Raw genomic sequence first — 248938 nt, 5'->3', positions numbered from 1 at the left:
CCCCACAAGTGTCCCGGCCCTGGCGTGTCCTGACCCCGGCGTACCCCGACCCTGGCGTGCCCCAGCACCGGGGCTCGCACGGGGCTATGCCAGCAGAATTGCTTCACGGAGGATGTAATGGATGTCCTGCCCTGCCCTGGATCTTCCCGTAACATTTTCGTTCGAGCTCGTTAAATTCCCCGTGTGCCAAGCTGCATATCACGGGGTTGCTGCTCTCTGACAAATTGGCATTGTATGGGTTCCTCCTGCCAGCTTCGCTTGCCCTTAGGCCGTGTGATGATTTATTGCCACCTAATCCATTTCTGCACACCCCCAGAGAACTGGGAGAACAAACCTCTGTTGCAGATAGGAAGCTGCTTGACAAAAGTTAAATACAAATTTTGTACCCTGAATAATTGGGTTGTAAACCACTGCTCAAGTCAAGGAAATGTACTCCCTTAGCAGCTGTGAGGTTCTGTGAGATCTGACTGCTGAAGCCAGCAGAAGACACCAGCTTGCTCACTTCATTCCAAGGTGTTAAACCACCATCTTAGGGGCAGGTAAAAACACTGCTAAGGAAGTGGAAAAACCATCATTTAAAGTGTTAACTCCTGTCCTGTTTGTTCAATCTGTTTTAAACTAGCAACTGTTTGTTATGCCATTGTCATGGAATATCATCACAGATTTGTCACATAACTATCTGTAGTGTGAGGATTGAGAAATACTACTGAGAAATCAAGAAAAGTTTTGCTTGCACATACTACCCTGCAGTCTCCTGATAAGCTTGTGCCAGCCATTATTACAAGCCAGTTCCATTTGTAATTCTGAAAAAAAACGTGTTGACAAAATGCAAATTCAGTAGGTGATGGTGTAGTTACATCATGTAGACACAGTTACCTCCTTTGCTTACAGACAAAAGGGACTTGTCAGGAAAGTTCATCTTCTGTTCTGGGACTCCAAAACTTCAGTTCCTTCTTCTTTTCCATTCCTACCACAGGGAAAAAAAAAAAAAAAAAAAACAAACAAAAAAAAACCCACACACACAAAAAAAACCTACACCAAACAAACAAACAAACACAAAAAACTCCACCAAACCAAACCAAAACCAAAACCAAAACCAAAAAAAATAAAGCAAAACAAAACAAAAAAGACCCAAAAAAACCCTGCGAAAAATCAACCAACCAACCAAAAAGAACCCCTCAAAACCACACAATACTGAAAAACAAGACCTAGAGCTATATCCTTGTTCTAGACTTCAAAATGGGCTCCTAATACCAGCCTCAATATGCACTTGGGGGCAAAATGTTTCCTGCCACAGGGATGCCTGGATTGCCCTGGCTTTATGGAAGAGGTGCTGGGGAGCAGATGGACTGGTCCACTCCTCTACTCCCTAGGGACTCAGCCGCCTGTGCACAAGGCCAGCACTGTTTCCCACATCTCAGGTAGCCTGGGATGGGGCTGCCCTGGAGAAAGCAATGTGATGGAGCTCTGAGGAGCCTCCTTGGCCACCTCTTCCCTTTCACTTGGGAGCCATATTCAAACTTGGGCCATTGCCAGAAGGACAACATGAATGTGCCTGTACAGCGTGGTACAACCCTTGCTGATCCTGACCCAGTGACTTGACTTCCCAGCTTCATCTCCGACCTACTCATCTCTACAGACTTGACTGAAAACCTGGACTCTTGTTTGACCCTGTTTTGCCATCACTGGCCCTGCTCTACTTGTTTGTTTGGGCACTGTGAGAGTGTGCCCTTGGTGAGGTCACTGGCCTGCCTGCTGCCTTGTACAGCTCTGGCTGCACCTGCTCTTGCTGCTCCTGGTCATGCAAACCTGCTCACATGGGAGTCTGCACTCAGGTTGGGGGTTTCCTTCTAATAAATGTCTTACTTGCTTTCCAAATGGTGATGTCAGAATTGGGTTCTGCAATTTTTTTTTGTGCATGTATAGACAACACTAAATGCAGATCTTAAAAATGCAGAACTTCTACAGATGTCATAAAGAAACCCTACCAAAATTTCTAAGGTTAGCCTGGGGAGGTGATCCATATTATTGCTTTCTTTCCCATAGTCTATGTATCTCTACTCTCTATTTAGAGATTTACCTGGTCTTTACACTGCTAAAAGCATTGGTTTTGTCTCCTCAGGATGTTTATGGATCCAGATGCTAATTTAAAATTATATCAAGTCCAGACTTCTTCCTCTTGCAGACTGGTTTGATGACTAATTTTTTATAGCCTAAGATCTAGAACCTATTTTTCTTATTAATCAGTGCAATTTATTGTATAATTGTTGTCAATAGTGTTATTCTTTTAATTCAGCTTTATGACACTATTTGCTTTTCCTGCCACAGACTGTATTACAAGTGAATACTTATAAAAAATTACAATTGTTTGTTCACAATAAAGGATCTATCTATGCTGCTTTATCTATGTTGCAATAATCTACAATTGTTTTACATTAATTTCTCATAAGGATTGCATTAAAGTTGTTGGTGACTCTTATTCCAAACCTCTTAGTTAATTATAGTTTTCTAACCAAATTATGCTCCAGATATGTGATTGCTGTATTTCCAGTCCAGCTAGTGAGAATGCAGGTCATTTCCCTTTCATGGCTGTAGAGCTTAACCAATCTGCCCAGATCAAAAATTCAAATCAAAAATTGTATTTGCTAATTGTGTTTGTTAATTTGGACTAATGCACCAAAATGAGAGCTGCACCTCAGTAACCTTAGAACTGGAAACCTGAGAAAGGACAGGTTGTTTTAATAAAATGGTACTACAAAAGAAACTCAGTATAACTCAGAATAACATTGTCTCAGAAACATGCTCAGGTGTGCTAGTCACAAGGCAAACACATATCCTCTTCCTCTGTTAAAATCCAGACTGTTTTGGTAAAATAGGGTAGGGGTTGGAATTTGAGCCTCTATCAACATTTTTCAACTGTATAAAAGTGTCTGGTAACTCCTAACCCACTACTGTTTTGAAAAAAAAGTGTTTGCAATCTTATGACTCTAGTCTGAGTTCTAGTTTTAAGCAAGAGTATCAAATTCAGGGTGCTGGTTTTGCTTTAATAGGTTCTTTGCTTTTGTTTAGCAGATCTTTAGCAATGCTATCTGTTATTTCTTTAAAGCATCCTTAAGACTTAGAGGCTGTCACATTAAGCTAATACCTCTTAAAATAAATTTTAAAAGTGGTTGATAATAATCTGTTAAGCTGTTTGTTAAAAATACTTAAGAGTGACTTTACTGCAATTCTCAAGAATATTAATTACAAGTCTAATTTGGACTTAATTCTATGGAAGTTACACTTCTAAGCCACTAAAATACTAACTGGTATTCAAATGCATCCAAGTATGCATCTTTTAGGCACCTAAACCTCTTGAAAAGAGAGCTTTATTTGGCATTTTCAGGGAAAACAAAGTAATGTGCCCTAATAATCTCTTCCACAAAACAAGATGTTGGGATGACTTTAACAAAAAATGCATTGATTTTATTTTGTTGCCTAGTACAAAATAGCAAAGGTCAAAAATAATGCTCAGGTACAGAGAATATGAGTTCATTCAAGTGAAGATTTGGGAACAGGAAGATTTTTCTTCTACATATTTGTGTGTCAGCGTTCAGGGATAAATGAAACTGTATGATGCAGTGGATCTTTCAAGTGTTGTTTTGGTACTTCATATACCAATATCAGGGAAGAAAGTTTTTATTAGATTGAATGACAGGTAGAAGTTATTTCTAATTCAATTTCCAAAAGAATGCACAGGAACCAAAACTTTAAATACAGCTGAAAGCAGGGAATGGACTTTGTAATCTCATAATAGCTCAGTTTGATCTACTGATTCCAGAAGAACCTGATAGAAGACATCACACTGAAGAACTGGAAGATGTAAACAAAAATATTAAAGCCTGTCTTTAAAGTAGGTCCAGTAAATGCAAATATTTCAATAACATTTGCATTGCAGATTTGGTTGGGTCTTCAATTTCAGTATGAAGAAGGAATTGCTAAATAGATAAGAATCAAAGATTTGGAGGCCAGAAAAGCTGACAGTACAAAAACTAGTTAGTAGTATCTGTACTGCTTTCCAAATGAGAGAGATAACTGCAGCTGTGCTGTGATCCTACAACTGTCAGAGGACAGATCTGCAAGCCAAGATTGCATGGAGCTTCCCAGAAACCTGTACCTAAACCAGCATTAACCCATTCCCTTCCCTTCCCTTCCCTTCCCTTCCCTTCCCTTCCCTTCCTTCCCTTCCCTTCCCTTCCCTTCCCTTCCCTTCCCTTCCCTTCCCTTCCCTTCCCTTCCCTTCCCTTCCCTTCCCTTCCCTTCCCTTCCCTTCCTTCCCTTCCCTTCCCTTCCCTTCCCTTCCCTTCCCTCAGTTTGGGAAGGTTGCTCCATACTCTAATCCTGTGAAATGGTCTCTCCCATAGCACAGCCATGGAAATTAGTCCATGATTTAGTCAGTATGTTTATACTCTCAAAAGGTCACTGGTTGCATTGATGGTACCGCACTGAGGAGCTGAGTTGCCATCATAAACCCACCTAGAAATCTGAGGGAAGCAAGAAGGTTCAAAATCTGAAATGCAGAGCAGAACATGAGGAAGAAAATGGAACTGCCAGAACGAGTAATATGCTGATGCCATATTGTAAAGTGCTTCAGCAGTTTTGCATTCCTGGTGCTCTGCTGACCTGGGCCCAGGGGGTTTGGATTCTGTGTGAGACCCATTAGCTAATTATCCATGTAGTGTAATAGGGCAAATGAAATGGTGGAAAAGTGTGTGCCATTTCAGCTTGCATTAGCCAGGGTCACATCCTCTGCCTCAGCAGTGTGCCAAGCACAGCTTTGGGAGGAAGAGCCTCTGTGCAGGCTCGGAGTCAGAGAGGGCAGACCCAGCTCCTGCTCCCAGAAGCAGGCTTCCTGCTATTCCAGCAGGCAGAGGGTGGAGCTATGCCAGTGTACATGCTGTACAAAATATTCTCTAGATTCTGGAAGAAGAGTTATATCAGTTGCCTCATCCCTGTCAGAAGGCAGTTGGCTCATAAGAGCAGTAATTGTTTCTCTTATCTGTTTTGGAGGGAGTCAGGTTTCTTTCACCAGATTTGCATCTGTAGGAGTATGCTGTTTATCTCTAGTGACCTTGCTGTGGTTATTCGTCTTCTTTCTTATTTAGGGAACCTACCAGCAGCTGCTTCTATCCCCTGTCATCAGCCTTGCTTTCTTTCATGCAGGATGTAGTTTTACATAAAATTTTCAAAGTAAACACTAGAGGCAACTCAGAGGAGTTAATTTAAGTCAAATGCAGTGATTGAAAAAAACCCAGTAATGCTAGGAGAAGAGGAGAAAGAGCAGAGTTGTGCTGCTCTATTAAGTATTTTTGGCTCATGAGATTGTGCACTCTATGGCACTTACTCTTTTAAAAACCTCTCTTCTCCCTCATTTGCTGCTTTCTGTATGCATGTCTATGAGGAGAAGTGCTGTTGATGAGAAGTCTTTGTGGAAATACTAAATTACTTTGAAGTTTCCAAGGAAGGAGGGAGGGAATACAGACTGTGCCACACAGGAGAAGGCAGTACTGTACAGTGGAAGGGAGGCTATGGAGTGGGTGGCCAGACTGTCATCATTGCTTGGGTTTCTAGTCTTTGGGAAAAGGCCTTGAGGGGCAGACATAATCCTCAGCCTTAATTATGAGAAATTCTGCAAAGAGAGTAGGAAGGACCCATCTGAAGGATCTGAGTATTTGAATGAACAAAATTGAATGAACAAAAGCAATAGCAATGATCTTTATTGCATATCTCTAAGTGCCACACTTCGAGTCCTGTGAAGAGGATCACTGAAATAATATTTCATGATAGAAACAGCTGGGAGCAGAGATTGTTTAAAACAGGTAAAAGATGTGGTTTTGGCAAACAAGCTGGAAGTATCTTGTAATTTTTGTAAAGTGTTTGTAAAACTATGTAAAATGAAGAAAAAAAGAAAGATTAATGACTGGAAGAATATAAACAAAACAGGCAACAGCAGAAAGATGATTGCAGACAGGGAAGAATAGGGACCAAGTATAGTACTGGGAAAAATTGGAGGAATGAGAAGGAACAGCATGTTAAAACAGAAGTCACAGGGGAGGTTGCCATAAAAGCAGAGTGAAAGAGAGGAAGATTTAAGTCTGCCAAAAGATCCAGGAGGTACCGTGAGCACTTGCTACAAAACATAACCAGGAACATATTGTCATTTGTCTGATAGTCTGATCAGCATTATTCTGAGTACAGGTGATGTCTTCTGCCTCTGCTTTCTCTAGCACATAGAGATTTGAAAAGTCATTTTAATGCTACAATCATCCATCACTAATGAAATCTGGTATCCTTGCCCATAGTGCCATATGCCACAGAATCTTCATTATGGGTCATGTTGCTTCATTTTGCTTCATTTTGCTTCATCTTGCTTAATTTTGCTACTGCTTCTGTTCTTTCTGTTTGGTAATTCTGGTTCTTCTCTGCTTTCTGACATTAAATTTGCTTCTGTGAATCTTGTGCTTCATTTTCTTCATCATTTTTTTGACTTTTCTATTCCATGGATTCACACAGAACTTTCTGCCTTTCATGTGGAGACTAACATTGAAAAAGATGGTTGTCAGTTTCACAGAAAAAAAAGTAAAAATCCCAGCTTTTAAAAATCATCATAATTATCACTCACCTATGAAGACCACAAAGTTAGACTTGGATAATCTTAAATTATATTTTATGCTGTGCTTATTAATTTTTTTTCTCATTTCAAATACTTTAGGATCTAAGTTTTAGCTGATTAAACTTACATTCCAAAATCTGAAAAAAGGTTTTACTGCTTCAGTAGTAAAGGCTTTAATACTTTAGTGCAAAAAGAACCACAGTGCAAAGCAGTATTTCTATGGCCAATAAATAAGCAGACTACTGTGTAGTTATTATGACTGTCATGATTATCATGCAAAAGTCCAGAAAATGTACCAATTTAATCCAAATGATGTGATATTGTAGCAGAAAAAAAAACCCAAAAAACTAGATATAGTTTATGTACAGAAGTAAAGCTGATTTAATGAGTTTAGGCAAGGATTTTAGGGGTAAATAATTGGAAAGAGCAGAAAAGTCTTAATGCAAATGTGAAATTTTTCAGTTCTGAAAATAAAGCAAGTCTCAATGAAAGCTGAATAATATTCAGTATTATTAGTGAAAAAATAATTAATTTTTAACAATCAAGTTTAAATAGCACAAGGAAGGACAGTTCTTAAATCACATACAACATTGTTTTCTGAATTTGTGTTAGCTTTCCAAGATTCTACTTATTTAAATGCTGTGTAATAGGTTTTAACTTGAAGTATCCCTTTCACAGTGAACAACACAAAAATATCTCTTACATAACAGCCTCTAGGTGACACAGGCCACCAGCTTTCTGGATTTCAAATCTCTCCACTCTTCTGAGAATTCCTTTGGAAATTTCATCTGAAATTTTCATGCAACAGTTAAAGGCCCCAGGAAACAAAGCTAAAAAGAGGAGTAGCAATGTTAGAAACAACACAGATATAAGAGGGATAACTTATAGTTTGATTGCACAAAATCGCAGAGGGGTTGAGATTGGAAGGCACTGCTGGAAGTCATCTAGTGCAGCTCTCTGCTCAAGCAGGGCCATCTAGTCTCTGGGTCCTGCTTGAGCTCTACTCCCAGCCCCTGATAATGTGGTTAGCTTAATTAACTCCATTCTATAAGACCCTACCAGCCCCAGGCCTGCCATCATTGCTTCTCAGATGCATGACTTAGCATTTCCCCTTGTTTCCTGAGCTTCTTCTCTGCCCATTTCTATGTCAGCAAAACCATGTGGTGCACCAGCTACTGCTCCCAGTTTGTTATCATCTGCAAACATGCCACAGGCACATTTTGTTCCGTTATCCAGGTCTTTAATGAAGGTGCTGAACTCAGTTGTCTCCCATAGTGACCCCTAGGGTTTATGGCACTGATTACAACCCCCTGGATCTGGTCCTTCGTTCAGTTCTCTGTCTGCCTCAATCTTTACTTGTCTATCCTATGCTTTGTCAGCTTGTCTATGATTGTATTACAAGAGACAGTAATCAAAGCCTTTTCTGAAGTCAAGGTACACAAAGCCCATGTCTCTCTTCCTGACCAATAAGGTAGTCACTACTGGAGATGGCTACCAGGTTGGTCAAGCATGATGTCCCCTTCATAAATCCATGCTGACCACTTGTGATGACTATCTTGTCTTTCAGATCTTGGGAAATGCTGTCTTGGAGAATTTTCTTCATCACCTTCCCAGGGACTAAGATGATGTTTAGCAGCCTATAGTTCTCTGGATCTTCCTTCTTGCTCTACTTGAGGATAGGAGTAATACTTGTTCTCTTTCAATCTTCAGGAACCTCTCCCACTTGCCATGAATGTTCAAAGGTAACTGATAGTAGCCTCACAATGACAATCAACCAGCTTCCACAGCACTGGTTGTGGTCCATCCTATTTGTCCTGTGGCCTTACATATGTTTAGTTTTTAAAAGTGCTCTCTAGTTTGGTCCTTCTCCACTGACAATAAATCATCCTTGCTGCAAACATTCCCTCTGGTGCCAGAAACCTGGGACTCTTGTTCGTTTGCCTAGTTTGCATGGTAAAGGGTAAGACTAAGAAAGTGTTGAGTGCCTCAGCCTTATCCGTGTAATTTGTTAGCAGTTTCTCTGTCCAATTTAGCAGTGTGTTTTGGTATTCACTCCTCTTTCTTTTGTTATTTATATACTTATGGAACATTTTGTCACATGTCACATTCCCTGACAGATTCTACTCCAGCTCAGCTTTGTCTTTGTCTTTCCTAACAGCATTCCTGCATAATCAGACAACCTTATACTCCACTTGGGTCACCTGGCCCTGCTTCCACCCCTTTGTTCCACACATTTGTTTTTTCTTGCTTTCACATGTATGTGTTCCTTGAGGAATTCTGATGTGCACTGGTTTTTTTAATGAAAAAGAAGCTGCCACAATTAATTTTTGTTTACATTTACATTTTTTTACATTTGTTTACATTTACATTTTTGTTCTGATGCAGTTAAAAGCTCTGAGGACATCCAGCCAGGCCTCTGCTGGGTTTCTATTTGTCAGGACAGACCTTTCTAATGTTTGGAGGGGGTGACCCTTGAACATCAGCCAGCTCTGCTTGACCTCTCTTCTATACAGGAAAATATTCCATGGGATTCTTCCAAACTTGTGAAGAGGTTGTAAATGAGCTCTTATTAAATTGAGGGCCATGATCTTGCTTTTTGCCCTGCTCCCTTCTCCTAGAATCCTGAACTCCACCACTTTATGGACACTGTAGCCAGTGCTGCCTCTTATTTCATGCCCCTGACTAGATCTGCCCTGTTTGCAAGTATCTCAACCACCTGAGTGCTTTTCTGTGCCAGTTCCTTGATTACTTGTTGTGAAAGAGGTCATCAGTGCACATCAAAGTTTGTGGATTGCTTCAGCACTGTTGTATTGCCCTTCCAGCAGATATCAGCATGGGTAAAGTCACCCATGAAGACTAAGGCCTATGAATAAATATTAGGATTTTTCCAGCTGTTTGAAGAAGGCCTCAGCTTCTTCTTCCTGGTCAGGAGGTCTATAGCAGACCCCCACACTACCAGATCACCCCTGTTGGTCTGCCCACTGATCCTGACCTGTAAGCTCTCAGCCAGCTCATTCTTCATCCCTAGGAAGAGTCCATGCATTCCTGCTGCTCTCTTGCTTAAAGGACAACTCCCTCTCCTTACCTTCCAGCCTGCTGTTCCTAAAAGCCCATATCCCTCAGCTGCAGCACAGCAGTGACATGAGCCACCCCTGAGCACATCCCTGAGCCCAGTGAGGTCCAAGCCCTGCACCTGCAGCCACTTTTCATGCTCCTGTTTGCTCTCCATGCCGCATGCCTGAGCAGAAGGGCAGTTCCGAGTGCTAGTTATCAAGGGCTAGTAATCTTCACAACTTGTGTGGTGAGATACTGTCCTCTCCATTTCTCCCACGAGAGATTGGTGGTTTAAATAAGTTTCCTTCACCCCTCCTGATGCATGCATATGTAAAGGCTTGTTACAGTAATATAAAAGTAATTTTAAAAGATTTATTTTTGCTTGTGGAAGATCACCAACATTAATGACAGGAGTATAATTTAAAAGCTCTGCCTTTTTAGGTTAAAACAGGCCCATTATCTTTTGTTGTCTTTTTGAAATGATAAATGCTCTTGCTGGGCTTTGTGTTTTCTTTTACCCCAAGGACTCCCATGGTTGAATGTGTCTCCACTATGGAATTATCTCCTGCACATTTTCCCTGTTTGCTAATACCATCTTAAAAATAAAAAGTCGCTGAACTTTAAAAAGCAAATTGTAAATCTAGGTGGGCTTTTATTTTTTAAGAAAAATACTAACATATTGGGGCTTGATTTTCTTTTGTGCTAGCAAAGAAATAGATCTTCTAAAATGGATTTCCTCCACTAGCTCAAGGACAAGCAAAGCTGTATTGCTCAGGGATTTATCTAGGGTAAAGGTCTCAAGATTAAACCCACTCTTCAAAATGAGCACAGCAAGGACCCCTGGGTCCCAGACCTTGAACTAATCTGGGAGAAGTGGAGTATCTTCTTCCTATTTGTTTTCATTTTTCTTCCTATCCATGCTTTCCCTAAGTAATAATTTAGCCTTGAATGCAAGAGTCATGAGCTAGGAAAAAAAAAAAAAAAAAGGACAGAGAATCATTTTCAGCTTCTGTAAGCAGAAGATAAGTCTGTTTAAAAATTTTCCTGTAAGCAAGACAATTGTGTGCTCTTCTTACAAGAGTACTTGCTGAGTGCTGGAATAACAGATGCTGGCACAGCTGTAGCAGTGAGCTTGAGCAGCCAGCAATTGAGCTGGAGTCTTCGGAGAGCACTCACACTGCCCACTGCTGCTTACAGGGGGATTTTGTATCTGTGGGGCTGATGACGGGGCCCTGGGATCTCACAGTCAGAAGGGAGGTGCAAAGACAGAAGCTGGCTCAGCAGTTGTCTCCTCAGCAACCCAGAGAGAAGGGCTATAAATAATCATATGGTGCAGAAGGACTAATTAAGTGTTGAGTGCTACCTGTGTTATTTCCCCATTGTCCTTTGTTTTTCTCTCTTCAACAGCATACTTCTTGTGAAGCAAGTTAATTGAGGTTCACAAATGGAAATTCAGCTCATTGAGCACCACTAAGTTTAAGGTTTTTTCTGGGTTCTCAAGATAGAGTTGGTAAAACTAAACTTTTGTCACTGCTAGTCAGCTCCTGACAGAAGAATTCTGTCAGATGAAAACTTAAGCCAGGGTAATTCTATTATCAACTCTGTCTGATGTTGCCTGCTGTGCTTTTTAGAGAGGTCTACTCCAATTCTTCTTTGGGGTCTAGTAAACTAAAATACTTGGCAAGACCAGTACTACCAGCTTCTGTAGAATGGCTGAATATTACAGGAGGTGTTAGGGAGAGTCAGCTGTCCCCTGAGCTATTCCTCAACTGGTTTTGCTGATGCTTGACTACCTCTTGCACTCATCCTACTTTAGGTACTTAAAAGCATCCCTTGCTTTGATACTCAGATCAGAACTATCAGTATTGCACTTTACAGTGCACTATATAGCACCATGTTAGCCATTTATATGCTTTATAACTGAAAATTATTAAATTAGCATTGATGTACTTTTATAGCTTTGTAAGGAAAAACATACACAGCATCAACCAAGGAAAATAAAGCAAAACTCCTGATGCATCTAGGTGGGCTTGTGAGTGTCTCACTGGCCATTTCTGACTGACAGCCCTTTTGCAAAAATCTTAACCAACAGGAATTGCATCCTTTAGCAACTTGTTTATAACTGCATATTTAGACACCACTTACATGACCAGAGATGCCATTTTAGAGCAAATTCAATCACCCACTGCTCAGTCTTTGACCCAGAGCATTGGATGCCACTGACATCCAGCCCATGCAGCTGTACAAAAGCTGTGCCCTGCAGCCGTGAGCACAGGCAGCAGTGGGCTGCATGTGAAACTGGGGAATGCCCCAACAAAAATCAAGCTGAAATTCTGCAAAAAATGTAAATAATTGGCGCTAAACAGGCAAGAGCATTTCTTAGGGACATTGAGAGCCTGCTAGTACATTTTTATTAGAGGTATGTGCCTGGGAAGGCTTTCTTGCTTTCACATGTATGTGTTCCTTGAGGAATTCTGATGTGCACTGGTTTTTTAATGAAAAAGAAGCTGCCACAATTAATTTTTGTTTACATTTTTTGTTATGTGTATGAAAGCACAGCTACAATATGGAAAAGAGAAATTGATAATTTGTGAGTCATAGATGAATGCATGGCATGAAAGTCTTTCTGTCAGAGAACATGAAAGTGTCACCAGCAACCTTCTGCTGGCAGAGGCACGTACGGGATTTTTTTTTCCTGTGTATGAAGTATGAGAGTAGTGAGCCAAGGAAATCCTGTAATTCCCTAGAGCCCAGAAAAACTGATGCTGCTCTCATGGAGCACTGAGCCATCCTGCAGCTCCATTGTTACTATAACTTCATTCTAATCCTGTAAGTGGGAAGAAATTAGGAGGTAATCCTAAAGCAAGAGAATAATTTTGGCCCAACCCAGGGCCATTTTTTTTTTTTTTTGGTGGTTTCATCAATTCGATAAGGGTTATTAGTAATTGTTGATCTAAACAGTAGTTAAAAGGAAAGAACTGTGGGTTTGCACATGGATGTTGGCATGGCCTTTTTTTTGCCATTTATCAGTCAATAGGATTTTTTCAGTGCTGCTGATTTAATTTGTCTCTATTGCTCAGTGACATAGTAAGAAATACATAGCAGCTTACCCAAAAATTATTTAGACCTGTTGTCTGACACAGACTCTTAAAGTTAAAGGAACTGCTGAAAGGATTAAGCTTAGTGGTGGATCTTGAGACAGAAGGGATTCTTCTGCTGTTATTTTAGCAAGTGATATTATCTATTTTGTAATTTCTTCCCTGGGAACTCTCTCCAGGGAATTACCTGTTGTTTTCAAAGTTATTTAGAAAAAGAAAAAAAAAAAAGGAAATAAAAAAGAAAAGAAATGTGAAAGTTGTCCAAGTTGTCCCTGCACAGGAAAGGAGGGGTTGGAACTGAATGAGCTTTAAGTTCTCTTTCAAACCAAACCATTCTATGATTGAAGTGGAGTACTTGGGAATGGAGCACAGTGAAAACAAAGCCTCTCATGGAACAAGACCTCCATGGGTACAGTCCATTATAACTGTCTTTACATTTTAGTTGATCAGTATCTCTTTGACTGCCCAAAACTTTCTTTTTTCATTTCCTCTCTGCTATCTGGCCAAACTTAGTCTATAGAAAAATTTGTTTTACCCTTCTGCTCTACTTTTTTCATTGTCATTCTCAAACTTGAGAGCCACATGTTAATCAGCCAGAGAAGGCCAGTTGTCTAGGGTTCAGGCAAAAAAGGCTAAAAAAAAAAAAAAAGAGATATTGGTGCATGCTTCGTTTCTGGGACCACAAAGAACTTTTCTGTCCTTCTTCAGTTTCAAGCTGATATTCCTAGATTTGCCAAGTCTTTTAGGAAAACTGTCGTGCCTGATGCAGAGCCCACCTGTGGCACACTGGGAGTGTGCCAGGCTCTTGTACTGCTCTTCTCTGCAATTTCCCTCCTCTGGCAGGGGCTAGGCAGAGCATTGGTAAGGACAGACATGGAAGTTGGTGGTTCTGCCAGCCTCCTCCATAGAGAATTTTACATGGCAGGGCAGGTCTTTGCCTCATGAAGGAGGGCCAGATGGAGGAAAAAAGAGGACATGTGCCCCATGGAAACAGATGGTGAGTGATGGAGCCATTGTGCCCCCAACCCCTGTGCTTGCTCTTAACTATTGGTTTAATTTTGGTCTCTTTTGACTAAACATGATAAAGAAAAGCTGTGCTTTAAGTGAGAACAGTAGGGAAAGCATTTTTCCTTCCTTTCTCCAGTTCTACTCCAGACCCCACCCAGCTGCCTTAGGCGGGACTTGTGCAGCTCTTTTCTTCACAAGTTTCACTCCAGCAGTTAGTGTTTTGACCAGGCCTTTGGTGGTCCCTCCTGAATCCTGCTGGCAGTGCACAGGAGCTTGTCTACCCCTGGCAGAGTACCTGGTTCACCTTTTTGAACTGGACTGCTTCAGTGAAAAGCCATGATGTACTTATTCTTTCATGTAACCAAGAAAACCAGGACAGTTCTTGAATTAACACAAAATGAGGGAGCCCAGCAAATATGGGTGACATTATCAAGCAGGATGGGGTCCCCCCAGCACTTTGTGTGGTCTGAGGGAAAGCATCTCTTGCACACTGAGATCCATTCATCTGAGGCACTTTCTGTTTCTATGCTGAAATGTAAGCTGTTAATTGTGCCTCAAGTTCACCCCGAACGGTTGCAACTCTGCACATATTGCACAAGTTTGGCACACCTGTGCTATTAGCAGCAGCCATTAGTGTTTCCTAATGGAATTATTTTGTGGTTGCGAAGTAGGCTTTGTATATCTGTAAAGAAAACCCACACAACTTTGCATTGATTAACTGTATTACCATCTTGCTTAGTCAGAACATGGTGTTTATTGATACGCTCTGGTATCAGTACAGCCATTTCCACAGATGAGTTTCAGCACTTAGTCCCATGTTGTTGGTTTATGGGCATAGAATCCAGGCTCTGCCCTTGAAGGGAAATGTATTATCAAATCCCCTACACATGATATTAACTATGGTAAGGCAGCTTATTTAGCAGTCATTTCATAAAGCTGCCAGAAAGTGTTTCATTTAAAACAAACTTGAGGCTATTTTAGAAGTCCAGCACCTCAAGGCAGGTCTTTTCATCTTAACCTAAAGCAAGCCAATAACTATTTCATTATACAGAAGACTGATCCTGGTTGACAGGTGAACAAAGCCAGATGCTAGAATTCTTGGGAAATGCAGCATAGACATAGACTGTGAAAACAAAGAGGTTGCTTAATAGCTAGATTTGAGAGGGGAACTCAAATGTTGAAAAATATTCCCATGCATCCTACTGTTTTAACATGGTAATGCACACAGTTAAAGCACAATTCTGAGACAGTTTGAAAAAAGACAGAAGGGATTCTAAGCTATAACCATATAACCATAAACAATAATACATAAATCTAAGAAAACATACTATACAAAGAATATATATAATTGAAGTTATGTGGTGATGCTTCTCCTGTTTTGCTATGAGGACTGCTGTTAATATGGACATTTTCAAAGCTAGAAGGCTGACTGGAGATGGACAGATTGGTATTTCCTATAGGTCAGGATTTTAGGATGGCGTTTTGTCCATCAAATCGTGATCAGTTTGCAAGCTGACTGTCTCCATACAACATTCTTGGTGCTTGGGTTACTGAAAATCAAATAAATGCAGGCTGAAAATTGGCAATACAGAGTGTAATACTGATGTGATTAAAAAGCCAGTAATATCTACTGCCTTACCAGAAGGGGAAATTTCTGCTATTCCTAGCAAAAACAAATGTAACAATATCTTGCATATTAAGATGCAAAAAGAAGCAGTCATGTAAACATAAATCTGGTTTGTTTCTATAAAGAAACACATTTTGATATGAGGGAACCCATCTCCCACACTGCACAGACATTATTGGAATACATTCAGTAGGATAAGTGCAGATGACTCCTTTGGGAAGTCTCAGACAGTCTTATTTGGTTGTTATTCCTATGGTGTAGCATCAAACATTTGATTAGGATGCTGTTACTGTATGTGAATTACCAAATTTCTCCTTTCATGTCTTCAAGATGAAATACATGTAGGAGCTTCCAGAAGAGAACTTTTGTCTTCTCAAATTGAAATTCAAACCAACCATCTTTGGAATAAGCTCTGTTGTCCAGCCTGCTGCATACTTCATGCACTGCTGCCTCCTTCACTGTGTGTGTGGCACCCGGTAAATCCCTGGCACTGAGATGTGATCATGGAAGAATACTGGGATTTTTGAAGTAAAATTGCAAAAACTTATTTTGAATTATATTATGGGAAATGGGGGTAGAGGGGTAGAGTTTGTGGAGGGGGAAATCCCCACCACACTCTACAGAATACCTTGATCTTGTTTTCTGACCTTGCCTGGCTGGGCCATACTTGAGCCTATAGCTAGGTGTGATTTTGGACAATAGATGGCTTTCCTGGCCTCTGTCAACAACTGCCAATTCACATCCACAAGCAAAAGGAACTTCTGCAAGTACCAGCCCAGATCTTACTTGTAAGTCTACTGTCACCCTGAAATAAATGGATGCATAATGCATAATGGTGAGCCTAAGAAGCATAAGCCTAGGAAGAGTTAAGCCCAAATCTGGTTTAGCTCAGGTAGGTTGTGTCTATAACCCAGCCAGCCACCTGAAATTCTGCATATTTTTATTGTGGGTTCTGCCATTTGAGTATTGTAGTCAAGTATGGAGCATGTCTGTTTGAGGAAAAATGGGTGTTAAAGGCATTTCAGCTGTGGTTCAATGTAAAAGAACACATTCTGAGAGAACCTTTACTTTGACCTGTGCATGTATGTGTCAGTTCTATTGCGCAAGACCTTGCTGACTGGCCAGATCATATATCTAGACCAAAAGCACTTGCAGAGCATTCCCATGGCAGCAGGTGCAGTGGCCATTTTAACAGCATAAAATTCTAATGCAGATTTTGTCCATGTGTTGTCTAAATCTTCAAGGAATTCCACAATTCCTACTCCTACTGAAGCCAGCAGAGCCTGAGAAAGGATCGTCCTGAAGAAAGTGCTCCAGAATCCGAGTAACCATCTCTGTGAACGCAGTCTATTTTACAGTAAAAAATTACAAAGAAAAAGTATGGATTTAAGCACAGCATTGCCTAGATGGTTCTGAAAACTTCTAAAGTTGTTTAATGTTTTTTTTTTTTTAATTTTAAGTTTAAAGTGAAGTTTAATTTTTAAGTGTTATTAGATCTCCTGAATCCTTGAGACATGCTGCATTGAACAGAGAGCAAAGTTACATGCAAAATTGCTTTTCTGCTGGGAGAAATCTGTTACTGGAAGTTTGTCATAAAAAGTTTTTTTTAAATCTCTGCCACCCAGGGCAACTTCACTTTAAAGAAAAAAGACCAAGTGACTTTCTAAACACATTTCCTCTGGGAAGCTTGAAAAGGAGGAATTTACACCTGAACTTGAGAGATCCCTTTGAACAAATACTGACATTTTACCTCGGGAAATCACTGCTTTAAAGGTCTTACACCTTCAGCAGCTAAAATCTTCTTGATAATGTTTCCTATGACAAATAGCTCACATGGATTTTCCTTGCTCAAGCCACTTCAGAGATTTATATTGTGCTCACACCTGTTGTGGAAACATCAGGTTTGCAGAGGAAATTCTCAGGTGAAGCCCTGAATCCACTGAAAATGTGAATTTCTCTGTGCAGTTAAGACACCCAAGTTCAACTTTTTGAAGAAAAGCAGCATTTAAGCTATTGCCTCTGGTCCTGTGCAGAGCTGCAGAGGCTCAAGCAGACATAGTTCCAGGTAGGCACACTTCAGGTATTTTTATCTTTAAGAGACTAAAGTATAGAAATAGATAAAGTACAATTTTACTTACTCTCAGACGTCTGACTAACTGTGACTGCTAGAACAACCAAAACCGTGACAAATTTCACATCCATTCCTCCTTGGAGCTGCGGGAGCACAGCCACGGAGCAGGTGGTGAGCTGCAGGACTAACACCTGACCCTACCTACTGGCTGCTGGGGATGAATGTCCTTAAAGCCCCACCCTGAGCAGCAGCTTGGCATCAGTTCTGTCCTGTGTGGCACTATGGACTTCAGCAGGATTCCTCCTCTTACGTGAAGATGTGTGGTTCATTTTTTTGCCAGATGGGAAGACAGGCTGTATTCCACACAGTTCCCCAAGAAGGTACTGCCTTACAGCCAGATCCTCACAGTCCTTCTCACAGCAACAGCAACAGACTTGCCAAGGGTAGGAGTACTGCAGAAACAAGTACTTGCAGGATTGAGGATTAAGAAAAAAAACTTTCTGCTATTAGGTGTCACCTGCACAGAAGCTACACGTGCAATGCTGTGGGCCAAACCTGCTGTAGTACAAAAAATTCAACCTCAAGGAGACCTCAGCCTTGCCCTAGCTTTGCGTTTGACCTAGGCATTTTCAGTCTGTAAGGACCATATTATTCCTGTCACACTTGGCTTTCAGCACTGTTTTGAAGCTTCCAAACCTTTAAAAATATTACTGTGTGGTTTCAGTCTGAACTGAGCACAGTGGCTGTAAGAGTAGCAAGCAGCTGCTGTATTCCACCACAGGCAGTGCAGTGAAGACTGCCTGCTTTGACCTTTCCCAGGGCTGAACTAGAAAATCAGTCTGGGAATTTCCTACCTATTCAACCAAGCTCATCTTTGCTTTGTCTCATTACATCATTCTTACTATTCCTAAATTTTCAGACCGCAACGTAGAAGAAATTGCTAACCTCAGGGACTTTAGTCTATACTTGCACTGTCCCAACACTGGTTTTGCAATTTCTTCTAATAATAAATTAATAAAGTGCAATCAACCTTTCCAACTATCAGTGTTTTACTTCATAGCTGTTTGTTTCTGCTGTTCACTGTTATCTACCAGAATAAGAGACCAGGGCAAATCCAGACTACTACACTTTGAAATAAAAGTCTAAAATGAAAAAGAGTAGAAGATAATTATGTGTGTTGTTTAAAGTATGATTTTGAGGAAGTCATTTATGTTGAAATCAGCAAGTTGATTCATGTAGTTTATAAAAGCTACACCATCCTGGCCAAAACTAAGACAGATCACAACAGCTTTATTAACCTGAACCTACATAAGGACAAGAATATTAGCAGCATTATTGTTCTTCAAAGTAGCTTGTGGAGGAAAAAACTAGATTAAAAGAAATACAGTAAGACAGCTGCTACTCGACTAGCATGTTAAAGAAACAGTTTCAGTCAGTATTAGATTCTGTATTCCCATGTCTGGTTGATGCTGCAAATCAGAATGCTTTGTTTCCTTGCAGATAATTAATTAGTTTGTCCTGGCAAATGCTTCACGTGGGATGATACAGTTTTAACGACCTGATACAGCTTATAAGGTTCTTTCCAAAGTGAGAGTATGGAGTACAGGGAGCTGTAGCAGTGATGGGGATGGAGGAAGAACCAAAGTGTTTTGTGTTTCTTAAGACCTGTTCCTGTATGACAGGTTCTAAGCGCTCCCCAGGAGTAACTCAGACATGCACACCTCCTATGGTCTCAGAACCATGGAATAAATACAGGTATCTGGGTGTTATTTTCTCTGCTGCTGGCAACAAACAACAGCACACTGAATAAAACTTATTTCTTTCAGCTTGAGCTCAAGTTTTCTATCTTATATTCCTCTATCTTATGTTCATGGTGTCATTTATAGGTACAGAATTAAGTAAATGGCCATTTACTTCAACATAAAGTGCAGCAAGGACATTAGGATTGTGTCAGACCCGGAACATGCTTCCCACTTTATGGAGGCTATATCATGTGTCAACAATTTAAAATGCTAAACCTATTGGAACAGGACAAAATGTATACTGGCAAAACAACACTGATTTATGAGACTGAGAAATTAATAATAAAAACAAAGAGAACAATAGCAAATATTGTGCTATGGCTCCACATGAATGTGCAGGCAGACATCCAATTTACAAAGGAAGAAGGAGTTAGCCAGAAATTCTTTTCCAAGAATTGGGCTGACAAGAGTTGACAGTGGCATTAGTTACAAGTATTGCTGAAAGAAGGCAAAGTGTTTTATTGACATATTGACTTGGATTGCATTCAAAGCTCAAAACAAAGCACTAACCTGCAGGCAGAAATTGTTGCAAATGGGAAGCTAGTCATTCTTCTATCCTGAGAAACAAAGTAAAAGCTTTTAAAATCCTTTTTGAAGTTCTACCTTTTATTTGTGAAGTAGAATGGCTAGCAAGGCTAAAACTGACTGATCTTTTAATCTGAGCCTTCAGTTTTTGAGCAGAGGTTAATGATTGCAACTTCTTCTTTTTAAGTGTGCACTGTAATATAATCCCCTCAGTTATATATACCATTCTGCAGTCACTCAAGCCGAGGCAAGAGTAAATGCTCCTTCCTTCACCCATTCCTTGCAGTCAAACAATGTTCTTTTGCCACAGGAGTGCTGATTGCTGAAGAAGACTAAGTCCAGTTTGCTAAAGCAGGATAATTCATGTTAAAATAACTTTGGATCTTTACCGTTTCTAGCAAGACTTAATTTGATGAAGGCCTCTAACACATTGATAGGTGCAATAGGCTTATCAGAGTACTTATTACGCTGTAAATGATCATAATAACCAACTCACAGTAATAAATATTTTTTCTAGTTTGGCTTAAATCATGAATGGACAGATTTCACAATGAAATATACTTTGGACTTCCTAGCAATGTTTCAATTATTTATGTGCATATCAAAACCCAAAACTGTGGCCTCCTCAGATGTCCCCTATTCCAGACTGCATCAACTGGCCCTGTGCCTACCATAAACCTCTGACTTTAAAATGGTTTGCATAACTCATTCAGCCTTCTCCATACCAGATATTTTATCTGTGGGTACTTCATTCTGGGGAAAAAAGAGGAGTCCCAGAGAAAACTTTGGGCTGTGAAAATTATTAGTGCTTAATATGCAAATTACAATATGAAAGCCAGATTCATATTCTGCCCAAGGGGGAGGGTATGGATACACCCACACGTCAGGATAGCTCCCCAGAATCCAGCTAGGGCCTCATGGGATCTATCTTACACTCAGCACTACATCTTATGGGTGCATAAAACAGGGAAGAAACTTGAGGAGGGACTGGAACACCCATTCCCCTTGTACCAGATGAATGTCCCCACAGATGATGTTCACATGCTCCTGCTCTGCTCAGTCTCCCCAGGACTCTCTGGTGACAGAGGTGCAGCACTTGCAGGAATTGCTGGAAGACTTGTCTCTTGACTGTGCTATTGCCTGGCACTCAGGGCATGGACTTCCCATTCCCTGACTACTAAATTTTGACAGAATAGGATGAAAGATGAGTTATTGGGAAGAAGTTGCAGGTTTTTGTCCTGAAATGACATTTTGGGCCTTACAGACCAAGAAGACAAAGGTACCAGCTCTAGCTGCAGTGCTAGAATTTCAGAGAAATACCTACTATTTCCTATTGTCCATTTCAGTAAGCTCTGCTATGGGTATTTTGAATTCCATCTGGAGCAGCTAACACACAAAGTCATGTACAGACAGACAGACACATATACACCCCCCAGGCATTTTACCTGAATGTGCTGTATGTACTTCACCTCTTCCTGTGGCAGCAATTATCATCATCAATGGAAACAGCACAGAGGAAACCCCTACCACACAGCACACAGCAAAAGGGATTGTTCCTCACAGGGCAGTGTTTTGGAGGCCAGACCACAGGAGGAGGAGAGAATGCTGTGGCACAGGTGCTAACAGAGAAGAGAAGATGACTGGCATTCAAAAGAGAAGTGAAAATTTCTCTGAAGTAAGAACTATGAGAAAACTGAGGTTGATACAAGTTCTGTGATTCTGTTCCTCTCTGAAAGAATGAAACAGACTGAAGAGAAGATGGCCATGAAAATATTGCAGACTAGAGAGGCAGACACCCAGAAAACAACTACTGAAGAAGCAAAGAGTACCATTTGATAGAATGCTGTATTTAGCATCATGTTGCAGATATTGACTGGGAAGTCAGCCCTGAGCAAAGCCCCAGGATTCACCTCAGAAACTTACATCAAGACTGCCAAAGAGTACATTATTGCTGGTAAACTGAAAATATTGGCTTCTAATAGCATGTTCCCATGACCTGAGATAGCCAAATTATAACCCTTTCCATATATCCATTATGATATTTAAGGCTAATACCTTATTATGCAGCATGAGAAGAAGGACCTAATTTATTGAAGCAATGAGCAAAAGGACAAACTGAAGACCCTTCCCTTCTCAATCTCTGTTTAAAAAACATAACAATAATAATTTAGAGGATTACAAGGTGAGTGCTGAAGAGAAAGAATGTCAGATGTTTTCCATGGCTGATTAGTTCAGGAGAAAACCTGATGCTGAGAGGCACAAGCAGGAAATAAGTACATTGGGAATTGTGTTTTTGAACAAAACAAAGACCAGAAATTCTGCATGCTTCCTTATTATTTTAAAAAGAAATGTATCTTCTTGAATACATAGCTGAGTTATTCTTGAAACCAAATTTTAAAAAATGACATTTACATGGGTGTCCACACAGCCTCTTTCCAACTCTACCTCCCAGGAGACTTTGCCTTCTGTCATGACAAAGCTGAGTGCCAAAGGCCAGGTACCTCTAAGTTTTGGATGTTTTTTTTGTTTTTTTCCCTAGGCCTTAATTGACTTTTTGAATGAGGAAGTAAGTCTGTGATTTTGATTCCAAAAGGCAAAAACCAAAATGGGGGATGGACAGATGGTCTACTCACAAACCTGTGAAAGCTCATGCCCTACAGAGGCAGTATCTGACCACACAGGTTAGTGGTCTAGATCAGCAGGATGTTCTGTTTCTAACCTGCTTCTCCTGTTGAAGTTGTCTTTCTGGATAAGATGTATGCTGGGCATCTGTTCTATCTCCCTATCTTTTAAAACCCAACATTGTATGCATAGGATGATAACAAGAGTGACAATTGTTCAATGGAAACGCATTAAGTCAAGTTTTTTTAAAAAGGCTGGTGCTATTTTCTACCAACATAAATACACACAGAAATGTTCTGGTGTTACAGTTTGTCTGAACACGTTTGCGGTCAGGGAGGCTTACGCAGGACGAGTGCAAATAGAGCCGCAGACAAGGTTATACCAACACGAGTGTGTGCAGGGCACGTGCAACACATTGCAGTAACGCATGGGGAACAGCAGCCTTGCACCACTTTTACAGAGAACAAATGTCATTCTAACTCTTTTCTGACCCAAATTCACTCACTCTGACAGTAGTTTGTGAAGTCACTACCAACCCTGAACTATGATCTCTTGCAGTCTTGTTTATACCAGGAGATTAAATTTTGTTTTATAAACCATCATGTCCTCATGTTACATGTTTGTTATTTAGCTAGCACTGAGGCTTTTATACAACTTCATATGACCTCAGGTCTGCCAGGTAACAGGCAGTTGTCCCCTCACATCCCTGAGGCCTCTGAGGCTACGCTGCACTTGTCAGTCTCGCACAGCATACTTGGTTCTTCGTTTAAGGATGAGTTCACAGTTTCTTTTAGACCAGTGGAGGCAAAGATTTCTTTCATGCTTTCTACAGCCCAGGCTAAGAAATATGAGAGTGATACTAATGAAGGATTTTTCCTTCCTGAACAGGCCTTGTGGCCCACTGTAAAAGAGTGTTTTCACTCGGTGTCTTTACATAAATTTCCTATCAATGCCCATTCTGTCTCTGGGGATGTCAGGTAGCTTGGCACAAGTGGGGAAACTCGCCATGGAAGGAGCAGTCATCCAAAACAGCTTCTTCCCCATGCCACTTAATTTTCTTTTGGTTAATTTTTTCCCCACAGAATGGAACAAAATAACTACAGTGTACAATTTCATCATGCGTTATGACAAAACACAGTAGACAGGACTGCAGTTGGGTTAATTTCTACTGTCTCATTTAGAAAAGATTAGATTTGCCGTACTTCCAAAAGAGGCCACACTCTACCAATAACAGGACACAGAAAGAGTACATTTTTGAATAGTAAAATGATGCATGAATTGGATATAGATCCTCCCCATCATTCTCCATGAGCTCATTGTCTCAGGAAAACATATTTAAGAAATTTTTTAAAACATGAATTTAAAGAAAAAGTACAAAGAATGTGGGAGGATTCCTGGCCACTCTCCTTTTGGAATACCAGAAGCATGAATTTCACAAGTCCCTGGGATATGGGAAATGCCAACAATTTGAGAAAATAACTACTCACTTGCATTCATTAACTTTAGTTTACATTTTTAAAGTCTGTTACTTGAACTTAAACAAGATTATAATCACTTCCTCTATTTTCATATTTTTACAGTTAAATGTTACCTACATGATATAAGCCAAACTATTTACATTGTAAGACTACTTGAGCACAGATTGTCCTACTGTTAAACAGCATCTAACACAATGAGAGACTGAAACCTACCTGCATGAACCCAGACAAATTAATTATTAATAAGGACATTATTAATAATGCGTAATAACACGCTCTACAGTTCTTGCTCATTAATACCGAAAGGCCTTTGGTTGCTGGATTTGGCCTGCTTTTCTTCTGAATTCCACTTAAAGAAATGTGGTCACCAAATATTCCTCACTTACAGTAAAGGTTACATCATGAAACTACCACAGCAAACCAAACTCATCTCACAGCCAGCAGATAGAGGCTGCACAGATGTAACAGAATTCATTTGATTTGTAAAGATACACAGGAATAAATCTGCACTTTAAATGCCTTTTAGGTTATGTTAACCACTTAAAGTTGGGCAAGTAAATTTTTTGTTTAATCTCATTTACACTTCAATACCACTGACTGTATGTTCCTAGTTAAGGATGGACCACCCTGAACTGTCCACTTCTTCAGAGATCCAGTCTTTGGTTTGCAACAGAAATCAAACAGGAATAAGAGACAAATCTATCAAGTAAATGCTGACTGTCCTGCCATGGGGTAGTTCTGTGCCCTCCAGAAGGGGAACACACATTGTCTTCCTGTAATCTCTTTCAATGCCTGTTTTTTCAAATTATCCAGTGGTTTCCAGTCCATCAAATACTTGGATGGAAAGAGTCCTGCATATTTATATTTATTGAGTAACTTGGGGCATGGAGTTGGTTTATTTTGGCAAGTGAATTTGGTATCTTAGTTCCTCATCACTATTCCAGATCCCATTTCCTGGCACTACAAAGTTGTTTGCAAAACCTGCTCTGTTTTTGTAGTTTTAAAACCCAAACTATTTCACCACTTTAGGTCAGCTAGCAGGAAGTGACTGGTACATACCATTTAACCATGAAACTCCAAACTAGTCCTTACAGAGTTTGAAACAAGCTCCTCTATAGATCAGTCTTTTTCTTGAAGAACTACATTTCATTATAACATTCTCCATTCAGCTCTCTTTCTTCAGCTTCAAATAATTTATCTTTGAACACACTTATTACCTCAGCTACCTCATTTGTACAATAAGCTTTTTTCCCTCCTGTAAACTAATTAGGAACCTAGTGAGATTGGGTAATTCTTACAAAGCACATTGGAAACAAATGTGAAATGCTACCACCAGGAAACTCATGGAGATAGAGCACAGAAAAGACTAGTCATGGACTGGAGGAAAGAAAACAAGTGGCAGTGAAGTTTTATTTTGATAAAGTATGAAGGAATAGAACATTCAATAGTATTGAAATGTATTTTCTGTATGCCCCGTAACACCTCTACTCAATTGTTTTGACTTTGAACCCCTAGCAAAAAGCCTTCAGAACACTGGTAACCAAATTTTCTGTAGTCAACTCTACAAGTTCTTTCCTTCTGTGTGAAGCAGCTAAAGGTTGGCAAGTATGGTTAACTTTGAGATAGGAAGCAGAAACAGCAAACACCCTTTGTAAACATGGCAGGATGTGAGTGTTTTCAAACAACATCTCCAAAGCAAAGCATTCTGTTGCTTTTTTTTTTTTTTTTTTTTTTTTTTTTTACAAGTCTAGATACAGCACAAACTTGGAAAATTTTAGTAGAAGCTGTTCTCATTACACTGAGAACATCAGTGTTTATTGCTGCTGAAGATGTAATTATGTCAGTATGGAATCTCAGCTGAAACGTAAAGCTTCTATCTCCAGCAGTAAAGTAACTCCTGCCAAGTTCCCTCAAGTATCACCAGAGCCAGGGAAAGAATTTTTTCTCTACCTTCAATCAATAGTAATAGTTTTGAAAGGTGCTTCCCCCACCCCCTCTTGGTATCACTAACCACCAACTAAGGAACAGAGCATTCTGCTACCATCAGGCAACTCACCTTCCCCTGTGCATTTGAAACCTTTCCCCTTTTAAATAAGGTTGGTAAATGTACACCCTGTGTAGCAATGAGAACAAGCCCACTCACAGGCCAATCCTCCTGCAAGGCAGGGAGGTAGAACAACTGGGTGAAGAAAAAAGCCAGAGCAAAGCAATTCTCTCTTCAATGCTTTGTTTCCCAATAGACATTTTCACACTATCAGTTACTTTCTTGCAGAGAAGATCCACCTAGGGTGTGTTACGTGAGCATGCCTAGTCCAAGGCATTTTCCATCTTTTGTTGAATACTTTTCATAACCTGACAGGTAAATGCTTGTGAATATGTGCCAAAGGCAGAAAGAGTTGTCCTCAACACTTTCAAAGCTTTCTATCTGCTCACTAAAGAGAGGAAATGCTCACACTTGGTGACTAAGAAAACCTCCTTTTCTGCAAAGCTAATCCAAGCAACAGAGAAGAACAGAAATGTGCCAACATTCCTCACTTTGAAACAGACAGCAGGAATATACTTGTAAATCAAGTCCCTGCCAAACTGGTTTTCTTATCTGAAATGAGTTTTCAAGAAATTTGATCATCCAACAAGACTTTCAGTGGCTGAAATTCATTGGGGAAAAATCCCTCTTTTTTTGAAACTCATGATTTTCTTTGCAACAGAAGCAGGTTTTAGCACCCACAGAAACCACTGAAGCATGGAGCCCCATAAAGCATATACTCAAGCCATGGTTTCCCTTAACTAACACTGCAGCACTCATTCTTTACACTGAGTCTGCAGATGGCAGCAGCAAATACAGCCCACACCTCCCTGGCAGTGCTGCAGAGCAGTAGCAGGAGTTTCTAACTGCAGTAACTGGATATCATGACAGTATCAGGCAGTCAGCTTTTCTATATTACCACAGAGACTGCAAGCTAGACCACCTAATACAAGCTGTACTTTAGGAAACTTAAACAGAGCCTCTTCTGTATCAAGTTTCAAGGGAGGAAAAGGTGCAAACTTTTAACAGATTTCATGTTCTTAGTCTAAGTCCCCATACACTGAATTTAGAACAAATGGTAAACTGAAGCAAAGATTTAGCACTGAAAACTTCAGCCATGATAAATATTCTCACTGAAACAGTGAAATCTTTCAAAGAGACACTCCTGTGTTTGGACAGATGTTCACAAAATTATCTAACTTTACAATAAATGTTTCATCTGCATTTTAAAAGTTAAAATTGATTTTAAAAAGCTGGTCATCCCTTTACTGAAATATGCCAGTCCAGAAGCAACTATAGCATCAATGCCTCTTGAGAACTGCCTCTAGTTGTTTCACTTTTTCATGTTTACGTTATTATGTTAAATGTCAAAGAACCCCTGGATATAGTCCTTGAAGAAATAGTTTCCTTCTTCAGCAAGGGGAAATCACGTGAAGGACAGGAACACACGCCCAATCTACAATCCCAATTATATTCATGTAACATCTAATGTTCATGTAATTATATTCATGTAAACATCTGTGATGACTGGAAGGCAATTCAGTACACCAGAAGCATACATCTCTCTTAGGAAGATATAAATCACATTTTTAAGAACTACTGAATAGACTGAGAAGTCACACACTGAATAGAAAGGGTCTCTATGATTGTTTACTACCAGACAGATGTCTACCATTTACATCTGCTACATCCAGCTGAGCAATCTGGTACACTGAGGCAGTAGGATCATGCTTATCATCCAACCTGAGTTAAGTCAAGCACCAGGAGAGCACATGAAACACTAACAGAGTCTCTGTAGCCATATAAAATTATTAGAAATACCATTTGGTCAACATTTATATAGATATTTAAATGTAAGATGCATGATGCTAAAGCATGTGGAACTATTTTTCACCATGGGGAAAAATTACAAATAAATCCTGTGCACACATTTTTAAAGTTCTGAGTACCTCTGCTTTGCTTATTCATGTTGTACAAGGCATACAGAACACTCACAAAAAAGATAGTGGCAAAGCTCTCAAACTTTCACCTTAACAAATCATATGAAATAGAAGGGAAGATCTATCTCCACATGCACTAATGAAACCAAAAAAGGTCATGCTAGCTAGAGCATTTTCTACCAAAACTCCCCAAGCCATAACCATATTTCCACAACAGGACCAGGAAATAATTGAGTGTTTGTAGCTACATATTGTATATAGCTACATGAACAAGATGACACAGATGATTTTGTTGGAAATACATTCATTAAGCCTTATTACTTGAATCTTATGGTATTCACTTGGCCCAGAAAAACCTCACATTTTTAGAGCAGTCACCTCAAACTTTACTTCTAAATTGCTGGCAGTAATACATAAAAAGAAGGTGGTTTTGATTATCAGCAATTTGAATGGAAATGTGAAACTAGAAGCATTCTACCTTCTAAATTCTTTATGTCAATATTATGTCCACTACCTTTGATTTAATTTCTTTTGCACAGTTACTGTACTGAGCATCTTTGGCTCATTTGTAAAAACTGATGTGAATGACTCGACAGCAGTTTAAAGAAATTACCCCAAACCAGGCAAGAAACCCTTGCTGAATTTCATTTTTAAAAGGAAAAATGAGATCAAAGTAAGACTAAATTCCCTTGGCAACATGAGGAAAGCTCCAGGGATATTAGTAACATTCCTAGGCCAAAAGAGTTGTTTCTGTGGTGGATATAGCAACAGCAACTTAGCCAATTATCCCTGCAACAGTTTCATTATAAAAATCCAATTTCATGCAGATTGTTCACTCATATTTACTAAGACAAATGTTTTCAGTCTATTAGTTTTGATTAAACAAATCTGTTTTCAAGAACTGCCTAGAAACCTTTGAATGCTTCCATCAAAAGGACAGTATATCTTTTCTTGTTTTCAATATTCTGAAGATTTCCTTGTACTAAAATGTTTCTGCTAAGTTGTAGCATGCCCTGTTTTCCCCAGACACTGAGACAAACACTTCTCACTCCAGGAAAAGCCAATACAAAATTGGCTAAACAAATGGAAAATTATTATATGAACATAGAAGGAAAGATATATATGTATCAGTGTGTGATACATATATTTACATATACATAAACATATCTATATTTGTATGCATATACAAAAATACAAGTACTGTTTAACAGGGGGTTTAAATAACAGGAAACAGTTCTACAATACAGCATTCAAATATACAATTTGAAAATATAAATTCAAAAAGTCAATGCAGAGGGTGTAAAATTTGGGAAATTTTAAGAATGAACTGAAGGCACCAGCTTATAATTTTGAGGAAAAGCATTACTGTTTTTTCTGTGATGAACACAAAGAGTACTTCAACTTGACAGCTCTTCCTTTGCTTCAATGTAAGGTCTGCCCGTAGTGGGGAAACAAAACTTAATTGTGGACTCAAAATTAACAGCTGATCAAAGCTCACAATGTGTAACACTGAGAATACAAAAACACTGAGAATACAAAATTTCTTCTGCCCTGAATAAATTTGCATAATTGACAGACTATAGATTGGCTCAATTACACAAACAGACATGTACTCTTCTGATGCATTTAATCACTTAACTTCATACTGACAGTGATGGAATAAAAATGTATGTGTCTAAAATTAACTGTGTACTAACATTTCCTTCAGACTGCATTTTAACCCCTTCTCTCTCTTTCTGGAACTTTATTTCCATTAAAGGAGGAAATGTTTTTCTCATAATAAGTCAGTATCAGTGGCCTGCTGTAAAAATTACTTCAGTTTAATTCAAACTTATCATCATTTTCCTTGGGACATGGGATCAATTATGAGTAATTCACTTACCAATACCTTATTAAGGGCACATAATATAATATATACTGCACTGTAGTAAAAAGTGATACCAACAGTCAGGTGAAAATACAGATTAGATTTTAAAGTAGAATACAAAACTATAGGAAACATGTTCACGCATTCTGTTAAGGCCACTAGGCAATTAGGAGAAATTTTGTCTTTTTTCTCCAGGACTGGGGAAGAAACAGTCTAACATTTTTCTTTAACTTGGGCTATTAGTACCTACTTTTTACAGCAGAAATCCATCAAAGCAAGAAAGAAAAGCAGCACAGTTCTAACAAAGTAAGTCACAAAAACCCAACACTTTGTTCAACTTTTTAAGTTCAACTTGAAAATACATGGAAAATTTTTAGATTGGCATATTAAAGGAAAAAACCTAATATTTTAGTGATATGTATCATACATGTCAACGTATCATACATTGTGCACAACACCATTAGCTTGACTTTGCAAGCCATGTTTTGTGCAATTCACATGCTTTTTGTATTTTACATTTACCTGTTACAGTAATGCATGCAGTAAAGCACAAAGTCATTATACTTTTAGTATCTTGGTTTATTTTCGTTATGGTTTTGCTAGACATGGTGCTGATGCATAGTTGGAAAGATCAGTGAGTTTGAAATGCACATGACAGCAAGGAATTGTTGGCCAATTTACCTGTAGCAGGTAAGTGGTGGGTGAGGAGATGTAGCAGGATGCTCTGCCTGGATGGCAGTAAAACAGCAGGAATAATGCCCTCCTTGCAAAGTTATTAGTAGTGATTGCAGGAGAGGGTTGTCCTGGTGCTTTTGGTGCTGAATAATGCTGAAACCAGCCTGATTTATCAGTCCCAGAGATAAATACTCTTCAGAGAAAGGTGAAGCTGTGGCAGACCTGGAAAAGTACCGGATAAAGCAACAAACAAGTGGTACTACTACTACTACTAACTTATCTGAAGATGCTGAACTGACACAGCTGGCCTGGAAACATAGGGCCCACTCCCATTTATTAATGAGTGGGGAGGGTCTTCCAACAATCATTCTGGAGATTCCTTCCTTGAGTTGGGATTTGCTTCAAGGTTACGCCTCAAAGCTGAGGGAAAGAGATTTGCCCACAGTCATTGCTATGGGTGAGTAAAATCAATCTCTACTTCATAATTTCTTTCGCTACTTTGGATATAATTCCTTCAATATTGCTTCAAAAACAGTGGACTGAACTAGACTCATACTTATAGCTACCTATACTGTGTAGTAAATAATTCTGATTAAGATCTTTTAGTCTCATCATTATCATAGTAAGTTATAACCCTAATAATAACTTTATTTTTTTATAAGTACTTCTGGTTTGTCATCCTTAATCCTGTGGGACAAGGCTGTGAAAAGGTTCAGTAATGCCTACTTAATCCATTAGCATAAACCATTAACAGGGTCTGGGCTAAGGCTGGATCCAGCTGCACCCAGAGGCCTCTATGAGGAGTTTAGAAAGCAAGAGGGTCCTGTCTGTGCCTTGTGACTCAACCCGAGGGAGGCTTCTCTATAATTTCTGTAGCTCCCACTCTGCCCCCAACACACCTAAACACCTAACTTCCCCTTTGTGCCCTACCGTGGCACCCACAAAATACAGCAGTACATGCCATGTGTCAGTTTACCTTGAAAAGCTGCCGATGGCCTCAGCTAAAGCTGCCTAAATGTCAGGTTGAGGTGTGAGACTGCCATATCTATCTGGAGGGAAAGAAATCATGGTACAAAATACTTGCTACTTTCCCTAATATGTGTCTGAGTGGGTTTCAGCTATTGCTGTGGTAGAATTGGTGTAAGAACATGGCTCGAAAAAATAGTGTTCTGAAATACAGCTCAAAGTTACTGAACACACAGAAATATCTGGACATAAAGAGAATTTAAATACGTAGTTTTAAACTACTGAAGATGTATCCATTAACTGGTCCTTAAACATAGCTAGAACAGTACAGTACTGACCTTAAGGACTGTGGGTAGACATACAGTTATCAGAAATGCTACAGCTACAGTCTGAAAGTGAGAAAGTGTAATTGTACATCTTGTTCATATATACATTTCCCTTTGCAAATAATCTAGATAAAGCACAAAATTATACAAACATTTTACCATGAAACAAGTATACAGAAAATTTTCTACACGGGCTTCAGTGTTCACCCCTTGCACAAAATTTATTCATTATTGGCATTTCATAGCCTGCAGTTTAACATACAGGATATAAGTAAATGAATGAGAAATGCACCTGTAAAAATGCATCAGTGCCTTTGAATAAAAACCAATTGTGATCTGAGGGCTCTAAAGCAAGACATTTCTTATGCTATTTCTGGAAAACTCCAAAGGACAGAAATCCACAGCATGAGGATAACCATCTAAGGAATGTTTTGCTCTTCCAATTTTCTTTCAAACACAAAAACCCTTTTATTAATTTTATAATAAAGGCTAAACAGGCCCGCTGTACTATCAGGCAAGTTTGCATTGGCATTCATTTCTAATATGAAGAACAGACAGGACCAGGACTATACTTTTGGTGCAAAGACACATTTTAAAAGAGGTGCAACGTTTTCTGTGATTAGCATAGAGTGCTGCGAACAGCCTTAAGTATTCCACAGCCACAGGAAGTTTCTGGTATTCATTATGACAGGCATGCTATTTAATAATTTTGTTTAAATTTTATTCTAATATACATTTAATAATGTAAATGTACACATCATGTAAACCCTTACATTCCTTGGTAACCTAAGTTAAACACATGCTACCTTATACATGCAGTTCCATAAAAATGATCCCCTTTGACAGCTATTCATCACAAGCTGGAGTAGTTAAGGCCCCATCTCTTTAATGGGCAGTGAATAAAAAATTTAAAAATTATTAATAGACATTCTCAGCTTGTACATCATAAACTACACAAGTCTAGACAGTCTTGTCTAATTAGACAAGACCAGACAACTTTTAATTTGGGACTCTTTCTGAGAAATGTCCATAAATGAAAACTGAATAGTCCATAGTGCAAATTACTACCTCATAAACTGCAGCATAATATAACTTTTCCTTATGGATCTTCTTTATGAGGAAATTTATATTTCTGAACAACAACAACAACAACAACAATAATAATAATAATGCATTTCATTTCACACTTATGAGGATGATATTGCACTTAATGGAAAATGCTTTACTGAGTAGTAATGTCTTTAAGCAAACCTGTGTTACAAGCAATTTTTATTTTCTTGTGTCTCCATGAATTTTCACACAATTCTTAAATATTTACTAAAATTCCTTGGTTCCAAATTAAACAGTATTCATAATGAATGTATTTTAAAACATTAAACAATTTGGCCAACACACCATAATACTATAACCAAACTGTCTACTCCTTTCTAATTTTGAAGCTAGTAATTATCTGCAAATTTAGTACCACACAACTACAGGGGGATGTAGAATTTAGAAAAATACTCTGTTATTACAGGTTCAAAGAGGTGTGCATAGATAGTGTGAAATACAGGCGGTATTCTTTTAAAATGGTTGAATACAAGAGTCCAGCAGGACTCCTAACATATTAATAAATTTGAAAGGCTAACAGAGGGATTTTTTTTAGAATTGCCATACACTATTAAATCCTCAATAATACCTAGTATTTATATAGAACATCACATTTTTAAAGTGCTATACAAATACTATCTGGATGAAATGTATTCTCCAGAGAGAAAGTGAATGGTGATCAAATGTAAAAATGTAATGTAATTACTACAGAGAGGAACTAAGTACTTTATAATCAGCTCGCTATGAACTATCATGGAAGACCACACACTGTACAAGGGAAATGTACAGATATAAAATTATTATCATTCATTAAATAGGTTCTGTAACCACAAGGAATTGACACAAGAGCTGTAAACACAACCTTAAAATGCCTAATTCAGAAGGTGTAGGAAACACAAGGAAACCCTTCAGTGACAGACAGGCAGGTTATTTCAAGTGCTAGCGCAAACCACCTTTAAAAGCCATTATTCCTATACATCAATGCGGATTCCATGTTTTATGGACATTAATTCTCTAGTGCCTGTTAAATACATAATAAATGAACATAGATGAGGTAAAGATGCTGTAATTGCCACATACAGCCAATACGGCAGGGGAGGAGTTTTTCCAAATGGGCAGATCCAGAGGCCATGACGAATCCCGTCACGGACATGATGAGAAGTCCAGGATATGAACAACATCCATGGAAGAAAGCACCATGAGTCCTTAAGCCTGAAAAGCTGCATGATAAACTTTAATGTCAGAGCCACCACAGGAATCACCGTAGAACAATGAAGAAGTGGTCTCCGTGGAAGAGTCAGAGCAGCCTGCAGAAGAGAAAAATATTACAGCAAATGGCTACAACTGTGGGAAGAGAAGAAAAGTTTAATGAGTGTTTACAGGTGCACTGTCAGGTGACTAAGTGGAAGCAGAAAGAAAAACATACTGTTCCTTTCCATTGCAATTAATTTAAAGCAAATTTTATGCATGAGAGTTGTGTGCTGCCCAGTCTCTATTGTATGACATGAATCATGCATCTTACTATCATCAGCAAAACAGGGAGTGAAAGGGGTGAGGAATCCTATTTGTCACATAGTCAGGCGGTACACAGGAACTTGTATAATCTGCTGCACTGATTATATGTATTTAATTTCAAGACAATTAAAAGGAAAAAAATCCATGCAATACACTTGAAATATTTAATATGTCTTACTTGAAATAAATGATGTGCTTTAATGGCATTTACTCCCAAAAATACATCTGTATTTTACTACAGTTATAACCTGTAAAGTTGGTTTAGTTGCACAGTGTTTAAAACACAAAAATATGAGCAAAGTTACATGTATTTTGATCACCTTGAGACGGTATTCTTCATAGACAGGCAAAACAAAGTTCATAAACCAAGATCTGAAACATTAGTGACCGGGGTTTTTGTATCAACAACTTGTTTAATAGTAACTCAGTTGAAAGCCTGATATTTGGTTTTAATAAGATGAATGTCTAGCTACTGAGATTAGATTTAGCCATTTTAAGAAGTAATAATGTCTATTTAATATACATGTCTAAGAAGGTATTCCGTGGGTGTACTCAGTAGCAACAGCACAAATTCAAACACATTAAAAAAACTGTAATGGTATTTTGGATTTCTATTTGACAAATAATTACATTATTGTGTATGTAAGCACAGGAGAAACAACACCACACTACCAGAAGGTCTACAGAAGTCCTGATGTGATATTCACTGGCTCAATTCATTACTCGGAAAACCTGCAACAAGGCCCAAGAGACGTAAGGTGACAGTGTATCTTTGCTGGGTTGGACACATCCCTCACTGCACCTACTCCAGAAAGCAAACAAAGTATCTCTAATCTGCTCATTCTTCAAATGTGTTAATCTTTGCAGGATTCAACAGCAAGAGGGCTGGGCAGTGGGACTCTGGAATAGGTCCATCACGTTCATGTATAATTTAGATAACTGCATGTAACACTATCGTCTCTGCAAGGAAACTTTGATGTAGCCTTAGCCAGTTTATTAACTGATTAGAGATGGGAAGTTAGGGACTACCTTGAAATACAAACCACAGCCAACCTTAAAAGGCTTGAAGAAAGCCTGTTCTATTAGCTTCCCACCACACGATTGTCCGTGACTCCTGATCAGGTAATGGGATTTAAAAGCTTTGTAAGTAGTCTCAACAATTTTTAACTCTAATGTGGTGGACCCAATTCCTTTTAATTGGAGCAAAAGCTGTATTTTCTTCAACTTCAGATTTGTTTCACACAAGCAGATTGTTCATGGATTAAGGTAGAAAAATCTTGTGAGGGTGAAACTGTTTATCACCTGCCTTACAAAGAATCCGATTTTTGTTACTGTCAACAAGAGGCTCAAAAGTAGATACTAACTTAATTTTGAGAAAAACTGAATAGTGGTATGTTTGGGCAGATAATCTATTGACTGGCCTCTATTTCTGCACTTTGAAAAAAAAAAAAACGTAGTGAAGTCCAAATTAGTCTTTTCCCTCTGGACTATTAAGATTAGAAGCTAACAGCAACACAGTAAGTAAGGAAAATTTTAATGTTACTAATGTACTCAGTTTATTGGTATTGGTGCCAAGGTGATGCTTAAATTCTTTCCATATAAATTTCAGGTGGCAGGTGTGTTCATATAGCAAACCTGAGTATTCAATTTCAGCAAGAGAAAATCCTATCTGTAACTGCAGTACAGCTGATATGCTGTTGCTCAAGGTCTGAGAGAACAGTCTGTTTCCTCTTTTACATTCTGTGACTAAAAGAACTTACATCCTTGAGTTGCCAAGCCCTGAAGAGAGACAGGTAGTTCTGTTTGCTAATATAAGCTGCTACACTCTCTTTCTCTTAACAGGCAAATTTGTTTGCCTTTAGAAAGCACCAGATCTTAAAAAAAAAACCCAAAACCACAAAAAAAACCAACAAACAAAACCAAAAACCACTGCAAAACACCAAAAAAACCGGAACATTTTCCACATTAAACTTCCTGTGAAAAACTGCAAACAGAATTTATTTGCAAATGACCTTTTCCATTTGCCTACATATGCAATCAGATGCAAGATTATCTTGCAGTTGCTGCTCCTCCAGCCTCTCTCACTACAATGAGCAGCTGGAGACAGGAGACAATAATTGCATGCAGAAGAACCCATGCAAATTATCTGCTTTAATGCTCATGGTGACACCATGGATGTTATGTAACAGATGCTCCCTCACTAATATTCTGTGGTGCTTCACAAGCCTGAAGTCTTTAGTTCATAGTAACATATTCAATGTAATATATAGTAGTAATATTAACAATATAGTAACATATTCAATGCTACATCAATTGTGCTTGTGCAAAGCTTATTCGCTAGTTTCAGAAATGCTCCTGTACAGCCCAGGTCAGTCAGGGGCAGCACTTTTCCAGCAGTGTTATGTATGTTTGCCACCAACTGCATGTTCTACACTTCTAGAATTTGGTGAGTCTTTAGCACTAAGACAGCAATTTCTGCATGTCTGTTCCACAACATGAGTGTCTGGGCTACAATCCTGGTGGAGTCCAGGAGCAGCCTATCATGTCATACCCGCACTCCTGACTGACAACAGGCTGCAGGAACTACCATCTTTGGAGTAGTCAGTGAGACAGGTTCTTCTATACTTATGTGCACAGTAAAAACCACATGGAGCACAAAGAACTACAAATTCCAAATAGTGGAGTCATTGTAGACTTCATACTTGTTGCAAAAATAATGTGGGCAAAAGGTCAGATCACATGGTACTTGGTACACAAGTATTTATCAGAGCAAATATACAAACACCACAGGTGACTATTTACCCTGAATACTGCAGAAAAATAATGATGACCATGAAAAACAGACCAATGGCCAAACAATCCAAGCGCTGAGTAGCGTCAGCAGGAACAGAAGTAGGTGATTAGAGTAGTGTGAAGGTAACAATTGAAGGTAGAAGGCAGCACCACCTTGTGCTGCAGAGAAAGGTTACTCCAGAAAAAATAACTTGTCATCAGATTTAAAAGTGATAACTATGAGCTTTATAGGTGATTGTGTAAAGTAACATGAAATATACTATAGGTACAAATTAGTAATAATGGTGTGGTTGGTTAATTAGACTTATTAATTTATTAGTTATTTAGTAATGTGTTGCAAAAGCAGTAAACATGTTAGTCTCTTAAAGCAGTTACTCTTAACCATGCAATTTAAATACAAAGAATGGGACTATAACTACCAAATATGCAGTAAAAAGTATCCCATGAAGTAATAAATAATATAAGTGACAGCTTGAAATTATGCCAAGAAACTGACAGGCACATCATATTAAGCCAATGAAAGAAAAATTATATATTGCAATCAGATCTAGCTGGCCAGATAGCACACAGAAGAAAAGTTTATGGGGATTACGTTACATCACAAACCAAAGGGACTCTGATGGCACTGTAAGAAGACAAAACCTGTAACAGATTATTATTCTTTTTTTATAGGACAGAAGCACTGTACATTTGTACCATTGAAAGGAATTAAACTACGGCATTTACCTCAAAGGAAGTCTCACCTAAAACACTACTCATGGTTTTGGATTGGACCCTTTAGAGGTAATTTAGGCAAAAATGCAATACATAGGAGAGGAGAAAAATATTATGAAGTTTAGAAAACGTAAATTTATTTCCTTAAGATTTTTTTGGAAGTTATTTAGTTGAGAAGAGAGTCTTTGCAAAGCATACTGGCTTTGCAAGTTTTAATGATGCTTTTGCTCTAAGAGTCAGGAGACCTACACCAGATTATTTCCCTTATTAGCCCAGTTAATATAGGGAAAGGAAAGGAGCTGGTAGGCAAATCACTTTGAAAAAGCCTTTGGGCATCTTGTCCTCTCTTTACCTCAGCTAAATACATTTGGCTACTAAAAGGGCTATGATTCTACCTGCAATATTTTGTGTTTCTGACTTGAAAAACATTTTGGGGGACAGCACAGAAATCAGCTGTCTTTTGCAAAAAAAAATGTTAAAGAACAAGAGAACTAGATCTAACTGTCATCAGCAGTTAGAAAATGAACTGCTATCTGCTTGGGAACTAAAACAGCACAGGAAGAAATTAAATCACAAAATTACAAAAATTTACTTGGTTTCACATAGTAGGGATAGGCTAGGCTACACAAACGTTCCCCATTACAGAAGGTGTAAATATATTTAACCTTGCCTCACTAACAAGTGGCAGGTCACCTCCCAATTCCGTTACACAATTCAACAGTCAACTTCTCAAACTGACATCGGTGAGGTGTGACATCTAGTGGTCGTAATTGAGAAAAATACTGGTAATCATCTCAAATGCATGAAAAAGCAGCAATAAAATTTTAATACTTTCTAATATCTAGCCATTCATTAACTTGCATTCACTGATTTTAAAATAAGAAAAAACAGATGAGAATAATTAGAGATTTAAATCCTATTCCATATTGTTATTCAGTAATAATATTATATGACCCATTAATCAACCAAGTTAACTTTCCTTTTCTTTACATAGTTTTATAATTGTACAGAAGTTCCACGTACAAGAAGCACAGAATAGGAGAGAACCAGGGACTGCTTAAGGGAGAATGATGCCAGGCACCAGGACATGCTGGAGCCTGACTGTCCATGCAGCAAAATGGTGGTCAGTGGTATCCTGGACTGCACTGGGAATGTGGCCAGCACGTTGAGGGACCCAGTTCTTCCCTTTCTCCTCAGCATTGGTAAAGTCAAGAGGGGAAACCTGACCAAATGCACAAATAAGAAGCATCTTTTCTCTACAATAAATAATGATGCTGTATGTAAACAAAAAATATTTTTCCATTGTAAGTCTGACTTTTACATCTCAACTAAAAACAATTATTTGCCTCTTGCACTTAGCTGTCACCTAAATATTTTTTAAAAATTGGTAAACCATTGTTCTTCTTTACTTACATGAATATAAAAAACAGAACTTCCTTCCTTCCTTCTTCCTTCCCCTTTCCCTATGAGCACACTAGAGGAGGAAAATTACTGGAAAAGAGTGCCATATTCTGGTAAAACTAATCTTATTGAGAAACTCTGTCCTAACAAGCAGTTCTGCAAATAGATGATGATCCATTCACTGCTTTACAGGAGCAAATTCACCTTTTAACTTTTATTAATAAGCTGATGCTTGCTTTCCTACTATTTTTTTTCCTTTTTTTTTTTTTTTTTTTTCCAATGAACTATATTTAAATGCAACTCAGACTGCCTTTTTAAATGTGACAGCTCACATATAGCTTGCTCATAGGAGAAATATTTAGGGCTTGCTAAAACCAATGTATTACTCATAATGACTGAATTAAATTAAACAGAAGCTCTATCATTTATGTTTCTCATATTTCTACCCCACATTTCAGATAGCTCTAACCCTTACTGTAAAGAGAAGTGGAATAATCCACTTCATCCACAAAAGTGTGCAAGACAGCACTTAACTCAAGCTGGATAACATAGCAACTACTTGATATATGTAGAATAGCATGTACCTACACAAAACTCTCTTTTTTTTCCTTTCTAAGTAGCAGAAACTGAACACTAGATGTAAAATATTTTTATGGCTTTTAAAATCATAACAACTACATAAAAACATAATTCCTGTATTTCTATGAAATGTATTTGATTAAATTATCAATAGAACTTTTTTTTTGTCTAGGACATGGTAGAAGAACAATAACATAAACAGTGATAAATTAACAACTTACTGATCTATTGACTTACCTTTAATGACAGAGATCCAGCAAGAAAGAAGTGGTCCACATCAATGACAGAGGCAAGGAAGCCAGCCAGAGTGACCTCAGTGAAGTCACTTTTTTTCCTGAGTCCAACCACTATTGCCCAGGACCACATCCCCAGTATACCATGCACTGCATTATCAGATAAGGCTCGGAGCCAGTCATTTTGCTGAATGAAGGAGAACTGCAGGAGTCTGTCTGCTACAAAGCAGAATATCCCCAAACTTAGACTAGAAATAACTGATGCTGTGCTGAAAGTCTGGAGAAGAGCGTGGGCCTTTTCAGTCTCAGATGCCATGACAAGAACCATGTTGCAGCACACAAAATGTCATCAGGATACACACTGTGCATTGTCCTTTGTATCATCAGTTGTTCTGTAAATATCAGAGATCAGAAAGAAAACTATTAAACAAAGAAAATCCATTTGCACAAAACATATGCTACCACAGCGACAACTGGGCACTAAGAACCCAAATGCAGTGCTTGCATTTAACATTCCTAGGGAATTTTTTATTTCAATTAGTTTATTGACTTGAACACTACAACTCTGGATTAAAACACCTGCCCTGTTTTAATTAGAACCAGCTCAAGTAACATGGAGAGCTCTAATTCCACTTACTGAAATCTTAAATATTACAAAATAATTTGAAACATATCTATGATAATATACTGAATGTGTTTCAAGATTCCTTCTGATCTTAAATACATTATTTAATCCAGTGAAATACTTAACATTGTAGTAACAAAAGAAGATTCAGTTTGGAGGATTCTTAGGACTGATGCTCAAAATCCCAGACAGCTCTATAAAACAACTGTTAAAATTCAGTTTTCCATCTATAATCCAAACCACTCCTTTAATTTACATTCTTTGCTAACGTATGTAGCATTCCCCTGTTACCCTTTCCTGAGAAATGCCTTGTTTAGTTTAGAGACTGGAACATAGAATAAACCTTAAGGAAACTAAACCCACTAAAATACCTTCATTACTTATTATAAACACGAAGACAACAACCTTTTAGTAAAGCAAAGTAATCAAAACCATCTCCTTACAGAGCAAAACCACCTAAGCTTTTCCTCAGCATGTGCTCTAGCAGAGAAATTGGCTGTTACTTTTAGGACTTATCTATTGTCTGCCACATTACCTTCATAATTCCTCTCTTTGCAAGAGAAGTTCTAACTGTCCCAGCTGTTATGCTAGTCTTTTTGGGAAGTTATACAGACAGACCACAGTTTTAAAGCCTATATCCTGCCTAAAAATGGATACTTCCCATGAGTTTGCCATTTTTTTGCAATATATTAAATCTTGACAATCCTTCTTTATTAGGTAAATTCTTATTCTGAAGGGCCTTTTTAAATGTATTAAGACTTTCTAAGCTGACACATAATTCATAATTTTAAACATATGATAAATCTCACAAGACATAAATGTTTCTTCCAGATTATTTACATGCCTGCCTGTTGTAGAATTATCCACAAGACAGAACTACTGGCAGTCTCTGTAGGAAAAGAAAAAGCCCACTGAATAATTTATTTAGAAAACATTTTAAAAAGTAAAAGAGAAGAAAGCATGAATAATACATGGACTTTGCACAGAGATAAAAAAAAAAAAAAGTGGGTCAAGTTTAGAGTCTGTTAACCATGACTGTGCTTCTTCTGAATGACTGTGTAGACACAAAGTATTTCCTGAAACAATGGAAGTGCTGTTTTCTGGTGGGTGACCTTATGCTACACAGGCCATTGCTGAATAAATACCATTTTTAAGGAAAAAAAAGGCAATCTCTTCACAAATGTTTCTTCTATATGGCCATCATATCAGATTTGATTTAATTTAAAATTACCAAAAAGGCTGTATAAGAATCCAGTCTGTGAAGGGGTGGCGTAGCAACATACCTTTAAAAAACACACCAGTAATCAGAATCAAACTTCCTCTGTGACTAGGAGAACATTTTTTTTTTCCATCGCAGGTGCCTTACTCCAGTAGGAAATGTCTACAGTCTACACCTCAGGGTTGAGCCTCTGTGCTTTCTGAATCCAGCCTGCCCAGTCCAGTGCAGGAAATACCTAACACCATTTGTTCCATCCTAAATAGAAACAAACCAGGCACCAGTAAGCACCGATATTAGGCAAAACAGCATACATGAAATATGAACAACAGTAAAAAAAAAAAACAAAACAAAACCAGAAAGAATAAACATATATTTAAATAATTTGTAAACAAATACAACTGAGATAAAAGCAACTTCAGCTAAGCTTTGAAGCTCTGCAAAAGAAAGCAGAAAAAAGACTGTAAACCAAGAGAAGAGCAGAAATAAAAACAGAACATGATAGTAACTAAAAAATAATAAAACACAAAGTCCAAAAAACAACTGTTCCAGTCTTCTACAGAACTGCATTTCAATGGATAGAGCAATCCATTTTCATAGATTTCTTCTTGTGCCTTGAAGATTCCCACCCCATGAAACATTTTTTAGTCCCATTCAGGGACCTCTTTTTAAATTCCACCCCATCACTTAGTGACCTTGGAATAGATAAAGACAGATCTAGAAATTCATATAACGACAAAGGTTGATGTCAGCTGTGTGTTAGGCTTACACTTTTGCCATGGGTAGTATTAGCATGTGTTTCTTGAGCCGGAATGAAGAACAGGATGCAAAACTGGCTTCAGGTTGATTGTAGTCAAGAGCTATGTCCAACTGTTCTTTTTAAACCGTCTATTTCAGCCTCCTTTTGAGACAAAAATGAGTGCTGTCTGTGTAAAAATCAACTCGCATTCCCAGGTACAACAGAATTTCCCAGAATTATTCTGCAGATCAAGAGGGAAATCAGACCAGAAAAGGCAAAACTCTGGTCAACCAAAATAATCTGAAACTATAAATTTTCATGTAAAACTAGAACATTTTTTTTCTCCCTGAAAAATGATGCTTTTCAGGCTCTTTACAAAATATCACAATACAGCATCGATTTTTCCAACCTATAAATCTCAGAAAGCAGCTGTGTAGCTTACGTTCTTGCTAAAACAAAAAAAGTGGGGAATAATTCACACAGAGATGCTTAAAAACCTCTGTGTGGTCAGTACAGTTAACATCCTGAAGGGAAGTTCTAGATGGGTTTTACATAAAACACAACAGCTGATAGAGTAACCCAGCTTTGAGTTGTGATTTCCCATGACATTTTTACATGAGATAAAGCACTGAGCATAATCTCTGTCCATAGTCTCAAAATGGAATTTTGTAGATATGCTTAATTTAAGGAAATTATCCAAGTAATTTTTATGAACACAGAGTTAACACTTTAAATTACTGTCACAAGAAGATATTTAGATCAAAACTCTAAATATACTTTTGGGAAAACAGCTAAGAGGCCATGGTGTATGAGCAAAACAAAAATCAAATTACTGAAATCACCACTTAGAAATATTGCTCTGCATAATTTCTGCCCCAGTTTTGCACGACGCTATCAGATATGTGAATACATATAGGAATGAATGAAGTTACAGGATCACAGAATCAATTAGGTTGGGCAAGACATCTGAGATCAAGTCAAACCTACAACCGAACAACACCCTGCCACCTAACAAGAATTATGCATCCTACACAAGAAGTTAAAATACTTGTATTCCCTTACAATTCTATAATCTCCTAAACACCTTGTTATTTGATATTGGATGTTAATTTATATATAATAAACTGCATGAAGCAGAATTAAGACACCAGCTCAAACCTTTAGCATACAATCTCATGGAAAAGGAGATCCCAGCCTAAGACTATCTGTGAACAACTGATAGTGCCAGCATTTTTGGATCACATAATTATAACACATTATTGGAGTGATCATGCAAATATTTTTGAGCCAAATAATTACAATGCATCATTGCGGTGATCTAAGAAATATTTTTGGGCCAGATAATTATAATGCATTTTTGGGGCTGGAGAGGGCAAAAGCCCAGAAGGAAGCGGGAGGATTTTACCAAGACGCTGAAGAACAAACTAAATTAAACCGATCAGGAAATCAAGCTGTAAACCCGAGATCAGCAGGAGCGTGAGGGAAGGCGCGGGCCTCGGGGCGCCAGAGCCGCCGTCGCCCGCCCCGGAGCCCACCTGGAGCGCGGCCGCCGCCATCCGCTCTTCACCCCATGGGGCTCGGCCGCCCCGATCCCGGCCGGAGCGGGCTGGGAAGCCCTGAGGCAGCGGGCTGGAAGCGCCTCAGGGAGCTGGTTAGGAAGCATGCGTGGCCGCGGAGCAGGCTGGGACCCGGAGCCGCCTCGTTTCCTCCCATCCCCGCCCAGCGCGCGCAGCTGGGCTTGGTTGTGAGGCATAAGTGTTTCCTCGATTATTAAATGCAGGATTTGGGTGTTCGCGCTTTGGGTCCTTTAAGTGCTGGGAGGGAAATCGATGATGAGAGTTTAGTGTTTTGTCATGAAGGACATGGTGCGCCTCTGACAGACCACAGAGCCAGAGAAGTGTCTTCTGCCCTCAAGTTAGTATTTATTTACTCAAAGAGAACACTATAGAAAGCATTTGGGAAACATTTTATTCGGTATTAAGACTTCTTTGTGTAAGCACCTGAATAAAAGCACGCTTTCACAGTGAAAACTACCCGTGTCTACCCTGGTCATTTCAGCAGCAATCGATCAATTAAGTTGATTTGAACATACTTTCAAACATTAAAATCAGCACTGTCAGGTCAGGCCTGATCTATTTATACAGTAGTGCTCCATTATCTCAACTGCTCTCTTTGCCTATACCAAATATGGCACCAGCGTTATTTATTGATATTACACTGGCACCTGACAGACTTCACCAGGAATATACCAGCAACTTCTCCCTCTGGCTTCAGCCTTTATTCCTCTCTCCCTGCAAAGCCTCCTCAGACACAAATGGGACTGCTCCTGTGAGGGCATGGAACACATGGCTTCATCTCCCAGAAGCAGCAAGCAGAGATTCAATATCCTGAATGACTTTCGAAGTTTTTTCCAATGCCTCCAAGACGCAACCTTCCTTGAGTTCTGTCTCGCCCCCATTTTCTTTTTTTCTGACAGTGATACCAGACGGATTGGATTTTGCAGCAGATGTCCCTTTCAGAATGTTGCTATTGTCTAATAAAACTAGTGCTACTTTGTTAAGAAAAAAATGTGAGACTCTTCCTCCTAAAGAGAAAAATTAGTCTCTGCATTTGTATTCATCATTCTGCCTTGCAAAGTCTCACATTTTGTAGCATGGCAATTACATACAGTAATTACATACATACATGGTAAAAAAAGAAAAGGACTGTATTACTTAAAACATTTATAGAAAAATGCCTTTTAGACTTCAATTTATCCAAAAGGTACTTTGAAAAGAAAAAGGGTGTTACACTTTAACAGCATGCACTTTTCATACTAAGAGAACAGAACACTGGCTTGAAGACAGTTTTAGAGTGGCTTTAAGCAGATTCAGCACAGTGCACACTTCCAGCTGGCTGAACACAATAGAACAATACTAAGGTAGCTGATAAACAGAAAGATACTGTACTGCAACAACAAACCCAAAGGCAACTGTGTTGTTCCTCTTTCAAGAACAGATCGGCAGATGACTCTTAGCAAAACTGATGCAATACACATTAAAGGGCCTTGTTTTCTGGTGACTTTTCATTTCAGTTTTGTACTTCAACACTCTTTTTGGGGTTTTTTAAAAATCTTTACCACAAAATAAATGATAAAACAAAAAAAAGATAAGTAAGAAAATGAGGTTGGTTTTAAGAAGTGAGACAGTAAAAGAAGGTAAGATCAGGATAGAGAGCCTTTGACGATCTAAACTGCAGATTTGAACATGCAGATAAACAGCAGAATATAAAAGTGAAAAAAATCTTTACAGCTTTCAAAAGGATACAATTAAATCTCTGTATTTTTTCAAGCTCAGCATCAGCAGACCTGTCCAAAAAAAAAAAAAGGTTATTTCTCAAGGATATTTTCTACTTCAGATTTTAATTTTTAATAGTTTCCAGCAATACTGAGAATTAGATTAGCAAAATCTCTGTCTTTGATATCACTATTCAATGGCTGACATTTGTCAATTATTTGTGTTTCCAGAAATTTGGTCTCTACTCTTAAGAATAGTTTCTTTGCTGTATGTATAAATATAGACAGAATTTTCATTTCATCAGCTATAAAATGCTATAAATATCGCTGATGCTATAAAACGTATCAGCTGAATCTGCTATAATTTAAGTAACAAGTGCAACTACAATTGATTTCAATTAGCATGTTTTTAATATCCCAATGTTTGCAGATGATGTCAGTAGATTTTTGGTAAGAAACAAGTGCAACTGCAATTGATTTCAATTAGCACATTTTTAATATCCTAATATGTTTAGAGATGATGTCAATAGATTTTTGGTCAGTAGCATGTATTAAAAAGGACAAATACATCAGCAAGAGATACAACTGTCATTAGGCAGTTCAAAGTACTGTTTTACACACTTGATGTTCTGTTAAAAACCATCTTTCTTAGTCTGATATCTTTTTACTGCAAGACATTATTTTTGTAACATTAACTGTCCTTTGACAAAGTCGCCATAATTCTGATTTTTAAGACAGGCAAAGCTCAATGAAACAACCTTCACCTGAAGCTCACTGAACATCTTAAACATGGAATGAAAAATGTGAAACCATATGCAAAATAAATGGACTTTAAAAACAAATTTTCATTTTTGAACATTAGGAAATGCAAGATATAAAATTCAGATTATAGTATTTTTGGTTTTGTTTTCAATATTATTTATAGTCAGGTATTTGGGATAAAGATGAATACCAATTTTCTTCAGTTACAGAGTGTGCAGTATATTCAGCAATCTCTTTCCTTTCATTCAAACTTCTGCACCATTCTATTGCTGTTCTGATGTATCTGTGTTAATAAGAAAATTTTTAAAATTAGTTATTTATACGAGAAATAAATTCAATTTCGAGCGAAGAACTGAAGGTACTAAGCAAAGCACCTGGATCTGAAAGAAAAAAAGCCATGATTCAAAATCTAGCTTTTTCTCCTAGCTTGCCTTGCCATTTTTAGTCTAGAATCTTCTTCATATTTAGCTCTATACAGTTATAGCAAATTATAACAAAGCTGTATGTTTTGCAATGAAATTGCAATGAAAAATTTACAAGTGTAAATTTTTGTTTGTGAATATCTGCTTGCTAAAATGCAGCACAGAAAACTTTTGATAATTCCCATAATGATGCTGTAATTACAGCAAGCAGATTAGAAAACAATCTGCAGGCAGAGGTCACTATCTGTAATAAAGCAAAAATTGGATAAAGTGCTGTTCAGTTCTATATATCAGCTCTATATAGGACAAATGCTTTTGGGTTGGTTTTTTTTTTTTTTTTTTTTTTTAATCTACTGAAGTAAATGCCAAGTTGCAGCTCTGTTATTTTTCTAAAAAGACATTGCCATAACAGTTATAATGGAATCAAAGCATGCAGTGGCCCTGAGTCACACAGGTCTTGAATCTTTGCCAGAAATAAGATGGAGCTTTTATCATTACATGTTTGGTCCATCCCTACCAGCTTATTGTCAGTAAATACTGTTTCTTCATATAAGAGGATTTATAAAGAATAATTTTTATATTTAAATTGTTTAAATTGAACAACTAATTTAAATTACCTTTCATAGACTCCAGGATGACTTATTTGTATTAGCTGCTGTAGCCCATCAGGAGTAGTTAACTTACACCAGCCTACATCTTCATTTATCTTAGAAGAAAAAAAAAACCAAACAAATATTAATTTTCTGCTGCAGTCCAAAGGAAAAAAAAAAAAGCAAGTATAATATGCCAATTTAAGAATGAAATATCTTTAAAAACTTACAAGTCTGTGGTTTCTTAGGGATAGTCTGCTATAACAAAGGCAGGGGAAAAACACCTGGCAAAGCCCCAACTCTTGCTTTGTGCTATTCAAGAATAAATTATTTCTAAAAGTGTGTAAAAATGTCTCCAAGCCTGCAGAAATCTCAATTATTGTTTTTTTAAATTTTATTGGCAGCAGAACTTTTGTTTGGTATTCTCACTAATTTTCTAGTAACACTTTTTCCTGGAAATTTTTAGGAATAGTCCTTTCTCTAAGTCACATGTTACCTGGATCTCACTACAGGAAGAGCTGAAATCCCAAACCATAGTCAGGGTTATCCTATCCCAAAAAACAGCATGGACTTTATGATCTGAGTACACAATCAGTCTTCCTGTGCTGGGAATAACTTTGTCATGCAGAAAAACTGGCAACATTTCTCGTCCATCAGTCTCAGATACCTAGAACCAAACAAATACATAAAAAACTTGAAGAAAGCCTATTTTACATCATTACAACCATCTGTATCTGTTCCAGATTTTTAATTCACTTGTTTTTCCAGATCACAACCAGCTCTCTTCATCATGCAATTGCTTCTTAAATATAACTTTTAAATGCATGCTTTTCGTTCCCAAATATCTGCCTTCCAATCTGTGAGGATACACTCACCATTCTTCCCTCTAGATTAAGTCCTATTCCCTATAGTCTGTACGATCATCCTTATAACACTGCAAGATTTATAAATTTTCAGCTACATACCACTTTCCAGCAGCAGAGATAATAATTATGACTTAATGAGAGTTTTGTTTTGCAGCAATACTGAAGAATTCTGAGGAGAGAAAAAAAACCCAAACAAAGTATTAAGCATTTAATTCCTACTGTGTCTTCTAAGCACTCGAAAATTTAATTTTTATACTTAAAGTAATAATAAGTGTTTTGTGTAATTTTAACTCCTGTCCTTTCTAAGTCAGTGGAATTAACATAACAAAGGTAAAGTTACTTGGTTGCCTGAGTAATAATGGAGGATATAGAGTATGGATGTCCTGGCACATCTGGAGGTAGGCTGCTCACTGAATACATCTTTTCTTCCACCTGAATAAAGAGCAGAAAGAAGATGAGTTAGTTACAGGTACCGTAGCATGAAAACAGAATTAAGAGCAAGTTATGGAATTTCTAACCTCCCATAAGCCAACTATAATCACATTTAAATCTGCCACAGAACATTGACAAATATCTGATTGAAAATTGTATCCTTAAGCCTACGTCTGTGTGAAGAAATATTCAGTTTCTTTAAACTCAGTGAGAACCAGTAAGTTCTCTTGTCAGACAGTAGACTACAGGTCTATTGAGTGGCAATGATTGACTACAAATTAAAGGCTGGGTTCCAAGACTGCAAATCTTATCCTTAATTCTGCTTTAAAAATTCAAGGTGTTGCATTAGCACTTGAGAGGACCTCTCCTCTGGGGGAACTTAACAGACATGCACAAAGGCAAAATCCTTTTCCAGCACTGAACAGCTGGTCTGCAGCACAGCCAGAACAAAGCCTGCATCTTCTAGGTTCTGTCTTCATACAGTAGAGAACACTTCCAAGTACAAAGAGATGAAACTCTAATCAATACATTAGCTTCAAGACTAAACTTCTAAATTTGTGAGAAATGGTTGTTTGATAAAATAAATGTTACAATGAGGAAGAATTTTCTTATTGTGTAAAATTTACAAAAATAATTTCTGAAACAGAAGGAATAATCTCATCTTTTTGTATGACTGATGGCTTGATTAAGGCATTATAGTAATTACCAGTGTAGTGACTTCACTATACATTGCATAGCCAAATGTCTTAAGGAAGCTGCTAATTTGAAGGAATTTGGAACAACCCTTTAAATAGTTCTAGTTTTTAAATAATTTCATACCTTTTTTGTTCCTTTTTGGATTGCATAATGTATGAAATATTTTCCCAAAAATGCTCCCTCTGACTTGAAAAATGAGTTATCACCAGGATAAATTTCTGTGATGTTTGTCCTACCATGGATAAATCTAAGAAAAATAATAATATTTTTAGCAAGTATTTAAAATGCTGTGTCACTGGACAAGGAAAACAGTTTATTAAACCTGAAAAAAAAACAATAAGCAGAGACACATTTTCAGCAACTCAGATGTAAAAAATTTCTACTGTTTCACAAACAGTAGAATGTAGCAATAATGTCTTTGAACACAGAATATTAATGTTACTAGACTCTTTGTTTGCACGTGTATGGGAGTGGGATTTAAATAAGCTAAGGAAAGCTTTTTTGTGTCAAGGTGAACACCTCTCAAGAGCTGCTCATTCCACTGACCACAAAACATAGTGATCCTGAAAATAAAAACCCAACTTTCTTAGTAGACCAGCCACACCTTGTGTACACAGAAAACTGCTGAACGGAACAATTTCTGCACAATCTGAAAGTCTTAATTGAGAAAAAAAGCTCTGAAAAAATCTGAAGTACTGCTAAACATTTTGTTTAGATGTGATGAAAATTTAGGAATTACACTCAGGAAAAATTAAGAACACTCAGCAGAAAGATCAAAGGGCTAAACACCAGTAATGCTTTTATGAAAGACTTAGGTGCTAATAGCAGTTGTAGCAATTTCAGTTTGGAAGTCCTGTTGTTGGTTGGTTTTTTTCTTTTATTTTTCCATAACCATATGGACAAGGTGACTTGCCAGGAAAATCCACAGCTGAACATGTGAATTATGTAGGTCACCAAGATAAACATTTCCAAACTGTGAAATCTTCAGCAACAAAAGGAGATATAATTTGCAAAGATACCAAGTACCATTATTTTCAGTGAATTCTGTGGGAACTCCAGCTGTCCAGTAAACCTTTAAGAAATCAGATTATCAGATCACTTAAACATGACTTCAGATTCAGGCCTGGTAATATACCGTGCTAGAATATGTGAAGTCCAAACAGCAGAACAGTGAACAAATAGCAGAAACAGACTCTGACATGAAGACTGTGTTCCATTTCTCAAAGAGTGAGAAATGGACAAAGTAAGACATTTCATCTTAGATCTAAACTCCCATACAAATAAAGTCTTCCAGATAACACAGATGATCTCCTACATACCTGTAGAAAACACCCTGGCACCACACAACTTGAATTAGCTGATGGAATGAATATTTGTCCGTATCTTCATTCTGAAAGAAGTCACAAAATGTCCACCTGTGTGTGTAAAACACAATGACAGCCTCACTAAGTCCATATATTGGTTGTTTTTTTGTGTGAGCGTGTTTGCTGGTAATCATTTCTGTATGTAGAACTGATGCATGCACACTTATTCAAATTATAAATGGACACATTTTCAGAGTCCTCCAATTCCTTAGTGATCCACTTTAGTTACCAAATTAAACTTCTCAATCCTGCAAATTTTTTGTTATTTTTAGTGCTGCTGACAGACAACATATGCCACTGGCCCTCAAAAATATTATCTTTTCAAAACTGAAGGGGAAAAACCAACCCACCCCAATACAAAACCCGTGTTCTTTTTTCAATATTCACTTTTTCATTTACATATTCATACAGCATGTCTGAAAATATTTTTTTAATCTGAACTAATTACTATAGCTTCATTACAATAGGTTACAGAATGTTGGTTTTACAATGTCATATTTCAAGAAGTTCCTAAAAAACCCACAACTGATAATAATTTAAAACTTTTTTTTAATAGCTAGGATTCAATTATTTTGCTAGAAGGTGAAGTTCCAAACTGCAGAATTGTAAAGCATATGTTAACAACTACAAAGTAAAGAGTTTAAATTACCTGTGTAGATGTGGGGCTCTGCAGCTGAGTGGCAAAGCTGTAGGTAAACAAGAAACTGTTTCATGTTTTTCAGGGTCTGCTAAAACATCACCTTCAACAGCTGTACAGCTGTTTGTTTCATATACATTGTCCACAGTATGTACGTTACAGCATTTTAGGGCCAAGGACAAAGGGTATTTCCATTCTTCTGGGCACAAGGAAACACTCCAATGCTGTGTAACCCACGTGTATTCAGAAGAACAATTTGTGTGGAACAAAGGCACTCCATCTCTTTGGTCCTTTGGTTTGGTTGGTTCCCTATATCTACCTTCAGCACAACCACATTTATTCCTATTCTCTATTCTTCTTTGTTTTGATGAGACTTCTGCTGCAGAATTTTTACTTGGTTTTCCACATTGATCTCCGCTTTGATAGTTGCTGTTCTTTTCAGAGGAGCCTGAGGATGCTGCAGATGACTGGCTGACTTTACATAAAAACTCCACTGTAAATTCTTGCTGCAATTCTGACAAGTAAAGGTGAGCATAGCCATCTACAGATGAGATCTTCACACTGCCGTTGTCAAAACATCTTGTCAGATCAGCTATCACAGGGTCAGGCCATTTAATTTCTAAGATATCACTGAGGAGAATCTAATACAAGAAAAAAGATTGAAATGTGCAGCAAGATAAAAATGACCTTCCTCCCAGAAACTGCAATGGAGCATTTACATTTAAATTAATTCAGCCCTTCTGCAAGGTGATGTATGGCAAGAAATGTTGCTCTGTATTTATCTGCATGTATAAACTCAGAGGAAGCAAAACATCTAATCTTCATATCTGCTTCCTCCTGTACTAACAGAGTTCTATCTAGCAATAACGTTTTAATTTAATCCAGTCCTAAATTAGTAAGGTACATGGGCAACTGATTAAGCACAACTGTACATGTTTGTGTTTCCAATGGCTTCTTCAGAAACAAGGGAGAGAATGGCAAAATTATCTTGTTCATAGCAATTATCAGTGAATTTGATAAAGAATTGCAAAAGGACAGTAAAAAATAATCAGTACCAGACAACAATGCTGCAGGTAAAACTTCAGTTGAGATAAACATAATGTGATCTCAATGGAGAAAGGCAATCCTAACTATATATAATTAGATATATTTGTATATAGGAGGATTTGCTCCAAGCTGACTGCCACCAACCAGAATCCTGGTGGTGTAATTCTCAGTCCCATGAAAACACACTCACTACTCACCAGCAATTTAATCAGTACGGAATGTTTGAAAGTACTAGGAATGGAACAAGAGCAAACAGAAGATATAGCGATATTACTGAATATATAGTCACAGCTAACCTGCATTTTGAATACTAGCTGCAGCTCTGAACAAGCCAGACCACTGACGAAATCCGCCTCATGAAGCTGTCTAGATATGTGGATGGTTGGAGTGGCCAAAAATGAGCCTAAGCACACCACAGGAATGGGTTGTTTTGAACTCAAGCATAAGGCAAGTAACACAGTCTAAGTGTTTATGTGCCCATGAAGGTATTGTCATGGTAGTAACAGGCCTCAGGCCTTAGGTTAACTCTGCTAGGCCCTGGGGTGGCCTGTCAGGCTCGTTAACAATTTGTTATGAGAGCTGAAGATTGCTAACTCTTACTTTATCATGGTGGACTGCTGGAGTGTGGGAAACAACAAGGTCCTTGAAAACATGGGCACTGTTTGGCAACAGGCCACAGAACAATAAAGTGACAGTAAATTGCTGGAGAAGGACAATCTCAGGACTTCTAAAAAGACTATTTTGGCTTTAAGAAAAGCAGTTTTTCTCAAAGTGAGTGGGAAGAAACCAAAGGAACAAAAAAAGGGTGTAGGGGAGAAGCCAACCAACATGGTAAGGTGCTTGCTGTGGCCTAGGAAAGTTATCCTTCAGCATCCTGAAGCAAGTAGTCACAAGGGATACTGTAAGTTAAGAACAGTCTAGAAACCCAGCCAACCTCCAAAGGAGCTAGATCTTTCAAGGCCTGAGAGAAGGTGGAACTTACTCCTCAGTGCTAAGAACAGAGCATCAGCTCTGCTGCTGTACTTTGCACTGAATGCATGATTGGTAAGGATTGCTGTCTTTTAATGAAGTATATAGTGACACTGAGTGACAGTGCTTTAGGCAGCTAAACACCAACATGAAGGGTATTACTACTGAAGGGTCAGTCTAAAAGCTTTAAAACTTGCCTGATTAATCCGTTGTCTTAGGATTCTCACCATGCTGTGCAGACGTTCATATTCAGTGGGAGCACCCAGAGAGATGCTGATCTGGAGCAAAGCTTCCAGAAATACTAAATTAGTCTTTGCATGGATGTTCAGTCTGACCTGGAGTGGCCATTCCCACAGAGAGACACTTTGCTCCATTCCTCTCACAGATCCCAGCAGCGTTTTCACTGGGGTACTCCAATGGGGAGACCTGACAGCCTCGGAAAACACCATCCTGTTGCACTGTGACCTCCCTGAAAAGTTTCTACTGCCAAAATGTAACAACGTACAAAATCCTAGGTTTTATCCTTGCTAGGAATAAACTAGCTTTTAGTGTTTCTTTCCACATTAAAAAAAAAAAAAAAAAAAAAAAAAAAAGCATTAACCGAGTCTAAGTAACAGTTAAAACTGTAATTTAAAACGGCAGTAATTTAAGAAAGATGACAGCTCCATTAACCAAACTGCACTCGATAGATCTCAACAGCCTGTACCCACACACATGCATGTGAAATTATATTAAATCAAACAGAGAAGTTTTTCTTACGAAAGAATTACTCGCCTAATGTTTAATCCCACCTTTTTTCTTTCCGGAGGTATAACACGCGAAGGCAAGTACGGGCGAGAAGAAAACGCGTTCCGAAAATCTAGCGCTCGTAGAAGTTGTTCCTGTTGAAGTGCAGAGAAAAACAAACCCTATTACGATTTTTTACATGCAGTGATAAAAATTTATGCTGATTTCATACTTTTTGTGGAGCTGAGGCTATGAAATCCACTCTGTTTTTTACAGAGAGAAACAAGAACTGTTGGGTCCGTGATCCCCGGGCCGCTCCGTTTCCGAGCAAGGAGGCAAGTCTGACACTGCCCATGGGATTGCTCCCAGGGACGAGGGACAGCGCTCCCGTCCCCAAAGGCACTGCCCACCGCATACCCGGTAGGCACTGACGACAAAGGCGACCCGCTGGCGGGTGGTCTCCGCCGGCTGGAGCGAGTGGGCGGCCGCAGGGAGCGCCGCTTCGTACAGATACTCGGAGCCGCAAGGAGACAGCAGCAGGCGGGACCCCCCCGCATAGTGCACCTCCACCGAGCCATCCTCGAACAGCACCATCAGCCTTTCCGCCTCCATCGCACCGGAGACCGAGCCAGAACGGCGAGCAGCTCTCGGACCGAGGCGGCCGAGGCGGCCGCGCCGCAGCAGGGCGGGAACCGCAGGGCGGGGCGACCGCCAGAACTCCCGCCGAGCTCCGCCGGAGCTACTCCCGAGCTCCACCCTAACTCCTGCCGAGCTTCGCCTGAGCTCCCGCCGAACTCTCCCCGGATCTGCTGCCGACCGGATCTCCTGCCGAACTCCTCCCCAGCTCCATAGGTCAGTGAGCTAACCGCGCCTTCCTGCTCTCTCAGGCGAGATGAGTGCATTCCATACACACATCTGGAACTGCACACGGTGTCTTTGTACTTTTTTCCTTAATAAATTTTTATTTGCTGAAAGCGGGGGGGGGGGGGGGGGGGGGGGAGGGTGAGCCAACACACAGCTCTATACCTAGAACGGGGCAGTAGAAGCCCTGTCTGAACAGAAAGACCAAGATGCTAAAGGACAATTTTAACATGATGCCTAGTTGCCTTTTTTTGGCTATTATGTATACCCTCCACCCCCCACCAATACTTATAGTGTAATCAAAGCTGTGTTAAGTGGACTGGCAGTTCACAGCTAAGTGACAGTTATTATCAGCCGCCACTCCCAGACATTAGCAAGTGCTGTTGAATATCCCCACTAGTCCAAATGATCTCTTTTAGCTTCCTTACCTGCTTAGGGAAGTACAGGTTTCTCAGAAAAGTGCAATCATCGATTGACTGCATTCAGTACAACTTTCCATTCCTGACAGTTGTTGTCTCGGCAGAGAGTAGATCAACACCCAGTCAAGTGGCTGCTGACACAGCCATGCATCAAAATAACCTGATTCTATTCACAATACCCCTTTTCAATGAGTATTATTCTGTTCAGTATTTGTCTGAAGCAAGTTTCAAAGTATATATTGGGATTATGAATGAGTTATGAATATTATTATTTATGGATGATACATTGCATTTTGATCACAATCTCACTGCTCTGGTTGGGACCCTCAGCATAGGAACTGTGGAAGTAGGTCACACAGGCTGAAGTAGAGGCGGCAAATCATCAGCTCAGGATACAGTGTAGTATCTTCCCTGAGTTTTGGCTGGAATGTAATTTTCTGTTCCTGTATCAACTAATGATCAGAACTATAAGGCATCAATTGGATGATTAGAACTATAACTCAGTCAGAGAGAAGTTGCAAATTTGAGCTGTCAGTAATTCAATGAGTTGTGTGTAGTGGGAAGGAAAGGCAGAATATGATAAGGAAATAATGTCCCTGTGAAAAATAAAGATTACTAGTACAAACTAGACCAAGTGTCACTAACATTCAGTGCCACAATGGATTATTCTATTGAAAAAAAAAAATCCTAGCTATGTGCAGTTTGTGATACCTGATGTGGTTGGGCCAGTCTTGCTTCTCTGTAGTGGTACAATTATTCTAAAACCCAACAGTTAAAACCCAGTGACCTCATCTGTTAAAAAAAAAAAAAAAAGCCAAAGGCCAGTAACAAGAACTTTGCATATTTTAAAGGAAAGTACTGAGAACTAGCTGCATTTCTGGATATGGAAATCACGCAACAGCAAAGCACATGCAAAGCAGCAATTCTTGCAGCCCATTTTGAGATTCCTTTAAACAAAGTGTGATTTTCAAATACTAAACATTTTTGCTAAATCATAATAATTTGTCAAGAGTGGGAAATAGTGTGCATACTTTTACTGATCTGCAAAGCCTGGGTTTCATGCTCAAATCCGAATGTGAAGCCTGTTTCTTTTCAGAACGAGTGCTAAAGAACCTTGCTTCACATCTCCCACAAATTTTGCTTTCCATGCTTCTCCGCCTTCACTGATTTATCATTATGCCATTAAGAAAATACATCTTTTAAAAAAGTTGTACTTCTGCAAAGGATTGTTCAGAAACCTGTAGATAAGAAAGATTTTTACACAGTGCATTTGAAATTAGTAAATGCTAAAACTCAGGTGAATTAACCTTTAAACCTCTCGTGACTCATCTCTATCATACACAGAACGATGGGTGATTAAGAGTGGACAAACAAGCAGCAGACAAGGGGATCCTGACAGTGAGAAACCTGCTGCTTTCTCTTGCTCTCTCACATTAACTAGCTTGTATTGAAGTTCTGTGAGATTTAAGAGAAGTGGGAAATACTTGACTGTTTAATGAAAGTATTATCTTGTTTATTTAATGCAGCAGGACAGAGTTAAAATAATTTTTTCCCTGCTGCAGTAAAGACTGAAAACACTTACAAAGTTCATATATACAGACTTCTACAATAGTTTGAACAAAAGTCTCACTTTATGATTTTTAGTATTTTCAGTGAGGAAAAACCTACTATTGCAAACTTGATCTGAGTTGCTCTCTATATATACAGTTCCTAGTTCCTGATTTTTTTTTTACCATATGATTTGGCATGCTTCTTATCTACTCATAAAATTACTATTTCCACAAGCTGACAGTACATCTAGAGATGACAGCTACCTGACAGAAAAAGACAACTCACCACAAATCATGCAAAACTAAAACATGTAAAGTGCAGTCAGTTTGAGTCACTGTTACTTTACTGCAAAGCATATATGAATGCTTGTTCCTCGGGACTTTAAGTTCTGAATAAATATAATTTCCACATCTGCTTGTAAAGCCAGCAGAAAGTCTGACCCTTTATTTAGATTAAAATTTTTGTATGAAAATTGTGCTCAACTTAGAGAATATGTATTTGAAAATCATCTAGTTTTCACATTTCTAGTTTCTGAATTTTAGTCTAAAGATTTTGGAATGCTAATATAGTCTTTATGTGCATACTGCATTTTGATACGTTTTATTTTTCCAGCAAGAATCAAAAGATAGTCAACTCTGCAACTGTGTACTTTGAAGAAGAGAAAGGAGTGCTCAGTGAATGAGAGATAGAAGAAGATAAAATATTGGTTTTGTTTTAAAGCAAGAAGACAAGGTAGTGATATTATACCAAAGGAAATAAAGCTAGTTAAATTTTATTTTCCAAAACTCCAAACTAAATAACTATGTTAAATAAACATCCAGAAAACAGCCACTGCTTACTCTATTAGCAGATGCACAAGTTATTTAACCAAACAAATAACAGTGAAATATTATCAGAATTATTTACATGCATATTTACTATGCGTGTTCTTTAGAGTACGTAACTGTTGGGAAATACTTGTGTTTGTTTTTGGTAAGGATTTCTACTCAAGTCTAACCAGCAACAGGTAGCAGGAAACAGTTCAACTGAGTTTGGCAACAACAACAATGGAGTATCCTAGGAAAACTAACATCATTATATGGAGTCAAAAAAAGAGCAATTGGCTTCAGAATGTTAACATTTATGAAATATATGAATTTACTCCAACTACAAAATTAAATCAAACTACATCAAATTAGAAGAATAAAAGAAAGTTACAAGGGTTGGGAAAGGTTAGACATGTTAGATACATTACTAGAAAAAAAAAAGCAAAAGAAAAAAAGCACTGCACATACTCTTGAGAAGCATGGTTTAGAAAACAACTGTATTACTATTGCCTTGAAGAACACAACAAATTACAGAATAGCTTTTTCTTGTAGATTTGAAAATAAGCTTATCTGAACCAAAGATCTTGAAAGCACCTCACTTCCAAAATACTGCTTGCTTTTTCACATATCAACATGTAACACATTTATTCCAGGAAAAAAGAAAAGTCCAGACTTCACCATGTGTGTTTTGAAAGAAGAAGAAAAAGGAAATGAACAAAAGAAAAATTCATTTCACAAAACTTTCACAAGCCACTTTTCATGATTGTGATATACAGGAAAAAAAAAATTCTTTCTTATTTGGATCATACTCTTCTTGGGGGGGAAGTGAAGGAAGTAAATGCAAGATATATTGTATATGGTAAAAAGGATGAGTAAATCCCAATATATACTAAAGCAAACAAGCAAGCAAATTCAGATTATTATTCTTTCCCTTTCTTCCTCAAGGGAAGTTTTATGGGACATTTCCCCATTAAATTTTAATTTCAATTATAACTTTTAAATAATTTTTATTGCAGCCAAAACATTTTTCAAAAACATTTTTCACAAAATAAACTATGTTATATACACAACATTTTAAGTTACAGGGCTTAAGTTTACATTTTTTTGGCAGGTTCTGTTAAACAAAATGGAAATTGTGTAACTTTAGTACTTGGAGAAACTCAAGTTTCTCATTTTGGTACAAATGTTTTGTGTCCCCCTTCACTCTAACCATACCTAAAGTGGTTAAATAAACTAACATTAATACATAACATCTCACTGTTTTCTGTTATGTTCTGATTCTAGACAGAATTTTTCATATGCTTCTTCAATTTCTGGATCCATCTCATCATCAATCTCATCAAAATACCTGAGGGAGAAAAAAAAAAAATTACCAAAGGTGTTAAGTTTACATACAGATTTTCAGAGCAAACAGATTTTTAGAATTTGTGTAGATGTCAAACATCCACAATAAGGTTTTATAAATTTCTGTTATTTTTTACATTTTCCTAAAGGGAATGAAAAGGAAAAAAATAATGGGTACTAGGAAAACAAATAAACAGAAACCTCAAAGCAGCACAAATATGTTCAAATACCTACAGTGTTTGCCACCTTTTTAGATCATCTTATGCTGTCCAGTTTAAAAGATAGAAATAGTTTCCAAGATGATAGAAAATGCAATCATGTAATCCACACGTCCCGAAATTTAATAATGCATCTCTACTGATCCAATTACGAAAAACCATAATTACTAACATATTAGTGCCATTTTGATTGGTCAACATTCTAGTTCGAAGTCAGAATACATGAATATAGAAACCCTGCATTCCTGTTTGTTGATATGTAAAAGAAGGCCATAGAAAATGTGTAAGAAAAGTTTTTTTGCTTCAAAGTGTTGTGCATTGAGGAAGCAGTCTACATATTTCTCATTTGGTCCTTTGTTCTTGTAGAAGTGTAGCCTTCAGAAGAAAGAGCCCTCACACAGAACCCTCCACCCTGATGTTAGCATGAGAAATAGCTGACAGAGAATCAGCAGACATTTGTCTAAGCTTTTCTTAAGCCTTCAACAAAGAAGGTTACAGTCGCTGTGCTTGAAGGTTGACTCAAGTGTTCTACACGTCACACTTAGGATTTGCTGTGTTTTTTAACTGATGTCTGTGTTCAATTTGTATTTTTTCTTCTAAACAGAGGTTCACATGGGTCTTTTTTCCCTTCAGTATAAGCTTGTTGATTTCTGATGACATCTCTAATATATCTTCCAAAGTTCTTGATATTCCCCTCAGCTAGATACATACTGAAAGTTTTCTAATTTACTAAAAAAATACTGATCCAGGCCTGCACTCTTATAATGCATAAAAACAACACTGAAAATGTTCGTGTGTATCAAATCATGGTCTGAAAGTCCTCTTTTGTGAGATAAAGCTCAGAGCAATTTATTTTAGACCATATTTCTCCTACTTATTTTACATATTTCTTTCTTATAAACTGGTGCCAAAAAGTCAGGCTATATTCTCAACTATTGCTTCCCCTTTTGCCATTAGGTTGCTTTTCTTGCTGTACAGGAATACTGAGTAGCCCTCTAATTGCAGGGAATAGTCCTTAGGCTAAAGAGAGAAAGTTAACACTTTCTCCCTTTTAAAGACACTGGAAATTCAGTAATCATCTCTTGCTGGGATGTTCATGCACATCAGTCAAACAAATTTAGGTTGCCTTACTACAAACACCTGAAGGCTTGGTGCTTCATTTTGCTTGCAAATTTCTTCTTAAGTGCAGAAGTATGTTTGTACATGTGCATAAACATCTGAAATATAATTACCATACTCAGCAGAATAAACATGAGATAGGTTTCAAACTTGTGTGATTAAAAACCAATTTAAACCTGAACAAATACATCCACTGTAGAACTAAGTAACAATTACATTATTTAGTTCCATTTTTGTCGACATTGGAATCCTAAATCTGAACTATCACAGCATCACAGTAAAAATAACAGTTATTAAAAAAATACATCACTAAAAAAAAAAAACATACAGCTCTCCAGGTCCTGACAGATCTGCTCCATTTTCTTCATAATATGGAAACAAATCCTCTCTTTCAAGCAGCTCTTGGTATTTTTCTTGATAATCTGGCAAAGTAAAAATGAGACTGAGTAACATATAAGACTAGTCCTCTAAATTAACAGAAATATACAAAGTTTGAAAATTGGCTGGTTAACGAAATCATAAAAGGCAGGAAATGTATTAACAGGAAAAGACCCTTCTGCAATGTTTTCTCAGGACATGAATGGATGTCTAGGAATGATGCCTAACTTCCCATAGAACTGTAAAAGTTGTGACAGATGTCTTTACCTCAAATAATGTGGTCAGATTACAGATAAGGAGACTAAGGATTTTGATTTGATTTTGATACTAACAATGGACAAACAAATGAAGACTTTAGTATTTCTGGCTTTCTAGAACGGTCAGCTGCTGTGGACTACTGAACAAGTTCTTCTGACCTATATGAACTCAAATGCATGTTCTCCATTTCAAACATCTACCTTCTTTAACGCAGAATAAATCACATGCTCTACTAAACCAGGGATTCAAGCAGAATTTTGTCTTTTAAGGTGAATAGCTTTTAGACTCTTGAAGAATAACATTTTATGTTCTTCAACAGGCCGTAAACTTAATTACAACTTTTTAAAGAAGATTGAGAAGACAGGCAAGCTAAATTTGTGCCATACCTGGGTCTGCTGCAGTGAAAGGAATGCCATCAGAAGTGTAAAATGTTGGTTCATTCTAAAAATAAAGTCATCCAGAAAGTTATATGTATTCAGAGAGAAAGGTTTGTAGTTTCAAGTAATGCAGTTGTCTATGAATCAAACCAAATTCACATGAAGTTAAGGAACTGAAATGTCCATATATTCTTACCATAAAATAGTTTGGGTCATTTTCAGGGGTAGCTTCTGCATGTGGAGTTGTTCCATGAACTCTACCCCAGTTACTAGATCGCAGCTCTACTAGTTTCAGAAGCATGTGTTTCACATCTCTGAAATACAGAAGCACTACAAAAGTTAGAATTTGTGCCAAGCAAGAAATTTGGCTTCTCTTACCATGCAAATACAAGACAGTTAAATCCATCCAAAAAAACAAGTTCAAGAAGGATAAAGGTCGGTCCATTATGTAGATAGTTATGAATTCAATTTTACAACTGCAAGTCTAGATGATTTATGTGTCAATTATGAGATATTCACCCTCTCCACTTCCTCTGCTGTTAAGTAAGGAGCTCATATGAAAGAGAAAATTGCTGTAGTTTTTACTGAGATACTACACCTTGCTGTGAAAGTTGAAGAACACAATCCTTTTTGATAAAAGGATTAATACTGGGAAAAAAAGGGAGATGATCTTCAAATTTTATTTTAGTTATCTATTCTATGGTCCTAACTTTAGTCTTCATCATAATGAAATGTTTTAGTCAAAAGTAAGAAGTAATGCCCCCAGTACATTAGATACCAACACCCATTTTATCCCTAAAATAAGAGAAAATTCCTTCTGCTTTTAAGCTAGTCTATGGAGAAGAGTATCATTAAAGAATACATAAATTAATAAATTTTTCGGTTATTTTTCCAGCTGAAATTGATGCCGAATTGATTTTTGCCTTTTTTCTTTTATATATTCTCTATATTCTTTACACGTATATTTGTAGCTCTGTAGCCTATTCCAGTATCTGCAGCTAGCATTTCATCTACTCTATTAGACAGACAGAAAAAATTCCTCAGCAGCTCCAAGCCGGTGGTCCAAGGTTAGATTCTCTGGGAAGCCAAGGTTGACACCAGTTCTCCTAGACACATTTTCATAAACAAAGTTTAGTTCCTATCTGAGAGGGGGAGGAATTCAGAAAGGGTTGCCCTGGGGGGGAATTACCACACCACTTATGTCTCAACCTGGGGATCCCTGTCAGTTATGCTAATTTGCTAAATGTACAGAAATTGTATACACATTATGCTGGGTGTGCATCTTCAGCACTTTTCCACCTAGTGAGTTGAGCACCTAAGGATCCTTATAAGATAACCCCTTTTTGTCACCTAGCTGTGTCTGGCTCATGATTTTAGGACCAGCGAAAAGGCATCAAAATTAGTTTGTTATTCTGTATCTTTGAAGCCTCAGCTTGTGCCATCTATTTTGGTTCCTGAAGCAAAAATTTCCTCATCCTCCTTGGGGGCAGCTCAATTACAACCCATAGATGTTATAAGCCACTTTTGACCTCCCCTCCATATGGCAAGAGATCAGTGTCTGAGCCCTCAGCCCTCTACAGGTTTTTAGTAAGTGTGCAAGAAGCTGAGGATGAAGCACAGCAGAATCAGATAACCTCATGCATACAGGTGGTTTTATGACAATTTTATGATTATAGTTAACCACTAATCTATTACTAATAGATTTAAGATTTTTCACTAATCTATTACTAATAGATAGTCAACCACTCATTTTTTCCAGATTAAAACTAATACCTTGCTAAAAAGGTGTGCTCTCCAGAAAGAAAATCAAACAAAAATCAAGCCACAAAGTATATTTCATTTTGCTTTTACATTTATAGTAATTTGTATGTATTTAATACAGCTACATATTTAGTACTGTTTGTATGTATTTAAGCCTGTTCAATTCAAAATTAAAAGTATAAACTATGACATATTGCCCCTATTTCCTCTTTGCATATACTTGCTTTAAGAGCCTAAGCGCTTACCGAAGATTTTGAGACCTAATAGGTTAAAAAAACCCAACTGAACAGTGGAATTTGAATCTCTATTAAAAACTAAAATACAAAGAACCCTACCCCAAAACAAAATCAACCCAACTGCCAAGAAAGCCACATTATCCTTCAACTGAAAAACACCTTTTATTTTTTTAACATGGAAAATGACCTACAAACACATCACATCAATTTTCATAAATATAAGTTTCAAAGATAATTTTTTCATTATAGTTGAAGCTTTTTCAAGGTGTTCTTTTTCATATAAACAAAACACTGCACATAAACTTATCTTCTCACCTGCTACAGTTTGCATCCAACACAACATTTTCAATTCTCTGAATAATTTCCTCCATATCATTCTTTCCTTTTTCTTTCCAGGCATCTTCTAAAACGGAACCTGTCAACTAAAGAAAAAGGATTAGTATTTTTTAAAAGAAAATTAGAAATCCTTAATAAACAGTCAACAAGAGATTCTGTAACAATTCATGACACTTGGACTACTCAATGGCTGACACTCCGAGCTGTATCTCTTTGCTAAACAGATCAATAGACCTCATAAATAGGTTGTTGTAAACTACAGACAGTATAGGAGCTCCATGTCCTATATATTTGTTACCTAGAAGTTCACAGCCACTTGTTTCAGTCTTGAAATACGATTTTGAAACAACTCTTCAGTGACATTGGTCAGATCTTACTTAATTTAAGTACATACTACCATTATTTATTTCCTTTAAATCTTATTTTTGCAGCTGATGCCAGCAGTTGACACAACAGACAATACTTTATTCAGCTTTAGAAACACTTCAGTCAACTTGGCCAGCATCACACATGCCAGAGAATTTCTTCTGGGTATATATAAAGGAGACCAGAATTATCTGAAGAAGCCAACCTGAACTTTAATATATAAAAGTGTACGAGGCTAAAGCTTTAGCAGAAGTCATTCTAGAACACCTGTGGATGAAAGATTTTTACTACAAGAATTGTACTTCATTGCCCAATAATTGCACAGGAGGAGTTAAATCAGAAAAAAAAATTAGTTTGCCACTAATAGCAATCTCCTTAGCATAAATATTACATGATCAAAAACACCTGGAATGGCACTTGATGATACAAAGGGATAAAATCCCAAGAGAAAAGCAAGTATATTGGTCAGCAATTGCTTGGCATTCATAGTATTCCACAGTGGTCTCACCTTAATCCTGGATAATTAGGAAATAACATCAAGATTAATTAAAAAGAAACATATTGCACAGCAAACAGAGAAAACCTCTACTACTGTATTAAATGGGAAAGATAAAATGACACATTTATTGCTTCAGTAGTGAAACCAAGGTTTCATGAGGCAGCCCAGTCTAGCTACATATATATTCAACACTTGAGATACTATAAACATCAGAAAACACTGGATTGAAAAAAAACAGTCTCTGTTCTGTACCACGTTTTAGATATAGCAATGTGTCATAAAAAAATTTAGATTACTGGTTTTCTTCTTTACTGCACTGTAAAGTTTCCTGATTTGTGTATTGCTGCTTAAAAAGGTTCTTCAATGGGTCTTGCCTCAGGGAAGCACTTGCCAACATAAGGACTGACCACAGGAGTGAAAGTGCTCATTAAGCACAATCTCACACTTGCTGTGAAGCAACCTCCTTAAACATCCAAACTTCAAATGAAGATTTTAAATTACAAAAATCTCTCTTCCCTACTCTATGATATCAAAAGAAGCTGTCAGAAATGAAATTCAAGATAGAACAGGCTGAGAAGCAGTGGAGTATGAGGAAGGGTAAAGAATTAAAGAAAAACAATAGTATAATGATACCTACTGAAGATAAGTGTTTCTCCAACATAGAGGCTAACCATTTTATAAGAAAAGATATGGGTTATAAGCAAAGAGGTTTATTTTCAACATGAAAGAGAAATCTATTTATTTCTATAATAGTAATGACACAGACAGCACAGAATGAAGTAAGAGATATTAGGAACCTTTTGCCTCAAAAAGTGGTGGACCCCAATGGCCACATGTCCTTCAGAACACAGAGCACACCTAAGATATCACAATTTATTCAAACTGGTTACAGTTTTCTCCCACACCAGAAGCAGCAAAATGAGATCTAGAGGAAGCATTTACTCATTTGCAGCTTAACTTCAGTTCTATTGCTCACTTGTACACAAATGGCCTTGAATGTATTTTTAGAGCATCTTGTTACTTTTTTTACTGGCTCAATTTCCTAATGGTACTAAGGAAAACAAAAAAAAGTAGTTTGCTCTGCTAATGCTGTAATGCATAAACCCTATAAATACTTCCTCACTTGTAATTTACCCTACTATTCCCTATATTAAAGCTAGGCAGTTTAAAAAGACAGATTTTTTTTTTCTTTTAAAACTACTGTCTCACCTTCAGCAGTTTCACTGCACATATCAAATTACTGTCCACAGGATTAGAGAAGAGTGCGTTCAGTAATTCCCGAAGGCCTTCTTGAAGAATTTCTGCGCGTGTAACCTGTCCCTTTGATCCTTTAATCTGCAAAACATAATCAAAATCCCCCTAATATTTAAAATACTTAAGTTGTAGAAATTATTTTGGGCACATTTTCTCTCTTGAATGCTGTATTATTTGGTTTGTGATCAACATAGTTAACATCTATATGCCAAATACTGTAACCATTTTAGAACACTGATTTTCATGGAATCATAGAATAGTTTGGGTTGGAAGGGACCTTAAACATCATCTAGTTCATGACCTACTTCAATCTGTTGGCCATACATCTTCTGATGAATGTTAGGTTGAGGTCCTCATCCACCAACACCCAAAACCATTCTTAGCAGAGCTGCTCCTGACTGATTCTCCACCCAGCCTATATTTGTGCCTGGCCCAGACGAGTACTTTGCACTTTACCTTGTTTGCAATGGTCCCACCTCCCAAGCCTGTCTTGGTCCTTCTGGGTGGCATCCCTTCCTGCCAGCATGTTGACCGCACCACACAGCTCAGTGTCAGTGGAAAACTTACTCTGAGTAATCTCCTTGCAATTCTGGCATAACAATGCATGTCTAGAATTTTGTTTCTCTGCTAACAAATTGCGAAGAAAAGCTACCAAGTGCCTGCCTAATGGTCCAAAAAATACCAAATTTCCAGAACCTCATGCTCTTTTCCACACTGCATTACATATTCTCTACAGCAATGGTAGCTTAGTTCTAGAAAGCAGTCTTTATATAATTAAAAAATTACAGAAAATGGTTTAAAACTAAATGGTATACTTCAAGGAATATGGTATACTCCACAAATGGACAACCTCCCCTGTTCCAAAGTCTTTGAAAATCTTCATTTTTTATTTCTAGCAAGTGAAAAGTAGATTTCAAGGACCACATATGGTCCAGAAATGGAAGAGTCAGAGAAGGAATTTCCCCATGCCAGTAGAACCTGTTTACAGTGTTTGCTTAAATCAAACCAGTGAAACAATCAAGTCAAACGTCCTACACTACAGCAGGAAGTGAACTTGGTAAATGCACAGGCATAAAAATAAAAAGAAAATTGTACACATTTTTGTACATATCACAGATACAGAAAACAAATCTAAATACAAGATTGCATACTTCATGCATCAGCCAATGACTAAACTATCAGAAGAAGTATCTTTAAAAGTCTGCATTTTTAATTCCTCATTTTGAGGATTTTTCACATCTGCCTCAAGGGTTTGTTAACACCTCTTATTAGTACCTGAATACTGAATTACATGTTTTTGAGCCTGATCTGCTTCTGCTAGGCATTTAATACCATTTAATATGTTGGTCAAGAATAGCCATCTAGGAGTTTTGCCAGTAAAAGAAAATAAAAGCTTCATTTCAAAGATGTTTGTGGTTGGCTCTTCCCACAAATTCCTACACTTTCATTTTTATAAATTTCTCTTCTAATGATTTTGTCCTTTTTTGTTTATATGTTTCTTGGACATATGCATTATAATGAAACAGTTCTAAAGTTCTTTTACTTTACTGCCCTCTGCCTTTAGAAAACCACCTCAAATTACAGTCTACTTCAGTGTTTACCTACACACAACAAAAAAGGTACGAGGAGTCATGTTCTTCTCACCTCTAAGTTAAGATAAAGTTCAGCTAAGAACAGCACAAAGGCATGAAATTGTTTTCTAGTAGTCTCATCCCCTTTGGTTGCTTCATCTCTGTTTTCATACTCCGTTCGACACCTGTAAAAATTAATACGCAATTACACCATCTGTAGTCATTCCAACATATGTAACATGCTACTTATTTAAAGGAACACTTAGAATTTATGAACTGCATGAAAACTGTTACATGCTGAATGCTGGGATGTATGATCTGTGAAGGGAATGAGAGGCCTTCACAAAGAAACAGTGGATTTGCATCCTTTTAGAGAAACATATATGATTGCATGATTATGTCTTTAAGCACTGAGGTATCTGATACAGCAAAGCAAAATAGAACTTAAAACATGTAAAAATGAATACAGTTACACAACTGAATATGGGTCTAGGATGTGCAACATTAACAAATGCAGCCAATGCCCAAAGAAATGAAGCAGACATGTTTCCCTCTTTGGGGTATTTACCACATTGTCTTAGATGCCTTTACACTTATTTGATAAATTGTTTATCTTGCCATGTTAAGTGACAGTGATACATAATTCATTACACCCAGCTGAGCAGTGTTAAGTGACACTCTAGAGGGAAGGGATGGCACACATGCCCAACCCTGACAGGCTTGAGAGGTGGCCTTGTGCAAATCATGAACTTCAATGAGGCCAAGTGTAGGGTTCTGTATATGGGTCAGGGCAATCCCAAGCATTAAGAACAGCTTAGGCAGGGAAGTGGTTGAGAATAGTCCTGCCAAGAAGGACTTGGGGTGTTGGGTGATGAGAAGATCAATGTGACAGCGCATGCTTGAAGGCCAGGAAGCCAATTGTATCCTGCATCCAGAGCCACGTGGGCAGCAGGTGAGTGAAAGTAATCTGTCCCTCTTGCTCTGCTGTGGTGAGACCCACCTGGAGCACTGCATCCAGCTCTGGGGTCCTCTGAACAAGGAGGACACAGACATATTGAGTGAGACCAGAGAAGGCCACTAAGCCATAAGCCCTTAACATCTCTCCTATGGGCACAGGCTGAGAGAGCTGGGACTGCTCAGTGGGGAGCAGAGAAGGCATTGGTGACACCTTGTAGCACCTTCCAGTACCTAAAAGGGGCCCACAAGAGGGCGGGAGAAGGACTTTTCACATGGGCCTGTAGTGACAGGACGAAGGGGAATGGCTTCAAACTAGCAAAGGACAGGTTTAGACTAGATGTTAGGAAGAAATTTTTTACTGTTAGTGTGGCGAGGCACCAAGAAAAGTTCCCATAGAAGCTGTGGATGCCCCATCCCAGTGTTTAAAGCCAGGCTGCATGAGGCTCTGAGCAACCTGGTGTAGTGGAAGGTTCCCTGTCCATGGCAGAGAGGTTTGGAACTAGATTCTTAAGGTCTCTTCCAACCCAAATAATTCTATGATTCTGTAATTTAAATATAAATACAACAATAGTATTAACATACTATGGCAGTGAAGTAGTTTTTCTAGTATTTAGCAACTGTGCCAAAAATACACAAGTTTACATAACCGTACAAAACAAAATTTAAAGAAAAAATGAGATAAAAGGAAACCCAGACAAATTTTAATGTATTCTGAATGACTGTGTAATGGATTGAGAAAAAGTGGAGAAACTGAAACATCTTAAAGAGTTGAAATACAAAATTTCATGTAGAAACTTTGTTGAGAAACCGAAGATGACCTCTCTGTTGTCACATTATTAGGTTGTTTATCTGCACACACCCTCCTTGCTCCCAATTTCATCCATATTAGAAAGCAAAACATCAGCAACTTTAAATTAATAGGTTCAGGGTACTAACATTAATGTTATCCATTGGGTTTGCCTCAAAACCAAGAACCAGAAAATGCAACATTAACAGGGATTTCCTTTCATGTTCAAGTAAGACAGTTAAAAAAAAAATCATAAGCAGTGACTTTAAAAGAAACAACAAAACAAACAATAACAACAAAAAAGAGAGAACAACAACAAAAAAAAAGAGAAAAATTAGTGTTTTCAGCTTCTCTATCCCCCCCTTTTAGCTTTTGCTTCACAGTGTTTGCACTACATCAAGGACTCTTCTGCTTCTCACCCCAGTCCACCGGCAAGGAGACTGGGGTGAAGATGAGGGGAGACACAACTGACCCTGCACTGACCACACAGCTATTCCATCCCACGTTGCCTCATGCTCAGCATATAAACCAGGGAGAAAGCTGCCCGGGGGCCGCTGCTCAGGAACTGTCTGGGCATTGTGGGTGGCGAGCGACTGCATGGTGTGTCTCTTGTTTGCTATATGCTAATTCTTTTATCACTGTTACTATATTCACATCCCTTTCTGGCCTAATAAAATATCTTTATCTCAACCCATGAATTTTACTTTTTCTGCCCCCAAATCTCTTGCCTATTTCATTGGGAGGGTGGGGAAATTGAGTGTGGGCCTGCAAGCTGTTTAGGTACCTGCCAGGTTAAACCACAACATTCCGCTCATGACAAAAGACCATTGGAATGCACTACAGTAAAAGTTTATCACACTTTTGCTGGATTAAGTAAAAACTGTTCAAATAAGAGGCAAACCTGAAGCTTAGAAAGCCAGATGTCTTTAAACAACAAAAAAAAGAGGCATATTTATAAAGAATTCTGAAGTGTCTAAGACAGTATTCCTTCAAATGTCATGCAGTAATATTTGAGAAGATGTATAACAATTTAAAAATGTTGCATTTTTGTCAACTACAAAGTCTAATCATTATTAAGCTGAGGTCCCCAGAAATCTGCAATAACTGAAACTGAAGAACTTCTGGATTTTATACAACTATTTCATACATACAATGTCAGTTAACCTATCAGTGAATAAACCTTACACACAAATTCCAGGCAAAAAACAAAAGCACTAATTAAAAAAAACACAATTAAGTAAGTACTGGCAAGAGTCAAAGGACAAGGACAGTACCTATATGCGCATTTAGTATATTTTAAAATAGATTAACTTTCAAATTTGCACTATTTTGGGGATCAATCTAATATACTCAGTTCAAAAGATCCCACAGAACTTCAAATGGAGTCCTATTTTTATGTTCAAAAATATTAAAATATTTTAAGATGCCTGTGTTCAATACTCAGAATGTACCTGTGTTTCGATACTCCTCAATCTGTACTACTATTTTAAATAGTATCTCTTTGTATGCAACAGAAAGAGTTAACACACAAACCAGAAAGATGTAACTGAAGAGAATAAGGCTTAAAGACTTATACTTAAGGCTTAAGACTGATACTGACCTTTGAAGCAGCAACTGTCGGAAGTTCCCACTTTGTGGACTAATGGTTAGGTGGTGAGATAGATAGTTACACAACCGTGCTCCCATGTATGAAAAATTTGGGACAGATGTGGCCTTCCAAAATAAAAACGGAAAAATAAATTATTTATAAAACTAATGATTAGGCTATCAGAGAATATTTTTAAAAGCTTTTTTGAAATCCATGCTTAATGCTGATCAGACAACTCAAGAGCAGAAAATGAATGATTAATAATTATTATTTGCCAAGTTCACTTTTGTATTGCTTCAGCATGTTGTTATATGCATTTCAGCAGAACTTAAAAGTTCATTACACTGTGATTCTGTGGCTCTAAGCAAACAACCACCATTATGCCATGTGTCTTCATGTAACTCTACTTCTGTACTGTGATCTACAATGGAAGAGTATCTCAAAGTCACTTACAGACTGCTTATACAAAAAAAATCAACATTGAACATTAAGACACATTTTCAAGAACACATACTCTCTCAAGGAACAATGAGTACATTCAAACAACATAGTAAAAACTTGTCTTCTTTCAGTCTATAAGCTATTTATTCCATAATCTTTTTTTGGAAAGAGTGGAAGAGTGTAAGAGTGTAAGGAAAGAGTGTAAGAACATGGCAAGTAAAGAGAAATACTTTCTCCCATACATGCTCCAGCAATCTGCAGAATTGCAAAGTTCTGAATCAGAGAGTAAGACTAAACCATTACAATTAACAGCTCTTGATATATCTTTTTTTCTTAAACAAGTCCTGTTACTGCTGAACATCTGTACCTTTGTCATCTGAAAAAAGGTGGTAGGAATGATATTGTGTAACAAATCTTATGTTTTAATCTTTATAATTCAAACTTTAAAGAGGTGGAAATTTATTTTGTTCACTCATTTTCATGCCTCCTCTAACAACACCTGAATTTCAGATTATTTCTCAGATGCAGTTTCAGTGAAAAGAGGTTCTGCTGCAAATAACTTCACCAACTCTGCTCAAAAGAAAATGAGGATACTAAGAACTCAGTAAACTTCTACTTTGGCTTTATAATCTGTGAATATTTTTTTCTGTAGCATCTATCAGTACTACAGATATGTTTGCATGTTTGAGCTGTTCCAACATGTTTGAAAAAAAACTCTTGCTAATGCAATTATACCTAGCTACCTCTTACAGGTAGAGAAAAAGACATAATTCTACTGTGTGCATAGTACATAAAAAAAAATTGTCTTTGGAAGATACAGTAAATGGAATTCACTTTCCAGTAAGGGGCACCTTACTGGAACTACCTAAATAGACTTTGATGCTGTGGTTCAATCAGTTGCTCTGACTAGAAGAGGTACCCCTTTTTTATACGGTGAGCCTTTAAAATACTTTTCCCAACAAAAAAAAACCCAACCCAACAAACTCCCAGCAAACAAAAACTTTAACATCCAAACATATACAAAAATTCTTCAAATCTCATCTGTATTTTTTAAACATTATCTTCCTTTTTAGTTGGTCTGTACTTGTGGTTGCACCAGACATTGAAATAACTAAATTTTAGATATTATGATCTGGCATAGCACACACCCTGTATCTTCCTAATAATCAATCATTACATTGCAAAATCATATTCTTGAAACAATTTTTGCTGGTAACACCATTTTATCTCCAATCCAAAAAAGTCACAATCTAAGCATGAAGGCTAATCTACCAACACGTATCTTGAGAAACTGTAGCTGCTCTAACAGGAACAATCCACTGCATTAATTAGACAACAGTAAAGGTTCTTAAACTATGAATTCCGTGTCCAACTTCTGGAAGACAGAAGAACTGGCACTTCACTCTGTTCAGACATAAATAAGAATGTAAGTATATAATTACTATTTATAGACAGGCTAAGATACCTTACACAGAGGTGATGGGAAGACCCTACAGGACGTGGGTTTATTTCATTTCAGTGTATTTCCTTTACAAACCTATTTAATTTTAATTGTTTTGAGAAAAGCCAGAAGACAAATGCTTGAGCCTCTGCTCAAGACAGAAGAATAATAAGTGTAGTTGGCTTTGCTTAGTCACTATGCTAGCCTGACACACAAGATATATAAAATTAGATGCTTTTAGATACTAGCATAGCTTTTTGGCATTAAGCTTTATTTTTCATGTAACTTAGTTTCATGTAAATTTTTCAGACTAACATTGAACTTCTGAGTTGAGGAAGTCACAGTAAATCCTAATGCTGAACTTGTTTTTAAAGGGGGATAGAAAGGAAGAGGCAACATTAGAGACTTCTGTTAAATGCAAGTCAATGTATTTAAAATACAGGAAGTTAAGAATAGCATAAAATCCTCTTTTTCCCCTTCCTATAAACTACCCTCCATGGGTTCAATAAAGAATGGGAAAATGATGCTGCCAAATGCAACACAGGTGATCATCATGTCTAACTAAATTGGTCTCAATTAAATTTGCATTAATTCTGTATAGTAATGAGAAACCTGAGACTCTACAGTTCTGTACAATAACCAACCAGTCATTCCACTTCTACATACACCAGATTAAAATATTCTGCAGGTATCTTCAATTAAGTAAAAGTCTGATTTTTACTTTTATTCAAGGCAGAACGTGAAAGCAACAAACCTATGAAAGACACCCAACATAATAAAGAGCAAGCTGGAAGCATGGCTTCCTTTTCTGCAGTGAGCCCAAAAGACAGTAACAGCAGCTCATTTGCTAAGCAACACATATTAAGATGTTCTTTCCAATGGCTTGCCCAATTAGTGCAGAGTTCAGCTCAAGGTCTCTGTCCTCATTTCCGTGCCATCAATGGGACTGGACCTAGTTACCCTTAGAGGAGCTTTCCTTTTCTCCAATTATGCTTTTCTGAAATAGGTATATTTCAAATAAAGAAAAAAGCCTGGCAGTAAAGAGGTACTTCCCAAAGGATGTTGTGTACAGTAGGTATGGATTTAATTTTTTTAAATACCTAGGAATTAAAGTATCATAGGACTATGAATTTTTTTTTTCCCAAGAGAATAAAACTGTATAATATTGTATAAGTTTCTTCAATCTTTACTAACAAAAATTAAAATACAGCTTCCTTTAATTAAGTACCATAATTTCAGCTGTAGTATGTTACCCAGGAGATACAAACACACAAAAAATCTAAGCTACCATTTCAATTTACTGAGCAAAATCCTTCCCTATATATTTCAGTCTAAAAGGAAAAAATATCAAATAATAAAAACACTACATTGATACAATTATGTAACAAAAACTGGAATGCCTGTCTTGAGCACTGGGTAACAGAGGCATAATGTCCATCTTGTAATACATTACCTGCTGATAGATAAGTTCAACAAGTTCTTGTAAAGCTTCATCTGCAATAACCCAGCCATTCAGTGTTTCAGCAAACTGTTCTATTTCCATTTCAAAACAACCTGGTTGCTCCGTGAGGTGATTTAGGAAGTCTTGTACATACTCTGCCAGGGTCAGATAGCCATCATCAAAGGAAGAATCCTGTAGAAGTGAAACAATATGGCAAGTACTTAAAAATAACCTTGAATAATTTTTACACCTTCTGTCTCCAGAAATAACCATACAGCCCTTAGTTTTGAGTCTCTGTATGCTTGATAGAGATCTTTATTACACAGTTCACTTCAACATTTTTACAGAGCATAGACCTCAATGCCTCCTGGAGTGTAGACTTCAGAAGCCTCTTGTACACCAATCACCTTAAGAACCAAGCAAAACATTTTTACAGACATTAGGGTCTCCCAGTAAAATACATAAAAAGTTGGATTAAAAAGAAGTAAGTTTCCCAAGTTGGTTGCAAGATTAACTAACAAAGAAAGTTTATCTGTTAAGGGTAGAACTACCAACTAAGGCTCAACACCCATTCCTGGTGTGGACACTAACCATACTATGGATTTATAAACTGTAGAGGAAAAAGAATGGAAAATTTGAAACAAAGTATTTTGGGCTTAGATAGTGTGTATAGTGCTCCAAAAATATGCAGCAGGGAGAGTATTTAGAGACATACAATAAATACATAGTACTGTTCCCATGTAAGAAGTATAATCAGAAAAACTGCTATTTTAAAGTCAGAGTATTTGCATCTCTTGGCAAAAGATTAAAGACTAAAAGGCATGAAATGAAACTATTCAAATTGAATTGCATTAATTTACAGCTACACAGGTTTAAAACCAGAAAAGACAGTAAACACACTTGCTCTCTAAACAGAGGAGGGGCTACCCAGTATCACTTTATTGATATTTATGCTCCCACTGATGGAAAAGAAGAACACCGATTTTGTCCATTCAGAAATGAATCTATGTGAGAGCATCTAAAGCCAATATTGTTCCAGATGATTATAATACAGGTAAATGAAGGGAATAGCAAAGAAAGCAGCATACTCAGTGATGTCACTAGAAGTAACAGTCCAAATAAATAATTTTGTCACACTACACAAAAGGTTGTGTAAAGCACCTCATATATTTCAGAAATGCAAGAAGGAGCCTGAAGTGGCATTTTAAAAAAATGACTTAAAATTAGCAATTCAAGACATAAGAGTAACATAAAGAAAATCAGAGTTATCAACTGTTCTACCATTTAAAAATGCTTAAAGGGTATCTACAGTAAAGCTGAGCTAAAATGATAAAGCACTTTTCCTTTACTTAGTGTACATAAATATATCAACAAGGATTATAACTATATTTTCCCCCCTCCCCCTTCTACTCCCTTAATAGGGATTTTTCATTACTTTGTCTTCTAAATGCCTATCTCTCCTCTACTGAGAAGTAATACGGATCTGTGAAAAATTCCTAGCTGGGTATGAACTATGAGAAAGACAAGATACACATTGTTGAAAATCACATCCTGATATTAATTTCATGACTTGTAAAGAATGTGTGGGTAAAAAAAGCAGACTTTTCAAAATCATTCAGACATGTTGTAAATTAGTGAGGTGGGCCATACATCAGTGTAACAGAAGTAAAAATAGAATGATTTCCTATAGTTAAGTAGAAGACATGCTGGTTAATAACACTAAAGACTAAATAACTTAATGTTGCCCACAATCAATAGGAAAAAAAATATGGGTTTATGGAAATAAAGGCAAATTATTACTACATAAAGCCTTTGACAACCTGAGGATTGGAGCATGGTTACTCCAGAGGTCCTTTCTAACTGAAAGTTTTCCATGATTCTAATGACTTGGAGCTTACAAATCCAAAAAGTAAAGGCTAATGGGCCTATGTATGACTTGCTACATACTCTGCTTCACTAAAGAAAATCAATATTTATAAGGCAATTTCAAACAGTCCGGTAGGAGTTCTGTACAATAAATTTAAAACGACTTTGTTTCACAGAGCTATTACATTACTGTGCAGCTACTGCAGCTTAATCACATACAGTTGAATTAGCATCTCTGCAAACAACCTGTCTGAAAACTCTCTAGCCAGGCTGCAGAGTATGCAATTGCTGTAGCTAGTAAAAGAAGCTGCTCCTTCTGACAGCCATCAGATTGTTGCAAGATCCTCCTTCAGCAGAAAGGAAGCTATCTTCCTCTCATACTCACTTGGCAAGAAACCAGTCTTGGAGAACATCCTTATGTTGTAAGGGGTTCCAGTATCATTTGGTATACTGGTGTCCCTGTTGTATACTCTTATTTTCAGTTTGTAATTAAGATGCTAAACACGAGAACTAAACTCTGTACCATATTAATCTACCTGTACTAAATAAGCTACTTCAAAAGATGTCTAGGTTTCAGAAACTATGCCAGGGAACTGAACAAATGGGAGAGAAAAATAAGTACTTTAGAAATTCAGAAATATACAACTTTATTAAAATTATTTACAATTGATACTTTAGAAACTAACTAAATTTAGCCCAATAGCTTCTAGACATAAAGTACTTGCATGTCTCATTGTCAGATGAACCACACAATGTATCAAACGAAGGAAAACAAAGCAAATGGCTCTTGATTATTTTTCAGGAGGAGTTGGCTAACAGAAGCCTGTGAGATTACACATCACTACAAAGTTATAATTTAAAGCCACAAAAGTCAACCAGAAATTTTCTGTTAATTTCAATAATTACTCCAACAAGCCAGTGCTCCAATTTCTTTCTCTAATCTTTGATAGTTATAGGATGGGATCCTGGATTATTCACAACAAAAGAGTAACTGATGAAAAGATTATAGATTTGACTCTTTTTTATTATGTGTCAGTTCATGAGTTTACATATAGAAGAGTAGAAGGCTAAATAGGTACTAAAACTCCTCTGATTTACATAAAGATAGAAAGTCTGTAGCAAAGATTCACAAGACAAATCTGCTCTTAGTCAGTTTCTGTATATGTACTGATTGCCATTTTCTTTTATCTAGTAAATTCACATTTCCACTTATAAACTTAGTCACTAATAACTTATAATTGATTTGATTTTTCTTCCGGTTTCTTAGGAACAAGGATTTTTCCCCTTCAGTTACATGAACTCAACAAGTTTCCAACAAAGTTATTGCAAACCCAAGTACAAAAAGACTGTTGCATATATAAAATCACCTATTCATGCTGAATGAGGTTAAGTGGCACTCTCATGCTTGGTCTTCTGATGGCAATTACTGAAGTTAAAAAAGAAAAAAGCAGGAGGGAAGGATTATGGAACCCTAAGATAACAAAAATTTCATTCCTAAAGCTATGAAGTAAGAACGTCATTATGCCCATCTGATGGAGTGACAACCATATTATTATCATACAGCCATTCCAAGGAACAAATCTGGTGTTTCCTACTGGCAATTCAAACCTACCTAGTCACTAGTTCTGCTGCAGACATCTACAATTTCCATGGGTTGGACTCTGTATGCAAACAGTGAATTCCATGGAGGCCTTTCTTCAAAGTCCTGGTAAAGTTTTTCTGAAAATTCTAGTAAACCTTGTAAGTAAGTTGTACTCCTTAAACCATCCTCACAGGTAATTGATAGTTTTGAGTATCAAAAACTGGGAAGACTGGAAATTAACTGACCCAATAGCATATGTTACATGGACAGACACAGTAATTATAATGGTGCACAATCAAATAAGGAATCAACACTGTTTTTTAAAATAATAAATGTTTCTTTGCTATTGCAAAACAACTGTGTATTTTATGAGAGAAATACTATATCTCAGATCTAAAAATTCAGGGATCTTCATAAATGAAAGCTATAAAGTACTAATTTTAAGTAAAAAAATAAGTTTCTCAAAACTTAGTTTTGATTCAAATTTTAAAACTCATGGTCAAAATCAGTGTAACTGTAAAGTGTGCTAATTTTTTTTATTTTTATGACAAGTGAGCCCAGTTTATAAAAAAAAAAATCCTTCAGTTACTAAACTAAAAAAACAACAGATTTTGTATTAGTAAAGATTGAAAGAAAAATACCACTGTTTTATGTGTGTCATATTCTAATTAGATTATAGTCCCTGCAACATGTTTTGCTAATGTTTTCAGAGGTAGTTTTATTAATAGATGAATCACATTCATAGCATATTCCAACAACATAGCAACCAGAAACTCCCACATTCTTGTCTGTTTTTGCAAAACAGCTGAAAAGCAACATTGTTGACATTGAAACTTTGCAATTTTAAGAGTGCACTATGTATGCTATTCAAAAGTTTGTTCGGGTTTTTTCTTTGTCTTGAAACTGAAACACTTTATTTATAGAAAACATGTAACCAGTGCTGGGGCAAAGTAGTTATTTTTTTTCCTAGATTATCAATTCACCAAAAAGCAAGTTTACATTGGCATTGTTAACAGTTGTATATTGGCTGTGGGGTTTATTATACAGGAAAGTGATTACATTCAGTAAACAAGTAAAGCTGGTAACATTAAGGTAATATCAATTTTACTGGTGAGGAAAAGATTTCAAAACACCAAACCACCATATTCAGCATTCAAATGAAGTTTTTCTACCAGTTATCAAAAATCAATTTGATTCAGCATCCCTTTTTTTTTTTTTTTTTTAATCACTTGATTGTATCTGTAAAAGTTCCCACCTGTTTAGATATAGTACCAGAGTTTGACTGTTTGCATAACAAAAGGATATGCCAAGAATTCACAGAGATCTTCCCTGGAGTAGAATTACTGAAGCAGTAACATGGAAGACAATGGAGTAGAAAATAGAAGTACCAGCTTTTATTACATGATGCATCTACAAATTGATCTGAGTCTGGCTGGAAATGCATTTCTTACTAGGAGTGTTGGTAGGTTACTCATAGGAATGAGTCTAACACTTTTTTTGCCCTTTGGTGATACAACACCACTGATGACACATGATGGTACATAGCTTAGGCAGTCATGATGAGTCGTACCTGTGGCACAGGAAATTCAGGAAAGGCAAAGCCTGTGCTTAGAAAAGCTAAAGTTCAAGTTTTCTCTCCCAAACTTTCTTCAAAAACCTGTGAATTCTGCATAAAAGTGAAGTTATGCTTTCATTTAAAATGCAATACAGATATAACTAAAACAGAGGTAGTCACCAAAAAAACAGCTTACTCTCACATTGAATGTAACCAATGCCTGGTGTAGTCAAAACGAATAAGGTTATCTGCAGCAAGCTTTGGCAAAATATCCTACAGTAGAGGCAGCAGAGGCTCTCATGTACATCATAATATTCACCCATTAACACTTAACATCCTGGCTGCAACTCGGAGGTTACAATCAGAATTTTTGCAATCTCTTCAGCAAATACAGAATTCAAATTATCTGACATAAAAGATTTCAAGAAAACATTATTAGTCTGAATACAAGTAAATTGGCACATACTAAAGAATGAAGTTAAAACACTCACTGTGACATTCTGATTGAAGTTCTGGTTGTACCCTGATGGATAGAATTCAGGTGCTTTAGCAGACAAGTTTGATGTTGCTACAGGATCCACAGCTAACTGAGGTTCAGCCACTTCTGGTCCAGAATCAATAACTGAAACTTTATCTTGTGATCCAGATGGAATTCCCGTCTTTTGCAGGTGCTCTGAAAAGTTTTTGTTAACAGCTTCTCTTAGAAATCACTAAATTAGTATGTATTCACACAGAGTAAACACTTTTTTTTTTTTACATTTTTTATGGTTTTGCTATAAATATACTTCCTTTAAATACATAGGTTTTATTGTTTATTCTTAGGTATGGATATTCATTTAAGCACACGCTACATGTCTTTCTATATGGTAGAAAGTAAACAGTGCAGGTGAACAAAAAAAATGGGACAAGAGAAAAAACCTTTTCCGTGTAAACACATTGTCTAAGAGTTAACCTAAGCAACTAGTAAATCTGCTTATAGTATATTTGATTATCCTGTGATTTTTCATAGATTTTAGATACAAATACAAGATACATTTTTCAGGTCAATAAATGTCAGACATCACTGATTTTTACCAACACTTATTTTCAACAAAATGCTCAGGGACACTTGGCCATTGTTGTTCTTATATACCACTTGTCAAAACACCCAATTGAAGTGTTTTTAAAACACTATTTTCCAAACCTCTCTTTACAGACTACCTCTTAAGTTTATTGAAAACAGAACCTGATACCTACCTGAAAAAGCTGACCAACAAACATTGCTTTGTGTTACTGCTGGGTTTGGTTTAATTTTTTGCAAATAGGCTGGAATTCTTCAGTAGGGGGAAGGCTGAGACCATCTGCAGTCAGATTAACAGATGGATAAAAAGCACACTCAGATGTGGGGGCACAAAAGGGGGGAAAGGACAGAGAGTATTGCAAGCAGCTACAATACATCACACCTTTACCTGGTCCAGGTCCATAACCCAGTATGCTGGTTTCAGCTGGGATTGAGTTAATTTTCTTCTTGATAGCTAGTACAGCATTATGTCTTGGATTCAGTATGAGGCAAGTGTTGATAACATGAGTTTCCCATGCTCTGATGGTGAGCAGATGCACAAGAAGCAGGGAGGCAGCAAAGACTGGGCAGCTGACCCCAACTGGCCAAAGGGATAATCCATACCACAGAATGTGACGTTCAGTATATAACTGGGGGGGAGTTGGCCAGGAGTTGTCAATTGTTGCTGAGGGACAGGCTGGGCATCGGTCAGCAGGTGGTAAGCGACTACACCGTGCATCATATGATTCTCTTTGGTTTTCTTCCTCTTGCCCCTCTCTAGTCGCGCAGCTGTCCGCCGGCCCCCAGGGCTCACCACGCTGACCCGGCCTCAGCGCGATGCACGCATCGCACACCAGGAACAGGACCACGCTCCCGAGAGCAGGTGCCGGTGCCCCTGCGGCGGGCAGGGAGCCGCGCAGGTTCTCCGCGAAAAGAAAGAGCGGGGAAAGCAGCCCGTACCTGCCATCCTGGTGCCCAGGGGCGCCGTCTTCGGAGGCCGCAATGGTTCCTGCTGCGGGTAGAGGCCGCCCAGCTGGTGCTGCTGCTCCTCGGCTGAGCCCGAGCCGCGGGACGCTCTGCCCGCGGGGCGGGCCCCGCCGCCGCTCTCCGGCGCGCCGCACCCGCGGCTCCGGCCGGCACCCGGCGCTCGGTTGAAACTCTCCGACATGCTGAGGCCGGGCGGCTCGGGCGCTCATGGGAGGGAGGAGCGGGGCGGGCGGGCCGCGAGGGGCGGGCGGAACACGGACCCGCCCCAGCCCCGCACTTTCGGTTTCACCCCCGTGCAGCGTCGCGATGGCCGCGCCCGCACCGAGCCCGCGGCAGCCCGGAAACGGCGTTTCCAAAGGCACCGTATTCCCTGCGACTGCATCTCCACGGTAACGAGCGGGGCGAGGTGACCGTGCCAGGGCCAAGGCTTCAGCTACAACAGGAGACCTGCAGCCACAGGTGCATCACGCGCTGTGCATACACAGCTGTTTCCACCAGAAAGGGATGGGAAAGCTACAGGCGAAATTCTAAATTTAACCCCATAAAGTTAAGCCTTCAACGTGACCATATTATTGTACGGTTAGGGCTACTCAATAAAACTATGTTTGTTCAGAAAAATATATTTTCATTTATAATTTACGCTGATGTGATAACAAATGCTCTTCTGATTTATTGTTTAACAAACCACCTTCCACACCAATAGGAACCAAATGAAGAACATGGTCCATGTAATGCATTTTTCCTAATATTATCACATAAACTGAGAACGGTTCAACTCACATGTCCAGTTACAATTTAATGAATCTACTCTTCAATTTTAGTCCAAAGTCTTGCTCTCATTGTTTTGCAAACTCTGTACCACAATCAGCTTTCAAGATGAGGAGGGCAACTGTAATCTGGTGTGCCACAAATATACCTCAGCTGATCCTGCTAGGGAGTTTATGTTTTGTCTCCCTGAACAGTCTGGTGTCTGCTGTCCTTGCCACTTGTTCCTGCCACAGAAAAAAATCAAAAGATTGTGTGGCACTGGGTCCAGCTCCATTTACCACTCATGAAGGGGTGAAAAAAATAGGCAGGTATGTATGAAACATAATTAAAAAAATCAGAATAGTGTGGTCTTGTATTTAAAATCCAATTGGATTGTAAAATGGTGCCTTTAGAAGTCAAGTTTCTATTGGGTTTATTATTACATGTTACCATTTTCAATTATTAACAGGAGAGGGGCAGGGTATAAAATATTTGTTAGCTTCCCAAGGCATGAATTGGACTGATTTTTGGCAAGATAAAAAGGTGGCCAGACATTAAAGGTGTCATAAGTTAAAATTAATGAGGCTCCTGGGGAAACTGTTCTTAGGCAACCCTTCTGGAAATATAGAATGGTAAACTAATAAATCTATACTCTGCAACTGGAATGTGAGCCGATGCAGGATGTTTTGAATAAGTTGTAAAAAAAAAAAGATAATATTTCACTTGTGTAAACCATTGTCAAAACTAATTTCAGTAGTATTACCAATTCTTTAAAGATCAAAAATTAGCTACTAAATTTCTACCCTAAGAATATTCAGTCTTCTTGTGCTATATCAGCTCCAGTTTTAATGCCTATATTGTGACCTCTGTCCACATCTGTAGACTTTGCCTTACCAGGAGAAGAATGAAAACCTTACATTGATGTGAAGATGAAAAATGAATTTCTCCATCATTATATACTGAGATCACTTATGAATATGCCAATCTTTAGCAAATCTCACTCTTTAAGGTTTGCACCTAAGAGGAACTGAATACCTTAAGTTATTGAACAAGACAAGTTTTCACCTTTGGACATAAATGTGAATTCTTTACACTTAGTGGACATTTTATATTGTATTAATTTAATAAATGTTTGGCAACTACTTACCATTTAAAGTGGAATGTGATCCGAAATCCATATTTCTTACAGATGCACTACTTAAGTTTGCATGAACACAGTTGAGTTTGGTTGGGAACCCAATTTCCTCTCCCCACTGTAGACACCTAAAACAAAATTAAGAAAAATAATCAGGTAGTTAATTCCAAAATAACAAGCCCCAAATACCACCTACAACAGTACACCACTTTAGACTGCTTAACATTATGCTTAGAAGGTTTTGGCCTGAGTAGCTGAAGTCCTGTGAATTACTTCAAGCCTCTGAGATCACACAGCAGAACCCCAGAGATCACTAAACTAGGCAGACCTAACCTAAGCATCCAATGACTGAATTGAAACTTTCACCAAATACAATTGTGAACATTTCTAGGCAGCCACTAGGAGATACCTGCTTTGTCCTAAGTGTCTTACCTAATAATCTAAAACTTAGCTCAGAACCAAATCCACACACACCTTCAGTGCCTGGTGCCAAGAAGTCACACACTCTAACCTTGTCACTATTCAGAACACAGGCATTTTTACAGAAAATATATATTTACTCTATTTTTTTTTAAATGCTGATAATGTATTTCTAATTAGAAAAAAAGGAGAGGGCTGGTTAGCTTTTGAAGTGTAATTTATTGTTAATAGCTAGAATTATTCCAATCGCTACCATACCGATGAGGCATGTTATTGTAGGAGTTAATGGTTTTTGAGCCCAAAACATAAAGCACAGCCATAATCTATAGCTCTAAAGCTCTACAGATTTCACACAAGCTTATTTAAAAGCACAGTAATGAACATTTAGTAGTAGAGAATCCTATTAATTATTTTCAGGATAACTCTCATAGTTTCATTGCTTAACTTTACTTGCTAAGTCACCATTTACAAGTCTGGAAGTTGTGTGACATCTCCAGCAACATGCAGTTTGCTTGAGCAACTACACAGACTTAAGTAAATTAAAAAAAAACCAAACCAAAATATGCCTCATACATGGAAGGAACCCACAGATCGTGTGAAGTAAGACAACATATGCAGGACTGTGTGAAGACAATGTAGGGATGCAATGGGCAGTGTGGCTGGCTATCCTCTGGAACTGCCTCTCCAACCCCATGTGGTCTTCATCCAGCCATGCATTATTTCAACAGCTATAGAATCACAGGAGCACAGAATCGATTAAATTGGAAAAGACCGCTGAGATCATCGAGTCCAGCCTATGACCACGACAAACAGACCAGAGCACTGAATGCCACGTCCAGCCTTTCCTTAAACACCCCCAGGGACGGTGACTGTACCACCTCCCCGGGCAGCCCATCCCAGTATCTAATCACACTTTCTGTGAAGAAATTCTTCCTTATGTCCAAAGTTAACACAGCTCCCCATTTTCTGTTCCCGTACCGCGCCTACCACTCGGCCACCTCGCTGCTTTACCACGCGTTTTCAGAAGTAACAATAATGAAGAAGACACCACTTACGTGCTATGGCGTTAGCCCCACGGCCAACACGCGCGTTCCAGCACGTCTCCTCGCCAGCCCCGACCTTCGCCTCCCCGCCACGGCCAGCTCGGCGCGGTTATCCCGCAATCCCGCTGCCGGCGCCGCGGGCTCGGCCAGGACCGCGGCGGCCCCCGCCACCGCCCCTCAGATGCCGCGTGACGCGGCCGCCCGACCCCCGCGTGCCCCTCAGTCCTTCCGGGTTGGCGGCCACGGGCCCGCCCCCGCCCCGCCCCAAGGTCGGTCGGAGCCGCGGCGGCGGTACCGCGGGCGGGAGCACGGTGTCGTGTCGGGCTGCGGCGGTGCGTGTGCGGGGCTGTGTGCGGAGCGGCTCGGTGCGGGGCTGCGGGAGGAGCGTGTGCGGGGCTGTGTGCGGAGCGGCTCGGTGCGGGGCTGCGGGAGGAGCGTGTGCGGGGCTCCGCGCGGGGCGTGTGCGCCGCGTCGTGAGGGGCTGCGCCGGCACCGCCTCATTCTCCCGGTGCGTGTGGGGGCCAGCCGCTGGTGGGGAGAAGACAGCGGTGCCGCGCTGTCGGGGGAAGGGAGGGAGAGGGAGAGGGAGCGTGGCGGGACGGACGTGCGGGAGAAAGCAGGTGGCCTGAGAAGGGGCCCGCGGGAACGGGGAGTGGGGAGCGGGGAAGTGGCGGCTGCGGGGTGACCCCCGAGCGGGGACAGTGCATAGCAGGGGACGAGCCGCCCGCCCAAGGTCATTCGGTGGCCACGGGCTATAAATAGCGACAGGAGAGAGAAGGGGCCGCTGCCGCGGGGGCCCGGCGGGATTCTGGGCGAAGAGCACATTCTTGGCTCCCCTGTCCACTGCCCAGCGTGTCCCGCCCCGAGTGCTTGCTGAGCCTCCTGGGCGCCTGCAAGCTGTCTCCCACCCACGGTGACTCCTGAGGGAGCTGTGGCATGTATTGGAGTCGTTTGTTTGGTGCTTTGGGGCGCCGCGGTTTTCCCCTACCGCAGTTCCCGTTTTAAAGTAACGGTGTAACGTGAAAATGGCCCTGAGTCGCAGAAATGCGATCCCCAGTTCGGCTGGTCACGCCAGTTGCTTTGGTTAAGAGCTGTCTTACTTAATTTGGGAAAAAAACAAAAAGATTTTTTTTCTAGCCTGAAAAATAAAGGTGGTGAGGAATGATTGTCTCATGGCTCCTGGCAGTCGACTGGTCCTAAACCTGCTGTGTTTACATGCCTTCTGTCCAGTGCCATTAATAACTCTTGATTTGTTTTCACATTTGCTGTAGGGGTTCCATACGTGGCAAGGAATTTGTTGTGAGGTCTGGGTGCAATGGCGAGCCTTCTGCGTGTTGCTGTGAGTGGATGCTCAGCTCCTGTTTTTGGCAATGTGTTCCCACCGAAGGCGCGTTCTGCAAAGGTGCTGTGCTTGCGAATGTTTAGAACGCACCAGGTGCTTGGTTCTCAGGCAGCTCCAAAGCCAGGTAAATTGATTAAAGTACTGTAAGCAGTCTTTTATTTTAAAACATGAATTTAAATGGTTTCTTTTTTTTTTTTCTTTCTTTCAGATCTGCATTAGTACAGAAAAGACTTAAAATAGAAAGAACACTCTTAAATCATGTCAGCAGCGTACTTGAGTCAGTTGCAGCACAATTTTAGACTGGCTTTAGAGGACTTACACAGAAGGTGTTTGTGTTTATTATGAATACTTTAGATCCACATTGTTTTTGTGGTTAGAGGATTTGAACTCCTGCTAATACTTGCTTGAAGGAAGTATTTAAATAAATGCTTTTATTAGTTAAAATCTGAGTTCCCCATTTGTTTTGGTAGTGCAGCTCTTTGTGTGCATGTGAGAGAAAATACAGACCTCACAAAGACAGCAACTGCTAGCATATATAGACATTATTAGCACATCTTAAAAAAAATCTCTTAACTTTGTTTAGGAAGCACTTACATTGTATCACTTTGAAAAACTATTGATCTGTATCTGTATGTCCAGATCTGTATGATCTGTATGTGTAGGGTTTGTTAGTGTATTTGCACAACTTGCATTTCAGTAGATAGTGGACAAGTTCAGGTATTTTCAGGGAAAAAAAAACCTGTGAAAGGGGGCACCCTTGTTTCCAGTTTCTAGTATGACCCTGCTATATGAAGATCGGAACTGACAATTATTTTTCTCTATTCTATGTTGTATATAACCTGACAGTTGGAAGGAAGACTGAAGAATACCTAATGCAGGTTTAATGCTATTTTTGCCCATTATTACTGCATGGGTCATGTTTTCCTTGGAATTTAGAGACCCTGCTTTTGTGCAAATGTAGGATCTTAGTCTGCAAAAGATTAATGTGGAGAGTTGGACTGCTTGCACACATGATATTTGGTTCTTCCAAATGTAGACAGTAGGTAACTGCATTAGGTACTTGAGCGTATAAAGAAATTAGTGCTGTTGGAAACAGAAGTGTCTGATTATGAAAATGTGGGTCACAAAAGTAGCATTTAGTAGCTCAGAGAAGCCTGTGTTGTGTAGAATTTGTGGCAGTATTAACAATGAATGGTGCGTTTTGCGGTCCTTTCAACTTGGTGATTGAAGATTTTGGAACTTCTGAAGAAATGTCATGAGGGGAAGTTTCTTTACTCTGAGGGCTTCTGATAAATCTGTATCACAGTTGCATGCTGAAACCAGAATTTCTTTGATAGATTTGATATGCTCTTGATTTTTTTCCCATGTTAAATATCTGAATAAAAGAGACATCTGTCAGTCTTCATATGGCAGATTGTCCCTTGGTTGGGCGCATAAACTGGAACATAGGAAACTAGGTTCAAAGTTCTTTCTCAAATATCCCAGGTAAGTGTCCTTATTTGAGTTTGGAATCAATTTTGTATTTGGCTTTGACCACAAATTTCATCACGAAACTAAAGAATCTCTTCTGTTTTATTGAAATTGGTATGCTACTCTGTGTGTGTATGAATTTTCTCATTTTTAAGAATAACTTCCTGGAAAAAATTCACTTCCATGTCAAACCACGACACTTTTGAAAAAATTTCCCGCAAGGATGGAGAATTTTGATTAGTTGTAATATGTTTAAATGCTCACTGCTGCCCTGTCAAATCTGTTGTGTGGAAGCCCTTATTTAAGGATTAGTAGTATTCATGAAATGCAGTTATTTAATATGGAGAATTACAAGTTTGGTAGTCTTTTGGTTGATAATTAAGTTGTCCTTTTAGTATGCTTTGGTAACGTGATTTGTCATTCAGTAGAGGACAAATCAAGGAGAAAACAGCAATTTAATGACAAATTAGAAGCAGGGCTATTTCTTATATTTTCTTTTTAAGTGCTCTTGAATCAAAATGTAACAAATTCAAAATACCTGTGTTTTAGTCTTTCAGAAATTAGCTTTGATTATTTTAACGCTTGGTAAAATTACTGTATTACTAAGAAGAGTAAGTTTTCTGAAAAGACTAGTGTCTCAGTGATTCTTCTTAAGGCTGTAGTTACTACTTTTACTTGTCTCAGATTAGCTTTAATTCCATCCAGGCTATGTTATGTACAAGAACATAACTGCTGCTTGAGGACAAGAAATATAGAGATATGGAGTCAGCTGAAAAGTGAACTTGGAGCATGGATAATTTTCTTACTGCCACCTATTATGCTGCTACTTGCTTAATAGAAACATAAGAACTTTCATCCAGGTGTAAACAAGTATTCCCATAATCTATGCCAGGTAGTCACTAGGACCAGCTCTTGAGAAACATACAAAACTTTCTGAAGCCCTGGGAAAGGTACATATGGAGTGACTGACTGAGCTTCCCAGTATACTTCCAGATTAGTTTGTCCTACAGCTCTGTGACTTTTACCCCTCTCTATTTTGGAATTTTAAGTATATTTTTTATTTTGAGGCTTATTTCTTAAAATTTCCTATTTTTTTCTAAACTTATAACAGTTCATTTTTAATTAGTTCTCTAGGTAAGCTTTATTTTATTTATAAAGAAGAAATATTCTCCTTTAATTTCCCTTTTATTTTTTTTTATTCCTTATTTATGTAATAGGAGGGATCAGGTATTCGCTTAATCTTCTGTACCATTTTGTTTCTTTTTGCCAACATTATATTGCTGTTCTTTGGAATATGTCCTCATCTTCAGAACAGATGAGATCGTTTGTTTAAAGGTTATTAGCATAACATAAAAAATAGGCATCCTGTTTTCAATCCCAGAACATATGGCATATGGTCAAAACTTCTCCTTTATCTTTTCCCTAAGTCAGTTTCTATTGGTTGATACTGTTTTGTTACAGACTACTTCTCAAAGTCAGGTTAAGGAAATTAAAAAACCTGTGTTTTCTGCTATAGTTCTGACTTAGAATCTTCTCTAAGATTCTTATATATAGAAGTTAAATGGGGAAAGTCGCAGTTATAGTTTTGTTTACTTGAAGTTTGAATATGTCTTCATTACACAGTTAGGATTGTGGTAAGGGAATGAGAGAGTGGCTTCTTACTAGTTTTTAGAAGTTCTAAGTTATGTATATGCCAGAGTGTTTCACTGGAATGTATATTCCACTCTAAGACCTGTGAAATTTAATGATTCTACTTCTGATAGTGGCAGAATCTAAGTACTGTGTACCTTCTACTCAATATATTAAAAAACTTCACGAGTCAAAAATGTGCTCTAGGTGTGTGTGTATCACTCAGCATTTGGAAGATGTCCATGATATTGTAAAGTAGTAAGTCAGTAAAACATATTCAAGGCAGTATTTAAAGAGATTATCTGACATGAAGGATTAGAGAGACAACTTGTAGGCTTCACACTCTCACATAACTTTAAACCCCTGGCAGGGATAGCAGATGAGCTTCTTCAAAATAAAAGCTAAATTAAGGTCTTAAATTTATAATCTGAGATTTCAACTTTTCAAAACTATTGACTTTGATGAAATTGCTGAATCCAGCAAACCAAATCTGTGCTAATTACAGATCTTCTGCCAGCTAGAGTATTGATCATACCCTGTTGTGTGTGTCAGCGCAGACAGGCAGGTGGGACAGCCACAAAGTCATGTCTAGAATCCAAAGGGTAAATTTAATTTCCATTACTTTGCTAATGGGGTATTGCTGAAGCAGCACCCGGGCAGAGGAAAACAAGCAGGCAGAGGAAAACAAATGGAGACACAGGCACCAGTAAATCATCACAGATTTGCTGTTCACATAGGCTTATCAAGAGTTATTTCCAGCTGAAAGGGAGCTTTGCAGTCCTCTGTGCTGGTGTCCTGCTTTTTAACCCTTTCTTCCCAAGACCTCTACTGCAGTTTTAAGATAGATCTTTGTTTTTGAGCTGTAAATATCTGCTCCATTTTGATGCTGAATCACGTGGAAGCTCAGGACAGTCTACTTAAAAAATGTCCTCTGGCTAAAATTTGCTTTTGTATTATGGATTGCTGGAATTCTGGTAGTGAGACAGAGAAGAAAAATCGGTGAGGCAAATGAGACTTGTTGAATATTTTTCTTGGATTTGATCTCCCAAAGCTCTGGAGAAGAGCATGTTCCTCAGTGCTGGTCTGTGATCATTCTGTTTACTAAATAAGATGCAAATACTTGCTATCTGAAAAAGTTGTACTAATTTTTATTGCATGCAAGATGTACCAATAAAGAACAAGTGAGGAATGAGACAACACATGTGGCATCTAGTGAATGTATATTTGTCCTTTTATTCCTAGCCATTTACTCTTCTATTCTGTTACTCCACACAGAAGCAAATGAGCAGAAGGAAATTAGAAGCATCTATTGTCATTTGAGCCTTAGGAGCTAAAAGAAGATTTGCTTGAGAAAAATAAAAGCTTTAGTCGAATATCTTTCTGCCTTTAAATTTGCAGTTATCTATTTCCTTTATGCTATAATTTATTCCTTCCCCTGTTTGCTCCTTCTTTCCCCTCCCTTTTTTCCTTCCCCTTTTCCCCTTCTTTTTCCCTTCCCATATTTCCCCCCATGTTTCCCCCTCCTTTCCTCCCCTTTGATATTTTTTGTGCTACAAAAACTTCTAAAAGGAGAAAGGGAAGGTAGGACTTTAGTTCTTAACTGTTCTCAGTGCTTTTTGAAAAGTGTTTTGCATCCTATCCTACCCTAGAGCTACTTCCTCTCTGAAATTCTGGTTGGTCTCTGTTATCCTAACAAATTTCAATCTTCTAGGTTCATTCCTGCTTCTAAAAGACAAGAGAGCTCATTTCCACCGAGTTGATTTAGTGAAAATCAGAAGCAGGACTTTATTGTGTAGTCATTTGAAGAGATGAGGAGAAAAGTCTCTTCAAATGAGAAGGGTAATTTGAGTGACAGCAACAGTTACCACAGCTGGTAACAAGTGGTCAGTGTTGCTGTGGTGGGTATGGCCTGAGTTGTACGGTGATGTTTAGATTTGGTGTATGCTGGTGGAACAAATCATTGCAAAGCTCTGTTACCTTTGTGGGTGTGTTGTGTTAGATGTGCATTTTTGTTCCTGTTTTGGCTTTATGTTCTATGAATGTATGTTTTTCTGAATTTGAGTGTTGTCTTGTGATTAAAATATTTCAAATGTTCTCCAACATACAAAACATCAGAACACTTCTGTCTTCAAATTATTTGTTAATATTTTACTACTCAAATTTCAAAGGCAAAGCTAAAAAAAATGTAGAAGTAATTAGAATCATAGAATCATTAAGGTTGGAGAAGACCTGTAAGATCAAGTCCAACCTTTGACTGAAAACCACCTTGTCAATTAAGCCATAGTACTAAGTGCCACATCCAGTTGTTTCTTCAGCACTTCCGTTTTTTTCAGAACATAGTAAGTTGACAGTACCTTTAAAGTTTCTAACCAAAAACATTTTCAAATTGTCAACTTTAAGCACATTGTAGTCCAGGTTCAATTTCACAGATAAATAATTTTCATATTTTAAATCTAAATTTAGTTCCTCAAAGCTCTTATATTGTAGTATGCTTTTAGCTTTTTTTTTTTTTTCTTGTTTCTATCTCAAAGTCAAAAGGAGGCCTTCCTAAAATTTGCATTCTTTGCCTGGTACAATTTTTTGTAGTACAATACATACTATTGTTGGACTATTTCAAAGAGATTTGTAATTTTAAACAAGCCTCTCATCCGCTTCCTCCCCTTTTTTTAGGTTTGGGGTTTCTTTGGTGGGTTTTGTAGTTGTTGCTGTTGTTGTTGCTTGATCATTAATATGAGTGACGGCTTAGACTGCTCAAATTATAGTTCATTAATATTCATGTGCTGTAAATGTCGTGCATAGTAATGTCACAATCCAGATTTAAATTCTGGATAGGTGTCAGTGAAAGCTGGTACAGGATTCAGCCTATGTGTTGGACTGCATGCTGTCAGTGTAATTGAAGCACTGTAATAGTTTTATGTATGATTATTCTGCTTGAGCCTGTGTATTCATAAATAATGTATTTGAACACTTGTTTGGATCAGAGAAGTTTACCTCTCAGATATGAGACTGAAAGCCCCCAAATTGTACTCGAATGAGGTTAGGTGTTTGTAATTTGAAAACTTTAACTAAAACATAAATTTCAGCTTCAGCAGTTTCCTGATGTTACTTAATGGAGCTTTGAACAAGTTAAGAGAAAGAAATAACTTTGAAGAGAAATATTTTTGAAGAAACTGGTAGCTGGATATTCCTTTATTCTTCAACTACTTCTGAATTCACATTTTTAATTTCTTTGGCAACTTTTAGAGTAGCTTATTGATGCAGTTATGCCTTTCAGTGTACTTTGTGGTGTGTATGTAGCATTCAATAATAGTGATTTGGCATAATTTGTAATGTATTACAAACATACTCAGTTAAAATGCAGTTCCACTGTTCAAGCTCATTTATTTCTGTCTTCACAATAACCTGGAAGTGACTAGAAAGCTATTTAAATTCTGGCCTGAGGCAGAATGTGTTATCACCAGTACACCAGGTGTTTGTAAATCAGAATGCTAGTTACACAATCAGAACTGTGTAAACGACAATGAGTATGAACTGCACCAAACACTTGTTACCGCTTGTGTGGCTGATTGTGGTCACCTGCTGATCGCTGAGAGAACAAGGATCCCTAGGAAGATGGTGTAATTTAAGGAAATGTAAATGATGTTCATAGAAAATAGCATTCTGCTTCCTCCTCCCTTAGGAGGGAGAATTGCTAACTGTGACATGTGTCTGCATGTGTCTGTACAATGTTGAAGAGTGTCCCTTATGCCAGTTAATTAATGTTTAGTACAATTAATGCTGTCTTATCTGCCACTCTTACAGGAATTCCTTATAAACAACTGACTGTGGGTGTCCCCAGGGAGATATTTGAGAATGAGAAGAGAGTGGCTCTGTCGCCGGCTGGAGTTCAAGCCTTGGTTAAGCAAGGCTTCAATGTTGTGGTGGAATCTGGTGCTGGAGAAGCTTCTAAATTTTCTGATGACCATTACAGAGAAGTTGGAGCAAAGATCCAGGGGACCAAGGAAGTTCTGGCTTCTGACTTGATTGTGAAAGTAATTGCTTTATTAGTATATTTACTATTACATTGTTTTTGGAGAAATGTATAGGTAATTTTTTTCTAATAATCTGTGGAAAGTTCAGTAAGTAAGGTCCTTTAAATTAACTTTTTCCATTTTGAGTTGTGATTCAAGTTTTGTTGTTTTTTTTTTCTTTTAATAGCTCAGGCATGCACCTGCACTAAAAAAAAGTAAAAGACAGTGTTGAAAAAATTGTGGATAATATCTCTAGCAAGTTTTTAACTACCTAAGAGTTGTTGTGTTTTCTAGAATGAGGTAGACTAGTTCTGTAATCTAATCAGATGAGAAACCTGCTCTAAGAAATCCTTTATCCAAGATTGGTAACATATTACTCTAGTTACTCTTTAAGTAGAGTGGTTTGGGATTTAGAAAATATGATTGTGTGACTTCTCTGAATTCCACAGCGAAGATTTGTTTAAAAAATTGAGAAAAGAGCTAAAAGCAATCTTACTTGAGAGGTATTAGGTTATGCAGAGTCCTGAAGGGGAAAAAAAAAGACCTTTACCTTATTGAGGCTTCCTTCAATTGCTCTGTTTAAAATTATCCCATCAGCATTGAACATAGAATTTCTGTGAGCTGCTTTGTGAAACACGCTTTTAAGTAGGTTTCTGTTTGGAGAAAAATGAGAAACTCAGAAGTGAATATAGATGAAGATTAGTGTCTGCTGGACATCTGGCATGAAATGCCCTGTATGTAGTCATGCACTGCAACCTTATTAGTGATTCTTAGTTTGCAGAGCTTAATTGTCATATGTGTTGAGTAATCATTTGGCATAAAAATGGTGGGTTTGAGGGTAGTTGTCTGTTACAAAAGCGACTGCTAGTTGGAAATCATTAGATCTTTGTGAAGGTGTGTGCTGATGGTTTTTGCCCTGTCACCAATCCACCTAGAGCCAATTCCATGACGTGGACTGCAGCTGAGAAGTGCAGTTACTCAGTTCAGTTGTGTAAATAGTCTTTGATATGCATTCTTCTTTCTGTAATTTTTGCATGGGAATGAACAGACTGCAATGTGAGAGAAAGGAAGTGGAATGTGTTCTGATTTCTCTCCTCTGATTAACTTGGGAACTTCTGTCTTTTTTCAGGTGAGAGCTCCTATATATAACTCATCTCTAGGTATACATGAGGCAGATCTTTTCAAGACAGCAGCAACCCTGATCAGTTTTATCTACCCAGCACAAAATCCAGACCTGCTGAAAAAACTTGCAGAAAAAAAAGTTACTGTCTTGGCTATGGATCAGGTTCCACGGGTCACCATTGCTCAGGGATATGATGCACTTAGCTCCATGGCCAACATTGCTGGGTATGATTTTTTTTTTCTTTTTTTTTTCCTGCTTCATTAAGTATAGCTAATTTAAAATCATGTGCTTTGATATTAGGTATACCTAAAATGATTCTACATCTCTATTTTCATAGAGCTGTTTCAAGCAGGGTGGTGTTAAAGTTTTTTATGGTTAGCTTTATAGCAGATCACACCAATGCTTTTAAAATAAACAAAATTGAACACAATTCTTTTAATTCCTTGACTGTTCTATCTAGTACCTTTTTGCTCTGAACTAACTTATCTTGAATACAGATTGTCTGCATGGGGATCTGGTGTTGTTAGGAGCTAACTAACCCAAAGAACACTCAGTGTGAATGCAATTGCCATAGTAGTTACAAACAAAAGATCAGATATTGTCAGACATCTCCATAGAAATACGAATGAAGACTATTAAGCTTGTGTTCAATGATAAAATACTAAGCTTGCTTTATCCTACACATATTCTGGTCAAATGTTCGTCTTTTAGATTGATGTAATGAATGGAATTTACTGAATCTGAGAAAACACTGATGTGTGTTCATCCTTGATTGACAGTTACAAGGCTGTGGTCCTGGCAGCAAATCACTTTGGTCGATTTTTCACGGGTCAAATCACAGCTGCTGGTAAAGTTCCTCCAGCAAAGGTATGTGCAATTAAATACACACTGTGGCAAAAGAATATTTGAATTTCTGAGCAACGGTTAGAAACTATTCTAACTGAATATTCTAACTGTTGCTGAAACTATGTTAAAAGGCTTTTTTCCTGCCTTTGGGCTGTTTATAGAGACTTCAGCAATCACTGTAATTATTCTCATGCCACTTTTTGTTCACATCTGTTCTGGATTTGTTTTGGGAATAATAGAATGATTTGAGTTTTATTTAAGTTTGCTTAGTTTTAAACATCAGAATAGCTATAAGGGGTTGGATTTATTTTTTTTCAAAATAGGAGAAGGTAAGGAAGCAGTTAAGAAAATTCAGAGATACTGGTATTTCTGGTGCATTGACGAATGCAATGGAAAGAATTTACTTGATTGGAATTACAGATTGATTGGGTTGAAGAGAAATGAAAGTAGAATTAAGGAAGAAAAAAGTAAGATAAATCAAGGAGAAAAACTATAAGCTACAAAAGAGTTGGCTCTTAAATATGTGTAATTAGGAGGTACCGCTTTTAAACTGTTGGATGTATGGGGTAACTCTGCCCAATTAAATTTGGTTTTATCCTAAGGTATCTTGTTTAAATGGCTAGCTAATGAGATTTATCATTTTAGGTGCTGATCATTGGAGGAGGAGTTGCTGGCCTGGCTTCTGCAGGAGCAGCAAAATCAATGGGTGCAGTGGTTCGTGGATTTGATACTAGGTAAGGGTGTGAAAATTGTAATATCAATCTGAAATTACTTGAAGATTAAGTTGTTTATGGCTATATTAGAGTGAAATAATTTGTACTACACTGAGTCATAATTCACTTCCTACCACTTTTATGCCATCATTAGTCCTTAATTTTTTATTAATTTTAAAATCTGTCTAAAACTTTTCCATTTTTATTTTAATTCATTTCTTAAGCACGCTAAATACTTTTATCTTGAGATTAAAGAACATTTATGTTTAATTCTCTGCATGTTGTCACCGTTCACCTAACACTGAAATTTACTCTCTTTGTTTAATGTGATGTCATATGATGCAAAGTAAATTCAGAATATTAACAAGCCACAAACACCCACCCCCTGGCAATTTTCCCAGTGAAAATAAGACTTACTAGTACTTCCCATCTCACTGTTTAAAGACAAGGTCACGGGTTCTGTGCTTGTCTTCCATTTTAGGCACCTTAGTTTGGGCTGTAGATTTACCAAGTGACGACAATGGAAATGCATGAGGAGAGTTAATCAGCAAAGCCTCAGCTCTGAGGTTTTCCTTGAAGCAACTCTGCTGACTATGCAGCAAATCATAGGCTGCCTTCATTCCTTATTCAAATCTGACTGGAATATAAATTTATCAATGAAATTATTTTTTTGCACTAAATACAGAAAGCTGAGGACTTTTGTTATGGTCTCCTTAATACTAGAATAAGTTTTACATCTCTTGTCTGAATATTGCTACTAAAACCACTGGTATGTATTTTTAAAGTTGTGTTTTTTCTCTCACCTACAATTTTATTTTTCTAGAGCTGCAGCCTTGGAACAGTTCAAGTCTCTTGGTGCTGAGCCTTTGGAAGTAGACTTAAAGGAATCTGGAGAGGGACAAGGTGGTTATGCTAAAGAAATGTCCAAAGAATTTATTGAAGCCGAAATGAAGCTCTTTGCCAAACAGTGCCAAGATGTTGACATTATCATCACTACAGCACTTATTCCAGGTATGTTTTATATGAAAAATGCAAATTTTCATTCTTCTAGGTAAGTTGTAATATTTTGCGGTTGCATCTGCCTGAAAACAGAGGGGTTAATGAATTATGTCTGTGTGAGCATGTGCCTCACTTCTGTGATAAAGGCCTGGTTTTAAAGTGAGTCCTTTTTTTTCCTAAACAACTTTTGTTTTCAAAGACTATCAGTATGAATCAAATACTGTCGTGTTTTTCTTACTAAAAAAGGAGTATTTAGTAATAAAGTGAGAATATATAATTCTCTTGCATATCTATTGCATCACTGCTACTTCTGCTATACAGCTTGTACACTGAAACAGGTCTGATTGAAATGGAATTGTCCTTTGTAATTGAAACACAGTAAGGTAGAGCTTAGAGTTTAGTGCTTCATGTTGCACAATGTCTGTATTTTAATAGTTTGCAATGTGGTGGCTTTTTTTTTTTCCTTATGGCTGGAATTGTAGATTGGATGTTAAGATTGTCGGTTTGCTGGCAGAATTGGACTAATCTTTGGTAGACTACTATGCATAACTTTCTTGTATGCTTTTGGAGCAGGATGTTCTAGCACTTCTGTCATTATAAAAAAAAAACTTTTTATCGTAGATACCAATTACTAGAAAATTTTGCTTACAAAATTAAAGGTTATATATAGAACAAAGAGGAGAAGTCATCTCTAAGCTCAACAGATAGAAAGCTGTATTTTGTGTTTAACTTACTATGCCTTGTTTTGTCAGGAAAAAAAGCTCCAATCTTGTTTAAGAAAGATATGATTGAATCAATGAAGGAAGGTTCAGTTGTTGTGGATTTAGCTGCAGAAGCAGGAGGAAATATTGAGACTACAAAGCCTGGAGAAATGTATGTTCATAAGGTGAGCATTTTAATCTGCAATTCATTCTCAGTTCACCTGAACTTCCATGGAGTTTTGTAAACTACATGCTGAAAAGAAGCAGCTGAATTTTCAACAATCTTTCAGGTGCTTTGGGCTGAAGTAATCCTTTAGATTTGCATTTGGTCACTATTTATATGCATAAATTTGAATATTTCTAAAGAAACTAACACCTTTGTATAATGTTAATTTGGTTGTTAATAGATATTACAGAATTCTTGCTGATTAAGCTTCCAAGTCCAGTGTTTGTCTCTTCTGAGTTGAAGGTGGGATTTGATATCTATTTCTTGGTCTATCAAAAAAACACAACAGTAGCAATAGGTTCTTTGATTTGCTTATCACCTCCCATGACTGGAGGTTAACATTTCCTGTCATAGGCAAAGCTAAGCAGGTTCAGACTCTCAGTGTTTACTTCAGTACAAAGTCTTTGGCTTACTCAGTATTATTTCAGCTTCAGGAGGGTGCTGGCTTTGCTTTTCTTTATCTTCAGCAACTTGAGTGTGTCTCCCATAGATTATCCAAAGCACTTGAAACTCAAACTAGATGTAGCATAAATTGGTTCCTTAAAGTAAGCAGTTTTGGTCTGGACTAAACTACTTTGGTTTTGCTTGTGTTCATTTGCTCAGTTGAGAACTTGTCTTTCTGCTTTTTGGGTTTTGTTTTTGGTACTTATGGGAAGTCTGCTAACAATTACAGCAATCTGGGTGATGAGATTTATAGCAGCAGATTTCCTAGGCAGTAATTTGGTAATGCAAGGATGTAATACTTTTATTTGCCTGTGGGACACTGCTGCCATGGTTGTCATTGACATAAGCAGAATTCTGTTTGTATATATCAAAGAATCACATGTTGCACTTGTCTTTGTGGCTTTCTAGGGCTTTTGATGTCATTGAGTAAAACCTAGAGAATGTAGAATACAAGTAAGCAGATACTTGCATGAAGGGTTTATATGGAACACTTTTAGTCAGAGGAGTATTACCCCTGGATTTAGTGTACTGGCTCTGTGTTATGGAAAATAGCAGAACTATTAGGATTGTGCCAGAGCATTGTATTAGGAAGCCAGAGTTCTAGAAGCATATACATATCTTAGCTATAAGTTGTGGGAGCAGTGTTTTAACACAAACCTGCTTTTGAACACCTAGAGTGTATGCCAGTCTCAGCTTCCCATTCTTTACTAAAGCCTGATATCCTTTAATTCTCATTAGTTCTTTAAGCAGTGAGGATATATTAGGTTACATTTTTACATTCATATGAATTCAGACCTATCTCTTGCACAGCTCTGAGGAGCTCCCTTCACTCCACTGGGATACAGAAATTTGTCTCCACTGCCTGCCTTCCAGAAAAACTGAGAAGATGCCAAGCATTAGGCAGATTAATCTGTTACCTGATTGTTTAAATAATTTAGGTTCTGAGAGAATGTAGGATTTGGAGAAGACAAGCTCTTGCACCAGTATATCTTCCTCTCCTTGAAGTCTTGTTGCTAATAGAGTTTAAGGTGTTGGATTTGATCATGTTGGATTCTGTAGCTATTGTGAGTGATCTGTCCCTGAATTAGTAGTGCCAGATCTGCAGGTAGGCAATTCAGTGGTGCTATAAACCGAGAAAAGTGGTACAGTTTGGATAGGTATTTCCAAAAGGATATACTGGAAGAGATTATGCTTTTTCAGAGATTATGCTTTTTCAGAGATTGTACAAATCCTTATTATTTTATTTTGATTTTTTTTCCAGGGTGTTACACACATTGGGTACACAGATCTGCCTAGCAGAATGGCTACTCAGGCCAGTACCCTGTATTCTAATAATATTATCAAACTTCTAAAAGCTATTAGCCCTGACAAAGAAAACTTCTACTTTGATCCAAAAGATGACTTTGACTATGGGACTCTGGATCATGTTATTAGAGGAACTGTAGTAATGAAGGTAAGCCAGTAAATACTCTATTCTTAATTTGTGAGTACAGACCTAACATTTATTATTTCTGTTTCTTCAAAAATCATTCAGAGATATTGCATGTCAACAGACTTCAGAGGTGGCTTGGTAGAGTGTGTGGGTAATTGTATGTTTATTCAGCTGAAAATTCCTCTGTTTCTTTTTACTCTCTTGTCAAGGTTAAACCTAATGTATTTACTAATGCAAAATAGGAAAAAAATAAAGTTTGTGTGTTTCATGTGATAAAAATATAGCTACTTAAAACATATTTGAGGCTTTACCAGACCAAAACATTCTTCCAGAAAAACATTCTTCCTTTAACGGAAAAAAAAAAAAGTGTTCCTTTTATAGTAAGATTAAAAAAAAAAAAAGGTGAAACTAGAATATGCAAAATACTTGAAGCTTTATCAGAAAATAATAAAATAAAAACTCAGGGCATAGACTTCAGCTCTCCCAGACCATTGAAGTGGTATGTACAGCTCAGTGCTGATAGCTCCACAAAGGCCTGAAGATTAACAAGAAATGTGGGATATCATCCTTTGTTCCTATCTGAGGTCTGGAAAGGCTGTGATTACAGTTCACATGTGTAGCAGATTTTGTTATTTCCAAGACTTAGTTTTATTTTGCATAATGTTTTCCACTTAAGGAACTTTATCTCTTTGCTTTTCTCTTGTTTCTGCTCTGGAGCCTTGTGCTGTCTCTTCACCAGGTACTCTTGGACATTAATATCAAATCTTGTCTGAAGAATGTGTAAACCAGTATGATTAACTTGGTCATGCCTTGCAAACTTCTGCTGATGCAGAAAAAGAGCCTGTTCCTGGGCATGGCTGTAGGATGTTAGCACTTGCCTGAATTGCCTGATTAAGAAGAAAAGGCTTCTCTAAGTATTAAGCATCTGCCATGTTGGGCATAACTGTAAATATCTGTTGTCAGGATGGCAAAGTGATTTTCCCAGCACCTCCACCAAATAACATTCCTCAGGGAGCGCCAGTGAAGCAGAAGACTGTAGCAGAGCTAGAAGCAGAAAAAGCAGCTACTATTACACCTTTTAGAAAAACCATGACTACTGCATCTGTATACACAGCAGGTAGGCAACTTCCATTGCTGGAGAATCAGTGTAGAGTACTTCTCACACTAATACTAATACTTTTGAATGACTCATCATCTAACTCATTCAATTGAAAAGCTATTTGGGAGAACAGTTGATTGGCTAGTGCAAAATCAGCATAGTGTAAGAATTGCTTGAGAGGGAAAATAAAACTTCTGAAATTTTACCAAAAGATTTGGTAAAATCAACAAGTGCTGATTCTCTGCACATATATGTGTTTAACTCTACTTAAATATTAGTAAAATGCTTTAAATTCTGAAGGACTCCTGCCAGGGACTGTGCCCATACTTTGCAGCAGAATCAAAGAAAGAATGTCTTTCCTTTCTTCAGATTTTACTGTATTGTGTGAGACTTAAATGGACACAGTCTACTGAAGTATTGGAAGTAGGACTTTGCTTTGACAAATACGTATTGGCTCTTAATTTCATTTGTTACTCTCAGTGCATCAGAACTTTTGCATGAAGTAATTAATGAATTCAGTAGTCTTAATTTTAATCCCTGTTCTTCATACATATGCTTTGATAAACCCAAGCAATATCTCAACATAATTGTGACTTCTACATTTTTTCTATAGAACAGGAGAGTGACAGGATTTAGTGTTGGTGTAGAAACCTATCTTTGCTGCATTATGACCATGCATAACAAATACGTATGGATTATATTTATGGCTTTATTTTCTGTTACAAAGGAAAGATAAGCACTGAAAGAACTTTGTGTATTTGAAAAGATTATCTCCCTGATTTTGAAACTAGTACATGCAGAGAATTCCATTTTGCTTTTGTGTCAGTTCTAGGCTCCTGTTTTATACAGTTTAAATGTAAGAAGTCATTGGAAAGTTAGAGTTGTCATGTGCTTTCCTTCTAGGTTTAGCTGGTATGTTGGGGCTGGGAATTGTAGCACCTAATGCTGCTTTCACACAAATGGTGACGACATTTGGCCTCTCTGGAATAGTGGGGTACCACACAGTATGGGGTGTGACTCCTGCTCTGCACTCCCCACTCATGTCTGTGACTAATGCTGTCTCAGGTAAGTGGCTGTCACACAGCTCCTTGTTTTCTACTTGAAGTAGGCACAACTTCTTTTACCTGAATTAGTACTGCTGTGCATGTTTGATTTTTCTTTCATAAATAGCAAGGATGCCTGAAACAATGTATTTCTGGGAGTATGATTTTTTCAAAAGAAAGGCCAATGTGATGCTGTATCCTTTTAATTTTCATAAGTAATTTTTACACTTGACGTATTTGCTTAAAAGTTTTTTTTACTTGGAGTGATGCAGTCTCCTTTTGTAGACCACATCTTTCCTCCCATCTTTTCAAAAGATTGCCCTGAAAACAACTTATCTTTCCTATTTTTTACATTCTTCTATTCATCTCCACAAACTATGTGCTGAGAGAGGGGAAAAAAGAAAAAAAATCCTAAAATGCCCATAAAATTCATAATTCTTATAAGTAAAATTTTATGTATCTGTGTTTGGCTATATGTGGCAGGTCACAAGTGATCTACTTTGGTTATTACAAAAAAAGTTTCCTTTATTGAACAAGTACTTGGCTAACTCTTTGCTTGAGGCACTGTTCTTCAAAACTACATTCATATACTCATTTTCTTTTTTTCTTTTGAAACATGTTTGTATTCCTGAAAAAGACCGTGGTAGTCTTCTTTTAAGCATTAATGTGTGAAGTGGAGGTCAAAATTTGAATTGACTGATATTTGTCCAGCAGTTGAAAGGAAATTTCCTATAGGGATAGAGCCTTTTAAGGTTACACAGTAACCTTTTCCAGTAACACTTTTTTCTCTTTTAAATAGGACTGACTGCAGTTGGTGGGCTGGTACTGATGGGAGGCCAATATCTCCCTCAAAACATTTCCCAAAGCCTAGCAGTGCTTTCAGCCTTTATATCTTCAGTCAATATTGCAGGTATGAATGTTAACTTTTCTCCCAATTATAACTTCAAGTACTAGTGTAATTTTAAAATTTCTTCTAGTTCTTTAATTGTATAATTCCAGAAATACTAGTCTGAGATTAGAATCTGAGAGCATTTATCAATAAAAAAGCATTGGCCCTCCAATTTTCACAGTAGTTATTATAGGTATTTTGCATAGCCTGTGGAGTAACCTCTTTTAGGAATTATTTAAATGTTCATTTTCCTTTCATAAAGGAAATGGTGATTATATACAACAACATCGGGTGGTGATTATATACAATATATTTTCCTGTATAACTCAAGAGGGTAGTTGTAGAGGAGTTGCACTCGTATTAATTTTCCTACTTGAAATACATACTAGTTCAAATTTGCATAGAACAAAAGTCTGTTTCCTTGAGCTTCAGAGGTCCCAACTTCAATAATAAAAAGACAGTAAAGTGAGCATAAAGTGACTTAGAAATACTGCTTTTGCTAGAGCAGGTGGGTAAAAGAACACACTCATAAACTAAGCCATATGCTACAGTCAGTGTAGAGTATGTAGCCAGAGCAAGTCCTCCTTTTCTTCTGAATTTCTTCCATAGGCTAAAAGAGACAGCAAGATCTAACCCTGATTATACCTTTGTTTCCTGGTAGTTTTCTAGGTTACTAGCTTTATTGGTTGCTAAATTGTGTGGTAATATGGTATTACTAAATATTTCTCTTATAACTTGGAATGTGCTTGATTTCAGATTTTATTTTTTTAAGATTGTTCCTTTACTTTGTTCAGGTGGCTTTTTAGTTACACAGAGAATGCTGGATATGTTCAAACGTCCCACAGACCCTCCTGAGTACAACTACTTGTACCTGCTCCCTGGTGGTGTTTTTGTAGGAGGCTATGCAGCTGCTCTTAGCGGTGGCTATAACATTGAACAAGTAAGAAGATAACTTCATGGCTCTTAGCCCAGTGCTCAGTGTTATGTTTCTTCATGCCTGTTCTGTTAAGGAGTAAATAACAAATAATCCAAGGTCTTTCCATCAGCTGCATGTTCCCACAAGGCCAATCTGAAGCTGATCCACTGTAAGCTTGCAGTTACATAGCTAACATACTTTAAAAGCTCTGTTATTGTTTGGTTTTGTGTTAACATAGCAGGTGCTTTTATTTATTGGACTGTTTTCCTAAACTGCAGTCTAAATAATACAGTAACTACAGAAATCAGTCTTTGTTTTAAATGTTTCTGAAAGTTCAACTTGGCATGACAGTTAAAAAAGGATGGTATCAGTTTTCAGCACAGAGGGATATAGAGGGATTTTATCTATAACACCTTTTATAGTAAACTTTTGTTTACATTTGCTTTAATAGTAAGAAAAATCAATCTATATTGCCTTGTGCATTTGGAAAAAGTGAATCCAAACATACTGTTATGGCAGGGGCTTGTAATCTATTTGTGTTTTGTCAATTATCTGGACATATATAGCTCAGTTCATATAAGTTTGTTTATACTTTTTGCAAACAACAGTTATAGAATGCCACATAATCATTAATGTAGGAAAAGCCCTTTAAGATCAAGTCCAGCTGTCAGCCTTGCACCACCACCATGGTCACCACTAGACCATGTCCTCAAGGACCACATCCACAAGTTTTTTCGAACACTTCCAGGGATGGTGACTCCACCACTTTCCTGGGCAGCCTGTTCCAAAGTTTGGCCATGCTTTCCAATGCATGGGAAAAAAAAAAAGTCCTGATATCTAATATAACCTTCCCCATGAGCAACTTGAGGTCATTTCCTCTTGTCCTCTCACTTGTTACCTGGAAGAATTCCCACCTGGGTACAATCTGATTTTGAGGAATTGTAGAGAGTAACAAAGTCTCCACAGATCTTCCTTTTCTCCAGACTGAACAGCACCAACTCCTTCCTCATCAGACTTGTGCTCCAGATGTTTCACAGCTCTGTTGCCCTTCTCTGGACTTGCTTCAGTGTCTTTATTGGAGTGGGGGTCCAAAACTGGACAGAGGATTCAAGGTGTGGCCCCTCCAGTGCTGACTACAGGGGAATGATCACAGTTTTACTCCTTCTGGCCATACTCTTGCTGGTAGTTCAGAACTATCTGAACTATTTCTTAGTCCAAATTTGCCATAAACAAATTCTGAAACTATCCCTATAATGAACAGGACCATATAGCTTTGAGTTTGTGATAAAAGAAAGGTTGCTTCTGAACTGATGTGGAAAATCGGTTTGGCTCTAGTTAATATTCTTTCTGCAGATAGAAAATTATCATCAAGTGATGGAAAAACTTTATAGATATCACATTTTAATTGGCTAAAAACTCATTCTGTATGACAGTTTCTCAACTTCAATTAAGAATTGTGACTTAAAACACATTCTGGAGAAATCAGCTATTTTGTGTAACTGTCAGAGATGTTTTTTATAGAAATGCAATTTGTCACTACTTCATACTGATGGTTTTTCTTATTTTAAAGGTGATGTATCTGGGCTCAGGACTGTGCTGTGTTGGTGCCCTAGCTGGTTTGTCTACCCAAGGAACAGCTCGTCTTGGAAATGCTTTGGGTATGATTGGTGTTGCAGGAGGTTTGGCTGCAACTCTTGGAAGCCTTAATCCCTCACCTGAATTGTTGGCACAGATGTCAGGTGCAATGGCACTTGGTGGGACCATAGGTATGTGTATGATGAACTAACAATCTATGTTCTATGCATACCTATATGCAACCTGTATATACATAAAATACTGTATAGCTTGCAGGTGAATTGACTAACTGACATTTGTGGCTTATGCAAAATTATTTGGCAAATGTGTGAACAAAATATCGTAACTTTCAGGGCTTTTATTAATGCTTCCCAGTGTGGTAAGGAATAGGCTGACTGAAAAACGGGACCACGTCATCTCTGGTAGGGAAACTTGTGTCCAGAGGTAAAAGGTCTTGCCCAACTTCATACTTCTGTTCAGTTCCTGACCAAATACTGCTAAATTCTCTCTTTCACACTGTGTCTTTGCCACAGAAAACAATGAATTTCTCCATATTTAGTGAAGCTTCTCAGCACATGATATGCTTTAATCTTTCTATTTTTCATGATGCACAAAATTCACATGTGTAACCTTCGGTTCAATGCCATAGCAATTTCTAGTTGGAACAGACTTGTGTATGTGTAATCATTGCACACTGCACCATCCTGTACTAATTTCTAGGTGAACAGCTGGGCTGTCTTTTCTAAGACTTCCCTTCTGTCTTCAACTCTCAATAGGTCTGACAATCGCTAAACGCATCCAGATTACAGATCTGCCTCAGCTAGTGGCTGCTTTCCACAGTTTGGTCGGTTTGGCTGCTGTGCTCACCTGTGTAGCAGAATACATGATTGAATATCCTCACTTTGCCACCGATCCTGCTGCAAACCTCACCAAGATTGTGGCATATCTTGGCACATACATTGGTGGAGTGACATTCAGTGGCTCTCTTGTTGCATATGGAAAACTGCAAGGTGAGACCTTCTATTAATAATTAAATATTTGTTAAAGGGTTTTTCTTCCCCTGGGATTTAGCTCTACTTTTAGACTGCTATGTAATTGGAAAGAAACACTGTATTTTGGACCAGGTAAAAGTTTATAAGTTTAATTTTTACAAGCATGCTTTTTTGTTTCTGTTTAATTTGTGTACAGCTTTAGTTATGAAAGGTTGTCTTCAGTGCTTTAGCATATTATTACTATTCATCTTGTCTAGAAATAAATGTTGCTTTGGCACTACCTGATACTTTTTCTTGAATTCATTTTATTGAACTTTTATGATCACAACTTTGTATTTCTGAGCAGATATTTTGATTGAAACTCTCATGTTGCTGGATTCAGTGAGCATTAATAATACTTCTAGGATTTTTTGCTTTACACTGTAATCTTCATTAAGGTAGGCAACCTGCAATATTGAGGCTGCCTCACTTTAAACCATTCAGTTCACTGTCTATTTTACCTACTGGGCAGACTCCAGGCTTCATGCCTCTTGGTATTTTAGCAAATATGCTTTCTAAGTTAAATGCTCACTAATTCCTGATTCTTATGCATGTGAAGGTTTCTTTATTGCATTTATTTTTGGTTTTGTAAGCACAGAGCTTTTGAGAGGCTGAGGTAATACTTGTACAAAGAATTTCAGGCTGAGAGCTTCCTATTACTAATCCTGTTGTTAACTTTGCAATAGTTCCTTTGGGAAACATCTGTTTGCTTTCTTCAGTGTTTGTGAGACCAGCCATTGGAGGAGGAAATATGACAAAGATGAAAATCTGTCTTCTCTAATAATCTTTTGAAGGATTTGTCAGTAGTATGTATTTCTGATGTATCTCTGCTAAGTAGTTATTAATTTATTTCTCAGTTATTTTTTTTCTCTCCATTTTACCCCCTCAGTGATTTGTGCGCATGTCCGTGGTGAACTTCACTGCCTGTTTCAGCCTGCTTTCCTATTTTTGTTTACTTTTTTCTCCCTTGCATTTTCATATTGTCACGGTATGAAATATGAAGCTTGTCTATACTAGTGAACTACTGATCCTATGGTATGGAAAAGGGTAGTAAGTCACACACTTTGACTCCCCTGGCCGACACCATCAGTTCATTTTTTTCCCTTGAATTCAACTTTTCTCAAATTTTTATAAGAAAATTAAAATGAATGAAATGAAATTACATTAAAATGAATTTTAAAAGAATTTTTTCCCTTAAATTTAAATGAGACACTGTTATATCTGATGTAAGTTATTACTGGTAAACTTGCATTGTTTCAACTCTTTGTCATGTGGTTTGAAAAAAAAAACTCTAGATGAAATAAATGTGAAATAAATGTGACTGTCTTTTTGAACTGAATCACACAAATATTGAACTGCCTTTTCCCCTCAAGTTTCTGCAGATGTGGGAAGCTGTGGGAGTTCCATGTGACTGAGGGTAGTTGTGAAATTAATGCATTTGAAAGCAGGAGTGTTTTGTACTTGGTGTTATCTGTGTAGTCATATTTTTTAAGCACACTGTTTTTGAGAGACTGAGATAATCCTAGTTCCAGCTAAAAGCTTCTTTCTACTGTGCGTCATATTCAACATACAAAGATCTAGAGACAATGTGGAAGGACTTTGTTAAAGGAAAAATAAAAAGGCTTTTCAAAAGGAAAAAAAAATTCTAACTATTCTGGAGCACTTCAGTGAAATTAGGAAGTAGATAGAGTTTAAAGAAGAGTATTTGAGAATCTAGAGGAAGTTTGAATGTCTTGCAATTCTGAGTCAGCTTCAACTAACTTGTTTTATCTTCTACCCCTCCCTTTTTTTCTTTTTTTTAATTTTTCTTTTGCTGAGTTATTCAGTCTTCTCTGAAGGCAAGCAACAGGCTTCCTTGAATGTTCATGTCTGAAAATGTTTGATTGCAGGTATCCTGAATTCTGCCCCCCTGCTCTTGCCTGGTCGACATGCACTGAATGCAGGATTGCTGGTTGCCAGCATTGGTGGGATGGTTCCCTACATGATTGATCCTTCCTACACCACGGGAATTACTTGCCTGGGTTCTGTGTCAGCACTCTCAGCCATAATGGTAAGCTGAGGAATTGTAGAAAGTGAAACAAGTTACACAAGGAGTTTATCCTCCAGTTTTGCAAGTTTCCTCTATACACATTATATTTACCATCCTGAGTCACAGTGGGCATGGTGCCTGCCTATGTGGTAACTTGCAGTAACAAGTAGCAATTGACTTTTCTAGATCTAGCTATAAACCAGAACTGTTCCAGAGAACTGGAATGCATTTTTATACTTTTGCCGCTATTGATTAATAAAGTTTTTTTATATGACAGAATGATACTTGAGAAGACTTTTTGGAAAGTTAATCCCTAAAATACCTAAAAGAGCTCTGAATTTACAGATTATTATGATTTAAGATGATTTCCATTTGTAACTTCCGCCATTCATTTACACCAATGTATGCCAGTGTTGCAAAATTTACCTTGAATATTGCCATTCTGTAAACTGAGTTTTAAAAAGACCGTTCAATATGAATGCCTTAATGGTATGAACAGTTCCATGGAGTTGGTAGGATAATTTTGCAAGTAAAAAAGTGTGACTAAGCAGAGCATGAGTATGGTGGGGTAGCTTTCTGTCCTCTCTGAAAAGGCAGATTTGGTAGGTCCAATCCTCAGCCTGAATACCTACACTGACAATACTTGAATAGGCTCTAAGTAACTTGATAGTTGCTTAGAAAGGTTGTGGATTCCCCATTCCTGGAAGTGTCCAAGACCAGGTTGGATGGGACACTATTTAGTGGGTAATATCCCTGCCCAAGGCAGGTCAGTTGGAACTGGCTGATCTTTGAGGTCCCTTCCAACACAAACCATTCAATGATTCTATATTTATTTTTCAGTGCTGCAGGCTGAGTGTCTTTTCTGGGTGTTCTCCTGAGTCATTGCTGACGTGAAGTATTTTTTTCCTTCTCCAGGGTGTCACTTTAACAGCAGCTATTGGAGGTGCTGACATGCCTGTAGTTATTACTGTCCTGAACAGTTACTCTGGATGGGCTTTGTGTGCTGAGGGCTTTCTCCTGAGCAACAACTTGCTGACTATTGTTGGTGCACTCATCGGCTCCTCTGGGGCCATCCTCTCTTACATCATGTGTGTGGTAAGAAGTCAACAGAAACTCTGCTTGTTTGCTGAGTAATGAAAAAACTTTTTTAACCATGTTTTTCAGGAAGATAAGCCATTGGATCTCAAAGTGTTAAATGTTTATAGACTAGAAAATTCTTGATTGAAACTGTTGGACTAGATGTGATTTTTCTTTGATTGGGTGAGAAACATATCTCAAAACTGAGAAAAGCACCTGCATTGATTTAAGCATTAAGGATTTGAATCTGGGCTCAAAGAAGTATGATTACTTGTGGTCAGCTATTTCTTTTTCATACAGCTTCTGAAATGTGGTTAAATTTAAGCTGGATTTAATATGTAGCAGGAGATACTTCAATAAATGTGTTTGTTGGTTAGCCAGTGATTTACAGTTTGGTTTTTGGAGTGCAGAAACGTGTGCCCTTTTCTTCAGAGCAGCTAATTTGGAGTACCACGGGGTGGCAGCAGGCCTGCACGAGTTCAGTGCTGATGCGCCTATGTGTCATCAAGCTTGAGCTTCATCTCAGTGTGAGAGTTGTATTGTGTTATTAGTAATGACCTCCTTTTCTCTGGAACATTTGTATAGAAGTCTTGTATTCAAAGATGAAGAGGTAATGGTTTAAAGAAAACTGTTTGCAGTGCAACAGCTGCCAGCTTTCTCATTCCTGTTGTGTAATCCTGCTTCATTTCTGCCCTTGTGCTCTTCTGTGATCGGTGCCGCTGTTCTCCTGTCTGATGTTTTCCTCTGGTCAGCTCTGGCAATCATCTTTTACTTCATCTCCACTGATAAATAGTATTGTTACCATGTTAGGAATATTCAGTATCGTTCTTTTTCATCATTCTTGAGGAAGAATTTCAGAAAAGCTTAAAAAGGTATTCTTGTGCAACTACGTGAAAGTGAGTTCAAATGAGCAATTCTGGGAATGACTTGCAAAGAATATTGTTCTTTCTTGAACATTTTCTGTCTCCTTATCAAAAGAAAATCAAATTATGTAGCTCAAATATTCAGTTGTGTACATTCAGGAATTTAGTCCATATCAGAGGAAAATAGTGCTTATGGATAATACAGGTATGAAAACTCTGTTCTTTAAGGATCAAATTCTTGTAAACCTTAGGGAAAATGTGAACTGTTTGGTATGTATTTACCAGTAATCTATCTTTACCTTCATTTTTCTTTTACTGTCTCTTTCCTTTCTTAATATTGCTCACCTCTCTTAGTACTCATAAGAGAGTTTTGAAATACAGAGTTGGTTGGAGGAACCTAGGTAAATAGGAAGACTGGGCGAGTAGTTAGCAAAATATTTAGGCAGTGACAGAGTGGCTTTCCTCAATGTTTCTCTGATTACAGGAAGTTTAGTTTTTGAGGTAGTGTCTAGAAATCTTGTGCTGCTTTATATAAGCTTAGACAACTGAAGTTTATCAACTAGTAAAATAAAAATGATTTTGTATGATTTCTGCACTGTAAGCAGAATAACATGCTCTTAGTCCCGAATTTTTCTTTTCTGCTTTACTTTCTTTAATGGAAATTATTACTTTTAAAAGCAAAGTTATAATCAGGGGATTCAGTATCATTGTCTTGAAGCTGCATTTCCGGAGAAGGAAATGCTCAAGAGTTTCAATAAATTCTGCTCTTGGTGTTTCAATCTGTGCTAATGAAGCAAAAGTTTCCCCTTCCCAGTTTTTGTCTGTTTTTGTTTGTTTGTTTGTTTGTTTTTGTTTGCTACTTTTTAGTATGATTTCTGTCAAAACTAGTATATTTATTAATACTTACCTAGCACAGGTAAAGACGTATTTGTGGCAAAACCTTAATAGTTAAGCCTTATTTTTACAACATTTTTCAAATAATTTTTGTGATAAAATTGTAGCTTAGTTATCCAAAGGCAGTCCAGCTAATCTCTTAAAGCTTCATTTGGTAAATGAGTTAAGGACAGAGGATTTAACTTCAAAAAGCAAAGGCCTGTACTGTTTGCTTATCCTGTGAATTGTGACTCTCTTAAGACATCAACGCAATACATCTTCTTCAGATGTGTTAGTCTTAAAAATTGTATGCTGGCTATTCCTGTGGACTAGCTGTGAAATTTCTGTGGGCACAGTGGAAGCACTTGCAGTTTTCAGGAATCAGGTATTTGATTTTCCCTGGACTGTAAGCTCATGTAACCATTGTTGTTACTTGTCTACTCACAGCACAAAGGACTTTTTGCCACTTGCTGGATTATCAGTGAGTGATGAAGCCTGCACTTTATACCTCTATATTTGTGATCTGTGAGGGTAAAAAAGGTGGAAGAGGCTGCAGAAGAGTTGTCACTCTATCTCAGCTATGTTGGTTAACGATTGCTTGATAAGGTCTTGGCTCTTCTGTGCCTTCCACATTTTCTCTTGGAAGTTCTTGGCTTTTTCCAGTGGAGCCGGGCAAGGGTGCTTCGATCTCATGCTATCTTTTAGCTGATTCTCAGATTTCTAATAATATTTTATCTTCTTTTTTTTCCCCTTTGACTTGGTCTAACTGTTGTCTTTTGGTTTAGATATGCTTTGCTTCCTGTAAGCTTGGCATGTGCAACATCTGCAGAGAGTTTTCTTTTGTCTGTCTTACCTGACACAACTGCTGTAATATTGAGATAGATGCCAAAGGCATTGTATTCCTAGGGCATGCGAACTACTGTGTGTGCTGTAGACAGTAAAAGATGTCAATTTCGCTATGTTTGTTTGCATCCCTTACAGCATCTGAAACAGTAATGATTTACCAGGAAAAACAGATGTTCTAACATCATTGTTCTGCTTAGTTGCTAGATAATAAATTTCAAAGAATGGCACATCTTCTGCGGCTATAGCAAAAAACCTGTGGAACTGCATGATTTGAAATGTCAGTGGAGAATGGACTTCTGGAAGCACAATTTTGTGCTTCCTCCTACTTATATTTGCGTCTCTCCAGATCCATTCCTAAATTTTGTTGTGCTTTCTCAGCTAATATAGAAGATGTATGACTCATGTGTGTAATTAAAGAAGCATTTTATCCTCTTCCTTTCCTGCTTATAAAGTTTTTTCTCCCCTAAAGTTTTGCCTATTTCCAGTTATTGACAGATATTGCTTTGGGACCACAGTCACAAGTAGACGTGCCAAAGAAAGCATTTAGCCAATGGCTTTTCCTGGCTATGTGTCTAATGGAGCCAGATTTTCAGGGTGTGTTCTCCTCTTAAACATTCTAGTTAAAATCTCTTGTTTTCCTTTGGTGGGCTGCCAGTAAGTCAATGGCCCCCTTCAGTCCTTTACAATGTGGCTGGTTTTGTGTGGCTGATTAGCTGCTTTTGTGTTTTCCTTTCTTGTTGCTGTAGCAGTTTTGCTTCAGTACTACCTGTAAGAGCTTTGTGGATTCCATGCTGTCTGTATTCCATGGAGCAGTGCTGTGCTTTCATGTTGAATTGGTTAAAAACTATGGAAAGTATCTTGCAAAAATGTGTGTGTGTGTATACAAATGTAAAAAAAAAAATTAGAAACTCTGTCATCAAACATGCATTCTATCATAGTCTTCTCTTTTAAGAACAAAAAGAGACCAATATTTGCTATTTGCATAGTTCTGTTCTTTGTTTTGGAGAAATATTGGTGCTCTCCCACTGCATGTGTAATATAATGTGTTCGAAGCTGATTTTTGGTGATGGCTGTGGTAAACTGTTTTAAAGAGCCTGTTTTAAAAGTCTTCGGATTATAAGAAGGAAAAACCACCTTATAAAGACTATTGTCAAGAAAATACATATTATTTATAAATATTTAATATTTATATTTATAAATATTTAATATTTTCAGAAATATTTTTCAGAATTTTTCTTTGTGGACTCTCACCTTTATTTTTTGATTTCATCTTTATATAATCAAAACTATCCTGTCTTTTAGGCTATGAACCGTTCCCTTGCAAATGTGATTCTTGGGGGCTATGGCACTGCATCAACAGCTGGTGGGAAACCCATGGAAATTACTGGAACTCACACAGAAATCAATGTGGACAATGCAGTTGAAATGATAAAAGAAGCCAATAGTATTATTATTACTCCAGGTAAGATTCTCTTGACTTATACAGCAAGATGTTCAGAGGATATAATTTAAAAAAAAATACCCCAACCAAACAAAAACACAAAACAAACCAAAAAAAGGTAGCAGCAAAGAGGTAGCAGCATGGCAGCAGCTTATCAAATGTTGACTGGGTCCATATGATTTGTTTTTGTTCCCTGGTCAGGTATCGTTCCCCTGTGCAGAGATGCGTGCCACTTCATTTTTCTTTGTGCATGTGTCTTCAAAGTTTGTCATTTTTATTTGCATTTTAAATTCTTCAGAACAAAGATTATCTTTTGTAAATTAGGCTTACACCACAACAGCAGTACACAAAATTAACTGAGTTTCCAAGCACAACTATAGTACCAGTGGTACCAGTTGTACTAACAGGTCTGTTAAATCCTGAAAGACAGGATTTTGTTTACACTTCTCATGTACTTGCTCAATTCTACACTGGTTTATTAAAAAGAAAGGCCAAAAACCCCCGTCCAAAATTTAGTTAATATAAATACTGTAATTAAAGTAAAAAAACCCAACCTGAAAACCAAAACCTGAATTGTCTGAAATGATTATGTTGGCTGTTCATGTCATTTAGTAGTACGTTCCCTGAAAGGAAAACTCAGGTAGGGGACAGTTCAAGACTTCTCCTTCAACTGAAAGGCATGACTATCAGGTTAAACTCATTTTAGCACTGGAATGTGAAGAATGCTAAAATACGAAGTTATCTTTCATTTTGCTTTAAAGAGACCATCAGTGAGGTAAGGTTCTAATTTGGGAAGCTACCTTTGTTTCTAAGGAAGCTTGCCATCATCTTCAAGGAGTTGGCTCTTTCTCTTGTGGTCAGACCTTGAGGACATTAATAATATATGCTTGTTATTTTTCTCCTGGGTATAGTTGCTCTGATGAATTAGCTCAGAGAGACTGAAAAGATTATTTGCTGCTAAAAGCCATATCCAGCTACTAGACTTGCATTATGCAGATTGAAATTCTGTTGAAGATAATGGTTGTGAAGTAACCTGACAGTTGCCCTTTTATCAGTTTTTCAAAATACCTGCCTGGAAATCCTTTTCTGGTAGAGAAAGGAATGTGTCTTTTTGTGAAGGCGAAATAAGTGCTTTTGTTGTTTGACTGGTCAAATCACTGCACTATAAGTGGTCAGGAGATCAAAAAAGAGATTAATTAGAGTGGTTAGGCTGGCAATGTATGAGAATCTGATGTGTGTTTTTTAAATTTCTTTCATTTATTTTTAATTATGAGAGCATCTCTTTGTGTGGAAGGTACACTTATTGTCTGCATCTAGTCTTTCTGCACTAAAACAGGAAAATAGGTTAAAATTTTGAAATTCTTTCAGGTTATGGTTTGTGTGCAGCAAAAGCTCAGTACCCAATAGCTGATCTGGTAAAGATGTTGAGAGAACAAAGGAAAAATGTCAGGTAAGTGCTTTCCTTAATGAAAAGTATTACAGGTGATTTGGTTTTTTCATTCCATTAAAGCCACAAAAAGTCTCAGTTTTGGTTTAACCTTTTTTTTTCAGCATTGACAGAGGCACAGAATAGCAAAGTTAAAGACATCTCTGGAGATTGTGTAGTTCATCCAGCCCCCTTGCTCAGACCAGAATCAACTGGAGAAGCTGTCTAGAATCTTGTCCAATTGGATTTTGAATATCTTGTCTCTAGAGATGGAGACTGACAGCCTCTTTTGAGTAGTTTCTTATGATGTTCAGTCCTTATCCTTAGGGTAAAACTGTTTTTTTCTGTGTTGGAATTCAGCTGTTGCCTCTTGCCCATTCCCTGGATACCCCTAAGAAGAATCTGGCTCTTTTTTGTTGCCCTCCATCTATATTTATACACATTGATTCCCATAAGATTCCCTTGATCCTTCTCTTCTGCAGGCAGAAGAATCCCAGTTTTCAGCCTCTCCTCTTAAGGCAGATACTCCAAACCATTAAGCAACTTACACCTACACTTACGGGGTTCCTGTAAGATTTTGCTGTTGCAGGCAAGGGTGCTATTAGAGTTCTTTGAGCAGGTCATGAAATGATTATGGGAGTGCATGTCTTCAGTCTCATGAATTTATTCTGCTGGAGTGCTGCTCCAAAAAACAGAGATAATTTTTTGGTTTCCAGTATTGGCCTCAAGTCCTTTCCTCCTTCAGTTTTTCTGTAGACCTTATAGAATCTGAAAGTACTGGGAAGCAAACATTATGTCTTTCTTGCTGATTGTTTGAAATTTTGCTTGTTTTCTAATTATGATAACTTAATATTTAAAAATCAATCGAGGCTCAGTTTTCACTTCAAACAAGGTATTTTGGCAGATGCTGGTTAGCCAGACTCATTCTCTGATTTCCATATGTTTATTTCAATTAGATGGTGACTTCCCTTTGGAATCAGTCCTGTAGTAATTAGGGCTTTTTGGTTTTGTTTTTCTTCTTCCAATACTTTTCCAACCTGATTAAAAAGTTGCATGTAAGCTTTGGCAGCATATTACAGCATTGTGTTGGATAACAGTAGAGTTTTAGGGTTTAGCAGCAATAACTTGTTAGCATTTAACAAGGATTTTGCAATTTTACATATAAAATTGCTTTATGGATGGATTTGTTTGTGCATACATGAGAAATGAGGGTGTGTGGTAGTGCATTTGCTTCCTGGAGCAGTCTTGACACCTTTTTTCTCCATGTTTAGCAGCAGCTCTGTGTATGTTCAGATCACATTTGAGGACACCTTAGTTGTGCAACAAAAAAACCCTTTCATGGCTAATGCGATGACAGTCTTGTATACTTCTGTCTTTCCTTTCAGTGCTTCTGTGGGGTGTTAGCTCTTTTTTGACCAACCTTGGTGAAATAAAAAAAAAAGATTGTTTTTGCCTTTTATGTTGGCTTTGCAGGGGAGAAAAGTGAAAGAGTCCTTGAAATAAATGTCTTATACTTGAAATGAATCAATTTCAGGAAGGGATCGCTGCAGTGGTTACCTAGTATTTTAATGAAATAAATCTGTATTTACAGTTTGTGGTAATTCAGGCCTTTCATCACTTTGCTGAGCTCCCATGGTGTTCATTGAGTGCAGCTGTTGTCCTCTGGTTTCAGTAGGCCTGGAGTGCCTCAGGACCCTAATGCACTCACCATCCAGATGTAGTGACACTCACACACACGCTGTGGAGGGTTGCCAGCATGGACACAGGATTGCATCAGTCTGTAATGCCCATCGAGTGCCAAGAAAGATTGCGACTGTCATATGGTCTGGTTTTTTGTTTCATGGCTCACCACTCATCCAGGGAAGCTGTTGTTTTAATTTGCTTTGCCTATAGCCATAACATTCTCATTGAAGACCACAGATTATATAACATGATGCGTAACCTTTGACTAGGATTTAAATTTAGAAATACAGGAGAGATTTTGGAAACTTTAGACTGTTTTAGTTACTCAGTTGCATAGCTAACATCATTGCTCACTTGAGATGGTCTTGCAGCAGATCACATCTTTAATGCATTAGTAAAGTCACAGAGAAAGCTGGATATTACTGAGCCTTGAGTATAGCTTTCCCTTGTCATGGATGGATAAACACCAAAATTTTTTATAGGCTAAATCCCATAGCCCCCTTGAATGCATTGGCCTTGGAGAGGAAATGGCTGTTCTACAACTGGTGTTGTATTTCTGCAAAGTTAGAAGTAAGTAAATTGTTGAAAGTTCCTGCCTTACTAAAGTTCATCAGCCACGTTATGTTGTTTGTAGAACCCTGGTCGTGAAATTCTGATTTTTTTTCTATATAATAAAACTATATTCTGTAGTAATTTTGTATATAGAAACATAATTACAGTCTAAAACTGTATGTTCTCGTATATGCAAGGGTGTTGATGCTCTCCATATTCACATCCACTTAACTGTCTTAGTTTTTACCACAGTATGACTTTCTTGAGACATTTTCTATCAGTGTGTTTTGTTCTCCTGAATAGTAAGATGTTCTTGATAAGAAAAATGGACTTTGGTATAGGAGGATTCTTAAAATTATGCTTCATGTAGACTTTCTAAATAATTACATAGTTAATAAGTTGATTTTCTAGGAATTCATATCTGAGAGACATGCACATTGACTCTTTAACAGCCTTTCAAAATAGTTGCTGGGAAGTTAGTGTTCTGGTTTGGGTTTTTTTAAACTTTTTTAAAGGTAGATATCTTGAAGGACTTGGATTTTTGTCTTTTGATGCTGGAGAATGTAATTACTTTTGAACACATGAAAACAAGAGTTTTCTACATTTTTGAAAATACTGTAGTATTGATTTAGTATTGTACCTGTGGTTTTAAGTTTTTTTTATTGATACCTTAGCGGTTGAACTCTAATCAAATGTTTTTAGTATTTCTGATCTTTTCTCCACTCCTTAATTTCTTGAAAGTAATAGAATATGTGCATGAGTATCAGTTACACATTTATCTGCAAATTAATAAATAAGACTGATTACCTACAACTGTTTATGGTGTCAGTTTAAAGCCATCATCTCTTGTGTCTCTAAAAGAAAATCTAGAAGAATTTTAAAGGACAAGATGTTAAGATGCTGTCCCAAGCAGGCTTAATACACTTCCTAGCTCACATGACAGATGGAAATGACTGTCACTGATGAGAGGCAGCATAAGAACAATGTGTGCTGGTACAGGTTTCTGGGAAGCTGAGTTATACACAGCACAAGAACACAAACTCTTTACCTGTGTGTTAGTTCTTGGTTTGTTGTAATCAACTTTGGTGTGTGGGTTCTGAATTATTAATGCTGCAGATGAAGGGATAGCTGGAGTCCAACAGGTCTGTTTAGCTCCAGTGCTTTATTGCTGTAGTTAGAGCTTGCAAACCATGCAGTGCCTGATGGCTTCTGCAAGAATGCAGCTGTAATTGTGCACAGAGCTAAAATCCATCTGCATCTTGCCCCTGTTGTCATAAACCATAGTGGCTGGAAATAGGGAGCCAGTATCAGTCCTTATTTAAGTATGTGTAATTTAGCTGTCTAACTTAATTTAAATTTAACTACTTGACTGCAGCAGAGCCACTGAGCTTGATCCATGCCATAGGATTGTTTCCGGGGGCATATGTTGCCTTCAGCATAACAGTAGGTCTAAGCTAGCTGGTCTAGCTCTGTGTATTGATGCCTGTAACCTACAGTTATCCATATGTGTGATAAACATTATACTCTGAGTCATGCTGCACTGCAACTGTTACATGGCAGGATTCAAGCTGTGGAATACTTGAATGATGTACTTCGCTGGTCATCTAGTTTGTTGCTGGCTTTTTTTCACTTCCCATTACCTAGAATAATGGATTGTTGTTTGTACTTACAACAGAGCTGCAGAGAGCTGTCTAAATAAAGTGAATGAGCTGTGCGGAGGTGTAAGTGAAGCAAAACCCTTGGGCAAATACAACATTTAAAATGTTGAGTAAGCTAAATTAGGCACCAGGCAGATGTTACTTTGCTCTGGCCAACTTCAGTATAATGACAGGAACCCTATCTTCACATTGATGAAATGATCTTGAAACACTTCTCTACTGGATTAGGTGCTGGTCTTGTGAGCCAACTCTTTTACTATTGATTATAAGAATGTCATTTAGCCAGCTGTAGTAAAGATAGATAGTGACTTTATGAGCTGTATGAAAAGTAATTTCTATTCTGAAATTTTTCAGTAATTTTTCATGCTATAGCTGTCTTTTTTATATTACTGACATTGTACTACTTTGACCACCTTCAGTCCTTTCTATCCCCCCAACTTCAGATAAAGTGTTTTCTGTGCTGAAAGTATGTGTATGTCAGGAGTTTTAGATATTTAGTCTAAATTTAAAATAAAATTCTGCACGTTTGTATTACTTTAAAAAGTTCAAAATGTAAACTTGTGTGCTGTGTTGTCTTTATAAAACTTAAAATTATTCAGTAGAGGCTGGTTAAAAGAGTTGAATATGCTTGCCTCACGCTGTTTACCTGTGAAGTGTGAGTAGCAAGGTGATGTACACTTACTTCAGTATTTGACAACTGTTGGTGGTAAGCAAGCCCCACATTATGTTGTCAGGGTCAAAAGAAAAAATTCTTGTTGAGTTCTGTGTTTCAGTGAAAAGCCAGAATAATGTTTCAAGTCATACGCAACATGACTGTGACTATGTGTTGTGGTTTAAGATTTCTTCTTGATTTATAAACAAACCAACCAACCTAAGGGAGTTCCTGCTTTACTGATAGCAAAAGATTATCAAAGAAACTTTGAAATTTTTCACTTGAAAGCATTTTTGCCATAAAACATGTTTCCCTTTTAAAATAATTTCTGTGTTAAATTTTTGAATATGAATGAGGTTCATGTTATGAACATCTGAGACAGCATATGTAACAAAATATTCCTGCTGAAATGCATATAGCCTTGAAGAACTGCTGCTGTTAGGAGTTGGAGGCAAGATTGCTGCTTTTGTTAGACACGTTATTAGCCATCAAGGATTTTTGGTACCTATTTTGTATAGTTACCTGAATTCTGAATCCTGCTTTCTATTGGATAGGCTGAGTTCACTCCAGAGGTTTGTAAATGTTGCCTTGTGACATAATGAGAGTCTTAGAGAAGCTATAATTTTAAATTATTCTTTTTTACATTCTTGCACATCCAATTTTGAGCAGTACTGGCAAGCTACTGTCATATTTGGTTAACAGACTCTTAGAAGCAGACTTTTGGGAGTCACTTCAATATTCGTCCAAAAAAGCTTTTGTATGAGCAGCTTTCTCAAACTTTTTGAATACGCAGTATGTGGTTTTAAGCAGAGTCTGTCAGAAGTCTCTAACTACTGATGGTTCCTGCCATAACTCTTCCTGTTTGAAGATAATTTGTCCCTTTCTTTTCTTCTTTCCATGTCTCTTGCCAGGAATGGCAAAGTCAAAGGTGAAATTCATTCTCTTGGCAGCTTAAATTTTGGCTTTCCAGCCCTTGAAATATGATTGTATGTGTATATAGTACTTAATAGAAACCTCACGAGTATTTTGTTTTGTGTATTGCCAAAGCAGCTTTGGTCACAAAGGCACTCAAATAATTTTATTAGACACAAAAGAGAATTTTGTCAGAAAATCTATTTTCACTGCCAGAGGAGTGATGAGTTTTCTCAAGGGTACTTCAAAATAAGAGTTCTCCTACTGTACTGTTAGTGATCATATTTGGTATACTTAAGATCTATCTGCACATGGCTTGTGTTACTGAGTGAATGGTGTGAAACATAAGCTGTTAGGAATTTGTGCTGTATGTTTGCTCTCCTTCTGATTCTAGGTATTAGCCTTTGCAACAGGGTCCGAATGTTTACTAGCTGAATACAATCTATTCCTGTTCTTCTTTAAAAGCATTAATTTTAAAACTAGCTTTTATCCTACTCTTTGACCTAGAGCTTAAAGTTGTACTATATCTAGTATTATGTGGATTAATCATATGTCCTTAATTTTGTTGCTGGAGTTCCAATTGTCTCATGTTTTATTGTATTAATGTTGCCTTGATGATGGAGTGCTCAGTTGCCCATTTAAGGATGTATTTGTACAGTTTTCAATTCACAAGTGATCTGTGTTGATTGGACTGTGACTTGTGGTCCGTCAGTCATTCCCATCACGGTGGAGTTAAAAATAAAAGTATATGAAAATCCATCTCTCATGGCAAGTTGATTTATTAGTAATTCTCTCCTTTCTGAGGAATTCTGAGTTACTTTCATTTAATTCCTGACTTAATTGGATTTCTGTTCAGAAATTTCTCTTCCAAAATCCAAGAATTCAAAAATACAAGTTTTTTCTTGACTATTTTCCTTCTCTTCCAAAGTATCTGTAGACTTCTGAATTAAACATTATCTTCAGCCCCATACAATGTTAATCTGAGGCACTTCTGGTATGTGTGAGCCAGCATTCCATCTAGTGATAGCTTTGGAGATGGAAAGACAGAAAGTGCACAGGACAGTAGGCATGGGTATGCCTTGCTTATAAGGACCAGCAGATTATCAGAAGAGTACCAACAGGAAACAGGTTTACTTCTAACCAAATACGTCTTGGGTGTTTGCAGGTAAACCTGTTTAACATCTCCATTCTGGTTTTTTCAGGTTTTTACTCTTAGGGAACTGCATACATGTCTGAGCACCCCAGGTGCCACCCTGTTGGTCTGTCTGAGGTTTTAGTAACTCATGAGTGTATTCTCTCTAAGTTGTTTTTGAGCTGTTCTGAAAACACTTTTAAAAATGTTTATGCTTAAACTGTTACAGTGTCTTAGCTCTTTACCTTTTCACTCCCCATCCTTTTTTTGGTCCCCTTTTAATTTCCTCCTAAGGTTTCAATCCTGAGAAGGAAGTGGCATGTTAACCTAATTCAGCAAGGCATTGTCTTGTGCTTGAAGTCTTGTTAATTTTTCTGTTGAATTGAAAGTGTTCATACAAGTGTTTCCTGAGTCAATAAACTCATTTGCTAAGGGCGTCTCTAGGTCTAGGAGTAGTTTTGCTTCAGAAAGGTGGCATGGTCTCTTGCCTTTTTCATGGCAATTTTATTTAGTCTGTGGCATTTTCAGTGATGTAAAGGACCTGAAAAACATATTAATGTGGATGGTAGTTTTGGAATTAAAAGGTTCATTTGTAAAAGTCCAAAAGAATCTGTCACAAGGTTTGAAATACGGTACTGCTTGGAAGGTGAACTGTTAAACTTTAACAGTTTCATTTTTTAATTGCCATTTGTGCTTATACTTAAGAACTTCTCAGCCTTCTAAGCCACAGGTGACAATTTTAATGTATAAAACGCAGTAGTCCAAACTTGTTAATGGGGTTCCTTCCCTTTTAGGTTTGGTATTCACCCTGTGGCTGGCCGTATGCCTGGTCAGCTGAACGTACTGCTAGCAGAGGCTGGCGTTCCCTATGATATTGTACTGGAAATGGATGAAATCAATGAAGACTTCCCAGGTTAGCACGTAAGCCATAAGCCATTCCAGTAGATTGGATGATTTATTTGATTCTGTTCTTGGCACTGCACAGGGATTTTAACAATAGAAAGTCAAGCAGTCAAGCCATTCAGTTTTTCTTTGTAGAGGACAAGAGGTCTTTTCTGGGGGGAAAGGTAGGGGAGCTCTTTTTTTAAAATTGCTTGTAGCTGTGAAGTAAATGGCAAATGCTGTGTCTTTATTATCTCTGTTACTGCCACATCCTTGCAGAGGAAAATTATTATTACTTCTTTAGTTCAGGTATTGTGGATGACTTGACCCTGTCATGCACTGCATTGTACTGGCAATTTCTTGCTTTTTTACATCTTTATTTAAAAGGCAGAAGGTTGCTGCTAAAGGTTTTTCAGAAGAATATTCAAAAGAAAAGCCAGGCACAAAAGAATTTGAAAGTGATGTGTGTATTCAACCACATTTAAATGTTAAAAGGTTTTACATTTTGTGTGGCAGGGTGGTCTAATGAGTCCCTTGGAATTGGACTGTGGATGCGTGTAGTTTGTTAGAGGTAGCTGGCAGCACATTTGAACTCTGACATACAATTTGCCTGAGAAGTTTGTGAAATACTTGTGTGCATGCTTAACCATTGGGGATCCTTTGGCCTAGAATGTGCATCAGCCTCAGTCTTTCGATTTCAGATAATTTTTCATCAGTGTTATTTTCCTTGTCTTGCTGCAGAAACTGACTTGGTCCTTGTAATTGGTGCAAATGATACAGTTAATTCAGCAGCTCAGGAAGATCCGAACTCTATCATAGCTGGAATGCCGGTTCTTGAGGTCTGGAAGTCCAAGCAGGTGAGATTAACGGAATTGAATTATCACCTACCTTTAGCAAGCTTTTAAAAACATTGTTTGTAGGATAAGCTAACAGGATTCTTCCACTATTCTGGTTTCTACAAGAAACTTTCCTCCAAGTTGTCCAACAAAATGGTCAATGCTTTCCAGGTGTGATGCACTGTTCATGATTTTAGAATCATCAAGTGCTTCAGTGAGACCAATGATGACTGTAATAGAAAAGATCAATTAGAATGCTTCTACTAGAATGTGATTAGAATAAATGGTGGTCTGCTTACATCCGCAGCCCTGAAACATTTGTGTACTAATACCTGTTTTTTTAAGTTTATAGTTGACAACGTTAATACTGAGGTGGAAATACAAGAATGAATAATATGCTTAAATAAAATAAAAAATTATAATTAAAAACCAACAAACATCCCCCCCAAAAAATGCAAACAATGCATGGCTGAGCCAAGTAGAGTGCTTAGACTGTCCAAGTTGAACCAACAGTTTAGTTACCTTAACAGTTTTGCTCTGATCTAAAGCACATATAGTTGTCTTTCCTTGGTGTGAAATCTCTGATACCTTGTTCTGAATGCAGCCGTGGCCTCAGTTGTTCTGTGGGTTATCCATTCAAATACTCAGTCACAGGCATGTACATTTATCAGCAGTGTGTATAGCTATATATTGCAATTTGAAAAATAAAAACAGACACAGTTAAGATAAAGCTTCTTAGTTTCTCTGCTGAAGGTGCCGCGGTTAACTAATTTGACACTTAATAGGTAAAACTGGCTGCTTTTTTATTTTTTTATGTCCTATGTATGAAGTAATACAGATGAATAGTAAAAAGACTGTTGCACCAAGTATTGATGTGAACACTTATCTGAATTTTATTGCTATCAGGGAATTGACCACTGCAAAATTAAAGTCTCAAAACCCTTCAATGTTATGGTCATCAGTGGACATGCTTGCTTTGACTTTATTACATGCAATAAAGTAAATGCATGTGCAATATCCGCAATCTCTTAATTTGAAATATTTTAACAAAAATTATTTTTAACAAAAAAATGATTCTGAAATTGATCTGGATATCAATTTATCTGCTATATTAAAATCTGAAATACATTTTCTGAGCACCCTGTTTTGGTCAGAGGTTTCTCTTTATTTGTGGAGGTTGGTTTTGTGTTGCCTGTGTTTGAGGAAGGGTGGTGGCTGTGCTTTGCTATTTCAAACATGAACTCTTTATGTGCAGGTCATTGTAATGAAGAGATCTCTGGGAGTTGGTTATGCAGCGGTGGACAATCCCATCTTCTACAAGCCCAATACTGCCATGTTGTTGGGAGATGCTAAAAAGACCTGTGATGCTCTGCAGGCTAAAGTCAGGGAATCGTACCAAAGCTAAATACTGATTTGTATTCTGCTCATATTTACGACTACAGTTTTGTCACAGACGTCACAGAAAATGAGAGGTGGAAGAATCTCTCAATGTCCTAAGGCAGCTAGCTTTTGGAGAAGACTGCATTGACTCCTAGGAGATGTAGTTCAGTCAGGGGATATAGACTTTTAGAAAAAGATGGGTGGATTAGCCCTTCAAACTAAATCTCCAATGAGACAATGCATAAAAGAATGAAAATGTTCTTTTTAAGGTCAACATTGTGCTGGTACAAGAAGGAACTAATAACTCATGGCCATCTTTTAATAGTTACTGACTTCCTCCTCCTTACTGTCTGTACTTCTATCATGGAAATTCACTAAAAAATACTGTGCCAAAACTGTATTCAATCTTATCATCAAAGCTGGTTTTTGGCTTGTATGGATAATGCAACTGTTGATTTCATCAAAACTTAAAAATAAATTTCAAACAGATGCAAGCAGAAGCAAATCCTTGCATGCCCCTTCGAACTCAGGGCATTCTCTGAAATAGATGCTTACATGATTTGAGATCTAAGCATAATGTTCTTTTTCTTTTGGGGATTGTATGGATGCTGTGAATCCGGAACATTTTAGGAAAGTTACTTTTCTTTAAAATACGGTTCCACTTTTTATGGTGCACATTTATGTTAAATAAAACACAGGATATCAGGCACTTGTCAAGTAATCTTCAAGTCTGAGAAGGAAATGTACATTTACTTGCACTGCTTACCTATTTTAAGCAGCTGCTAAATTCTCCATAATTTCCAGTCATTGCCTTTTTAAGTGAGAAAAAATGTGGTCCAGTTCTGCACAGGCAGAATGTCTTGCATACCCAATCTGTTCACAGAGTTTGGACCACAGTGTTTTCAGTTTGTTCACTTAACTTTTAATTGTACTTACCACTTTAGTAGTAGTGATGCTTAGTGATGCTTTCTTAATTAATATTTTTGTGATGCTGAAAAAAACATATTTGAACTCTCCCTCTCTATTCTGCTCTTGTGAGATCCCACCTGAATTGCTGTCTTCAGCTCTGGGCCCTCCAACACAAGAAAGATGTTTACCTGTTGGAACAAGTCCAGAGGTGGCCACTAAGCTGATCACAGGCCCTGAGCACCTCTCCTGTGAAGACAGGCTGAGAGAGCTGGGACTGCTCAGTGGGGAGCAGAGAAGGCATTGGTGACACCTTGTAGCACCTTCCAGTACCTAAAAGGGGCCCACAAGAGGGCGGGAGAAGGACTTTTCACATGGGCCTGTAGTGACAGGACGAAGGGGAATGGCTTCAAACTAGCAAAGGACAGGTTTAGACTAGATGTTAAGAAATTCTTTGCTGTGAGGGAGGTGAGGCATTGGAACAGGTTCCCATAGAAGCTGTGGATGCCCCCATCCCTGGAATTGCTCATGACCAAGGCCATATGGGGCTCTGAGCAACCTTGTCTTGTGGAAGGTTCCCTGCCCATGGGGTTCCAATTGCACCTGGATGATCTTTAAAGTCCCTTAACAACCCAAGCCATTCTATGCTTCTATATTTAAGATGCTGGAGTTTATTAGAATTTTTCTAAATAAATAAGCTATTGTTTGGACAGCACAGAATCATACTAAACTTAAAAGCCAGTCTTTTGATTGTTTGACTTTTCACTAATCTAATTAAAAGCACTGTTTTAATTTCCATAATAAGTCCAGCAAATTTAAATTATGACATAGATTGCTGTTTTGTTTTTATTCTAGTAAGTATCCTTGACTGAAATTCAAATATTTGCCTAATAACATGGATTTGTCATATTTCCATTTCGTGGTCAAGAGAACAAGCATTTTTTTTTTACATCATGCATAGAGACCTCATATAAAATACAGCATTTCTTCTTGGCTACCTCTGTTTTTATGTGAAGATCACTTAAAACACAGATTTTGAACAGGTAATACATTAAAAATGTAACAACATACAGCAGATCTATCATTTTTGCAGATCTTTTTTCTATGGTTTGACATAAAACTTTTCATGCAGGTACTAATATGTTGTATACTGCAGGAAAAGGCTTGTAATTGGATTTTAATTTAAAACACTGTGACAGCTATATTTGAATGTAGCATGTATGGCCTCTCAATTTCATTGTATTCAACCTTTCCTTCACATCTATAAAAAATAGGAGGGAAATTGGAGAAGAAGGAAGACAAAGAATTAATTCTCCATCTCCCTCCCAACTAAGCAAAAGGAAAAAAGGAGATTTGAAGGGATCTAACGTGCTAAGGCTCAGTTATTTGTAGTAAGTAGATGGAACATTTAAATTCAAAGAAACGTACAAAATCAAGAGTGTTTTTCACTACCAGCTAAAGCATTAATTTTTGTCTTGTCAAACAAGTAGTTTGACAAGTATCCAGCTGCAGTATGCATCATGTCTCTGCTCATAGACAGCTAATAAAAGATCTATCTTTTCTTTAAAAAATAGCAAATGGGGGAGGGGGAACACTTTTTCATTTGTACTTGGAGAAAAACCCCATTCTGTTACTTTGGATCAGGAGTACCATGGTTCTCTTTAACATGTGCTTTACTGTGGATCACTAGATAATTGTTGAAGTGCTAATAAAAAGTCAGTTATTTTTCTCTGTTGATCACTGTGTTTGTTTTCTCCTGTTGTTTTTCCTGAGTAGTTAACTAGTCCAAGGTTACTTTTGAAAGTTAAAAGAATCAAGCTGCCACCAAAGGATGTTGAGATTGAAGGCTGTAGTGAATGGAAATCATAATAAAATATTCTTTTTCTTTTTTCTTTTCTAATTGCATTGGTTCTTTACATTTTTTCATTCTGGGTATGACTGACATCTGACTGTAGCAACTTCACTTAGCTTTTCTAGTAAATGAAAAGTGTTAGACAACTGAGAGTGATTGAACAAGATGTGTGTTGCTTTTTTTGAGATCAAAGAAGATAAAAGAAAAACTATAATAACTGATTAGTCTGAGTAGTTAATTTTCCAGTGGCTGCAGTTTGAGATGAATACTATCCCTTTGAGCCAGGTACCATATAGATTTGTTTCCACTGTTTTTTAGTTCTACAAGAATGTTGAGTTGATTGCTGTGATGATTCCAGTTTCTACCTTCAAAGTGAATGATAAGTGAATAATTTTAGCCATCTGACAGTCTGTTCAGTAATATCACAATTCTGACATGCAGCTTTCATGTTTTCCTTATGCTTTAGTGAAGCTCAGACTGGAGGTCTCTTCCACAGGCTGCAGCTTGGTGTTGGCTCATGAAGTAACCTGTCTTCCCTCTTGATGGAAAAACGGAAGCACATACACAGAGCCTGTGGGTTTGTAGTGTGACGGAAAGTAAAGATCTAGCCTATGTCCTGTGGATCTGACTGCTGCTTTGAAGATTTTCCTCTCTCTACCCTATCTCCAGCTTCTTATTATCACCCAAGAGGTGTTTGCTCTAGCCTGACTCAAGCAGGCTATGGAATCTAATCAGGTCATGGCAAAGCAGTGCAGCAAGAACAAGAGTATGCAGGGCACTTGTCTCTGTTCAGCTGTGGAGCTTTTGCAGTTTGCAGGGTGTGCCCATGACTCACTAAGAACCTTAATCTTTGCTGGTTTGTTTTTTTTTTAATTTATTTCTTTTAATACAAATTGTTACAGTATTGAAGCTACAGAGAAATTTAGTTTGGAAAGATCTGCTAATTTGGGCCAGTTCCCTGCTGAAAACAGATCCAATTTGATTAGACTGGTACGGGCTTCATTTGAATTTCTTGGTGGAGATGTCAGCCTCCCTGTTCAATTCTTCCAGTTGGGAACAAATTTTTTTTTTTAAATTCTAATTGGTATTTCCTTTTCAACTGTAATTAGAATTTCCTTTACTGGAATTGCCTGTAACCTGAGGAGACCAGTTTGCCCAGTTGTCCCAGTCTCCAGCAGCACTTCATACCTTTTAGCAGGCTGATGTGCTCCCCCATCTCCGGAATGCATTGATTGTGCAAGCATCCAGTCCCTTTGCAATACCCACCTAGTGTTCTTATCTTAGACAAAGCACATTGAACATCAGAGGGGCGGCTGAAAGGGAGGGGCTGCATGGTGGGAAGATGGAATGAAAACAGAACTGAAGCCCAACTATCTTTCATCATTTTTCCACTCTTCTTGAGCCAGAGACTTATTTAAATCAAAAATTAAATTTATAAAATATGGTATTTTGAAGAAACATGCTTCTTACTTTCTGTACTGAGAAGTACAAAATTTTTTGTGCTGTTAAATTGGCTTTGAAATTTTTTTGTAAGTAGGGCAATTTTACTGTTTACAGAATGACAAGGTTTCTGTTATGTGATCTATCAATCTGTCTCTCAGATTCTTGCTTTAGTATATTATGTGGTTTCTGAAATTCCAATCTAATGTGCCATGTGTATCCCACTGTATTGGTATCATGCAGCAAACGTAATTCTGGTCCATTCTGTATTAAAGTTTGAATGAAAACCCCAGCATCTGGAGATTTATCCACTTGCTAATTTTGGATTCTGTTGCAGAGCACTGTTTGAGCACACAAACTTGGATGTCTTTGAAATATAGAATATTTCTATAAGCTAGAATATATATTAGCACCATGAAGGAACATTTAGTCTGTAGGACTTAGATTAGAGGTCGTCCATAGTAAACATCCTCAGACAAATAGGAATGGATTACATATCCTCAGCACAGAAGGCCTTGTTTGCTAAGTTTGTTTCTAGAGTGCCAAAATTGCTGCTTAGGTAGTCTTCCAGATCTGCAGTGCATGACAAACAGTGAGGGAATATATTTCAGTTTCTTCCATTCCAAGGCTCAGTTATTTGTAGTAAGTAAATGGAACATTTAATTCAAAGAAATGCACAAAGTCAAGAATGTTTTTCACTACCAGCACATGTGAGATTTTGTGTTTAAGCTTTCAAAATCTGCAGGAAATCTTTACAGAAGGGGATTTGAGTAGTAGGAGATCTAAGTCCTCTCTTCTGTACCTAAGTGCAGTTCAAATACTCATTTCATAAGACTTGCAATGGGTATTGTTCCATCAATATGATTAGTGTGGGGTGGTTTATGAATAAACAAATTACAAATGGTGATAGCTTGCACAATCCAGCTGCTCTGCAGTTGCCCAGAGGATATATAGCATTGCTGTTTTAGGCTGTTGTGATACATGGCTCTTCCTGAGAGGAAAATACATAATTAGATGTTTCCATAAATGGAGTTAATAATATTTCAAGCTCTAAGTTCTCAAAGAGGTGATGTTTTGGAGCAACAGAAATAATCCTAAAATACTAATTTAAGGTATTACTTGAGAAATTAAGGGACTAGTTTATAGCCCTTATTCCAGGGTGAGCATCCTAATAATTTCTAAGGAATGAGCACTTTCTCCAGTTCCAGTGATAGTGAGGAATGTTAGCTAATGGGAAGACAGCAATCAGGAAAAAGTGTTTGAGGAAACAACTTTTCTGCTTTGTCTTTCACTTTTTCCTGGAGACACATTTTCCTTGAGAATGAGTAAGAGCATATTCTTCAACTGAACATATGAAGAGGTAGTTTTATGGTTTTACTTTAATGACAGTTCATCAGTTTTGTTTTACCCCATACACTCCCAGGCTGGATGTAGGCCTCTACATCACTTTGAAACCTGGCACTTCAATTTTCTGCGTAGCATATATAAATTACATGTTAATACCCATTTTTACTTGCTTATTAGAGAAGTGGCTGTGTAAATTCTACATTACTAATTTTTGAATTCACACCTAATGATGCTTTTTTTGAACTCCGGAGACTGTACTTCTGCAAAGCAATTTTAATTGGAAAATGATATGGAAAATAGCTATTAAACCTTATTTACCAAATACAACTCTTTTTAGAATATTATGTAAACAAGGTACAAAATATGTCTGTTACTTGTTTTGATAAGAAGGTCAAAATGGGCCAGAAAAGGGGAAAAGAATTGTATGTTAGAGAATTAAAGGAGTCATGCTGTAAACATCCAACCTCACTTGTATGTATGCCTTTGAATTAAAGTTATACATGATGCGGTTCTGTTAGATGTGCTAAGGATGACTTTTAATAAGTATGATGTTTTGCAATTAGACATGATACTATGAAAAAGGCCCTGTCTGTCTCTTGACCATTTTTTCCTGTCCCTTGTTGACAAAACCCCATAAAACTGGTTATTATCCAACCATTTCCCTATGAAAGGAAGCAACAAAGGAACTGGGGAAAGAAGGACTGAAGGGGCTTCACACTCAATAAGAAGCGTCTTCTGAAAGAAGATTGAGGTTGAACTCCAGCACAGCATGAAATTAAGTTATTCTATTACATGGTCAGTCTAACCCATAATTGAACAAAATCCCTAACAGAAGGGAAACTAACAGCTAATGAACATAAAAAGCTCAAGCAGATGTTAGAGTTGTCTCATGCAGTAATAACTAGCAGTTGCCTATTCTCCCTATTCAAATATTACAGATGTGGGTAAGAAAAGCCATTTAATTTTCTGATTTTACAGTCTCAGAAACTAATTTTTGTTATGGACCATGGAACAATTAACTTCAGTTTTTGAGAGTTTTATGGTGGATTTGTTGATGTACAGACACAACACAGGAAGTCTTTAATCAACGTGAACAATCCTTATTTTTCACTAGAATTTTGTCCCACAAAATAATAATTGAATAATTGAATGTTAGTTTAGTGAACCATATAATTTGATGTGATTGAATTATATCTGAGTTTTGAAACCTGAAAAAAAGTAAAATATGCCAACAAATGCAATGTGCTATGTATTGATATAATTTTCATGGCATATTGCTGATGCAACACTGACTTACTTTTTTAGCTTTTCAGAGATATTATAAGCCACACTTTATACCTGGTTAATTTGATCTGTGAAAACTATTAAGCTGACCCATGGTGCTGCTGAAGTTTGGTTATAGACCTTGGAACCACTTTTTTTTTTTTTTCTTTCCTTCAGGATGATATATCAAGTAGCATCTGTTGCCTTTTTACCTACTCATTCCATTTTCTGTTTTTTTTGGAAATTATCATGACATTTGGTACTTAAATGCTAACTCTTTCTGAGGCAGCTAGTTTCTGTTGTCCATTCGGTTTTTAATGGAGTTATTCTTACAGGAAAACCTACAGTAGCCCCACCTTACTGTCCTGTATCTCTAACTCTGCTGCCAGGAGAAGAGAAGAGAAGAGAAGAGAAGAGAAGAGAAGAGAAGAGAAGAGAAGAGAAGAGAAGAGAAGAGAAGAGAAGAGAAGAGAAGAGAAGAGAAGAGAAGAGAAGAGAAGAGAAGAGAGAAGAGAAGAGAAGAGAAGAGAAGAGAAGAGAAGAGAAGAGAAGAGAAGAGAAGAGAAGAGAAGAGAAGAGAAGAGAAGAGAAGAGAAGAGAAGAGAAGAGAAGAGAAGAGAAGAGAAGAGAAGAGAAGAGAAGAGAAGAGAAGAGAAGAAGAGAGAAGAGAGAAGAGAGAAGAGAAGAAGATTCCCATTTCTTCTGGAGCAGCTGTTGTGGTTGTTCCTAAAATGTTACTTGCCCGGTGCTCATTTGTCTTTACAGTGAGGGTGGTGAGGCATTGGCACAGGTAGCCCCTTACATTCATTACAGATCTGAATAGAATAAATATGGCCTGGATGGGAGATGATATGAGTGAGAAGCTTCAGTTTTAATGTGGAAACATGCCCTAGTGTATTTTGTTACTTTGGGACTACATAGTCTTCATGTTAGACATACGTTGCAATTCCTCAGGTTTGTTAAAATTGATTTTATTAAAAGTTTGAGTAAAACAATATTGGGATGAAGTTGAGGTAACTGAAGACCAAAATACAGTTTGAAAACCTTAGTGCAATAAACAGTGTAACACTGCACATAAAAAGCCTTGCTTTGGTTATCCTGAAGATGTCTTGGATTGATCTCCCTAATGAATTGCAGTGCATCCCTCTGAATAAGAAGGAGACATCTGAAATTTTATGTCCTTTACTGATGACATGAGAAATGAGAAAATTTTCAAGAGGGGGTGATTTTGACTGTTGTAACAGTCAGTTCTCTTTCAATCTATTCAGGGACTAGTTCTGTGGCTTTGGACTGAACAGTTAAATCTCAGTGTTTGGAGGGGCGTGATATCCTTCCATCTCAGAAAATGTACAATGGCTTACAAGTAGCAACCATTTTTTAAATAAAGTAAGTTGTAGCCTTAGCAACACATTGTTTCTGTGCATGCATTCTTCTCAAAATAATTGTTTTCAAAATTGTCAGCTCTTAAAAAGAGAAAGAAGAAAGCTGGATCTTTTGCCGGCCAGAACCTGGAACACATATAGTCTACAGACTGGTCCCATGCTGCTCTTGTGTTTTTAAGGTGGTATTCTACCCTTAGATCTTAATAAACCTGTAGTGCAGGCTTTCATGGATAAGGTAACTTCTCACTCCAAATAGTTGTAAAAGCTTTTTAGCCTACTTGTCTCTTTAATTTAGGAGTAAGTTCTAGTATATGAAAGATGTGTATTTGTGATGTTTTGTTAGAATTGTTCCTGCAGACAATGCTTTTTCTTTCCTCAAAAAGAAAATCCCACCCCAGTGAGGTGCAGTGAGTATTTGAGCCTTAGTTTTCAACCAATATATTTTTTATTCTATCTTCAAAATATACTGATTTGACACTCATCCAGACTTACCTAATATATTACAAAGATAGGACAGGGAAGTAGCTCAGGTTTTGATCAGTTTGACATTAGGTTTACCATACTTGAAGACTTATGTTTTTTGCAGGAAATACTGAAGTATTCTGCCAGAGTTTAAATTCATTAATATTTTTCTATTTCCAAGTAGAGTCGGTATCAGTTTGCTTTTGTCTACCTAGCCCTAAAGATTGTTCCCCTCATGGCTTTTACTTTTAAGACTAATTGTAGTTGCCTTGGGAATTACTCTGATGATCTTGCAGTATAAATTTTGATGCATTCATTTTGTGGGTGAAAATTAGTTTTGGTAATTTTCTTAATTGTCTGCATTTTGTGTTGGAGGAGGTGGCCATAGTTTGTAGGAATAAAAACATGGGAAAGAATTACCATGATTTGCAAGCAATTAAATTGTGTTGAATACAAATATAATAGGAAGAGAACAGGGACAAATTTGAGTTGGGTATCTAAAGCATCTTTTTTACCAAAAAACTTTTGGTGTTTTTATAAGAAAGTTTGTACAAAATAAAGAAGATGCTTTATCCAGCCCAAATTTGATGCTGTATCAAAAAATTTCTGTGCTCCTTATAGGAAATACTTGTGATTTGTTACAGTATTCACAAGCTTTCAAAAAAAAAAAAAAGGAAAAGTCATTTAAGAAATGTAAATGTTGACATGTTTATATACGACATTCATATTTTCTGATTAATGAGTAGATAAACCATTATCCCCTTTCTGAGCAGGGGAGTCCCAGTTTGCCTCATGTCTGCCCTGTGATGGTAGCACTAGTTTACAAGAGGGCTTATGATCTTTGTCACCCCAACCACTACTTACGTGTTCAGGGTGTGGAACACAAATTCCCACAAAATAAGAAGACCTTTAAAGGCTAATGTTTTGCCATCATTTATTAAAATCCTGTAGAAATAAATACTGTTGAGGTCTAAACAGTGGAATTAGAGCGCTCTGCATGTGTTGCAGTATGTCAAAACCCATGTTTCAGCAGATATGTATCTCCACAAACACATTTTGCTCAAGTATCCAAGACTTTTATATATGTTGCTGCTTGGTACATATTTAGAGAGTTTTTTGAAAGCTTGTTCCAGAAACATCAGTTAGGTTGCTTTGGCTGAGCTTGTATTTGCATTACCACTGAGAATTGACCTCATGCAGAATGTGTAATGGAGTAGCTATGGCACTGTCTTCTGAAAAACAGCTTTTCCTCTTGGTGGGTTGGTTGTTGCTATTGTTTGGTGGTCTGCTGTTGTCATAACAGACTAAAAATTAAAGGGAGAGTTGACATCTTTTATTAGGAAACTGCTGTAGCTGGGAAAAGAATAGACACATTTTTTCAGCCCTCATTTTGTTCCTCTAGTCAGAAATGGAATTGCACTTAGCTTTGAAGTGTGCTTAGCTTGAAATATTCTGGTCCTTTTCCAAGCTATATCGTTAGGTCTTACATTATTTTTTCTTACAAAACTTGCTTTCCATGGCATGTCAGGTAAACCTTTATAAAATTTATTATTGTTGTGGAATCTAAAATTATTGAACATTAATATGGTACTAAATATATCTAGTGTGTTTTTTTCTGGTATTTATTCTTAATGCCTGTTTTCCTTTTCCTCTAGCAGAAATATTTGTTAATCTTACTGTAAATCCTAATGTCTTGAAAATTGTTAAATAAGAATTTAAAATGGAATGCACATGTTTCTATTGACACAGCAAAAATTAATTATGTTCCTGTAAGGAATCAACAGCAAATAAAAGAGTACGTGTGTGCATGGTAAATAGGTATAGATGAGATTTCAAGATATGAAAAAAGGGCTAAATTTTTAAAATAATGTAGAGTGTTTTTTGGCCTTTGATGTCTTTCACACTAGAGTACTTGATTTGAACATTTTATTAAATATGTCTTTAAAGTTAACTGAAACACTTCAACCTCTTACAGAATTACGTATTTGTTGTCTTTCATTACTTACCTGGTGCGGATCATTGCATCCAACCATAAACCTTACACTCATCCATGACCCTAAGTGACTTGTAGTAGTTTTCATGGCACAATTGGTCAGTAGCTGCCTTTTGATCAGATCTGGCCTGCTTTTCTGTGCTGCGTCCTTTTTCACTAAGTTCTGGTAGTAAGAAAAACAGCAAGGTCAAAGTCCCTGATGCTGTGACTGGGCTTTGTGCTTGTGACTGTCACAGGAATCACCCCAGAGTGTCCAGGTGGAAGATTTGCTCATCCCCAGCTTCTCTGGTGTATACATTCTGCCCATGTGATACTATTGTGAGTAGTACTCAGGAAAACAGATTAATGAGATGATTTCCTAGGTCTTTATGTAACCATCTCTTCTGAGAAAGTTAGTATGAAAATGCTTGATTTTTGAGCTCATAAATATGAGGTTGAATGTAGTTTATAAGCATGAAAATGCCCCATAACAGAATACAGAATACCTAGGAAAAAAATACCTAATGTAGTTTCTGTGTTCTGTTTCCTAGTCCTAGAATAGTCTTGCTGGGATTTTTTAGACACAATCTCTAATATGCCTTAGTTCAGCTGTGTTATTTGAGAGTATTCTATGCAGCACTTTGAGAATTGATGAATATCACAGACAGGTGGCAAATTTCATCAGACTGTCTTTGAGAAATCAATTTTCGTTCTGCCTTTTTGAGGATTAAAGCAAGCTGCAAAATGAATAGCCTTGCAATAAAATTCCACTGCAAACCTGAACATATTTCTGTGCTTCCCTTGTGTCAGTCTCCCATGTGATTTTTCTAGTGAGGGCCTTGAAGAAGTTCTTTTCACTCAGAAAAACTAGATTGGGCACTTGGACTAAAGAGCGACCAGAACAAGGGAAGAAGAAAGATATGAATGCTGGAGCACCTGGCTTGACAGCTGAATGGTAATTGACTGTACCGGCCACTGGATGTCACTTGTTCCACATAAATACGTCTAAGAAGCTCATCTGGCTGCAGAGACAATAATTTGTGCGTCTGTTGGGAACATGCAAATGGTGTCTAAGTGAGCACGGGCAGCAGAATTTTTCTTTCCCTGCTTTATGCTTTTTTCATCTGAAAATCAAGAGAGCTTAATTTGAAGTGACATCTTGTTTCTTTGGAGCACAAGACACTCGTGGCTGAGTTTTGCCTATGTTACCCTTCTCAGGTTTAGATGTTGGCTTTTCCTGGAATGTGGAACTATGAGGCAGCCATCAGGAGGATCCTATTTTTGGTGCTACAGTGCTGGTCTCCATCCCCTTTGTAGTATTAACAGTGACTTTGCACCATGAGTTGAGTCAACAGAAATGTGGTTTGCACAACAGTGCTTTTGATTTCTGTTTGAAGGTTTGCCTTAAAGATGAAAATGTGGGTGTAGAGAAAGATACATCAAAGTCAGAAAAGGAAAAAACCCCAAACAAACAAACCAACCAAAAAAACCCCACCATACTGAGAAAAAGAAAAACCATACTCTCTCCCAAAAAGAGAGAGAAAAGATAGAAAGGAACAACGCCCAAAAGAAAATATTCTATTCTTGAGGTAGTGACGATTCACTGCAGAAAAGCTAGCTAAGGAAATTCACATCTTGGAAAAAATATGTGGGCAATGTCAACACTAGTCAAGTATTAACCATCCTTTTGTCATAACAGACAAAAGTGTGATGTCTTATGTAGTCCCATACATGTAGCTATCTCGTCAGGTGCTGTGCCTGGTAGAGCCTGTCTGTCACCTCCTGAGAGGAGGCTGTAGCCAGGTAGGGTCGGTCTCTTCTCTCAGTTAACCAGTGACAGGACAAGAGGACAGTATGAAGCTGTGCCAGAAAAGGCTCAGGTTGGACATCAGGAAGAATTTCATCACAGAAGGTTTGATCAGACATTGGGAGGGGCTACCCAGGGATGTGGTGGAGTCAATGTTCCTGGAGGTGTTTAAGGAAAGACTGGACTGCCACTCAGTGCCATGAATTAGTTGAGGTGATGTTGAGTCATAGGCTGAGCTCAATGACCTCAAAGGTTTTTTCCAGCCTAACTGATTCTGTGATTCTGTAATTGCATCATCTACCTGATAGCAATCAAAAGACTGGTATAAAAGGAGGAAGGGCCTTTTCCTGACTGATCCTCAGATAACTGTGTCAAGTCTTTCACTCTAGGTGTCAATGTACATGTAGGTAACCCTCAGCCAGAGCACATTGTCCCATCACTTCTTTTCCTGGCTAAATTTTCATCATTCTAGTATGTGTATAAACTATGTAAAAGTTTGTATGCTATAAGTTTGTATAACTACATAAAAAAAAAAATCCAGATATATTCATGAAATGCAATATGAAGACTTGTAAAATAATCTAAAATATATAGAATGCATAATATCAATTATATGTATATAAAATATCCCATAGTTAGTGACTTTATGTCAATACAGACTTTTTGTAGTGTCAGAATATTATTTTCTACTGAAATATTTTCTACTTCTTGTCTAGGTATCAGCTTTTAAAATTTTCCTGGTATTTCTGATGTAGAATGATACTTTGTCCTTAGTGAGGTGAGGTCTACCTCTTCAAATGCTTTCAGGCTGAGCATGTTCTTCTCATGTGAACTGAGTTGTTCTGAAGTGTTACTGCATTCTTGGAAATAAAAAACAAACACCCAAACAAAATAGTTCCATGTCATTTGGGAAAAAGCATTTAAAAAATCATCCAGTGAAAAATCAATTCTGATTTTTATTTGTAACCAAAATTTGTTCAAAATGAAAATACATGTTGTTGCATCTTACAAAATTCTGTGCATTTCACTTGAAGAATGGGAGTTCAAGTGTGGATCCAATCTAAAACCAGTAATTATTGTTAACAATTTCCTCCTACTTGTTATTCCCTTGAAACTTATGCATTGTTCACTTATGCATTGTGCAGTGCATAAACACTGAAGTGATAGTGTCTTTACAGAGTACATGAATAAATTTTAAATTGCATTTGTATGTTTTTATTGTGTTTCACCCTGTTTATAGTAAATGGCCATCTGAAAGTTTTATTTACTGCTTTGGACAACATTTAGGTTTTTTTACAGCAATGTTATCAAATATTGCAGGTGTTTAAAACTGAAATAGTGATTGTTTCCTTTCTATTTGTATTTTCTGCATCTGATGTCATCAGCCATTAAAACTCAAGTACAGGTCACTGCATTAAAGAGTCTCAGATAGCTGCTACTTACCAGCTTTGCTGTTGTTACAGAATGATTTCTTAGAGAACGGTCTCTTTCCAAGGGTCTTTCAGTGATCACATCTTTTATAAAGGAGTTTTTTCTCCTCAGTTCTGTTGTGTCTTAATACTTTACAGTGAAGTCTGAAGTCCCAGTTTTTCATGACTCTGTATAGTATAAATTTCCCAACAGCAAAGGTCGTCTCTGTCTGGTTATTATAACACCATATTAGATACCAATGGAAACAACAGAGCTTGGTTACTCTTAATTACATACAATTCAAGCAGTGTATAATACAAACCTTGGCTAATTTTGTTTCAACAGTTAAACTTATTGGTCAAATTTGGTAAATGATGCCCTAAAGGACTGTGTTGTAGATTACAAGAGCTGTAGGAGTTTCTAAGCTGCTTTCTGGCACTGCATTTTAATTAAAAATATGAGGGAACCTTTTGTAATCACACACATGTGAGGACTGGAAAAAAAATTAAAATTCACTTTTAGCTTATAGTTGTACACTTTAACATATTTTTTTTTTCTTCTAGCAGCTATACCATGATGTTTCAAATGTTCCCAATGTAATTCAGATAGGGAAGGAGACATCTAGCTATTTGCATGAGAGCTGTTCATGGAGGAAGGCTTTCCTGTGCTAGGTCTTCCTCCCTGCTTTCAGTAGGAGCTGTATTCCCAGTTTGTTACTTGCTGTGATGGCTCCACTGGTATTCAGTTTGTGTCTCATTTCACATTTGGGGAGGGCAGGGGACTGCAGGTAGTTAGTGACATGTATTATGGCTTCATGTTCTCTTCCCCCAGTTGCCTTTTGTCCTCCAAGCAGTGTGGATTTCACCACAAGCAAGCTATTCCAAGTAGTTTTATTTTGGTTGGGGCTTTCTGTGCAGCTTTCTACTTCACATGATAAGGAATTTCAGGAACAAGAACAAAAAGGTGGCAGGGTTAGAGTGTTATGAAGTTTCCACTTCACCCATGCTTTGCTGGATAACTGAGGGACACCTTGCTGGATTTTTATTAATTTACTTGTCTAGGGGTCCTATAGGTCTTTTTGTTTTGTGGAATTAACCAGTTTTAAATTACAGATGAGTAGACATAAGCAACTTGTTTGTCTTGATTTGTATTAGCTGCTTCCAAAGGAGCTCTTCTACAAGTTTCACAGAGTATCTCCTACCTCTGATCCATAATATTGAAAACATAATTTAAGGAAGCATTTCCTAGCTTTAAATTCACATTATATGAAGTCATAGATTGGTATCAACAGAATCACATACATATAACAGTACCAAAAATACAGCAGCTCTTTAGGCTAGTAATATTTTAGTCATACAAGAGCTGACTGTAGTAAATTTTACTACATCAGGTTACAGACACTATAAATGATGAAATGAAACAGTACCTACTTGAGTTCCTCTTCATGCAAACATTTCAAACAAGCTCAGGCAAAATGAGTAATGCATCCATTAGTGTTCTGCAGGGTGATATATTCATTAATTCTTTTAAAGTGTGTGGTGGATCTGCATGTGAATCGTGAGAAAATAACAAGTACTTCCAACCTGCTGAGTGTCAAAAAATGGTAAGAAAAACTTATTTAGGTTTTGTTTTGTTCAATAGTTTTAAAGCATGTGTGTCTGTGTACTTTAAGCTCCTGATAGACTATTAATTAAAACACGCTTTTTTCCCTTTTTCAATTCTTTATTGTACAGCAAATAATGAAACAGTTCTGCCACTGGCAACTCAGAGAAGAAGTAGAGAGAAGAAAAGTTCAGGCAAAATAGTGTAATTAAAAGTCATTTTTCCAAAGAAAACAGGCAAGGAGACGAGACTATTTTGTTGAGGTCTGGCATGTATCAAAATGACTCATGTTGTAACAGTGGGTACATTTAGGTTCCATGCTAACACCCAGGAAAGCTTTGAATTCCATGTCTCAATAGACTCACCATTAAATTGGGAAAGTCTTTGCATGGAGTGTGAACATCCTCTGTCAGAGGATCCAGGCTGGTGAGGTGACCATAGCTTAGAGGAAAAAGGTATCTTGATTCAGCTGAGTAGAACTCACTTCTTCCATCCTTCTCCCTCCGGTGAGGAAAATTTTAGCATCAGCTCTGTTATGCTTGTGTGAATGATCCCTTTGCAGCAGAAAACCTTTTTGACTGTGGGCTCAGGAGAGCAGGCCCAGCTGCAAGCTCCAAGCTGGTGTAACGCAGCCGATGCACCTCAGCATATACATGGACCGTGTGGGTGACCAGCAGGTAACGCTGGATTTCATGCTGCACCTCTCTGGGCACAGACCTCTCGAGGCTTGAGCCCATGAGGAATCTCCGTCTATAGAACTTCCAGGGTTTGGAGAAGTTTCATTCCCCCCATGTCGGGCAGTGGGGAAGGACCTGCTTGCACACAATTTGTGAAAGGCAGGGATCCTTTCCAGTGAAACTGTGCAAGGGAAACTGCGCAAATAGACACTCGAATGCATTTCAATTGGCACAGTCACGTGTAGTGCTTTCTCTAATTAAAAAAATGTTTATGTGAATAATCTCTTAGGAAAATGGGGGAAAATGATCATTTTTCCCACATTTTGAACTCTAGAATGTGACCCTGATAGAAGAATTACTTTTGCCAGCAGATTTTTTTTCATGAGCAATACTCTTTGGTCTGACATTTGAAACTTGTGCCAAAACCACGGGGGTCAAAAGGTAGAATTAAAAAATTCCAAAACTCCTTTTTCCTTTCCTTTTTTTTTTTTTTTTTTAAGGAACAGGTATGCCTCTCTATACAGAAATTAAAGAGATGGAGTGTTTTTGCCTTTCAAAAAGTTACTTATTCACTAGAAGTTTTACAGAAGAAAAAGTTATTTACACACTGGGCAAATATGTTCTGTTTATCTGCCAAGACAATTCTTGCACCATAGTAATTCCTTCTGAAGAAACAAATGTCGCCTTTCACATTACAGCTATGCACAGTTTATATGAATTTTTCCAGGACTCCACTTTAGAAAACTGCAGCAACACTTCCATGTTTTTCTTTTACTTCATGTGTAAGCTGTGACCTTTTTATCATGGCCCCATTCTTATACAAGCCAAAGCACTGGTAGGTGATAACCTGTAGGTGTTATGAAAAGTACTTTGGTAAACAGGAGCACTGCAAATTTTGTCAGAGCAAATAGTTTTACCACATCCGTGTTAGAAGGGCAGACCAGAGCAGGATTTAGGAGCTCAGATTCAGCAAGTGTGGGACTGTGAGATCCATGAAAGACACCCTTGATTTTTCCCTTTCTTTGGGTCCCCATCTATCAGTGTTAAGAGGCCTACTATATGTAAAACAAGTTTCCTAACATTTCTGGTATTGCCTACCAGAGAATTCTTCAAATAAAATCTTGAGCCTGGGCTGAGTGATGCCCTTGGGATGTTAATCTCCTGGGAATTCTCCCAGAACACTTAAACACAGGGGCCAAGTGAAACTATATTCCTTTCAAAATAGAGTTATACAGATGCTTTATCTTAAAACAAGATTGGCACACAAAATGTCAGCAAATAATTAGAAAATAACCTCCTGCTCAGAGCAGGCTCTGGAAGTAGAATGTGTAAGCCATAAGGAGACATCTGCCTCCTCAGAGGACTAAGACATGTCTCCAAGGAATGGACTTAAAGACTGGACTTCAAAAACATCCCACACTTTTATTGTATTTCAAACTAACCTTGTGCTTTGGTTTGAAAGACAGATGTCTGGCAAGGGAGGTGGGAATCTCCCTTGGAATGGAGACTATGACCCCCAACCTCTGAATTATTATAACTTTGAAATTAAGGGGCTTTCAGGCAAAAATATGGGTTCTTTACTAGTGTATATGGATAACAAGAAAAACAAACAGGAACAGAAAACCCAGTGAACTTGCTCTGCTCTTTAAGTGCTTCCTCCTTCGGTGCAGTTCCAACTGTAGCTGGCAGGGGCGCTGCTGGCTCCCGGCCAGGCGGGTGCACTGTTTTCCCACGCCTACAGGGGGCGCTGTGGCGCGAGCTTGGCCACGTCTCCCTCATGCGGCAATGGTGGGCGGGCTGGATGGCGAAGATGGGCGGCAACAGGAACCTCGGAGCAGTGGCTGGAAGGGCAGGGCGGGCTCACCAGGAGCAGCAAGAGGCAGTAGGAAATGAAATCAGCAGCTGTGGCAGGAACCACAGGATGTCCCAGCAGGCAGGGTGTGTGTGGCTACAGTGTAACAAAAAACCCAGAGCAGTGTGAAAGAAACCACAGTGGCTGGGCAGCAGCAGCCCAGCTCTTGAACAGGGCAGGGAGAGGCTTCCTTGGAGGGGGAAGGGGCTCTGGATCCTGGGGTTTCCCCTGAGACACCCCAGGAGATGCTGAAGGGTCCCCCTTAGTGAGGTCGGGTGTTCAGGTCCCAGTGCAGCGGCCGCTCCTTTGAGCAGAGCTCCACTTGCGGTAGGAGAAAGGCAGCGGGAGACGGAGCCCAACAGTGGTGACGAATTCTTCCCACAGCGACCGAACACCGAGAGAGCAAGAGCAAGCTAGGAGCTGCACCCAACCCCAGCCAAATCTTGCAGTATCTCTACTCCTCTAAGAGAAACACCTAAGACAAGAGAAGTGCAGGCAGGCGCACTCCTCCCCCTCCATTGTGGGAACATATCTTTTGTCTCTTCTTAAGTATCAGTCATTATTGTCTCTATTGTCAACAAATAGGACAAAATTCCCTCAGAGAAAGGAGCCAAAGGAAAAATAATAACCCTAACACATTGGCATTGTAATTATGCCAGGCACACACTTATAGAAAAGGAGTGCGCAAGTATGGGTTGTGAGAGGGGAGTTGGTTCATCTCCATCTTTGGTGAGTTTAGCGCTGTAATCAAATTTATTGCTTCTGCTGGCCATGTCTGTCCCAAACTGATTGTGCACAAATAAACCTCTGTAACAAACCTTTTGTGGGGTGGAGGTCTCTGACCATTATGTGTGGCCAAAGTAAAGCTCGTTTCACTGGACTAACACCCCGCAGGTATATTGCCTCCACCAAGAATTCTCAATAAAACCCAAGAAGCATTTTTAAAAACTTATAACTGCTCAGATATTCCCAATTGCATGTCTTCAAAATACTTTACATATCACTAGGATTAAGCATTATTTAGGTTGAGTCACCTGTGCCTTGGAGGCAAGCAGTTACAGATTTGCTTTGACTCTTGATAGTGCTTTACTTTAGTGAAAAAAGACTGGTTTTCCTTGCTAGCAAGTTCCTTTTCTATTGGTACTGATGTATAGTATCATTGACAAAATACCAGTGACATTATTTATGTGATGTATGTGATTCACAGAAAATCTTTGATTTTAGCTGTGCAGAGTGATATTATATTGATAAGCAGCATTTTCCAAGCACCTTGTGGAAATTGTAACTTTCTTATGTTGTCCTGCATTTTAAAACAAAGGTAAAAATTGCCAGAAATTAAATGTGCAACACAGATTTTATACAGTAAGTTCAGATGGACGTATTTCCTGTAAGAAATGCTTCACTTTATAAACATATTTCCTTTTCTCTGGAGAAGAATTTGATCAGTATTTCCTGTGTTTTTAATACTCTTGACGTATTTGTTATGATTGGTCACAGGAAAAGTAGCTAGACATTTAGCTAGTGGAAATGGAAGATATATTATTGTTTTCATTACCAATGGTAGCTTCACTTTTAGGACAAAGGAATGTATTTTCTTTTAAAGGGCGATAGGTTTCCAGATTGTAGGTGCTTTAATGAAAAGCAATATTGATATGGTGTGTGATTAATATAACATAAAACATTAAAAAATAAAATTCTGAAAATATTTAAGTTATGTTTTTTCCCTTGCATTTTTTCCTGCCTATGAAGTGAAAAAGTGCCTGTGTGAAAAAAAATCTATTTGGTTTCAATTACTAGCTTTCATAGCATAAAGTGTTTCTTAGAAATGCAATAACATTAGGGAACACTTAAAATTTCAACCGTTCTTTTTGCTGGGACAGTTTAAAATCACCTTAGATTTTGTATTAACTTCACATTTTTGTTTAAAATTTTATTAAATTCAAAACTTAGGCCTAAGCTATGCTGACACTGTTTCTTTAAGGGAATGTCAGCGTATAGTAAGCACTCTGGATATGCTTTAAATTTTATTATTGTAGAAGGGTTTTTCTGGGGGAGGGGAAGGCAGGAGGGATATTGGACAATTCAGAGCATAGGGGAAGAAAACCTAACAAATTCTTGGGTATTGTCCAATTCCTGAGCTAAGCCATGAACTCCATATTTGGCTTGAAATAAGGAATTTGCTCCTCAACAGCTGTCCCTGGAGTCAATATAAACTATTCTAAAATATTTTGTTACCAGAAGAGAGATACTACAGGAGACACAACCAAACTGTTGTGAAGTACTGGCCATTGCAAGGGAGCCTTAATTCACAGACTGACATTGCATAATGATGCAGCTATTCCCCGGTGTGCTTCTAATGTTGTGGCATGATGAGAGGGCTTCCGGGGCACCCAAGCCATTCTTTTGGGAGGAATGGCACAGGGCATATGAACGCATAAAGCTCTTCATAAGGAAGGAGTGCAGATCCAGGCATGATGATAAGAGGCTGAATTACCTTTCCTTTATTACTAAGAAAACTTCAAAAAATAAAGGATGGTGTTCACCTCTTGGCCTGTTTTGGAACTTTTTAAGGACTTACTGCTCTAATAAATGATGATTTCTGGAAACAATACTTTTTGACAATGGAAGAAAGCCAAAATCCTGCTAAAACCTAAATGGAGCAATAGAACTGAAAATATCTTTGAGTAAAACTTTACCATTTTGAATGAACTATGTATTCAATCAAAGTCTTGAAATGCTACTTAAAATGAAGCCTTAAGAAAGACAGTACTTTTCTTCTTCCACTTTTAAATCTTCATAAAATCAGGACAAAAAGCTCTTTGTAATATGCTGCTTGACTCCTCAGCTGCTGAACTGAAACCTTATGCTAATTCATTATTTGATTGAATAATGAACTGAGACTGAGATTACCTACTCTAGGTGGTATATTTATACTGCTAGAGAAGCAGCAACCTTACTGTGTATTTAAACAATATATGAAAGAAGGTGCATGCAAATAAAGAATGTCAGGTAGATATAAACCAGAACTGGCTGGAGGAAGGGGACTGTGAAGCTGCATCTTCTCTTATGGAACATTTTGCAGCCTGCTAAAAACTGTATTTTATTATCATCAAGGATGATGACTATTGCTGAAACCAGAAATATTGACATAGAAGGCTTGGATGTAACTACTGCAAAGCAGGTATTACCAGAATGCATCCCTGGAAAAAATGGGTTTTTTTGCAAGATTTCTCCCCTTAAGGGCAGTTAGAAAAAATGCAATAAAATGGGTTAATTTTGAACTGAAATGCAACAACGGGGAAGAGCTGTCTTGCAGCCAATGCAAAAGATTAATCCTGTGTTGAGGTTGAATGTTGTACAACACCAAGAGGTTGATACTAAACTCTTTAGCTCACAGGTATTAAGTAGATTGCTGGCAACAAACCCATTAATGTTTTGGATGTTGTCTGTTTCAAATGTGGTTAGCCTCATTCTGTTAAACTGGAGGACTGTCTATACTGTTACTGGAAAGAGTACAGCACAAAACCCCCCAAATCAACAGCTTGACTTCTACTGGAGAGAATAGAGACAGTGTGGGAAGATGATGGCCAGGCACAGCAAAACATAGACAGCAAAGTAGACATATAAATATACGCAATATCTAAGAATGCAAATTTTTGTGGATTCTGAAAAGATGAGGGTTTTTCCTGTATTGCTCATAGTAAGTGCTCTGGGGACTGAGCAGTTCCAAATAGTGACTAAGTTTTATATTTTCTAAACTGAGGAAGAAGTTGGTATGAGATTTCTGTACATAATTGCTGTCTTCCTCAGCAAAACTATTGCCATGAATGAATGACAGTATCATCTTAAAATTATACCAAAACATAGAAAAGAATTTTTTACATAAAAGGGATCACATGGTTTGGTGTGCAATAACTTTTAAATGAAATGAAGCCACTTCCTAGGGACAGTCTTCAAGAATGATTTTCTCTGAAGCCATGGCAGTGGTTGAGACAGCTAGCATGTGCAGTCTGGCTCTCACCTCTTCCCAGCAGCCAACTGTCAGATACCTCTGGCAGGCTGGTAGAGAGCCCACAGTAATGTTTTACATCCCTCTTAAAGCTGAATTCTCATCAGCCTGGGACAGCTAAGGTAACCTATAGGTAAAAGCACAATGGGCAGCATTGTATTTACTTACCTTTGCTGCCTGTAGCTGGTTTGGCCAGCTTGCAAAATGATGCCTTTCACTTCTGCTCCTTGTAGGAAAACTGCCTTTGGCTCTCCAACTTCCATCTCTACATGGAGAATAAATTAAATGGTGTTCAAAGGAGATTCAGTTAAATTTAGGATGGATGTAGAACTGAAATGCATGCTCATGCTGTCAGTGAAAAACCTGCTAGAAAGCAGAAAACTCAAGTTAGAAAAGTTTAAATTCATACAACTGGATCTCTGTTGTAACCCCTGGAGTTCATTCCCTGGAGATAAATGAATTTTTTTATGTGCGTGCATATTCTTCCAGTAAAACACTGATATTTTCTGCATCTGCTTGCATGATCTGGTCCCCTCTAAGAATTTAATTAGCAAAAGAATATCCAACATTTTCAATGAAATCTCCTTGTGGAATATATGGTGTTCAGATTTTATTTTGCATAATATAAATTGGGCTGTTGACAGTTTTAATAACAATGTTATTTTGTTGACACTAATAATAACAAATAATATTTTAAAGAGTGTGATAACTTCATTTAAAAAATATAAATGGAGGTCACTTCTGAGAAGTTCTGAATTCAGGGTTTTGATTAAATTATATTACTTAGTATATAATCTAACGTTTCTATACAAATTTTATATTAGTAATATGTGGTTTTCAAGTTCCAGACAATTGTTGATTTGTTTTGTTATGGGACCTCTGCAATGTAAGAGGTTGTTTAAAGCCATCAGTCTGCAGTCTATAGTAAATCACATCTTATTTCTGTGAATTTTACTGAACAAACATTTGCAAATAAAAATTAGCTCTCAGCTATCAAATGTTGATAATGCATATTTACTGAACTAACCGATTTTATAAAAATATCCAGTAGAATGTGTACTTGGTATTTGTGTACAACCTGCATTCAATGTGGAAGCAGGTTTATAAGTATTCATGGGATAAAGAATTTATGATGCCAATAACCTTTCATTTCTGGGAGTGTAAACCCTTGAGTTTTAAATTGTTTGCTGTTAGAAACAAAATTAACTGGATGGAATTCTGCTTCAGACTCAGAAAAACATTTTATGGGACAGTTAGGGGGATTTTTTAATTTTCCTCTGAGGACAGCAAAATTACTGTAAGCATCAAGGTCTTAAGTAGTTCTGGTTTACCTTCATTTGGTCCAAGTTTGCTCTAAGTGGCTACAGATATATTAATGAGATGTATAACTGTACTAATAAAAGAGCTCTCATAGTTCCTGGCTGGCTGTGGCCCAAACCAGCTGGTACACTCACAGAGGAGACCCAGCTGTGAGACCTTCCAGGAACTATTCCCAGGAGCTGGTTTGGATTATTTTACCCTATTTTCATGGGTGGATAGGGAAGGGGATGCATGTATTGTGCACTGTGCATGGCTGCTGGCCTCAGGGCCAGCAAACTGTACCAGTCCTTCCGTGATTATAGCCAAAAACATTCAGCAAGGCTGAATGGAGCACTCTCCCTCTTGCTTATAGAAATATTTTGTGGGCAGGAACAATTTATCAGTACCTTCTTGAAAAACACCGAATCGGAAATTTGTGTTATGCTCTAGGAAAAAAAAAAAAAATCTGTGCACAGAGCTTTAGAAGGGAAGTGTATTTTGCAGGAGTCTGCTCCTTAGCAGCTTATTTTCTCTCTGCTCTGCCCAAAGTCTCCCCGCTGAGAAACTGTGATATATCTTTCCTTTGCCATTCTGGGCCTTATTTCACTCCTGACATAAGCTGGGACTGTTTCTTTGCAGATCATCCAGATCTGCAAGAATCTACCTTGCAGAGTCTCCCATAAATGCAGGTGGACAGACAGCTCCATTTATCTCTCCAGCAGATGTATTGTCCCTCCCTAGTAGCTCATTTTACTGAAAAACATAGTTTTTTAACCACTCTTCATCCCTTTCCAAAGAAAGAGTGAAAAAAAGAAATCTTATGACAGTAGTACTGTAGCAAGAAAAATCACAGATAACCATGAATTTTGTACATAAAATATTTATGGTGAAATCTAAGATTCTTTCCCCTTAGCTTGATTTCTCATTAATGTGTGCCAAAATCAGGACCTGCAACACAGTCTATTGATAATTTCAGTCTCCCAGAGAGAAGTGAGTCCCCAGGGCACCAATTATTTGAGTTATGATGTATTTGGCCTTCCAATATCACCATCTGAAATTCATAATCTCTGGGACTAAGAGGTCAAAAATAATTTGAAAACAACTGACAAAGGCATTTTCTTGTTGTTACTGTTTCTGGGATTCGTGTGGAGACATTTGTCTTCTGCAAACTTTAGTTCAAAATGTTCTGCCACTGCATCTCTAGTCTGAATCTTCTTGTGAAGAAACTAGTATCGCCTGACTAGACCTTAAAATTGAGACTATTCATGGCTACACCACCTTCTTTTGGGATCTTCCCAAAGCTGATAGGCTAAGTATGGTAGGGCATGTTGGGAAACTTCTGGGGAGAGGCTGCAGTTGCAACTAAGGGCAATCAGCAAGTCAGTCACAACATAGCTTTCCTGGGCTTGCACTTAGTTTTTCATGCAGCTTCTTGTTTCTTGGTGTGACTGAGGCAGTATCTGGTCACATTCCCAAGTTCAGCTGCCAGGTGTTTGGGTCACTCAGTAGTGTGTCAAAATGCTTTACATCCACACTACCATTATCCTTACCACATCATCATCATCCCATGGTAGACATTGTGCAAGCTGGTTGTGAGGCTTTTATTGAGTGGATCACCAAAGTATGGGGGCTGGGACTGTCCTAAGCTGTTGCATAATGGGGTGGTTGTATACCACTGAGATATGTATGCTCTTCTAGTAGGGGCCTGTATGGGCAATGCAAACAGGCAAGTGTGTTCATCACCCTCCTGCTTGCACTCCTATAGGCTCTGAATACAGCCTTGAGGGACTGCAAGGAGCCCCTTTGGTGTAGAAAGTAAGAGTGATCACATGTTTCTACTGATTCTACAAAGTTAGGCATCTTTCTAAATCTGTTGTTTCATGCCTTGGTTTCCACTGATTTAAGACATCATGCCCTTGTCTTAGAGGGGAGCTTTGAGAACAAAGGTACCAATGAGTGCAATAATCTAGGATACCTACCATTGCAATAGAGGCCATTAGTGTATTTCCTTTTGTCTATGTGAAAAGTCTAAGATTTCAGATGTCCTTTAGTAATTTCTTGGCTTTTAAGTGTTTCACATTGGAAATGATGTGGTAAGTAAGTACACTATCATTTGGCAACATTCATGTTAGAAAAACACCGGCTAGGACCTGGTAAGAAATTATGGAAGGCCTAGTTTGTTCTTGTGTGTGCTGTAAGTTACACACCAAATGACATATGTCCATAAGACAAATAGTTTTTCACTTCTTGAATTTTTTTCAACACCATCAATGTGGTGTAAAGTTTTGAGTCTGTCTGTGTTTTTATTTTCCCAGGCACTTTTAATGCCTGAGGGAATAATTTATAGGCCTATAATTTTGTGGGTTACTGTGTTATGACCATTTATAAATGTCTCCTTAGAGCACTAAAAGGGCCAAGAATATGTAAATACAAACACAAAACAGAAACAAATACCTGCAACATGAAGAAACCTACAAGGAGAGAGACCATATGGCCTAACAATTCAACTCCACTTAATGGCTCCATTCATCTCCAATTGAAATAAAAGCATGTTTTACTATTGATCATGGTGAAAGAAAAATTGAATGCTAAAACCTCATACGTCATGTGACAAACACCTAACTCTGTGTTTGATAGTATTCATACTAATGTGTATATTTTTTTTTATTGGGCATCAGTTCTTTACTACCACATATAACTCCTTGTTCCCCTTTCCCTCCAAGTTTAATAATTAACATTTTTCAATCAATATTTTTCAATTTTTCAATCCTTTAGCTTTGGGCTGGGTTGATTAATAAGCTCTGTATGATTTTTTATGTTGGAGTAGTTAAAGGGAACTTTTGGCTGGGACACTGATGGGAGTCAGGCACTGTGGTTCCTGTTCAGTGTTTATGGAGAGAGATATGTGCTCCAACATGGAGAAATAGGAGCTCTGCTGGGCTGACCTGTCCTGTGGAAGTACACACCTTATTGTCCAGAGCACCCAAGAATCAGTCATGGGCAAAACATTTCTTCCCAGGGCATTTTTACTTAATCTATATCCAGTTAACATCAACTTCTGAACATTGATATAGCTAGAGAGGAAAAAAAGAGAAAATCAGCAATAAAAAAAAATCATGTGCTAAAAACTTTTCCTTCCTTCTTTCCCAGGCTTGACTTCCCCTGTATTTGTTGAGGCTAAAGTCAGTCTGTCCCATTTACTCTGGTCAGATGATAGGTGACACAGGAGGTCTGGGGTTGTGTATATATCTGTTTTTTCTGCTGTGGTCTTCACTTATTTATTTTGTTCTGTTGCACTTTGCATTTTATAGCATTTTGTCTGGTGCTGTTTGTTTCTTAATATTTTTCTTTGCTGCTATTTGCTTCTTCATTGTTTGGTTTTGTTTGAGTTTGTTTTGGGTTTATTTTTGCTACACTGCTTCTTAGTGGGTTCCTGTTGGTCACAGTCTATCAGGTGTCTGCCTGTCTTGTGGAACACCAGGGCCTTTTGGTCCTGCAGAAATGTCCCTGCTGCAGTGTGGGTCCCCTGAAGGCTGCAGTGCCATGGGGGTGTCCCTGCTGCAGGTTCAGTCACCTGTGGGCTGCTGTCCCTCAGGGGACTGAAAGGGACCATGTCCTCTAAGAGCTGGCTAATCGCAAAGTCTCTCTTGAGGACTGATTTTTGAGCCATGTTGGGAATCTGGAGAGGTACCAACTGACTGGAAGCTGGTGAATGTTATCCTGATCTCCATGAAGGGCAAGAAGGGGGACCCTGGAAACGACAGACTTATCAGTCTTATTTCAGTGCCCAGTAAAATTATGGAAAAGATTATTCTGGGAGGTATTGAGAAACATCTGGAGGACAACCCAGTCATTGGTCACAGACAGCAGAGCTTCATGAAGGAAAGTCCTGCTTATCAAATCTGATTTCCTTTTATGACAAGGTGACCCACCCAGTTGGTCTAGGAAAGTCAGTTGATGGAATCTTTTTGGACTTCATCAAAGCTTTTGATACTATCTCTCACTGTATCTTTCAGGACAGAAGGTCCAGCTCACAACTGGACAAACACATCATGTGATGGGCAAGCAGCTGCATCTGGCACAGAGGGTTACAGTCAATGAGGTGACATCAGACTGCTGACCTGTCACTGGTGGAGCTCCACAGGGCTCCATCCTCAGCCCTGTGCTCATCAATAACTTTATAAATAACTTGGATGCAGGACTCAAAGGAATACTAAGTAAGTTTGCTGACATCACTAAATTGTGAGGAATTGTTGACTCTCTTGAGGGCAGGGAGGCCCTGCAGAGAGACCTCAACAAGTTACAAGTCTGGGGAATCACTAACCATAAGAAGTTTGTCAAGGGAAAATGCCAGATTCTGCACCTGCGATGAGGCAGCCCTGATTGTGTGTGTAGATTGGTAATAGGATGGTGGTGAGCAGTGCTGTAGAAAGGAGCCTGGGGGTTCTGGTCCATGGCAAGTTGAACATGAGCCAGCAGTGCCCTGGCAGCCAGGAGGGCCAAGGGTGTCCTGGGGGCATCAGGGACAGCATCACAGCCAGGCAAGGGAGGGGATTGTCCTGCTCTGCTCTGCACTGGGGCAGCCTCACCTCCAGTGCTGGGGGCACTTTCGGGTGCCACAACATAAAAAAAGGTATAAAGCTATTAGAGAGTGTCCAAAGGAGGACTATGAGGGTGGTGAAGGGTCTGTAGGTAAAGCTGGATGAGGAGTGATTGAAGTCACTTGGTCTGTTCAGCCTGTAGAAGAGGAGACTGAGGGGAAACCTTGTTGTCTTCAGCATCCTCACGAGGGATAATGGAGGAGCAGACACTGATCTCTTCACTCTTGTGACCAGTGACAGGACCTGAGGGAATGGCCTGAAGTCAGAGGAGGTTTATCTTGGATGTCAGGAAAAGGTTTTTCACCAGGAGCATTGGAACAGGCTCCCCAGGGAAGGGATCAGAACACCAAACCTGTTTGCATTCAAGAAGCAGTTGGACAATGCTCTCAGGCAGACGGTGTGACACTTGGGATGTCCTGTGCAGGGCAGAAGTTGGACTGTATGATCTTGATGGGTCCCTTCCAACTCAGCATGTTCTATGATTTATAGTTCTAGGTGAGCATCTTGCTTCACTCACATCTTGTGAACTTTTTCTCTACTGTGAAGTGAAAATTTCTGATGTGCTTCTAATTCCTTTGGAATTAAGTTTCTGAAAATACATGGAATGGTATTCTCTTGCTCTTTAATTCTCCACTGTTAAAAATTATTAGACTGCATTTATGTATAGCATACATTCAAAACCTATAAACTCTGAGGTACTCCTGAGGCTGAGGCCCTATGGACAAATGTCTCTTTGAAGAGAAGACATCTTTTCCTTTATTCCATTGTTGCATCCTGGGTTGCATTCAGATTAAGAGTTTTATAATGTTAGTTAGCCAGTTCTGTGTACCCCTTTCTACACCCCTGTTCCCCCCACAATGGTTCTCTCCAGGCTGCCTGCCATTGGAGCTTCCCCATGTCACTCCTGTAACCACCTCCTATTCGTTCCTGAAACTTCCTTGTCAGTTACCGCATCCCCGTGTACCTGTTCGTCCCGGAGCCCTGTATCCGCCCCCATCGCATTCCTGTTGGTCGCCGTGGTCCACATCACTGCCACGTTACCTGTCCCCATTGGGCAAGGGGGGCTTCTGCCCTCGTCTGCCCACCTCATAAGATCTTGCGCCCCCTCGGTCCCATCGCCATTTTGTCCATGCGGTGCTAGGGAGCAGTTGCCGTTCTCCATCGCAGCTCCACGCGACAAATAAAGCTCTCCAGCCAACTGCAAGGGCAGGGTGTGCCTCCTTCGCCTCTTTGCCTCATCCCAGCGCCGGCCACAGAGCGCAGCCAGCCCCACCCCGGTGCGCAGAATGCAACAGTGCCCGGGCCTCGCGGCAGCCCCGATCCCACCGAGAAACAGCGCCCTAGCCGAGCTCTCCAGAGCTGCCTGGGACTGGGGAAAACAATGCAAAGCCGCATTGCATGATAGGATTTTGTTAATACCTACCTGCAAAGGCCTTATAGGCCAAATCATGGGCAGTAATCCTGCACAAGACTAACTTCCCGTCTTTATAGAGAAAAATGTTGGATGAGTTAAGCTCTGTGATTAATGATTTAGGACAGTGTTTTTCTATGAGGAGTCTGTGAAAGACAGTTAATGAAATCAAGGCTTTGTTTAGCTTATGTTTGCCATACATGTCTCCCATCTTTTCTGCAGAAACTTTGAAGATCCAGAAATGGAAAAGGCCAAAAATCACTGCTTTGGGCCATTCTTCCTCTTATTACATCTGAGGTTTTCAAATAAATCTATTTGAACATGTTCAGGAGGCTGTGTGAGAAAGTTTAATGGGGCTGAGGCAAACAATCCTAACTTTTTCCCACCAGAGAAAACTTTTACTAAATGGTATGAAAATGAAAAGCAGTGATGTAATCAGGAAGCTTTTTCAGCCACACTGATGGTTTGCAGAAGGGTAGGTACCATACAAGCAATGCAGCATGAGTCTTGAAGCCCCCTGGCAAGGGAATCAGTTCTAAATGAAAAATCCTTGCCAAACACACCCTGTCATGTTTCCCATCACTAGAATTGGATATTTGTGTATAATTCCTGTGGGATTGGAGGATGGTAATGTATACACACAGAAAAAGTTCAAATTCAAGTAGCTGCTAACATCCAGTAAACAATATGTTCCAAATTCCTTTCAAAGAATATACCAGATGGCCTTGTGACAGCCCATTTTTAACATCATAAAGTGGGGAGAATCTAGGCTCTTGTTCTATGGGGCGTTGTGATCAAGGGAGGCAAAACACACAAAACTGCTATTGGTACTGGAGAGGAACAGAGTGGCAGGGGCACTCTCAGAAGCGCTTGAGATGCACCTGTAAGTTCACTGACTTTCAAAAAAGAAAATAAAATCCCTGCTCAAGATTTTTGCGAAGCTTGACATGCTCGTGTTTGTATTTACACATGTTCACAGTGAGCAGAGCTTTTGGTCAGCCACATGGCAGCATTGAAATCCCTATCATCAACACTGAAGTTACAGAAGAAAATTCCTCAGTGTTTAAGTCACATTTTGTTTCTCAACACAGCACAGGCCATAAACATCAGCCACCAAACACACAGCAGCTCCTCCAAACACACTGAATTCCCTTCTGGCTTTGAGAGTGTATGGAAGCATGTGGTCAGGCCTTTTTACTCTTAGACAGTCTTTTGCTCACTTGCCATTAATGCCATCAAGCAAAGAAACTGCTCAGCCTTCTTTTAAAGAGAAAAACATGTGATGGGCCATACTTGAGAGCTGAAATATTTATCCAAGAGCTTATGCAGTACTTCTGGATGTTAAATAAACAGACTTCAAAAATAATGAGAGTAACTTAAAAATCATGACTTGATGCATGATAAAATGCCTCATGCTTCCCCCTTGGACTTTGAACTTTTAGACATAAGGGACATTTAGGCATTTTTTTAAACCTCAGCATAAGAAACTTCATGTTGTGCCCAGGTCACCTAACCTATGGCTTCATTTGAACCATATCAGGACAGTCTTCCAGGGTATCTTTCCCATCAAGGAATGTCTTTGGAAGCCTTTAGAGGGAGATTCTGTCTGCTTAAATTCTGTAGAAGGGATTAATTTCTTGGGCATATAAGCTGAGTGTTTAAGGTGAGGGCTGAATGCCACTCTTGTAAGCCATGAACTAAGATTCTTCATGAGCTATGATTATGAGAAAATGATAATGGAATATTCTTGATAAAAACTTGTGAGTTGCTAACACTATGAAAGAGAAGATGAGAATAACCATACACTTTTGTTTGGATTACTTTAAATTCCCACAGCTGTAAGTGTAGTTATCTTACCTTCTCCTTATCATCTTGTTTTTCCTTTCTTCCTCACCTTCTTCCTCAAACAAAAATGATGATTAAAATTTTCGTTATATTATGATTAAATACTACTAATTTTCAAACCACAAACAGTACTCAGAAGTATATAGCATAGAAGTATATAGAAGTACTGGTAGCATATATGGCTACCTGTTGCCTCTGAAGAGGCATGGCGACCTGGTTCAAGAACGGCACGGCAGCTGCCCTTGGCTGCTCGGGCCAATTAGTCACAGACACCAATGTGGTGGATGGTAAAATGGCATTTATTTCCAAGTTACACGGCCTTATATAACCTGGGGTTGCATCACTTCCGTTAGCTGGCGTCATAAGCCTCTCAGTCTCAGCTGGTTTGGTACATAAACACTAACACTAACACACAGAGGGGAGGCCCTATCTTTCCTGTACACTACGTAATCTTCCGACCGCCTGTCCCTATCTTCCCACACCTTCCCCCTCTCTCTATGCTCAGTTAAATGCAAAAACATACTTAACAAGCATTATAACTTTAATGTTAATAACTGCAAGGTATTAAAATACCGAAATCCCAGCTTTTAAACTGCAACATTATAATCAATCATTCAACAATCTTGCTTATAGCAGCTGTCGACGTTCAACTAACATAATGTTAACTGAGTTTAAACGATTCTTAACAAACTGCACCAACTTGTTTAAAACACAAGGCCCGAAGATTAGCAATAAGAGTATCATGATGCAAGGACCCATGAGGGTGGATATAAGGGTAGTTAGCCATGGGGACTGGTTGAACCATGACTCAAACCATCCCTGCTGGTTTTCCTTTTCCTTTTTCCTATGGGCTAGCCTTTCTCTTAGTTCGGCCATTGAGTCTCGCACAACCCCCGTATGATCTGCGTAAAAACAGCATTCCTCTCTCAGGGCAACACAGAGACCTCCTTGTTGCATGAGTAGAAGGTCCAAGCCTCGTCTGTTCTGCAGGACGACCTCTGAAAGAGAAGAGAGGGATTTTTCCAGAAGGGAGATGGATTCCTCAATTCTTTGCAGGTCTTCGTCAATGGTTTCTTGCAGTTGGGATAGTCCGTGCCGTTGAGTTATGAGGGCCGAAACGCCTGTGGCTGTGCCGGCCACTCCCAATCCAAGGAGCATTGCAAAGGTGGTACCTGTCACTATTTCTCTTCTATGGAGCCGGCGAGGTTCATCTGGAAGAAGATACATATCTTCTTCTGGGTGATATAGAACTCTGGGGACAATCAGAACCTGAACACAGAAGTCAATGGAAGAGTTAAAACGTTTAAGGTATACACAGGGGCTGACTCCGGATTGCTGGCAGACCCATATTCCTGGCCCAGACGGGATCGCCCACTTGTCTGATGCTTGGGGCTGTGTAGCTACATCACAAGCAATGCCTTTGTGTCTTGCCAGGGTCACGTTGCCTAAGCACTTACCCCAACCTGTGATCTGACTTAGAGTGATTCCTTTCCGGGGGGTATTCCACCTACATTGGGGTGGACTTGGTAATGTTGAGTAGTTAAAAGAAACATTCAAGGCAATGTCTTCATAAAAGGGGGGTTTTGAATCATAGCACAACCAGCATGATTCGGTAAGGTCTGGGTTTGGTTGGTTTAGGGATAGAAAAGTAGCATTTAACATGTTGAAAAATGGGTCATAAGAAACTGGCTTGGGTGCTAAAGGAGCAAGCGGCCTGGAGGTGGGGTTGGGTGTGTATGTCACATGGCTAGGTTTAATGGTAATTATAGTTCTGTTTTTAACTCCGTTTCGTGCCAGGATCGGGTTGGGTCCAGTTGGAAAGGATGGCGATTGTGGGAGTTTAATAATTTGGATGTTCACCTAATGGTCATAAAAGGCATGGACAAACACCGACCAGACTTTTCCCGTGGCCCAGCTTTTATGCATTGGTTGTTGAACCTTCATTGTGTAGCCTTTGCAGGTGTGCTTACTTCCTCCCTGGGGTGTGTATATCATGCCGTCCTTCATGAATTTAGGCTCACGACAGCCACTGGGAGCGTATTTAACCTGTAAAAACTGGTCGGGTTGTTGTGTCTCATCACCTCTAGGAAACTGATTTAGTGCTAGCATTGCAGTAGCTAGCAGGCATGCCTGGTCTCCTGGGGGAATAGCACCAGTAAAGCCCTCTGCTTTAGCTAGTACTTCTAACTTGCTTTTTAAAGTCTGATTCACCCGCTCGACTATGGCTTGCCCTGTACTATTTTATGGAATGCCATGTACTAGGGTAATATTCCATTTGGAAGCGAATGCTTGGACTGACTTAGAAGGTGATGAGACAAAAAGCCCAGTTCAGAAACATTGGACCACTCAAGCATTAGAGGAAGGCCCACCAGTCATTATCAGGAATGAGCTCGGGGAGTGGGAACAAGGGTGGAAAATTGTTCTGGTTGGGCGGGGGTATGCAGCAGTTAAAAAAGACAATAAAATTAAGTGGTGTCCACTCAAATCCATTAGGCCGGAGTTACAGAATCGAGCTAATGAAAGCTGTGAGTTTCTTTCTACAGGACTGGATTTGTGGTCATCCTCGTAACCCATACACTCGTGCGCTGGAAGAAGATACAATGCGCTGGCAACACCCGCAATTAATACCCCATTGCTTATGCAATTCTGATACGACCTTCGCGAGGGCTTCCATTCTCGCTGGTCCGGGAGCGTCCTCCCACCGGGCTGGTCCCACCGCTCCGGCCGCTGTTCACTCGATCAGGTGAATCCCGTTCCCCGCTATTCCCGGGTTTCGGCACCACTTGTTGCCTCTGAAGAGGCGTGGCGACCTGGTTCAAGAACGGCATGGCAGCTGCCCTTGGCTGCTCGGGCCAATTACTCACAGACACCAATGTGGTGGACAGTAAAATGGCATTTATTTCTGAGTTACACGGCCTTATATAACCTGGGGTTGCATCACTTCCGTTAGCTGGCGTCATAAGCCTCTCAGTCTCAGCTGGTTTGGTACATAAACACTAACACTAACACACAGAGGGGAGGCCCTATCTTTCCCGTACACCACGTAATCTTCCGACCGCCTGTCCCTATCTTCCCACAGCTACCAGTGTTCCTAAGTTGATTTTCCAATACTTTCTCAAAGTGCAAATGGTTAAATTGTTTGTGTTATTGCAGCGTGTCTATAGAGCAGCAAGATTGTTACTGACTGCACCTACCACACTGGATGGACACACAGGTTATGTGTATTCACATGCCTTTGTATAATCTTCTATTGAGAATCTTATGGTGTGCCTGCTAGGAATTGGCAATGCAGGTTTTTTTTCAGTTCTCACAACTTTATTTGGCCCTTATACAGGTAAAACAGTGTTGCATCCTGGAGTTTGGGTTTAGATTAGGGTTTTTAATTTATGTTAAAATAAGTCAAGTGCTGTAATCCCGCGTTTCCCCTGCGTTGTTCCCCCCCCGCGGTTTCTGCCCCCATGTTGCCTGCTGCCGGATCTTCCCCCTGTGCCGCTCCTGTAAGCACCCTGCCGTCCAGCCCCGGGAAACCCCGTGCTGGCCGCCCCGAGCCACACGATCCCGCTCAGCCCAAGGCTCGGTGCCCGCCCCTGCGGGGTTCTCTGGTTGGTCGCGGTTGCTGGCGTCACCTCCGCGGCAGCCGCCCCTATTGGCTGGCAGGCCGTGGATCCTCTCGCCCCGCCCCTCTATAAAGCCCTATCCCACCGGCAGTCAGACGCCATTTGCTCCCATGAGAGTGCCGGGAGCGGTCGCGTCCTTCCATCAAACCGCGCCATGTGTGACCAATAAACCGTTCCTGCCAAGCACGGAGTAAATGGACAAATTCCTTCCTCTTTGCCAGGTCCCTAGCGCACGGTAACAGAGACTGGCCAGTCCACGCGCCCGAGACACGGAGCCGTGTCCGGGAACCCGTGGCAGCAAACCCCGGCAGCACGTGGAAGCTACGCCACAGCCGGGCTCCCAAGAGCTGCGTGCAGCCGGGGAGAGCAAAAACCAGCGCCGCAATTGGCGCCCAACGTGGGGCCGAGGCCAGCGCTGAGCTGATCGCGTGGACGGAGGTTCACCGCGGAGCTTCAGGAACAGCGCCGGGAGCCGCCGCCGCCGGCCAGGGGCTGCGCCGCCGCCAAGGGGGGAGCGCCGCCGCAAAGCCAGAGCGGGCAGCGGTCCGCGCCGGACCACAGCTCCGTGCCGGACGGAAACCGAGAGCAGGGGCTCTCCAAAGTACGTCAGTGAAGTCTCTGTCGCCCACGGGGGACCAGACAGTGTGTCCCGCGTGGGACAGGAAGTGCAAACTTTCGCAGCCAGGAGGGCAGAAGAAAGGACACTTCCCGGGACTCCCGGACCCTGGTGGCAGCTTTGCTTTGCAGAGACTTCAGTCTGGTAAGTATTAGTCGTGGAAACGTGTCCAGCTAATACGGGGAGGGCTGGCCATGTTCCCGAGGTTGGGACGTGCGGCGCGCAGCACGAACGGCAGCCGCTGGAGTCGCCTGCATTTTTTTGCTTTTTTTCTCCTTTTTACTGCCCCAGGGGTGAGGTGGTTTGGGTGGAAGAAGCATGGGGACCGTGCTATCTGCCCAACAAAAGGAATTCTATTCCCAAGTTAAAGAAATCCTTTTGGTGAAGGGCCCCTACCCAAAAAATTTAGTTAAGAAATTTGTCCGGTGGTTGTTCTTTGCTTTCCCCCGTCTGTCTACCGAGGACGCGCGCAAAACAGAATTTTGGGAGCAAGTGGGAAAAAGGCTAGCAGAGGGGATCGGTAGGGATCCCTCCATAGATGACTGCTTCCCTAAATTCCATTTGTTGATCACAGATGTAGTAAAATCAGACCCCGCGCGAAACTCGGTTGGGGAAAGGAAAGAACCATCCAGAAAATCTGTTACTCCCTCTGAATCTGTTTCCCCATCCCCTTCTCCTACCCCTTCTTCCCCTAACCCGGTTGGGCGAGGGGGAGCACCCCGCCGATCTGAGACGCAGGGCAGCTCCACAAATGTGGACTGTGCTCCTGGCTCCCCTAAGCCATCCCGGCGTCCCCGCCTTAGCAAGATCGGTCGATTCGCTGAGGCCACGACCCTAAACCCCTTTTCCAATCCCTTTTTCCCAGTTGAAAATCCCAGTTTCGGCGCTACGCCGCGCAGTTCTGTTTCTTTAAACCCCTTTCTTTGTTCCTCTGAGGAGGCCGAGGCCAAGTGCTTGATCCCTTTGTCTTCCCAAGATGGAGGGTGGCCACATGGCAGGGTCTCTTCTTCCCACAACCCCTTTCTGTTCTTTGTTCCCGGTGTCCCCGCCTTTGACCCAACCCCCACCTGCCTCCCTGTGGGCGTGGGCGCTGCCCCCTCGGGAGTTCAGGTTACTCCCTCACCCATTGTTCTCCCTCGTGTGGGTGTTCCCTCCAGTCCTTTGCATGTCGTCCCTGCTGAGTCATCGACTCCGTCCTCCCCCACCGGAGAGAGCTCTGCCATCTCCACCCCGCTGCCTGAGGGAGGCAGCCCCCGTCCTGTTGCCCGTACCCTGTCCCCATCTTCCCATGGGCCCCGGAGAGCCGGGCGGGAGGGAAGAGGAGAGGGGGGGGGACGGGAACCCCTACCTCCAAGTTCCCATGGGCCCCAGGCGTCTGGGCAGGAGGGAAAAGGAGAGGGGGGGGAATCGGAGCCCCTGCCTCTGCAGTCCCATGGTTCCCGGAGACCCGGGAGGGAGGGAAGCAGGGGGATGTGGGTTTCTGAGCATTTTCCAGGTTCCGTGGAATGGGTCGAGCTGACAGATGAGAGGCATGTAGAGGGATCGGAGGTTCAGGACAAGTTTGTCCTGGAAGCGGCATCCATGAACACTGCTGCCTTGGATGCCGTGCCCTCAAAGAACGCTGGTCCGAAGCAGCCTCCAGCAAGACGCCAGTGCTTCCACTGCAATCAGAGAGGACATTTTGTGGTTCAATGTCCGTTTCTGGGCAGGGCACCCCCAGGGACAGTGGGAGGGGGGAGGGGGGGGAGGGAGATCCCATTCCCCCAAAAAACTGAAGAAACAACGCGCACCTGCCTCGCGTGAAGATAAAAGTAAGGCAGGCCACAGCACGTTAAGGGGAGCTGTGAGTTATCAAGTAACTGTGCAGGTGGTAGTTCAGAACATCAGGGTGCCTTTGAGCGTGGCAGATGACCCCACCAATCGGGGGGTTGCATCAAACCGCAGGCGACGCAAAAGAAAAAGGACCCTACGATCTCCTTAAAAAATGTTTTTCCCCAAAGCCCCAGTCTGTGTGTGTCCCAAATCCCCATGTTTGTAATAAAGTTGCCTCCCAGTTTCCCTATCCCTAAACACCCGGAAAAGAACCAACCCCAGCATCATCTTCAGGCCCTCTCTACCTGCGTAGCAGTCAGTCACCGCAGCTGCAGCAGCAGAAGAATCTGGGAGAAGAGGCCACCACTTGAGAGACTGAATCAACACCACTGCTTTCTTTTTATATTTTATTAAGCGGGGAGATGTTGCATCCTGGAGTTTGGGTTTAGATTAGGGTTTTTAATTTATGTTAAAATAAGTCAAGTGCTGTAATCCCGCGTTTCCCCCGCGTTGTTCCCCCCCCGCGGTTTCTGCCCCCATGTTGCCTGCTGCCGGATCTTCCCCCTGTGCCGCTCCTGTAAGCACCCTGCCGTCCAGCCCCGGGAAACCCCGTGCTGGCCGCCCCGAGCCACACGGTCCCGCTCAGCCCGCTCTGGCTCAGTGCCCGCCCCTGCGGGGTTCTCTGGTTGGTCGCGGTTGCTGACGTCACCTCCACGGCAGCCGCCCCTATTGGCCGGCAGGCCGTAGATCCTCTCGCCCCGCCCCTCTATAAAGCCCTATCCCGCCGGCAGTCAGACGCCATTTGCTCCCATGCGAGTGCCGGGAGCGGTCGCGTCTTTCCATCGATCCGCGCCACGTGACCAATAAACCGTTCCTGCCAAGCACGGAGTAAATGGACAAATTCCTTCCTCTTTGCCGGATCCCTAGCGCACGGTAACAGAGACTGGCCAGCCCACGCGCCCGAGACACGGAGCCGTGTCCGGGAACCCGCGGCAGCAAACCCCGGCAGCACGTGGAAGCTACGCCACAGCCGGGCTCCCAAGAGCTGCGTGCAGCCGGGGAGAGCAAAAACCAGCGCCGCAAAACAGGAACTCAGTCTTCTGGTTCCTATCAGTTAACTTCACTAGGTGCTTCTTCCCTCTGCATGGAGGCTAAGATGATCTTTTAATGATCTTATTTGTGATTATGAGGTGAATGTGTGTGACAGATGTTGTTTAGCTAACAGCAAAGAGTAAAGATAAGAAAGGAAGGAAGTTTTCCCATCACTTATAACAGAAAAGAGAGATAATGACTTTTTTTTTGTTGTTTGTTTCTTTGTTTTATGGTTATGAATTTTTTCAGGTTGAAAACGAATCATTTGCATTACATTACTGCTTTCAGTCCCTGACTATCTGGGCAATGCTGGAAGCAAGCACCTTCAGTGATTAGTTTTGCTCTTTGAAAAAGGAAATCATTTCAGTAGGGGGGATACAGTTTATTTTATAAAAGCTGTCTGTAATGTTACCTACTCTATCGCTGCTAATAATGTATCTTGCCCCACGCAATCACACAATCATTTAGGTTGGAAAATACATCTGAAATCATCAAGCCCAACCTTTGACTGAACACAACCTGGTGTGTTCATAGGCACAATCATAGACAGCATTAATTGTCATGTCCAATAGTTGCATGAACACTTCTCGAGGTGGTGACTCCACCATCTCCCTGAGGCAGTCCATTCTTGTACTTGACAACCCTCTCTCTGAAGAAATTCCTGTCCATCCTGATGCCCAGTCTGAATCTCCTTGGCACAGCTTGAGTTAGTTTCCTCTTGTTTTGCCACTGGTTGCCTGGAGAAGAGATTGACCCCATGTGGCTATAACCTCCTTTCAGGCAGTGGTGGAGACTGATAAGATCCTTTTCTCCAGGCTAAACACCCCCACCTCTCTCAGCTGCTCCTCACAGGTCTTGTCCTTCTGACCCTTCACCAGCTCCAGTCCTTCTCTGGACTCTCTCCAGCACCTCAGTGTCTTGTTCTGTGGGGCCCAAAGCTGTACACAGCACTTGAGGTGTGCTCTCACCAGTACAGGGGGACAATCCCTGCCCTAGTTCTGCTATCAGCACCATTGCTGATCCACGCCAGGATGCCATTGGCCTTCTTGGCCACCTGGGCACACACTGGCTCATGTTTCAGCTGCTGTTGTTGATCAGTGTCCCCAGGTGCTTTTCCACCAAGTGGCTCTCCAGCCTGTGGCACTGCCTGGGGTTGTTGTGACCCAAGGGCAGGACTCAGTGCTTTGTCTTGTGGTTGAACCTCAAACCATTGGCCTCAGCCCATTCATCCAGCCTGTCCAGATCCTCTGCAGAACCTTCCTGCCCTCCAGTAGATCAACACTCTCACCCAACTTGGTGTCATCTTCAAAATGACTGAGAGTGCACTCAATGCCCTTGTCTAGATCATCAGTGAAGGTATTAAATAGGGCTGGCCCAACACTGAGCCCTAGGGAATATCACCTGTGACCAATTGTATTTATACCCATTTATCCCCTCTGTCTGGGCCCTGAACAGGCCAACACCACCCTCTGGAAGGTAGAGGTTTTGTTGATCATCTTTCTTACTTTGGCTAGAATCAAAAACTGTCATTTTGTGGTCACTATGCCCAAGACAGCATCTGACCAGCATGAACAGCTAAAGTCTATTACATTTTTTCCTACATGTCACTGTATCCTTTGACTTTGTTCAGGATTTCAAACACAGAAGTAAAAAGTAGGATCTAACAAGGGTGAAATTCCACTAACCTGGAGAAGAATAAATTTAGAACTTTATGAATAAAATTTGAGTTTCTATTCTAACTGGTGGAGTATTGCCTTGCCCTAAATAACTTGTGAAGTGAAAAAAAAGAAAAATTTCCACATTTTAAAATATGGCATCCATCTTTATGACATATGAGCAGAAAGGTTCATCACACTGGTAGTTTTATGAGTTGTGCAAGCAGTTTGGCTTTTCTTGACAAGATAACAAGAGTGCCCTAACATGGTTCCAACAGTACTTTTAGATATAACTATAAATTTGTAAAGCTGTTTTAATACGTGTGATAATACTTTGCATTTTATCAGGAACTGTTATCTAAGCCAGAAGACTTACAAATATTAATTAAGCTTTACAAAATTCTTGTGAAGTAAGTGTAATAAATATAGTGATGTTAAGTTTAGATGAAACATTACCTGAAATGTTAAGCAATGTGCCAGTAGAATAACTCAGTGCTTGATTTAGGAATACAGTTCTCCAGCAAATGCTCTAAGCTTTTGTGCTGCACTGGATGACAGTTCACTGGAACTGTAAATGAACTTAGAGGAGTTCTAACAGATATGGAAAAGATGCCTTAATGTTCTCTGTCAGTAAACTGCAAGGCAGGAAGTCAGCCACACTGGAACTTACCACAAAATTTGATGCTGGAGCAGTTTGATTCAGTAATGCAAACCAATGATACTTGATGTGGCATTATATGAGAGGGTTCTTCAGCACAGACAGAAATGACATGATTGTTTTGAGAGCAGGAGAATCCCATCTTGGGAAAGTCAGCTGAGTATTCAGGCTTGACTTTGAAGCCTTTGATGAGAGAATCATGTCTCGTCTAATCTTTGAGTGACAGGTTCATCAATGCACACACTACAGTTGATACGCTAATGGTTACATTATGCTCTGCTGATTTACTTTGCCCTGCCCATTTAATTTATTTAGAAATTTCATTCCAGAGATGAAAGAGAAAAATGCACTGTATGCTGTAAGGACCAAAAAGAGATTTTGCTTGCAAACTCTCTTTTTATCAAGCAAGGCACCAGAAAACCACAGCAGCTCATGTAACTTAAAGAGGCCGTGCAGCATGACTGAATCTACTCTTGTAGATGAAAATCTGTTCATGTCAATGAGAGGTAAATGCAGATTACAAAGATACAATGCCACTGAGAACTGGAGGCTCCTGTCTTCAGTCCCTTTGCTGGTCATATCTCTGGAAATAATTTGCTACCAAATATGACTTCCTCTCCTACTCTATGTGATGATGTGAATAGTAAGCAGAAGAATAACCGGCTTCACTTCTTGCTAGGGAATTTTTCCAGAGAAGGATGAAGCAAGTCTTCAGGAATTGCAAACTGATGGTGAAAACAAGGGCTGCTATGATGCTGTACTGATGCTCTTGTTGATAACTGCCACAGCAGTGCTGGAACTCTGGGCAGCTGGGGCAGGAATCAGGAAGCCTATGAGCCATGTTAATGCAAAGTAATGCTTTCACTGACCTCTCTGACTCAAGGCCACTGATGTTCTGTGCATCTGTCTGGCTGAAAACCTCTCTTTGCAGCTATTTACAACAGATGGTAATGAACATTGCTAAGACCATCATAATAAATGTCTGGAATCTTTATTTATGCCACTTCCAAATCTAATAAATTTGTAGTGATAGTTTCATTTCAGGTCCCAATGTAAAATAATCTCTCTTTAATATCTCTGAGCTTATATATTGGTACACATTTTTCTTTTACAGAAGAGAATGTAAAATTTTTAATCTTGATTTCATAGGCAAGTCAGTCTTGCCAATTTCACAGACATAAAAACTACCTTCCCATTCATGAGTAAAACCAAATTTGTGTAGCTCTTCTAGCTATACAATTGAATTCTCTCATTTTCAAATGTCTTCTCTTGTGTCAAAAAGTTAACTACATTAATTCAGGGATATGTCAGGGTGTGGAAAAGGGCTCTGAGTTGTGAAGCTGATTTGTCTCCAGCAATGCTATCTCTTTTTGGTGGCCTATGGTGTGTGACCTTCCAGCTTAGTATGTCTGAACATTGCCTGCTCTTTGTTCACTCAGACCCCACACTTTCTTTCCCCCACATTAATAAAGAAAGGGTTTCTATTGATTCGGCATAAAGGGGCACTCCAAGAATGAAAGTTTATTTGTGCATGTTGAGAGAAAAGCAGGAATCCACTTGATGGTCTATGCTACTCTTCCCTCTCTCTCCTGCACTACCAAAGTGTGAAAAGAACTAAAAGTCTCCCCATAGAGGCACTGCTCTCTATGACCTTGGTGGGAACTGAAAATACAGCTCACAACTGGTAATGCATATGGAAGCTGTTTTCTGTTACAGGAAAATGCACTGCTCCTCCTCCGTCCTTCATCCAGTCTGGGTATATCTGTTAACTGACCAAGGGAGTTGCATTCTTCTTTGACTTGGATGTCTGGAAAACCTTCACCTTGGTCTACTACTTCACAAATCTGAGGTTGCAGCCTGTACTTTTGTTATATGCTATTGTGGCCATAAAGTCTTATCAAATATTTGATCTTGGCTGTCTATTGTAACTGTCCCCAAAAGAACAGTCCACTAAATATATTCAGTTATAAATCTAAATTATGATTATGACGCTATAAAATTGCCTTCAGCTGACTAGGTCAGATCAGCAGATAAGTTGTGATGGTTTTTGCATGTATTTTATGTTGGACAACTGTATACTTTGGATTCTTGTTGCAATGAGTCCAGACACAGCCAAAAAAGAAATGCATTTGGATTAGTTAATATTTGTGTAAACCCTTTGTACTGTTTCATCCACCTCTTTAGGTGATTTCATGCATGGTGTGGTCCTAATGATGTGTAAGGTACTCTGTTCTTCAAGGCAGACTGTCCTTATATGCACTCTGTATATCTTGATGATTTGCCTTCAGATCCATCTTGCTAGCAAAACATTTGGTCCCATTCTTTGTGCTCTTGAGAAGTCAGATGGATAACAAACAGCTTGCTTTGCTCGATGCTTTTGAGACCTCATTGAGCTTGATGTCTCAGCCAAGTGACATTTAATTTCCAATCTGTGTGGAGCTATGAGAGCTGAACACAGGACATCAGACACTTTGGTTCCATCCTTAGGCTGTTTTTGGTCCCTAGGTCAATGCTGGGAGTATAGTAAGACTCACACATATTCTGTGCAGGGCCTCTGAAACCTTCCTGGGAACCTAAGGAATGGGTCACCCTAATGGACTTAGAAGAACGTTTTAACCCCTGATAGGCACTGTATGACTGCATTAATTGTTGCATGGTGTATAAGAAAACAAAATATCTTTCTCAGACTTCTGATTATCCCAAGTAATGAATCATAGAGCTGTTGTAACTGAAAATGTATTGTAATTTGGAATAATTTGCTTAATAGTAACAAATTTATATAGTGAATTATGAAAAAAGCAAGACACTTTCTGCCCCAAATTCCTTTGTTCAGAAGGTTTTTCATAGCAGTTTGTAAACCAAAATAATATGACAACTTCCTCCCATGGGGCAATTACCAAAATTGCATCAATAGCAAAGAGAGAAACAAAAATGGCATGCAGACACAGATAGATGCAAGTCTTTGCAGATGAAAAGTAACAGCTATAGACAGAACCTTGAAATAAAGGCAATAAATAGTTTTCACAAGGAAAATACATTTTAGTAGTGTAAACTTGCTTTAGAGGAGACTGGGATAAGAAACATAAAGCAGAAATATAACATCCTGCTGTGTAGCTGTCTAAGTTTTCAGACTTCCAAAATGTAGTTACAAAGCCTACAGTGGCTTTAATGCATTGCAATATCAGAGAATGTGTAGAAATAAGCAAACCTAGAAAATTAGGGAATAGGGAGGTTTCAGAGGGTTATTTCTCTCATACAAGGGAAGGTAATGGATTTAAATATAAAACATATGATGTGAAACATATGATGTGAAATATGGATTTAAGTATAAAACAAGTGATATGAATAACAAGTGATGTGAAATAATTATCAGTTGATAATTATTTCACTTTTGTTAATTCCTGATAATTATTTCACTTCTATGCTGTGGTTTTCTAACTGAAGTAAAACCCAAGTCTAACACTTCCAGGTAGACCCACATCCTGGTTCTGTCCAGGACAGGGTTAAAGTTTGTAGTAACCAGGAGGAGGCAGGGCCAGGATCCAGAGGTCTTTCTACAGCACCTCATCTCATTTTCTGGGAAGGGAGGGAGTCCCTTCCAAGCCAGGGTATGGAGGGCCAGCTATTTTTGGGTTTCACATAGTATAGTGGTGAGCATTTGCATGAGAATAATTTGCCTTTCTTGTGCTGTTTTGTTATTGTTACTGTTACTGTTCATTTTCTTACCCCACTGCTGTTTCTAGTGTATTGTTCTTATCTCAGCCTGTAATCTTTACCTTTGGTGCCTCTAATTCTTCTGTCCCTGCCTCAAGGAAGGAAGAGGGGGAGGGAGGAGTGAGCAGTACTGCAGGGTTTGGTGTAGTGGGAACACTGGATTGGAGAGTATCATTCCTAAACAAAATATTAATAAAAATGGGTACAAGAGTGCTAGTTTTTAGAACTTAACCAGTCTTATTATTGAGTAAACAGCGAGACTAAAAAATCAGAGAAACAAAATTACTATGCTGTTCCAGGGAAAGTTTAGTACCATGACAGAGCAGTTGACAAGATGGAATAAAATATTTGAAGGGATAAACAAAAGATGAAGAATAAAAGAATAATTAGTATCAATACTCATACTCTGAACAGAATGCCAGAGCTTATCATTGACAGTAATGGAAACAGAGGCTGAGTCCTTTAAAGAAGCTGACTCTGCAAAAACTAACAGACTAGAAGGCCTTATGAAACAGAGAACTAGGAAAAGTAATGCAAAGCAAGAAGGCGATATAGCCATGGAATCAAACATTAAATGCAGAGGAGAAATGTTAACAATTACATAGTGAAGTCAAGAGTGTAAAAGATAAGAAAAGCAATACTGGCATATGAAATGAATACCCTGAGATAAAGATAATAGAATTTCCAGGAGAGTGGATAGTACATGAGAGATGACAAGTCAGTAAAGGAAGGAGAAGGGCCTCTAAGAGCAGCTTGGACTAATTTACTGCCAGAAAAGTTAAAAATTACTAAAATCTCTTCTAGAGCTCTGCCCCTACAAAAGCAATTTAACACAAATAAAGAATCTAGCAAATTATGGAACACATGAAATATTGTATAACAAATTCTCCTGACTCTTAGAGTGGCATAATTGTTAGCCTGTCAGTTCTTTGGGAAAGAGCAGTTAACTTGCTTTGAATGTAGACTTGGAAGCAGGATGTTATAGTCCTCTCCTTACTGTGAGAGTGGATGTTTTATGACCAAATCAGTTTAACTCAGCTTCTGAGTTTTGGGTATTGGTTAATCTAGTTCTATCCTTCAGGGCTGTGAGGTGGTCCTACAACTCTTGGGCAGTCACTTCCATTTCAATAAGGACAGACTGCGACAGACTATGACGACAAGAGGCATTCCCAGCACTATGTTGCTTGGATGCATTTCCAGAGAGCCTACCTGCTGGTGGAGCTCTTGTTTCTAGTCTTTAGGGATAAAGCCCTGGGTAGGCAAGAAACTTGTGTTTAGCCAAGCCACAATCACTTTTACTCTGGAAAACACTAGACAGTTACAAAACAACATCCTGTACATACCCTCCTCCCCTGCTTCGTGTGATCTCATCTCTCCTGGGAGTCATGCTTTGGACAACATATTTCCTGACTTTTCATCATGCATGTGGTAGTGGTTTGCCCTTTTTACTCACACGATCAACTTTTATCACAGTCTCTGTCATTCTTTTGCTCACATTCTTCAACTGGGAGTGGTGTAGTTTGCATACTCTCCACCCTCCACTGGCTTTTCTACACAGTTTTTCAAATCAATGACTTTACTGGTAGAAACCCCACTTTTCCAGTAAAAAAAAGATTATCAGAGACCAATGGATCTTGGCTGCTTTCTTAAGAAAGCAAGGATATGAGTAAATGATATGCCAGAATGGCACTTCCCAAAGGAGGAGTCAGTCATTCCTGGGATAATGTGGATGGACTCCAGTGCAGAAGTACACTTTCAGCCTGTATATTAAAAAAGGAGGAACATGGTCATTTCAGTGCAAGTATGACACACTGCTGCACCATAAGGTTTTTCCCTCACAACCCACTTGTTTTAATGGTACTTACACATTAGGAACTTCCTGATGTATTTAAAAATGGTACTTGTGAATTTCTAATTCTCTTTGCTGGTCAGGTTCTTTCCAAATCAGTGGAGAAGATGAGCTTTCATGTACCCCAGAGATCAGGCTTTTTCTTGCATCATCTGTATTGTAATTATTTCTTTTATTGACCTTTTTCATCTTAGTTTGACTTATTTTCTTTCAAAGTATTTAATTTGTAACTAACTTAAAGCTTCTTAGATTGTCTTGGTCCAGATCATCATGAAGATGTATTTGCATCACAGAGAAAAACTGCTACTATGTTTGGCTTTAGCTGAGATCCTTGCTGACACTTTGAGAAGAGAGGCCAAGCATTTCATTTATCATGGGAGTCAATTCTTTTGTTACCTCTTGCATGGTCTGGTATCTGCTCAACAGAGGACTCCACCCAATACTAAGTCTGGCAGTGTTCCCAAGTAGCAGAACACTTGCATCAAAGAAAAAAGGGGGAAAAAGCTCTTAAAATGTTATTTCAGTTTTCACTTGTAAATGCCACCATGGGAATAATTTACTGTGATGATCGAAGCATGCTGTTTTGCAGTGGTATTTTAGAACTCCACTGTAGAATTGGCAAATAGATGATTAAATTGTCCTAAATTGAGATGAATGGAGTAAGGCTGGAAATCTAGAATAGATTGGTGCAGAGGAAGGCAATGGAGAAGATAACAGGTGAACATCTTTCCCCCATAGCATTATTTTACTTATTAAATACTGCTATGCTTTCACAGAAGATTGGTTGGTAAAATGTGTGATTTCAGTGGTAAAAAAAAAAACCAAAAAAACCCCACAAATATTGTTTTGCTATCTTTCATCTTTTGGCTTTATGGGGTTTGTTGTCTGCTGGAAGGGACACAGGAATTGTTTGAGTATACAGGAAAGAGTGCCTTTTTTTCTGCTCAGCTGGGAAAAGGCCTCAGTAATGTTGGTCGTGTGTGGTAGAAGTTGAAAATATGTAAGTACTTATTTCATATTTGGAGACCTATTCAAATTCTTTTGTTCTAATACATGAACACTTCTTTCTCCTGTCTTTTCAAAAAGGCCATGGAGGCCTCTTTTAGCTGCATGCCAGGTTACAGACATTTGATATGCTCAAATGTCAAGGGACTGTAGGGGAAAGAAGAGCTGAAACTGGGGAAAGAGCATTATAAATAATTGCTGCCTCTAAATCAGTTTTGTCTCAGACATATTTTTGTCTCTATTAAATTGATTCTAGTGCCATTCATGACTGGCCCTGAGTTTGGTAATTTTCCATGGTGAAAGCTAAGATGGATAACTTTTTAACAGCTGTAAGAAAACAAAAATGTTTGCATACATCTGGACAAACTGAAATCCAGCTTTCCAGTCAATCCATTCTCCTGCTATTTTGAGAAATAATCATGCTGTCTTATTTCGGATTATTTTAAATACTCTAGGCTTATTTGCAAGAAATATTATTCCCTAATTTAGAACTCTTGCAGGCCTATTGACTTATATGGAGAGCGAGACTCACTGCCCTTCTCAAAGGTACGTAAATAGCAGCTGTCAGTACAAACAAGACTGCAAAGAACCTTCCTTTGGAGGACATACATGAAGGCTGGCTGTTTACTTACTGCTAGAAGGAAAGTGGCTAATGTGTCCCCTGCAGGCACGGGTAAAATCCAGTCTGTCACAGCAAGGCATCTCCCTGTTAGAATGTTTGAAAGGATATTTGAACCAGAAGTGCATTTTACCATATTCATAGGTTGTGAACCCTGCTGAAGGCAGCAGAGAAGCTGAAATCTTTTTGCCGTATGTAAAGTCTTTATTGTGTGGGCTGTGTAGGTAGTAGAGGATCACAGGTTGCTTGTGAGGTACACGACAAAAGATGTTGTTCTGTGATATACTGTGTTGAACCAAATTTCTGATTAGACAGCATAACTGAATTACTTCATTGGAAAATATAGCCAGCTGGCTTGGCATTTGGTCTTATAGAATCTCTTGTAAGATTATTGGCTCAGTCTGAGATGAACTGTATACTTCTAATCAAGCAGATAGGAGATCAGAGCATTGCATACATGGTAGTGTCAAACCATGGCAGCACCATGTCGAGGACGGGAGATGAAACATTTGATGTCTTACCCAGGAAGGTATCTTTGAAGCTTACCTGGTGGAGTCAGGATTCTTGAAAAGGCCGTGAAAGCTAGATTTTATTCACTGCTTCTTTGAACAGTGCTATGAGGGAAAGTGGAGAAAGAAGTGTTTTCTTCTTTTTTTTTTTTTTAAACAACCTCCTTACTTCCAAAAAAACCCCCATGGGTTAGAAATTGACTGGATATTCAGAGAAGAAACAAGGAAAATAAATAAGCTGATTTATTTAAATAGCAAATTATTTTAATTGCCCATTTGATACACACAGTTGTCACCATAAATATAGTGATAGTTCCTCGTGTTGACAATAGTTTGTTCATTTGTGATGTACTGTACAGTCCATAGTATTGGTAGAAATCATGTTTATGTCTTGGTCCAAGCTATCTTGTAGAGATGGATGCAAGCATGTCCTGCTGGCTAGAGAGAAAGAGGTGGAGTATGAAATGGTGTTGCAAAAGCTGATAGTACAACTCCTGCATAAGTAAGTATTACAGTTAAGAGGAAAAGCAGTTGTTCATGCAAAGTAATCCACAGGCCTTTGTGTAAACAAGACTTCAAAGTTACAGTGCTTTGCCTTATCCTTTTTTCCTATGTTGACAGGGTTTGCTTTCCTGTCCCAATGCACTCTGCTTGGCAAGCCTCCTTTTTCAATTTCAGCAGGGCATTGCCTCCTCAGGGCTTCTGCCAATATCAGTGCATACATATTAGTGTTTGCTGCTACTCCTACCCCATCCATAGAAGCTTCAGCTGGGTTAGAGCTGAAGTGTAAAGGTTGAGGAAAATCCCATGTACACTTTTTACTTGAAGGGCAGTCAAACCACAGCCTGGTATAAGCCAGTTACTTGAGGGCAGACATCCGTGATAATATGTGTCTGACAGGTTTGCTAAAATAATCCCTTCTCTACATCACTGTTATTTACAGCCCTGAAAATGCTCTGAAAGGTATGAATCAAAAGTGTGAAGAAAATGAGACAGGGAAACTACAGATTTTGTTGAATTCTTCAAGTTTTGAATCACTTGCTCAACAGAAATGACCTCTGAATTTTGTATGTTTATTTTCTGCCATTTTCAAGTCCCTCTCTTTGTTGTCAGCTTATCTGTATGTGGATATGAGCCAATGAGTTGTCCATTCTTTGTAGGTTTGTGGTTGAAGGCACTCCTCCTAGGTGTTGGGAGTTCTTCCTTTCTGTGTGTGTGTTTCATTTTTCATCATTCTTTCATCATACTTCACTACCCTGCACAGTAGTACTTATTTTAGAGTTTTTCTTTTAGAATTTGGGACTCTAAATAGCCTTAATATATATTTTATAAAATAAAACAAATTTCTTCTGTTTTATTGATTTAATTGCTTTCCTTTTACTGTCATAAAATTATTATGTTGTGCATTCTATGCAAAAATTATTAACAAAACTCTCTATGGACCTTTCACTTCCACATCCCTAAGCAGTTACTTCTCAGACAATTTTAGAATCCTTTATATAACAGCAATCTTCAGTAAAAAAAATATAAAATAATAAAATAATAAAAGTTGAAAAGATGTGGGCATCATTGTGGAACAGGAGGTGGTAAAAAATTGGAAACTAAACAAATTAGTTTGGAAATTAAAGAAGAAAAATTTAAATTATTCAAATAAAAGCAAAAATTAATTTGGAAAGAAGGAAATAAAAAAGCTTTTAAAAAGTAGACTGGAACCTGAATACAGAGCTTTGTAAGGAGATAAGTTTATGAGGAAAAAGACCGGCAAAATCTTATAAAGTTCAGCCTCAGTAGTTGAAATACAAAATTGTCACAATAAATGTGAATGAAAATTAAGAGGAGTCACACAGTAGTGCCACCTGGCATGCTCCATTTGAGGACCAAGTTAGGGAATAGGCTTTGTGTTTTTAGTTTAGTGTATTTGTGGTGCTGTTATGTATTTGCTCCATGGATAGGGAAGATACTCCATCCTTGGTGGTGTCAAGTCAGGCCTTTTAATGATTACTTGATATTTATGTTGCAAAGCAGCTTTAGATTATTTAGATAAGGCAGACACTTTACCAAGGAAAACACATGTGGCTTTTAATTTTTCTCTGAAATCGTCTCATCACAGGACAGACCACAGCTGCAATATAAACATGTCTCAATGGTTCTTGAAAATACAACACAAAGAGGTCAGTTAACTACTGCAGGGTAACTGGAAGGAATGAGTTCACCTGTTTCAAAATGTAATTAGAAAGCAGCAAAAACACCATCAGTGATGGCTCTGACATTTCAAAAAAACTGTGTATTGATGTAGATTATCTCTAGTGATAATGCCAACAGAGCACACTCTTAACAAATTAAAGCTTGTCCTTAAATGAGTAGTCCAAAACAAAGCACCTTTAGAATTTATCAGTAGAGATAGGGCCATTTTGGGCACCTCTCTCAGGTCCTTGTAATCTGGAATCAAATCAGAACATGCAATCAGATTTTTTGCATCACCCGTTTTTTAATTAAGCTTAATATAGACTATAAATAAGTGCTTTCGTTGTGACCTGACAGCCCAGGCTTATGTTATGAAAACTGAACAAATCAAATGCAAGGTACTCGAGATGTAAGTGTAATCCTTAAGTGGTAATCACCTTTCATTTTCCATTCTATTTATTAACAGTTCCCGCCTAAAAGGAAGAAAACAAGCTGTGATTTAGAGTCATTGCTTATAAAAGTCCTGATGTACTGCATGTGCAACCAGTAAATATTGGTCAGCTAAATGTTCAACATCTGTTCTATTATCCTCACAGTAAATAATCACTGTTGCAGCATTTAAATCAAAAACATACTTAGAAAACTGTCCTTATTTTCAGACAGTCCAGCTCATCACAGTTCAGCTCATCACACTGTTTCACAATTCACCTATGTGTTTTTCCATCTGGGAATATTATGAACAAGTAACAAAACAGGTGAGCAAACACTTGGGGCACCAAAGAACATTTTTAAACCTCAGGAGTGTATCTGCTTATGTTAGACTTTCCATAATATTTTATTCAATCAATAATGATGAACTGTTTGGAGATTGTGACAGTGCCAGAAGGAAAAGCAGCAGCCTTTCTATGGACTGCACAGGAACTCAGTTCCGGCTCAATCACCTCATCCTGAGACCCATGCAGTTTATACTGGGTGTATTTCATAGTTTAAGAGAAGTATTAGTTTAGTCACTGCTATGCTAATATGATTTCATTATCTTACTTGTACAGTCCTGCCAACAACTGCATATCTAACCTTACACTGGAGAAGACAGAATTTATTTTTAAACCCACTTCCAATTTTCCAGTAATTTTGATTTTTGGCCGGTTTGAAATGTTAGGAATATGTAATTGGGAATGAATGGTTAAGATTATAAAATTATTGTCCTTTCAGTCCATAGTGTTTTTAGTGAATTAGCCTCAGTGTTTACAAGAGACTTGCAAAGTTAAACTTACAAAGCTTTACAGTGAATTGCACCGTTTGTGTAATTCTCTGAGGAGGAAAATATTTTTGCAAGGTTCTTGGCACAACTGTCTTTGAAATTGTTTGAGCCTTTTATTTACCAAACAGTATATATTGTTAAAAGTAAAACTTCCCCATGTGCTCTAAATTTTGGCCCAGTTAATCTTTCATCAGTGCTGAAAACAGAGCTTTAATTAAATACTTTATCAGTTAACCCAGTCACTCATCCCATGCTTATCTGATACTGTGTTCATATAGGTGTTTGGGGACATCAGAAAAAGGCTGACTTGTCAGTGGAACAGCTGAGAGGACCTCGGTGGCAAGGAGGAAAAAAGAGACCACAGAAATGGATGACATTAAATGGAATTTGATACAAATCCAAAAGGAATTATCTGACCACTGTAGTCTAGGACAGAAATGGATTTCTCTTTTATTTCTCCCTGATCTTCTCTGGTATGTCACCCGCAGGAATAGACAGGAAGACAGTGGTCCCTTGCTGTGTGAATGTAGCATCTGGTGCGATTGAAGTCCTTTTCTGGGGAGATGCTGACTGAGCTGAGAATAAAACTGTGCTGATGCTGTCGTCGCAGGAGCAGCCAGCTCAAGCCAGCGTGGAGCTCTCAGCCAAGGCACTCATTAAGCTCTTTTGCTGTCTTCAGCAACAAAGATTTAGGGAGAAATCTGCTCTCCCCAGTTGCCTCTAATTTTTCTGCTTTCTGTTGACGGGGAAGAGGGTGTGTGTATATATGAGTGCAGCTGAAGGGGTGATGTTAATGGCCGAGTGGACTGAAAATCATATGTGCTTGCCTGTGAAGGGAACTGGGAAGAGTAATGGGGGAGGGCTTTCTGGTGGATGGCCAGAACAGAGGAAATCCATGCTGATTTGTCTTAGGGATGAAAAGGGATGACATCCTTGTTTCCTTGTAAGCCTGTCATCACAGACCTCTTGTAGCAGAAGGAGTCTTGTGCTCCACTTCATGATGCACTCAATCACCAGCAGTATTTGTCATGTGAGAGTTTCAGTCTGTGCCTGGTAGACTCTGTGACCAGCCCCAGGGAGGGTTTGACCTGTGGTTTTAGAGGCCATGCCTAGTCCTTTGAAACAAATAAATAACAATAGCCAAGGACATAGGTAGAAATTAAAAAAAATAAGATGAATGGAAAGAATTGGTTTGCTTCAGATACTCCTGCTCAATAGTAAACATGGAAAATAAAAAAATAAAATACAAAAATAAGCATGGAAATGTAAACCAAATTATAAAAAATAAAGGCTATTTAGAGAAAAAACACAAAGAAAGCACTTTTGGGGATGAGCTGCACTTTCATTTTCTTCTTCACCTCATTTGCATTTGTGAAGTGGTCTGTAATGCTTGCACTTGGTTTAGACTCACATGGCATCATTTGTGGCTCAGAATTCTTACTCACCTCATTTTTTTCCCCTACACAAAGATGTACCACTCATATAGTTGTAAAAATGTCTTGTCAGCAAAAAATCTGTAGTTCTTGCCAATGCAAGGAAGTCTGATATTAAAAGCATGCATGGCTTTGCTATCTTAAGATGAACCCATTAGCATGTGGCTGAAGAGTAAGTTCGAAAGAGAGAAATCATGTTAAGAGGATGGAGTGACTACCTGGTGCCAAGAAGATATTTTATGCTTGCTCAAGTGGTTTTGATGAGTTGATAGCTGAAATGTTTATGATTTTATTCACATAGATAGCATGCTAAAGAGTTCTATTTTAAACAGCAGATAATCCAAGGGGTGCATTTAGTTTGTGATGTAACTGTATCTGGTGTTCTAAGGCTTAGAGGTTTGCTCCTGCTCTTATTGACTTCTAGCTGAGGCCTGAAAAACGATGCCCTTGACTTCTTTCCAACGTGAAAACAAAAAACAGGAAGACATGCACAGGCTGTAAATTTTCTGTTCCTGTTGATGCAGAATACAAATGCAAAGCATTGTAATGATTTCCACTCCGTTGCTAAAATATTTATAGTCACAAGGAATTCTGCATATAAATGGAAAATCTGTGTCTTAGGAATGTTCAAGTGTGTAGCTTGGTGATTTAGTGAAGCCCAGTTCCAAACAGTTAAATTTGATGTGAGAATGTAATTGTACTTAACAACTTTAATCTAGGTGATCTAAACTTTTCTTCTGTATTGCCACCTCCTTCGAACTCCTGCATTCATTTACCTTTGATTGCTTGTTTTCCCCAACAGCCCTTTTCTTGATTTTCTGATTCTTTCTCTTTAAAAAAGGATATAGCTTTGTCACTACACTATCCTTTAAGGAAAGAAAACTTCCTTTAATTCCCTGCCTGGATCAGTTATATCCCTGTCATCAGATCTTGGCTGTCTATTGAGGACCATGGTTTATGTATTTGCTTGAATATTGTTAGTCTTTTTTTCCTCACAATTCTAGAATGTTTAAGTGAGCTTTTATCATAAAAACAGCCTACATACCACTTGCAGGCTCACCTTTCTATGGAGGAGTGTTTATTTTGATAGAGCTTCTGACACATTCAAAAGGGTAGTAAACCAGAGTAGTCAAAATAAGCAGAAAAGGAACAATAAAATATTTATTTGACATCCATTTATCCTATCCTTAGCCACTTTCTTCCTCTCTTGCAAATCCTTTCCCACTAGTAATCATAGGTTAGCAGCCCATTCTAATAATTTCAATATATATGTAACTGTCTAGACTATTTCAAAAATACCAGAGGCTGGTACAGCTACTTGTATTAGCTGCAACTGGAGAACCTTTTATTGATGAACGTCCCATGCAAATGAATTCTAAATGTCTTGGTAGAAAAGCTAGTGGAAAAATTTAAAGCATGCAAACTTTTCAATCTTTTTCTCTGAAGGAGTGACATTTTACCAAGGCACTTGGTAGTTTCTGTGATAGGTTATCTAGCTAATGTTATGACAGCTCCTCAGTTTGTATCATTTATGTCTATTAGTATTTGTTAAGGGCTACCTGACAGCAGTGATTATCATGTGCCATCTGTTTGGGATTACTCATGACATCCTGGGATTTTGGCTTCTTGATGCCCTGGATCTGGGTTTTTCTCTGGGGCTTTTTAGTCTGATCTCTCCTGTGACACAACTATCCAGAGATACTGCCATTTATCATTCTGTCCCATTCAAAGACCAATTTCCAAAATTCTAGAGAGTGGATATGTATTAACAGTGATTGCACACTCAGAGTAGGGAAAGGGAAAGAAGTCATTCAGTCCATTCCTGGTTTATCTCATTCATGAAATATATTTGTCTAAACTGTTCTGAAATGCTCCCATGATGCTAGAATCACAACTTCAGGCAACTAATTGACAGTTATTAGTACTAGAAGGTTTATCCTAATGCCTTCTCAAATACCCCTTGCAGCATTCCTTCTCCTACTGATCTTCCTAGCAGCAGTCTAGATGCCAGATTATTGTCACTGTTTTCCACAAATCTTCTCTTATCTAAGTTAAACAGTCCCAGGATCTTTCAATCACTTCTTCCAAGTCACATTTTTTCAGATGTCTCTTTACCACTGCAGAACTCCTCTGGATTCTTCCTTCATCAGTATCTCTACAAGTGTTTGAGAATATATTCCTCCTGAGGTCTTATCACAATGGAAGGACTACTTTGAGTCTTCTGCAAGTGGAATTGTTCTTTAAATGCCTCAAATTGCCATTGGTCTTTCCTTTGCATGAAATTTTTGCTTACTATGGAGCTTGTGGTCTGGTATTTATTGTGCAATGTCCTGTACTCCTAAACTGGTTAATTGTTCTCCAAAACTATTGTTGCTCCCTTGTCTGCTGCATTGTTTTGTTAATAAATTTCTCTGAATTGGCAAAATCATATTGAATTCTCTCACATCTCTCAAGCTTGATCTTAATCATAAATTTGAAATTCAGAGTTTTTCATCCTCCTTGCTGACTATTTGGTATTGGCCACAGGAAAGACTCCTTCATAAGGCTCAATAACTTTTCTTATTAATTGTTAGCTTTTTTGATCCCACATTTTCATATTTTTATTTTCAGATTAGGTTTTATCACATAGGGATCTGTGACTGGATAAAATTTGTTAGGATTTATTAGATCAGGTACTGCATTTTGACAACCAGTTTGTGTTGGTCCATTGCACTATAAAGCTGAAAATGAAGGTAGCAGATATCTTCACATTGTACCTTAACTCTGGAAGCAGTGTCAACAAACATCATTACTGAAGCTAAGACAGACAGCACCTCTGCTTTTCTCCCCATCTAAACAATCTCTTACGCATTACAGAAGAAAATATGACAGGAACTTGGCAGGTCTGTCTTGTCTGTTGCTTATCTCCTCATTTCTTCAACCAACTGTTATCTTCATATTTGCCAGTAGTTTTTTTTTTTTTTTTTTTTTTTTTTTTGTTTGTTTGTTTTTCCTTGAAAGTGAAGCTAAGCTGACCAGTTCATAACATTCCACACTTTTTTTTTCTCTGTGTAATTTTAAATTACACAAAATATTTCCCATTTCCCAGCTTCATTGATTCCTGCAGACTTGCAAAGATGATTGGAAACTGTGATAAATAATGTGGACAGGACTTCCAAAATTTTCTAGAACTAGATTTAAAATCCAGATTACTTGAAAGAATCTAATTTATCCAATACATCTCTGATATTAATTCTATTAGTATAAGAGTGACTTGGCCTTTTAGAATAATCTGAAACAAAGTAAACATTACATCTTCTATACATGATCTAGATCATATTGAATATCTTTTGTCTTTCTCATTAGGTAGCAAGTCAATATTTTTACTAGTTAACCTCTGACTCCTAATGGATTCCTAGAACCAATGTGACAATTTCTTTTCAGTCATTTTGCATCTGTACAATACTGTCTTGTCCATATACAGTTAAGGGTTTTTTTACATTTCCCCCAAATACTCCCAGTTCTCAGTTTCTAAGAGAGTCCCATTCACATGCAATTTCTTTTTGTTAGTCAATAACACCTACTCTTTTACTAGAATTTTTTTGACAATTCTTTGAAATGCTAGATTTTGGTATTTTCAAGGAAACAGAACCATGACCTGATACTGGTCGAAGGCTAGCTAACAGCCAGGGTTCCCAGACTAAAAGCAAATCTCATTACCAAGATAATATTAAAATTAACACATAATCTCAAAAAACAGTTAGAACTCACTACAGCATTGCCACAGCCCTTCAGCTAAATGTAGTCACTACACTTTACACTTTGCCCCATAAAACACCCTTCTACATTTAGTAGAGAGGAATGGTGGTGGTAGGTGTTGGCTTTGTTTTCTCTCATGTGGTACTTATTACACAGTCAATCTTCATATAACAAACTTTGTCACTGAATCTATGGTTTTCAGAAATTCTCCATACATTTATTTTTAATGCTAAGAGAGTAGAAAATACTAGTTTCTGTTTAAGTAGGGTGTACAAAATTGAGGTTGCATTATGAGTGAAACTGGAACAGAGGATTTTTTTTTACCTGATCTTATATAGCATTTTGATTGCTGGCTAATCAAACACTTAATTTCTTTTGACTCTGGAAAGGTGAAACCATGGGTCTATTGAGATAAATACTTTTCGTCTTTACTCCAACAGGGCCAAGATTTTACCTAAAAGAGTGTTCTTACTATCTCTCCATACTATATTTCCTAGCTGAGAATGATCACAGCTGTTGTGATTCAAGCAACAGAAATTGCTCCATTTTCACTTCAGTCAGAGAACCCTTTTTCCATTGTTATGTTGCTGATTAATTCATGTTTTTCACCACTGAAGGCAAGTGTTTATGAAATACACAAGGGTAAAATGGCCACTCTTACTTTACTATCAAGTATGTCACAACCCTTCCATTTTGTATAGCACAGATGTCAAGTGAAGAAGCTTAAATATGTAGGAGTGACATCCTCCTAAATGAAGAATGAGGAGACACATGCAAAAAAAGCACAGAATGGCATTGAAGTAGGATAGAAAGTTTTTGATTCCAGATTATTGCAGAGAATTGCCTATTTTGTCAGATAAACACTCAAGGATAGCTCCTGGAAAGAGGAAATTTCTGTCTTAGAAATGGCAATACAGTGAGTAACCAAGTGGTCTCCAAGGATTGTCACAAGGCAACCAAACTAAGTGTGGCAGACTGGTGTTCTTAAACCTGTGGGTGAATGTGGAACATTGTGGTTCTCTGATGTAATGCTTGCCTGTGTGTATCTCCCAGGCTTAGACCGTTATAAGTGGAATTATTCAGGGTTTCATCAGATTTTGTTAATTTCTCTGGGCTTTCCTGTCTAACCACATGTTGGTTATTATGCTTCTTTCCAAAATCATCAGTGAGATATTTTTATGGAATAAGAACAGAAGACAGCATAGGCTCATAGTGTTTTTTCCCCCCAAAGTGTATTTTTCTTACAAATACAAGATATTTGGTCATTTATATTTTGATAATTTATTTCTGAGTATGTTTCATTTGTAGAGACTCTCCCTTAGGGTCAAGTCCTGGAGGTTGATCAGATTTATCTGTTGTCTGTGTTTCCAGAGGATGGAGAGAGGACAAACGGCATGGCAGATCTGATGTGTCAAAAAAATACATAAGGCAGATGCCTCAACACCATGGCACGGATATTTGCACATCATTTATTTTGATGCTGGAAACTGCATCAGATATATTTGTGATGTGGTATGAAATCCTCCACAAAGCTAATTCAGCTTCAAAATTTGAAGTCATCACCAAAGACTTGGTTCATAGTGAAGAGTACAAAGAACCCCAGCTGATCATTACCCTGAAACAAATACTTTAGTGAGTTCAGTCAATTCTATATATAGTCCTGATTGTCTGGCCTCCAGGGACAGCTAAGGCATGAAGGGAGAGAATACTGTCAGACTGCCATTTGAAAAATACATGCTGTCCATAGTGAGAATATTAGTACCAAATGTAGACTGTTTGGGCTCTACTTACCTCTCTCCGGGGAGTGATAATCAGGGCAAAATTCTCAGTTTCCAAAATAGTCCTGACTTGCATAAAAACCTTTGTCCTGTTGAGGATGCCGGTGTTTTTGAACACTTTCTATGGTTTTCTGTCTTTTCACACAAAACCAGATATTTTTCATCACTGAAGTGCATACAATGGATAAAATATGTTACTGTAACAACTGTATCTTCAGCCCATACCTGATTACGGCTTTTATGGTCAGGTAGATAAGTAAAAAGACACTTTTGCTGTGTCTGGGTGATATTTCAAATAAATAAAAATGACTATTCATTTATTACACAAGTTGTATCAGATCCTAGGAGTAAAACTACAGTTTTCTTCCCTTATCTTCTGGATTCAGTGTAAAATAAAGGTTTCCGGAGGATATTGAGGATGTACAAGAGATACCAGACTACTGTGCTTTGGCACCTTCTTTCTGTTTGATAAATGTGTAAATCCAGAATCTACTGTGTAATTTAGAGTTATCCCTTCCTGTCTTGGCACATTCCTTTTCTTCTTTTGCTGAACTACCTGAGAAATTGTTGTGGATTGTGTATGTTAGCATTTAAAACAGCTTTTGAACTAATTGTGATTAAGAATCAGGTAACGATGTGCTTTTTTATATGCAGCTTATCTAAGTCTGTATGCATTAGAATTATCTGAATCATAGGATTTTAGTGGGAAAATCATTTAGAGGTGTACAATGAATATGTGTTGTAGAAATACCTGAGTTCCTTTCCAAGCAGAGAATAGATTAGACCAATGTGTGTTTTGAGTGGGTATGATCTGTGCTTTCAAGCACATCACATGCTTGGTCACTCATTCAGTTGATCACTATTCAGTACAATAACTCAAATCTCAGATATGCAAAAATACTTGATGAACTAAGCAAGTATCCTGGTTCAGTGAATATCAGTTCAGTCCAGTGAAAATGATCTATTCACAGGTGTCTGATAAATAGAAAAGGAGTTAAAACTCATGGAATTACTCATCCATAACAAACTATTCACTCAGTATGAAATGTGGTCCACTTCCAACCAGAAATAGCACTGTCTTTGGTAAAGACAAGATAATGAATTGCATATGTTCTGTTATTGCATCTCTCTCCTGTTTTCCAAGGTAATTCTTAAAACTTGCTGTAGATCTTTAGAATACTCCCCCTCTCCGAAGTGTGTTTTTCTCAAGTTCCTTTTCTCCTTTTATTTGGAAATATTTACAGATAATTACTATATAAGTGTCAAATAAGAAATGAATGTTTCACTAATCATTCTGCTTGAATAAAAATAAATCCTCTCTGCACATATTAAGACCTACAAAAATTTCCGCATTTAAATTATGGGAAAGCCAGTGCCAGTTCAGGACCTCTTTCAAGGTGCACTGAAGGTACATAAAAAGACAAAGGAAGTTTGGAGCAGACTCACATTCCTGAAATGGCCCCTCTATCTTTATGACAGTCCTAAAGACTAATTAAAACAGCTCTTTATTTGCACTGATGAGCTATAGTATTTGCCAGGAGTAAGTCTAGGAAGCAGAATTTGTCTCTGATTGGATTTGGAACATCTATGGAGAAGTCTTTTCAGGTGAATGCAAAGGCCAAAACCCTTAAAAAAAATACTAGAGTTAACACATACACAAAATGATGTGCAGGTATTTGTATGATCAATTTAGACCTTCTTCAATCTTTTTTTCCCCCCTGATTTCAGTACATTTTGGAAAGCCTACTATTTTATCCACCTATTATAGTTTCAAGTATGACACTGGGTTTCAAGGAGGCTAGCTGCTCTTTCCTGCTTATCCAGCTGTGTCTGATGTTGATCGTGGTATGTTCTCAAATACACAGGAGGAGAGTCTTCTCTGCAGCACTGCATTAGTGCACCTTCAGGGATCAAAGGGATCCTTTTTGGTGTGCACTGGTGAGGCATTCCTGTGCCTTTGTGGCTTTGACTTGCACCTGCAAATGCCCCTTGTCTGTAAACATAACAAATCAAACATGCTCCTGAATCCTCCCTGAAGTAAAACCTGCTGTGCTTACAAGACCCCAGGCAATGCGTGTATCTTGTGTGGTTCTGACAGGCTCTGGGGCAACAGGTCGAAGATCAGGATTTGACAATAAGTTTCTCAGCAACATTACTTGTATATTCTTACATGTGATGAGCTCCCTACTTGTGTGGCAAACAGCAATAGGGTTTGAAAAGGCATGCAAGAATCTGCGCTTGCACGTTTCACCTTCCTGCACTGGAACTGTGGTCCCAGCATGTAAATGTGCCTAAAAGGCAATTCGTTTTCCCGTTTTGCTTGCTTAGAGGCAGGAAGCACACAAATGTGGGGAGATCCCTGGCTCACACCCCAGGGCTGTAAAACAGCCTATGTAGCAATTTCACGAGCAAGTCATATGGCACCTAATTCACAAATGTGAAAAAAGCAGAGAAGTTCAGGGAACGGAGAAAGCTTTTAGGAAGAGAAAGCAGCAAAGATAGATCACATAACAGCCTGAATATGGGACATATCTTTAGATAAAGCCGAAGCTGCAGCCAACTGCTGCTAGCAGTCTGCCAGGGAGTAGGTGCCATGACTAGCAGATGTGCTTCCTCTGTTTGGTGTCTCTGTATTGCTGACTGCTGAGACCAGAAGTGCTTGAGAGGACAAAGAGAAATGGGTCAGTGAGGTTAAAAAATTCATATTTCATTACTCAGAAGAGAGCTTATTGGTGCTTATTTCCTTTAAAAAAAACTGTTAAAATCATGTTTTCAGCTCTGACTGAACCAGACTTGCACATTAGCAAGTGCAGCAATGAGCACCTCCAGTCAGAGCACTCAGGCACAGCTTACCTCAGTTCTTGACACAGCTGTGTTTAATACTACCTAAATAAGTTCAGTGAGCACTCTGTTGAAATGTGTCTTTGTATAGTGTACACAGTGCACCCAAAATTAAAGTATTCATGGACTTTAGAGATATGAATTTACATATTTAGACTTTAGAATAGCCACAAAGCATCAGCCACTGATGCTTTCATCAGTGATTCATCTGATTACAGTAAGTGACCTAAATGCCCTTGATTGCTTTCACATTTAGTTGTCCCTGCAACTTTGCTATTCTAAAAACTAAAAAATAAATAGATCTTAATGTAAACAAACTTCTGAGGTCCCATTAGTATATACAGACTCAGCTTTTTGCAGAAAAAAATTTCTTTTTATTTTTTTTCCAAATTACAATGTGATAAAATAGTAGGAAAATGCCTTATCTTGGCATTTCACACTTTCACAGATTCCACACTTTCACAAACATATTTCAAAATTATTGTCAGTTTGGTTGCAGATGAAGACTATTTTAATTACTTCATTTCCTAAACTACTGGGTAAGTGTTAAAGTGATTAATTAGTCTAGTAACAAATTTTTAATCACTCTTCCTTTGTAATAAGAACCACAAAAGAAATACCTAATTTTGGAAAAAAACTTGAAATTATACTATTAGTGTTACTTATGCAACAAATTTTGTATAATTTTAAATTTTATCCAGCAATAAATGCCTATGGAATCTCTTTTTTTTAAATTTATTAGTATGGAATGTATAACTTGGATAAAATATTTTTCATCCAAGAATCACAAATACTATTAAGTGAAATTACACCTCTGAATCAAGTCTCTTTGAAGCAAATGGTAAGATTCCTGTGTTGCAGGTAGATAAGGTGACATATCTGTAAATATAAGTGGTATGCCTAAAGTCACAAAGCACAGAGCTGGCAAGGATCCAAGAGTTTGCAGCTTGGGGCTTTCTTATATAAATATGCATCATATGTTTCTGTGCAATATCTACAGTATTAAATATCATTTTTTTATTTTTGATTGCAATTATTTTAAATACAATGGGTTTTCTTATAGGATTATTGCTTTCCTTGAAGCAGTGCTGGTCTTTTTTCTGCTCAGTGTGTACCTAAAAAAATTAGATCCTTATATTGTAAGGAGACCTAATAAAAATATTCGGTGTCTTTTTCTGTGCAGTTCAAAGTCATTAATCTAATATTTTTTATTTTTTAACTCTTGAAAGCATACGATTTTTAATTGAATAATGAATATTTGGGCAAAGTGTAACAATATGCATATGTTGTATTTGGAAGGTCCTTTATCTAGGAAAATACTCTTACATTTTTCCTTCGGTGCCGAGACATCATAACACACTGGCAATGTAATACAAGTATATCTTTTGCTGTGCTCCCTTAATTGTTTTTGTTTAACAGAGAGTGGTTTCCATAATTTGCAAGGTAAACTATAAAAACTCCCTGCTAATGCTATCTGATGCAGCACTGAAAAATGAGCTGAAATATTTCAGTGGAGGGCTCTTGCTTTGTACATTTGTATCACAGGATCCCAAAGCACTAAGGGGACCTTTAAAAGGAGGGAAAAAAAAAGGTAGTAGCTGCCTACTCAAAGACATACCTTATCTGAATAGTGTTATTGTGAGAGATAGACTTGTGAACAAAAGATGGAAATTGCAGAAACAGGAATCAGATATCATAGGTCCAGAATAAGAATGGTGAATAGAATATGGGGCAAAAGACTCAAAGCCTGAGTGGCAGCTCAAAGAAAAGATGGTATTTCATACATATTCTAAACATTGCTTCTGTGCTTCCTTCAAAGAACTGTTCAAATCCCAGCTGGCTTTCCTAATTAAAGAACAGTGAATGTTCTATACGTATAAAATATGTGTGTGTGACTAGAAAAGGGCTGGATTTTATTTACCCTTTTCTTATTACGCTCTTTATTTATGTAAATCTATGTGACTATTTGGGGATGTAGCTTAAATGATTAGCTTAAAACAGAATAGTTAAAAGTTAAGCATTGACAGTTTATGAGGAGCCAAGAAAAAAAAAAGCAAATATGTGTGGAAATAGGTGGGGGCCTTGCAAACTGATGAACTAATCTCACTTGTCTGACACTATAGTCTGTAGTAAATACTTAGAGGCATGTTTTCCAATGTCAGTTCTCTCAGCAATTAGTCCCTTGAAATAGTACTCTGTTGGAGCATGGACAGAAATGTTTGGGGGAGTTTGACACTGAGTTGTTAGTAATTTGACAAACCTACTTGGTCAGTCATCTACGAAAGAGAAATATGCTTTTCACAGATTTTTTTTTCCTTAAATATGTCACCTGCTCTTTTAATTATTATTATTTTGGACTATTTTTTCATATTTACAATATCACACTCAAATGATGACTGATAGGTTATGAACGTTGAGGAAACAAGGAGACAAGAACTGCTTGAGCAAAACATACAGGATTTGTACCCAGTGAAGCTGTGTTTAAAGGTAGTGAGAAAAAGAAATCTCTTTTATGTCACAGTATTTAGCTGCACTGTCACTTTTTTCCTCTTATGACAATCAGAATATCTAAAAAAATACATCTCAAAACATTTTCACACTTAAATACAAGAGCAAAAAATGAGGCAGGTAGAAACAAACCTTTCAAGATGACAGGTTCTATTATGAGAAATAGCAAGACAACAGATAATAAACTAGCTGTTGAAAGTGGTGGAGAATGTAGGAAACATAGTAGGAAACATAGACATGTAGGTCTATGAAAGTGAATTAAAGCTATCATAAATACTATAAATGAAAAGTGCAATTGTCTCATCCAGTAAAGGTGTGGTTCCAAATTTTTTTTATTAAAAAACATCATGTCAGAGTAGGCAGTGGGATTCCTCATGTGCTGCTATCTGGTGAATTATGACTGGAGGAAATACTGGGCAGACTGTTGGTTGAGGCAGCTGGAGGATATAGGCACAGGGGTGAGCAAATGCTGAGGGACAGTTTAGAACAAGAACTCAAACAGGGAAAAGATTAAAGGTTAAGGGTGATAAAATTACACATAGCTGAAATAAATGCTTTGCTTTCACAGCCATTGTTCATTAGAAGAATTAATTAGAAGACTATATGGCAAGGACTATGAAAAAGGGAGAGTAACAAAGGTAAAGTATCTAGGAAGGCTATCTTGTTTCATCATTATATTAGTCCTCTAATTTCAGAGTGGCAATGAAACAACTTTCTCCAAGCTACTGTTTTTTTCTTTTTGTTCTTATCTGTTTGTAAAATTTACAGTGTTTTAATTTTTCTTGTAATGCATTTTGAATGATATTATATATGAAACATGTTATATTAAAAAAAGATATGCAGCATATTTATAATTTCTTTAATGACACGGGGCCAAATTCTGTCAGTATATAAACAGGTGCAACTCAGTTTAAGGTCTATATTATTCATGCTTATTTATGTCAAGACTGAAATTGGTCCAGAGCACATATGTAAAAATCTAGGCCTTTCTTGTGGATTCAGTACTCATGCATCATTAACCTAATACATTTCTGTTTTTACAAGGGTTATACAAATTTCTGCTTCATTTTATCAAGGGCTTGGAGTTAGCAAATAAACTGTAAAGCCTAATAAAATCCAACTTTCAGGCAAACCTTCTTGTATATAAAATTGAAGAGTACAAAGTGCCAAAGACTTGTATTAGTACCATTCATTTTGTTAACATTTTTCCAATTTATCTTGCGTTACAAACCCTCAGAGTACTATGTCTATTGTAAATATTTAAGCATTACTGTTGACATAAAGATAATGCTGACAAATTGAGTTAACATTTCTGCTGAGGATTACTGACCATGTGTAGTGCAGAACAACTTTAACACCCACACTGAGCGCTGCGCTCATGCCAAACTCTGTTTAGTCTACAATACGGCAGTGTCCCTCAAATGAATTTTTAGCTTTGATTTACACAAAACATGAAACAACCTTTCTTGGATCAATTAAATGTTTGACTTTCCTAATACATTTCCATTTTAACTAGATTATGTCTGTATCACAGGACGAGTAATGGTTGCAAGATGTTAGTGCTCTCATGTGGGTGGGTGTCTGTGTGCACACGTGCATGGTACCATTGCTCTTTCTCCAATTTACTACCTTCTGTGTTTTCAGCAGCAGCCTAAAGGTTACTCCTCTCTGCTTGCATTTTCAGTCATACCTGGTGTGTACAGCTAAAATCATGACAGGGTTGTTGATCTGTGTTTTGTCTTCAAAGGAAAATGTTTTTGTGTCTTCTCCCTTTTGACAAAACACATGCAGTGCAGAAATAAAGAATCCAGGTGGATGTTAGAAACCATTTATTCCAGAAGTTTGGTATTTATATATTGTGGTTTGCAGTTTGGTGGCACTTGCAGGCAGGAGTGTTTCAAAATTGCAAGAAATTTGCATGTCATATTTGCAACCACATAATTAGCATCCTGGACGGCACCAACATATTTTGATTTGAAGAAGATTGTAAGGCCTTCACATATAGCCTCAATTTACAACATATTGAAGCTCAAGCCATTTTCAGCTTTACAACAATCAAGGTTGGTGCATGTTAAAATTTCTCTACTTGAGGAATTGTCTGTGAACATTATGAGATACAATTCTTCTGTGTTGATAGAATTCAAGAATGAGTTAATATCAAACCCTGATTTCTTAATTTTGGACTGTGTAAACACTAACAGAACTGATGTGGATCAGGGTGCCATGTTGCAATTTGGTTACACAGCATCATTCCCTCTTCAGTATCAAGTTCCCCACATTGCTTCATTATGTTGATGAAAGATTTCCAAAATGTGTCGATTATGTCAAGAACAGTACTAGTGTACTGTGCTAGTAGCTCCAAGATGTTTTACAGAGGGGGTTTAAAACTCTTTTCCTAGCTTTCTGGTGGGGAGACCCAGGCAGAGTGACTATCTGCCTACTGGCTTACAAAAACACAGGTCTCCTCCAGCTCCTAGTTATACTCCTAAACCCAAAGAGCTGTAAATCCTAGCACATGAAACAAGGATAAACCTGATCCTGAAACTACTATGCTTTCTTGAGCAATGAAAGCAAACTGAAATTCTGAAGAAAATTGTAAATATCATATCTGAGATGCTTGTCCTAAGTAAAACAGGCTTTTGTTTTTATTAAAACAAAGTGAAAGAACTAACCAAAACTTTATTACTTTCATCTGGATTCATACATGGGGCTTCTCTACATGCAAACTCTTGCAAAAAGGCAGCTTTAGAGCTTGAATCAGAAAGTTGCTGGCCTCTGATCTAGTGAGATGAGTGCTTGGAGCCCCTTAACACTAGTACTCAATGGGGAAAGTGAAGCTCATGTGTCAGTCCAGAAATGAGAAGTAGCTCAGATGAAGTATGTAAAAACCTTGCTGTGGCAGTTACAGCTAGCTCATGTGATTTAAACAAGTTCATATATATTGCACTAGTCAGTATCAGCAATGGAGTTTTCACAACTTCAACCTTTCTTGGGTTGGTCACCTGATTCTCCTGGTACCTTATGAAATTCACAGCTCTCATTCCTAGAAATAACTGTGGTCTTGTGAAGTCCTTAGCACAGGACTATGAGAATAAATTAAATTTGCTTTGAGGACTGAAGCAGGAGGAATATCTGTGCATTGTAGAAAGAAGCAGTCTTGATCAGGATAATTTTACTCTAACAGTAAAACTAAAGTGCAAATAAGATACCTGATGGTTTGTCAGAACTAGTTATAACTTGCAGTTTCTAAGACCAGCGTGTGTCTCTATATTTAGCCAATCAATAGGGAAACTTAGCTTAAGAATACAAAAGCTTAAGCTTAAGAATACAAAAGCACCCTATCTGTCAGAAGTAAATACCTAGAACTTAAACATTTTACATTCTACCTTAATCACTTCCCAGGGAACTGGTATAGCACTTGAGCTCTTTATAACCTCAATATGTGTCTGTTCTCAATACAGCCTTGTAAAGCTGGCAAACAAAGAATTAAACAAAGACGCACTAGAAGAAATGATACATCCTTTGTCAAAAAAAAGATCAATGATATGAAAATTTCTAGTCACCAAGTTTTAATAGGAAATGTTAGAAACTAATTTTACTCTAAGAGACAAATTTTACAGCTCCTTTACCTCAGCCATCTATTGTTTTGCTTGTCTTCTCTCCCACATCATGTATTCCTGTCCATTGTCCTTTTATTTTCTATCCTTCTTTGCAAGTCCATTGCCTCCCTTCCTTAAAAATAGGAATTTACCCTTCCCTTTTCTTCATTGCCTGAGTGGAAGAAGCTTCTAACCACTCACATATGCCTCCATTTGCAGATAAACAATGGTAAGGTAGCCAGCAGCTCTGCATAAATCAGTGTGTAATTTCTTTATAAGGGGCTCTTCTGCAGAGGCCTTTGTCCATGTTGTGCTTAAGAAAGGCATTTACATGAACACTCAGCAAGTTGTCTGGTATGCTCTAAAGTGGCATCAGACAGAATGTCTCTCTCACTGGCTATCTGCTTGCTTACCAGGAAAACTCAGACCATAGAAATCCATGTTTTTATAAGGGCAAGTGCAACACAGACACAATATCTTTGGGTTTGTCCTAAATGATTTCTTTGTGTTTGGCCAGTGTATAATGAATTCATTCTCTTTCTATTTGAGTCCTTGCATAGCTCTTTCTTTACAGGTCTTCCCTTACTGAAGTTATAGCCTTATGCTTTGCACAAATAATTTCTACTTCTTTTTGAAACCACTGCTTAAAATTGCAGGGATCTTATTCTAGCTAAGATTCCTAGGGATCTTTTCATAGCTACTGAAAGATTTTCAGAGATATTTGTGCCATAAAGTTTCATACAAAACGAAACACGTTCATTCACATGTGTCATGGTGCTTATTTTGAAAAGAAACAGGCTGGGAAAACTTGCATCTTTGACAACACCCTTCCTGTAAGAGAGGCAAAAGCAAAGGCTATGGCTTCTGGGAAAGAAACTGGGTTAGTAGGAGGATCATTAAGCACATTAACACTGCCTTTCATGATCTTTACTAGGAAAAAGGATTATTGTGAGTCTAAATTGGTGCTTTAATTGGTGACTGAAAAGAGGGAGTAATGAGCTTGGTATATCAGCATTTATGAACAACATCTAAATGCCTGGGAGGAATTGAGCACACAGTGAAACTACAGAACTACTGCAGCAGAAGGGGGAGAGAAAATTGATTCTCTAGTTAGAAAAAACTTAAACCACTTACAGTGGAGAAAGATAACACAAAATTTTAGAGGGAAGGAGTAGAGTTGGTGTTGGTCCAGAGTTAATTTGCTGTATAATGTAAATTAGACTTTTCCACTAATGTTTTTTCATGTCTTTTGCTGCCTAAATAACAAAATGCATATGAAGGAGCCTCTGTGATGAGTCTCGAATTGTTTGAGAAGAAGAGATGGCTATCTATTGTTCTCTGTTGAGGCTCACAAAAGCATCACACAAACAACAGAAAACTCTACCATTCACAGACTATCTTACTGCTTTTCAGCATTCATAGACTGTCTTACTGCTCAGTTTGTGGTTAACATACATGAACCCATGCACCAAAATACACTGGTGGAATAGGGCTGTGTACAGATTCACGTCAAAAAGGTGGGTTAATAATCTCCTTGCACATAAGGTGCTATGGTTACACATTAATATCTTCTGGCAATTCTCCACACCAAATGGTACTGATAGGAGGAGAAATTCAGCTTTAAGGAGGACTTCTGTGGAGATGAGCCATAGACAGGTTGGGGTTTTTTATTTTAGATGTTTAAAATATAGCTAAACTTTTGAAGGAGGATATACTGCAACAATCTTATGCACGAAAATATGGAGAGATAGATGCATCTACAATACAGAGGAATTACGTACAATGACTTAACAATAAGGGAGGTAGCAAAGAATACTAGAAGAGATTTTAGAGGAGGAAACCTCCTGGCCGTGAGAGCTATTAGCCATAAAAAAATCCCCTGGGGAGGAACAGATACCCTGTCCCAACGAACATGAAAAGCCAGATTGGATAAAATGCTGCCAGAAATACAACAGGGGCTGTACTCCTGCATTCAAAAGTGGCTAGAACAGAGGAGCCCATAGGTTATTATTTGCAGATCCTATGATTACTGGAAAGATTGATAACTCTCCTCTGCCCCCCAAAAATGGCACCCTGCTGCTCTTTTCGGACAAAGGGATAAAACTGACCCTTCCTGCCCAGGAGGGAGCCTTAGATAAATGTATGCTGTTGCTCTGCCTGGATTAACACCCAACTATAATTTTGTTGTTAGTGGCGGTATTTTTGTTTTGAAGCCTGTAGGCAGATTAATCCTCCCCCTGTGCCATCTAACCTGGATTAACTGGGTACATGTTGTCTTGTACCCAGTTTTAAAGGTTTTCAGTCTGGTATGGCTATTCAGACTATTGAAACTTTTGATAAGATCTGTTATATTTTCAGAGAAATGCTGTCTTTCCTCAAAAAAATGTTACAAATTCTAATTGATCTAACTGTGCCATTCTGAGAAGTGAGTGCTTATAAATCAGGGTAGAACTTGTCAAAATGCCTTGAGACTCTGCAGGAGGACAAAAGTTAATGGAGAAATTAATTTTATTTGAAACATAGACAATTAACATTAGTCAATTTTTTACCATACGTATATGCAATGTATATATATATGTATATTCACTGACTCAGAGGAGAAATTCTATAAAGTCATTCAGCCTATCCTTTATTCTTTACAGAGATGCAGATCTATGAAATGGAATAGAGGCTTCCTCATGGTTGATTGATAAATGTACAACCCACTAGGTGTGTAAGATTTTTAATTAACAGAATTTTAGGTAGTATAACTCTACCTATATATAGGGTGGGAATAAAGCAACCCTTGCATGCTGGCAAATCTGTCCTTTCAGGGGCAGAATGTTTCTCTTCTACTCTATTTACACATATCCTCAGCTTGTTTCACCAGTAGGAAGAGTAAGTTCTCTTCACAGATTCAGTCTTAGTGGGATCCTTGATTGAGAGAGCTCCTTTGAGCTCATTTCCACTGAAAATGAGACTTTCATGTATGTATGATAATTCCACAGTGTACAGGTGTTTTGACATGCACTTCCATACTTCAAAAAATACCTCCAGATCCCCACCATAATTTTAAATGCAACCTTGAATTAATTACTTTGGAGTGGCTTATAAATCATCACTTTCATTTCTCCATTGTACACAATGAGAATGCCTCTGCCCACAATTTCTGCAAAATTATGCTAGTAGGTGGACTATGATCTTTCTGTTCAGGAACAACCAACGAAAGAAGGATCAAGGGAAATCCTTCCTCTGTCATTTGATATAATAGAAATAATTGCTCATTAACTTAAAAAAATACATTAAAACAAAAAAGAAGATGAAATCATCCTTTCATCCTAGTGTAATTGGGAGTTACCCATTCTTTGTCTAGATGAATAGAATTTTAAGCCACAATAGGAAACAAAGTCAAAACTGCAAGGTTTAGGTTGCAATCTTTGGATGTACAAAAAGTTAGTTTAATGTACTTTTCATAGCTGATATGGGGGAATTTAATGATTCAAATTTTCTTCCTTCTACTGTCTTGTGAAAATAAGCACTGGGGAGAAAAAAAGGTTTTGGAGACTTAGAGGCAAACAGAGTGGAATGCCAAGAGAATTATATTAGCCAAAATGCTGAAGGCTAGAAGTCACAGAATCCAAATCTAGAATGTGCCTGTCAGCACTGTGAGCTTTCACCTGTTTGTTGTCAGGGGTGTGGGAGTCACTAGGGATGAAAGAAGGAACATTTTGAAGAGAAGGGAAATAGGTAAGTGAGAGATGCTCAGTGTTGTAGGCTGCCAAACAGATTTTTTGATGTGAATTTGGAGAGACAGAGTCTCCTTCCTGCTCTAGGCCCGCAGACACAGTTCCAGCTTTTGAGAGTTGGAGGAACTCCAGACACAACTCTTGCCCTGGCTGCGAGTGGGGCAGAGCTCAAGGCCATGTGGGCATGGCCAGCTGGCAATTCTGCATCACATACATCACTGCTGGGGGTGTGGCTTTGGGGGAGAGTGGGTGTGGCTCATGCTCTGGCGATGCTCATCCTTTCCCATTCCTCCAAAACGCAGCTTGGAGATGTAGGGCTGAAAGAGCAGCACCGGTGTGGGAAGCATCCGCAGGGACAGAGTGGGGGAGGTGAGACCAAGCCCAGTCAAACCTGACCTGATCAGAAAGGAGCCAAGCTGAAGGGAGCTGAGGAGAGCCGTGGGGAATGGTCCAAAGCAGTGATGCCAATGCTGGATGCAGCCATGAGGATAAAGTCCAGCATCCAAAGCAGTGGTGTGGCACAACACAGACCATCTGACTTTTGGGGATTTGCCCATCGTAGTTTTCCACTGTGTCTTGTAGCATTTGTAATCTTGTCTTTGTCTGGGGAAAGCCACATGGGGAAAACCTGTGGGGAGAACCTGACAACTTGTCTTTGTCCCACTGGCCACACAGAACTAAGTTGAGGTGGTGAACACCTTTTGTGTGTAAAGCACTTTCTCATTTTGTATAATATTTTGCTAATATTGTTGCTGCTTCTGTGCATTTCTTATTCCATTGCCTTTTTCTTTCAGTAGATTGTTATCTCAATATACAGTCTCTGCCTTTTCCCCTCTCTTATCAGAGGAGGTGGGGGGAAGGTGACAGGGTTATTTGGAGTTTGATTTCCAGCTATTTTTAAACAACCACATGATATACTAACAATTAGTAATCATATTTGTGGCTGTACAGGTTACTTCCAGGAATTGCTGAATCTCCCAGTGTCCTGAATTAAAGGCTCACAAGCACTTCAGATCAAAAGAAGCTGCTTTGACCAGACAATTGCCTGAAATGTGATCCTTGGGAATGTAGAAATCCTAGCTATAATTTATTTGATTTCATGTAATCAGTTTGTTTAGTGAATAGAAACAAAAGAACACAGACCTGTGAGGGGAATGCAAGCCCCAGCAACTTCAAAAAAGACCCCCACAAAATTAAGCTGCATACAGACAAGGGTCCTAAAATGGGAGGAATACTAAGTATTCAGGATATTTTTGACCACCACATAGTTTGGGGAGAAAACCAGAAAACAGCTTGTAGGACATCTGGGAACATGGGCCTTGCAGATGTAAGGGCAGCTCAGGGTAGCAGAAGAGGGGGAAGAGGAGCAGCTTTCCACACAGCAAGTGTGGACAGGAACCACTTTGTGATAGGTGTGAATGGTCAGGCTCAATCCCACTGACCCTGATTGTTCTCACTCCATGTCTGTGTGTTGTGATCCAGAGATCTTGGAAGCAGTAATGTTTTGAAGCATGGCAGGCTGGGATGGATGTCAAATGGGGGAGAGCTAAATGCTTCAGGGTTTGGGAAGTCCATTGTGAAGGTCACCAGCCAGCCTAAGAGGCAGGCAAGGATTGTATCAAAGTATAAACTAATCAGAAAGACTCACAGTACCATACCACCTGAGAAGAAGTAAAGGAAACCCAGCATTTGGGATGCATAGATAACCAGAAAGACAAGTAAGATATGAAGGAAAACAGATAGCAGGAAGGAAAAACAGTAATTTTAGGAAAAAATTTGGAAAAAGATAAAGTATTGAAAAAGTATTCACAAAAGCAGAAAACATCCAGAAATCTCCCTCTTTCTTAGTATGTAAAAATCCTCATATGGGTATATCCTTACAATTATTTTCTGATCTTTTTCTTTCCTGTTGAGAACATACAAATATGGACCAGGAACTTTGCAAAACTTCTGAAACAAAGAGTTTTCTTTTTGTCCTGAAGAGACTTTGTAGTTTCGAACTCTTTTTGAATAGATGTTTGCAGGGGTTATTTTAGGGACGATCCTAGAAAAATGCCTGTAAGACATGGAAGTAAAACAAAGGCATTATGAAAAATACTTATAAGCCAACAGAGAATTTCTCAGTGCTGAACAGGTTTTATTTATATAATCATTACAATTAAGTTGTGTATCTTGTGCAAAGTTTAATTTTCTTTTCCCCTTCAATTCTTTCTCTGTTAATTTGTTCTTTCTTTAACTATAAAATAAAGTTGAAATGTGAGTACTATAATTTATGTTTAGAACAAGGACTTCATCCTGGGCTGTATTGTTGTTTGGGCTTGACTAAAATCGTATTTCTGCCTCAGAGTCAAAGAATCTCTGATGCAAATATAAAGGAAAAATAATACACAAACTTGGCATTGTGGTTATGTATTTATTAGCAAATGTAGCCACTGCTCTTTGGAAATGGGCAGGAATAAGGTACAGGTTTCAGAAGAAACAAATGTGTCTGCTCAGACACTTTTTACTTGAGTTCACTAAAATGACCTTTGATAGTGACTGGGTTGTGTTCTCATTTCTCTCCAGTGACAGACAATACTGTTAAATTTTTGGGTCAAAATAGGCAGTTAAGTTTTTCAGTGTGGAGGCCTCATTCGAGGACCAGGTGAAGGCTTGTAGGAAGGTCAGTCTGGCCTCCTGCATAGCACTACTTTTACGTTACTTTTGAACTGAGCCACTTTAGAATTCAGGAAGTCATAACAGTGTCTTTGATGTGATAGTCCAGCTGCCCATCCTGTTGCTCTTCCTTTTGTGATCATAACTGCCTACAGGTTATGTCTGTCCTCAAAGGAAAATATTTTCCTTTAGATAATGAAATATTGTCCCACTCATCTGTGGTAATCAGCAGAGCAAGACCCAGTTCAAAAGGCATGATTTATATTATTTTCCTCTGTTAGTTGTCTCTGTTAATAGTAAAAGATTTTCCTGTAGCAAACATAGCAGTACACAAAGATAATATCAGCAGAGTAAAAAAAAAGCCCAGCAACGAAACCTGTGCAGACACAGGTTTTGTGTCCATATGTAAATCTTACATCTAAAAATGTTAAACAAAGACACTGAATAGAAGGGAAAAAAAACCCCCATAAATATAATTTTTGAATTTGAAGTATAATAGCAATTTCATAAATATTAATTGATTCCTTTTCAGTGAACATTATGACCCCTCTGAAATGCATATTTCACTTTCCACTGTCCTGTTGCTTTTACCCACATGTTGTAACTGTCATCTCCCAATATCTTTGTCTCATTTTTGTTTGGATTTTTTGTTATTTTTGTAGTTTTTTAGCTGAATGCTAATAGTCTTTGTATTTATAAACATAGATGCACAAGTGTACACTGTCAATTGCAGTCAGTGATTTGGTAGTCAGAGTTATAGAACTAATTGATTATTCCAAGATTTAAAAAAAATCTGTCTTATTTACTGCTGATTATAGCTTGATATATATTATTACTAGAAAAATAGATATAGATGTGATTTCTTTCTAAACTACTTTCTGATCACACTTGCTTAGAATAAAAGATACTTTTTCCTACTGACAATTCTTTAAAAATGGAATCTAAAAGCCAGGCTGCCTGTTCTGTCCTGCCAATCATAATTGTTCTGTACTTGCAAATTAGGTGACAGTGCTGTTGCTGATGCACAAGGATGGCCTGAGGCCAGCTCCTTTTTCTACACTGAGTTTGGCTTTGCAGCACTAACAGAAGTGAAACATTCTTTCTGTCAGAAAAAGTGGGAGCTGCTTTTCAAAAACACACATGAAGCAGAGAGATTTTAAAGGAATGTGTAATTTCGACAGTCTTGTTTTTTTGGATTCTAACTCCCATGTTAAAAGAAATGGAGGGAAAAATTTTGGAACAACTCTGCCATAAAGGACACATTATATGGGGACTTAACTGCTTTACCCGTTCTTTAAATAAAACAAACCAGAACAAAGCACATCAAAAACCCACAAACAAACTGAATTCTTTCACTTGAGAGAGATCTGTTCTTTCAAAGAGTATTGCCTCTCCCTGAAGTGTGAGCTGTCTCTCTAGGAAACACAAAGAATTTCCTCTGATACAGTTTACAGTTTATTTCTTCATATATATAATATTCAGCTTCTACAGTGTGTGTGGAGGGAATCGGGATGGTGGGCTCAGGTGGGCTTGCAGTTTTCCATCTGCAAGAAACCTCAGGAGGCACCAGCTGCGAGAGGTGTTTTTTCAGCTGATTATTGATCAAAGTGGATAAGAGAAGTCTGGATGGCTCTCACAGCTTGGTGTCTGTGTCTCCTTGTGCAGCTAGAGAAACTTATTCCCTCTGCTCAAGGATGAAGTTGTGTGTTCTCTCAGTCTTCACTATGCTGGTAGCCAATAAATAGTACTCTATTCTTGCAGCCAAGTTTTTCTGTGCAAGCAAAATATTGTTTACAGACATGAAAACTGTCTGAACTGTCAGCCATTGTTTTAAACATGATTAGTAACCCTAGATGTGTTCACACTATTTGTAGTCTAAACTTCAGCCTGAAGTTTGGGAATCATGACTCTTTTCTTGGTATTTTCCTTTTCTCCTATCTAATGCCTTCCCAGTCAGAGTTATGGTTTTAGTACTCAGTATTCTCATTTAATGATGACATCCTGCTCCTTTTCAATGTATCTCTTGCTGCAAGGCAGCTAACTGCTCCGCTCCTCTTCTGATAAATATTTCTGTTGCTCAGATCTAACAACTTTCACTCATCCTTCTGAAAACATCACAGCCAGATTTCTTTTAATTCTTTACCACATTATTTACCAGCGCATTCTCATTTCTCTTTTCAGACTTCTTATAAGTGCCTTTAGTGCTATGGAGTCTTCCTCTGCTTTCTTTTCCTTAAAAACCTAAAAAAAGGCTTTTATCTGTGTTTGACAGAGAAGCTTCTCCCCATTCCCTAGAATGGTCAGTCTGGTCAGGGACATGGACATGGTCAGTCGGACGGAAAGCTTTGTGGAAATTGAAGACCATGCCCCAGTCTCTAGGTTCCTCAGGCATCATTGAGTGCAGTTGTACTGGGGCTATGTGCATTCACTATTTGCTCTGAATGCATGGTATAATGAGAAATTATATCTGCCCTTCTTGGCCACCTGGGCACACCCTGGCTCATGTTCAGCTGCTGTCACCAGCACCTCCAGGTCCTTTCCAGCTACTCTGTCCCAGCCTGTGGCACTGCCTGGGGCTGCTGTGACCCATGGGCAGGACCTGGCACTTGTTGAACTTCACACTGTTGGCCTCAGCCCATCAACGCAGCCTGTCCAGAGCCCTCTGCAGAGCCTTCCTGCCCTCCAGCAGATCAATACTCCAGCCCAATGTGGTGCCATCTGCAAACTGGCTGGCGGTACACTTGATTCCCTCATCCAGATAATTGATAAAAAAAAACAGGACTTGCAGCAATACTGGACCGTTATGAACCCCACCAGTGATGACCACCACCTGGATAAACTCCATTCACCACCACTCTCTGGGCACAGCCATCCAGCCAGCTTTTTGCCCAGCAAAGAGCACACTCTCCAAACCATGAGCATCCAGTTTCTCCATGAGAATATTGTGAGAAACGTGTCAAAATCTTTACTGAAGTCCAGGCAGACAACATCTACAGCCTCTCTGTCATTTGCAGATGACACTAAACTGGGAGTCTATGTCAGTCTGTTGGAAGGTAGAATGGCTTTGCAGAGAGACCTGGAACGGTTGGATGGATGGGCAGAGTCTAACAAGATGAAGTTTAATAAGTCCAAGTGCCAAGTCCTGCATTTTGGCCACAATAACCCCCCGCTATGCTACAGGCTGGGGACGGTGTGGCTGGACAGTGCCCAGGCAGAAAGGGACTGGTCGACAGCCGATTGAACATGGGCCAGCAGTCAGTGTGCCCTGGTGCCCAAGAAGGCCAATGGCATCCTGGCCTGTATCAGGAATAGTGTGGCCAGCAGGAGCTCATTCTTCCCCTGTACTTGGCACTGGTGAGGCCCACACCTTGAGTGCTGTGTCCTGTTCTGGCCCCTCAGATTGGGAAGGACGTTGAGACGCTTGAGCATATCCAGAGGAGAGCAATGGGGCTGGTGAGGGGCTTGGAACACAAGCCCTATGAGGAACGTTTGAAGGAGCTGGGGGTGTTTAGCCTGGAGAAAAGGAGACTCAGGTGCGACCTTATCACTCTCTACAACTTCCTGAAGGGTAGTTGTAGTCAGGTGGGGGTTGGTCTCTTTCTCCAGGCAACCACTGACATAACCAGAGGACAGAGTCTTAAGCTGTGCCAAGGGAAATGTAGGTTGGATATTAGGAAAAAGTTTTTCACGGAAAGAGTCATAAAGTACTGGAATGGTCTGCACAAGGAGGTGGTGGAGTCATCATCCCTGGATATGTTTAAAAAAAGATTAGATGTGGCACTTGGTGCCATGGTTTAGTCGAGATGTTAGGGCATGGGTTGGACTCGATGATCTTGAAGGTCTCTTCCAACCTAGTGATTCTGTGATTCTCTAAGTTGTCACTTGTCACAGAGGGAAATCAGATTGGTCAAGCATGACCTGCCTTTCCTAAACCCATCTGGCTGGGCCTGATCCCCTGCCTGCATGTTCTGCATTGTGACACTCAATGTTACCTGCTCCACAAATTCCCCAGCAGTGAGATCAGGCTGGGAGGCCTGTAGTTCTTTGAATCCTCCTTCCAACCCTTTGTGTGGATAAACATCACACCGGCCACCCTCCAGTCAAACGGGATCTCCCTAGCTAGCTAGGATTCTTGATAAATGATGGGAAATGTCTTGGCGAGCACTTCTACCAACTCCTACAGCACACTTAAGTCAATCCCAACCAGCCTCAGAGAACTGTGTGTGTCTCTGGTGTAGGAGGTAGCTGATCCTTTCCCCTTGGATTATGGGAGCATATCCACTATAGTACTGACAGCATCTTAGTGCTCTTTTTGACCCTGAACAACTTAGTGAGCATTCCTTGGACACCCAGGCCCAAATTATCCTGGCCTATGGAATTTAAGATACATGCCTTTAATAGACATTGTATTTGACACTTCTCTATGTTACCTGTAGAAAATGTTGCCCTTGTGATGTAAGTATATAAACCCATTTCCTTGCAAATGCAGAACAGAAACATTTATTGTCTGGATTTTCATTTGTTGATTCTTCATCTTCATTAATAACTTTATCATTTTCATCTACTAAAGAGCTAAATTATTGTTATATTTTTGAACTGTAAGGTTGAATATAATCCCACCAGTCTTCCTTTTTATCCATATTACTCTGGAAAGAAATATTTATAATATTTTTCATGAGTCTCTAAGATCTATCGTATGCTGATGGCTGCAATTTATTATTTTGACTTATTTTGGTTATTTTTGCCTTACTGTTATACTGAGATATTTTAGACAAGTAAGTTAACCTTTTAAGGATTTTGATGTTAACTCATGTTTTACTGTTTGTATATCTTCATATCACTCTTTTCCAAACCACATGTTCCAGTATCAGGGAATAATGGTGAACCCAAGGTTTCATCCAAATCTACAGGAAGGCCCTGACCCATATTTTTCCTAGTTTATCTGCCTAGGTTCCCATCTGTAAAAGGGGAATAATTCTATTTCTCTACATTGAAAACCATTGATGAATGTATCTTAAAGAATGGGCAAGTTCTTTAGTTAGGGTAATATGTACAGAAAAGTGAGTATCCAAGTATCCTGAACAAAAAGCTATATAGCTTTATGAATCTTTGTCTTACATGACTTGCTACATGTGTGAAAATGTGTACCTTGTTTGGATATAACAGTTTAATTTGTGCTCAAGCTTATACTTCAGTAAATCAACTACACAAAGAGATATTTGGAGATCAAAAGGGTAAGCAATAAGTGATAGACTGATTCTCCACTCCTGTTAGTTTAAATCAGAAAAAACTTCTCTGATGCGCATGCAGTTGAATTAAACTAAAACCCCTGCTTTGTATGAAAATGAAGTTCTCTGTTGTTTGCATTACTAGTTGCAAGACATTCACTTCCGCTTTCTCTTTACACATGTAATATCCTCCCAAATGCTAGTTTGTTTCATCTTGTGTAGGATTAGAAAGGAAAATGTGGGAAATTATATGATCACGAGATCAACATGAAATGTGATGCCATTAAAAAGGTTTGAATACAAAAAGTTGGGGACTTGACAGTGAAATAGTGAACATTTAGGAGACATTATTAATCAGCCCTTGGAAAGTCTTGCAGAGACATCACAGGCCTCTTAGCAGAGGTAACTCCCATCCCATATCAGCATAGAACAGTCTGGTGTTTTCTCTCACACACTCTGTCTTGCTCTATTATTTTTCCTATACTTTCAAGACATCTGTAATTGCAGCTGATCTATTGCACAAAATGTTCTAGTTGAGGATGGGATGGTTTCCATTTTGGGTATTGTGCTGTTAATCCAAAAATGCCCTTCCATATTTTCATGAAAATAATGGCTGCTCATCTGTCCACAGTGGGCAAATGAGTCTGTGATGCATAAATTCAGAACAATGACTTTTGCCCATGATTACAGAAGTGTCAGAAAGGACAATGGGAAGAACAGAATGAAATGCTATTGCTGAAATGGAGGGAGTGAGAGGGAGTGGGGTTGTTATCACTTCTGCTGGATTCAAAGCTCTATCCTTCTTTACTATTCTGCTGCTGGGCTGTACTGTGGTTGAGATCTTACCCTGTAAATGGGTAAGACCTCATTACTTGGCACTCATGTGATGTTCAGAGCTTTCTTGTATGAAGGAAGTTTGTTTTTGGAAAGTGTTTAATACTGCTTGGTTATTCAGTGGTATTTTAAAAATAAGCAGGGAGCTTGTGACTGGAAAAGACAAGTTCTCTGTGTAATTTGAGACAAATATCTTGTCATTTGAAGGTATTTCTGCTTTTGAGTTTACCACAGGATGCTGCAAGAAATTTCCTTCAGTGACTAGGAGCTCATCCAAAGCAAGGCAGGCCTTAGCAGGTGTTTGCCACATGCTGTTGTGATGGCTGGGATTAGTTGGGTAACAGTGAGCAAACATCTGTCTTGTATTATTCATACAGACTTAATTTCAATTCATATCAATGTTCCTATCAGTATGTGACAGTTGATTTGGCTCTTCAAATGTCAGTATGAGGGCTGATGTAAAGTATCCAGTAATTATGCCTTTCTATGCAGGGATGCAGTTTCTTCCTGCATCTGATGACAGGACTTACCAGGTCATCTGAACAAGAAGAAAGGTCAGCTTTACCAATCAGCATGTATCAGGGCTTTTTATTAAGGTTTTTTTTTTACTGGGCTATACAAAGAAAATAAATCTACAAAACAGATTTTACCCAAAAGTTTACAATAATATACTCCAATGGGAAATTAAAATATCAGGAAACAATTTTATTTTCTAATGTTTTGCCAGCTATAGAACAGGGTCCAGTAAGTAGAACAGACCTGGCTTGTTTAGTTGTTTCTTCTCTTTTGGCCAGATTTTCTTGCTAGTCCTCTCATAGTCCTCTTTTAGGCTATTTATTTTCCCCTACATAATGACTGGCAAGCAGCAATCCTGTTAAAGAACGTATGTAGGAGACATTTCCTAATGTTTCATTGGCCTTTAGAAAGGAAAAAACAGTTGAGGTTAGAAATAGTGTCAATTTGTTATTTATGTAGTGAAGAGCAGTGTGATGTAGAAAAGGTAATTAACTCTGAGAGAATGTTTCCTCAAGACATAGCTCCATTTTTTTCTTCTCTAGCTCTTTCCATGGCTTATTTTAGTTCTCTTCAGGGAACTGCTCTGGAGCCTGCTTTTCAGAATGTGTTGAGAAAACAAAGTAGATTGGCTGTTGTGCTGATATTTATTTAATTAAAGGGGTTTCTTTGTTTTGTTTTATTTTGTTCTAGGATGTAAGTCAAGATTTTAAAATAAACTTGTTGCTCTGAATTAAGATCAAAGGGTGAAATCTAGAAAGTATAAAAAAAAATCTTCTGTTATCAATCAAAATATTTCTGTGATTTTAGAATATTTTGTTACATTTTGTCTTTCCAACCAAGTAAGAGCAAAATCAACAAAATCTTCTTTAAACAACTGGAGGAAGTCTTTGTATCAAAAAACCTAACCTGCTAGGAAGAATTTAACTTCTCTAATATCTGGTGAAAGAGCAACATAGTAAGTTGCAATCAGTTGAGAAGACTTCTGGAGGATATACATGGTAACACCTTGATGAAGATAGGGGATTGACCAACCAAAGGTGAGACACAGTTGGACCATCTATTTAATAACAGTGATGTATTTGGGAATATGATAATCATCAGTATTGGCTGTAGCAACCATGAAACACTGGAGATCAAGTAAGGAAAGTGAGTAGAAGATTTAACTCATTAAGGAGACTGGGGGGTGGGACCCCATGAGACAGCTCTGAAGGGCAAAGGAGATGAGGAAGTCTCACAGGACTTTAAGGACAGAACCATACAAGCCTTTTGTCTAATACTTGTAAAGAAGTGTAGGTGTACCAGGAACATAATGCAAAATCGTGCATTGTCAGTCATACCTGGGAAGGCAGAGTCCTTACCCTTTGCAGCAGCAGGCAGCAGCATTTTGCAGCAGCAGCAGGCAGCAGCATTTTGGAGAAATCTCTGGGGCTTAGGGATAGACAGAGAGCTCTGCAGAAGTGGGGCAGCCTGTGGGGCTGGCAGCAGTGAAGGCCAGTATTGCCCCGTGCTCCATGAGCAAGGACACAGACAGAGGATGCAGGGACACAGGAGGGTTATGGGGGGATGAAGACAACGTGAGAGGAAACATCAGGGATGTGATGAGATGTGGGGGGATATGGTGATGAAGGGGACATGGGGGCACATGTGGCAGAAATGTGAAGGGACATGAAGGGACACGGGGGATGTGAGGGTATCTGTAGCAGGGGCACGAGGGAACAAGGAGAGCAGTGGCACTGGGAACACATGAGGAGGTAAGGGCAGCATGGGGGGACACATAGCAGGCATGTGATGAGGTATGGGCATGGCACTGGGGACACAGGACGGAAATGGCAGGGTGGGGATGTGAGGAGACATGGGGGACTGAGATGGGACTGAGGACATGGGGAGTGAACGGGGGGACATGTGGTGGGGATCTGAGGGGACACAGGGAATACAGGGGGGACACATGGCAAGGATATGTAGGGTTGGTTGGGACACAAAGGAAGGATGTATATCCATCATGTCCCCTTTATCCCTCTGTCCCCTCAAGTCTCTGATGTGTGTCCCCCCATCAGTATGAAGGACATAGTTTTGAGTGAAGTGAAAGATCTTTGTGTCAGATGCTGTGTTGGCAGACTTCCTTCTGCCCTTGCTTTGCTAAAGCTGACCCTTGTTGAAGCTGATTGAAAACTAATGGGAGTTCTGTTTTTGGCTGCCCCTTGTTTCTACTCTGATTTTTTAATATCAGATCATGATTTAAATTGTCTGTGCATTTAAACAGATGAGCCATCGCTAATGCTCTCCTAGCTTTTGAATCCTGGGGAGTGGGAAGTAACTTGTGTTACTTTGAATAATTTTAATGGAAATTTAGTGTGTTTTTTTAATGCTTTGGTATTTAACATCTATTAACTTATATGGAAATTAATAAAATTAATTCACAACATGACTTTTGCAAACATTCTCAGCCAAAGGCACATTAGGCCCAGACAGATATTTTTAGTATTTTATTAAGAACCAGCCTGAAACAAGTAGTTGTGGTGACAGGTTATGGTTGCAGCCATCTGATTTCCTTCTGCAAAGAAAGGAGCTCAGCAAGAAAAATACATAACAAAGGACTCAAAGTAGAGTAGATGACATAAAACTAATTGCAAATATTTTTTTTTAATCAGTGTTTGGAAATGGTCTATCCTTATGAGCTGTTGCAGTTCCAACTTGCGGATTGAAATCCCATTCCCTATGTCAGCTACTGGTTTATAAGGGATAAATGTTTGATAACTGCAGAGTCAGGAATAAACATGCATCATAGACTTTCATACCAGATCTGTGTAGACTTAGTTGCTTTGATCTGTTAGGTTTGAATTTTTTTTTTTTTTTTGCATCTAAATGTTAGTAAGGATTTTACTGTTTATTTGGGGATCTGACTATGACAATAATGAATGATTTGGGAAGAATGAGCAGTAGCTTTCATGCATAAATATTTTCAAGTACTTGTCAAAATTATAAACCCTCTTCAAGAAAATATTTGGCCAAAGAAGTTACATAGAGCCTGCAGCACATAGACAATCTGGTGATGGGTAGTTGTAACTGAGAACAGATTGCTAAGACAAGTCTGTATTTAGCTCTAGAGATGTCAGAACTGGTTAGGATTTAAATAGGTCAACAAATCAATAATTCTGGATTGCTATTTTGATTGCATTCACTGCTGAATCCTGGTGATTGGAAAATAATGTACATTAAAAGTAATGTACAAGCTATCAGCATTAGTCACATCATCTGCACGGAACATATAGTGTTTGTAGAAAAACTAAAAAACTTTATAACTGTAGCAAATTCACCAGAAATTATTTTAATTAACTATTTGTTTCTAGGTATTTTTAAGGTCTTAAAATTGTCTGAAATTCCCTTTAAAAATTGAAGTGGTATTGTTTCTTTATTATCTTTATATTTTGTCAAATTATTCTTGTAATTTCACATGGATTTCTTAAAAATACAATCCTTGTGTTGAAATTTTCATGGGTTAATGGCATAAAAATTTAGTTCAGTCTTTTTTTGTTCGTGATACTGAATTATTTGATTTAAACAGCACTTTATCATCAACCATATATATTGCATTTCTTGAAATGGTATTATTTACCACTGGTACTTTTTTCATATAATATTTTTGAATTGATAATATGCAAATATAGGTAATTCAGTAATGGCAACTAGCTGTTGCCTTAACTTCCATATTTTTTCTGTTTATATAATGTATACATATTCCTTAAAATTCTGCTTTGTTGTGATAACATGGAAAGGCAAAGCAGCCAAGCAGGAACTGGAACAAAGCCCTCTGGATGGCTGGACTGCTGATACACTGAAATGATTGTAAACCTTGCCAGCTGTATGTCTTTAGCATTCTTCTTACCTTTTTTTCTCTAGCCTCAAATTGCAGGTACAGAGATTATTTTCTTGTTAGAGGACAATACTCTTCCCAACAAAACAGGGTTTTGGACCACAACTGGAGCTCCTAAGTGTTATGGCAATAGAAATTAAAATATATGTTTGTAATTAGAGAAACTGTGTGGTGCTTTGGAGACAAATATGTTTGGATCACGTGCAGGAGTTTGTATCTTTGTTCCAAACAAGTGGTACATGTAAATAAATATTAATTCCACTTAAATCTAGTGTGTATATAGAGTCATTCCATTCAAATCCATTAATTTACACCAGTCTAAAATATTTTATTGACATATTCCTTATTTGGCGTACACCTAAAATGCTGAACATATTCTACAACATCTTTTCTATAAAAAACATCAGGAAAAATCCCCCAAATTGTAAATTGGATCAGCTGCTGTAAATCAGCCTACTTTGGAAAAATTAGTAAACTGTTCCACTAGCATGTATTGTTTAGAGCAATCAGTCTCTGTAATCTCCATTGCCTGTCCTAGAAGTATGCCAGTTATTGGTTTGGATTACAGTGTCATGATAAAATAGTTGTGATGAGCCATCTTATTCCACAAAATATGTGGACAATGATTTTGTGTTGATTAGTGATGATTGTTTTTTATGGTTGACTTCACAGGTTATTGATTCCTGGCTTTAATCTCAAAATAAACAGCAGTTTTGGATAAATTATTTTAATTTTTTACCTTTATCATAACCATCTGATTCTCTCAGACATCCAGATTCTGGAGTCTTGTGATTTTTTGGTGAAGAAAGAAAAGGACACTTAATACTAGATATACATACCTAAGAAAATGTCTATGTTGAATTAAATTAATGCAACAGTTTCAAGATCAGTTGAAACATCTGCCTTTTAATCAGGAATTTTAAAAAGTGATATGTGAGCTTTTAATGAATCATATAGGTAAGGCAGTCAAAAAAGTTGAATGCAGTGGTTGGGTGTTTCTCTTGGTTGGTATCTTTCACTGTCAGGTCTTTGCTTTGCAGCAGATATAGTCAAAGGCATTCTACTGCATTTGAGCATTCCAGTTTCCTTGGGCTTCTTTCTCTGAGAAGGTATTAAAATATCTCAAGAACTCTTGCTTTTGGAAACTTCTGTATTAACAATAGTAAGTTGTAGATGTTTCAGAAATCCATTAAAACAGGAGTTGCTCTGGACTCTGCATGAGGAGATGACAGAATGGACAACAGTCAGTCTTCTTCAGCAAACACACTATTGCAGTACCATTTAATTTAATAAACTTACAGTATTCTCAATACCTTCCCTGTTTTGAGCCTTAGCTTAATACCTAGGAGTTCAGCTGCAGTTATGCTGTATCACTTGGTCTGGATGAAGACCTACAATGTTCTTTTCTGACTTCAGCCCCTAAAAGCCCCTTTGTAGATTCTGCCAGTTTATTTAGATTACTAATTAGATCCTTATGCTAATAAATCTTGGTTAATGCTGAGTCTACCTGGAGGCTTAGACAGAGGCATAACAAGAGTATTCTGCAAAACTGGTTGTAGAAGGAATGTCTTAAATATAAGATCCATGCACAGAAGCTTTCTGTTAGCTGTCACACCATAGTCACTGAAATCTATGCCAACATACGCCATCTAAATTAGGTCTTGTTGTTTTGGCTTTTCTAGTTAGTGTGCCTCAAAACGGTGCATTAACAAAATATCTGTGGAAACTGTGCTTATGTACCAATATCTGGATACTGGTGCAAAATAGCAGGCTATCTAAAAGACTTTGGAGGGCAGTTTGACCTTCATCAGTTTGGAGATCAGATAAAAAAAATAACTGATGGCTATCTCTCCTTGTTTATACTAACATGGTTGTATAGGGCTGGATTTTAGGACTCAGACCAAAGATTACAGATATTCTTCTGGGAGTTATATAATTCATACTTGCTACTTTCTTAAGGACAACCAGGCAGAATTTTCTTCACTAGCAATAATTCCTAGCTTCCTTGAGTCAAAGACCTTTATGTAACTCCCAAAGGAGGAAATGGGAAAGTTTGATAATATTCAGTAGTCTAAAAAGATGGATTTTCTTTCTGTCTTTAGTATGAGTTGCTTTATCCCTTTTTTTCTGAATACTAAAAACTATTCCTGGTAAATTATTTTTTCAAGTACATGTATGGTGCAAATGGGGTACAGATCTTTTCTCTCACACTTCTGATTGAGGAATGAGGCTAAAGAAATTCCTGCTTGACATGAGCATTGTCTAAAATATTATACAAGAAACTTTTCAATCTCTTATAGACTGGCCTTGAAAGATTAGAATATATCTATCTCTCACCTAATGTTTATGTAGGGAAATAAAGAGAAAACAAGTTTCGTTAGTTCAGTTTATTATCTGAAATGCTGAAACACTCTCTTACTGTCTGTCTTTGACCAAAAACCTAAATACAGCTAAAGAGCATGTCTAGACTGCTGTCAGACTGGAGAATATGCTGTGGTTCTTTCCTTTTAAACACATTGTGATTGGAAATCACAGAATGGAGGGAGGTGATGAAGAAGAAAGGCGTTGAGAATGTCCCTGGCCTTAGGAGCTGTTAGTACTCTGGCTCTGACCCATGTGTCATAAGTCACATGGGCACTTGCATGTGAACACCTCACATTTGTTTGTACAGACCAGGTTTACAGACATTTTCTAGACTCCGCTTCCGGAAATGTTTTCCACTGATTATTGCTTCCGATATTTTTCCCCCAAGTTCAACTTTTTAATCAGTTTTACCCACAGATGCTGTTGCCAGAATCCTTTTGGAAAGCCAGAGGTTAGAGGGGCAGCAGTGCAGACAGTCCAGCAGACATCAACGGTCTGGAAAAGAAGTAGATAATGAAATGAATTAAAAAATAGTTTTATCTTGCAAGAGAAACAGTGTTCGCTGTGCTAGCAGGGACTGCCACTCAGCAAAGCTTGCAATTCAACACAACTTCAGTTTCATAGCTGACCAACTTTAAAAGTTGTTTATAGCTGTTCACATCATTGTTATGCCACATGAGTTCCCTTTTATCTCTAGGTTCAGGTTTTGGATATGCTTTCTTCTGGCGATATTTCAGTCAGTAAGCCGAGGGTTTATACTGCTGAAGAGGTTAGTCATAGCTTGGTCCAAATTCTGAACAATGATTAAGCTTATGATTTCTGAAATGTTTATGTGAGCTGTGTCTTGCATTGTTTATTGCTCTTGTTGACACTAACACGCATGGTCCAGATGGCAGAAGAAGATCTGCACTTGAGATTATGTGGTGTATTGTAAACTCTGCAGATGTACTTCTAGCTAATCAAAGACAGAGGAATTGCTTTGAGTCACATGTTGGAAAGTTAATAGGGATATTTAATGCAACTCTTCCATTTCCAACTTGGAGAACTTGACAGACACACATAACTGGAGGTTTAGTGAGACATTTCTGAAGCTACTAACAGGCTCCTTTGGAAAACCTTAAGTGCAGCTGAAAGAGAGCTCTACAAATTATTTACAAAATAAAATAGTAATTAATACCTGCTGGTGGGAGCAGACTTAATAAATACTGTCTGTTCTGAAAAGTGATCTAAACTAATTCCCTCACAAAAATCCACTGAAATTCAATAAATATGTTACTACTCCCATGTTGCAGCTGAGGACAAAGACGTAGACTTTCATAACATGGGGACATGACTAAGCCTGGACCTTGTTACCACAACTTCCCTCTCAGTCTGCAGGGACAGCTAGATTCTTCCAGAAAGTTTGTCACTTCTTTAGGGGCTGAACCACACACTTATCCAAAGAGTAGCACTCTTCACCATTCCTGACTTTTGAGAAAACTGTGGCCAGAACCAAGTATCCTGGCTTTGTGTTAAAAACATCCACAGAGAGGTGGGATTTCAGCAATTTGCTCAGGTGCCTAGACTTGTGCTTAGAATTCTGTTTCAGTCAAGGAAGTAGTTTTAGTAAAAACCTGTCACAAGGTACTGGCATGACTCAAATGTAGTGTCCTCATTCTGCCAAGAAGGCCTGAAGGCAAGAAAGAAAATTTGAATCTTCCTTAAGTTGATACTTCTCTAATGTCCAGTTCAAAAACATTTTCTGTGACTGCCTTCCTTGGAATTAACATTTACTTGCAATTTAATTTTTTATTTCATTTTTAGCTTTGCTTACATGATCACTATAGCTGCTAATGCCATTGGATCAGAACACAGGCTTGTGAATGGCAATGAAATATAATTTCTTTTGGGTCTATAACAAGAAAAACAACAGCAAGAACAACAACAAAAGTGTCAGGGTTGTATTGTACCTCAGCTTGTAATACAGGCTTGGAAGCATTCAAGTCAATCTGAATATATTCTATCTACCCTCACAGTTTTCTTGATTTGAAATAAGTCAATCAATAGAAAATAATTAATTTTTAAGATGAATGCCTGATGAGTCAGGCATCATTTTTCTCCAAGAAGTACAAACAAAGTAGGTAGACTTGATTTCTGGGAAAGGTTAGGACCTACTGTCCAGACTGGTTTTTGTACCAGACTTGATAGGCTCCATCTAAAATTTTTCTGTTCAGCTTGTGTTTTGTTCTTCATTCAGCAGCTGTTGGTTCTTCTCTGCAGGCAGGTGTTCCATGCCCATCCCCCTGTTTTTGCTGTTTCCATGGGTGGGAATCTGTTTACCATCCCTGTTACACTGAGCTGGATGTTCTACAAAGTACAATTTTATCAGCCTTCTCTGTACTTTATTGTCCTTCTGATTGATCTGTGATAACATCTGATGTGACTTAGCACAAGGAATATTGAATTTATTCAATGTAAAATATTTAATCTCTTTAGCTGTACTAAAGAAGAGACACTTTTCACACAAGAAACTTTTCCTGTTTTCCACTTATCTTTCAATTCTCTCTGTAAATTGTGTATGTTCAATATCTGTGCATTGTTAATGAGAAAATTTTGTGCATGCCTTTGTTCTAGTGTTACAATAGTCTTTTTATGATGGAATACAATGTGAGTAATTTTCGTTTATAAACCACATTGCTTTTCAATAAATTGGAAATGCAGTTTACACAGAAATAAACCACAGACTAATTACCTACAAATGTGGTGCAGCCTCATTTCTTATGTTTTTCGTTATTACTGCAGTATTGATAAACCATTAAGAAACAAAAAGCATTACTGGTTTTTTTAGTAGTTAACACGAGTTTTACATGTGTTTATATGAAAAGAAGCAGGTGTTATGAATGATCAAACAAAATAAATCTCTGTAGCAAAACCACACAAAAGCCAAATGTATGATTTTTGTTCACACTCGAACATTTTGATTTATGAATATTTTAACATGATTATTCAGAAATCACCAAATATGTCCAGGTGCTGATATATTTATGAAATTTAGTTTTCCCACAGTAAACATAAGAACTAGAACTCAATTTGGAATTTAACTGTTTATTTGAAATATGACCTCATAAAACATTTCACCATTTGTATTTGCATATCTCCCCTCTATTATAAAATTGAATTATACAATCAGGCTGTGTGAAAAGCATTGTTTTAGTATTGAAGCATATATCTAATCTCCTTTGCTGTTTAGTATGATTAATTTTGTAAATATTTACAAGTTTGTTTCTAAAACCAAGAATTTAAAATGAAGTAGAGAATATAAATACAACAAAAGTAACAAATCAGGAAAGCATTTCTTCTTGGCTACAGGCTGATTGGGTTCAGCGTCCGATGAATGTTACAACATAGGAGTTGTGGAAAGTAGGGATTCCTTCCATCTTTGCCCCAAAACAGCTACAATTGTATTTACCAGTCTTTTCTGTCTTTACAGAACATTTAAGCACGTTCTACAGCACCTCTTTGTAACCAGACTAGCAAAACAGAACTCAGATATTACTCTAAAATTCTCCATAACTTACTTTAAAATACCTTTTAAAGGACAGTTTATCTCCTGTTTTGATAGATTATTTAAATAGTAATTTTTAAAAAGCAAATAATCTAATTATGTGAAATTTATTCCTACGTTTACATGTGAATTCTACCTATTTTCATTACAATTGCATTGCTACCTTTTATCAAGACTGGTTTTCCAGCAGGGGTTACTTATTACATGGGGGAGGAGTGCACCAGCTCTGGATGAGAGCCCCAGCCCCAAGGAGGATGGTGCAACATGCAGTTGAGCCATGGAAAGATTAAAAGAAGGGTTGGGGTTATCTGTTTACCCCAAAAAGGAGAAGCTGGGGGAACAAACTTTCTGTGTCTGACTCATTCCTTTAGTTCTCTCTGGCAGAGCTGAGTGGGTGGGGATGTTTCTAGAGATGTTTCTAAAGCCTTGGACACAGGGTGATGGCTTCACCTGAGCTATTTGCCCAGTCTCCAGAGTTACAGAACCTGCCATGAAGTTCATGGCCCTTTGATTCCAGTGAATTATGAAGGGCACAGAATTTAACACTGGGTTATTTCTATGGCTGGACTTGATAATGTTAAAGATTCCAACCCGAAGGTTTTCCAACCTAAAAGGTTCTGTGGTTCTTTGAAAATATAGTCAGAAAAGTCAAATGTCTGCAGAGATTTTTGTGAAGAACAGTACAATGCTCCATCAAAGTGACACAGCATCTAGGATGTAAACAAAATCTAAAGAGTGGGACTATCCAAGAGAATAAAACTTAGAATGCTATATTTGGTCTGAGACAGAAGCTGTGTGTCTAATAAACAGGAAAAGCTCTTTGAGAACTGCAAAAGGACTTGTTGGCAGTGGGAGAGCATGGAAGCCTTTTGCTGAAATGGACAGAGCTGGGTGAACATTGCTTATAAATATTTATCTGACTTGTTCCCTTTTTTTCTCTTTATTGTAAGAATTTTATTAGTAAAGTATATTTGTAGAAGTATCCTTGGAAAAGGAATCGACCAATGTGTGACGGATTTACCCATGCAGACACATAGGAAGTATAGGTAAACTCATTTTGAAAACTTTGTTTGTTTGAAGATCATACAATGAAATGAATGATAATGGTAAAATTATATAAATTACACAATCAAGCCCACTGAATTCTGCACAGTATAACTTCAAGACTCAGACTGCACTGCAGCCTGTTATTTTCAGTGCCTCGCTATGTGCTAAACTATAGGATTTTTTTAACAGCAATTTCACTGCAGATAGCTCAGCCTTTTATCTGCTGTGGTCTGTGTTGCTATCAGCTCCTGTTTCTCATGCATATGAGGCAAAGTCTTTTTTGTTTACAAGTGAGGTGAGTTGCTGTAACAGCAGTCTTAAATTTTAGCTAAAACTCACAGTAGCACTTAATCAATATGTACACTGTTACCTAGTCTCTTCAGCCTAGTTTTCTGAAGTTCCCCCTTTGCTACTTCACCCCACCACATGGACAGAGTAAGTTTTTTGGGACCAAAGTTTCAAATCTGTCTACACCACTTTCTTAGCCAAGTGTCTCTGCTTATATATGATTTTATTCTTGACAGTCTGATGGGGTGCAATGCTAGACTGTTTGTTTAGTTCAAGGTTGGTTATTTTCTTTATTTGTTTTACTTAGTCATTTTGTCTGACAAAATGACAAGGGGTGGTAGCAAGTGTTTCTTGAGGCAATAACAGATGCCTGATGTCATCTTTTAGGATGGTTTATTTTCTAAACAAGATCCCAGCTGCTCTGGGGCTGGGTGCTATAAAAATTAAATTTCTTCTAAACGGCTAGATGCATAACTGCAAACACAGAGCTATGCAGGTGTTAGCTCCCTTGTAGCACAAAACCAAATCTCCTGCCATTTCCTCAACATCAGCTTCCTCAGTCTCCCCCTTCCACTCAAAACGAAGATGAAATACTTACACTTTTTAGACCTTTGGTCAGGGAATGCCTATGTGAATTGATATGCAAACTACAGATACAGGAGACCAGTGTAGTTTATAGTGTTAGACCAAGACAATTCTGGGCTCTTAAAGCACAGATATACACACTTTGGGCTCATCAGCTACTGAGATCTTGGGTGAAAGCCTCAGACAGAAATATCAGATCTAATGTTTTCCACAAGCTTACAGAATCCTCCACATCCTTCTTGGTTTAAGTACAACTCAGGTGTAGCTGATGCTCCTATAGCAATAGACTGAATGACCTCTTTTTCAGTCACATTATCTAGGATTACAGTTTGCTGTTTAAAGAAGTTATCCATGAAAAGCTGGCAGGAGAATATTCTTAAAGTACTCTTGGTGTCTATTTTCTCAAGTATCTGGTATGTTCTTGAGTCCACTCAAAACTGTTAAATTCTACCACTCTGAGATGACAATATTTTCTCAACACAGGCTGGAGTAAGGATATTCTTACTTAGCCTCTTACACTATTACATTGATGAATGTAAAGATATAAATATGTTGAAAGTAATCTCACAGACAAAGATCTGCTGACCTGGGATGTCTTCCTGGTGTTATTGTTCTCAGATAAGTTGCAAAGAGTCAAATGTGACATTATAGGCAGAAAGAAGTAAACATATACATTCCTTGTACAGAGCAACCTATGGGGGGATATACCTGAACTTAGTTTTATATAAACAGAAATAGGTAAGAAGATAAAAAATGTACAAAAAATATTGCATGCTCCCTAGGGTATCATGCACTTTCAAGTATAGGCTTGGAAGCAACAGGCAGGCTATATTTACCATTGCCTTGAAAGGATGCCTGAGGGGAACCTGGCATATCATCCACAAAGCTGTAACTGCTGTGGGGACAAGAGTGGAGGCACATTAGGGATGATGGAAAAACGAGACGTTCCAACACCTCGTGGTGAAACAGAAGGAGTCTGTTTCAATATTAAATATGAAAATATAGAGATTATTAAATCTAGAGTTCTATGAGTTCAGTGAGAGGAAATACATTGTGCTTGTATGTGTGGGCAGGTATCATTGCTCAGTTTTGGTGAAATGATAAGAAGTTAATTTCTGACTACACTGTTTTTGTTAAATGACACAAACTACCTCATAGCTTTAGACTTCTCCTTCAAAAACAGATGGTGCCTGATGAAGAGAACATCTCAGAAGGATGTGGCAGAGCAAACTACCCTTGTACTCTTCACCTGGAAGATGTCGTGCCTGGAGGCCAGGCATGGTTTGGCTGGATCCTTCCTGATAGCCACAGCAGGTTCTGCCTAGTCTATGCAGAAAACAGTGGCAGAGTCACGTCACTGTTCATTAAATTTTAGGAACACAGGCTTTTAGGAACATTAGGCTTTTAGGAACACAGAGAAGACTTCGCTTATTTTTCACATGCTCGCCCTTATCTTGACTAAAAAGAGGAAAGTTTGATCTGATGATCACTTAGATAACAGAAAGAAAGGCAAATTCTTGTCATGTTCATATCTTTCTCATTTTCCTGAAGACAGAACTCTGCTCTTTGATCTGCTAAGAACTGCAAAAAGGACTTCACTGGGAAAGCAGTGCCAACTCCATTTTGAGATTCTGCTCTCTCTGTATGCATGGGAACATTACTGCAAACATGGAAGTGATGTACAGGAGAGTGATCCGAAAAGCCAGCAAAGAGCTCAATGTTGCAATGGCTCAAGAAGGTTTATTTTGGGGTGTTACTACAAGGATAATTTCAAATTTTATATTCAATAGCAAAGGAAGAACAGTTACAGCTTTGTTTAGGTATAAACAGTTCTTTTGTTGAAATAAATAAAATTATCTCATTTTCTGTAGGCCAGAGTAGTATTGTTTTCAAGCATTGAATCTGAGTAAACAGCAGACTGTTCTTATTCAGAAGTGAAATCATAAACAGTTTTCCCCCTTTAAATGTCCCTGGACTTTTTGAAATGACATCACCTGCACATTCATCAAAGCTCTGTATTTGGCTGGTTTGGCAAAAATTAAGCAATGACTTGAATATGGTCCAATTTGTAGAAAAAAAATACTTAAAAATACATGTGTTTTAAATTTGCTCTGGAGGCTTAGTAACATAAAAAAAGTTTTTATGCCATTATTTCCATACTTCTTTTCCCTCCTCAAATATTTTGGAATGTGTATTGTGTAGGATCAGAAATGTTTTCTTATTGAAAAATCTGCAAATCAAGAAAATAAGCTTCTCAGAAATGTCTGTATTTTCACGATAACCTTGTTTGGAGGAAGGAATGTTTGCTCGAGGCCACACTGTTGTTTCTGCCTGGTGGGTGGGTTGGTGGTGCTGGAACATTCCTTCAAGCAGCTCTTGAGCAGATTGTGACAGAGCAAACACACATGCAGCAGGAAAGAGATGTCTCCTAGGTGCAGGATCAGACCCATACCACAGTGTTTGCTAAACTTGATGACTAAATTTAATCCTGCAAAAGGATTGCAAAAGGAGCCTCTCGTTTGCAAAAGGTGAAATCTCAAATCTCCAGGGCTGCTGCTGGATGGAGGGGCCTGGTTTCAATCCTGCAGTGGTGGGTTAAGAGCCACCATCTCAGCAGGCATTAAATGGATGTCTTGGTGCAGCTAGGGAGGCCAGTGTCCATTCAAGCAGCCTGGTGGCTTCGGCACAAGTGTGCTGGGTGTACCTACCCATTTGCCTGCTGTTCAGCGTGGAAGAGTGGTTGTCCTGCTGGCCAAGTCATGCCTCGTGTTACACCAACAGGAGGCTTTCCCTGGGCCAGCAGCAGGAGCTTCCTGCGAGTCCTTATGCCGGCCTGGAGGATAGCACCTGGCAGGTTCTGCACAAGGGGAGAAACGGTGCCCTCCTGTCTTCTACCTTCTGGCACCAGCAAAGGAAAGTACCAAATTCACTAGACTAAATAAATATCTAGATTTACTTTTGAGGGCCAATGTAGTTTGACATAGGAAAAGTCTAAACTTCACTGTTTTTCTTGGTAATTAGATAATAAACATAAGCTTTTATTTTTGATGATTACTTTTTAGTTTGTGTAACATTACTGGACAATGGAAGACAGACTGTGGGCAAGTAACATTCCCGTATTAAATTAGTTAAGGAGGCCAGGCTGGAATTATGTAATCTTCATTCCTCAAAATTGAGAGCTTGGTAAAATAATTAATTCTTTTCATAGCAGCTTAAGATTGGACCCAGAAGGCCAGCTTATTGCTGGAGTTAATGAAAACAATATTTTTGCTCTGTACTCCTGTTTAAAGTCAGAAGGCCAAAAGCTGTGGCCTCATTGAAGCAGATTTTTCTTCTTGCTTGTGCTTTAACACCAGAATTGGTGCAGTGGATCAGAGCAAAACTCCCATTAAGCCCTTAACTGAAGTTTGGACCCAAGTTTAGGCTTTGTCAGAGCTTCATTGGGCAGTAGCGTTTAAGAGCCATCTGCAAAGCTGCCTTTAGCACTTCGGTAACCCCATGGACTCCACTGGATTTTCTCCTGCTTCTTGATAGACTTACCTTGGCTTGCCTTTTCTGTTTATTCAGTTTACTGTTGGGATTGCTGAACCAGCCATTTCCCTGACTGATGCTTGGAGTGGCCTTCACCATTACTGGTGTGCAGCAGCACATGGTCAGAATACTGTTAAGTGATTAAAGAATCAAACTGATTTTTAATGAAGGACTTTGGCACAGATAACTGTCTTTGTTTTCAGGTACTTGCTCATTAATTTTAGGCAATATTATTGGGCAAATTGCATCCAGAAATGTTTAAGCTGGATGTCAGAAACAATTTCTTAATGGAAAGGTTTGTCAAGCATTGAAACAGCCTGCACAGGGATGTGGTTGAATCACCAACCCTGAGTATTGGCAAACCTTAAAAATATGGCACTTAGGGACATGGGAAGTATTAGGCATACTGAAAAATGTTAAGGGTCTTTTTCAATGTAAGTGATCCTATGATTCTATGACTGAGATCAGATTTTTTGATAATCTAGGAAACTCAGGCATCAGAGAAGCCCAGGCTGGTGTCTGGCAGTGAGTTAACATTACTCCGGTTTTGGGTGTTTGTACCTCTCTTTTTCCTTCTTTGTTTCATTTGTGGGTTGGGTAGGAAAAATCAGCCTCATAATTTTGCCTTACTAGAGCTAAAGTTACAGAGGGCAACAGAATGCATCTTAAAGACCGCAGCTGGTGAGCATCTTTTGAATGATACTCTTTCTCTGGGGTCACTGTTCACAGGGTATTGCATCTGAATGAGCAAATATTCAAGCTGGATGATAAATCTGACTGAATTATGATCTTTGTCTAGAGAAGACCATTAATTCATTGGGAGAGTTTAGGCCCTTTAATAGAAGAGTTGCCTGGTGGGTTTCATGGCTGAACTGGGGAAGCCAAAATGACATTTTTCTTTTGAGAATCAAATTCATATACCTATAATCTGACTATATCTTCCAATCCTGTTTTCTGTTTGGATTTGTTTTCATTTGTACATTGTAATCAGATTGATTTCTGCATACTTTATTCTGATCTTTATTCTAATCTTATCTACACAAGACAGGATTTCATTCCAGTGAGTGGTCAAACAGTGCTGTGCTGGATCATGAACATTGGTAATCCTTCTGTATGTTGAATAAAACTAGGCAATTGACAAACTAGGAGTAATTATACAAAAAAATAGTATCTATTCTTTCTGTGAGAGGCAAATGAACAGCAAACTTATGGGGCAGAGACATTGCTGACAGCAGTCAGAAAGCACTGCTTTTTGCCTGCTGTTCCAAAAGAGTAAAGAGTAAAAGCTTTGTAAGAAGCATTTATGCTAACAGATGCAGAGGACAGACAGTCCTTGCTTATTGCAGTAAATTTCCTAAATAACCAGAAGGTACAAATAAACTTGTGCAGTGAATTTATCCAAAATTGTAAATGAAGGCTGACATGGTATGCTAGAGCTGATGTCCCTTTTTCTTCTTTTGCAGTTGGAGAGTAAGTGACACGGGCATTTAGAAACAATTGTTAAAAGGAGGCAACTGGTCAATTTTAAATGCACTAATCATTGTTGCATTTTGTAAAAACAAACTATGATTCTTGTTCTCAGCAGAAAACATTAAGAAAGTGCTAAGACATGTGGTGTTGGTGGTTTCATAAACCCTATATTAAATTTAAAAACTGAGAAGCATCAGGGAACGTGTTAAAAAGAAAGTGCATAATAAGAAAGAGGACACAGAGTCAGTGTTAGCTGCCACTGTAACCACTGAGAAAAGTATGCCAAGAAGTGACTGGGAGAAAAAAAATGGGCGAGTTACTAAATATGAATCCTGGTGGAAGGTGAGCAGGGACTTGGGTCATGAAGCAGTTGTCAGAATCTAGTCAGATGAGTAGAAAGGTATGTGACAGAACAGAAAGAAAGAAATTGAAGGGGTAAATGGTGTGTCACTGAAAAGAAATCTTATGATGGAGGATAGAACTAGGAAGAAGAGAACAAATACTTAGAATCAAAGAAACATAAAATGTTAAGAATCATAGAAACATAGAATATCAATGGATTGAAATGGACCTTAAAGATCATCTAGTCCCAACCCTTCCTGCCAAGGGCAGGGACACCTATACCTAGACCAGGTTGATCAAGACTTTATCCATTGAACGCTTGCAGGACTGGTGCATCCACAACCTCCCTGAGCAACCTGTTCTGGTGCCTAACCAATCTCAAAATAAAAAAAATTCTTTCTAATATCTAAATGAAATTTCCCCTCTTTGAATTTATGCCCATTACTCCCTGTCTTGTCACTAAAGTTCCTGATGAAGAGTCCCTGTAGGCTCTTTCAGATGTTGGCAGGTTGACATGAGGTCTCCACACAACCTTCTCTTCTCCAGGCTGAATAGCCCCAAATTTGTCAGCCTGTCTTTTTAGGGGAGGAGCTCTAGCCCTCTTATCAACTTTGTGGCCTCCTCTGGTCTTGCCCCAGCAGTTCCATGTCCCTCTTAAACTGGGGACACCAGCACTGGACACAGTGGTTCCTTGTGGAGGAAAATAGAGGAGCAGAATCCTCTCCCTTGACCTGCTGGCCACACTCCTTTGGATGCAGTCCAGAATTCCCTTGATTTTCTGGGCTGAGAGCACTCACTGAGAGCTCATGGTGAGCTTTTCATCAGCCACCACCTGCAAGTCCTTCCCCACAGGGCTGCTCTCAGTCACTTCTCTGCCCAGCCTGTGGGTGTGTCTGGGATTGCCCCAGTGCAGGTGTAGGACCTTGCACTTGGCCTTGCTGGACTCCCTGAGGTTTGCATGGTCCCACCTCTCAAGCCTGTCCAGGTCCCTGTGGATGTCATCCCTTCTCTCCCCTGTGTCGATTGCCCCACCCAGCTCAGTGTCATCAGCAAACTTGCTGAGACTGCCCTCGATCCCACTGTCCACGTCACTGACAAAGGTGTGGAGCAGTATTGGCGCCAGGACTGACCCCTGAGGGACACCACTCATCACTGCTCTCCATGTGGACAAGGAGCTATGACCACAACTCTTTGTGTGTGGCCATCCAGCCAGCTCTTTATCCACTGAGGGGTTGATCCATCAATCCATGTCTCTCCAAATTGGAGAAAAAGCTGTTGTGCAGGACAGTGACAGAAAAAAAAAAGTGTGCTTATGGTAGTATAGCCCTGATGTAAAAGGAGCTGTTGTATTATTGATCACTGGTCCCCATCTTTTCTTCTTACTTTGTCTTAAATTTTGTAATTTTGTCTTTATTCTAGTGTGTGTGTGTGTTTTCCAACCTCATTCATATATTTAGTAGAAGTTTCTATTCTTTAAATGAAAGCATATGTTTTCTAAAGCAAAGACTTAGGAGTAATGCTGAACTGTAGTGATGTTATGTAGTAGATCCCTGTGGTGGTGTGTTTTTTCTTTTACAAGTTTGTAATGGTTTGTTGTATTGCCCCTGTGCAGATGGTTTGCCCCCGCGTTGTATCCTCCCACCTCCCTTGGCCATCTTCCCGAAGTCCTTCCTACTGTTCCGGTTCTTTCCATGTCCATCATTGTAACCCTGCCCTCCTCCCTTGTCTATCAGGATGACTCCACCTTTGTTTCTAGCACCTTCCCTGTCATTTATGTATCCCTTGAGATCCCATTGGTTGCTCAAACTGTTCACCTCCCCTGTTATTTCCTATTGGTCCAGTCATTGTATTTCCCACCTTGCACTCCTCCCCAGGTTCCTTGCGATGGGTTAAGGATTGTGTCCGCCCCTTGCACCCTCTCCCATATATAAGCTGATGTAAGCTTGTGTTCAGTGCCTTTTCCTCCCTGACTCTTTCTGGGAATAAACTTTCTTGGGACACCATATGAAAGGTCCCTCCCTGTTCTTTACCCTGATCCTAGGCGCAGACACAGCCAGTGCTGTGGAGAGCAGCCTTGCTGCTCTGGCATTGAGCAGCCCTGCTCTTCCGCCATCTGAACTGACACAGGTCAGGGGCGGCCAATCTCAGTGCAGTCCAGGAAGGGGCTAGCTGGAAGTTCACCCAGCACTCATGTCAGATCTCATACTTAATTTTTTTATTTGTTCTTCTTTAAAGGTGCTCTTTTCATTTCTTTCCTATGCCTTCTTCATTTGCTGGTCCCATTGGGACAATTCAGAGAAGTTTGGAGAAACACCAGATTTTTTCTTGTCCCCTTAGCCCTCCCCTAAATTTACAGTCTAATGAAGCACAGATGCATTCTATTTTATAAGATATAAGTTTCTAACATGAAATCAACTACTAAATTGGGAAAATATCTAGTAAGTGGGGAAATTATGTAATTGAGTGACTATCACTCTGTCAGAAAGGTCTGCTTTTGAAAAGCATTCCTCTGTGATTGCATCTGATCTGGCTACCCTTGTGCTCTTAAAGTCCATACAAAGGAAAATGGTCTAAATGGGCTAGTAACCAGTTTTTTACATCCTGTTGTAACTCAGGTCTTAGACATGTCTATCTCAAGCTGTCTCTTGGTTCTGTGCTTCACCCTGATGTGAACACTGAGTATTTGGCAGCATCACTGAAGAGCATTCAAAAACTGTGAAATCTTCTTAAATTTGTATGAAAATTCCAGTTTAGAGAGCTAGATATTGAGGAAGTTTTGTGCTAAATAGGTTATAGAAGAATGGTCTGTTCCTACTGTAAGCAGAAATGGTTATAGTAGAACTTTGATTTTAGAGAAGCCAGGAACTAGAGTGTGCTCATTCCCTCAGGAAACAATAATAATAAAAAAAAAGTGTTTAATCCTGTACGTACATTTGAAATTATTAAATATGATCTATCCCATACTAGAGATATGTGAGGTTAAATACCTGAAACTCCGAATGAAAACAAACTTTGCAGTGACAAGTAAGAAGAAACCTCAAGATTTAGACAGCAGCAGGATCCAGCCTATAGCTCAGCAAAGAAAATGTGCAGCAGAAGGAGTAACGCTTTGTAGTAAACTGAGAAGGCACCACAGCTCAACAGTAGTGACCAAGGCAAGATCATTAAACATAACCACAGTAGCTAAAAGCTGAGATGATGCAATACAGCCTCTGTTCCAGTCATGCTGGTGCCTTTCGACTGCCTGTTGGCATGAACTACAAGATAATCAAACAGATCTGGAATTTCTTAAATAGCCCGTTACCTGTTTGACAGTGTAGCTGTCATCCCATGTCCTTTGTCAGCCATCGAGGAATGATGCCTACAACATGTGTGGCCTGGAGTACAATACACGACTGCCTATGTATAGGAATACATTGTGAGCTTTAATGCCTAAAGTTGAAATCGGTGTATTTAAGAGAAAATTGTGGAACTCCCCCCCCTTTATATTCAGATAGTATAATTACTTCCCTTAAAAATAAACGTAATGCAGTCAATAAGTTTCATGATCCATAGGTACAAAGAATAATTCACTCATTTAGTGACTTGTTCTCAGTATGTTTCTACTATATGTTTCTATAGTAGAAAATACATATAATATGAAACAGAATTATATCGAGACATAATTTTGTGACATGCAAAGTCACAAGCAAGGTCAAAACATATCTCATCATTATGTCCTTCTAAGACTTTAAGATTCAGTACTGAGTTACTTAGTTAACAACTGAAAATAATATCTAACAGAATTAGAAAACATATTTATTTCTCTCCAACAATCTTGGTGTGCTACCTTTTCTTTTTCAGGCTGGAGTGTGTTGCATCCCGGACTTTGGGTTTAGATCAGGGTTCTGATGTGTGTTAGCAGATTCTGTGTACCCCTGAGTATCCCCCAGGTTCTCCCCGCTGCAGTAGCCAGTTCCCGGGTTGCCTTACCATGCAGGCCCGGCTCCCATCCCCCCTCTCCCTTCCTGTGGGTCCTTTCCTGCCGTTACCCCTCCCCTGTGGCCGGGGTCCCCCGGCCCCAGTGCCGGCCCCGGCCGCATGCCCAGTGGCCCCCCACGGGCCACATCACACCCCCTGAGGCCGCGGGGCTGCCCTGGGCTGCGGTGCCGCCCCTGCCGTGCCCCTGTTGGCTCCCCTGGGCCACGCCACGCCCCGGGACCGCCCCGGGCCCCGGTGCCGTCCTCTACTGTGTCCCTATTGGCTTCCTGAGACCACATGACACCCCCCTCTCCACCCCCCATAAAAACCCCACGCGGCCAGGGCCGCATGGCCATATTCCCCAATACAGGAACGGGGAGCACACCAATAAAATGCTCTCAGCTCCTGCCGTGGGGAATTTGGTCCTTCCTTCACCCCGTTTATTGAGGTCCCTTGTGCATGGCGGTAGAAACGGTTGACCCACCTTTCCCGGAGCCATGAAGCCCGGGAGCAGCAGCTGGACCGGGATCGGAGGAGCCACCGTGCCCCACTGGGAGCACGTGTCCAGAGCCAGGAGAGACAGCAGAACGCCACAGGAGTGGACATACACAGATTTGCCTTCTTAAAGATTTAAAAGCTGGTAGTTAATGACATTAATAATTAAGTAATTATCATTATTTAGTTGAAAGAAATAGAATTCTTTTTGCAGGAATGATTTTGACTAAGTCTAAAAAATTAGTTACATAAAATGCTGAAATCTAGGGAATATTGATCTCTATTAAAGGTTGTTGAGATGAGAAAAATCTGCCTGGAACAGCCAGAGGGAAAGCACATAAAATTGAAAGAAGGACCTGGGGAAAAGAAATGGATAGATATTTATTGACTGAAAACTACAAAATGTAGTGTTAGTCAAAAGTACTTGAGAATTCATGCCACATTTTCGTTGAAAGTCTGTTACTTTTTTATTACTATTTTTCTGTAAAAGCAAAATGTTGCATTTCAAACTCCTTCAAATTAAATGTCTTTCTTTATGGGGATATTTTGAAATATGATCATTAAATTTTAAAGGTAAAAACACTGAATAAAAGTTCTCTTTTCCCTTCCCTTCCCTTCCCTTCCCTTCCCTTCCCTTCCCTTCCCTTCCCTTCCCTTCCCTTCCCTTCCCTTCCCTTCCCTTCCCTTCCCTTCCCTTCCCTTCCCTTCCCTTCCCTTCCCTTCCCTTCCCTTCCCTTCCCTTCCCTTCCCTTCCCTTCCCTTCCCTTCCCTTCCCTTCCTTCCCTTCCCTTCCCTTCCCTTCCCTTCCCTTCCCTTCCCTTCCCTTCCCTTCCCTTCCCTTCCCTTCCCTTCCCTTCCCTTCCCTTCCCTTCCCTTCCCTTCCCTTCCCTTCCCTTCCCTTCCCTTCCCTTCCCTTCCCTTCCCTTCCTTCCCTTCCCTTCCCTTCCCTTCCCTTCCCTTCCTTCCCTTCCCTTCCCTTTCCCTTCCCTTCCCCTTCCCCTTCCCCTTCCCCTTCCCCTTCCCCTTCCCCTTCCCCTTCCCCTTCCCCTTCCCTTCCCCTTCCCTTCCCCTTCCCCTTCCCCTTCCCCTTCCCCTTCCCCTTCCCCTTCCCCTTCCCCTTCCCCTTCCCCTTCCCCTTCCCCTTCCCTTCCCCTTCCCCTTCCCCTTCCCCTTCCCCTTCCCCTTCCCCTTCCCCTTCCCCTTCCCCTTCCCCTTCCCCTTCCCCTTCCCCTTCCCCTTCCCTTTTCCCTTCCCCTTCCCCTTCCCCTTCCCCTTCCCCTCTCCTTTTTCTTCTTCAGTTTACTCTAAGGAGATGAAAACTTCTTTCCTATTTTGAGCTTCTTTAGATTTACTTTGAATTACTTCATCTGGTTTGACCAGGGAAGTGAAAAGTCAGTTTTTCATGCAGTTCAGTTTCTGAGAAGTCAGAAGTGGATATTGTACCTAGTATAGAATATCATTACAAGAAATACAATAGGAAAAGACTGTAGCAGTAGTAGTATACCAGCTATTTTAGTCTCATGATGTGTAACTTGATTAAGGTTATTTCTTCAACTTGCAGTGTTTTGTATCCTGGTTTACCCTGTGATTGAAGACATACTTTTCTTATGTAAAACTATTATGTCATGTGAAATGTGTGAACAATAAAAAGCACCTTATAATGAAATCTGCCAAGACTGATTGAAAAAGCAACAGTTCAAAATGGGATTGAGAAAATAATTCTGACCAGGATATCCTATTTTGCTGGTTTGACTGCTCTGATCTAAACCGTCTGTGAAGAAAACAGCCTTTGCGTGATAGACCCAGATACGAATTAATAAGACAACACTATGTTGACCTACTAAGCAAAAAACACAACAGCCCAATAACTACAAACAGACACAGCTATTTTACTGCTTTGCTAAGAACTTCCCTTCTCCCACCCAAATTGTTTTGTGGTGGCTTCTTTTGGCTGTATGTAAATTCCCCTGTTAAAATGTACACTTCCCCAAACAATCCCACCTGTGAATGATTGCAGCCTGTAACTCTTAGATTACATTTTCTCCTGATAGTTCACCCAAAGAGGCATTTTTGCTCTGTTTTGTTTTTAAGCAGCTCAGTAGTTATATTGCATAAACCAAATGGCATGCTAGGGAGCTTGATCCCAAGGGCCAAGACTTTAGAAGTCCCCAACAGACACTCTGATCACTATTGTAATCTGCATTAGAATTAGGTCCTGTAACAAGTCAGAGTGAACACATTGATCCTGTAACTTGAATAAAATTACCAAACTACAGGTAAGGACCCTGTACCCTCCTGAAGGAAGTGAAGTGCAGGTTTTATTTTATATTTTGTGAGTAACACAAAATATTTTATAGCATCAGAGTAGCAGTTAATCTGTTTCAAGTGTGCCTATGACAGAAGAATCCAATATTGCCTTTGTCTCTGCATGAGATGTTACAAGCCTTCTGCCACCACCCTGGACACTGTGACACTCTGCACATGATGTGTTTGACAATTTATTTCACTGAACTTGAACAATGTTTTTTTCATTATCCCTGTGTTTTACTGAAGTTTTGTAACACCGCCTAATCTGTCTCCTAATGATATTTACAGCAGAGAGGGTGTATCTCAAATGCCTTTTTCCAAGATAGCTGAACACCTGGATGGTATCAGTCTTTTATTAGAAATTCAGATTTTTAACTCCTTGGTTACTAGCTGTAATTTGAAAAGGTCTATTTGTCAATATCAGGAGAATGAGACTAAACAAGTCAACAGCCATTAAGAGCTTCCAAGAACTGTTTTCACAAGTATATTCATAGTATAAATATTAATCTCATTGTCCAACAGTCTGTTCAATTTATGACTTATTTTTTTTCAATTTTTAAATTCCAAATTCTAGTGGACTAATAGTTTCCATATTGAAGGTATTTTTACAGTATAAACAAAGAAGGCATTTTCCCATGAAAAGAACACTAAAAATTTGAACAACATCCATGTAGCATGAGGGGAGCAGCAAGATGTAGTCTCCAAATGCAGAGCTCATGTGACCACATGGGACACTAGGTGCCAAACTGATTGGTGCTCATCAACGGGAGTTATGGCACCAGTAAATATTAACCTAGAACTGTCTAGCAGTCTAAATTGTCTGAGTGATATGAGGGCAGGCAGTGTGTCATTTCTGATCTATTTAAAAACCCCTTCACTGGATTTTAGATGATATATGAATCTGTAGAAAAAGTCTATGATTTGAAATAACTCCTGGAAATGCATTTGGGAAGACAGTAGGATTTAATGTGCTCTTAGAGAATTATACATCCATGGTTTCAGTTATAAAAAGTCATATTATGTGTAGGAAAAATGTGAAGAGTTAAAAAATTTACTGTATCATTCAGTAATTTCCTAGGCTTTAATGAGACATAGTATCAATTCTAATTAAAAACCAAACAAGCAAACACCACAACTGCCCAAACAAAGCAGCAACAAAAAAACACCTCACAAAAAAGCAACTAAACTATTACAAGGGTGCATAATTCAAGAATATTTTTTTTCCCTTTTAATTAATTTTAAACCTGTTTTTCAGTTTGACAGTTGCTGTAAATCCCCAAAGTGTTTTCATTTCAGCAAAAAGAAAATTTCAGATAGTGAACAGTGTGTACTATATTGGAATATACATTGCTGGAGAAATCGAAAATTCTGTTCCTGCTGTCATTACCACAGTAGTTCATGAGACATAATTCATCTGTCCCACTCATCCTTGTTATTATTATTGATATTAATTCAAATCCTTTCTTTGGCTTGGAAGATTGATTTAAACATAGACTGACATATTTTAAGACATATTCTTTGTCTGAGGGTTGAAAAATATGCTAAATTGTCATGGTGAATACGTTTTACTTCTCTGTTGCTACATAAAAAATATTTGGGCCAGAAGATGAGTGGTGGTGACTGTATACAGTGGTGATGCAAAGAGGCAACACTGAAATACCTTTCCAAATGAAACAGCAGAACAATTTGGAGCAGATGTTTCAGCATCTCTGATGCCATTGTGTCTAAATGGAGAATTATCTCCTTTTTACAGTAAAGCCATATCTGATTTAAACTGCCTTAATACCAGGAAATAGTTCATTCTTAATAACGTGTGGTCAGGTTCTGAGGTTAAATGTGTAACCTTGTGAGGAAGATGAAGGCTAGAAAAGCCTGTTTTTGCATTTGTTACCTTCCAGTTCAGTCCAGGAATTTCAATGTTGTGGTTGACTTTCACCATTTCTATTTTAAGTGGCTGATGTTGTGATGAAAATTCTAGAACCAATCTGACAATTGATTCTCACTGACAGGTCTTGAAATGCCTTTCACAGAAAATAATTTTTTAAGAAGCTTCAGTGATAAGCACAACAGAGCTCTCAGCAGCACCTGCCCATTCATCCAGTTCTTTCCCTTATGCAACTTGTGACTGAAAACTTTCTCCGGCAGTGAGTACAGTGAAATATCAATGGTTTTAATTGATAACTGAAAAGTCTTTTATCCAGCTTCAGTGGGGTTTCAGAACAGGATCATAAGATAATTCAAGTTGGAAGGCTTAAATTTAATTGCAAGCTTAAATTCTTTGCTGACTGCAATCCTTTAGCAGGTACCTGTTGTTCTAAAGACTCCTCTGTGGTACTGAGTGACTCACAAACACATATTAAAAATTTCAGCTTCCCAAATGACCGTTGCATTACTGAGCTGGAAAGCAAAGTCTGGAGAATTTATGAGAGTGGCTCAGATAACACAGAAAGCCATAACTACAATGGAGTTCCTGACTTTTAATAATATTGAGTCTTGACTCTGCTTTTGTCATGGTAATATCCGCCCCTGTGGGAATGGGAACATGGGTTTATTGACCACCAAACACATTTTTGATTATGTAGCACACTTAAGAATATTTGTTTCTAGTTCAAGTAAAAGAATCACACATTAAGGGATGTTTCAAGGGCCACTTGCTTCTAATTTCATGGAGGCACATATACTTTCTTAAATTGTTAAACAGACAATTGTAATCAAAGATAAAATTAAATGCAAAAAAATAAGAAGATTCTAGTTGGTGAAGTATAGGGAGATCTTTCATCAAGGCAAAATGTGTTTCTCTCTGCAGAGTTTGACCAACACAGCAGGACTAATGTATATTCTAAGTTCAAATGGTGGCATAACATTTTTCATGACACAAATAATCATCATGTATGCATTATATGACGGTTGAAATATGGTGGGTACTTCCAGCAGTCCAGTATTTTCCTTTCTGGCAATAAGTTGACATTGACCAAGAGGTGAAAATACACCTTCCTGTAACTCTCAGGCTCTCTTATCTAAATTTTCATTTGGCCAAAGTCCAGGATTTAGTTTATGAACTCTGATGAGTTCACAGTACGAAGGAGAAAACCCACAAATCTTGTCTGCATAGTCGTCTCGTCATTGTCTCGTCTGCATTTCCCTTCTACTATATTATTTCTCATAGTTGCTGTAAATTTCCATGCTTGTATTGACATTGCACAATTTATTGGCAAAGTAGTTTAATTAAATGTTTTTATTAACAATTAATTGATATTGGAAACCCATGCTCTGGATATTTATTATATGGAAATTTTAGTTTTAATAACTGGGAAAAATAACAGTGTGTAAGCTGAACTCTTTTTATGTGGCATATTTTGTAGGGGATTTTTCTTTCACATCTCATCAACTGCCAGTCAAATAGTATTTTAAAACATTAATAAAATGTAAGTGGAGAATATCTGATGACAGAAACATTATTTTCTTAAATCATAAGCTAAACTTAGTGTTTTAATATTATCACCTAAGGTGGGTACAATAAGATACCTTACATATTTTTCATTTCTATGCCAAACTCTATTTTTCCTATTCCTTCTTATTAAAGTAAGGTTCTGGCTTAATTTAATCCAAAGTAGTATGTTTTTTAAATTTCCTGAGAGACCTATCAATCTGCAGGAGTAGAATTTATCTGAGCTAGCTAAGGGACCTACTGTAAGTCAGCATTTTTCAACAGTGAGGTGGTAACATCTCTGGGGAGAATTAAGTCTTGTAATAGAGATTCAAATAGGATCTAGGAAAATGAAAAAAAAAACTTTTTTATTAGATATTTTTCTTCAGGGACCTACTAAATGCTGAACCATTTATTGAATATCCTGTAAGCATTTTGGTTTACCTTCCCAAGAACAAGAGAACAGCTGGCTAGCTGCTGTGTTCTTCCTGGGGTGAGTGAACAGCAGGCGTGGTTGGTGGGGGAATTGCATGTTCAGTTCTCGACAGGGCTGTGCATCTCCTCTACTCTGCAAGGAGGATGGAGCTATGTAGACAAGAGTAGGATATTGCAAAGGCTGAGAACTGGCAGGAGCTTTGGGATTTTGATAGTATTTTGAAGACATCAGGTCATGTGCTATGATCAGTCAAGCTGTAAATTCACACAGCTACCATGGCGCATGAGTTTTATACACCACACTAGACATCAGCGTCAGTTTAATTCTGTGTTCTCTCCATCTGCTGGCCTGGAATAACATTGGCAGACACCACTTCAGTTCTTTCTCAGTTCCTGCCTGTCTCGTCTATGACATACAGTCTAGCATTTGGCAGGTCCTTTTGTCTCACTTCTGTGAAAGTGGAAAATAGTTTGTACATGGCCAACACATGAGAGTAAATTTGTATTGAGAGTTAATTAGTATTATTTCTAACAATGGTGCTACTGGGCAAATATCCCTTTGAATTTCATATTTATTGGGCCACCTGAGTACTAGGTTTTGGTAGGTTCCTCACAGATTTCCCAAATAAGTAGAGCCTGGGTTTTGTTTGGAAACTTGGATGACTTGAAATAATCTTTCCTGAGTTGAAAGGACTGGGTTATCTCTGATCCATAGGTACTTAGTTGGTATCTATTTTGCAAACCTCTCTGCATCTTCCACATCACTGCCTTTAAAAAAAATCAAAATATCAGGGTTCATTTATTTCCCTGAGTATTTGTTTAGGTAAATTAGTTTCGTAACTTACACAGTATAAGGAATTCTTATTTACCCATTATCATTTAATCTACTGAAACTAATTTAAAGAGGAGTCATCTACTTATAGTGGTGTCCAAGAAATAATTATATTTTATGCTGAAAATATTTCTTTGTTTAATGACTTCTGGATTGCTCACTGGATAATACACTGGAGGTCAGAGAATATTTTACCCTGTGAGCCAACAGTGAAAGTAAAGGGTCTGTACCCTTGACATTCCCGAACCAGAGGCAAACAAGGACAGAACTAACTCATTTAAGCACTCTAGTGGCATGCTTAACAATGGAAAAGGAAAAATGGATGCATCACTGTAATTAAAATAGATTAAACAGACACGGAATTTATTAGTCATGGAAAAATCACAGCTTCCAGCACTTGAGGAGATAGTTTCTGGAAGGCTATTTTTGTGATATGATTGACTTTAAAATGGAATCTGCTGTACTTTGAGAATTATCTGGAGGCAAGACCAGCAAATGCATTCAAACCGTCATAGATCAGTATTGGGGAAAGGAATAATTTGCAAATAACACTTCCAACATTTTCTGAAATATGCTGCTACTTGGAAGCTACTGGGTTGTCTTCCTTTCTGCAGGCTAAGAAAACAGGCAATACTCTGCTACTTTGCATGTAGCATGGGAGCACCAGGAATGTGCAGAAAGTTTGGATAAGGTGTAGAGTGAATAAATGGAATAGGCCAGATGAGATCAGAAAAGTAGGAAGAAATCTAAAATTGCAAGTACAGCTGGTCAAAACACAAGACAACTCTATCCTAACACTTACTAGGTGATGCAACTTGATGACTATGGAGATTCCTCTTGCCCTGCAATATAGACAGAGATGCATCTGCTCCTACCCCAGCTCTTAATTCAGATTGCTCTCTTCAAGTCAGTTTCTCCATCTGTCATCTCACCTGTTTCCTTGGGGCTTTGGGTAATGGAAGATTTGATCTCAATGAATTTTTTCCACTGGGAAATGCTTTCTTCTTTTATGGCTACAAATGTATTCAATAATAATAATAATAATAATAATAATAATAATAATAATAATAATAATAATAATAATAATAATAATAATAATAATAATGCTTGTGCATGAAGAGCTAGGCTTTTCTTGAATTAAGGAGTTTCAGGCTTGTCAGAGCTTTGAGAAATTGTATAACATGTTATATGTGTAATGCTTCATAAACTGAGTTTATCATCATTGATTACATGGTGCAAGGAAGCAGACGCATTTTATAAACAAACAGTTCTAACACTTTTGAAGGGAGCAAAATACTTTAGGCACTGCAATAAAACTATCAACCATTATGAGTCCAAGCCAATGAACTAAATTAATATCATATTGTGTGAAAAATAAGAGGCATGATTCTGAAGAAACTTACTTCAATATTTCAGTAGTTCAGCTCTCTTGACCTTAAGAGAATTGGATGAGATTCACAAATGAGCAAAATATGCTTATAGTTGAATGATACTTTTCATTGTGTGATAGGAAGGAGTTGGGGACATGAAACTCTTTAGGAAGCTGATACATTTTTTTCAGTTAACTTAGGACAAGCAGCAAAATTTAAAAGAGATTTTAAGTCTCAGGGTCCTAGCAAAGACTTTGAAATTGTCAACATGGCCCTTTATAAGTTTATTACTTGCCTATGAGCTGGCATGTGTTTTAGATTTGTAAGAGGAAGTTTTCTAATGTACACGTTTGGTGTTTCTCTACTGTAAACAACTTTTTAATACAGAAAGCTGTACCATGAGCCAAGCTGGACTTTTACTGGTCACCAGTGTCAGCTGCAGAACCAAGTCTGACCTTCAATCTCTGACTTCAATTAGTCACAGAACTAATTTATTTTTCATTTTCCAGACCATTTGTCTTCTTGGAAACCACAGTGACTTATACAATTCCAAGAGTTACACTTGGAAAAAATTATTGTAGTGTGTTCATCTGTATTTAGTTTTAACATGTGTTCATACTAGTGATTTATACATTACAAAAGGTGCTAGTTTATTTGAATTAGAAGATTTCATGGCTCTGTTAGCATTTGTGTCTGGAATATGTTCTCTTCAGGATGTATGTGGTTTGATTTTGATCTTTTTATGTTTTCCTAAGCATAGGTACATAGATATACCGCAGTACGTGTCAGATTGTCATGTTTTAGCTATTTGGTTAAATCTTCTACTGCTCAATACTGCAATCGGTATGGCAGAACTTTAAAAAAAATTCAATATCTATGAATTTGTGCTGAAGTGCAGCTGGCTGATCAGTTAATATGTTTTATTTGTGCCTATTGGAGATACCATAGCTGTATGATTTCCAGTATTAGCAAATCATATTCTGTGGTATACCAACAGTATTTTTTCATCAGTGAAGAAGAATTGCATTTCCTTTGTGGTACAGTACTGTATACACACAATTATCATGAACAATAACTAGAATTAAGCACATTGTTCATGATGTAGGATAAATAATAATTCTCTTTCCCTCTCCTTATATTCTAGATAACACAGTAAATATATACATACATACAAGACATACAAAAATCAAAGTTAGCAGTGGAAGTTTAGACAATGACAACTAAGAGGAATAAAATCCTCAGAAAGGGATACTTGCTAGGGTATTCTTGCCAGCACTTCGGATTTCAGAATGTCCCAGAGACTAACATCTTGTATCCATACTGTTTGTTCTAGGTAGCTTGCCTGCAGCCTGAGGCCCCAGCAGACTTATTTCTCTTCTATACTGTACTGCACAGGATAGCAACCCAGACACACAGGAAACACAGAAGGAATCAATGACAGAAGGAATTACAGAAGGAATCGCAGCATGTTCATGTAGTCTAGACATAGCCTCACTCTTCTACTACTGAAAATGCCTTTCCAATATAACCTATTCTTAGGTTAGTCTACTGACTATCTTGAAAAAGAAAGGACCAGTCTGGGAAACATGCTTCTCTGTAAAAACACTCTGTCCTTGAGACCTTCCTACAGCTATGGTGTCCTGGACTTTCTGAAGGTCATATTTGTGAGTGTGCAATTTCACCATTCCTAGCTACAAAAACTTTTCTCTGATATGAAAACACATATACTAACACACTGTGTTTATCATAAATCTATTAAAAATATTATTTTAAAAAATCTTGTTGAATGCTAGTAATTTATATGATAATTTTATTTATGTCAACCTATTTAAAGTTTGTTTTTTTCAATTTCTAGAGCTAATCTTGGAACACAATGTCCAGGGAGACAGACGATGGAAGAACTTTGAGGTTGATTTCTAAAAGCCTCCCAATTTTCCCATTGGTAGTGACTGTGGGATTTTTTGGAAGCCGTATGGAATGCGCTTTTTACAGTTTTCCAGTGAAACATCCAGAATGGGCATTCTCAGAGTCCTTTCATACTGTCTAGGTTAGCAGCCAAGCCTTCTCCCAGTTTGACATTTTAAGCTCAACATAGTTTCAGTTGGTAGATGCAGATGACATATCACTTTCAGTGACTTTAACAATCACTGTATGAAAAGCACAGTACTGCTTATGTTTTCCTTAGAAAAATTAAAGGAAAAAGGGGTTAGTGTACACAGTAGCATGTCAGTGGGAAGATGCAACCTTGGAGTTTTTCAGGTATGCATTGAAAATAGCCTTATTTAAAGCTTTGCCTGGAAAAAAATTGCCTGTATGATTTAATTTTTTAGAAATGCTGTAGCAAGCTATGGCTCAGGATCTCACTGGTGATCCAGCTCCTTTAAAGGTACCCTTGAGACACTAATTTCTCATCAGGCAAACACTGTGGTAGTCTACTAAAAAGATATCTTTGAGGGTTGTCTTGCAAGTCCTCTTCTGAGAGGTATGCCAGGATGGAGTTTAGACCCAGGAACCTACTGTGGTGTGACTGTGCTTTGCAGCACTGGAGAATCTGGGAGTCCTGAGGCTGATAAGGAAATTTATGTGCCTGATAGAGTTGTCTTGAGGTCCAAGGGAAAAAAAATCTCAGTGGTCTATAGTCATCAATTCCATCCATTCCATCCTATAGTCTATCTATAATACAATGTACATGCATATGACACATATCCATCTACATCTGTTGAGAATACAACTCAGTTTACCTGACTCAGAAAATATGTTAACAATCCAAAAGCTAATATGTAAAGTCTGCTGAAAGTCTAATTAAGCACGAAAATGTGTAAGTGGATGCTGTAGAAAACAAGACATCATAGAACACTTTCATAGATAATGAGAAGAAAAAATAATGAGATGCTGTTAGCCTCATTGTCTCCAAGAGGCTGGATAAAAAAAAAATCTCATAGATGGCTTGAGATGCTTCAAATACCTGATTCATTGTATTTGTAAAGCCATAATTTATGCAAAAATCAGCATGCAAAAATGGAATGCCATATGGGTTTCCTTTTCAAAGTAGAACCACACTCGAATATTGTAGTAAGGACTAAAGACTTCAGATGAAATGTTTGGATTTTTTTTTTTCCTGTAACATAGCATAGAAATTTATGGAAAATAACTTCTGGAGTAAGAGAATTGTCACTGTTATTTTTCTGGGAATATACTCCTAAAAATCTAATAAAAATGTTTTTCTGTTTTCATCTGTAGATCTGCATCTGTGCAAGAGATATTCAGAGCATCACATTCCTTATTTCTAATGACTTTGACAGGTGTCCCTTCAATCCATAAATGCATGCATCCATAAGTTCACTGCCTAAGATGTGAAGCCTGCTTTTTTGCTGTAAATTTCACCCAGAACTATTTTAATTTACATTTTCCATTCTTGCTATTATTGCTAGTGCACACTGTGAGCTCAGTGGAGTTCAGGATACAGAAAGGAGAACTCTCTGGCTGATTCCTAAAGATGGTGAGGATCTCTTTTGCGCTGGATATAAAAGGAATTGCAGGGATTCTTTGTGTTTTAGATAAAAAGGACTCAGTCATTTTAATCTATTTACTAGATTGCTGGGTATTTCCAGTCATTTCCCACACAGTTATGACAGCCAACCTGTGTAAAGGAAGAGTAAAATAATAAAGAAAATAAAAAAGAATGAGCAATAAGGGGCCATGCAGAAAAAGTGCAAATCAAAGTGCAGAAAAAAAATCCAAAACAACAAGAGAAAAATAAAAAAAATCAAAGGAGTAAGAAGAAGATGGAAAGAATAAGAAGCTGGTGGGGAGAAGGTTTTTCAGAACTAGCAATATATGAAGAGAGAGAGCCATTATGTATAGAATTTGGAAATGCATACTAGGTATATGTACAGCGTTGGCTTAACAGCAAGAGAGCCTGTGGCCTGACTCAGTGTTGGACTCATGTACCTCCCATATTGCTCAGAACTGGGAGTCTGAATTAACTAGCTCAATCTGCATTTAATATTTAAGTTATCGAGACTGCAACAATGAATTCTCTTATTCTCAAAGCAGACAGAGGTCTGTGGTACAGCTCTGTTCCCACTTAGCAAGGCAGTGCAGTCATGGACCCAGTCTCAGTCCACACTGGGATGAGATCAAGTCACTAAGCTTGGATTGATATTTTAGCTCATCTGTTCCTTGGTTCTGGATCATTTATATCCAAGCTTTTGCTTTGTGTTCTGTCTTTTCTTTTCTGTCCTTTGCCTCTCTGATTATGGGTATTGAGTCTGGGGACTGAGCCTGGTTGTGTTGTATCCATACTCACTTCCATTATTGGCAAATCTTTAATCATTTTTCTCCCCAAACAGATGGAAATGTTTGCTTACTACAGTCTTATGACAGGAATCTTGAAGGAAATAAATTAATTTTACTCTAGCGTGAAAGCATCACAAAAGCTTTTGCCAGTAGAAAGGAGGGTAGATGCCAAAAGTGGTGTACCAAAAGGAGAATTTTAGCTTGAAAGGGATTTCAAATCTTACTTTAAATCCCATTTTGCAATAGTTACTTGGTCTATTCATTAGCCACAGAAAAAGTTCATCAAGAGCTAAGCCTTATTGCTTATTCTATGGTGCAGGAAGGGCTGTGATTAAAGCTGGTCATGTTATAATACCATGTAGTTACAACTGAAGGAAACAATTAAGTTCAAATTCAGTAGACTTGCTAACTTAGTTCTTCTCTGTATTATATATATTTTTACTCTAAGCTGCTGGAACAGCTCTAAATAGCAAACCTAAGGTACTATCCCTGTAGACAGTAACTGAGTTAGGGAGAAATATTTAGCAGAAAGATTCCTCTGAGATAGACACGTGGGTTGTTTTTAAATTGGATTTGTTACTTAGAGGTTGAGCTACCAGTTATTCTGTTTTTTGTTAATTTACAGGGCTGTTGTTTTCCGAGCATAGAAGTCTTTATTTTTATTTGCCATTAGTCTCTGAAATGAAACAATTCCAGTTACTTTCTACTGTTGCTGCTGCTGGCAAGAAAACTGCTTTTACAAGCCATACAACTAAGTATAATAGCAATATCTTCCTGAGACTTGCTCTTTCACACACCTTTACCTTATTTAACACTGGGGCTATGCCAGCTGGGACCACCCATTCTTGGAAATAAAAAGGACCAGCACAAATTGGAAAAATGTTGATCGTTGAATCACCGTGTGATATATCCAGTTCCAGGTCCTCAGGGCAACACTTAGAAGCAGCCCACATGGAATACCAGGTCACAGAGAGAAGCTCTGAGCCCGAATGTGGCTCCTTATTCAGGAAAACTTTTTTAATTCAGAAATGATGCTAATGTGTATTTTAACAGTTAGCATGTGTTTTAAGACCTTTTGACTTCAGTGGCTTTTAGACACAATCATAAGGTCTTGTGGGCTAAGGTCTAAGCCAGTAGACATCATCTTTCCCTGAAGAATTTTGTGAAGCTTAGGTGACCCTCTGCCAGCATTTCACAGATGCTTACATTTCTTCGTCTTACTGACACTTCTGCAGTGACATACAGGTTACTACTGTGTTTTCAAGTATGTAAATATAGAAGTGGTACTTTTGATTTACCCACTTTAGGACAACAAACAGGCTTACTGAAATAAAAGGATCACTATTAACTGATTATCAATACAGCTTTTGCTTAAAAAAATCCTATTAATCCAGAAAGTTGTCTCAGGACAAAATGTGCATGTAGACCAACAAGGCCTTGGTTTCAAACAGAAATTATGAGGTAATTTAATCAGATTCATAGACTTGTCATTCCTGCTGGGAATTTAATAGAAAGCACTGTTCTCTGGTTCAGCTTTCAGGTACTTTTAATAGGTTCCAGCTCTAGAAGAATGAACAACTTTCATAGTACTTTATCTGTTATCAGGGTGTGAAGGTACTGACAATTCTTACAACGTATATGAGTAATCAAGCATTCAGGTACTTAAATTTGTACAGTTAGATATTAGGATAAAATGAAATATTGGGAAGGAAGACTTCAGCAGATTAATGTGCCTTTGATGCATCAATGTGGATTAAACGTGCCAGTGCCACATTTAATAATTAAGACTATTTGGAAGGAATTTGTTATTTCCATGAAGTAATCCTGTGCATAAAAGCAATCACTGTTTCACAAAGTCACATAGGATATGTCTTAGTCAGAAAAAATGTTTTAACTTTTGGAAGAGATTTCATATGTTAAGCTTTTTTCATAGCACTGTTTATAAATGGACTTTACTGGGGTTCTGATTTTCCTTGTGGATATAAATTTCTTCTGTGAGATGAATGTGTCTCCTCTAACTGCAAGGTTTGTGAAATTAAAAATATGGGATATCTGCAAATAATTCTTGGTCTAACTAAATGAGGATTATATACAAAACAGAAGCACAGTAATACATTTTGCATAGTAAGCCCTCCCACATTTCAGCAGTAACAAAGAGGTCTACTGAACTGGAAGAGAGCTGCAAATGGTGCTGGAGCATGTACAAAGAATGTTAACAAAGCTGGTGAAGAATCTGGAACATAAGTCTTATAAGGAATGGATGAGGGAACTGGGGTTTAGCCTGGGGAGAAGCAGAGTTATGAGAGACCTTGTTGGTCTCTCTACCTGAAAGAAAATTGTAACCAAGGGCATGTCAGTTTCTTCTCCTGGGTAAGAAACAACAAGACTAGAGGAAGCAGCCTCAAGTCGCACCAGGAGAGGTTTGGATTGGATATTAGGAAAAATTTCTTCATGGAAAGAGTTGTCATGCATTGGAACAGGCTGTCCGGGGCAATGGTGAGTCATTATTACTGAACGTGTTTAAAAAAATGTGTGGATATGGCACTTGAAAACATGAATTTATGGTGAACACACTGGTTGTTGACAGTTGGACCTGGTGATCTTGGAAGCCTTAATGATTCCATGATTCCATGAAACATCCATACAGCAGTATTCTAGACAATGAGATGAGCACTCAGCAAGTGCTGAAAACATTCCAGGGCATTTACATTTACATTTACATTTACATTTACATTTACATTTACATTTACATTTACGATTTTCAGACTTACACCTGCTAAAGCTAAAACATTTTGAAAGGACTCAGTGAAATATTTTGATGCATAAGCCATTGTTAAAGATTAGGATTCAAGATAAAGATAACATGACAGATGATTATCCAACACATGCCTAAGCTTACACCTTTCTTTGGTATTTGCATCTGGTATTTACAACCATCATAGATAAGGTATTGAACTGTAGTGCCAGAACAACAGAATGGCAGATGTTGGCAATACTTTGAGATGTTTTATAATGTTTTCCTAAAATATTTTCCGTGATAGGAGGTATGAATATATTTGAATGTACAGCTAGAGAAAAGAGTGTGCTACATGGCTAATGGTTGAGATTGTTCTAACACTTTTTATAAGGGGTATTCATTACAGATATTGGGTCTTTGTATTCTATTAATGCCATAATACCATGAAGAATAACATTTAGCATGGAATCATACCACAAACCTTTGTTTTAATTATAAGGGAGAAAAAATATATTCTGCAAGTTAGCAGGTTTTCCTTATGCTTTTTGTTCTAGGTGTAACTGTAGAAATTTATGTAGAATGTCACTGAAATACATATATCCTTAACTTCTTTATGAAAGGTAATTAGAAGTAGTGAAAAGACAGTAAAAAATAGAAAATGTCACTCAAGTCAATAAATCATATTTAATTCCAAACTGTGACTTTTAAAAATGAAGCAATATAAGCACACTAACTTAAACATTTTCCTGAAGAAGCGATGATCTTCACTCATGTAATAATACTGCTGGGACTCCAGGAAGGGAACTCTTTGCTATTATTTTTAGTTTTCTCTGACTAAAAAGGCCAAAATATAGAGCAGAAATACCACATAGCTATAGAATACCAGATAATTGTGGAGATGTACTAATGCTGTGGATGGGTGCAAATCTTGGTGAATGGGCTGTAGTTCCCTCACTTTTGTAAGTTTGTTTATTTTAGAAGCAAAGACTCAAGAACATCTATGCTTTGTGCATCAAGTCTGAAGGACATAGTACAGGTTTTGCTTATCTCTGTATCAGTTTGGCAAATCTTAATTTATCCATGAATAAAAGGGTCCTTTGTCCAAGAGTAAAAGGCAGCAGGAGACAATAAGCTATTTTATTGTTCTCTCATCACCTTAGTTCTCTCCCTGTATTTCCAAGGGAGCGATTCATGTGGAACAAACATGTGCAAAGAACACAAGATCCACATAAAACGGCACCAAGCATCCTGTTTGTCATGTAGTTGCAGCCAGCTGCCAGCATGTAATGATGATTTATGCTTTGGCTACCATTTACTTGGCTTTCTTGTGATTGGCTTTTAATCCTGGCTAGATGGAACGAATGAGCTGCTTTCAAAAAACATGGCACTTGAAATGAGCAGTTAAAGTTTTTCTTAATCCATCCATCAGCTGAAGGGTTCTAATCAATCTGTTTCTAACACTGGTGAGCAAAACTTACAGAAAGCTTAGGTGGGCAGCAGAATGCAGTTCCAAGATGAGATTTGGGCAGAAGGGGAAGCAGCCATGCCAGGTAATCATGCTGATTTTTCTATAGTGCTTACAGAAGCTCTGATCAAGTGAAATTTTGAGAAGGATACTTTATCTTGCCAAGAGGACAATAGACAGAAGTACAGTATAAGAGACAAGAAGAAGGAAAATTCTGACACAGTATGTGTCATTGGCAATCATCTAGGCCAAAGACTATGAAATCTGTTTGCAAGAGGCCTCTGCTTAAGTGGACAGAAATAGCTACATGTAATTACCAAGTTTTCAGTTGAATAATTTGGCAAGCAAACATGTGCAGAGGTTTCCATCGTGTCATGTGGTCTGTGTGTTGTGAAGAGTGAGAAACATTTAAACTGAAACAGTCGTGATGTATGGGTTCTCTGCTGGACCAGCATTTTTAACTTTGTTTCCAGGTCAATTACTCTTGAGCTGGAAAGTTACTCTAATTAAATTCTAGTCAACATGGCTTCTTGGCTTACAAAAGAGAGCAAACAAAGCAGGGACAACGAAAACTTTCATAAGCAGAGTGTTAAAAAAAAAAAAAAATCCCAAACCAACAAACCTTCAAAATGTCTTATAAAGTTCAAATGTTGTTTCTGTGAATAAAAAGCCTTGGGAAAGACACTTTCTACCCATGCAGCAGAGTAGCAGTGTATGTCTATTCCTGAACCCTCTGTGACCCATACAGAAAGCACCTAGAATAGTGTATCAGGCAACTGGCCTAAAAATAACACCTACAGTACATATAATACCTGTTAAGGTAATATGAAAAACAGAATGGAGGAAAAGGATTTGTACTCCTTTTTATTACTATTTTTTAAAGCATGGGTAATATAAGAATGCCTCAGAGTTAAAATTATTATTTTAAAGGCTTCAAGATGTCTCACTAGATTTTTCGTCCTGGATGCCAACTGAACTACATTAATGATTTGGTTTTTAATTGTATATAATCTCCACTACTTTGGCTTTCTAATTCTCTCCTTTCCTAACACTTTTTAGAAGAAAGAACATAAATCTTCCTTTCCCTTCTGTCACAGAAAAAAATTAAAAATTACAGTCTCAAGTAGCATAGCACAGATTCATATTAAATTTAAAATGAAAGTTATAAATAATCAACATAACATCATTATTTTCATGCAAAATGAAAAACATGTAGATTGAATACAGCAAATTGTAGAATATAGTGTGCACACCTGTGTCCTCAGTGAACAGTTTCACTGGGTGGAAGTGTCTACCACATAGGTAATTAAGATATTATTTCAATTTTATTTCCATAAATGAATGACTGATAATATAATGAGGAACCTCTTAGTTATCGTTTCTTGGGTCAGGACTCTGTGCCTCATTTTCTGTTAAGAAAAACATGGAAATGGCCAGCTGAGTTTACCATTAAGGAAAAAATTCCATTAAATAATTTATTCAAATAAAGTTTCACAGATAGGAATTACTGAAAGATGAAGAATTATTGAAAGGCTGCATTAAAATTCCTTTTTGCATATGGGAAGACACAAATGTGAGCTCTGAGAGCTCTGACTAAGCTTCCCCAGAAAAACCATTCACGATTTCCTCAGCTGAGAATATGAAGAAATTGTAATGGTTGGAATCTGATGGTTTTTATCAGTTGCAACTGAAATGATTTTTTCAAGAAACTGAAAAGATTTATGTGATTTGCAGTGATTTTTGAGTCAGCTACCTTCATCAGTATCTACTTAACTACAGGGAATTTTAGAGAAAAAATGTAGAATAAAATATGCAAACACTGCTGAGCTTTGAATATTGCTTATATGAAGCAGCTTTGATTTGTGAAGATCGTATCTTAGGTACCACCCTGAACTGTTCTAGAAAGTATGAAGCACTGGAAGATGTGAAAGTAGATAACACATATAATTTTTACTTACTAGACTAATTCAGTATAGTTCTAATTCTTTTATAATACAACAATAAATTGGAGAAAGATTAAGATACGGTTGAATCCATTTAAAAACACTACTTATGGAAAAGTTGAAATAAAACAAGTAGCAAAAGAAAAATGAAAACTCATTATTAAAAGCTATGCAAAATTGGGATATACAGATATATGTGCCAGTTTTTGTTCATTGTTTCTTTAAAAAAAATCAAAATTGTTTGAAAATAGCTTTTGGTATTATGCTCAAAAGTTGCAATTCCATAGACCACTATGAAAAGCTGAAAATGTTGGGTTACAGATTTTATCCTTATTTCAGAGAGAAAGCAGAATAATTATCTCTTATTTTTAGATAATTCGTTCTATTTCAAAACTATTTCTTAGAAAAAAAAGAGCACATATCCTGTCTCAGTTTTTTATAAGTCTAATTGCGATTCACGGACTGATGTTAATAGAGCATCATTGTTTTGTGATCACTTTCTAGATTAATAGTATAAGATAGCTGTCAATTGGAAAATTTAAAACATAATTTCTTGTTGGAAGACACATGAACAAATTCAGATACAACAAATATTTTATTTATGCTTTAAAATATTTTAAATCATGAGTAACACTTTGTATAAATCTCTTCATAAATTCTAACTGTTAAGATGTAGAATTAAAGCAGGAGGAAAAGAAAGTAATAGCTGGAAAAGAAAATGTTTTATTGAAAGAAGTAGCAGAACTCATGATGACTTCAATTTTACTAGAGATAAAGTATAAGTCATTGTTTGGCTTTTAGACAACTGAAGAGAAAAATAATGTCTTCTTCCTATTTACCTGAGACTTGAAATCAAGTACGTCTTTCCTAGAATTCCATGTTTAAAAGAGTTTGTTTTTGCTTTTTTCCTCTGGTGTTCTTATCTGTTTCTTTGAATTATGAACAAAGAGCTCTTTGGATTTTCTTATGGCATAGTGGTAAGATATTATAAGTGGTTTTATATGGCTGTTGTTTTCTTGGGACATAGCAAGCCCTTTTAGGCTTGCAATCATGAATAGCTTCAATGGCCAAAAGGCAATTAATTACCTCAGGATGAGAGAGTCCTTTTCTCTAGCATTTGAAAAATTAGCAAATACAGCTAATTAACCTTCAAGGTGCTGTCAGTCTGTCTTAATGGCAATCCACGTGAACCTAGGCACTAATTTAGGGTCTTAAACTATATCATTATTCTTGTTTGATTCCTTCTGACAATGCGTATAAGAGAAGTAAATTTGTTGTGGCAATAATGACTCTTATTTAGAGTCATTAAGAGGGTCATTCATTTACATTCAATAGGTAGGTATTCTTGGAAATTCTGAGGAAATTATAGTCTCCTGAAAGCTGGCACTGCTCAAAGTGAGCAAGTGTGATATTTGTTAACAGCAAATCTAAAAACAAAAAAAAAAACATTAAAAATTGGACTTTACAGAATGACACCTTTTATTTTAATGATGGTTATGTCCTATCAGTCATTATTCACCTGATTTAGAGGGTGAAGCTAATGGAAGGTACATATATTTCTTACTGTGAAAAATTGGGTGCCGAAAAGTTGATAAATAAGATTGCTCAGTGCTGGTAACTTTTAGACTAATAAAATATTCAACATTACATTACTGAGATCAATAAGGTTCTTCTTCACCTCTTTGCCATGTGCCTCACTTGCTCTAATACACACATTTTGTAAAATCTTATTGTGAAGTAGGGACTGCCATCTATTATGAGATACTGTGTGCAGAATGAAGAGTTCTAATTTTCTATTGAACTTTGTCTTTTATCTGTTAAACGTCCCTGGCTAAAATCCTTTAGCCCTTCAAACCTTATTTCTCTTTTGACACTTATCTAACTTGTTTGGTTTCTCCTTAGGGGTTTCAAAAGTTAAAAGGGCAGTGGGATGTATGAAGCATGTGGATTCACCATGCCTTACACAGCCTAAGCACAATGTGCAGAGCCCTGCAACAGCAGCCAAAATATGTAGTGAGTGCTATTAATTACTTTTGGTAATACTTATGACAAACTACATAATCCAGCCCCTCAAAGAGTTCTGTTCAGTCTAGTGGGAATACTTACACATGTGAGATCATAGGATTATGGTTCAAGTCTGTAAGGCTAATAAGGCCGATTGCAAAATATAAAACAAATATGCAGCCAGAATCCTCTATCCACATTGTCTATGCACCAAGTCACTTAAAACATTTTTAACAGTTATTTGTGTTACAGATGGCTTTTAAAACACCTTGTTCTTCTTTTAGTGCTTAAGCGCTTCAGATATCCCTTGGACAAGTGCAGAGTATTAATTAAAGCAAAGATTTCCCAGAGTCTCATGAAAGCACACTTGTCAGGCAATCTTTACTATTATTTTAATCTTCATTGTTTCACAGATTGTTTATGTTAATCTTCTCCTGCCCTTTTTACTGTTCCAGGCAATTTTGTGGCAGAATTGAAAGTGGAGGAGGCTGAGACAGACAGCATGAGGCATGACAGCCACTCAAGCTCTCCTAGCTTGTATATGGTTTTATGTGCTTCTAATTATCAATGTGTGGGAGTTTTGTCAAAAAAAGCTGGGCGTGTGGTTCCTTTTGTTCTTCTGTTTCTGTTGTGGTTTATATTTTAAATGGGACACAAATGTGATTTATAGTGCATGGCATAATGCAGTTAGGGAAAATTGGTCTTTTCCAGGCAACACAAACATGAGCAGGAGAAAGAGTGCACGTGAACAGTATGTTCCTCTCAGTGGAGAAGAAATGCTCCACTAAGGCTCACAGAGAGTGTAAACAACATGTGAGAAGCCCTCTTCAAAAAAGGAGAAAAAAAGTCAATGGCTTACTTCCACTGCATCTAAAATTACACATCATTGAAAGGCAGAGCTGTGAGAGATCAAAGACCATAGGCTTTCAGCAGAGACACTCTGAAGTGTGAAAAGCACCAAGATGGGATGGAAAGTTCTATATACTGACCAGCAAAGCACATGTCATGACACCTGGGTTACCTTCTGGGCAGGCAATGCTCAGAGTAATGCTGCAAGAAGATTCACATGAGGTCCTGCCCAGCTCCCTGCAAAATGTGGAAAAATTGTTTCCAGGCCCACAATCTCTTATCAGCCTGTTAGACAGGGGGACACAGTAAGGTGATGAGTCTGAAAATGTTATGATTAAATGGGGTGATTTGAGAAAGGTAAAACATAAGAGGAATAAACCTTTTCCTTATAAAAAAAAAAAATCACTGCATAAATAGGCAGGGTTCATGTGATTTTCATGTGATTTAGCTCTTCTCCCAATGGGCTGCTAATGAAGAGCACTTCATATTTAATTTAGTGACAAAAAGGTATGCAGAAATATATTGGAATAATAATAAATAATAAATAATAAATATTGATATTTATGCAACTACTAGCTCCTGCTATATAGTCTCAGAACAACTGAAAAAAAAGCTACAAGAAATCTGATGGAAAGCACTGGTTTTTGCTTCTCT

General features: G+C 38.5%; 5 protein-coding genes and 1 long non-coding RNA gene across 8 annotated transcripts; 2 read left to right on the top strand and 4 right to left on the bottom strand.

Annotated features, from left to right (window-relative positions):
- Window positions 1-5730: 5730 nt before the first annotated feature.
- On the bottom strand, window positions 5731-18627 carry CCL28 (C-C motif chemokine ligand 28). Its single transcript, XM_053931935.1, has 3 exons — window positions 17578-18627; window positions 7356-7482; window positions 5731-6576 (listed from the first exon to the last, which is right to left on the bottom strand). The coding sequence occupies exons 1-3, from the start codon at window positions 17639-17641 to the stop codon at window positions 6420-6422; spliced, it is 348 nt and encodes a 115-aa protein (XP_053787910.1). The 5' UTR covers window positions 17642-18627; the 3' UTR covers window positions 5731-6419.
- A 13302-nt stretch (window positions 18628-31929) lies between these two features.
- LOC128782310 (transmembrane protein 267) lies at window positions 31930-48329 on the bottom strand. Of its 2 annotated transcripts, XM_053932576.1 has the most exons (7): window positions 48183-48329; window positions 47714-47802; window positions 46865-46957; window positions 45944-45984; window positions 44174-45186; window positions 42669-42800; window positions 41973-42157 (listed from the first exon to the last, which is right to left on the bottom strand). In XM_053932576.1, the coding sequence occupies exons 1-5, from the start codon at window positions 48327-48329 to the stop codon at window positions 44990-44992; spliced, it is 567 nt and encodes a 188-aa protein (XP_053788551.1). In that variant the 3' UTR covers window positions 41973-42157; window positions 42669-42800; window positions 44174-44989. The 2 variants fall into 2 exon arrangements, with proteins under 2 accessions (XP_053788550.1, XP_053788551.1); XM_053932575.1 differs by lacking the exons at window positions 45944-45984; window positions 46865-46957; window positions 47714-47802; window positions 48183-48329 and adding exons at window positions 31930-34130; window positions 40063-40450 and having other exon boundaries at window positions 41967-42157; window positions 44174-44990.
- A 298-nt stretch (window positions 48330-48627) lies between these two features.
- Window positions 48628-55035, bottom strand: CZH5orf34 (chromosome Z C5orf34 homolog). The gene is made up of 8 exons (XM_053932574.1): window positions 54841-55035; window positions 54489-54578; window positions 53895-53975; window positions 51694-52322; window positions 51000-51095; window positions 49804-49927; window positions 48893-48984; window positions 48628-48721 (listed from the first exon to the last, which is right to left on the bottom strand). The coding sequence occupies exons 1-8, from the start codon at window positions 55033-55035 to the stop codon at window positions 48640-48642; spliced, it is 1389 nt and encodes a 462-aa protein (XP_053788549.1). The 3' UTR covers window positions 48628-48639.
- A 151-nt stretch (window positions 55036-55186) lies between these two features.
- On the top strand, window positions 55187-61784 carry LOC128782311 (uncharacterized). The gene is made up of 3 exons (XR_008428723.1): window positions 55187-55275; window positions 57867-57986; window positions 61697-61784. It is a non-coding gene; the product is annotated as an uncharacterized LOC128782311 (long non-coding RNA).
- Window positions 57994-84997, bottom strand: PAIP1 (poly(A) binding protein interacting protein 1). Of its 2 annotated transcripts, XM_053932572.1 has the most exons (13): window positions 84819-84997; window positions 83356-83471; window positions 81435-81908; window positions 79927-80108; window positions 74445-74624; window positions 71122-71234; window positions 67851-67962; window positions 66162-66287; window positions 64067-64173; window positions 61951-62068; window positions 61764-61818; window positions 61070-61163; window positions 57994-59408 (listed from the first exon to the last, which is right to left on the bottom strand). In XM_053932572.1, exons 3-13 carry the CDS (start codon window positions 81640-81642, stop codon window positions 59315-59317), a joined length of 1389 nt encoding a protein of 462 aa, XP_053788547.1. In that variant the 5' UTR covers window positions 81643-81908; window positions 83356-83471; window positions 84819-84997; the 3' UTR covers window positions 57994-59314. The 2 variants fall into 2 exon arrangements, with proteins under 2 accessions (XP_053788547.1, XP_053788548.1); XM_053932573.1 differs by lacking the exon at window positions 81435-81908 and having other exon boundaries at window positions 84819-84993.
- Window positions 84998-85075: 78 nt separating this feature from the next.
- On the top strand, window positions 85076-127342 carry NNT (nicotinamide nucleotide transhydrogenase). The gene is made up of 22 exons (XM_053932571.1): window positions 85076-85138; window positions 86078-86272; window positions 93049-93278; window positions 94387-94604; window positions 95160-95247; window positions 95872-95960; window positions 96763-96950; window positions 97691-97824; window positions 99571-99762; window positions 100705-100858; window positions 101744-101905; window positions 102683-102793; window positions 103567-103712; window positions 105259-105454; window positions 106040-106273; window positions 108184-108344; window positions 109239-109418; window positions 113285-113444; window positions 114792-114873; window positions 122233-122351; window positions 123062-123177; window positions 124412-127342. The coding sequence occupies exons 2-22, from the start codon at window positions 86122-86124 to the stop codon at window positions 124559-124561; spliced, it is 3261 nt and encodes a 1086-aa protein (XP_053788546.1). The 5' UTR covers window positions 85076-85138; window positions 86078-86121; the 3' UTR covers window positions 124562-127342.
- The last annotated feature ends 121596 nt before the right edge of the window (window positions 127343-248938 follow it).

This window comes from Vidua chalybeata, chromosome Z (genome assembly GCF_026979565.1).
Source record: "Vidua chalybeata isolate OUT-0048 chromosome Z, bVidCha1 merged haplotype, whole genome shotgun sequence".
Classification (NCBI taxonomy): Eukaryota; Metazoa; Chordata; class Aves; order Passeriformes; family Viduidae; genus Vidua; species Vidua chalybeata.
Note: the sequence above shows the minus strand (reverse complement) of the source record. Positions and strands in the feature narration are given on the sequence as shown.

What these genes read in the sequence shown, in the direction of transcription:
- CCL28 (XM_053931935.1), bottom strand. Translation starts at nt 17,641, where the DNA reads ATGGATGTGAAATTTGTCACGGTTTTGGTTGTTCTAGCAGTCACAGTT. An exon ending in AGTTAGTCAGACGTCTGAGA is followed by an intron (nt 7,483 to 17,577) that starts GTAAGTAAAATT and finishes TCCTCTTTTTAG; the next exon opens with CTTTGTTTCCTGGGGCCTTT. An exon ending in TGTCACCTAGAGGCTGTTAT is followed by an intron (nt 6,577 to 7,355) that starts GTAAGAGATATT and finishes TTTCAATGTTAG; the next exon opens with TCTCCACATGAAAGGCAGAA.
- LOC128782310 (XM_053932575.1), bottom strand. Translation starts at nt 40,386, where the DNA reads ATGGTTCTTGTCATGGCATCTGAGACTGAAAAGGCCCACGCTCTTCTC. An exon ending in CTGGATCTCTGTCATTAAAG is followed by an intron (nt 34,131 to 40,062) that starts GTAAGTCAATAG and finishes TCTCTTCTGCAG; the next exon opens with GCTGCTCTGACTCTTCCACG.
- CZH5orf34 (XM_053932574.1), bottom strand. Translation starts at nt 55,035, where the DNA reads ATGGAGGCGGAAAGGCTGATGGTGCTGTTCGAGGATGGCTCGGTGGAG. An exon ending in TTGTCGTCAGTGCCTACCGG is followed by an intron (nt 54,579 to 54,840) that starts GTATGCGGTGGG and finishes GCACTTCAACAG; the next exon opens with GAACAACTTCTACGAGCGCT. An exon ending in TACCTCCGGAAAGAAAAAAG is followed by an intron (nt 53,976 to 54,488) that starts GTGGGATTAAAC and finishes GCTTTGCTCCAG; the next exon opens with ATCAGCATCTCTCTGGGTGC.
- PAIP1 (XM_053932572.1), bottom strand. Translation starts at nt 81,642, where the DNA reads ATGTCGGAGAGTTTCAACCGAGCGCCGGGTGCCGGCCGGAGCCGCGGG. An exon ending in CGACAGTTGCTGCTTCAAAG is followed by an intron (nt 67,963 to 71,121) that starts GTCAGTATCAGT and finishes TAATTTTTACAG; the next exon opens with GTGTCGAACGGAGTATGAAA. An exon ending in CTGTCAGGACCTGGAGAGCT is followed by an intron (nt 59,409 to 61,069) that starts GTATGTTTTTTT and finishes TTTCTCCCTCAG; the next exon opens with GTATTTTGATGAGATTGATG.
- NNT (XM_053932571.1), top strand. Translation starts at nt 86,122, where the DNA reads ATGGCGAGCCTTCTGCGTGTTGCTGTGAGTGGATGCTCAGCTCCTGTT. An exon ending in TGTGACTAATGCTGTCTCAG is followed by an intron (nt 101,906 to 102,682) that starts GTAAGTGGCTGT and finishes TCTTTTAAATAG; the next exon opens with GACTGACTGCAGTTGGTGGG. An exon ending in AATCAATGAAGACTTCCCAG is followed by an intron (nt 122,352 to 123,061) that starts GTTAGCACGTAA and finishes GTCTTGCTGCAG; the next exon opens with AAACTGACTTGGTCCTTGTA.